The sequence below is a fragment of the Hemitrygon akajei genome, chromosome 27 (genome assembly GCF_048418815.1).
Source record: "Hemitrygon akajei chromosome 27, sHemAka1.3, whole genome shotgun sequence".
Classification (NCBI taxonomy): domain Eukaryota; kingdom Metazoa; phylum Chordata; class Chondrichthyes; order Myliobatiformes; family Dasyatidae; genus Hemitrygon; species Hemitrygon akajei.
In genome coordinates this window covers 44,196,545-44,484,902 of record NC_133150.1, presented here as the reverse complement: position 1 = coordinate 44,484,902, position 288,358 = coordinate 44,196,545, and the positions used below count along the sequence as shown (strand labels likewise).

The 288,358-nt window shown below is 42.6% G+C and overlaps 5 protein-coding genes across 11 annotated transcripts; 4 read left to right on the top strand and 1 right to left on the bottom strand.

The window, feature by feature from the left end:
* The first annotated feature begins 53,381 nt into the window (after nt 1-53,381).
* Nucleotides 53,382-152,881, top strand: LOC140717332 (fibroblast growth factor receptor substrate 2-like). Of its 7 annotated transcripts, XM_073030813.1 has the most exons (9): nt 53,544-53,701; nt 118,775-118,882; nt 121,827-121,915; nt 123,577-123,763; nt 128,758-128,919; nt 131,711-131,877; nt 133,602-133,767; nt 133,987-134,548; nt 143,891-152,881. In XM_073030813.1, exons 3-9 carry the CDS (start codon nt 121,850-121,852, stop codon nt 143,916-143,918), a joined length of 1,338 nt encoding a protein of 445 aa, XP_072886914.1. In that variant the 5' UTR covers nt 53,544-53,701; nt 118,775-118,882; nt 121,827-121,849; the 3' UTR covers nt 143,919-152,881. The 7 variants fall into 7 exon arrangements, with proteins under 7 accessions (XP_072886910.1, XP_072886914.1, XP_072886913.1 ...); XM_073030809.1 differs by lacking the exon at nt 53,544-53,701 and adding an exon at nt 53,382-53,400 and having other exon boundaries at nt 133,602-134,548; XM_073030807.1 differs by having other exon boundaries at nt 53,546-53,701; nt 133,602-134,548.
* Nucleotides 152,882-154,561: 1,680 nt separating this feature from the next.
* On the top strand, nt 154,562-237,938 carry LOC140717066 (uncharacterized). The gene is made up of 18 exons (XM_073030248.1): nt 154,562-154,698; nt 159,571-159,736; nt 161,341-161,458; nt 162,837-162,955; nt 166,109-166,308; nt 168,842-168,964; nt 169,582-169,726; nt 171,582-171,680; nt 173,348-173,497; nt 230,779-230,852; nt 230,956-231,118; nt 231,692-231,809; nt 232,502-232,620; nt 233,454-233,653; nt 234,356-234,475; nt 235,331-235,475; nt 237,048-237,146; nt 237,291-237,938. The coding sequence occupies exons 1-18, from the start codon at nt 154,643-154,645 to the stop codon at nt 237,435-237,437; spliced, it is 2,361 nt and encodes a 786-aa protein (XP_072886349.1). The 5' UTR covers nt 154,562-154,642; the 3' UTR covers nt 237,438-237,938.
* LOC140717331 (pepsin A-like) lies at nt 189,575-211,425 on the bottom strand. The gene is made up of 9 exons (XM_073030806.1): nt 211,294-211,425; nt 206,416-206,578; nt 203,115-203,232; nt 201,822-201,940; nt 199,983-200,182; nt 196,654-196,773; nt 194,447-194,591; nt 192,155-192,253; nt 189,575-189,964 (listed from the first exon to the last, which is right to left on the bottom strand). The coding sequence occupies exons 1-9, from the start codon at nt 211,350-211,352 to the stop codon at nt 189,806-189,808; spliced, it is 1,182 nt and encodes a 393-aa protein (XP_072886907.1). The 5' UTR covers nt 211,353-211,425; the 3' UTR covers nt 189,575-189,805.
* Nucleotides 237,939-253,494: 15,556 nt separating the features above from the next.
* On the top strand, nt 253,495-261,601 carry LOC140717330 (pepsin A-like). Its single transcript, XM_073030805.1, has 9 exons — nt 253,495-253,623; nt 253,727-253,889; nt 254,462-254,579; nt 255,273-255,391; nt 257,127-257,326; nt 258,035-258,154; nt 259,010-259,154; nt 260,711-260,809; nt 260,954-261,601. Exons 1-9 carry the CDS (start codon nt 253,568-253,570, stop codon nt 261,098-261,100), a joined length of 1,167 nt encoding a protein of 388 aa, XP_072886906.1. The 5' UTR covers nt 253,495-253,567; the 3' UTR covers nt 261,101-261,601.
* Nucleotides 261,602-279,789: 18,188 nt separating this feature from the next.
* On the top strand, nt 279,790-287,003 carry LOC140717329 (pepsin A-like). The gene is made up of 9 exons (XM_073030804.1): nt 279,790-279,917; nt 280,021-280,183; nt 280,754-280,871; nt 281,564-281,682; nt 282,520-282,719; nt 283,422-283,541; nt 284,397-284,541; nt 286,113-286,211; nt 286,356-287,003. The coding sequence occupies exons 1-9, from the start codon at nt 279,862-279,864 to the stop codon at nt 286,500-286,502; spliced, it is 1,167 nt and encodes a 388-aa protein (XP_072886905.1). The 5' UTR covers nt 279,790-279,861; the 3' UTR covers nt 286,503-287,003.
* Nucleotides 287,004-288,358: the final 1,355 nt, after the last annotated feature.

The following is a 288,358-nucleotide window of genomic DNA, read 5'->3' as shown; positions in this document are numbered from 1 at the left end:
TCTTTAGTGTATCAGAGGTCCGTAAAGGCCATTGTAAGGTGAGAGGGAATGGTTTAAATGTGATCTGAGGGGTAAGATTTATCAGACAGACGATGGTGGGTATATAGGGCAAGCCGCTAGAGGAGGTGGAAGAGGCAGCTTCAACTACAATGTCTAAAACACATTTGAACAAGTACATGGATAGCAGAGGTTTAGTGGGATGTGACCCAAATGTTGGCAAATGGGATTAACATAGATGGTCATCTTTGTCAGCATGGATGAGTTGGGCTGAAGGGCCTGGTTCCATGCTGTGTAACTCTATGAATCATCTGCCTGATGGGGAGGGGAGAACAGAGAATCACCTGGGTGGGGTGTCCTTGAACATAAACAAGAGAAATCCAAAGCAACGCACACAAAATGCAGGAGGAGCTCAGCAGGCCAGGCAGCATCCGTGGAAATGAATCGATGGTCGATGTTTCAGGCCGAGTCCCTTCATCAGGACTGGAAAGGGAGTGGAGAAATCAGAGTAAGAAGGTGGGGGTGGGGGGGTGGGGAGGAAGAAGGTGGCAGGTGATAGGTGAAACAGGGAGAGGGGAGAGGGAGTGAAGTAAAGAGCTGGGCAGTGCAAGAGATAAAGGGCTGGAAGAGGAGGAATCTGATAGGAGAGGACAGAAGACCATGGAAGAAAGGGAAGGGGAGGAGCACCAGCAGGAGCTGATGGGCAGGGCAGGAGATAAGGAGAGAGAGGGCAGGAATAGGGAAGGGAGTGGGGGTGGGTAATTGCTGGAAGTTCAAGAAATCGATGTCCTTGCCATCAGGTTGGAGGCCACCTTGATTATCTTAGCTGTTTTCCCAAGGCAGTGTTGAGGAGACACGTTCACAACCTTGAACGGAGTGTAAATGCTAGCACAGATTGTTTGGGCTGAATGGCCAGCCTCCATGCCTGAGTTCCACATCAAGATATTTAGGGATGAGCCACTGGATCTCTCACTGCTGAGTGATACATCTCCAAGGACAATGGAAACCCTAGCTTTGTCTACTCAGTGTGGTTGGTGCCCATGGACTGCTTTGGAAACTCCATAGCCAAGTTCAATCCTGTTACAAAACAGCTTCAGCTCTCCGGATGATCACTGGGGATGATTGATAGCTTTCTCCCTCATTGGCCAGAGACAGATCCATTGCCTTACCAGCCAAGGTCGAAAGGAATGCTATTTCCCCTCAGAAATTTGGTCTGTAGATCTTCTCAGTACTGGCTGAGAGCACTTGAGTTTGAAACAATCACACAGGACTGTTCCTATTTTTCTCACATTTCTGATAAAAATCAAGTCAAGTTTATTGCCCTGTGCACAAATATGTTGAGGTACAATGAAAAAACTTGTTTTGTAGCAGCATCACGATCAGGTAGATTCAGACAATGCACGGAATCTAATCAAAAATTAAATCAGATCAAGTAGAATTATCATTCAACCATAATAGATACGGCGAATGAAACAGCGTTCCTCTGGGGCCAAGGTGCAAAGCTAACAAATTAGCACATTGAAAAGTGAGCAAAGAAGTGCATTCATGTGAAAAAAATATATATTCCAAGACCTTCAGCAACAATGTTCCTCAGTTGATTGTATAGTCTCCGGGCTGTGTGCAGACGTGCGCAATCCAGCCTGTCATTCCACTGCCCGAACATGGGAGGGCAGCACCAACGGGAGAGGCCAGCCCCAGCTGAGCATGGACGCCTCGCTCCACCGCCTCCAACATCCCTCACCTGGTCTGCAGCAGCTGGCAAATCCGGGGCTTGAGGCCTATTCCACGCTATAATCGAGGCTACACAGCTTCCATGTCGCCTGTTACGCCACCAGGTCAGGATAACAGGCTTGCGGCAATTTACACTATCGCTGTCCAACACAGTCTCGCGATCGCAGGTGAAAAATAAATTAAACATACATTATATGTACAAGGCAGTGAGGAGAACAAAAGAATTTTGTTAAAGCAGGACCGTAATGCAAAAAGAGAAGCCATACTCAAAAACGAGTCCACGGCATTGCAAGACGAGGTCTGTCTGTTCTTATTGCTGAGGTAGAGTTAGGGTTCTGTACGAGAACCTGATGGTTGTCAGAAAAACACACACACACACACACAAGCTGCTGGAGATGCTCAGCAGGTCAGGCAGTATCTATGGAGTGGAATTAAGAGTCGATGTTTCGGGCCAAGAGCCTGGTTCTCAGAAAGTAGCTGCTTCTTAACATGGTGGACTTTAAGCTTCAGACTTCACTCCTGCCTGACGCTAGGAGCTGATGCGTTTCACCCTGTTACTCTCTCCACGGATGCTGGCTGAGTGTTTCAGCAGCTTCTGTTCCTGTTATCCTTCCTTTGGTGTGACAGTGATCCACTTGTATGACATGATGCTCTAACAGGGACTGTGGTCAGTTTTGTGAGAACGCTTGCAACAGGAGCAGGAATTTGCCGTTCTGAGTCCTAGCTCACTCAACCTTTCCTCATAACGGTCTTGTGAAAATGATTCACGTGTCTACTTTTTCTTTGCCTCTCTTAAAACCAGTAAAACCAATAAAGTAATAAAGTAATCATTTTATAAACAACTATCAGGTCTCCCCTTAGAGTGAACCATTCCAGCAAAAACATCTCTAGTTTGTATGCCCAAACTAAGAACCCTGAATTATACAAGAAGCGCGTTGAACTCCAAACTAAATTTAACCTTCTGTCCACTCAACCTGTCGAACGCCAACTTCTCGAAAGCAAGAGTCGCTTTTACATTCATGGGGATAAGTCTGGTAAATTCCTAGCCAATCAGCTGAGGCGTTCCAAAGCCAAACAACATATTACAAAGATCCGGAAGGAGAACGGAGACTTTACATCGGATCATTTAGAAATTAATGATGCATTTAAAAATTTTTATTCTCGGCTTTATTCCTCTGAATTCCTGAATGACAATATCTCTGTGGATCAATTTTTACAGAATCTGAATATCCCCTCACTTTCATCTGATTTCAAAGCCAAACTCAATGCGCCTATATCACTAGAAGAAATATCTTTTGCAATTTCTGCACTGTCCTCAGGGAAATCTCCTGGACCTGATGGGTTCCCTGTGGAATTTTATAAATCATTCTCTTCACTTCTTTCTCCTCAGTTACTTTCAGTACTATCTGACTCGTTTAATTACGGCAAATTGCCACCCTCTTTCAATGAGGCATCTATTATTCTTCTTTTAAAAAAGGGCAAAGACCCAACAGAGTGTTCCTCGTACAGGTCGATCTCTCTGCTCAATGTTGATGTAAAGATCTTAGCTAAAGTGTTGGCTCATAGATTAGAAACCGTTATTCCCTCCATTATCTCTGATGACCAAACAGGCTTTATTAAAAACCGTCTCCCTTTTTTTAACATTCGGCGTCTATTCAATATTTTATACTCAGTTCCAACTGGGACTCCTGAATGTGTTATCTCCCTTGATGCGGAGAAAGCATTTGATCGTATAGAGTGGAACTACCTTTTTGCAGTCTTAGAAAAATTTGACCTCGGCCAAAGTTTCATCTCTTGGATCCAATTGCTGTACCTGTGTCCTACTGCTTCTGTTCTAACTAACTTTCAGAAATCCCAAGTATTCAATCTCAAAAGTGGCACCCGTCAGGGATGCCCCTTAAGTCCCTTTCTCTTTGATTTGGCTATAGAACCTCTGGCGATAGCATTTCGAAAATGTCCTGAACTGACCGGGATTTGGAGAGGGGGTGTTGAGCATTAAGTCTCTCTCTATGCTGATGACTTATTACTCTTTCTCTCATATCCGTCTACATCCTTACCTCTAATGTTTTCACTTCTTGACCAGTTTAGCCAGATCTCTGGCTATAAACTCAACTTACATAAGAGTGAACTTTTCCCAATTAATAAAGAAGCACAAGAACTAATATTTCGTGATCTCCCTTTTAAAGTAGTCCATAATCAATTTACTTATCTTGGAATTACAGTCACAAGGAAGTTTAAAGATCTCTTTCGTGAAAACTTTGTCAATCTTTCATATGCTACAAAACAGAGTCTGGTACAATGGTCACCTCTATCTATGTCCTTGGTAGGTCGTATCAATGTTGTCAAAATGTATGTTCTCCCCAAATTTTTATACTTATTTCAATCTATCCCAATTTTTATTCCTAAATCTTTTTTTGATTCCTTAGACTCTATTATTTTGTCATATCTGTGGCAGAATAAGCGCTCTAGAATTAATAAAATCCACCTCCAAAAATCTAAAAAAGAGGGTGGCTTGGCTTTACCTAACTTTCGCTTATATTACTGGGCAGCTAATATATGTTGTGCTGCCTTCTGGTCTTTCTTCCACGGTCAACCTGAGTGCCCTAACTGGGTGGCAATGGAGTTGAGCTCCACTAAAGAATTATCTATATCTGCACTTCTTGGCTCTGCACTCCCTAGCAGTCTGCCCAGATCAATAGCTAATCCTCTGGTTAGACACACTTTGCGTATATGGGCTCAGTTCAGGAAATGCTATGGTTTCCAGGGGTTTTCCGTTTCTAGCCCTGTCGCACATAATCACCTTTTTTTACCTACCACGTTCGATTCAGCATTCCATGTTTGGTACAGGAAGGGCATTAGACATTTTGAAGATCTCTTCATTGATAATCGCTTCGCTTCTTTTCAACAGCTCTCTGTTAAGTTCAATCTGCCTAACGCTCACTTTTTCAGATATCTTCAAATCCGACACTTTACTGCTCCTTTAATTCCTAACTTTCCTGAAATGCCTGAGAAAAATGCTATGGACCTATTTCTTTCCATTAATCCACTAGGTAAAGGTTTAATTTCAATTATCCAAGATAAACTAGCAGCCTTACGAAGGGCCCCTGTGGATAAAATTAAAATGGCCTGGGAGCAGGATTTAAATATCTCCTTATCCGAGGAGAGCTGGGACTCAGTTCTCAAATCAGTTAACTCAACCTCTCTTTGTGCTCGCCATTGTCTCTTACAGTTTAAGATTGTTCATAGAGCCCATATGTCTAAATCTAAACTATCTCGATTCTACCCTGGCATTAGTCCGCTCTGTGATAAATGCAAGAGGGGCGTGGCCTCTCTCATCCATATGTACTGGTTCTGTCCTAGCTTGGAGAAATTCTGGAAAGATGTCTTCACTACATTATCGGGTATTCTGAATCAGCACCTAGAACCTAACCCCTTAATTGCTCTGTTCGGTTTTTGGGGCGAGACAGATTTATGTCTGGGTCCGACCAAATGCCGAATACTATCCTTTGCCTCTCTCCTGGCGAGACGCTTGATCCTCCTTAGATGGAGAGATGTTGCCCCGCCCACTCATGCGCAATGGCTTAACGACATTATGGCCTGCTTGGACCTCGAAAAAATTCATTATTCAGTTCTCAATTCGGATTTAAAGTTCCATAAGGTCTGGGGGCCTTTTATCGAGTACTTTCATAACCTTCCTCTTGACTAGGGTTTTTTTTTCTTCTCGGTCCCTTGCTTTCAGCTCCCTTTTTTTTCTGGTAGTAGGCATTATTATCCTCTGTTGCTAAGTGTATTCACAGTCTGGGAGTTTGACTGTCCGGACTTATACTCTCTATATTGTGTGGTAGTTGGTCTGGAATTGTTGTTTTTTTCTTGTGTTGTGGGGTTTGGGGAGGACACTAAGCTCACTTGTCTTTAATTTAAGTGCTTTTTTGTTAAATTCTCTTCCTTTGTAGCATATTGTTATTGTATGCTTAACCTTGCTCTGTATTAATGCTCCTCATTGGGATTTGGGGTTTTTAATTTTGTAAAATGTTTTGAAAAACTAATAAATTTTTAAAAAAAAAAAAACATCTCTAGTTTGTCCAGCTTCTCCTTGTAGAACATGCCCTCTAATCCAGGTAGCATCTTGGTAAACCTCAACTGCAACTTTTTCAGAGCACCCTTCCTATTATGGTGTGACCAGAATTGAATGCAATACTTGAGATCAGGGGTTCCTGACCTTTTCTTTATGCCATGGACCCCTACCGTTAACTGAGGGGTCCGTGGACCCCAGGGTTGGGAGCCCTACTTTAGATGCAGCCTAACGATTCTGGGGTGTGAAAACGAAGAGCAACTGTAGAATGTCGAGTCCGTTTTCAATCTGCCAAGTGATTCAGAGTTTATTGACGTTAAACATCAGCCAAGTTCTCCCTCCATTCCTTGACACGATTTGATCAAATGATGGCTGCACACAATACAGTGTACTGTGTGGGATCTTCTTCATTTAATCATTTAACTGTGAAAATAAATCACTGTGAGATCTCAAGGAAAACAGCTGACTCAAATCAGGAGATATGATTTAGAAAATTGACAGAACAAAACAGCGCCAATCTCTCACTAACAATATAATGCATTTATGCAGTGCCTTCCACATTCCAAGGTGCTTCCCGACAGCTTTAGTAAACATAACTTGTCACGCCCAAATCACATAAGAATTTAGGGGAGATGATCCCAGAGGTTGTTTTTCAATGCAACACACAAAGTGTTAGGGGAACTCAGCGGGAATGGAGGGAAATGGACAGTCGACAATTTGGGCTGAGACTCTTCATCTGGTTTAAAAGAGAGAGGCAACAGCCAACGATTAGGTGCAGTCTGACCTGGCTCGACGTGTGTTGTTCCAGATTCTGGCATCTGTAGACTCTTATGCCTCTTTCGTTTTGCACTGTTGTGACGGGAGGGGTTGAGAGACGGGGGGTGGGGGTGGGGTGCAGGGAAGGAATTTAAGAACTTGCGGTATTGATTCTGAGGACGGGGACTCCACGTGTGGAGAGATTAAACAGATAGATAGGATAGCATAGAGGAATGTAGGGTCAGAGAAAATTATGCAGATAAGGATGGTGATATTGTGGAGGAATTCAGATTCAAATTCAGATTAATTTATCACACGTACATCAAAGTGTACAGTGAAATGCGCCGGTTTGCATTATCAACCAACACACCTGAGGATGTGCTGGGGCAGCTTGCAAGTGTTGTCACACATTCTGATACCAACATAGCATGCCCACGATGCTTGGCAGGACAACACAGAACAGACCAAGCAATGAAACAGCAAAATAAGCCCCTTTCCTTCCTCTTCCTCCCACCCTCACACTCACACACACACACAGACAGACTGTCCTCCAACAACAGGACGGGTGTCCAGTTTCCAGGGCTTCGGTCGTCGGACTGCAGCTTCCAGAGTTCTGATTGACCTTTGGGCTTCAATCTTCCACACTGAATCCTGGACTACCCAATGAAGGGACTTCAGACTCCAGGCTCAAACTCGGGGCCTGCTGACTCACCAGGCCTCGTGCCTCTTGCTTGTACAGACATCCGATCCTGGGACAGCCACAGATGCCCTTCACCGCCCGTCTGCATTGCAGGCCTCCAAGCGTGAGAGGAGGCCTAGAACCTGGGTTTCAAGGAGCGGAGACCTGACCTCCAATTCCTACATCTTTGACTCTAAACCCGAGCCTGACTCCTAACTCCACACTTGTCCCCAAAACCAACTTAAAAAAAAAACTAGGTCTGTGCCACGACTTCAAAGGAGACTGCAGCCCGGCGTCCTTTTGGCCAGATTTAGAAATGAAAAGGAGGATTTTAATGTTAAGAGTTTTCTCATAAGGAGTGAAGATAGGTCAGTGAACTCAAGGGTAGTGGTTGGGAGGGATTTGTGTGGGTTGGGACAGCCTGAACTGCCTGTGGGTATGAGTGGGAGGGAAAGGATTTGTTTTGCTGTTGTTTTGTTGCTTGTTCCGCCCCACATAGTGAGTGTCCTACGTTGGCACTGGAATGTGTTGGTCGTTGACCCAACAAGTCTCTTCACTGTGTGTTTGACGTACATGTGATGTTACACGTGATGTACACGTGCATGTAATGAGAGCTGTACAACTCATCTCCTTCCACCTTAGGCCACAAACTTATCAGTCATCCCTGTTGTGGACCACCCTGGAGGTTCAGGACTCTCTCGTTACATGCACATGCAGTTCAACTCTTTGAGTGATTATGCAGAAAGTTTGAAGTTAATAACTCATCTCCTTCTACCTCAGGCCACGAACTTATCAATCACCCCTGCTGTGGCCCACTTCTACAAAGAAGGGATCCGTATGCTCCATGACCGTTGGACTAGGTGTGTACTTGTAGGAGGGGATTATGTTGAAAAATGAATGTGCTAGGTTTTCTAAAATTGACTCCTTCTACCTTAGGCCACGAACTTATCAATCACCCCTTGTAGGAAGCATCTGGATAAACAATTGAATCATGAGGCACTGAATGCTAAGGACCTCTAGATTTGTAGTGGAGAGTATAGTGACTGGCTGCATCACAGCCTGGTATGAAAACTCCAATGCCTTTGAATGGAAAATATTACAGAATATAATGGATACGGCCCAGTCCATCACGGGTAAAGCCCTCCCCACCACTGAGCACATCTACATGAAGCCTTGTCACAGGAAAGCAGCATCCATCATCAGGGACCCCCACCACCCAGGTCATGCTCTCTTCTCGCTTCTGCCATCAGGGAAAAGGTACAAGACTCACATCACCAGGTTCAGGAATAGTGTTTGCTCCTCAACCATCAGGCTCCTGAACCAAAGGGGGTAACTTCACTCAACTTCACTTACTCCGTCATTGAAATGTTCCCATATCCCAATGTACTCACTATCAAGGAGCCTTCATCTCATGTTCCCAATATGTTTTGCTTATTTATTATTTCTTTCCTTGTGTATTTGCAGTTTATTGTCTTTTGCATACTGGTTGAAAGCCCAAGTTGGTGTAGTTGGTCATTGGATTTATTGAGTAGGCCTACAAGAAATTGAATCTCAGGATTGTATACGGTGACGTATTGGTACTTTGATAATAAATTGACTTTGAACTTCAATGTGGTGAATGGTGAGAATGTAGATATGAATTATGGACAGCATGTGTGTGATGGACCAAACAGGCTGTTCCAGCACTGTTCAAATCCGTGAATACCCAGGTGTCTTATTTAGACCATAAGATACAGGAGCAGAATTAGGCCATTTGGCCCATCGAGGCTGATCCACTTCCCACTGAATCCCATTCTCTAGCCAGCTCCCCATAAACGTTCATGCCCTGACTAATCAGGAACCTATTGACCTCTGCCTTAAGGACACCCAGAGGCTTGACCTCCACAGCTCCCTCTGGCAATGAATTCCACAGATTCACCACCGTCTCGCTAAAGAAATTCCTCCTTATCTCTGTTTTAAAGGGAAGTCCCTCTATTCTGAGGCTGTGCCCTCTGGTCTTGGCCTCCCACCTTTGTAGGCAACATTCTCTACACATTCACTCTATCTATCTTAGATCAGAATCGGATTTGTTATCATTGACAGATTAAGTGAAATTTGAAAAAACACAGTGAAAAGGCATACAATTACTAGAAATTACAAAACAATAAGTAAATAAAAACAATGATTGCATTCATCGGTTCATGGAATGTTCAGAAATATGATAGTGGAGAGGAAGAAGTTTTTACTGAACTGTTGAGTGTGGGTCCCCTCAGTGTTAGTAATGAAACCAGGGCATGGCCTGCATGGACAGGGTCCTTACTGGTGGATTCCTGAGTCAATACCTCTTCAACACGTCCTCGATAATGAGAGTTGGAGGGAATGCTGTCTGGTGCAGCAACTGACTACAGTAACTGCAGTTCAAAAGATTGTGGAGGCTGTGAGGCTGTGTATTCGTTGTGGGCGTTTGACAAAGTGTACTCAAATATTATTTAAAGTTAGGTGTGTGTGTGTGTGTGTGTGTGTGTGTGTGTGTGTGTGTGTGTGTGTGTGTGTGTGTGTGTGTGTGTGTGTGTGTGTGTGTGTGTGTGTGTGTGTGTGTGTGTGTGTGTGTGTGTGTGTGTGTGTGTGTGTGTGTGTGTGTGTGTGTGTGTGTATATATATATAGATAGATGTATGTGCCTGTAAAGACGTGCACATTTCTCTTGTTACAAGTTTAGGGTTGTAATTAGGTTACGTTTGATACTCTCTTCAGTAAATAGAAGTTAAAAGGTATTCCAAGGCAGTATTTAATCAGTTGATCCGCATCATGTGTTCCTGGTGTTGGGCCCCATCTTGCTTCAAATTTCCAGTATTAATCCAAGATGATAACAGTGCAAGGGTTCCTTTTCATTTTCCCTCTTTAATTAGTGGATCTAGCTGAAGATATTTTCTTGGAACCTGTACAGCTGTCCACTAAAAGATAAAACTTATTTGGCATCCAAATCTTGTTTTTGTTCAGGAAAAGTCATAATTGCTTTCCTGCACTGGTCTGTAAATTGAACAAAAAGGAACATTGTCTCCTTTTTTTAATATAGAAAAATTAAGATGTGCTCATGTGTTTTAAAAAACACTGAGTCCGAAACAGCTCTAGCCTCCAGGCCTTCTGACACCTCTGTCGTTTTGTTACACATATTCCAGCTTGTCCTAGATTTTGCAAGGGGACCTTTGACCTACTGCTGATAATAAATGCCTCTATTCCACAAGGAAGAATTGCATTTTTATTGAATTGAAACAACTTTCAAGTCTCACCCGACTAGCTTTGCTTCTGAAATATAGAGAAGGTTTCAGAGAGAAGGGAAAAAAAACCCATTTCATTTCCCGGACCGCCAATTAGAGAAAGTGCTTGGCTGTATTGTAATATTACTGTCTGGTTTGGTGCAGCATCCTCTCAGAGCATACAAAGACTACGGTGAACTGTCAGGACAGCAGCAAAGGTTGCAGTCTACCTTCATTGCAGGACTTACATGTGTCCAGGACAAAGAGGCAGGTAGGAAAAGTCATTGTGGGCTCTCCCCACCTTGCGTACTGTCTTTTTCAAAAGCTCCTTCTGTACAGTGTCATAGAGCTATTGAAACAAAACCTTCACGCCATCTTAAAAATTTCTTCCCCCAGGCATTTAATCTGATCAACCATTCTGTTTAGCCACCCCACCCCCCTCTATTACCGCTCTGCACTGTAAACAATTTAAACCTCTTTTTATAATGTAAATATATTGTACATTGTAAATACATGCTAAAATTTATGAATTTATAAGCACAAGGAATTCTGTAGATGTTGGAAATCCAAAGCAACACACACACACAAAATGCTGGAGGAACTCAGCAGGTCAGGCAGCATCTGTGGAAGTGATGAGGTTTCAGGCTGAAACCCTTCTTTGGGACTTAATTCCGGGACATATTTATGCACATTTTATATAATCATTGAATGTTGTTGCTTTTTCTTGTAAGTCACCTCCTGACCAACACACTGCAGCAAATTCCTATTAGATGAAAAGATGATCCTCTATAGAGAGAAAGGGTTGAGGCTGAAATTAGCTTGATGAGCAGTAAAGGTGTTCAATCTAATATTTAGATGTTCAATCTAATCTACATTTAGGATGTCATTCATCTCTTTGTTAAACTATCCCATAAATTAATTCTTTTTCCAGTTCTTTTACCCGTGTGTGCCCTGGGATTATTTATACCTGCTCTGTAATTGTGCTAATGCTCCATTGGTTTGATACTGTCAACACTAAAGAGGAGCCGAGTCTCAAACTAAGCAGAGCCTGACAGTTATTCCATGTAGGAGCTGGCCGATTGTTCCCAGGGATGAGGGAATGCTCATTCTGAAGTGCAGACCTGACAGGGAAAGATTGAACTGATGTTAAAGTAGAAAGAATATTATCACGAATTATTTTAATGCAATTATGTCTTCATTAGACAATTTTGTTTTATTTGCACTTTCACACAGGTGTCTGAAGATTTTCATTAATACGTATCACAAGACCATAAGACCATTTGGCCCATTGAGTCTGCTCCGCCATTTCATCATGACTGATCCTCTTTTCCTCTCAGCCCTAATCTCCTGCCTTCTCCCCGTATCCCTTCATGGTCTGACCAATCAAGAATATATCAACGTCTGCCTTAAATGTACATACAGACTTGGCTTCCACAGCAATGAATTCCACAGATTCACCACTCTCTGGCTAAAGAAATCCCTCCTCGTCTCCATTCTAAAAGGATGCCCCTCTATCCTGAGGCTGTGTCCTCTGATCTTAGACTCTCCCACCATAGGAAACATCCTCTCCACATCTGCTCTATCAACGCCTTTCACCATTCAATAAATTTCAATGAGGTCACCTCTCATTCTTCTGAATTCCAGTGAATGCAGGCCCAGAACCATCAACCACTCTTCATAAGACAAGCCATTCAAACCCGGAATCATTTTTGTGAACCTCCTTTGAACCCTCTCCAGTTTCAACACATGCTTTCTAAGATAAGGGGCCCAAAACTGCTCACAATATTCCAAGTGAGGCCTCACCAGTGCTTTATAAAGTCTCAACATTACATGCTCAACGCAGGAGCAGAATTAGGCCATTTGGCCCATCAAGTCCTTTCTGTCCTTTGACCATGGCTGATTTATTATCCCTCTCAAATTCTTCTGCCTTCTCCCCTGTAATCATTGCGCCCTTGCTAATCAAGAATCTATTAACCTCCGCGTACCCGATGACTTGGCCTCCACAGCTGTCTGTGGCAATAAATTCCACAGATTAACCACCCCCTGGCGAAAGAAATCCCTCCCTCTATTCTGAAGCTGTGCCCTTCAGTTCTAGACTAACCCCAGAACAGGAAACATTCTCCCCACTTCCACTCTATCTCAGAATCAGAATCAGGTTTATTATCACCGGCACGTGACGTGAAATTTGTTAACTTAGCAGCAGCAGTTCAATGCCGTACATAATATAGCAGAGCGAGAGAGAAAAAATAATAAATAAAATAAAACATAATAAATAAACAAGTAAATTAATTATGTATATTGAATAGGTTATTTAAAAAATGTGCAAAAACAGAAATACTGTATATTAAAAAAAAGTGAGGTAGTGTCCAAAGCTTCAAAGTTCATTTAGGAATCGGATGGCAGAGGGGAAGAAGCTGTTCCTGGATCACTGAGTGTGTGCCTTCAGCTTTCTGTACCTCCTACCTGATGGTAACTGAGAAAAGGGCATGCCCTGGGTGCTGGAGGTCCTTAATAATGGATGCTGCCATTCCGAGACACCGCTCCCTAAAGATGTCCTGGGTACTTTGTAGGCTAGTGCCCAAGATGGAGCCGACCTTACAATGTATGATGAGATTGTCATTCATCCTCATCTCTGTTCTAAAGGGATGTCCTCATACTCTGAGGCTTTGCCTCTGGTCCTAAACTCTCCCACTGTTGAAAACATCCTCTTAACATGTCCTCCCAGATAATGACAGATTTCTGTTCCTGAGCACCGTTCTTAACCTAAAGAGTTCACAAGTCTGAAAGTGACCGTCCAGTTATGTATTTAAATTAAATTGTAGGCTAACTGAGGGCAACATGTAGTTAAAACCTTGGTCAGTTCCCACCTGGCAGGAGATACCTACTGCCCTGCAGCAGCCAGTAAATCCATCCCACCTCATTCCCATGAGAAGTTTTCTTTACCTAGAGGGTGGTGAACCTGCGGAATTCGTTCCCACAGACAGCTGCGGAGGCCAAGTCAGAATCAGACTCGGGTTGAAAGTCAGTGGCGTATGTTGTCAAATTTGTTGTTTTGTGGCAGCAGTACATTGTGATACGTAATAGTACAACAAACCTATAAATTACAATAAGAAATAAATTTTAAAAATTTTAAGTTTAGTAAGTAGTCCAAAAATAGAGCAAAGAGAGAAAAAACTGCTGAGGTAATGTACAGTATTTGGGTTAATTGTCCATTTAGAAATCTGATGGTAGAGGGGAAGAAGTCATTCATAAAATGTTGGGTATATTTGAGGTGGAGGCTGATTATCATCATCACCATCATGTGCCGTGTTGTATAACGGGGGCGATCAGGGTGTCATGACCACGATTGTTCGTGGCAATTTTTTCTGCAGAAGTGGTTTGCCATTGCCTTCTTCTGGGCAGTGTCTTTACAAGATGGGTGACCCCAGCCATTATAAATCCTCTTCAGAGGCTGTCTGCCTGGCGTCAGTGGTCACATAACCAGGACTGTGATATGCAGCGGCTGCTCATATGGCCACCCACTACCTGCTCCTGTGGCTTCACGCGACAGTGTTCAGGGGTCTAATCAGGTGCTACATCATGCCCAAGGGTGACCTGTCGGCTAGCGGAGGGAACGCCTCCTTTGGTAGAGACGTATCTCCACCCCGCCGCCCGGGATGATAGGTTCTCGATTAGTAAGGGGTCGAAGGGTCGTAAGTATAAGACAGGAGAATGGGGTTCAGAGGGATATTAAATTAGATTGGATGGAATGGTAGAGCAAACTTGATGGGCCAAATGGCCTAATCCTGTTCCTATGTATAGATGTGGTGTCTATAAATTGGGAGTTCGTAATGTGGGAGAGCCTTTATTCTGCATCTGGTCTTCCCAGTTCCGGGGCAGGCACTGTTGATGAGCCGATCTAGGCTGTGAAAGCAACAGTGTTTGTTTTTCTGGGCTGGTGTTTTGTTGGATTCAAATCTGGAGATGTTCATGAAAAGTCCCACTTTGGCCCATCACACCCATGCTGACCTTTTAGGCCATCGACACCATTTGTCTGCATTACCTCTGTGCCTTGCCTGTGTAAGTGTCTGCCTAAACACAGTGATTATATCAGATCCCACACCTCCTCTGGCAACATGTTCCAGGTCCGAATACCTGGTGTGTATAAAATTACCCTCACATCCCCTCTAAATCACTGATCCCTGACCTTAAAACTGTGACCCCATGCTTTTGATACCCGTAACATGGGAAGAAGATGTTGATGATGTTCCCTATCAATACCACTCTCTACCACCGTCATATCTCGGCCTCCATCAACCCAGAGAAAACAAGGCCAGCCTATCCATTCTTCCCCCATTATTGGAGTCTTACAACTTAGGCCACATCCTGGTGAATCTCCTCTTCACTCTCTCCTGTGGAAAGGTTCTTAAACCAACAACACAATCCCAATCACTACAGTTTAGCAACACTGTGACTACTTTGATCACTGCACTGAAATGCCTTTTTTTGTCCTTTCTTGTAAAAGTTATGTTTTGCTTTATGTTTAATGTCTTCTTGTGAACGTTGCTTACCTGATTCTAGAGAAATCGACGTTCATGCCGTCAGACTGGAGGCGAGAGAAATCGATTCCCTCACCCCCCACCACCACAGTCCACTCTCTTCTTCCATCAGATTCCTTCTTCAACCCTTTTCCTCTTTTCACCTATCACCTCCGAGCTTCTCACTTCTGTTATGTGTTGTAACTTCAAAACAACAAAACTAATTCAAAAGGAAGACACTGAAATGTGAGTCTAACTTCTGTGTTTACTTTGTGAGGAGCCCACGTATCACGTGGTGGTGTGATGAAGTATGCCATTTACATACTTTTACATGTAACCCATAACGGATTATTTAAACAAACAAGAATGCCTACTCAAACAATATATTTACAATATTACTCAAATACTGAAATCTAAATACACAACAACGTCTTGCCTCCTCCCCCACCCACCCACCTTGCCCCCCCCCCTCACCTGGCTTCACTCATCACTTTCTAGATTGTTCTCATTCCTCTCCCCCCACCTTGTTATTCTGGTTTCTTCCTTCTTCCTCTCCAGTCTTGAAGAAGGGCCTCGGCCCAAAACATCAACTCTTCATTCCTCGCCATAGATCTGCCTGACCTGCTTTGTCCGGCACTGTGTACGTGTTACTCTGGATTTCCAGCATCTGCAGAACCTCTTATGTTATCTGATGCTCTGTGCCTGCAATGCTGCTGCAAGGTTTCCTTGCACCTGTGCAGTTATGTACTTGTGCAGACGACAGTAAACTCGACTTTGACTTTGAAGATGGAATGGTGAAAGTGGAAATGGATAGAGGGTTAAACGGAGGAGCAACAAGTCGATGTTGGTCCTCAGCCGTGCACTAAATCATAACAACTAAATCACAAGCACAAACCACAATCTATTTCCTTTGAGTTCAGCAGGACCAGATTTTGGACAATCGGTACCACATACAGCCTTGGTGAACTCTCATATTTAACACAACCTCCCTCATTGACCAATTTTTTTCTGCCATCTGTACGGTAGTGTGTTGGTTAGTGTACTGCCATCGCTGCAAAGAGAACCAAATTTGATTCCCCCTGCTTCCTGTGAGGAGTTTGTACATTCTTCCCATGACCGTGAGAGTTTCCTCCCATTTTCCAAAGATGTACGAGTTAGGGTTAGTGAATTGTGGGCATGCTATGTTGGCGTCGGATGTGATGACACTGGAGAGGGTTCATAGGAGGCTTACGAAACTGATTCCAGGATTGAACGGCTTGTCATATGAAGAGGGTTTGATGACTCTAGACCTGTATTCACTGGAATTCAGAAGAATGACAGGTGACGGAATTGAAACCTATCGAATGGTGAAAAGCTTCGATAGAGTGGATGTGGAGAGGATGTTTCCTATGGTGGGAGAGTCAAGGACCAGAGGACACATGCCTCAGAATAGAGGTGCATCCTTTTAGAACAGAGGAGAGGAGGAATTTCTTTAGCCAGAGAGTGGAATTCTTTGTCACAGGCAGCTGTGGAGTCCAAGTATTTACATATACTCAAGGCAGAGATTGATAGTTTCTCGATTGGTCAGGGCATGAAGGGATACTGGGAGAAGGCAGGAGATTGGGGTTGAGGGAAAATTGGATCAGCCTTGACAAAGTAGCATATCAGACTTGATGGGCCAAATGGCCTAATTTGGCTTCTATATCTTATGGTTTTATGGTCTTATATCAATCAGAATCAGGTTTATCATCACTCGCGTATGCCATGAAATTTGTTTTTATTCATAACGATAGCAGAGTGCAATACATAAAATTAACACAGTACTATGCAAAAGTCTTAGGTGCCCCAGCTATATATATGTGTCAAGACTTTTGCACAATACTGTACATGGTAATAAGATTCTGATTCTGGTCTGAACTGATAGTACAATTTTGTATAGATATACCTGCTGTGGTAAAATATGAGACAACTGTCTCACTTAGGGAAGCTCCCAGTGTTATGAGACGCTCCTGACCGCGCCAGCTTCCGGGATTTAGACGCTCTAACTCCCTGGAGCACGGCAGGCGCAGCCCGTTTAAGGGTACAGCACAGTCCCGCTAATTGGTAATTGTGTTTTGAGTGCCAAGAATCGAGTATTTAAGGAAACCCTGGATTCCGTTTTGGTGCTTAATCAAAAGCCTACTAGTGATACACACAAAATGCTGGAGGAACTCAGCAGGCCAGGCAGCATCTATGAAAAAGAGTGAACAGTTTATGTTTTGGGCCCAGACTTTTCATCAGGACTGGAGAGAAAAGATGAGGGGTTCAGAGTAAGAAGGTGAGGGGAGGGGAGGGGAGGAAGAAACACAAGGTGATAGGTGAAAATGGGAAGGGGGGTGAAGTAAAGAGCTGGGAAGTTGATGGGTGAAACAGGTACAGGGCTGGAGAAGGAGGAATCTAATAGGAGAGGGCCATGGAAGAAATGGAAAAGGGGGAGGAGCACTCGAGGGAGGCAGTGGGCAGGTAAGGAGATAAAGTGAGAGAGGGAAAAGGGATGGGGCAAAAGAGAAGGAGGGGGGCCATTAGTGGAAGTTTGAGAAATCGACGTTCGTGCCATCAGGCTGGAGGCTACCCAAATGGAATAGAAGGTGTTGCTCCTCCAACCTGAGTGTGGTCTCATTGCGACAGTAGAGGAGGCCATGGACTGACATGTTGGAGTGGGAATGGGAAGTGGAATTAAAACGGGCGGACACTGGGATATCCCACTCTTTCTGGCGAACAGAGCGTAGGTACTCAGCAAAGCAGTCTCCCAATCTATGTCTGGTCTCACCAATATACAAGAGGCCACACCGGGAGCACCAAACACAGTGGATGACCCCAACAGACTCACAGGTGAAGTGTCGCCTCACCTGGATGGACTGCTTGGGGCCCTGAATGGTAGTGAGGGAGGAGGTGTAGGGGCAGATGTAGCACTTGTTCCGATGCAAGGATAAGTGCCAGGAGGGAGATGAGCGGGGAGGGATGAATGGACAAGGGAGTCACGTAGGGAGCAATTCATGTGGGTGGGAGGGAAAGATGTGCTTGGTGGTGAGATAATGCAGAAAGTGGGGTGGGGGAGGGAAGGAAAAGATGATATTGTCTAGCATTTGTTTTGTGTTCAGTTCTAGATCCAGTTAGATATTGTGTCTCGGTCCTTGCTTCAGATACCGCAGCACATAGGTCCAAACGATCCTCATCAAGTACTCCTGTTACACCCAAAGTTACTTTATTATCAAAGTAAACTTTATTCATAATAAATTATTTACAGGAATAAACTGTCCAATGTCTTTTTATTCTTACATTCATAGACAACTGGTAAGCAGCATTCTTAAAACCAATGTCACTCATGTCCACCCCCCCCCCCCACCCCTGGGTGATACATTACCAGAGTTATTTCACGTTGGTGTCCTACTGGTGTAAGTCATTAGTACAATGTGTATCTTGAGAGAGGAAAGATAAACGTCAAACAATACTGATTGACTGGACTGTGGACAAAACATGGGAGAACCATGACAGAGCCAATAAATCATGGTTTGCCTAATAAAGGGTCTTTCTTCAGCCACTTGCTCCATTTTATTGGGGAGGCTTCACCAATTTAACTTTAACATCTTGAGAGACAGTAGCATCTTTGTTTGCGAGGTGGATTACCTCTCTCGTAAAGTGAACAATTAACAGCCTCCATCCTCCCCTGCAATTGATGGAGTCATTCACATTCTGGGGGAAGCTGCAGACCAGAACTTTACAGCTGCACCTGGTGTCGCGGGTAATGCGAAAGAGGCAGCCGTCACCTGGGGAGTGTGAAATCTCCCAACCCTCTGACAACATTTGACATGAAACTGGCTCGATAGTTTAATTGTTTTACCAGTGCAGACCCGCATGCGGGTTTACACCAATTTTACAAACATCCATTTTTTTTTTCTGTTTGCACAAATATTGTTTCCAAGGCCAATGATGGAAATGCTTGCTTGTTTAAAAAAAAATCTCTTGGGAACTTAAGTTCAAGGATTCAAATAAAATCTGGAGTTCATTAAAAAGAACTAAACTCAGTTTTTGCTTTATTATCTTTTAAAAAAAAAGCCAAAGAATTCACCAATGCTCTTAAAAGAAAGGAATCTGTTGCCCTGCTGAAGAGTCTCGGCCCAAAACTTTGACTCTTTATTCTTTTACAGAGATGCTACCTGATCTGCTGAGTACCTCCAGCATTTTTTCCGTGTTGTTCTGGATTTCTAGCATCTGCAGAATCCCTTGCCTTTATAATCTGCTGACCTTACCTGGTTTGGGCTATATAGACCCTTCAATATAGTTGAAATGAGTGTAAGAGTTGAAATGGGCCTGTTCTTGATGGAGTTTAGAAGGAGAGGGGGGTACCTCGTTGAAACCTACTGGATATTACATCTGCAGATTTCCTCTTGTTTGTGATTGGGTGCTTAAAGACCAGGATAGAGTGGATGTGGAGAGAATGTTTTCATTAGTAGAAGATTCCAGGGCTCTTTTGGGTTTCCGTGTTTTGTGGCTGCCTGTAAGGAGACAAATCTCCTGGTTGTATGACGTACTTTGATAATGAATGTACTTTGAACTTTGAACACACCTTAATTGACAAGGGCTTAAGGGTTTCTGGAAGTATCCGCTCCATCATTCAATCATGGCTGATTATTTTCCCCTCCCAAGTCCTTTCTCCTTCCTTCTCCCTGAAACCCTTAAATATTCCAGGAATGAAAGGGTTAATGTATCTGGGCCTGTACTCTCTGGAGTTCAGAAGAATGAGGAACGAGCTCATTGAAACCTATTCAATATTGCAAGGCCTAGATATAGTGGATGTAGAGAGAATCTTTCCTAATGTGGGGGTGGGGGTGGGGGTGGGGGTGGGGGTGGGGGGGGGGGGGGGGGAGTCTAGGACCAGAGGGCACAGCCTTAGAATAGAGGGATATCCATTTAGAACAGAGATGAGGAGGAATTTCTTTAGCCAGAGGGTGGTGAATCTGTGGATTTCATTGCCACAGACTGCTGTGGAGGGCCAAATCATTGAGCCGATTTAAAGTGAGGTCGATAGATATTTGATCAGTAAGAGCATCAAAGAATACAGGGAAACCACCAGCATCTTGTGTGTGTGTTGCTCAAGGCTTCCAGCAGCTGCAGAACCTCTTGGGTTTATGATTTGCTGCTCTCTCTCTTGGTAGCTTATACATTTTATTCTATATTGTTTTTGTTTTACTCTGTTCTATCTCAGGGCACTGTGCAATGCTTTGATCTGTATGTGTTTGTCCCACTCCCATCAGCGAGACTACGTAGCATCTGCACCAGAACCAACAGGCTCAAAAAAAATTTACTCTGCCCAAGAATTAAGGTTGATCAACTCCTCGACTTGTTAACCCACCCCACCACCACTATCCTCTGTTTCCTTTACCACATTTTAACCCTATACCTACTTGCTATTGGTACCTCCTCACACTGCACATAATCTTCTGTGCTCAACCCTCTCTTAAAGTCAAAGTCAAAGTAAAGTTATTATCAAAGTATGCACATGTTATCATATGCACAAGTGTCTGTAGATGCTAGAAATCCAGATTAACACATATAAAACGCTGGAGGAACTCAGCAGGTCAGGCACCATCTATCTAAAGGAATAAACAGTAATGTTTTGGGCTGAGACCCTTCATCTGGACTATATACTATACAGCACCTTGAGATTCAATTTCTTGCAACCATTTACAGGAAATATAGAAACACAATAGAATTTATGAAAACTATTCATAAACAAAGACTGACAAACAACCAATATTCAAGAGAAGACAATTTGTACAAATAAAAACTAAGTAATACTGAGAACAGGAACTGGTAGGGCAGCAGTTAGTGTGACACTATTACAAGCTGGGGCATCAGAGTTCGGAGTTCAATTCCAGTGTCCTCTGTAAGAGAGTCTTTATGTTCTTCCCATGTGTACGGTTTCCTCCCACAGTCCAAAGGCGTACCAGTTAGTTAGGTTAATTGGTCATTGTGAATTGTCCTGTGATTAGCTTAGGGTTAATTACTGTAGATGGGTTGCTGAATGCTGCAGCTCGTTGGGCCATAAGGTCTTGTTCCATCCTTGCTTTGTTCTGTTCTGTCCTAACACGAGTTCCAGATTCCTTGAAAGTAAACTTGTAGATTGTGTAATCAGTTCTGAGTTGAGGTGAGTGAAGTTATCCTCGTCAGTTCAGGAGCCTGATGGTGGTAGGGTAATAACTGTTCCTGAACCTGATGGTTTTGGACCTAAGGCTCCTGCATCTTCTCCTGATGGTAGCAGCAAGAAGAGAGCATGGCCTGGATGGTGAGGCCCATGATGGTGGATGTTGCTTTCTTGTGACAGCCCTCATTGTAAATGAGCTGAATGGTGGGGAGGGCATTGCCTGTGATGGATGGGGCTGGAACCACCACTTTCTGTAGATTTTTCCATTCCTGGGCATTGGTGTTTCCATACCAGGCCATGTTGCAACCAGTCAGGATACTCTCCACTGTGTGTCTATTGAAGATGGTCTAAATTTTAGGTGACATGCCGAAACTATGCAAACTTCTAAGATTATGATCGGTAAGATTAAGATCAGTAAGATTTTGCCCTCAGCTTTTACTGAAGATTAAACTTGGCCAGGCAACAGAAAAAGTTCAGAAGCTAAATCACATGGTTATAAATGGATTCATTCAGTCCCAAAGTCAGAAATCAGTCCCAGCTGCGGACTTCCACGCCACACAAATCCAACGCTTGAAAAAAACGCCCTAAATTTTTTAACCTTTAAATGCAGCTTCAAATATTTTCTTTCAGTCCTGTTTTGACAGCTCAACTTTTACTCATTCACTTAAAAGTTTTCCTCATTGACAAGGACAAAATGTATTGCTCAACCACAGGCACACAGGTGGGGTGAGGGGGGGGGGGGGAATCGCTGCTCGCTGCCCCTTACGCACGCAAGAGAAGGGAGCTGGGTGGGGTTCCAACATCTAACTGTCGTTCATTCATTGGGGCATTTCTCTGTTTTCATGGATGGTTGCAAAGAAAAAGCATTTCAGGATGTATATTGTATACATTTCTCTGACATTAAATTGGACCTTTGAGCCTTTGAACATGGGAGCAGGAGTCCGACACCAGGCCCCTCAAGCCTGCCCCACCATTCAATTTGATCCTAGTTAGTGCACGCTGGCCTCAAATCCTGTTCCAGTTCCCCATTATACCCAATTCCTCAATCCTTCAAATACTTCTCTATCTTATAAGATTTGTATTATTTTTTGCACATACATTGAACCATACAGTGAAATGTGTGTTTGTGACATTGCATTTTCTGTGATGTGGGGGGGGGGCCAGCCTGCCAGTGTCCCCACATTTCTGGCACCATCACAGCATGCCAATGTTGGATCTCTGTTTAATTTCTGACCCTTGAGGTTCTTCTGGGGCCAGAAATTGCAAGCAGACTTAATTCCAGTTTATTTTAGAATACAAACAAACATAGAAACACTAAGCAAACTAAATAAAGGGTTGAGAAACGATGCTAAGGATGCGAAGACAAAGGAATAAAGACGGCACCTCTGAAAAATCTATCACTTTTATAATAAGATAAAGAAAATTCCTGAGATGGAAATAAACTAGTTAATAGGCTACAAAATTACAACAATTACATTACGTGGATTATGCGCTAGTACTTAGCTGATGAAAAATGAGAAAGGGAGATAAACCGTTAGTTTAGCTGCTATACCACTCTCTGCTAGTGAGTGGGGATGAACTGGCATGTACTGTGAAATATACGTGAGTTTGCTAAAAAGTAAAATTCTTATAAAAAGTATTGTTAAAATCACAGTGGCTTCCAACACCAACAATTCACTAACCCTAACTCGTATGTCTTTGGAATGTGGGAGGAAACTGGAGCACCTGGAGAAAACCCATGTGGCCATGGGGAGAACGTATAAACTACTGGGTCAGTACAAAGGACGTGTCCGAGTTAAGTTATTTTTTTACACCAAGAGTGGTGGGTGTCTGGAATGTGCTGTTAGAGGAGGTAGTGGAGGTAGATAGGACAGAGGCATTTAAGAGACTGTGCAATAGGCACATGAATGAATTTTTGTGAAGAGAATGGAGGGACATGGACACTGTAGATGCTGGAAATCCAGAGCAACACCCACAAAATGCTGGAGGATCTCAGGCAGCATCAATGGAGAGGAATCGACAGCTGATGTTTTGGGTCAAAATGTCGACTATTTATTCTGCCTGACCTGCTGAGTTCCTCCGGCATTTTGAGTGTGTTGCAGGGATAGGCACATTGTACAGGCAGAAAGGATTATTTCAGTCAGGTATTCAATTACCAGCTTAATTAATTTGGAACAACATTTTGGGCCAAAGGGCCTGTTCCTGGGCCACACTGTTCTATGCGTGATGTTAAATATGTCCACCACCCTGGGGCAGAGAACTCCAGAGATTCTACCCTGAAAGAAACCCCGAGGTTCATGGCCTATATCATTTTTTTTATATTAGTTTTTTCTATACATTTTACAAATTAAAAAACCCCAAATCACAATAAGGAACATTGATACAGTGCAAAATTAAGCATACAATGACAATATGCTGCAAAGAGAATTTAACAAAAAAAGCACCTAAATTAAAGACAAGTAAACTTAGTATCCTCCCCAAGCCCCACAACACAAAAAAAAAACTCCAGACCAACCACAACACAATATAGCGAATATAAATCAGGACAATCAAACTCCCAGACTGTGAATACACTTAGCAACAGAGGATAATAATGCCTACTACCAGAAAAAAAAGGGAGCTGAAAGCAAGGGACCGAAAAGAAAAAAAAACCCTAGTCAAGAGGAAGGTTATGAAAGTACTCGATAAAAGGCCCCCAGACCTTATGGAACTTTAGATCCGAATTAAGAACTGAATAATGAATTTTTTCGAGGTCCAAGCAGGCCATAATGTCGTTAAGCCATTGAGCATGAGTGGGCGGGGCAACATCTCTCCATCTGAGGAGGATCAAGCGTCTCGCCAGGAGAGAGGCAAAGGATAATATTCGGCATTTGGTCGGACTCAGACGTAAATCTGTCTCGCCCCAGAAACCGAACAAAGCAATTAAGGGGTTTGGTTCTAGGTGCTGATTCAGAATATACGATAACGTAGTGAAGACATCTTTCCAAAATTTCTCCAAGCTAGGACAGAACCAGTACATATGAGTGAGAGAGGCCACGCCCCTCTTGCATTTATCACAGAGTGGACTAATGCCAGGGTAGAATCGAGATAGTTTAGATTTAGACATATGGGCTCTATGAACAATCTTAAACTGTAAAAGGGAATGGCGTGCACAAAGAGAGGTTGAGTTAACCGATTTGAGAATCGAGTCCCATCTCATCAGATAAGGAGGTATTTAAATCCTGCTCCCAGGCCATTTTAATTTTATCCACAGGGGCCCGTCGTAAGGCTGCTAATTTATCTCGAATAATTGATATTAAACCTTTACCTAGTGGATTAATGGAAAGAAATAAGTCCATAGCATTTTTCGCAGGCATTTCAGGAAAGTTAGGAATTAAAGGAGCAATAAAGTGTCTAATTTGGAGATATCTAAAAAAATGAGCATTGGGCAGATTGAACTTTACAGAGAGCTGCTGAAAGGAAGCCAAGTGATTATCAATGAAAAGATCTTCAAAATGTCTAATGCCCTTCCTATACCAAACATGGAATGCTGAATCGTATGTAGAAGGTAAAAAAAGGTGATTATGTGCGACAGGGCTGGAAACGGAAAAACCATGGAAACCATAGCATTTCCTAAACTGAGCCCATATACGTAAAGTGTGTCTAACAAGAGGATTAGCTATTAATCTGGACAGACTACTAGGGAGTGCAGAGCCAAGAAGTGCAGAGATAGATAATTCTTTAGTGGAGCTCAACTCCATTGCCACCCAATTAGGGCACTCGGGTTGGCCATGGAAGAAAGACCAAAAGGTAGCACAACGTATATTAGCTGCCCAATAATATAAACGAAAGTTAGGTAAAGCCATGCCACCCTCTTTTTTAGATTTTTGGAGATGGATTTTATTAATTCTAGAGTGCTTATTCTTCCACAGATATGACAAAATAATAGAGTCTAAGGAATCAAAAAAAGATTTAGGAATAAAAATTGGGATAGATTGAAATAAGTATAAAAATTTGGGGAGAACATACATTTTAACAACATTAATACGACCTACCAAAGACATAGATAGAGGTGACCATTGTGCCAGACTTTGTTTTATAGTATATGAAAGATTGGCAAAGTTTTCACGAAAGAGATCTTTAAACTTCCTTGTGACTGTAATTCCAAGATAAGTAAATTGATTATGGACTACTTTAAAAGGGAGATCACGAAATGTTAGTTCTTGTGCTTCTTTATTAATTGGGAAAAGTTCACTCTTATGTAAATTAAGTTTATAGCCAGAGATCTGGCTAAACTGGTCAAGAAGTGAAAACATTAGAGGTAAGGATGTTATATCACTTTTTTAAATGATTTAAATTTTGTTGAATTACTTTACAAATTTTCCCCGAACCCTTGAGTCAGTGTTGAAATTATGTAAATCATAGCTTACAAAACATAAAATTACCCATAAAGTAAAAACCATGGCAGAAATAAATATCAATATAAATAACCATGTGTGTCTATTTAGACCTCTAATAACATAAAAGACCGCCATTCAGCAATATGCTTCACCGCTACCTTCACCACTATTCCCCCACCAGGAAACCTAAATATTTGCCCCATTTTTGTGTATAGATGTCCAATCTATCAAACTGTTACTTTTAAATGACCAGCCCCTTTGTAACTGTGTCCCCTTGTTCGTGAGTCTTGTTTGCCCCCACGTTTGCCTTTGGACTGCATGCCTTGACGGGCATAACATTTATTCATTTATTTATTTTATCTAGAGATACAATACAGTAACAGGCTGTCCCAGCCCCAATGAACTCGAGCCACTGAATCACATCCATGTGACCAATGTCTAGGGTCTGGAGTTCGGGGTCCTGTTAGTGACTAGTCCTGGAGCTGATCAAAAAGCCCGAATGTTATAGACAAAGTCAGCAAGTCTGGAAATTACAGCCCGATGACACATTTCACTCTATGTTTTGATGTACCTGCGACAAATAAATGAATCTGAATCTTAATCTGAGTTCAATCGGACATCAGCTGCGATCTCACTCCATGAAGTCTATTACACATTGGCCTGGCAGAACTTCAGTGCATCCCATCAAAGAGGGAGGTACAAGAGCCTAAAGACCCACATTCAATGTTTCAGGAACAACTTCTTCCCCTCTGCCATCAGTTTTCTGAACTGTCCATGAACTAATGAATACTACATCACTTTTTGCACTATTCATTTATTTTTTATATTTTGCTTTGTAAACGGAAATTGTTGTACTTTAAAATTTATTGCACTGTACTGCTGTTGCAAACAACAAATTTCACGACGTCATTGATAATAAACCTGGTATTTATTCTGATTCTGGCCCCTTACAACACATAGCCAATCGTAGCTCGACATACCCTGAAAGATGAAACCCATTTCTTCATTGGCAGTGCTTAGTCCTTTCAAGGTTTACTATTTCAGTGAAGTATTTCAACACCATAATCTACCTGTTATGTATTCTTTTAGCTTTGTTTGTGTCTGTGGTAGCTCTGCTGACAATTCAGCAAACCTTCGGTCCAACCAGGGTTCGGTGGAGATCATGGAGGCATGCCAAATGGATGTGCCGGCTGGAATTATGACCAATGTTCCTTCTAATTTTTAGTAGTCAGTGTGCACAAAAATCTTATATTGTGCAAATTTTTTTCCTGTGACAAAAGTATGTGTGCACTGAATACACACATGGCACAGTTTATGTAGGTTTACAAAATATTTGACATAAAACTGCACAGAACAACATCAAAATAACATAGATATTTAAGTCACTCAGCTATCTTTTTCTCTCTCCTGTCTTTGGCATTTACCCATTCTTTGATCTCCTCTGGGGTTGATCGTTTTCGCTCTTGCTCATCTGTGCTCGACCGTAACATGTGTAGCACTCCTGTAATGGGTAATGATGGGTTCTGTTGCCTGAGCTTTTGTACACCATCCAAATGTGATTTACTTGCCAAATGATGCTTCAGAAAGTCAAGTTTCCAAATATCATCCCACTTCTTTCCACTAGCAAATTCTCCAGCAACTTTCGCATCACGACAATACAAACAGATAACTCCAGTTTCCGAATCATACATAAATATTTCTTGTAGCTGAATGTTCATGACCTCATGAGCTTTTGGTGTAGTGGTTTCTACTATTTTGTTAAGTCATTCAACTTTAAACAAATTTGCAGTTCTTTTGCGCTTCACGCCCTTCGCTTCTTTTGAATTCAACATAATGAATCAATACTTTTTTCAATTAGAACTTAGTCAGCTGTCTACATGATTTGAAACAGATCTTTGTAAACTTTACAATATGAACACTGTCCGACAAAGATGGCTGCCGCTGTGATGCAGCTGTACAAACCGGAACAGGAAAGGTGAGGTGAGGTAAATTAGTGACGTGCATTGTGGTATTTGAAAAACCGACTAACTAGTTAACAGAAACATTTAGCTAAAAGATTATTTTCAATAAGTATAATTATTAATTATACATTATTTTAGATAACTAACCTATTGTGAGCACATTAATTTCCTTTGAGCGCTGGTTGAAAACTGCGTTTGCGCGCACACGCGCAGAGCTTAGAGGGAACATTTGATTATTATTATGACTGGGTAATGCTTGGGGCCATTGCAGAAGAGCAGTAATCTTTTGATTGGATACTCTGTGATAGGCTAGGCAACACAAAACCGACAAGGTGGAATGTTGTTGGTACTTGGGTGTGTGTTGTTTAGAAGAGAGAGTAATGTAGAGTTAGAATAAAGAAACTGCTGTCTAGTATGTGCCTTGAAACAGAAAATCCATGGCCGCCTGTCTCACCACCTGGGACGTGTCCTCTCCTAATTACTACCAAGTACGAGAACCTGAAGACCCACACCCAACAGAGATGAAGAGGAATTTCTTTAGCCAGAGAGAGGTGAGTCTGTGGAATTCATTGCTGCAGACAGCTATGGAGGCCAAGACATTGGGTGTATTTACAGTAGAGGTTGACTAGTGTGGGCATCAAAGGTTCTGGGAAGAAGGCAGGAGAATGGGGTTGAGAGGGAAAATAGATCAGCCATTAAAAATGCCAGAGCAGACTCAATGGGCTGAACGGCCTAATTTCGCTTGTCTATTTTATGGTCTTATGGTCTGTACTCTCAATGCTCCAGAAAGTTAAATTCTATGCCCAGCATCATTATGATTATTTGCATGCCCTCTTCTCGGTACTATGTTGTGGAGGAGGTACAGGAGACTCAATGATTCTTCCCCTCTGCCATCAGATTTCTGAACAGTCCACGAACCCATGAACAACACCTCACTGTTCCTCATCTTTCGTGCTATTTACGTTTGCAACTCATAGCAGTTTTACATCTTTACACTGCACGGCGGCCGTAAACAAAACGAATCTCGTGTCACATCCGTCAGCGATAACAAACCTGATTCTGATTCTAGTTTTCTCTTGGTGGATCAACAGTCTGATGAGGTCACTAAAGTGAGGTAGTGCTACTAGGGAGGGAACGGTGAACGGTGCCTGTCCATCCACTATCTACAAGGAGTTTGCATACTCTTCCTGTGACCGTGTGTTCAAGTTTCCTCCCACATTCCAAGGACACTAGGGTTTGTAGATTAATAGGTCGCGTGGGTGTAATTGGGTAGCATGGGTCTGGGGTCCAATACAAACACAGTGCAGGAAGAGGGACTAGGGAGACAGAGGAGACAGGCCTGTTGTCCAAGCTTTAAATTATAAATAATTCTTCTCATTTCTCATTCTCAATTGAAGTTCCAACAGACTCACTCTACTAGATTCTGGAATAGTTCTGGAGGACTGGAAAATTGCAAATGTCACTTCACTCTTTAAGAAAGGAGGGAGGCAGAAGAAAGGAAATTATAGGCCGGTTTGCCTGACCTTAGTGATTGCAAAGATGTTGGAGTCCATTATTAAGGATAAGGTTTCAGGGTACTTGAAAACATATGATAAAATAGCAAAAGTCAGCATAGTTTCTGCCAGGGGAAATATGTTGGAATTCTTTGAGGAAATAACAGGCTGGTTAGGCTAAAGAGAGTCTGTGGATGTTGTTTATTTGGATTTTCAGAAGGCCTTTGACAAGGTGTTGCACATGAGGCTGCTAAACAAGATAAGAACCCATGGTATTACATGAATGGCCTAGATAGAGTGGATATGGAAAGGATGTTTCCTATAGCGGGTGAGTCAGAATACAGAGATATCCATTTAGAACAGAGATGAAGAGGAATTTCTTTATACAGAGGGTGGTGAACCTGCAGAATTCATTGACACAGATATCTGTGCAGACTAAATTATTGGGTGTATTTAAAGCGGAGGTTGATAGGTTCTTGATTAGACAGGGCGTCAAAGGGAAGGCAGGAGACTGCCAGGATGGAATGGCAGAGCAGACTCAATGGGCTGAATGGCCTAATTCTGCTTCCATATCTTATAGTTGTATGGTCTTATACCTCTGTACTCCCAATGCACCAGAAAGTTAAATGCTGTGCTCAGCATCGTAATTACTATTTACATGCCCTTTTCTTGTTACTACATTGGGACAGAAGTACAGAAGCCTGAAGACCCACACTCAAAGATTCAGGAACAGTTCCTTCCCCTCCGCCATCAGATTTCTGAACAGTCCACGAACCCCCATTACTGCTTATTTTCACACTATTTATGTTTGCAATTGTATGTGTTTGCACTGTACTGCGGCCATAACACAAACAAATCTCACGTCATACGAGTCTGTGACAACGTACCTGAATCTGATTCTAATCCTCCCTTGGTGTATCAGACTTCTGATGAGTGCACAGAAAAGTGATTTAGTGCTGGCGTGGGAGGAATTTAGCAAGAGAACGGTGCCTCTCTATCCACTGTCCACGAGGAGTTTGCACGTACTCTCTGTGACTGCGCGGGTTTCCTCCGAAGGGTATCAAAGGTTAAGGGAGAGAAGGCGGGAGAATGGGGTTGAGAGGTATAATAAGTCAGCCATAATGGAATGGTGGAACAGACTTGATGGGCCGAATGGTCTAATTATGCTCCTATGTCTTCTGCTCTTATGGTCCAGACCTTGCTTGTCTGTACGTAGCACCACAGGATTCAGGGACAATCTACAGTTCAGATGCTGCTGGAACATGTGGGCTCCTGAACCCTCCCTTCCCTACCTGCACCGAGTTGAGTGGATAGACGCACCTTACATTTGGCCCCTCTGCCTCATGCCTGGTGCAGATAACTTAAACCCATTCACCTGGAGAGCTGTCTGTGCTGGCGGTGTAGTGGCATCTGCACCCAGAGCGAAAGGTCATGGTTGAAGTGGTTCCTTGCTCCAGTTCCACCTGGTCTGGGTTGAGTGGCAAGCTAGCAACTCGACCTCACAACACAGACAAACACTAAAGAGGCAGCAAGGTTGCCGTTTGAGGTGTTGGGAGGAATACCTGACAGGGACAGCGACCGAGATGCCAAGTGCAGGCAGGCGAGCAGCTTTATTTTAATAGATGTTTTTCATTAAATTTTATATCTGAAATGCACTTAAAATAGATTTATACTTCTAATATTTGAGAATCACTTGCAATGTAATTTAATTGTTTTTAAATGTCTCGGATTATTAGAAGTTATCCAGAAGCAGTTAGAAAGGCCTTTCACAGGGCATCTAAGGAGTGGAGCCTCAGAGAGTTGGTGACACAGCTCAACACATCATGGACACCAGCGTCCTCTCCACAGACCCAGTCTACACTTCTCACTGCCTCCGTAAAGCAGCCCAGATAATCAGAGCCCCCCTCCCCACCCTGGATATTCTCTCTCCTCCACTCTCCCATTGGACAGAAGATACAAAAGCTTGAAAGCACATTTCACCAGGCTCAAGGACAGCTACTAAGAGGCAGAGATCGAGTGGACAGCCAGAGACTTTTTCTCAGGGCGGAAGTGGCTAATACAAGGGGGCATAATTTTAAAGGTGATTGGAGGAAAGCGTAGGGGTGTTGTCGGAGGTAAGTTCTTCACACAGAGAGTGGTGGGTGTGTGTGAAGCACCCCACCAGGGGTGGTGGTAGAGGCAGATAATTAGGGACATTTAAGACAGGCACATGGATGAAAGAAAAGTGGGGAGATATGCAGGAGGGAAGGGTTAGGTTGAACTTAGAATAGTTTAAAAAGTTGGCACAACATTGTAGGCCGAAGGGACTCTACTGTGCTGTAATGTTCTATATTTTATCGGGCTGTTAGAAGACTAGTCCCCTAGTACGATAAGATGGATTCTTGAACTCACCTCGTTGTGACCTTGCAACGTGGCGTTCACTTTGGAAGGGTCTCAGCCCGAACCATCGACAGCGCTTCTCCCTATAGATGCTGCCTGGCCTGCTGTGTTCCACCAGCATTTTGTCTGTGTTGTTTACTTGTGCTGAACTGCACTTTCTCAAGAGCTGTTAACCTTTATTCTGTATTGTTATCACTTCCCCTTGTACTACCTCAATACACTGCTGGGATCTACATGGATGGCATGCAAAACAAAAGTTTTTCGTTGTATCTCGGTACATATGGGAATAATAAACCAAGTTACAGTTTGTTCTAGTGACCTCTCCATTCTATGGGGCAGCCATAACAACAAGGCCTGGAATTCCACGTGACCCAGAGAACTGGAAAATTCAGAAAGCATGATGTCCAGGATGATCTGGCCCATTCTAAAAACATTTTCTTCAGTTACCTCAAATTCCTCTCCAGCACTTTTGGTCGACTGGACATAATATTGGAACTGTGATGGTGGCTGAGTTAGAAAATGCATTTCCATATCAAATTTAGTAACATTTTTAAATCAAAACCCACTCATAAGGATATACGAAACAGAAGCTAGAGAACAGTGCAAGCCCCTGAGGTCAGACTCAACATGGTGTTGCTCGAACCTATTTTCCTCTTTCCCGCTCAATCCTTATTTGTACAAGGAGCCGGAGCAGGCCCACAGCCTCAGTGTAGTAAGGAGTGGAGTAACTGTCGGGGAGCTGTGAACAGAACCGACCCAATCTGACCTTGTGTTTTCAATCCATCTGGCCCGGCATTTAAATGGTCCAAACACTCAGGCCCTGTCGCTTCGAGATGCTCTGGGCCTGGACTCCGCTGCTGCATTTCAGGCCAGACCCGACCTTTCCAACTCGGCCTGGTGCGTAGATCGATCAGACCTCACTCTCGGTTTAGGTGGACAGGCTCTGAAACACCTGCGTTCTGGCTTCTCTCCGCTTCTCTCGCTCCGACTGGGCCCCGAACATGCCTCGACCTCACTTGCATCTGCATGCCTTGACCCTCGACACAACCTTGCCTTTGCCCGCCTCTTCATTGTTTGTGGTGATCGTTTACCACAGCTTGCCACAGAAAATGTGCTATTAATAAAGTATTTAGTTGTATTTCTTGCTTTGGGAACCGTCAGCAAGTTGTTGCTCATCCTTAGAAGCGCCATCTTAAACCAGACGCCATGCTGTGTGTGTTTTTTGTGGGTGTTTCTCGGAAACTCCAGCAACTTCAGAATATTGAGTTTGTAGTTGAGACCAGGCTTGTTTTGTCACTCAGCCTTCTGGTGAGTTGTATATTCATGCAACCATCCTTCAACACTGCAATAAGAGGGATATATTTTGAGTGTCTGCAGTTTGTACCCAGAGGCTTTTGGAACAGGTAGCAGTATTGAATTTTTAAAGGCTAGTCTGGATGTGCTAGCATTACAAATATGTAGTTCTGTAAACTTACTTGACTATAATTCAAAACGTTAAAGTTGAGTCCGTGACTATAGCAATTGAAAATGTAGTATATTGTTTATTGTTACCTTTGTGTTGAAGAAGAATGAAACGTCATGTCAGGAGACTGAGATTCTCTCGGATTTGCCTGGACTCTCTCTCTCTCCCCTGGAGGCTCGCTGTGTGTGTAAAGACCTCTATATTCCTCAGTTACAGCTCCTGTTAAGGCTCAATTTCAGTCAGTCACAACTCCCAGCAAGCCTAATAACTCATCATCACCATTTTGGGTCGTGTTGTATGACATGGGCGATCATTGTCTTGACCATGACTGTTCTTGGCAAATTTTTCTACAGAGGTAGTTTGCCATTGCCTTCTTCTGGGCAGCATCTTTACAAGATGAGTGACCCCAGCCATTATCAATACTCTTCAGAGATTGTCTGCTTGGTGTCAGTGGTCGCATAAACAGGACTTGTGATTTGCACCAGCTGCTCATACGACCATCCAACCACCTGCTTCCATGGCGTTGCGTGACCCTGATCGGGGAGCTAAGCAGGTGCTACACCTTGCCCAAGGGTGACTGACAGGCTAGCGGAGGGAAGGAGCACCTTGGAACTCCTTTGGTAGAGACGTATCTCCACCTGCCACCCTAACAACTAGCAACGTGTACTTATGTAAAACTCCGTTCTAAGATTCCTGTATTCACTCACCCACTTTTATCAAGAATCACCTTTAGATGAAAAATATCGCAAACGCGAGGAAAACGGCGAGGTTGTCTGCTGTGGGGATCACCATTGTGCAGCAGAGATAATTATAATACCATCAAGGAGTCAATGATGTTTAATGTTATGAAGACTGAGATAGTGCCCGTGTGAATTCTGTAATAAATGCGGCAATGTATTCCCCATGAATCCTTGTGTCTGCTATTTTAATGAGCCTTTAATTTGTTTGCATTCTTTTTCAGATAATCTCTGGTAGCAGATTGTCAAACATTATAATTCTTTTATTAATATTAAACGATAAGTCATGTAGCAATGCACTCTGTCCATGAAACTGTGCTAAAATAAATACAGCAGGCTCCGGTTAACTGGGACACATTGGGACCAGATCAGTTTGGTTCAATTCCACAGCTGCCCCAGTTAGCCAAAGTTTCATGGAAATAGTTAAAAAGGTATAAAAAAAGACAAACTGAGTGACAGATGATGCATTTAAATGAAATACAGAACAAATTAGAACAGTGCCAATATTACTGCAGTACTAAAGAACTATTATTTCCTGCCGAAGGGTCTTGGCCTGAAAAGTCGACTGTACTTTTTGTTGTAGAAGCTGCTTGGCCTGCTAAATTTCTCCAGCATTTTGTGTGTGTTGCTTGGATTTCCAACATCAGCAGATTTTCTTCTAGAAACATAGAAAACCTACAGCACAATACAGGCCCTTCGACCCACAATGCTGTGCTGACATGTACTTACTTTAGAAGTTACCTTGGGTTACCCATAGCCCTCTATTTTTCTAAGCTCCATGTACCTATCCAGGAGTCTCTTAAAAAACCCTATTGTATCCGCCTCCACCACCATCGCCAGCAGCCCATTCCACGCACTCACCACTCTCTGCGTAAAAAAAAATTACCCCAACATCTCCTCTATACCTGCTTCCAAGCACTTTAAAACTGTGCCATCTCAATGTTAGCCATCTCTGCCCTGGGAAAAAGCCTCTGACTATCCACACAATCAAGGCCTCTCATCATCTTATACACCTCTATCAGGTCACCTCTCATCCTCTGTCGCTCCATGGAGAAAAGGCCGAGTTCACTCAACCTATTCTCATAAGGCATGCTCCCCAATCCAGACAACATCCTTGTAAATCTCCTCTGCACCCTTTCGATAGTTTCCACATCCTTTCTGTAGTGAGGTGACCAGAACTGAGCACAGAACCCCAAGTGGGGTCTGCCTAGGGTCCTGTATAGCTGTAATATTATCTCTCGGCTCTTGAATTCAATCCCACAGATGATGAAGACCAATACACCATATGCCTTCTTAACCACATAGTTAACCCGCGCAGCAGCTTTGAGTGTCCAATGGACTTGGAACCCAAGATCCCTCTGATCCTCCACACTGCCAAGAGTCTTACCATTAATACTATATTCTGCCATCATATTTGACCTACCAAAATGAACCACCTCACACTTATCTCAGTTGCCACATCTCAGCCCAGTTTTGCATCTTATCGATGTCCCGTTGTAACCTGTGACGGCCCTCCACACTGTCCACAACACCCCCAACATCTGTGTCATCAGCAAATCTACCAACCCATCCCTCCACTTCTTCATCCAGGTCATTTATAAAAATCACCAAGAGAAGGGGGTCCCAGAACAGATCCCTGAGGCACACGACTGGTCACCAACCTCCATTCAGAATATGACCTGTCTACACCACTCCTTTGCCTTCTGTGGGCAAGCCAATTCTGGATCCACAGAGCAAGGTCCCTTAGATCTCATGCCTCCTTACTTTCTCAATAAGCCTTGCATGTGGCAGCTTATCAAATGCCTTTGTTTATTATTTCCTAATAGTTATGGAAGGAGGAATTCAACCAGTGTACACTACTGTATTCTTTTGTTTGACTGTAAGTGAATGAAATTAACTCAGACACCTACTGCAGATAATGGACTGCCTGCACATAATGCTATAGATGATTGCAGCGTTCAAATCTTCATTTTCATTGTCACATTCAAGATGACTATCGATGCCTTCAAATTTCTCGTAGTTCCCAACTTGTCAAAGGAGTGAAATGGCTTCATTTTCATTCCCGGTCTCTTCTGGCATCTAAAAGTCTGAATGCTTGAAACACCGGTGAGCAATCTAGTTCGGAGTTGTCTTACTGCATATTTCTGGCCAGCTACCAGTGACAAAAATCACTGCTCTTTGAACACAGGTGTACGCAATTGACACTATTTAAAAACTGCTCGCTCCAAGCAGGGTGTAGTGTCAAATGGAAAACTTGAAAGATTTAAAGAACTACACACAATAACATACTGTGCAGCATTAACAGCAGTGAGTGCAATGGCTCCAATATAGAGGCACTAATGAATAGAAACTCAAAACTGAGTAATGAAATGGCAGAATAGATTAAGTAAGAAAACTAAAGTTTTAAGAGCAGAAATAGCCTATCTGATGAGGTATAAAATGGATAATCCAAACAGAAAAGTTAACAAAAAAGCTAAGGAAATACTAAGGAAATATAAGGTCCATACAAGATATGATCAAACTAACAAAAGCATTGTAGAATTTATAGATACACTAAAAGAAGAGCTTGGTGTATACAAAATCAGACTAAATAGATACATTAAAGTGCAGCAGATAAAGAAAACAGGATTATCAGTTCAGAAGCAATGACAAAGTTTTATACAGAACACGGAAACTACCACAATGTCACCAACCCGAGCATAGTATTACCAACAAACAGAGAGTTTTTGAAATTTTGGTCAAACAGGGAGAAGCAAGCTGGATTAGGAAGGATAAGGAATGCACACACATGACTGAAGAAACGCAAATACCAGAAGTTACAATGGATATTCTGAAAGAGATTATAAAAAATACCCACAACTGTAAAGTACTGGCATTGATAATATTCATAATTATATAAAAAGTTATTTGCCTTCATCCATACCTGTTGATACAAAGCAACTATTTTCTTGAAATATCCTGAGAAAGTGCCCAAATTTTTGTCAGAAGATAAAATGTATATCTTACCTAAAGGGGAAATCACAAAAGATCCATCAAAATATCTTCCTATTACATGTTTACAGACCGTATATAAAATTGTAACATCATGTACCTTTCAACTAATCACCAGTCACTTAGATAACCACAACACAGACAAAATGCTGGTGGAATGCAGCAGGCCAGCATTTTGTGTCTGTTGCTTGAATTTCCAGCATCTGCTGATTTCCTTGTGTTTGCGTAGACAACCACAATATAGTTACAGAAGATCAGAAAGGATGTATGCCTCCCCTGCACCCCCGGGCCGGGCTCCCAACAATGGGATGCTGACCTGGGAACTGAGGACCATGCTTTTCCAGGGAACCCCGAGGGGGCGAGCGTACCCAGGATCCCCAACCAGGGGAACACAGCGGAGCAGGTCACCCGCCTCCCTTGCGGCCCAAGATGCAGCAGCCTTGGGGGGGTCGGGCAACGTGGCAGGCACCACCGACACCACCAGAGCAAGAGGAAGACCAACGGGCCTCAGCAATTCACACCGCAAAGTCCACCCTCAATCACTCCAGATACAATGGCACCAGCTGCCTGGCACCTTCCCTGGCGTAAGTCAAACTTGTTTCATGGCACAGTGGCTGGAGCCCCACTGAGACGATGGTGCCATGCAGGTCCTCCTCGACCTAACGCCAGCTGAGCAGCGTGACTATAGGGTCCTTGTTGCAGTGCTGGAATGGCATTTCGAGTAGAATACGTTGGGGGAAGCAATGAGGGAAGAACTGGGCAGCAGGCAGTGCCGGGTGGGAGAAAGCCTGGGGGTGTTCACAGCAGATGTCTGCCACTGTGTTGGGCATGGCTACCCCCCCCCCCAGTTCCCTCCCGCTGCCCAGAAAGAGCTTGTCCTTCACGTCTTTGTAATGGCGCTGACGCCAGAGCACTTTTGGCAGCTCGTTTGCCTGACATCACCATCGTCGCTGGTCGAGGCAGAGAGGGCAGAGCCTCCTTGGAAGACATCCCCACGATTTGAGCAGACTAGATATCCACAAGGAAGTGTGGATTTTGAGACCTCTTCCCGGAAAAAGGAGGGTTTCTTGTGGCAATACAGGACCAGGTGGTTAGCACAAAAAATATCAAAAAATCTATAATAAAAGACCAACAAATTCAAGGTGATAAATGCAGAATGTTCCAAGAAAAACCAGAAACAATCTGGTTTGACATTACAGGATCCTGCAGCAGTTTAACTCAATCGGATTGGTTTCACAGGCAAAATCAAGTGGCAAACATCATTCATCAAACTCTTGCATTACAATATAAACTCATAAAAGACAGCATAATAACCATCTGGATATAATACTAATGGATAAATAAGCAAGAACAACTTACTTAATTGATACAGCCATTCCAAACTCACATAACATACAGAAATCAAGTGAAAAACACCAGAAATGTGCTGAATTAAAAGAGGAGATTGAAAGACTATGGAATATGAACAGGGTATACATTGTCCCAATAGTAATGTCTACAACTGGTGTCTCAAAATCGCTACATAATAGCATTAAACAATTAGGTATAAACAGAGGTATTCATGTAAATCTCTGGAAAACAACGATATTAAACACCACTAGAATAGTCCGAAAGTTCCTAGCCATTGAGAAATGAGCATGCTTGACTATGCCCGTACCTCAGGTTTTACCAGCTTGAACTGAGCAAAAAATAAAAATACAATAATAATAGATAATACTGAGAACAGGAGTTGTGTGGTCCTTGAAACTTCCTCCAAGATGCACTGATTCAGTTCACCTTAACTACTGCCTGCGGAAGCTGAATCCACTGTGGATTAACAGGAGGGTAAAGAACTTATTTCACAGACACTTCAGCCTGGGCTTCCATTTTTTATATATTTAGAGATACAGTGAAGAACAGACCCTTCTAGCACAATGAACCACGCTGCCCAATAACCCACAGAAATAGAATGGTGTTACTGAAGTTGGGTGACAGCTTACTGGCGGTTTTCAAAGCAAGAAATACCATTAAATACTCCAGTAATAACACTTTTTCAGGTGGAAAATTGTGGTACGTGATCACCGCAAACAATGAAGAAGCGAGCCAAGGCGAGGCTGATCCGAGGGCTGTGGGTGCAAGACGGAGTCGGAGTGTGGTCGAGGCACGTCGGAGTTGGAGAAAGCCGAGTCGTTCCAGAGCCCTTCCACCTGCACTGGGAGCGAGGTTGGATCCACCTAAACGCGGTGCCGAGTCGGGAGCGTCGAGTTCGGAGCAGCCCAGAGTGTTTCACCGTGGCGGGGCCTGAGCGCTGGTGTGGGGAGGTGACCCAGTGCGTGGACAATCTAAGTGTCAGGCCAGATGGACTGAAAAGGCAGGGTGTTGAGGCCAGAGGCGAGGGTCAGGGCCCGCTCTGCTCTGCACTCCGCGGTGCTGAGGCTGAGGCTGTGTTGTGCTCCAACTGTCAGCACCATTATGCAATTAAACACAGATGTGGAAAACATCATGTGTGGCCGTAGTAACAAGAAGGGCCGACGGAAAGTCTTGAATGACTACCGTCTAGCGGCCCTGACCTTACACATCATGAAGACCCTTGAGAGGCTGGTCCTGACTCATCTCTGACTCCCCCCGGTCAATTCAGACCTTGATCCCCGGCAGTTTGCCTACCGGAAACAGATTGGAGTCGATGATACTGTCATCTACCCGCTGAACCAAGCCTACTCCCATCTGGATAAGCAGGGCAGCACGGAGAGGATCGTGTTTTCTGAGTTCTAAAGAGCCTTCAATACCATACGGTCCTCATTGCTGAGGGAAAAGCTCTGTTCAGTGCAGGTTGGCATGTCCATTGTATCCTGGATAATGGACAACCTGACTGGACTGACAATTTGTGCTGCTTCAGAGCTGTGTGTCAGATGTGGCTATAAGCAGGATGGGGCCCCACAGGGGACAAAATTGGCTCCCTTTCTGTTTAACCTGTATACTTCTGACTTTAGATACAACACTGAGTCATGTCATCTGCAGAAATTCTTTGATGACTCAGCAATAGTTGGGTGTATAAAGGGAGGACAAGAGGATGAACACATGGCCATGGTGGAGGACTTTGTCAAATGGTGCAAGCTGAATCATCTGCAGCTCAACATCAGTAAGACAAAGGAGATGGTGATGGACTTTAGGAAGACTGAGCCTGCACTGCTCCCTGTTACTATTGATGGTGAGGATGGGATGTGGTGAGGACCAACAAGTGCCCAGGGGTGCACCTGGATATCAGACTTGAGTGGAACACCAACACAGAGGCTGCATACAAGAAGGACCAGAGTTGCCTCAACTTCCTGAGAAGACTGATGTCCTTTGGAGTGTGCAGGCCTCTCCTTCACACGTTCTACCAGTCTGTTGTTGCCAGTACAATCTTCAATGCGGTGGTGTGCAGGGGCAATGGCATCAACACGGGTGATACCAACAGGCTCAATAAACTGATTAGAAAAGCTGGCTCTGTTGTAGGAGCCAAACTGGACACACTGGAGGCTGTGGTAGAATAAAGGATCCTCTGGAAAATCCTGGCAATTCTGGACAATGTTTCTCACCCTCTGCATGCTACCTTGGCTGAACAGAGGGGCACTTTTAGTAAAAGACTAAGACAACTGCACTGCTCCAAAGAGCCCTATATGAGGTCATTCTTACCCTCGGCCATTAGGCTCTATAATGAGTCAACCTATAGCCGGGGAAACGATGACCCCTTCCTGTCAAACTGTAATTAACCTCTGTTTAAGCTCTGTTTACCACACCCTGCTATTGTGGACACCCTGTACAATACTGTGCAATACTACCATCACTTCTTTCCTGGATGGTGTGAATGTGCACCCAATACTGTATAATATTACGGTAATTCTTGCACTACCATCTTCGACTTGGAACTTGGAAATCTTGTCAATCTTTTAATCTCTGATTTGTAAATCTTATACATCTTATTTCTAAGGTAACTTATTTTTTATTCTTTCTCACTTCTCTTCTAATATTTGTAAATCTGTGCACTTATAATGCTACTGTGACACTGTAATTTCCTTTGGGATCAATAAAGTACCCATCTATAAAAGTTAATTTCGTGTTTCTCCAAATTCCTATGTGATACAAATAGTCTGAAATGACATTTGCGTTCAGTTTCAAGTAGCCTATCGTAAACTAAAAAAAATCTGAGGAAGCAACACTTTTGAAAAAAATTGTTGTCCAGTGTTATCACGTGATAGAAAGCTGTGGATCTCAGCAGAAGAAAGAACTCTGGTGTTACACCAAGACCCTTAAATGAATAAATCTTCAGTTGATTTGAATTGATTAACATTTTACTGTCATTCATTTTACTTGGGCAGCTTTCATAACAAAGACGGTAAGAAAAATTGTGCATGGAAATTTTATTCTTTTCACCAATATCTTCGTCCAGAGTTTAATGGATGGAGGCCACAAGGGGAAGGTCTTGCATTTCAATACTACTTTTTACAAACGCAGGGCCACCCAAATTGCTTTACAGCCCATGACGTACAGTACTGTACAAAACTCAGGCACTTATATTATAGTTAGGATACTTAAGACATTGCGCAGTACTGTGTTTGTCAACGTGGAGTGGAGAGTGAGCTTGTAAAACCAGTAGGAGCAAAGGATCACACACAAAATGCTGGTGGAACGCAGCAGGCCAGGCAGCATCTATAGGGAGAAGCACTGTGACGTTTCGGGCCGAGACCCTTCGTCAGGACTAACTGAAAGGAAAGATAGTAAGAGATTTGAAAGTAGGACAAAATGATGTTGGGAATGGTGAGGGTCGAGTGCCATGGGAGGGGTGTGGGAGAGATGGCAGAGAAAGGGTGCCAGGGGTGGGGTGGTTAGCGGGGGTGCAGACACACCCAGCCCTGAGACACCAGGCAAGGTCATTAGATTCCAAACAATTAGTTTATTGATCATTACAGAATGTCTCTTTGGTGCTTCTCGCTCCGTCCTCTCTCTCTTCCCCTTTTCCCAACCATGATTCTCCTCTCCCTGCCCTCCTCCCACTCTCAGCCCACAATAGAGACCCGTATCAGAATTAGGTTGATCATCATCACTTATGTCATGATTTTTTTTTGCAACAGCAGTACAGTGCAATGTGTAAAATTACTACAGTGCTGTGCAAAAGTCTGTAGGGACTGTGGCGGCTAATTTGCCTACAGAAATCAGAAACGTGATGCAGTAGCATAGTGGTTAGCAGAACGCTTTCTAGAACCAGCCAGGCAGGTTCAATTCCCACTGCCATCTGTAAGGAGTTTGTATGCCGTCCCTAGAACCATGTGGGTTTCCTCCAGGTGCTCCAGTTTCCTCCCACATCCTAAAGACATACAGGTTAGTATTAGTAAGCTATGGGCAAGCAGGGTATGGCACTTGTGGGCTGCCCCCAGCACATCCTCCGACTGTACTGGCCGTTGACAAAATTGGTGCATTTCACTATTTGTGTCACAGTACACCAAAGTTCAAAGATCAAAATAAATTTTATTATCAAAGTACATATATGTCACCATAGATAATCCTGAAGATACATTTTCCTGCGGGCATACTCAGCAAATCTATGGAATAGTAACTATAACAGGATCAGTGAAATATCACACAGAGACAACAAGCTGAGCAAATGCAAATATAAATAAATAGCAATAAACAGTGAGTACATGAGACAATGCGATAGTGTCCTTAAAGTGAGATAGATATAGGTAGATACTTTATTGATCCCAAAGGAAACTACAGCGTTACAGTAGCATTCCAAGTGCACAGATTTACAAATGTTAGAAGAAAATAAGAATGAATAAAAAATAAGTTACCTCAAATAGGCTAACGGGGGGGGGAGGGGGAATCACCTCCCCAGCTATAGGTTAACTCATTATAGAGCCTAATGGCCGAGGGTCATACAGCACTCTTTGGTGCAGCACAGACAGTTGTCTTAAGTCTATAACTAGAAGTGCTCCTCCGTTCAGCCAAGGTGGCATGAAGAGGGTGAGAAACATTGTCCAGAAATGTCAGGATTTTCTGTAGGGTCCTTTGTTCTACCACAGCCTCCAGAGTGTCCAGTTTGACTCCTATAACAGAGCCAGTCTTACTAATTAGTGCCTTGGGCCTGTTGGCATCACCCAAGTTGATGCCATTGCCCCAGCGCACCACCGCATAGAAGATTGTGCTGGCTGATAGAACGTGTGAAGGAGAGGACTGTGTACTCCAAAGGACCTCAGTCTCCTCAGGAAGTAGAGGCAACTCTGCCCCTTCTTGTTGTTGGTGCTCCACTCAAGTCTGTCATCCAGGTGCACCCCCAGGTTCTTCTAGGTCCTCACCATCCTTAGCAACAGGGAATAGTGCAGGCTTAGCCTTAAAGTGATTCACCATCTCCTTTGTGTTACTGATGTTAAGCTGCAGATGTTTCAGCTTGCACCATTTGACAAAGCCCTCCACCTGGGCTCCATCATCAGAGAATTTCTGCAGTTGATATGCCTCACTGTTGTATCTAAAGCCTGAAGTATACAGGGTAAACAGGAAGAGAGCCAATACAGCCCCCTGTGGTGTCCCAGTCAGCCCTGAAGCCGTACAAACTATGAGATCATTGGTTGTGGGAACATTTCATGATGGGGCAATTGAAGTTGAGTGAAATTATCCCCTTTGGTTCAAGAGCCTGATGGTTGACGGGTAGTAACCGTTCTTGAACCTGGTGTTGTGAGTCCTGAGGCTCCTATACCTTCTACCTGAAAAGAGCATGGCCTGGGTGACGAGGATCTTTCATGGCGGGCACTGCTTTTCCACAGCAAGGTTTCATGTAGATGTGCTCAGTGACTGGGAGGGAGGGCTTTACCTGTGATGGACTGGGCCGTATCCACTACTTTTCCATTCAAAGCATTGGTGTGACATGTGACAAATAAAGCCAATCTTTAACATAGAATACAGAAAAGTACAGCAAAATACAGGCCCTTCAGCCCACAATTTTGAGCCAACCTTTAAATCTTTTTAATGTATTTACCTCAATCACCATGCCAGCCGGCAGTGTTTACCACAATCCTAAACTGTCCTATAATCCTTCTAACAAGCCTGTCATTTCTGTCCCGTCGTTTTTCCCTGGCACCCCACCACACCTGAGGTAATTATCAGCTAACTTACTGACTAGTTTTACCTTTTTCCTCGTACACATGCCAACCTCTCCTTGAATTCATTGACTGTACACCACTCGCTTCAACCAGTCCCTGTAGCGCTGGGAACTACGTCATCACTGTCCTTCACATCAAGGTATTTCTTTTGAACTCTTGTTTCTCTGTGTGGTGGTGTCTAAATAAGCTTTTGGAAATGTTGTTCCCCGCTAGCATCTACAATTGGTTTTACCAGTGATTTGAATCGCTTACCAAGACTGCCACCTGCTGGTCATGGGAGGTGTAACCGACAGAGTGGACGGCAGGCGGTCTGTGTACCGACCGACATAGGGTCTCGGCCCGGAACATCAACCGTTTACCTCAGGATGGAGTGAGTTTGGAAGCAGACAGCAGAGATAACTATGTTCGTGAGTTTGCTGAGCTGAGCATAGAACACAATGCAGGCATTCTGGCCCACGATGTCATGCCGATCTTTTAACCTACTCTAAGATCTATCTAACCCTTACCTCTCACATAGCCCTCCATTTTTCTATCGTCCATGTGCCTATCCAAGAGACTCTTAAATGTCTCTTAATGTGTATCTGCCTCTACATTCCACCTACCCACCACGCTCATGTACTTTCCAGCAATCACCTTAAAATGATGCCCTCTCGTGGTAGCCATTACCGTCCTGGGAAAAAGTCCACTCTATGCCACTTATTCAGCCCTATCAAGTCACCTCTCATCCTTCTAAGTTTTTAAAAATCTCCTTCACTAATATTTCACTAATGAAATATCTGACTTTAAGTTGTAAATTGGCAGCAAATCAAAGATCCCTCTCATTTTAGACAATCTCTCCTCCCCCCCTCTCCCGAGGAAATCTGCAGATGCTGGAAATTCAAGCAACACACACAAAATGCTGGTGGAACACAGCAGGCCAGGCAGCATCTATAGGGAGAAGCGCTCGTTTCGGCCCAAAACGTCAACAGTGCTTCTCCCTATAGATGCTGCCTGGCCTGCTGTGTTCCACCAGCATTTTGTCTGTGTTGCTCTCCTCTCTCCCGTTGGGCAGAAGATACAAAAGCCCGAAAATTTCTATAGGTGTGTAGCGGAGAGTATATTGACTGGCTGCATCAGGACCTGGTATGGAAAGACCAACGCTGTTGAATGGAAAATCCTCCAAAAAGTAGTGGGAACACCCCTGTATATCACGGCTAAAGCCCTCCCCACCATTGGGCACATCTACACTGAGCACCGTCCCAGGAGAGCAGCACCTATCACCACCACCCATGTCATGCTCTGTTTTCACTGCTGCCATCGGGAAGGAGGTACTGGAGCTTCAGGACCCGCACCACCAGGTTCAGGAGCAGCTATTACCCCTCACCCGTCAGGCTCTTGAACCAGAGGGGATAACTTCACTCAACTTCACTTGCCCCATGGCAACACACACAAAGTGCTGGAGGAACTCAGTCGAGCAGGCAGCATCTATAGAAGAGAGTTAACAGTCGATGTTTCAGACTGAGACCCTTCATCAGGACTTGCTGCTTCGGATTTCCAGCATCTGCAGATTTTTCTCGTGTTTGTGATTTCGCTCACTGAGCTGTTTCCACAGCCAATTGACTCACCTATACCCTATCGCTGGACTGTTCCCACACCCTGTGGACTCACGTTCAAGGGCTTTTCATCTCATCTTCTCGATTTTTATTTATTATCGTTTCTTTTTTTTCCTCTTTGTATTTGACAGTTTGTTGTGGTTTGCACAGTGGTTGTAGTCTTTCATTGATCCTGTTATAGTTATTGGATTTATTGAGTATGCCTGTAATAAAATGAATCGTTTATATCATTCATTTTGTATGTAAACGATATATATATGGTTTCTCAGACATTAAAATGTATATTATTTGCTGATGATACAACTATATTTTGTAGCGGGGAACATCTGATACAACTTTTGGATACAGTGGAGAAAGAACTAAAAATTATAAAGAAATGGTTTGATGCTAACAAATTATCACTGAGTCTAAGTAAAATTAAATTCATAATATTTGGAAACCGTGCACCAAATTCATATAATAAACTTAGAATAAATGACGTTGAAATTGATAAGGTATCTGAAACAAAATTTTTAGGAGTGGTAATAAATTAATCTGGAAACCACATATAAATGATGTAAAGCAAAAATGTCAAAATCTGTTGCAATAATGTACAAAGTGCAAGATTTTTAAAATCAGGGATCTTTGTATTCATTATACTGTTCACTTATAGTCCCAAATGTGACTTACTGTGTAGAAGTATGGGGAAATACAAACTCAATTTTTCTACTCCAAAAGAAAGCCATGTGAATTGTAAATAAGACAAGTTATTATGAGCCAACCAATCTACAACTTATCCAACTAAACACTTTAAAATTCAGAGATTTCATAGATTTTAAAATAATACAAATCATGTCTAAAGTAAAAAATGGACAGTTACCACAAAGTATCCAAAGGTGGTTTAAAATGAGAGAAAGTCAATGTGATTTGAGAGGAACGTGTATATTTCAAAAACAAAGGATAAGAACAAATGTAAAAAATTTTCAGTCAGAGGGGTGAATCTATGGAGCAGCTGTAGTGAGAATTTAAAAACATGCACCACACTTAACAAGTTTTAAAAAAATTTAAAAATTATTCAATGAACAAATATAAAATACATGATTTAAAATGAATAGGAGTAATGTAAATAAATGATACTTGGATTTGGAGTTTTATGTTAAAAGATTATGAAATTTTTTGTTTTGATGTGAAGACTGATGCCAAATATGCTTTTTGTTTAATTAAGAGGGTAGGCGTGATAAGCTGTAGCTTCAGCCTACACCCTTTCGGTCTGTTTTAAAGAATATCTATGTTTTTTGTTGTTTTATGAAATTATCATTGAGAATGTTTTTTTTTTGTTATGTTTGTACTGACCAAAATAAAATTTCATTCATTCATTCATTCATAAAATGAATCTCGGGTTGTATATGGTGACGTATATGTGCTTTGATAATAAATTTACTTTGAACTTTGAACATACCTCCAAGCTCAGGGACAGCTTCTACCCTACTGTTATAAGAACATTGAATGGTCTCTAACTGTTCATAACTATTGGTTTATTATTTTCACTTGTACTAAGGTAGAGTGAAAACATATCTTTCTTACCATCCATACAGATCAATTCATTACAGCGGTGCATTGACGACACGGGGGGAGCATGGTCATGTAGTGATTAGCTTTACAGTACCAACAATTGGGGTTTGATACCCACTGCTGTCTATAAGAAGTTTGTATGTTCGCCTGTGTGGGTTTCCTCCACATGCTCTGGTTTCCTCCCACATTGACAAGTTGTGGGCAGGCTACACTCAGCCGTCACTGTATTATATTCACTGCTCGTCAATGCAGATATCTAATCAGCCAATCATGTGGCAGCAGCACAGTGTATAAAAGCATGCAGACATGGCCAAGAGGTTCAGTTGTTTGGAACAAACATCAGAATTGGGAAGAAATGAGATATAAGTGACTATGACCGTGGAATGATTGTTGGTGCCAGACGGGGTGATTTGAGTAACTGACGATCTTCTGGGATTTTCAAGCTCAACAGTGTCTAGAGCAGGGGCTCCCAATCATTATTATGCCATGGACCTTGACCATTAAACAAGGGGTCCGTGGATCCAGCTTGGCAACCCCTGCTCTACAGTTCACAGAGATTGGTGCAAAAAGCGAATAAGCATCCAGTTCTGAGGGTGAATCATTTGTCACGTAACAGTGGTGGGGCTCACCACCAGCAACGATGAGACGGCCTACAGAGAGGAGGTTGAAGAGCTTGAGGCCTGGTGCCAGGCAGATAACCTCTTCCTTCATGTGAGCAAGACAAAGGAGATGGTTATCGACTTCGGGACAACTCACACCACTCACATCCCTCTTGACATCGGCGGAACAGCGGTGGAAACTGTGAGCAGGTTCAAATTCCTGGGAGTGCACCTCACACAACCTCCCAGAACACGCCCGACTCGGCCAGGAAAGCTCAGCAATGCCTCTGCTTTCTGAGCAGGCTGAGTCGAGCTGGACTCAGCACATCAAATTCTACGAACGTCTACAACTGTGCAGTGGAGAGCATCCTAACATGCTGCATCACTGCGCGGTACGGTAACTTCCCTGCGGCAGACAGGAAGGCTCGACCCTGGATAATCGAAACAGCTCGATGCATCACCGACATCAGTGATTGCTCAGTAACTGCTGATCTCCTGGGATCAGTCTCTACAGCTGGGCTCCCCAACCTGTTTTTATGCCAAGGACCCCCACCTGAGGGGTCTGTTGGCCCCAGGTTGGGAACCTCTATTCTAGAGATTATAGAGAATAGTGTGGAAAGCATCCAGTGAGTGAGATTTCCTTGTTAATGAGAGAGATCAGAGGACAATGGCCAGATTGGTTCAAGCTGACAGGAAGGCGACAGTAATTCAAGTAACAACGTGTTACAACAGTGGTGTGCAGAAGAGCATCTCTGAATGCCCAACATGTTGAACCTTGAAATGGATGGACTACAGCAGCAGAGGACCATGAAGATACACCCAGTACATGAGGTATCTAATAAAGTGGCCACTGAGTGGATGTGCCAGTGTGGTGGAGTTCAGAGGTCAGGGATGAGCTCTTAGTCATGTGCTTGTGCAAGTAGCACTCACTGGCCAGTAGGTGGCAGCACCGAGCCCCAGCAGGGTGACCAGTCCTTCCCAGTTAAATATAGTAGCTGCATATAATCCACATCTGGCTGGTCAACTTTACACCAGATAGGGTAAGTTTTACCAGGTATCTTAAATGAAGGAGCGAGGTATGGAGAGATTTCCGAGATTGCTATGGCAATTATTGTGGAATTCATTGCCACAGACAGCTGTGGAGGTCAAGTCACTGGGTATATTTAAAGCAGAGGTTGATAGGTTCTTGATTAGTCAGGGTGCCAAAGTTTACAGGGAAAAGGCAGGAGAATGGGGTTGAGAAGGAAAATAAATCAGTCATGATCAAATGGCAGTGCAGGCTCGATAGGTCAAATGGCCTAATTCTGCTCCTATGACGTATGGTCTCCAATGGTAAAGTTGGATCTGAACTGTTGACAACAAACACAGAATCACAGACATTGGGCCTCCGACTTCAGTCTTTGACCTTCTCTATCGACCCCAGGCCTCACCAATCAAGGGGGCTCAAAGCCCAGACTCACGTGGACCACCAACCCCGTGACTGACTGACATGAGGTTTCACCAGCTCTTGGGCCACCTGCTCACGCAGACCTCTGATACTGAGACTCGCTGACGGGTGGGGGGGGGGGGGGGGGGGAGAGGGCGGGGTTCATGAAAAGGGACCCGCTGACCTCAGCCATCGACCACGGGGATCTCCATTTCAATGCGCAGGAAGAGAGCAGTGGTGCATCCTTCTCCACTGTTGGTGTTATCTACCGGAAATGCTGCCTCAAGAAGGCACCAAAGATCCCCACTCTTTGGGACATGATATCTTGTGGCAGCTACCATCATGCAGGAGGTACAGAAGCTTGTAGTCCCACACCACCAGGTTCAAGAACAGCTATATCCCTTCAACTATTTGGTTCTTGAACCAACCAGCACAACATTTGGGCTATGACTCCCTTGCACCTCCAAACTACAGGCCATGCCACTCAGGGACCTGGGCTATTTTTTGTGTGACTGCATGTTTTTCTGCTAACGTAACTGTAAGTGCTTTTTGTACCGTGTGTGCCGTGTTTTGAACCTTGGTTCTAGAGCAACATTATTTCATTTAGCTGTACACATGTGAATGATTGAATGATAAATAAACTTGAATTTGAACTTGAAAGCACAAGGCATGGTTAATAAGTTTGCAGTTGATACTCAAGTGCTGTGGGTCGTGTTGTAGGAGGTTATGAAAAATTACAGGGGGGATCTTGATCAACTGGGTATGTGGGCTGAGGACTGATTGGCAGATGGCTTTCAATCCAGATCAATGCAAGTTATTGCATTTTGGGGTAGGACTTGTACAGTGAATGGTGGAGCCCTGGGGAGTACAATGGAACAGAGGGAACTAGGAGTGCCAGTGCACAGTTCCCTGAAAGCAGCGTCACAGGTAGACAGGATGGTGAAGGAGGTATTTGGCATACTGTACTGGTCTTCACTGGCCAGGCCATTGAGTGCAGAAGTTGAGGAGTTGATGAGGCTGATTTTGGAGTATTGTATGCAGTTTTGGTTACCCTGTTATAGGAAAGATGTATTCAACTAGAAACAGTGCAGAAAATATTTAGCAGGCTGCTGCCTGGGCTTGGGGGCTTGAGTTGCAAGGAGAGGTTGTGTAGACTCACCATCGTTATGAGCCATGTTGTATGACGTGGGTCTTTGTGGTCCTTTAACCATGATTGTTCTTGGCAAGTTGTTCTACGGAAGTGGTTTGCCATTGCCTTCTCCTGGGCAGTGTCTTTACAAGATGGGTGACCCCAGCCATTATCAATACTCTTCAGAGATTGTCTGCCCAAGATTTGTGATATCCACCAGCTGCTCATACGACCATCCACCACCAGCTCCCATGGCTTCATGCGACCCCGATCGGGGGGGATGGGGGGGGGAGCTAAGCAGGTGCTACACCTTGCCCAAGAGTGACCTGCAGGCTGCAGAGGGAAGGAGCACCTGACACCTCCTTTGGTAGAGACGCATCTCCACCCCGCTAACCATAGACTAGGGCTTGGAATGTAGGAGACTGAGAGTGAAAGAGGAATATAAGATCATGAGGGTCAGTGATGGGGTGAAGGCACATTCTTCTTTCCCCCAGGGAGGGGGGGGGTGCCGAAAACAAGAAGGTGCAGGATTAAGATCAGAGATGAGAGATTGAAAAGGGACATCAGCGGCAGCTTCTTCATGCAAAGGGTGTTGCGTACTTGGAATGAGCTTCCAGAAATAGTCGTTGAGGTGGCCACGTCAGCAACATGTAAAAGCCAATCAGATACTGTAGTACATGGACTGGGGAGAGCAACAGACGTAAAATGCCGGAGGAACTCAGCAGGTCAGGCAGCAACTATGGAAATAAATAAACAGTTAATGTTCTTCAGAACAGGAAAGGAAGGGGGAAGATGCCAGAATAAGGAGGTGGTGGGACGGGAAGAAGGATCGCTAGAAGGTGATAGGTGAAGCCAGGAGGGCGTGAAAGGTCAAGGGCTGGAGAAGAAGGAATCCAATAGGAGAGGAGAATGGACCAGGGAAGAAAGGGAAGGAGGACTGGACCCAGGGGGAGGTGAGGAGGTCAGAGTGGGGAATAGAAGAGGGGAGGGGAGGGAAAAATTCCTTACAGGAAAGGTAAATTGATATTCATGCCATCAAGCTGGAAGCTACCCAGATGGAACAAGAAGTGTTGCTCCTCCACACTGAGGGTGGCCTCACACCCTCAGGGCAGAGGAGAAACCCTGAGGACTAGGAGAGGTGTAGAGAACGAAGGGACAAACATGGGCAGAAGGCCAAGACCTAGCGTAGATTGGGAGACCGTTTTGCTGATCACCTTCACTCCGTCCGCCACAAAAATATCAATTTCTCGAACTTCTGGTATTTGCCCCCCCCCCTTCACCATTCCCCATTCCTATTTCCCTCTCTCACCTTATCCCCTTACCTGCCCATCATCTCCCCCTGGTGCTCCTCCCCCTTCCCTTTCTTCCATTACCTTCTGTCCTCCCCTATCAGATTCCCCCTTCTCCAGCCCTTTATAGAGTCATAGAAAAGTGGAGCACAGAAACAGGCCATTTGACCCATCTAGTCCATGCTGAAACCGTTGAAACTGCCAACTCCCATCAACCTGCACCCAGACCTTAGCCCTCTATACCCCTCCCTTAACGTTGAAATCGAGCCCACATGCACCACTTCTGCTGGCATCTCATCCCACACTCTCACCACCCTCTGAGTGAAGAAGATTTCCCCTCATGTTCCCCTTAAACTTCTCACCTTTCACCCTTAACCCATGACCTCTGGTTGTAGTCCCACCCAACCTCAGTGGAAAAAGCCTGCTTGCATTTACTCTATCTATACCCCTCATAATTTAAAATACCTCTATCAAATCTCCTCTCAATAAACCTCAATATTCATTGTTTTTTTTCCTGATTTTTATTTTATTGCATTTTTTTAGTGCTGCATCAGATCTGGATTAGTTAATTCTCCTTTACACTTGTGTACCGGGAATGACATTAAACAATTTTGAATCAAAAGCCTCCACATCCATCCAGTGATGGGGTGACCGGAACTGGATACCGTGTTCCAAGTGCAGTCAAGCCAAAACTACAACGTGGCTTCCTTACTTTCATACTCAATGTCTTGACTTGCAAAGGCAGGCATGGCACATTCCCACCTTACCGCCCTGTCTACTCGTTTCATTGGTCTCCCGGATGAGAAAGATCAGTCCCCGCCATTAGCTTTGTCCACGGAATGCTGGGGGAGCCCAGCGGGTCAGGCAGCCTCTCTGGAGGAAAAGGAACACTCAATGTTTTGGGCAGAGACTCTTCATCAGGAGTGGAATGGCAAGGGTCGGATTAAAAAGGGTGAAAGCCCCATCCAGATTTCTCGATTTCACACGCCTGAGATTGGGGGGGGGGGGGTGGGGGGGAAGGGAGTTGGCTGGATTGGGAGGCATTAGTATCTCTTCCACCAATCAACTTCTTTGTTTCACCCCTCCCCCTTTTCCGGTTTCACCTATCACCTACTACCTTGCACTTCCTCCTCCTCAACCCCCACTTTCTCATTCTGAGCTCTTTCCCCTTCCTTCCCAGTCCTGAGGAAGGGTCTCAGCCCAAAATGTCGACTGTTTATTCCCCTCCATAGAGGCTGCCTGACCTGCTGAGCTCCTCCAGCACATTGGGTGCATTGCTCTCGATATCCAGCATCTGTATGCAGTACCTCTTCTGTCTGAGGGCAGAAGGGACTAGTTTGCAGGACCAACACTACCCTAAGGGCCTACCTCCTTCCTCTAACACTCAAAGATTCTCTAGCACAACCCTCATCATAAGCTTAGCAACACTTTGAAAACAAAATAAGGATAGTAAGTAAGCAATAGATACTTCAATACATTTTGAAATATTTTAATAAATTATAAGCAATAAATGCTTTCTGTTGTAATTGCACTCTTGTAAAAATTGTGTCTATATTTTCTTGTGAGGGCTATCCGATGCTCATTGCCAGCGATACAGCGGCAAGTTAAGTTTTTCATTGCAACTGTGCAGACACGTACCCTGCTGGTGAAGTTTGCACTGCGCCAATTGGCTGCCGTGCCTTTCACCCCCGACCTCGGCAATGACCACACGGGGCTGTGAACTGATTTGACGTGGAATATATAAACGCAGCTCCCTCGCGTTTCAGCGTGCGGAACTTTAAATATAAAACAACAGTGGCAAACCTGTAGAAAATTCTGCCAGATCTGACTGGGGTGGTGGTGGGAGCTTTTGCTTAGTATGGTCCACTTGAACCATTAACTGTTTCCCCCCTCTCTACAGATGCTGCCCGACCTGCTGAGCATCCAAAACACAGGAGATCCTGCAGGTGCTGAAAACTCAGGAGCATCTCCCACACACAATCCCAGCAGGTCAGGCAGCATCTATGGAGAGGAATAAAGAGTCGACGTTTCAGGACTGTTGACAACCCTTTTTATTTTGCAAAGGGTTTTCTGCGGGCGTGCGGCCGGATTGCTCGCCTGCATGAGAGCGTGAGAGCGGACGGGAGGGATCGCCGCAGCCTTGCAGACGAGGTAGGGACGAACTCTGGCGATCCGGGGCGCCCGGAGGACCGGCTCTCCTCGCCGGCTGCGGCTCGCCCGCCCATCTTGCCGCACGGCGAAGCTCCTTGGCGCCAGGCGCGCCCTTTGACCTCCTACGGGAGATGTCAGTTGAGGCCTGTGCGGGAGCGGGACGAGGCTTCAGCCTGAGGCGGCGGCCGGCTCCCGGCTCCCGGCTCCAGGCCACCGACTCCCGGCTCCGCTCCACTGGGAGGCGGCGGGCTGGGGTGGGGGGAGGAGGGGGAGAGGGCCGATGACAGAGAGACCGGCGGCGGTGAGTAAACGCGGCGGCGGCAAAATACCTTTCCTTACCCCCAATAGCCCCCCTCCTCCCGGGATCGGGATCTCCCGCGCCCGGCATTGGACCCCCCTCCCCACCTCCCCACCTCCCCTTCCGACATCGGATCTTCACCCCGGCATCGGAGTCCTCCCTCCTCGGTATTGATCCTTCTCTCCCCCCGCCCTATTTCCCTTCCCCCATCCGTATACCCCCAATCGATCCTCCCTCTGACCTCCCCTACCCGATCGCCCCTCCTCCCCTCCACCGGATCGCCCCTCTGTATACCCCCACATAATCCGCCTGATTCCCCATCCGCTCTCACCCCGCCCGATCCCCCTTTTGCCGTGCCCTCTGATTTCCCCCTCCGCCTTCTTCACCTCTTTATTGTCTTCCTCCTCCTCTTCCCCTCATCCCTACCGTTCTTCCCCCACTTCTGACATTTTTAAAAAAATCGCACTTGCCATTTTCGTTCTTTGTCCCCATCCCTTCTGTCTCCCTCCCTTCCCTATACACCGCCCCACGTCTCGTCACTGTCAGTGTGCGAGATAAAAATCCCCTTTCTCATGGATTCCCACTTCCTGGATCATCCTGTCTCAACCTCCCTGCCTGCCAGCCCACTCCACGGGTCTGCAAAGTTTCTTCTGAGGCTGTCTTCACATTAATCCTCGAGGAATTCTTACTTCCTTGGACTCCTTCCCTGTACCCAGCACCCCATTCCCACTAACTAGAAATGTGTATAGTAACGTGCGTATTTCTACGTTTTACTACCTACTGGTTGTATCATGCTCTGTCTGTTAAGAGAAAGTTGCATTCTTTTATTATGTAAAACTTGTGGGCCCATAGAGAGAAGTAGTGGTTTGCTGAGGAGTTTGGTTTCATTGCAACAAACATTCATGCCTTGAGGTTTTCTGTCAGGAGCTGTAGGTTGCTGAAGTGCGTGTCAATCCTCTTGCCACTCTGTGATTAGTATTGTGAAGGAACTGCTGTAAGTCCCTTGGATTGACTCGTCATATACCGCGTTTGTTGATTACAGTTGAACATTGAACATTGTAGCACAGAACAGGCCCTTTGGCCCACAATGTTGTGCCAGCTGTTTAACCTACTCCATGATCAATCTAACCCTTCCCTCCCTGGTAGGGAGGTAGTGTTCATGGGTTCAATGTCCATTCAGAAATCTGATGGCAGAGGGGAAGTAGCTGTTCCTGACTCGTTGAGTGTGTGCCTTTAGGCTTCTGCACCTCCTCCCTGATAGGAGCAATGAGAACAAGGCATGACCTGGGTGGTGGGGGTCCTTGATGATGGGCGCTGCCTTTTTGATTTTATTCTGTATCTACATTCTGTGTACTCACCACTCACTATTTAAAAACAATCTACTTCTGACATTTCCCCCTATACTTCCCTCCAATCACTTTAAAATGATGCCCTCTCATATTCGTTGTTCCTATCCTGGGGAAAAGTCTTTGGCTGTCCACTCTATCAATGCCTCTTATCATCTTAAGTATCTCTATCAAGCCATGTCTCATCTGCTTCACTCCAAAGAGAAAGGTGCTAGGTCACTCAGCCTGTCCTAATAAGATATGCAGGCAGTCCAGGTAACGCACACAAAAGGCAGCGTTTATGGAAATGAATAGGTAGTTGACATTTCAGGCCGAGACCCTTTTTCAGGAGTCCACCACCTTCTCCCGAAGTTGCGGCAAAGCAAAATGTAGTATTGCACTGCATTGCCAGGCATTCTTTTTCCATCATTAAACGCAAACAAAAAAAGGTGCTGGACTATAGCAAATTTTTTGTCAATTTCTGTAAAAGTGCAGTTCAGCATCTACAATTGGTTTACACCCTGCCATCAGCAATGATGGTGTTAATACCCTGTCTTTTTATGAGATGTGGACATTGTGGCGAGAAAGACATTTGAATGAGCATCTGTAAATTCTGATCACCCCTGGGGTGAACTTGCCTTTTCATAGAGAAGTGAAGGTTCGGCCACCTTACATCTGGAATTGCATATAGACCAAAATGACTGAGGTTTTAGGTTATCCTGAAGCTTGGGTTCCCAACCTGCAGTCCACTTCCCCCTGGGTTAATGGTAGGGGTCTGTGGCATAAAACAGGTTGGTAATCCCTATTCTAAAGGGTATTAGTGGACCAGTTGGAATTTTGTGATAGTTGGCTTTTCCATGCTATCATCCTGAATGCCCACCTTTTAAAACTGAGCTAATTTGTATTTTTCTTTGAAATGTTTTGTATAAAATATATCTGTGATGCTGTTGCACTTTTTGTGCATATGACAATTGACTTTGATTTTTCAGAATCAGATTTAAAATCACTGGCTTATGTTGTGAAATTTGTTGTCTTTGTAGTAGTAGTACATTGGTCTACGTTGCATAGTTAAATTAAATAAATAAGTAGTGCTAAAACAGAAATAAAAAAAATAGTGAGGTAGTGTACATGGGTTTAGCATCCATTCAGAAATCTGAGGCAACGGGGAAGAAGCTGATCCTGAATTATTGAGTGTGTGCCTTTAGGCTTCTGTACATCCTTCCTGATGATAGAAATGACAACAAGGCATGACCTGGGTGATGGGGGTCCTTAAAGCTGGAAGCTGTTTTTTTGATTTTACTCTAGAATTTATTAAATTAACTGAACTTAAATTCTTCCACTGCTATGCGTGGTTTTTTAAATTCATATTTCTGAAATGTATGTAGGCTTCTGGCTTTAAAAAGCAGATTACTATGGGGAAAATATCTGGTATTTTGAATTAGTTTTGTCAGGGTGTGTGAGTGCACCCAACCTGGCCAGCGGTGTAGTGGCATCCACACTGGATTGCGAGGCGAGTGGTCTCAGGCTCGAAACCGGCTGGGCGAAGTGCAAGGTTGCCGCCTGATGCGCCAAAAGGCGCAGAGAGGAATGGCTATCTGTATACTGGCGTTATGTTTTGTGAAAATAAAAGTGGGTAAATGTTGTAAAGATTGAACCATTGCTATCTATCCCTACCAAGCCACAATCTTCATTCTTTTCTCTTTGGTAGCTAGCTATCTAAGACTCAACCACTCTGTTTGTACCATTGATAAAGTAAAATACAGCTGATGCTGGAAATATGAAATTGAAAATCAAAAATGTGGGGAAATGCTTGGCAGATTGAGCAGTATTTGTGAAAAGAGGGACAAAGTTAGTTTTGGATCAACAACCTCTCATTACCTGAATTCCCATTGTCTTAGATGCTCCCAGTTTGAATCAGTATCAGGTTTATTATCACTGACATAGGTCATGAAATTTGTTGTTTCATGGCAGTGGCACAATGAGGCCTTCCATTGGTCAGGGTCGACCATGGCTATTGGGTCATAGCTGTTGATGTGATACGCAAGTCAGAACTGTATGAAATGGAGAGCAAGCTGTTGCCCATGTAGCAGGCTTCTCCTCTCCATGCAGCTGATGAATCCAAAGGAACGCCAGAGGCCGATACAGATTGGCACTAGTGGCATAGCAGGAGTTGCTAGTCAGCGTTGAACTCAACATAGGGCTACCTTAGGGACTCCAGCTCCAGAGTTTTCTCGCTGGGTTTACTCCCAAAGCCTTCCCCATGAGTGGGTACAGCCGCAATGAAGTGGCGTTTTAAGTTCCGAGTTTTCCTTCTCCGAGATGAGCTGCCAATCACAGTTGATGAGCCCAATCTGCCTGAAATGACAGGTTTTAAGGTGCAGTAACCCGACTTTGCCCCTTCTCCTGTCTGTAGAAACTGTTCCGCCAGGCTTAGTAGCTAAGCCACACGTGAAGGCCAGGAGCCCATTGGTTGTCAGAGGCTGTTTGAGGTGCATGTCATTGGGAGCATTTAATAGGTAGTGGGAGCTTCTCCCACTACCATCCTTGATTATGACCGTCTTAATGAACCAAGCAGCAGTACAGTGCAGGCATAACAAATTACTATAAATTATAATAAAATTAAATATTAAAAAGTTAGCGTTCATGGGTTCGTTGTCCATTCAGAAATTCAGAGAGGAAGAAGCTGTTCCTAAAACACTGAGTGTGTGTCTTCAGGCTCCTGTACCTCTTCCCAGATGGTAGTAATGAGAAGAGGGCATGTCCTGGACGATGAGCGTCTGTGCCGTATTATTGAGGTGACACTTTTTGAAGATGTCCTCAATGTGGGGAGGATTGTGCTCGTGACGGTGCTGTCTGAGTCTCCTACCCTCTGCAGCTTGCTGAATCGTTTTCACCTACTCGCTCCCAAGATGAATGTCTGTAGCATCAACAGGGTTGAATTTCTCATCTTCATAACATCATGTTACACTAGTTGTGCATTGGCCTGGCTACTGTTGTCACCCTTTTCAATGTGTTTATTGCTTCGAGATGAGTTCTCCAATAGGCACCTTGTGTCATGAGAACTCTGCATGTTCCAACTCAAACTTATCAGCATTCAGTTGACCTAGAATATTCTTATTTGAGCAAAATCAGAATTGGGTTTATTATCACTGATATGTTGTGCAATTTGTTGTTTTGGGGCAGTGGTACAGCCATCATCATCATAATTATGTGTCGTGTTGTATGATGTGGGCGATCATGGTCTTGTCTATGACTGTGATTGTTCTTGGCAGATTTTTCTACAAAAGTGGCTTGCCATTGCTGCCTTCTGGGCAGTATCTTTAAAAGATTGGTGACCTCAGCCATTGTCTGCCTGGCGTCAGTGTTCGCATAATCAGGACTTTTGACATGAATCAGCTGCTCACCTGACCATTCCCCCATTTGTTCTCATGGCTTCTCATGATCCTGATTGGGAGGCTAAGCAGATGCTACACCTTTTCCAAGGGTGACCTGCAGGCTAGCGGAGGGAAGGAGAGCTTTACACCTCTACACATTGCAAAACTTAAGAAATAGTCACATAAATAGTGCAAAAGAGGGATAGTGAGGTAATCGTGTTCAGGGGTTTGTGGACCACCCAGAAAACTAATGGTGGAGGAGAAGAAGCTACTCTTAATATGTTGAGTGTGGGTCTTCAGGCTCCTGTACCTCCTCCCTGATAGTAGTAATAAGATTTGGATATGTCCCGGATGGTGAGGATCATTAATGATAGATGCCACCTTCTCGAGGCGTCGTCTTTTGAAAATGACGTTGATGTTGGGGAAACTAGTGCCTGTGATAGAGCTCACTACACCCCTTTATACCCCATTCTTTCAATCACTGATGCAACCAGTTAGAATGCTCTCCAACGTACGTCTGTAGAAATTTGCTAAAGTGTTTTGTCACATGCCAAATTGCCTCAGACTCCTGAAGAAGTATAGCTGCTGTTGTGCCTTGTTTGTGATTGCATCAGTATGTTGAGCGCAAGATAGATCCTCTAAGATGTTGATGCCACGGGAACACGAAGCTGCTCACCCTTTCCAATACTGACACCTTGATCAGAACTGGTGTGTGTTCTCCTGATTTTCCCTTCCAAAAGTCCACAATCAGTTCCTTGGTCCTGCTGACATTGAGTGCAAGGTTGTTATTGTTATACTACTCAATCAGCCGAGCTGTCTTGCCCCTGTATGCCTCCTTGTTGCCACCTGAGATTCTGCCGACAGTGGTGTTATTGGCGAATCCACAGATGTCATTTGCGCTGTTCCTAGCCACACAGTCATGAGTGTAGAGAGTCTCTATTTATTTATTTATTTATTGATTGATTGATTGATTGATTGATTTAATTGATTTATTGAGGTACAGCGCAGAATCTGGCCCTTTAAGCCACACCACCCAGCAATCTCCTTATTTCATCCTAGCCTAACCACAGGACATCTTACAATGACCAATTAACCTCCCAACGAGTACCTGTTTGGACTGTGGGAGGAAACTGGAGCACCCGGAGGAAACCCACACAGACACGGGGAGGAAGTATAAGCTCTTTACAGGCAGCGGTGGGAATTGAACCTGAATTACCTGTACTGTGAAGTGATGTTCTTACCACTATGCTCCAGTGCCACCCAAGAATAGAGCAGTTGGCTAAGTATGCATCCTTGAGATGCGCCTGTGTTAGTTGTTAGCAGATTTTAAGTATATTGATACTTGTTAACAGATCCTTCGACAGCTGCTCCCCACCTATTAATGTTCAGCCATAGAACCCTGGAATATTTATGTTCCTTCAATTATGGCCCCTTGATCATTTAGCAATTACTTTGCCCCGCCACATTGGCGGTTGTGCTTGTGATGACAGGTTCCTAAACTCTGGAATTCTCTCAATTCTCTCCATCTTGTTCCCAGGCCTCTCCCTTTAAAGCCATCCTTAAAATCTATCTCTGACCAATCTTTTAGAGATTTGCCATAATATCTTTTAATGAGGCGATTTCAAATTTAATTCAATAATATTTCTGAAGTGCTTTGGGATGCTTTACAAACTGTGTTTCAGCTTTTATATTTAAAAAAAAATTGCTTTCAAACTTGTGTAATAAATTCCCTGGAAAGGGAAAGCAGTATTATATTGATGGTAGAGAATTGCAAATGTGAATATACAAAACCATAACCAATTTCAGGTATGTTATCTGAAAGTCATAGGGCACAGAAACAGGCCTTTCAGCCCATCTAATCTGTGCCAAACTATTTTGTCCAGTCCCATTGACTTGCATCTTGATACCCCTCCCATTCATGCCCATATCCAAACTTCTCTGAATGTTGAAATTAAACCCATATCCATCACTTCGCTGGCAACTCATTCCACACTCTGGCCACCCTCTGAGTGGAGAAGTTCCCCCTCAGGTTCCACAATATTTCACCTTTCACTCTTAACCCATGACCTCAAGTTCAGCTTAAAAAGCCTGCTTGCTTTGCACTATCCATAGCCCTCATAATTTGTGTATCTTTGTCAAATCTCCCCTCAGTCTCCTACACTCCAGGGAATAAAGCCCTAATCTATTCGGCCTTTCCATATACCTCAGGTCCTTGCCACTGATATTTAAGAACAAATTTGAGCGAGCAATTGATTTTTTGATTTGTTCAGCAGGGGTTTAATGATAAATGGTACTTTTTCTGAAGAGAAATTAAAATGCAAACTCCATGACAACTTAACTCATCGGTAATCTCATTGTCACTCTTGGGACAATGCTAATTTGCAGTGGAAATCAGTGCGAGTGAATATTTTGATATTGCAGCTTATTGGACGGGGGCCCGTTTATGCATTTTATCCATCAGACCTCGGGACAGTCTTTTTCCTGAAATGCTCATGAGCAGTGTGCACGCCAAATTGGATGCACTTTTTTGAGCTCGGAAAATAATTGATGGGGAGGTTGACGGGATAAAAGGTTTGTTATTTGATTCAAGATTGTTTAATGTCATTTCCAGTACACAAGTGCAAAGGAGAATGAAATAATTTGATTGCAGGTATAAGTGATCAAATCTTGAGGAACCTGTAGTGTGGCATGGGTTTTTCACCATAATGTAGTAACGTCTTGGATGAAGAAATATTGTGCACAAAGAACACTAAATTGGGAGGAACAGTAATTTCTAAACAAAAGATTCTGCAGATACCAGAAATCCAGAGCAACACACATAAAACACTGGAGGAACTCAGCGGCTGAGGTAGCATGTGTGGAGGGGAAATAAATGGTCAACAGTTTGGACTGAGACCCTTCATCTGGATAGGAAAGGAAGTGAGCGGATGCACAAGTCTATGCTGTGCATAGACTGCTCAGTTCTGCTATCCTTTTAAAGGTCATCTGTTATTACTCCCTTTACAGATATCAAATTTTCCCCACAACTGACATTAGGTTTACAGGTTGGTATATCTCACTTTAACCCCCTCCCTCCACTCCTTTCTCCTCCCCGCCCCTTAAATAGTGAAGTCACATTTGGTATCCAATAATCCACATGAACAATACCTGAATATATTGTATTTTGCAAGATGATAACCAGACTGTTCACTATCTCTATAGTTACCTCCTTTAAATGTCTAGGATGTAATATTATTGATATATGGAAACTATTTCTTTCGTGCAAGTGTGGAACAAGGCAATGTAATCTTAAAATTAAAGATGGGTCTTTTAGAAGCAAAATAAGGAAGCATATTTCACATGGAGGGCAGATTAGTTATGGATAACTCTTCCCAAAGGTCAGTTTCAGTCTTCAAGACTGAGAGACTAATTGGATGAGGGATTAAAGGATCTGAGGGGAACGAATTCAGGACCAGATCAACTGATCTTTTAATACCAAGTATTGAGTGACCTTACCTTATCCTTTTCCTATATCTCTAAGTATGAAGCATGCTTTGTAAACATTAGCTTATCCTATCCAAGTAAGGCCTCAAATTTACCCATTCCCAGTTTGAAAAGGTAGCAATAGAAATTACTGTACTGGACTCTCCTGTGGGCCTATGGCTAGAATGACTGAAATGTAATTCTTCAACAGAGATCTATTCAACAGAAGTCTGGTGCCAACAATGTGGTATTTCTGGCCCCAAATGCATTTCGTAAAGCTGCTGCAGTTATTGTCATTCATCACTCAGCTAAGATCAAGGGAGTGCAAGATAGCCACCAAGTTGATAGATTTCTCTAACTTATACTAATTTCAACCCCTTCCCCCTTCTGTCTTTTTCCATTCCCCATTCTGGTTCGCCTCTCACCCCTTCTCTTCTCCTCATCTGTCCATCAGCTCCCTCTGGTGCCCCTCCTCCTTCCCTTTCTCCCATGGCCCCTTCTTCTCTCCTATCAGATTCATTCTTCTTCAGCCCTTTACCTCTTCCACTTCACAGCTTCTTACTACATCACTCCTCCCCCACCCATCCACCTTCCCGTATCGCATACCAGATTCCCTTTCCTTTCCAGACCTAATGAAGAGTCTTGACCTGAAACGTCAACTGCTTATTCCTCTTCAGAGATGCTCCCTGACCTGCTGAGTTCCTCCAGCATTTTGTAGGTGTTGCTTAGTGTTTACTATAATCTTGGTATTCCTTTTATTGGTGAAGACATGAAGAGTTTAACATTCTCTTTATTGAATTGTCCCCAGCAAATCAGAGAACTTCAATCAAAATATCATTTGATTTGTATTTTCACGGCTCATTGTTGCTTCGAAGTTTGAGACTTGACTAAGTACTTATGTTCTGTTGTGGAGTTGAACTCAGAAGCTTTTGATTTTGAGGTAAAGTGTTGTCAACTATGACAACACAAAATAGATCTATAATATGAGAGCAAATAGTACAAGAAAGTGAAGTTTTCAATTAATGAGTTCAAAGTAAATTTGTTTTGTTACCATATACTTCTTGAGATTCATTTTCTTGTAGGCATTTACAGGAAAAAATAAATACAATGGAATTTATGAAAAGCTCTACATAAACAAAAAGACTGACAAAAAACTATGCAAATAAAAATAATACTGAGAGTGTGAGTTGTAAAGTCCTTCAAAGGGAGTCAGTAGGTTGTGGAATCAGTTCAGAGTTGTGGTGCATGAAGTTCCCACCAATTCCTGTAAGGAGTTTGTACGTTCTCCGCGTGACTGCGTGGCTTTCCTCCGACTTCTCCGGTTTCTTATCACAGTCAAATGATGTACCGGTTGGTAGGTTAATTGGTTTTTGTAAATCGTCCTTTGATTAGGCCAGGATTAAATCGGGGGATTGCTGGGCGGCATGGCTCAAAGGACTGGAAGGGCCTATTCTGTGCTGCACCTCAATAAATATAACAGAAGTTATCCACACTGGTTCAAGAGCCTGATGGTTGATGGGTAATAACTGTTCCTGAACCTGGTGGTGTGGGACCCAAGGCCTCTGTACCTCCTGCCCACTGGCAGCAACGAGAAGAGACCACAGCCTGGATGGTGGAGGTCCTTGATAGATGCAGCTTTTTTTTTTTGGCAGTGCTCCATGGAAATGTACTCAGTGTAGGAGAGGGCTTTGCCTCTGGTGGACTGGGCTGTAACCAGCAGCGATAGAAAGGAAATCTTGGCTTTAAAAATTGGGTGCACGGGAAGAGATGGAAAGATTGTGTGGAATTTTTGGGCAGCTGATGTTAAGCCATTCAACATATTAAAATTCATGCACTTGCATAAGTTTTGCATATTGCATTTATAGAAACATGTCTGACTCCACAGCATATGGTTGTTATTCAGAGTTTCAGAGTTGTATGCTTTGGTGATAAATGAAGCTTTGAATTTTTGTATGTTCCTGGCAGTTTCAAAGGTACATTTAATGTCCGAGAGATGTATACAATATACATCCTGACATGCTTTTTCTTTGCAACTATCCACGAAAACAGAGGAGTGCCCCCAAAGATTGAAGGAAGTTAAATGTTAGAACCCCAAAGTCCCCCCCCCCCCCAGCTCCCCTCTCTCCTGTGTGTAAGTGGCAGCAAGTAACATCCTAGTTCCTTCACTTCAGTGCGTTGCTGGTTACTTCACAATTCTGCTTGTTGTATATTATTTTGTCGTATTCTGTTTCATAAATGTTCTCCGTCTGTTGTACACAAAATGCTGGAGGAACTCGACACATTCTCCCTGTGACTGCGTGGCTTTCTATGTGGAGTCGAATAAGCAGTCGGTATTTCAGGCTGAAACCCTTCATTAGGACTCTTGGCACAAAACAAAGACAGTTTATTTCCCTCTGTAGATGCCGCCTGACCTGATGACTTCCTCCAGCATTTATAAACACAAAGTTCTGCAATGTTGGAAATCCAAAGCAACACACACAAAATGCTGGAGAAACTTAGCAGTTCAGGCAGAGAAATGAATAAAGAGTTGACGTCTCAGGCCGAGACCCTTTTCCAGGACTGGAAAGGCAGGGAGGAGATGCCAGAGTAGAAAAGTGGGGGGTGGGGAAGGAGGATAGCCGAAAGGTGATAGGTGAAGCCAAGTGGGTGAGAAAGATAAGGGCTGGAGAGGAAGGAATCTGATAGGAGAGGAGAATGGGACCATAGGAGAAAGGGAAGGAGGAGGGAACCGGGGGGTGGGGGGGTGTGATAGGCAGGTAAGGAGAAGTAAGAGCTAGAGTGGGGATTAGAAGGGGGGGGATTTTTTTTTAACTGGAAGGAGAAATCGATATTTATGCCTTTAGGTGGGAGGCTACCCAGACAGAATATAAGATGTTGCTTTAGCATCTTGCCCACAATGGGTAAATTTGGAATGTAAATCTGTACAAGACTTTTCATTGTTTTCAATTTTAGGATCATCACTTCCTTTTTCTTTATCTAAATTGAATAAACAAATAACTAATCCCATAGTTAAACATACATTGCGAATATGGTTTCAATTTCGTAAATTTTTTGGCTTGAATAAGTTTATCTTATCAAGCCCTATTATACTTAACTTTTTTTTTCGACCCTCTTTTATGGATCAAGCCTTTGTATTATGGAAAACAAAAGGTATAACTTGTTTTCGTGATCTATTTTTAGATAATAGTTTTATGTCCTTTGAACAGCTATCTAATAAATAAAATTTACCTAACACTCGTTTTTTTTAGATATTTGCAAGTTAGAAATTTCTTGAATAATATGTTACAGTCTTTTCCGAAATTATGTCCAATGGACATTACGGAAAACTTTTTAGCTCTGAATCCTTGCCAGAAGGGTTTAGTAGCCACCATTTATAATATGATCATGAAAATACAGCCAGAAGTATCAGAAAAAATTAAGAAGGAATGGGAAAAAGAACTTCATTGTCTTGTACCCACTGAGCAGTGGGAGAAAATTTTACAATTAGTCAATTCCTCTTCTATTTGTGCTAAACATTCCCTAATACAATTTAAGGTTGTACATAGGGCTCATATGTCCAAGGATAAACTTGCTCGATTTTACTCTCATGTTAATCCAACCTGTGACAGATGTCATTCTGAAGTAGCTTCATTGACCCACATGTTTTGGTCTTGCCCTTGTTTGCAAAATTATTGGAAAGATATTTTTGGTATTATTTCAACAGTTCTGAATATCAAATTGCAACCGCATCCTATTACTGCAATTTTCGGTTTACCAATGGTGGACAATATTTGTTTATCCCCCTCAGCTCGACGGATGATTGCATTTGTTACATTAATGGCTAGAAGATCTATCCTATTGAACTGGAAAGAAATTAATCGTCCAACTATATTTCAGTGGTTTTCTCAAACTATCTCTTGTTTGAGCTTAGAAAAAATTAGAAGTGTTGTCTTTGATTCTTCAGTAAAATTTGAAGAAACTTGGAGACCATTTATCCAACATTTTCATATCAGTTAAACTGACTTTTCCTAAACCCTGCTTCTATTATCCTTAATTATTTGGATGGAGGTGCGGAGTTATTGACGCTACTGTGTATATTTGACATAATGCAATGGCCCATGTTGGTTAGGTTTTTTTTTTCTTTGGGGCATTTTCCTTCTTATTTACTCCCTTTTTTCGTAATTACTATGAGTTTGGGAGGTTATATGGATTATAATCTAAATGAATGTATACTTAACCTATTAATTATGTACTTTCAAACTCTCTGTATTCATGTTTCATTTATGTTTGTTTAAAATTAATAAAAAGATTTTAAAAAAAGATGTTGCTCCTCCACCCTGAGGGTTGCCACATCATGATACTATAGGAGGCCATGGGCCGACATGTCCTCTATCATTTTGTGTGTGTTGCTCTGGATTTCCAGCATCTATAGAATTTCTTGTGTTTATTGTCTGATATGTTTTATCAACATACAATGCAACTGTAGTAGTATTACTACTGCAGTGACGTAAGCCAACTATGATGTTGTCCTACGTGGTTGTCTTTTGATGGGTCTTCAGAAGCTGATCTAGGATCCACATCTTCAGACCTCATTGAAGAAGAATGCAACTGTGGATATAATAGAATGCACTGATGCTGTAAAGCAAACTATTTCCCTCCCCCTCATTTGGGGTTAAAACGGTGTCCTTTCATTTAAAACCAATTTATATGTTGAGGTATCACCTCAATTGATTGATATAATGAATTCACTACAGCAGCTTGCTGATTAACTGGTGTAAGCCTGTAGCTAATATTTGGTGACCCTGAACAAAAGGTGACAGATATGATAAGTTACGTTTTGTCGATCACTCCAATGGATCTTGGGAGCAACAGAGTCCAAGTTAAAGGTAATGAATGAGTTTCCCTTTTGAAAAACTATGTGTAAAGAAATTTGATTTTATAATCATTTAAGATATCATGCTTTGAATAAAATAATTTGCATGCATTTTGTTATTTTAATTATTTAGGAAAATAGTTATCTAGCAAGCAGTTGCAGCTATAATTTATATACAGTATGTAGGGGCATTTCTACATCTACTGATTAATTGGCAATGAATTAGAAGGCAGGGGACATCTTAAAGATAAAGAGTTGGTTCCCGGTTGGGAAAGTGGAATGAAGCATTTTGTTGTTGTGGATTTTTAAATGAATTGGGCTGAATATTAAATGATAATGTCTGTGGCAAATTGGTGGTGTTGATCAAATCTGGAGAAGCAATGATGCAAGGTGGAGATGTTTGGAAATCCCAAAAGAAGGGCCAAGATGCCTGAAGATCTGTTTCCTTGAAAATTTAATTTGTTTTCAAATTTTTTCAAAGGAAGTCATGCATCTGACAACACACACAAAATGTTGGAGGAACTCAGCAGGTCAGGCAGCATCCATGGAGAGGAATAAATGGTTGACATTTTGGGCTAAGGCCCCTCATCATCACTTGACTGTTTATTCCGCTCCATAGACATCCTAATGATGGGTCACAGCCCGAAACGTTGACTGCTTATTCTCCTCCACTGATACTGCCTGACCTGAGTTCTGTTGGTATCTTGTATGTGTTGATCCGGATTTCCAACATCTGCAGAATCTCCTGTGTTTATGCTTTGGTACATCTGACTGGCTTGGTTCTGTACCATAGAATTACCTTAATAAAGATAAAACAAAACTTTTGAATTGTTGGTTTCAGTTTACATACACGTATGTATGCTTTTACTAGCAATGGCGGCACGCAGGAAAGCAGTGGCTCTCCAGCTCCCAATAATGGTGTTAGTTTCAGATTCTTAGATCGTGTTTCATAGTTTCTAGTCAGGGATCTCAGTACACCAAAGCTCCATGAATACAGTCATACAGAACTCTTGGACAAAATTACTTCTAAGCCACCAGCAACAGAGTTAATAGCGGTGATCAACGACTAGGAATTCTGTGGACACCAGACCTGGCCTAGGTGGCTTAGTGCCAGATGCAGGCAGTGTTAAAAGGCAAGAGAGCTGGGGAACAAGCTAGGCTGAGAGCTAACCCAACCAGACCTGCACTACCATCACTTCTCCTGATCAGAGTCCGCTCGCTGGAGAACAAAATGGACTCACTGGGATGGAGAATGAATGCACAGAAAGATGAGAATCTGCTGCATTCTGGTTTTGAGTGAAACATGGTTAAACGAAAACATGCCCAACTCGGCATTTCAACTTGACAGGATGAATCTGTTCTGCGCAGACAGAAACTCCCTGTTGAGGAAATCCAAAGGAAGTGGAATTGACAAAGCTTGGTGCACAATTCATCTGTAGTTAGCAGTCACTGTTCAGGGGAAATTGGGTATCATAACGATTAAATGCCAACCACATTACCTGCTCAACAAGTTTACTGTTGCGTTCACTATCGCTGTCTACATCCCCTCGAGTATGAACACCAAGGACACACTGGGAGAGCTTTACAGTATCGTTAACCCTCTACAAAACAAACATCCAGATGGTCTCTTTGTAGCTGCAGGAGACTTCAATCATGTTACCTGCAGGGCATTTTACACAAATTCCTCCAACATGTCACCATGGCCACTAGGGGAACAAATGGACTGGACCACGTTTATACAAACAGACGCAGTACTTACAAAGCCATCCCACACCCACATTTAGGCCTCTCTGACCACATCTCCATAATGTTAATTCCAGCATACTGGTGGCTACTGAAAATGGAGAAAATAGTCAAAAGTTCCAGCACAGTATAGCCTAATTGAGGCAATCTCTATACTTTAGAACTATGCTGAACGGACACTTGCAAATCTTCAAGAAGCCCACCGCAGATAGAGAAGAAACAGACCTCAAGGAATATCCCTTGTCTGTGACTGTTTATATCAGTAAGTGTGCAGGTGATGTTAGTACTTCATGAATGGTCATCTCACTACCCAACCAGAAGCCCTAGCTAAGCTCTGAGATGCGCTCCCTACTAAAAGCCCAGACACTACCTTTAAGTCTCAGAGCAGCAAGGAGAAATCTTCTCAGGCAACGAGAGGGCAAAGAACACTTATGCTCAAAAATTTCAGGAACACCTGTCCAAGAATGATCTACAGCATATGTAACTGGACATCAAGGGCTTTACTGACTCTGTGAAGAGAAAGTGTTGACAGTACCAGTGGCGTCTCTATCCCTGAGGGTTTAAACAACTTTTATGCACGCTTCGAGGCGTGCAACGTAATAGAAACATAGAAAACCTACAGCACAATACAGGCCCTTTTGCCCACAGTGCTGTGCCGAACATGTACTTATTTAGAAATTACCTAGGGTTACCCATAGCCCTCTGTTTTTCTAAGCTCCATGTAAGCTTCCCCTCTCCCGGGTAAGCAGTCACTATCTGCAGCAGCAGTAGACGTGAGGAGGACTCTGCAGAGAATCAACCTCTGTAAGGTGGCTGGGCCAGAGAAAATCCCAAGCTGAGTACTCAGGGAGTGTACATACCACTGATGTCTTCAAAAACTTATTCAACACATCATTCATCCAGGCTGGTGTCCCCACATGCTTCAAATCAGCCACTGTCATTTCTGTACCAAACAGCTCTACACTTTCAGAACAAAATGACTTCTGCCTGCTGGCACTGACGCCAATCATCATGAAATGCTTTGAATGGCTGGTAATGGCATATATCAAAAACTCCATTCCTGCCACGTTGGACACATCTTGAAAGGATATGTATCCGCAGAAGAACAAAATGCTTCTTGGGCAGTGATTGAAAATAGGGTTTATTTTGGATAAAATGTAATGACAGTACATCATCTTACTGGCTGGTCCATGGCCACTTGCACTGATAATGTTACATGAGAAAAGACCAGGGGTTGTCTGTGGCTTGTATGTATTCCCTTTTCATCTTCCTCAATATTGGCCCTACTGCATGCAAAAAGACAATGTACTGCTGCATTACCACAGTGATCTTTCAATCTTGACTTGGATTGTAACTAAGTTTTGCTACTGTTTATACACTTTGCTTCCCCATTTTGTTTTGAAAATAAGTGCAGTAAATTAAGAATTCAATTCTGGTTGTCAGTTTAGTTTTCAAAATTAGTATTTTGGAAATTAAGGAGATTAGTACATCTAAACATGCAGTGAAATGTGTTGTTTGTGTTAATAAACAGCACAGCCTGCGTATGTGCTGGGGGCAGCCCACGTGTGTCGCCATATATCCAGTGCCAACATAGTCTTGAAAAAGCGTCTCAGCCTGAAATGTCGACGGTTTATTAATTTCCACAGATGCTGCCTGACCTGCTGAGTTCCTCAGGCATTTTTGTGTGTGTTGCTCTGGATTTCCAGTGTCTGCAAAATTTCTCGTGTTTATGATTTGCTGACATAGTATTTTCACAAGACATTTACTCTTGCCTGCACGCCTTTGAGTGTGGGAGGAAGCCCACACGCAGTTGTGGGAAGAACATATCAACAACTACTTACTGACAGTGGCGGGAATCGAACCCCGATCTTAAAGTTGCTAATGTAAAGCGTTACACTAACTGCTGCACTACTGTGTGAATGGTGCTTGCAAGAAGTTAGTTGTGATGACCTTTATTCACCAGTCCTCAATTTAATTGCCATTGCTATGAATGAGAGAATACCAATCTATTAGTGCTGCTTAAGTCTTGTTATCACTTATTTTATTCAGTTTACACAAAATTCTAAACTTAATTGGGTTGTCTCAAAATGGTTGGCAAATTATCATTTGGTAATTACTTTTTCAGCAGTGACATGCAAAGATCATTAACTAATTCATTTCTTTAAAAATGTATGACCAAGTGAAACCTCTTGATAAACTGATGTTTATCGACCTCCTTTTGAAATGAGCTTACTTTGCTTGGAGTTCCATTAGAGGTGAAAGGCTTGATAAAATAAATCTTGTTCTTGTCCTTGTCCTTGCCAATCTCTATAGATTCCTGTTCTCATTGTGTTATTTCGAAAACCATACATAGTCTGTGTGGATGGCACAGTAGCGTAGTGGTTAGTATAATGTTATTAGAGTGCCAGTGATCTAGGTTCACTCTCACTGCGAACTGTAAGGAGTTTGTACGTCCTCCCCATGACTGTGTGAGTTTCTTCCAAGCACTCTGGTTTCCTCCCACATTCCAAAGATGTAGGGGTTATTATGTAAGTTAATTGGACAGAAGGGTGTAATTGGACAGTGCGGGCTCGGAAGGGCCTGTAACCCTGCTGTTTAAAAAAAAAACTTTCATAGTCTTCTACAACTTTTGTCTTTCTGTTTACAGCTCACTGCATTCTTTTCTGCTGTATATTCCCATCTTGTTTAATTTTCGTGACTTTTAGTGATATTAATGGGTTCTTGAATCGGCAGTAGTGATGACAGTGATGTCGTCTGTGGACTCATTTTTGAGAACATCATTTGTTTGCTTCCTTTTGCTGCTTGCACGATTTGTTTTCTTCCCCCTGCACATTGGGTGTTTGACAGTTTTTTTAATGGGTTCTACTAGGTTTCTTTGTTTTGTGGCTGCCTGCAAGGAGATGCATACATACAAAGGTTGTATTTAGAATACATACTTTGATAATAAATGTATTTGGTCTTTGACTTGTTCAGGCATCTTGCCCCACTTTTTGGATTTCCAGCTGAACTTTACCACCTTGCAATGTCACTTCTCTGAATTTGATAGACAATTTGCTGCTGTAACCAAGCTTCTATCATATTTCTGCATCTGAATTGCTATATAAATGCACTTTGTTGTTGCATGTTTGAGATGATGAGGCTTCTGTACACTTGGGAACTTTCTCGGTCAGTAACAACTTAGAGGTGTTCCATTGACCTGGTTAATTATTTTAAAAAATAAGTAAAGTGGCAGAAAATATTCTTGCCCAGTCTTCTTTGGTTATTACTTCAGTATGAAGGAAAATAAAAGCTCTATTGGTTTCAATGAGGCAACATTTATTATGCCAGGAGAAAATGCAGCACACGTCTAATTCAACTGATCAATGAGACAAGTGAACTGAGACTAGATAGGAGGAAACTGATGTTGTTTATAAACACCCCACTTATTACCTTAATTATCTAATGTATCTAATTATCGATATATGTAATTAGCCAATCATGTGGCAGCATCTCAATGCATTAAAGCATGCATACATGGTCAAGAGGTTCAGTTGTTCAGACCAAACATCGGGTTGGAGAATAAATGTGATCTAAGCGACTTTGATTGCGGAATGTTTGTTGGTGCCAGATGGGGTGGTTTGAGTATTTCAGAAGCTGCTGATCTCCTGAGATGTTCATGCATAACAGTCTCTAGAGTTTACAGAGAATGGTAGGAAAAGCAAAAGGCATTTAGTGAGTGACAGTTCTGTTGACAAAATTGCCTTGTTAATGAGAGAAGTCAGAGGGGAATGGCCAGGCTGGTTCAAGCTGACTGGAAAATGACAGTAACTCAAACACACATTGCAGCATTGGTGTGCAGAAGAGCTTCTCTGTATGCACATCATGTTGAATCTTGAAGTGGATGGGCTACAGCAGCAGAAGACTATGAACAGGAGATACTTAACAGAAAGTGGTTGCAGATGGTTGCCTCTCTGACTATGACTAGTGGTGTACTGTAGGTATCAGCACTGGGTCTGTTGTTGCTGTCATCTATATCAAAGTTCAAAGTAAATTTATTATCACGGTACATATATGTCACCATGTACAACCTTGAGATTTGTTTTCTTGTGGGCCTACTCACTAAATCTGTAAAATAGTAAGGATAACAGAATCAGTGAAAGACTGCACTAATTTGGGCGGATGATAAAGCGGTTAACTGGATCAGCAAATTTGCGGTAGACACCAAGATCAGGTGCAGTAGATAGCGAGGAAGACTATCAAAGCCTGTAGAGGGATCTAGACCAGATGGAATTTAATGTAGATGTGTGAGGTCTTGCACCTTGGGAGGACAAACCAGGGTAGGTTTTACATAGTGAGTGGTTAAGGGAAGAGGAATGCTGTAGAACAGAGGGTTCTGGGAATACAGATCAGTAATTCCTTGAAAGTGGCAGATAGAGTCGTAAAGAAAGCTGTTGGCACAGTGGCCTTTAAATCAATGTATTGTTGGGATGTTATGTTGAAATTGTCTAAGGTATTGGTGAGGCCTAATTTGGAGTATTGTGTGCAGTTTTGGTCACCTGCCCACAGGAAAGACGAAAAAAAGGATTTGAAAGAGTGCTGAGAAAAATTGCAAGGATGTTGCCGGGTCTTGAGGACCTGAGTAATAGGGAAAGGTCAAATAGATTAAGATTTTATTCCATAGACCAGTGTTTCTCAACCGGGATTCTACGAGAGGTCATGATTTTAAAAATCTAAATATTGTCTTTTAAACATTGCACGATGCTAGCACTGGCAGTGATGTGCAGTGACTGAGCAGCCCTGTTAACAATCTCGTTAGAGGTCTCTCAGCCCAGTATGGCAGTGTGCAGTAGGACCATGTTTATCTGGTTGAGTCCATTCTCTGTTTTTTGACTTGAGATGAGAGGCCGTTGATAATTGGTGAGTGCTGTATTGCACAGAAGGGAGGACGGTAGGCTGATGAGTGTAAAGTGTGTTTTCCAAGCATTAACTACTCTCCCAACTTGAGCTGCGACGTTAGCCTGTCCCTCCCAAATTACCTCCCTCAACTTCCCCTTGTGGGAATGAACAAACTCTACTGTGTAGTGGAAAATTGGAGGGAAATTTTCATTCTAAAGAAGGAATTTTTATATGTCGTGACTCAGTTGCTGGCCTGTCATTTTGCTGTTGTAAAAAAATAGAAATTCCTGATGTTATCACAACACACTGCTTTCTTCACAGAGAGGTGGTGATGGCAAAAACTCTTGGAGATTAAATGAAAAAAAAATTCTGGATGATGCTACAAAAATGTTTTACTTTATTAAACAAAGACCAGTTCACTCAAGAATGTTTTAAAAACAGCACTGTGTGGAAACCTGGACAAAGAACACACCGATTTCTTGATACATATAGAGGAAGTTCTCAGCAGGGTGTTTGAGCTGAAAGGTGAATTGCAGGTGTACTTTCAAGAAAATAGTAGGCCAGATTTTGCTAGGTGCTTTGAAGCTGTAGAAACTAGCTTACTTGACAGACTTTTTCATTGTATGAACCAGTTCAGTTTCTACAAGGCCCTGAAAAAAGTGTTTTGACTTAAGTGACAAGATTCTTGGATTTAAAAGGAAACTGAATCTTTGAAAAATTATGTTGCAAAAGGAAATCTTAAAAGTTTCCACTGCTGCTTAGGCTTGAGAGTGAAAACTGCTTGGGAGAAATGCAGAACAAAATTCAGTAGTATTTTCAACACAAGTGCTTGACTGGGTGAGGGACCCTTTCTCTGATTTTCTGCTCAGCTGGAGAACTTGACTTTGAGAGAAGAGGAAGAACTCTGTGAGCTGCACTCTGATCGTGCACTCAAGATGAGATTTACTGACCTGTGCCTGGACAAGTTCTGGATTTCTGTAAAAGAATAATATCTTGCTATTCATAGGGAAGGAATGAATATTTTGCTGTAGTTTTCAACTTCTTACATGTGTGAGCAAGCTTTTTCTTGTTTAACAAACATCAGGAGCAAGGATAGAAATCATCTCATTTCAGTTGGAGGTGAAATCTGTGTGTGCTTATCTCAAGTTCGACCCAGAATTAAGTATTTGTTTAGCTTTGGCTGATGGTTTTTAGTAACTTTATTATTCAACATTGTCAATAAATTTTCATGTTGTAAATAACATTAATTAAAATCAATTTACAACCTTTATTTAAATTAAATCTACTGAGCCTACCTTTAGAAAAATTAAATTCCATTTTGGCTTATGCCAGGTATTTAACAAAAATGTATTATGTTTGCCTTATCAGTTTTTAAAATTTATGAAAGGGAAAGAAAGAGATTAACTTCAAGAAAGGAAGGCTGAGCTTAACTATTTTTTCAAGAAAGGTTGGCTAAAAATTCATTCTCTACTCAAAAAAAGCATTGACAATTATTTTTGGATTATTATATCTACAACTTACTGATCATGCTAACATACCGTGAGCTGTAGATACAATCATTTTACGCAAGGGTTCCCCGAGACCTGAAAATTATTTCAAGGGTTCCTCCAGAGCAAAAAGTTTGAGAAAGGCTGCCCTAGACCACAGAAGATTGAAGGGAGATTTAGTAGAGTTATACAAAATCATGAGGGGTATAGATAGGATAAATACAAGCAGGCTCTTTCCAGTGAGGTTGGGTGAGACTACAACTGGAGGTCATGGGTTAAGGGTGAAAGGTGAAATGTTTAAGGGGAAAATGAGAGGGAACAACTTCACTCAAAGGTTGATGACAGTATGGAATGAGCTGCCAACTCAAGTGGTGGATGCGGGTTTGACTTCAACATTTAAGAGAAATTTGGATAGGTACATGGATGGGAGGGGTATGGCTTCAGTGCAAGTCAATGGGGCTAGATAGATTCAGGGTTCGGCGCAGACTAGATCGGCTGAATGGCGTAATTCTGTGCAGTAGTGTTCTGTGACATTGACATTTGCCTTATCTTGCTAATTTGTTGTAAAATGGGCTCTGTGACCCAACCCAAGCCTGGCATCACAGGCTAATTGGTTTTGTTTTTGTTCCTTTATACCTCAAAGAATGACCCCTTGAGATCTGCAATCATAGTTTTGCTGTAACCTTGCATTTGTCTTCCTGTGATCCTTCCCCTTTCACTCAATGTGTTGCATTCCAATCTTTTCAGCTAGAAACCAAGTGGTTTTGCTCGGCTTAAGACATACGGCCTCATTTGGAGTGATCAACAGATGGCTGAAGGTCAGCTTCAGAGTAGCCTTTTGACTTTCAGGAATTTGGAACTTTAGTCTTTTCTCCTGGCATTTTAAGATGCTCCCCAAAAGTGAATGGGATCCAGGTCCTGCTCACCCTCCTTTGCCTGCAGAACATGCTAAGGCATTTGTTATTACCTTATTTGTGTATTGGAGTGTTACAACTTGAGAGCTGGAAATGGAATTTAGATTCCATTAACATTAGTTTATTCTTGAAGTATGAAGGTGGATAATGCCCACTGGTCTTTCTGAGTTACTCATCACAGAGAAACAATTCTTGACTAGTCACAATCAACCACATAGATAGGTTTTGAGAGCAAACTCAATCGGTGGAAGGCGAAACAACAGTGTGAGTAAGTGTTCTCCCAGGTAATTGCAACCTGTTGAGTGATATTCCTTGAACTGAGAGTCTGGAAGGGAGTTAGCTTAAATTTCATGGAACAACAGGAAGAATTATTACTTTGTATTAGAGGTGCATTGTGTGATATTGGACAATATTTTATAGAAAATGTGTCAGTAATCTTGATTTATATGCTTTAAGGTATGTACTTGGTGCTGATGGCTAAACAATTTATACCTAGCAGAAGACATTGCTGTAAACTGCTTTTAGTTTGGTCACATTAGATTTTGCATCTTATTTCACCTGTGGTTCTTTCACAAGATGCAGACATTGATGTGAAATGGCTTACTTACAGACTGAAATGATGAATTAGACAGTCAGAATGTAAGTAAGCAGTCATCATAATGGAAATTAAATCTTCTGTATATGCATACCTTTTTTACATTTGTGCAGCAATATCTTGGAAACAGTTTATAAAGCTAGTATGAGTTATATCCTGAGAGTCAGAATGCTTGTTCTACCATTCAGAACAAGTTGATCATACTGGCTTGATCATCTCGGCCATGCTCTCTTCTTGCTACTGCCATTGGACAGGAGGTACAGGAGCCTTGGGTCCCACACCACCAGGTTCAGGAATAGTTACTACCCTTCAACCATTAGGCTCTTGAACCAATGTGGATAACTTCACTCACCTTAACTTTGAACTGATCTCACTTTCAAGAACTCTGCAACTCATATTCTCAGTATTATTTATTTTTTGCTATGCACAATTTGTCGTCTTTTGCTCATTGGTTGTTTGTGAGACTTTATTCAGGTATAGTTTTTCATAAATTCTATTGTATTTCTTTTTACCTGTAAATCCCTTTAAGAAAATGAATCTCAAGGTGAATGGTGATATAAATGTATGTATTTTGATAATAAATGTACTCTGACATTGTTTAGACTAGCCATACCCCTATTATCAGTGGCAAATTAGCATATCAGCCTTGTTTTGCTTCATTTTTTTTGTCATCTTGACATTGCCAGCATTTATTGCCCAGTCATTATTGCTTTTGAACTCCACCATGGATGGTCCCAAGCCAGGCTGCAAAAGGAAGAGTTTTGGGCATAGGGTTAGTAACCCCATCCTGTTAAAAACCCAGTGCTCCAGAAATGACAATGGAAGCTCAAGGGTCCTCATCCCTGGGAGAGGAAGGATTTTTGTCTAGCAGATATATAAGATGGGCTATACCTGAAGACAGCTTGAAGGACTGACCCAGGATGGAGGACTCTGGCGAGCTGCTGTCGGCAGCCTATATCCCAGAAGGGGTGATGGGCTTAAGAAGAACAAGAAGAAGAACTTCCCTTGAGAAGATCGTGATGAGTTACCTTGAATCACTGAAGTCCTAGTGATGATACACCGTCAACGCTATTGTTGAAGGAGTTCTTGAGTTTAGACTGAGTGACAGTGAAAGATGTGATATATTTTGAGGTCAGGATGCAGTGTAACTTGGGGATGGGATGTCTCCATGAACCCGCTGTCCTTCTCTTTCTTGATGATGAAGTCTGTGGGTTTGGGAAGTTTGGATAAATTTCTGCAGTGTATTTTGTGGACAGTGTACTGTGTTCCCATGGTGGGTTGAATGCTAGTTTAGGCTTACTGAAGTGGTGCCAATAAGTAGGGTGCTTTATCCTGGACACTCAACATTTTGAAGATGTTGGAAATCCATAGCAATGTAAAAAATGCTGAGGGAGCTCAGTGGGTCAGGCAGCATCTAGGAGGGGTATAAATTGTCGATGTTTCAGACTGAGACTCCTCATCAAGACTCCTGATGATGTTCAGTTTATAAGGAGTTTGTACGTTCTCTCCATGACCACATGGGTTTCTTCAGGGTGCTCTGGTTTCCTCCCACATTCTAAAGATGTATGGGTTAGTAGGTTATTTGGTCACATTGGTGTAATTGGGCAGTGTGGACTCGTTGGACCAGAAGGGTCTGTCACTGCACTGTGTATGAATAAAAACACTAAGAGGGCATAATTTTAAGGTGATTGGAGGAAACTTGAAGGGGGGATGTCATGGGTAGGTTTATTTTTTACATAGAGTGGTGGATGTGTGGTATGTGCAGTCAGGGCTGGTGTAGAGGCAGCTACATTAGGGGCATTTATGAAACTCATAGATAGGCACATGGATGATATAAAAGTGGAAGGCTATGGTAGAGTGATCCTGGAGTAGGTTAAAAGGTCAGCATAATATTGTTCTGAGCAATACCTTATCTCCCACCTAGGTAGCCTCCTACCTGCCGGCATGAACATCTAACTCACAGACCTCCGTTGATACCCCTGCCCCCCCTTGCCCCCATCCCTATCTATTATTTTAGTCTGGCTCTCTTTCTCTCTCTTTCTCCCCCCCCTCACTATAATCTCCCCTCAGCCCTACCTTTCTTTCTCTTTTATTTCCCATAGTTCTCCACCTTCCCCCTAGCCCATTTCCCTCCAGCCTATCGCTTTCCGGCTCTCTACTTCATCCCTCCCCCCACTTCTTATCCCCTCTCCACCATCCCATGTTACTTCACTCCTGATGAAGGGTTTCGGCCCGAAACGTCGTCACTACCTCCTCCCATAGATGCTGTCTGGCCTGCTAAGTTCTGCCAGCATTTTGTGTTTTTATTTATTTCCAGCATCTGCAGATTCACTCGTATACCACTTTATCACTTTTTTTTGTACTTTATCAACTCTGTAAATTTTGGCATTTAAGAAAAATCAAGTATTTTGCTGGTTGATATTTATATAGCTTGTATGTGATCACTTGGGAGTGCACCACATTGCAACTGGTTGTTCGTGATTAGAATCCGTTGACTATACAAAAAAAATCCTAACCTTAGCAGAGTTTGAGGTTTCATGAATCCAATTTGCTGTTTTTAAACTGCAGTGGGTTTTGGCATGAGCAGGGAAGTACTTGAGTAAACAGCCAGCATCTGTTAAAGTAATTATAATGGTTATTGGGCAGTGTAAGTGAAGTTCCAGTGGGTTTTAAACCCAAGTTCAATCAGTTTATTGCCATATTGCGAACAACTAAGTTGCAGGTAATGTGGTAGAATGTAAATTTGATTGTATAATTCAATTCTGTGGGAAGCTCAATGCTGTGTTATTGGACTTCTGAACAGTCTATGAACCCTTACTTGCTATTCCTCCTTCGCTCTCTATCCATCTCTACCTACTTACCAATCTACCAACCGTTACGGCTTATAGTACTTTCTAATGTCTGCTTTGCTGCAGCACTGTACTGCTTCCGCAAAGCAAGAAATTTCACGACCTTGAGACCACAAGACATGGGAGCAGAATTAGGGCATTCGGCCCATTGAGTCTGCTGCATTATGGTTGATTTATTAACCCTCTCAACCCCATTCTCCTGCCTTCTCCCTATAACTTTTGGCATCCTTACTAATAAAGGACCTATCACCCTCCACTTTAAATATATCCAATAACTTTAGTAACAATAAACCTGATTGTAATTCTGAAGTATAGGGAAGATGAAATTATTAAATAGATTATGCTTCCCCCCCCCCCCCCAGTGATGGAATAAAGAGGGTGGAGGGGGAGCCTTGGGGCTCACAGTAATTTTGTTCATTGGCTTGGCAGAGCCTAATAAAGAGGAAAATTTTACCTGTGTAAGTTTTTAGCATAGGATTCTGATATAATTTAAGTTAATGCTTGGTGTAGCTTTACTTGCTAAAGGTCAAAATGAGAATTTCAATGTTTACTGCTGAGTTATTAAAGATGAATGCTTAGCTTTATTTGTCAATGGAACGTACAATGAAGTGCATCATTTGTTTCAAAACAATCAGTGTGGATTGTATTGGGCAGCACGCAAGTGTCAACACAATTCTGGTGAGAATACAGCTGACTCAAAACTCACTAATCCTAAACATATGTCTTTGGAACGGGGAGGGGGAAGAGAACCCAGAGCAAGCTCATACAGTCATGGGGAGAACATATAAACTCCTTGTTGGGAGTTGAATCTCAATCTTATAATTGGTGCTGTAAAGCTTTGTGCTAACTGCTACACTACGGTGCACATACGAATGCTGAGTGTAGCATTTGCTTGAACATCAAAGGTCTTTTACTCCCTATCCGGCATACAACTCTTATGCTTCAAACCCTCTGCATCATATGATATACATAAACTGCAGTAATTTAACCCAATCCGTTCACTAGATCTTTACAATATACGTGATTAAAATGCTCTGAACTTATTTATAATCCTGGAGGCACACTAGGGTCAGCATGGTCCAATTCCCGCTGCTCTCTGTAAGGAGTTTGTACGTTCTTCCCGTGATCTTGTGGGCTTTCTCCAGGAGCTCTGGTTTTTTCCCACATTCCAAAGACATATTGTCAGGGTTAGTGAGTTGTGGGCATGTTGTGTTGGCACCAGAAGCATGGCTCAGCACAATCTTCACAGATTTGATATGACCCAAAAATGATGCATTTCACTGTATGTTTTGATGTATATGTGACAAATAAAGCTAACCTTTTTACTATGTAGGAGGCTTAGAAAGTAGGGATGTGTTTGGTCTCAGAGTAGTCCAGTGGATTCTGGTTAATTGGGACACTTTGGGACCAGTGTATTTTAGCCCGAATAAGAGCCTGTCCCAATTAGCCAGTTTCATGGAAATAGTTGGAAAGGTATAAAAAAGATGAACTACCATTTAACTGAGTAACAAATTATGTATTTAAATGAAAGACAGAACAATTTTAGAACACTCCCGATACTACTGGTGGTTGCCTGTCGTATCCGACAATAACAGGAAACCTACGTGAGAGAGCTTTTAAAGTGGAAAAACTGTTGCACTGGGGCAGTTCCACTTTCTCAACCTTGGAAGTCAAGGTCTAGTGGACAAGTAGACATCACAACTGGTGTCTGACAGTGATCTCTTTTGTGCCTTGTCATGCTTTTTGCTCTCCGTAGTGTTGCAGAACTGCCTTCCTGGCTGTTGGATCTCACTGTAGATCTCATCTGCCAAGCTCGTTGGAGCTGACTTCACATGCTAAGACAGGCATGTTCCTACCTCACCAGGATATGAGATCTGCTGACTACTCTCACCTGGTTTAGCTCACCTGTTGAAGCTGGGCGTAGCTGCTATCACATGCAAACAGCTACTTGGAGCCACAGGTGAGAGCTGAGTGTCCAGTGGGAATCAACATTCAAGATGATTATTGTTGATACTTTCAAATTCTTTGCAAGTTCCTCACTTGAAGTGAAATTTGTTTTAGTTTCATTCCTGACTGTTTCTGGCATTTCCAAACCTGAATGCTTGAAATTGCAGTGAGCAAAACTGTTCTGAGTTGTCTTACTGCTTATTTCTCGCCCACTATTAGTGACAAAAATCACGCTCTTTGAACACAAACACACGCAACTGATGCTATTTAAAAAGTTCACACTAAACATGGTGTAGTGTTGTGTACGTGACTTACGCTAATTAGAAAATGTTCAGCAAGTCTCCTGCCCAAATTAAAAGGCACACTGTCCCAAATAAGTGAAGGGGATCCTGTCTATTTTCTTGATTTGTTTTTGTTCTTTAAGGATTGTCCCAAATAAGCAGCTGCCCCAATTAACTGGAATACACTATTAATTTCACTTTGGTTTTGGTGTATTAACCATTTCAAGAACTTTCTAGTAGTGCCAAGTGCCATTTAACAAGCTGTTTACTGCTTATCTCTCATCAACTATTAGTGAGAGGAATCAGCTTTTTGAACACCTATTCCTGTGAACCTGTAAGTGTCAAAAGGTGTTGAAAGTACCATTTGCACATTGTCTTAGAAATATCATACTTACTAAGCTGACATAATGGATCGTTTGCATTTCTTTTATTCAATGTCACTGAATTTTACAACATTAGATTAGATTAGATTAAACACCGTTTTAATGATGATGATGTGATGGTGTGGCAGCCAGTTGCCAAATTTTGCAGGTATACATGTCAAAAAATGCTGCCACAAAGCCTCAGGTACTTTCACGGGTTATGGTACACATTATTTTTCATTGTCAGTTTCTTGTTGCATTTGGACTTGAAGATGCCCTTTATTTCTGAACTGTCAGAAGTGAGGAAATGGCAAATGTTTCTGTAGTACAGCTGCTCTCCCTTCAGCTTCAAATAGAAAATCTCCAGTTTCAAATAAAAAAAATCTTGCGTCTTCTCCAATCTGTTTCTGATGCAACTTTCTATTTTTAGATTGTCAAATAACATACTAAAGCTTGGGGAACAATCAGCTGTTTCAGGTTGTTCTGTGTACAGTCGGTGGCCACTTTATTAGGTACAACGGTACACTTGCATATTAATGCACATATTCAGTCAGCCAATCATGTGGCTGCAACTCAATGCTTAAAAGCATGCCGACGTGGTCAAAAGGTTCAGTTGTTCAGATCAAACATCAGAATGGGGAAGAAATGTGATCGAAGTGACTTTGACCATGGAAAGATTGTTGGTGTCAGATGGGATGGGTTAAGTATCTCAGAAACTGCTGCTCTCCTGGGATGTTCACACAATACAGTTTATAGAGTTCACAGAGAATGGTGTGAGAAACAAAACCAGTGAGCAGCAATTCTGTGGGTGAAAATGCCTTGTTAGTGAGAGAGATCAGTGGAGAATGGTCAGATGGTTCAAGCTGACAGGAAGATGACAGTAACTCAAATAACCGTGCTTTACAACAGACGAGCATCTCTGAATGCAGAACACATCAAACCTTAAAGTGGATGGGCTACACCTTCAGACAATCACAAACATATACTCAGTGGCCACTTTATTAAGTACAGGAGGTACCAAATAAAGTGGCCACTGAACATACGTTGAATGTTTTAGATGTTGGATCAATAATTTTAGCTGATGTTACATATGCATTCTTGAACACTTTACATTAAAAATATAATCTGTATGATGTAAGGTGGTTTCAAACCTATATTTCTGCATACTGTGTTGCTGGCCTGGCCATGTGGAAAATAGGATTTCCTAAGTGCCCCTGTGAAGGTTGACAAAGCACTATATAATTGATGGCACCTCTCACTGCGAGCATCCTAATGGATCTTTTGTCCTTTCATAAAAGAGCCAGTTCTCCCTGGAGAAAACTGTGTAAAACCTGCACTAACCTTGATGAGCCAGAGCATTACAGCAGTGGATTATCCAAACGCAAGTGTGAAAATTTAGTTGATTTTGTAGGGAGAAAATAAATGTGTTAATGGAGTTATGGTAGAAACACTCATGGTGAACAGACTGATCAGCAAGCTGTTTTTTGTAGGTGTTAAGAACGTTGAACCATGTGATATAAAATTTTAGCAGAAGCATCATGTAATGTTAACTTCAATTTAGAATGACAGTTTGGATGTAGTTTGTTTAAACGAGAAAAGATGTTTAATTTTATCAAGTGGACGGAGTAAAAGACCTGAGGGTGTGCCCAATGTCTGTTTTAAGAAACATAAATAGTTACTGACTCTTGAAAATCCCTGGCCCAACTAATTTACAGGAACACAAACTGGTGGTTTGGAGACATGATCCATTCTCTCTGATCTCGGTACTTGAAGACCAAGAAGATCACCACTTGCTGGGACACCACGGAGGTTCTGGTGCAGGCAAACATGGAGCAGGCACGAGAAGTTTTAGAAGTATGGTTCTACCCTGATAACTCCGTAAACAAACATATTGAAATAGACAGCATGTATGAACCCCTAAGAGCCAAGGAAATGCGAGCCAATAGAATTCAAAGGTCAACTGAAGGGGTAGCCAATCAGGACTGAGGCTAGCAAACGGGGGAGCTATATATAAATGTGAGCACTCCCAGAGAGACACACTAAAAACTGTGCACTGAGGTTGGCACCTCGTCAGGTGATGTCTGCAAGCTAATTGTCAAGCTCAGAGAACACCATGACATCAAATCCCGAGCCTATGACTGCTCAATGTGGAGATGGTGCATTTTGTGATTATATTGATAACTTTGAATCCATTTGTAAGGACCCAGACAAGAGCATTTTAGAAGGAGCCCACTACCTGACAAACTACCTACTCACCCCATTGACTGCCTCCTGCCCAAATTATGGAACAGCTTGCAGTTCGCAGGCTGGTGCAGCACGGTTGTATAGTGGATAGGGTAATGCTATTTCAGTGCCAGTGACCCGGGTTCAATTCTGTTGCTGTCTGTAAGGAGTTTGTACGCTGTCCCTGTGACTGTGCAGCTTTCCAATGGGTGCTCTGGTTTCCTCCCACATTCCAAAGGCACTCGGGTTAGTAAGTTACACACACAAAATGCTGGAGGAACTCAGCAGGCCAGGCAACGTCAATGGAAAAAAAAAAGTAGAGGTGACGTTTGGGCCGAGACCCTTTGGCAAAACTGGAGAACAAAAGATGAGTAGATTTAAAAGATGGGGGCAAAACACAAGGTAATAGGTGAAACTGGGAAGGGCAGGGATGAAGTAAATAAATGGGAAGTGGATTGGTGAAAGAACTACAGGGCTGGAGAAGAGAGAGTCTGATGGGTGGGAATAGAAGTCAAGTCAAGTCACTTTTATTGTCATTTCGACCATAACTGCTGGTATAGTACATAGTAAAAATGAGACAATGTTTTTTCAGGACCATGGTGTTACATGATACAGTACAAAAACTAGACTGAACTATGTAAAAAAAAAAACAGAAAAAAACTACACTAGACTACAGAACTATCCAGGACTGCATAAAGTGCACAAAACAGTGCTGGCATTACAATGAATAATAAACAAGACAATAGGGCAGTAAGGTGTCAGTCCAGGCTCTGGGTATTGAGGAGTCTGATAATTTCGGGGAAGAAACTGTTACATAGACTGGTCGTGAGAGCCTGAATGCTTTGGTGCCTTTTCCCAGACGGCAGGAGGGAGAAGAGTTTGTATGAGGGGTGCGTGGGGTCCTTCATAATGCTGTTTGCTTTGCAGATGCAGCGTGTAGTGTAAATGTCCGTAATGACGGGAAGAGAGACCCTGATGATCTTCTCAGCTGACCTCACTATCCGCTGCAGGGTCTTGCGATCCAAGATGGTGCAATTTCCGAACCAGGCAGTGATGCAGCTGCTCAGGATACTCTCAATACAACCCCTGTAGAATGTGATGAGGATGGGGGGGGGGAGTGGGAGATGGACTTTCCTCAGCCTTCGCAGAAAGTAGAGACGCTGCTGGGCTTTCTTTGCTATGGAGCTGGTGTTGAGGGACCTTCATTCTAGAAGGCCATGGGAGAAAGAAGAGTGGGGCGGAGTACCAGAGGGAGGCGATGGGCAGGCAAGGGGAGAAAGTAAAGGGGATCGGGACTGGTGAAGAGGGGGCAAGGGGAGAGGAGCATTACCGGAAGTTTGAGAAATCGAAGTTCATGCCATCAGGTTGGAGGCTACCCAGATGGAATATAAGGTGTTGTTCCTCCAAACTAAGTGTGGCTTTGTTTCAACAGCAGAGGAGTCCAAGGATTGACCTATCAGAATGGGAAGAGGAATTAAAATTGGTGGCCACTGGAAGATCCCACTTCTTCTGGCAAAGCTGTCTCCCAATCTATGTCTGGTCTCACCGATATACGGGAGGTCACACCAGGAGCACTAGACACAGTATATGATCCCTAGAGACTCCAGGTGTCACCTCATCTGGAAGGACTGTTTGGGGCCCTGAATGGAAGTGAGAGAGGAAGTGTAGGGGCAGGTGTAGCTCTTGTTCTGCTTGCAAGGATGTGCCAGGAGGGAGCTCAGTGGGGAGGGACGAATGGACAAGGGAGTCGTGTAGGGAGCGATTCCTGTGGAAAGCAGAAAATGGAGGGAATGAAGAGCTTGGTAGTGGGATCCAGTTGGAGATGGCGGAGGTTCTGGACAATTATGTGCTGGACACAGAGGCTGGTAGGATGGTAGGTGAGGATAAGAAGAACTCGATCCCTCGTAGGGTGGTGGGAGGATGGGATGAGAGCAGATGCGTGAAATGGAAGAGATGTGGTTGAGGGCAGCATTGATGGTGGAGCAAGGGAAGCCCCTTTCTTTGAAAAAAGACATCTTCATTCTAGAATGAAAAGCCTCATCCTGAGAACAGCTGTGGTGGGGTTGGAGGAATTGAGAGAATTGACAGGGTGGGTAGAGGTATAGCCCAGGTAGCTGTTGAGAGTCCGTGGGTTTATAATAGACATCTGTAGATAAGCTGTCTCCAGAAATAGAGACAGTAAGATCGAAAAAGGGGAAGGAGGTGTTGGAAATGGACCGGGTAAATTTGAGGGCAGCGTGGAAGTTGGAGGTAAAGTGAATGAAGTTGAGGAGCTCAGTATGGGCACAGGAAGCAGCACCAGCACATTCGAGTTAGTAAGTTGTAGGCCTGCTATGCTGACTCTGGAAGCATGGCGACACATGCGGGCTGCCCCAGCACATCCTCAGACTGTGCAGTCCTTGATGTGAGCAACACATTTCCCTGCATGTTTTGATATACAAAGTTAATCTTCACCTAATGTTAGCCATCTTTGAACCATAAAACCCAATTGGAAGCAATCAACAAAATACTGAAGAACATAGCGGGTTAAGCATCATCTGTGGAAGGAAATAGACAATCAACGTTTCAGGTCAAGGCCCTTCATCTGGAGTGAAAGATAGGGGGAGATGGCTACTATAAAGAAGTTGGGTAAGAGCTGATAGTGCTAGTTGAGTCCAGTTGAGGAGGGATGGTAGGCAGATGAGGCAAGTAATAGTGGAAATAGTGACAGAGGCTATGAAAGATGCAGTCAACGAAAGGCTACAGATGATGGAATTGATTCATCTTTGTTCTCAAGGGACTGCGTAAGAGGAAACTTGATTGAACTGTGCAGTTGTTTCAGAATACGATATATTTTTGATGTGTTTTCACACATTGCAAAGCCTATATATTTTGCCTACAATAAAAGATCGACAACTAGTTGATTACTTGGTTGGAGCTGTGATTAGTAAGTACCTTTTTGAGGGCAGTATTGTATGTAACAGTACCATCCCCACAATTGGATAGGCTACAGGCACTTGCTTTGTAGTTGCGGTAACATAACATTGAAGCTATTGGATTGCTATCCAGAGTCGTGGACTATTGATCTGGAACTATGAGTTTGAATCCCACTGGAAATTTTGTGTAGTTAAATCTGAACTATAAAACTAGTATATTCCAATAATGTCATGACAGTCTTAGTAACCATGAAACCACAAAATCGTTGAAAACTGTACCTTGCTCACCGATGTCCTCCAGAGAAAAAGAAATCTTAGATACTCAATGTACGCGGTCTGTGACTCTGCACCATGAGCCATTCTGTTCGGAGCTAGTGAAGGATAGGCAATAAATGGCATGTCCCATAAACAAACAAATACAAAATAAATAATGTCTTACCGGGATGAAATTAAGGAAGAATGATTAGCTTTATTTGTCACATGTACATTGAAATGTGTTGTTAAGGCCATATTGAATCAGGATCAGGTTTGATATCACCAGCATATGCCTTGAAATTTGTTGTCTTTGAGGCAGCAGTACAATGCAATACATAATTATAGAGGGGAAAAAACTGAATTACAGTAATTTTTATATTAAGTAAATAAGTAGTGCAAAAACAAAAATAAAAAAGGTAGTGAGGTAGTGTTTGTGAGTTCAATGTCCATTCAGAAACTGGATGGCAGAGGGGAAGAAGCTGTTCCTAAATGATTGAAAGTGTACCTTCAGGCTCCTATACCTCTTCCCTGATTCTAACAATGAGAAGGGGGCATGCCGTAGATGATGGGGGTCCCTAATGATGGACACTGCCTTTCTGAGTCATCGATCCTTGAAGATGTCCTGGATACTACAGAGGCTAGTGCCCATTATAGAGCTGACCGAGTTCACAACTCTCTGCAGCTTATTTTGATTCCATGCAGTAGCCCTCCCTATATCAGATGGTGATGCAGCCAGTTAGAATACTGTCCACGGTCCATCTGTAGAAATCTGTAAGTATCTTTGGGGACACACCAAATCTCCTCAAACTCCGAATGAAATGTAGCCACTGCTGTGCCGCCTTTGATATGTTAGGCCCAGGATAGATCCTCAGAGATGTTGATACCCAGGAACTTGAAACTGCTTGCTCTTTTAACTTTTGATCCATCGATGAGGACTCGTCTTACCCTTTCTGAAGAGAGGATTGTGCTGGTGTCGGCCCTCAATTATCAACCATACCACAACTCACTAACCATAACTGCGTATCTTTGGAATCTAGGAGGAACCTGGAGCACCTAGAGGAAACCCACATGGTCACCGGGAGAGCATACACACTCCTTATAGCAGCAGTGAGAATTGAATCCTGATTAGTGATTGCTGGCACTGTAGTGTTACTCTAACCATTATGTGGCTTTACCACCCCATATTAAAATAGGGTGGGGGAAGAGAAATTAGGGGCAAGAAAGAAAATTACAGAAGACGTGGTTTTTTTGCATAATTTTGCCTTGTTCACATCACATACAAAACTCTTGAAGCATATCTTTGAACTCAATATTGAATAATTGTGAAATTAGAGTATTATTAGTCTTTTGGTTTTGTGTTCATTTGTGGAGTGTTCTCATTGAACAGGATCCCCTTAACTTTGCATTGGATGCTCGTCTCTGAAGTTCCTAGTACTTTGGTTCCTTGTACCAATCAGAACATCAAATGATCTTGAATCCTTCCGAGCTCCATTGAATATAGGCCTGGGATCATCAATGCTTCTTCTGCATTTTGTGTTGCTCTGGATTTTTCAGCATCTGCAGAACCGCTTGTGTTTAGGAGTACTCATCGACCTAGATAAGCAAGCAAAAGGGAGTAGAACTCGGGCCTACAGAAATGGAATCAAGATTGCTGTTGTATTCAGTAGTTTGTGTCTGATGTGTGAGAGAGAGAGGGTGGGAGAATATTCAGCCTCCTGTGAAACTCTCCTATGAATCATTCCGTTTGGTGTTGCTTAATATTTGCATATGTAATGTAATGTTATGAATTGGAATATGATCTTTTTAACTTTATTGGTTGCTAACTTCGCTGCCCAAAGAATTATTTAACACGTTTTGGAAATCAGAGATGATGATGCAAATATTCTGCAAAATAGCACCTAATGTCTGTCAGCCGCTTGTGCTGTTCCAGAATTAAATTAATGTCTGGCAGGAGTCATGCAAGCTTGCATTAAGTAGGATATCTCGGCAGTACTGGTGAGTTTCAGATAGTCTGGGCAAAATGGTGGATCTTAAGGGGATGATCCTTGTCTTTGTACTTTTTAAATGAGGAAGCTGAATTAAAAACTACCCCACTGTTATTGGGGGAATCAGTTCTGGAAAGCTCTTTTGTGTTGCTTTTTTTAAAATCACACTTGAGTTTTTGAAATGAGAGAAACCACTTCTCTTTTGTATCTATTACTGCTGGGACAGAGATCGGAAGGGATCTCCAAGTGTATGTGTTTGTGATTCTCTGACTTTTTAAAATCAAGCTAAAAAACATCCAATTAGAGTGATCAGGATGCTTTCAGAGATGACAGGCAGGAGTGGGCAGTGGCTGGGGGAGGGAGGGGTTGGGGTGTGATAGGAATACACCCCAACAAAAATCACTGAACTTCTAATGAACATAGATTTATTGTACAGGACTGAAAAGCTTGAATGCTACAGCTTTGCGTAATAAATGTGTTTCTGTTTCCAGGGAGTGTTTGCAAGGTACTGATACAGCAAATGTACCTTGCTTTGTTAGCATTTTTGGAAATTCACAGATGTGACATTAGAAAGTATCAACCCAATATATGACTAAGAAATCTGTGTTGAAATATTTTTGTACAGATTTCAACTTTACCTGACAATTTGATGCTTGTGTTCTAACCTTGAGTACCATTGTTTTTGTCTGCCATTCAAGGATGCTTTTTTTAAAGTCAGTCTTATAGCTTGACATTTTGCAAAGATTTTTTTGTTTATTTTGTGTCTGCATATAGTTGGCTTGCAGCTTAAGTATTTGCAGCCTCAGATCAATATTACCAGCTTTTATGCTGGAACATTTAGCATCAGTGTGTATTGTGTAATTTTGACCTTTTTACTATTCAATAGCGAGCACAAAATGTTCATTGAAGACTTAAGTGGTTGTGCATTGTTGAAAAATACGTGTAACAGTGTGCAGAATTCTTTGGTGGAGAATACTGAACAACAACCATATTTAGAGATAAATTATCAGGAAAAACAGATGTATTTTAATTCTGCCTTCCCAACAGAACATAAAAATCATAAACACGAAAAAGTCCGTAAATGCTGGAAATCTAGAGCAGCACACATACACAAAATGCTGGAGGAACTCAGCAGGTCGGGCAGCATCTATAGAAGTGAATAAACAGTTGACGCTTTGGGCTAAAGGAACACTGAAATGTTCGGAAGTTCAAAGTAAATTTATTATTAAAAATATGTATATGGCTAATACGAGGGGTCATAGTTTTAAGATGAATGGAGGGAAGTATAGGCGGGAATGTCAGAGGTAAGGCTCTGACAAACAGCCACTGTGCAAAAGAAGACAAACTATGCAAATAAAAATAATACAAATTCCTTGAAAGTGAAACTCTAGGTCATAGAATTGGTTCTGAGTAGCATTGAATGATGTTGTCTGCTCTGGTCCTGGAGCCTGATTGTTGAAGGGCAGGAACTGTTCCTGAAACTGGTGGTATGGGACTTAAGACTTCTGTGCCTCCTGCCTGATGGTAGTAGTAAGAAGAGAGTATGGCATTGATGATGGGTGTCTTTGATGGATGCTGCTGTCTTGTGTCAACGCTCTTTGTAAATGTGCTCAGTGGCAGGGAGGATAGCTCAAGTGCCATTGATAAATTTGCTGATGAGAGCGCGCACAGGAGCGAGATATGCCAGCTAATTCAGTGGTGTTGCAACAACAACCTTGAACTCTACAGCAGTAATACCGAAGGACTGATTGTGGACTTCAGAAAGGGTACAACAAGGGTACACAAACTAATCCTCATAGAGGGATCAGAGGTGGAAACATCTTCAAGGAGTGGTGCCTCTGAAAAGCAGTGTCCATCATTAAGGATTCCCACCACCTAGAACATGCCCTCTTCTCATTATTACCATCAGGAAGGAGGTACAGAATACTGAAGGCACACACTCGGCATTCAGGAACAGCTTCTTCCCCTCTGTTATTTGATTTCTAAATGGACATTGAACCCATGAACACTACCTCACTACTTTTTTAAAATTTCTGTTTTTGTTCTACATATTTGATTTAACTATTTAATATACATGTATATATTTAGAGTAATTCAGTTTTTTCCTCTATATTTATCATGTAATGTACTGCTGTTGCAAGTTAACATATTTCATGACATATGCCGGTGATATCAATTCTAATTCTGATTCTGTGATAAGAGTAGGCTGTATTCACTGCTTTCTGTGGCCTTTTCCATTCCGGGGCATAGGTACTTCCATACTAGGCCTTTGAACTGACTTCAATAAATGGAGCAGCCTTGAAAGTCCTATAACCTCATTAATCTGACTCTTCAAAATGTGGATTAATGAGGTGTGACTATATAGGGCAAACTGCTTGAAAGTGTCAATGTACCACCTGTCCTGCACTGATACAGTACAGTGACAGTGCTAACTGGTACAGTCTGCAGTGCAACACAGAGGAGGCCTCTGTGAACTAACAAGTCTATTTTTTGTCAGAACCTTTGTGACTTGGAGTTAAAGACTACAACCCTGCTCTTGCAAATAAAGAACCATTTTTCTATGAACATAATTAGTGTATTTCAGGCAATAAATTTGCTTTAGTAGAAGTCAGACACTGTTTGTGAGCTCATAAATCTTTGTGGAAATTGCATTTAACTGTTGACCCCAGTAAGAGTATCACACAGAGTTCATGGTCACCAGTGCGGGCTGCATCAAAGTGAAGCCATACGTAATGGGAGTGCTGGGTTACCAAGGTAATCCTGGCACTGTCAGTGAAGCTTTAAGCGCGACTGCAGTTTGTTATGTGTGATAGCGCGTGTCTGGAGCTTGATGTGGTCGTACGTCATAATGAAACTTGTGTTGAGAATGGAATAGTGGGTGTATTTGTCAGTTAATCTGGATTGAGTTACTGCATTTACTGGAATTTTGTTACAGTACAGGACCCCTTAACCTACATTGCAAAATGTTAGTTCAATAGAAACATTGGTAAATTCTTGGTAAAGAGTGCCTCTGTCTATTATTGTGTAAACTGCAAATGTTAGTGAGTTGTCCCGGTTATGAAATACACAATTAGCCTTGTGTTGGGATCATAACCCCGAATTGCTTCAAAAGAAAGGGTTTATTGAGCTGTCGAATCTTTAAGAAGGAACTTTGGACTGACAACCACCATAGCTAATCAGAGTTGAAGAGATGCAGGATTTCCAAGCAAACGTAGCAGGTAGGGGACCCAATCTTCAATAATTGTAGTAGATGGCAACAAAAAAATTAGCATTTGTATCATACCGGTAATTCAGATGTACTAAGACTTTCAAAGGGAAGCCATACATAATGGGAATGCTAGGTTACTCACTCAAGGTAGTAAGATGGCTGTTCTATTTTTTTAAGCTGATAATTAAGGCAGAATTATAGATATATTACTGAAAAGGTGTCCAGATGCCTGAGTGTTCGGTCAGAAGACGTTGCCATAAGATGATAAGATGCAGGAGCAGAATCAGCCATTAGGTCTCATTGAGTATGTGCTGCTATTGAGTCACGGTTGATTTATTTCTCCCCTCAACCCCATTCTTCAGCCTTCTCCCCATAATCTGACATCTTTACTAGTTAAGACCTTCATACCCCAACTTTGGTAGACAGGGAATTAAAATTCAAGCGTTCAAGAACCTGATATAATATAGGGATTTAAACTGTTAAACTTCTTGGATTCTTGTCAAAGTTGATGTGGTTTGTTATCAGAATGATTTTCTGCCATCCCTGTCTTACCTACTCTGTATGTGCCTCAAGATCCCCAACTGCAGTTGACTGTGGTTGACAAGACTGAAGTGGCCTAGTGGATGTTCACGTTACCTTTGTGAATGGATCAGTAACGGAATATCAGAAACTGGTTTAATATCACTGGCATATGACCTGAACTTTGACTTTACAGCGGCAGCACAGTGCAGTACATAATAATAGAGGAAAAAACTGTGAATTGCAGTAAGTAAGTATGTATATATTAAATAGTTAAAATAAGTAGTGCAAAAATAGAAATAAAAAAAGTAGTGAGGTAGTGTTCTTGGATTGAATGTCCATTCAGAAATCGGATGGTAGAGGGGAAGAAGCTATTCGTGAATTGTTGAGAGTGTGTCTTCATGCTTCTGTACCTGATGGTGGCAATGAGCACGATCTGGATGGTGACGTCCTTAATGATGGACTCCGCCTTTTTGAGGCTTCTTTCATTGGAAGATGTCATGGATACCATGGAGGCTATTATCCATGATGGAGCTAAGCTTACAGTTGCTGCTGCTTGCTTAGATTCTGTGTAGTAGCCCCGCCCATACTAGACAGTGATGCAGCCAGTTAGGATACTCGCCATTGTACACCCACAGTACATCCATAGAAACTTTCAACTATTTTTGGAGACATACAAAATCTCAGACTCCTAATGAAATATAGCAGCTGTCATGCCTTCTTTGTAGCTGCATCAATATGTTAGGTCCAGGTTAGATTCTCAGATGTATTGACACTCAGGACCTTGAAACTGCTCACTCTTTCCACTTCTGATCCCTCTGTGGATTGGTGTGTGTTCCCATATTTTGCCCTTTACAAAGTCCACAATCAGTTCTTTGGTCCTACTGACATTGAGTGCAAGGTTATAGTTACGGCACTACTCAACTAGCTGACATATCTCACTCCTGTATGCCATTTCGTCACCATCTGAAATTCTGCCAACAATGGTTGTATTGTTAGCAAACTAGCCACTTAGTCGTGTGTAGAGAGAGTAAGTAGAGTGTTGGGCTAAGCACATATCCTTGAGGTATGCCATTGTTTATTGTCTGCAATGTGGAGATGCTGTTTCTGATCCACACAGAGATTGGCCTGATTTAGGAAGTCGAGGGTCCCAGGTCTGAAGTGAACTGATGAGAAGTGAACATTTGTGGCCTAGTCTTTCAAATCTCTTATTATCTTTCCTTTCGGTTAGTCCTGATGAAGGGTCTTGGCTCGAAACCTCGACAGCGCTTCTCCCTATAGATCCTGCCTGGCCTGCTGTGTTCCACCAGCATTTTGTGTGTGTTGTTATTTGTGGCCTAAGTTGGGTTTTGAAACTTTAAATGTAGAAAAGGTGGATAAGATAAGGGGGGTTTGGGTTACTAAACAGAAGGAATATTGTGGGGAAACTAAGTTTAGAGGAATGATGGAGCCCAAGGCTTGTAAAGTGCTGGATAAGAACTGGCCATCAGGGCAAGGTCTTTCACCAGTATACACTACAATTAAGTAAACTATAGTGAATAGTGTACAACATTTTAGGACCAGCTTCCCTTCCGCCATCAGATTTCTGAATGAACAATGAACCCATGGGCACTACCACACTATTTTTGCTCTCTTTTTGCATTACTGATTTGATTTTTATTGGTTTTTATTGTTTATTTATTTATTGAGATACCGGGCAGAATAAGCCCTTCTGGCCCTTTGAGCCATGCTGCCTAGCAATCCCCCAAATTAATCCTAGCCTAATCACAGAACAATTTACAGTGACCAATTAACTTACCAACCAGTATCTCTTTGGACAACACACACAAAATGTTGGTGGAACACAGCAGGCCAGGCAGCATCTATAAGGAGAAGCACTGTTGATGTTTCGGGCTGAGATGTCGACAGTGCTTCTCCTTATAGATGCTGCCTGGCCTGCTGTGTTCCACCAGCATTTTGTGTGTGTTTTTTGAATTTCCAGCATCTGCAGATTTCCTCGAGTATGTCTTTGGACTGTGGGAGGAAACCAGAGCACCCGGAGGAAACCCACACTGTCACGGGGAGAAGATACAAGCTCCTTACAGGCAGCGGTGGGAATTGAATCTGGGTCACCTGTACCGTAAAGCATTGTGCTTACCACTGCTTACTGTGCTGCTTATTTTTAATATATTTCTTACTGTAAATTATAGTATATTAAATATTTAATGCTGTCAGTGATAGTAAACCTTATTCTGATATAAAAACTTAATTCTTTGGGAAACTGCAGGCCAACATAGATCAGCTAGAAGGTGTTCGATGTTTGGATGTTATTACTAAAATTGTACAGAGTCTGGAGGTTGGTGAAGACGCAGTTTAAAATAGGGATCTTGGTAGAAGAAACAGCAAGGAGAAAGAAACTATCATGGAATTGGAAAAATGTGGTTTTGGTGATGGGGGTATAAGGCCTAATTGGGAGCATGATTGTGTGGTTTAGTCTGAGTGTCTGGAAAGAAAGATGGAATTTTATGAATCTCGCAACTTCATTTGAATCAGGAATTTCTGCAGCTGAGATTTGTATATTTTCTTGTCTTAAATTTTGTTGAGTGTGCATGTTAATTTAACACTGTAATTTGTTTTTTCTTGAGAGTTGGCAGGATAAATTTTAAAGCAGATATTTACCGATTTGGATGATTTTTTTTTAAAGTTGAAAGAGCTTGTAATGGCAGGAATTAACATTAAGAGACAAGGTGATAGTTTGAAGTGTTTTTATGGACAAAATTTATAATGCTGTTTTTGAAAGTCACCTTCATAGTTATGCAGTGATTAAATAATATTTTTAAAATCATCCCTGGCCTTGAGCTGCAATTTTCTGCCCGTGCTCAAGGGGATTTAGTACATTTTTGGAAGATTTCTGATGATTTTAGAGCTTTTAACAGAACGTGGGAGAATTGTGTGGCACTTGAATAAATTCCAAGAAAAATGTTTATGCTGTTTTAAAATACTTATTTTGCCAGTGATTTTTATTTAGTAGTTGGTTAATTGTGCAGGCATTCTTTAACTTTTCATCCAGTTACTTTACTCTGGGTGGAGGCAAAGCATCCATTTGGTACTCCACCCATGTGGGGAGAGACCACAGGAGCTCAGTAACTGCTGACTGTTCTGATAATAATGTGACTTACTCTCCGTGCTGTGCAAATTGACTTTGAAGAGTACCACATATTGTTGCCACAACAATAAAAATCTTGCACTCACCTGCAATTCGATGTCAATGGCATTACTCAGCTAGACACAAATTAAAAAGGAACTTACCACAAATCCAGGAAATTGATCTGCTGGATCAGCAGTAAATATTGCTTGCATTCGCTGTCAGTTGGGCACTTCCAAGAGGATATTTTAAATGGCAAACAGGAGACCTCTAGTGGAGTCAAAGACTGCTAACTAAATTATCTAGTAACAAAAGCTCCAATTTTATTGTCTAATAATTTTGTGACTACTGAGTGCTGAAGTTTGCCACCAAAACTTTGTTATGGCAAATATTACTAAAAATAGTGGAAGCAATTCTAAAAAATAATGTGTTTTTCTGAGCAATGCATAAACTTACACATTACAGCACAGTATAGGCTCTTCGCACCACGAAGGTTTCAGTTCTGCATATATCTTCTCTTTCTTTCATTGTTGGAGCTATCCAAAGGAGAGGCATTTGGTCCATTGTTGGATTTGAGTTCAAGCAGGGATTATTCAGACCTTTCCTTTATAAGGTGTATAAAACAGTGGTTAAAATGCAGTTTTAACATGGACATTCTTCACAGTTGAGCAAGAGGAATGAGGACTCTCACAGTAACACTAGACTTATTTAACAGAGACACAAATGTAGGGCGTTCCTCCTCGTTTTGGTAAATTTTGTTGGAAGCTTTCATAAGCGTATTTTTTTCTCTATCTATTAGACTACTTGAAATAAAAGCAGAATTAGGCCATCCATCCCATTGAGTCTGATCTGCCATTCCATCATGACTGATTTATTAACCCTCTCATTCCTGTTCTGCTTTCTCTCCTACCTTTGATGCCCTGACTAATCAAGAACCTATGAACCTTTAGTTTAAATATACCCAATAACTTGGCTTCCACAGATACCTATGACATTGAATTCCAGAGATTCACCATCATCTGGCTAAAGAAATCTTCCCCGCCCCCCCCCCCCCCCCCCAATCCCTGTTCTAAAAGGATGCCCTTCTATCCTGAGGCTCTGGTCCTAGAGTTACCCCACTAAATGCAATAGCCTCTCCACATATAAGCTTTTCAATATTCAATTGGTTTCAGTGAAATCTTTCCTAATTGTTTCTTTCAGTTTCCCTATTTCAGTTTGAATGTTTTGGCAAATTAAAAGTACCCAAGCTTCTCTGTGCACTATGCACTCTTATTTAAGTGATTCAAAATTCTAAATATTTTACTTTGGGGGGAAAAATTCTCTTAAGAAATAAAGTAAGGATTGCCAAGGAATAGATGCAGCCAAGTAAACTTGTTATCTATGTTCTAAGAGTTAAAATGTGTTCAGAATACCAATTGTGAAAGGATTCTTAGTGCATTGAAAATTGATTGTATTTCACTTTTATCTCCCTGCTCCCTTTTATGGATTTCCCTCAGGAATGCTTTTCCTTTCTCAGGTGTCCATTAAACATCCACACTGAAAGGGTAGTTTTATTGTGCTTGTCTACACAGTGAAATAAGATTAACTAGCTTTATGTGTTCCATGTGCATCAAAACATACAGTGAACTGTGTAGTTTGGATCAAATCAAATCAACGAGGAGTGTGCCGTTGGCAGTCCACAAGTGTTGACAGGCTTCTGGTGCTGACGTGGCATGACTAACCTGAATCCATATGTCTTTTGGAATGTGGGAGGAAACCAGAGCACCCAGTGGAAACCCACACAGTGATGGGGAAAACATACAAACTCATTACAGACAGTGGCAGGGATCGAACCCCGACTGGTGATTCAGCAGTGTAAAGTGATTGCACTAACTGCTATGCTACCGTGCCAGCACAATTCTACCCTAATTACTGTCATCAAAATCCAATAGTTCTGCGAGAGTCTTTTAAACAAGGACCTTGACTTTTGGAATTTGAAGGACGATGGAAAAATGCTGCCTTGGTGATAAGGTAGAAAAATGCACATATGTGCATGGTGTTCTTCTCACAATCATGAAGAATAATTTCAAATAAAATGCAGCTTATTTTAATGCAGAATATTACAAATGTTCTTCAATCACTACAGGGTTATTGCTACAAGGTTTCTTTTTCTTTACTAACCTAACATCTAGTTGAAATAATACTTAAATAATTTGTTACTGCCTGTTGTGCCGCTGTCCTTTAGGGCAGCATTGAAAGTCCTCCATTTCTGTCTGTCCTTAGCCATATACTATCGCACACAGATATAGAAAGATTCTCCATTGTTGTTTCTGTAACAATTTTGTTTTGACCAGTCAGGGTTGGTAGCCCTGAGCTGAACCTCCGAACCTGGAAGACCATTGGACTACTCTTAGTCAGGGTTCTACCCTTTGACCCATCTGGCATGGGTGGCCCTACCAAGAGTCAAAGCATAAAGCTCTAATTCCAGCCAACATAGTTCTCTGGGTCATTGAGCAACATGAGCTTCCAAACCCTACGACAAGGTTGTGGTCCTCTTAGAGGTTAATAATTTGAACTAAGTGTAAATAGTTTTTCCATGATTAAGAATTTTGTTATTTTGGTGGTATTGGCCTTTACTAATTTGAACTAAATATAAATAGTTTTTCCATGATTAAGAGTTTTGTTATTTCGGTGGTACTGACCTTCATTGGCTCCATTATGTGTTTTGTTTGTTAATGTTTGAATATTGGCACATACAGTATCTGTTTAAGCTGGGTGATTTTCAGTTCTAATAATGATCAGCTTTAGGGACAGTTTATTTTTAACAAGTAGAAATCTTGCGTACTGAGTCTCCTTTCTCTCGTCCACATAGCTGTTTTGTTGAGCTTCTAGTTAAGCTAGTTCAGTGCTGGATTTTAACTTTTGCCTTCACCTTTCTTGCAATGAGACATTTCACTTGTATTAATCATAGACACAATCAAGAATCAACTCAAATGGGGTTTGGAAAGGAGAAGGAAACTGGGAATAGAGATCCATAATTCCCTGAAAGTGGTGTCACAGGTAGATGGATCCACTCATATTAGCAATCTTCATTAGTTGTATTATTAATGAACGTGTACTGAACTATGTACTTACTTTCTGTATGGTATATCCACTGTAGCTCACTGGCTCCTCCTTTTTCTATCCTCCTGAGATCTTCGATTTCCATCAGTTTTATTAAACCAACCACCTATTTGGGGAAATAATGAATTTTCAATGTCTAGCTTATCACCTTTATGTGAAATCATAGCAAAGGCTAAAATGCTGGGTGAGGATCAACACGTAGTTACGGCAAAACTCGTGACATCCAAGTTCTCCTCATGGACAAAAGCAGGTATGTTCTTGCATAGGAAACCAACAAGTTAATACAGACAAATTCTCCTTTACAGTACTGGAAGCTCTGGTATATTGTCTAATTCTAATGGAACTTTGCATCTGATTGCATATAAATGATGGAATAATTACAGATGATGTTGAGGAAAGATTTTGCATGTTTGATTTATATTGTCTCAGTAGCGCTCTTGCATCACTGTAAGAAACCTGTAGTTAATAACTATGGAGATAAGACTGTCTTGTTCCAGTAAAGGTCAAAGCAAACAAATTCCTTCTCAAATTTTATTTGTTTATTTTTTGTTCCCTATAAAGGAATACAAAATACAACATTTAATATGCATGCCCACGAGTCACTGGCCATTTGATCAAGTTAGATGCTCTCCAGTTGTATACTTGGGTAGTGACATTGTGAAATCAGTATTTGAGCATATAAGATATTGCAGATGCTTTAAGTCTGACGAAACACACCAAATACTGGAGGAACTCCACATGTGAGGCAGCATCTATAGAGGGAAGTGGATAGTCGACATTTTGGGTAAAGGCCCTTTACCAGACCTCATGAAGATAGATAGATCTTCATCAGGACTGTTGATCTGCTGCTGATGATAGATTAGCTTTATTTGCGACATATACATTGAAACATATAGTGAAATGTTGTTTGCGCCAAGTCAAATCAGATCAGTAATGATTGTGCTGGGCAGCTCACAAGTGTCGCCACACTTCTGGCGCCAGTGAAGCACGCTCACAGCTTACTAACCCTAACCTGTACATCTTGGGAATGTGGGAAGAAACCCGCACGGTCACAGAAGGGACCTTACAAACTCCTTACAGACAGTGGTGGGAATTGAACCCCAATCTTACACTTGGTGTTGTAAAGCATTGTGTTAACCTGAAACGTCCACTGTCTGTTTCTCTCCATAGGTGCCTCCTCGCCTGCTGAGTTCCTCCAGCATTGTCTGTGTTGCTTCAGTGTTTGAGCAGATTTCCATAGTTATGTAGAAGGGCCAGAGGCGTGGATGTGGCTGTTCCATGGTAGTTCAGGAGTAGAAGTGACTACTGTTTGATCGTTATTGCAGAGCAGAGTAAAGCAATTTGTTTTTTTTTCATTTGCTTATCCAGTAAATATCTCCAAAGTAGTTTGGCCAAAAAGTTCAAATTGACCAATTCCATGTGGATGTAAACACAGTTTTACCCATTACCACTCCAGTGAACAGCTAAACACTTGTCTGCCTAAAGTTTGAAGGAAATGTTAATATTGCAGCTAAATAAAACCGAGCATGCCAGAAATCTAAAATAAAAACCAAAAATGGAAACACTTTGGTCAGATACGATCTGTAGAAAGCAAAACAGTGCCAATATTTCAGGTCAAAGACTCTCACTCAGACGGTATTTCTCATTTAATTTCTTTATGTAGGATTCTGTTTGGAAATGTAAGTTGATGCTGGCTCTCAGAGCAATCTATCAATCCTAGTCTATCCATGTTTCCCTATTATCTCTCGCATGCTTATTAATACCCCCTGGTTTTCCCTCCATCCACCTACATTAGAGGTAATGTATACAGTAATTACTATCAGCTTACCAACCCATTCTGAGAAGTCAGAACACCTGAGGGGAGGCCCAGGCAGTCACAGAGAGAACTTGCAAACTCCACACAGACAGCACCGAAAATCAGGATCAATCCTGGTCAACGAAGAAAGCACCATTGTCCCATTCTCAATCGCAGGTTGATGTACCAATTTAAGCCTGCATGAATGAGTTAATGCTCATGAATAAACAGTCCATAAGAGCATAAGATACAGGAGCAGAATTAGGCCATTTGGCCCATCGAGTCTGCTCTGCCATTTCATCATGGCTGATCCATTTCCCTCTCAGCCCCAATTGCCTGCCACCTCACCATATCCAATCGTGCCCTTACCAATCTAGAGTCTATCAGCCTCTATCTTAAATATACTTAAAGACTTGGCCTCCACAGCCAGTTGTGTAAATGAATTCCATAGATCCCTCAGTCTCTGACTAAAAGAAATTCCTACTTGTCTCTGTTCTAAAAGGACGCCCCTCTATACTGAGGCTATGTCCTCTGGTCCTAGACTCTCCCACCACCGGAAACATCCTCTCCATATCCACTCTATAGAGGCCTTTCCACATTCGATAGGTTTCAATTAGGTTGTCCCTCATTCTTCTGAATTCCAGTGTATACTGGCCCAGAGCCATCAAACGCTCTTCATATGACAGAAAGCCAAACACAGAAGGAATGTTTCTGATTTTAAAAATCGCTTATCTTTTACTGCTGTGATGCATAGCTAACTCTTTAATATTAGTTTTTCATGCTGGATTACCCATAGGACCGTAAGACTATGGAGTAGTATAAGGTTAATTGATAAATGGATCCATTTGTCATGCTCTGCAGTGTTATGCTGTATGGTGGTATGGAGCTATGACTTTTTAGGGCAATGATTTGTGTTCTAAAATAGCCATATTCTCAGCTTGTGTTGGAATATGTAGTTTAGAACCATTAGACACTTCTGCAACCTAATCATATTTATTGGGAACATTCCTTTTCTTTCCATTAGATTGATAAACAAAGAGCAAGATAAGCAAATTGTACTAAATTCTCCCTTCTGTAGGACCATAAGACATGGAAACAGAATTAAGTCATTTGATCCATTGAGTGTACTGCGCCATTCCTTCATGACTGATCTATTATCCTAATCTTCTGCCTTCTCCTTGTAACCCTTGATGCCCTTGCTAATCAAGAACCTCTCAACCTCAGCTTTAAATATCCTAATGCCTTGGTTTTAGCAACTTGGTTCATGGTAATGAATTCCACAAATTAACCACCCTCTTGTTAAAGATATTCTTACTCATCTGTTTTAAAGGGATGTCCTTCTATTCTGAGGATGCTCCCTCCACTCCTAGACTCCTCTACTATTGGAAACATCTTCTCCATATTCACTCTATCTAGGCCTTTCAATATTCCATAGTTTTCAAAGAGAACCCCCCCCCCCATTCTTCTAAACAACCCTCTCCCACTCTGCCCACACAGTCCAGATTATCACAGGTTTATCACCTCTTTCCATCCAGTCCATCTTCATGGTGCATTGCTTCAAGAAGGCTAGTGACATTGTCAAGGATGCCTGCCTCCATAGCTGTTCCCTTTTCTATCTTCTACCTTCATGGAGAAGATGAGGGAGCTTAAAACAGCTATTTTCCCCTCTGCTAGCAGACATCTGAATTAACTGCCTCTTTCACATCTCCTTTCTGGTGGTGCTGCTATGATTTCATTATGTTAACAGTACTTGTCTTGGTTATTTTTTGTTTCACTTCTTTGCTCTTGTATTTTTTTGTTGTATTTGGTCTATAAGACCATAGATATAGGAGCAGAATTAGGCCATATGACAAATAAATTAATTCTGAATCTGAAGTTGTAGGAGTGGGTACAATTACAACATTTAAAAGCTATTTGAACACGTTCATTGGTAGGACAGATTTAGAGAGATACGAGCCGGCTGCAGGCAGATGGGACTAGCTTAGTTAGGCACCTTGATCGGCATGAATGAGTTGGGTTGAAGAGCCTATTTCCCTTCTGTATAATTATGATAGAGATATTAATTGTATTTATCAGTCCCATCAGAGCATAAGGCATAGCAGTAGAATTAGGCAATTTGGCCTATTGATCCTGCACTGCCATTCAATCATGGCTGATTTTCTTTTATCCCTCTCAACCCCCTTCTCCTGCCTTCTCCCTGATGAAAACTAATATTAAAATGTTAGCTATACATCACAGCAGTGGAAGATGAACACTTTTTTAGAATCAAAAACATTCCGTTTCTTCTCTGTCCTACCTTCTGACTCCTTCATTGGACTAACTTCTTTGACGCCCTGACTAATTAAGAACCTATCAACTTCCATTTTAAATATATCTAATAACTTGGCCTCCACAGCTGTCTGTAACAATGATTCACCACACTTTGACTAAAGAAATTCCTCCTCATCTCTGTTCTAAAGGATGTCTTTCTATTCTGAGGCTGTGCCCTCTGGTCCTAGACTCCCCCACTCTAGAAAACATCCTCTTAATGTCCACTCTATCTTTTATTATTATTGCAAACATGGATACACGGAATTTCATTGCATCCTGGTGTACTTGACAATAAACTAACCTAGTTCGACCTGCTCGTCAGGATAACACTCAAGTGACCAACTTTCACCTGCTTGCTTGGCTTTGAGTCAGCAGACAATACTGTTGCATCAAGAATGGAAAAGATCAAAGCTGAGTCTGTCTCATTCTCACTTAATGTTTGAAAATGAGGATCTAACTAGATAGCAAATAGGAATGAGAGTTGGCTGCAGTGACCAATCTGCTGGCAGAACTCAGAGGGTTGAGTTCCGTTGAGGACAATTGCAGCAGCAGGTGTGTAAATAAGGCCTGGAAGGAAATCGGGGACCGCAGTCGCCCCAACCATAAACTGTTTCAGCTGCTTCCATCTGGTAAGTGATACCACAGCATTAAAGCTTCTTTCTACAAGCTATTATGCCTATAAATTCACATGTTTGTTCATTGCGATGGAGTCATAACGCAAAAGTTTTTACTCCCTCGTGTTGTGGGACAGATGTAAGATTTAAAATTCATCTGTTGGGAGGAAGGGATAGTTGACATAATGGGATCCAACCACCAAATGTGCCTTTACCTCCCACGCCCCCCCCACAAGCTTTCTGTCCATGATTCCCTTGTCCGATCGCCCCACCCCACTAATCTCCCTCCCAGCACTTATTCCTGGAAGCAGCCAACATGTTACACATGTCCATTCACCTTCTCCCGTAACTCCATTCAGGGCCCCAAACAATCCTTCCAGGTGAGGCAACACTTCATGTGTGAATCTTCTGAGTTTGATGCTCTTGATGCGGCCTCCTCTATATTGGTGAGACCTGTTGTAAATAGGGGACTGCTTCGTTGAGCACCACTGCTTCATCCACCAAAAGTGGAACTTCTGAGTGGCCAAACATTTTAATTCTGATTCCTATTCCAGTTCCAATGTGTCCTTCCATGGCCTTCTCTTGTGCCAGGAGGAGCCCACTCTCAGGGGTGGAGGAGCAACACCTTTTATTTCATCTTGGTAACCTCTAACGTAATGGCATGAATATCAATTTCTCCTTCTGGTAAAAATATTCCCCTCCCCTTCTTCTTTTCCCCACTCCGGCCTCTTTCCTCTTCACACCAGCCTATCATCTGGAAGGGGAGGGACCCTTCCTCCTATGCTTGAGTGGGAAAACAAACACTTTGTCCACAATATTTTTGGGAATCAATTAACTATTTTATTTCTTTATTAATTATTTATTTTGCTTTCAATAGAATGATTGTCCAACAAATTAACAATGAATTTGAACTCAGAAGTACATATTGACACCATGTAAGGGTTCAGTGGTCGATGATGATGGATTCAGTACACGAAAGAGCTCGTTTCTGTGTTGTATCTTTCTATAGCTATAATTTCTTACCATTGTCCTGGGTTTACTTAGCCCAATCTTCTTACAACTTTCAACTTGGTCTTCTCATTACTGCTATGGGGGAAGAGATACAAAAACCTAAAAACCCTGAATGTTTTAGGAGTGGCTTCTTCCCCTCTGTCATCAGATTTCTGATGACAGTCGAACACTTTTCCTTTTTTTGCACTATTTATTTCTTTTTATTGTAACTCAAAGTAATTTTTTATGTATTGCACTGTAATAGGGCCTCAAAACACCAAATTTCATGGCTTATGTCAGTGATAACAAGCCCAATTCTGAAAACTTTAAAGTTGTACCATGAAGCCTACTTCGGAGGTCGTGAATTAGGGAAAAAGGCAAGGGGAAAGGTCAAAAAAATGGGATGGATCATAGAAAGCATTGTGACATCCCAGTTCACTGTATCCCAGTTCACTCTTTTACAAATGAATTCTACCTTCATCCTTCTCTTAAGAGAATAATTCTTTGTCAATTGGTCCTTCACTATTTTGATTAATAGTTTGCATTTCAGTCTGTTTTGGCATCTTGCATTTGGTTGTCCCTCTACAAAGCTAAAAACCATAATTTTAGGTAGCTCGCCTCCCTAAATCCTTTGATGATTAAAAATACCTTTATGGTATTTTCTGCACGTTCAGGGATTCCGTGTCTTCCTTGTGCCAGAGGTAGACTATACTTGGTGGTTGCATATCTTTACAGTTTATTTTAAACTTTCGATAAATGCTACATGCTTTTGGGTAAGAATGAACAGGTACAAACAATCCTGAACAAACAGGAGGGGGTGTGAAAACTCTTTGTGGAACATTGAGTACTTTTGCTACCTTTGTTATCACACATGAGTCATAGTCAAGGCTAGTCTCTGTTGCCCAGTGTATTTCCACTCAGCAGTGACTGTCTCTTACCTATCATAAGTCATGGTTAGCTATCACCCATTCAATTTGTAATAATTATAGTTTATCCCAAGATCTGTCAATGTTACGGTAGAGCAGGGGTTCCCAACCTGGGATCCACGGATCCCTTGCTTAATGATCCATAGCATAAAAAATGTTGGGAACCTCTGCAGTAGAAATATATAGTTCATTGAAACCATACTAGCCTCTCTAATGAGCTCTGGTGCTTTTTACAATTGTTTAATTATTTTTGTGTGTTTTTTTTTCTTTTCAATAGAGTGGCAGCCAAGTCAATTTAAGCATTTCTGTCTCTCATTGAATAAAAACAGTGCAGATGTTGGATATCTGAAACGAAAATCAGAAAATGCTGGAGAAATTCAGCTGGTTGGTGGAAGGAAAAACAGCATTTTGGCTCTGTGATTCTTGGTCAGAATTTATTCAGCATCCTCCACATTAGTCCACTCTTGTTAGTTGGTCATTAGGCAGCATAGGTGGGAAGTGTTTTCACACAAGTTTCAAAACTTTTATTATTAACCATTTGGGACAAGAGCCTTGTGCATGGCAGGTGTAGTGTTGCAGTGTAAATGTGTGTATTAGCTGATTCCAGCTGTAAATCATTGCATACAGCTGTTGGCCTCCTGCTAATGACGCAGGATGAGCTTGGCTTTAATTTGTGTTGTATTACTGGAAGCAGAGACAGCCCAGTAACCACGCTGGTTTCATATGACTGAAAATCATCCTTTCAGGCGCAGTTCATCCGGAAGGATAGCAGATGTGCATTGTTGGTCATTCCACAATTCAAGGCTACCCATTTTCAGAATTATTCACATCCATTATTGCGCATATCTGAAATCCTTGTCATTGTAACCTCTAAAAGTTCTACTTTGTGCAGACCCAGGATATCAGTTGTAGGTCTTGCATGATAGATAGGCACGTGGATGAAAGAAAAGTAGAGGGCTGTTGGGGAGGGAAGGGTTGGATTGATCTTAGAGAAGGTTAAGAGGTCAGGACAATATCATGGGCTGAAGGGCTTAGATTGTGCTTTACTGTTTAAGGATTCAAAGTTCAAAGTGCATTTATTACCAAAGTATGCAGTATACAATCCTGAGATTCGTCTCCCCACAGACAGCCATGAAACAAAGAAAACCACGGAATCTGTTCAAAGAAAAACATCAAACCCTCAACGCTTGCAAAAAAGAACAAATCGCACAAATAGCAAAAAAAAGTGGAAAATACACTATAAAATGTCAAACCACAAAGTCAATGAATGTTCAGTTTAGTGTAATGCTGTGTTGTTCATTGACTGCAGGCCACAGAGCCAGTACACCCTGATCAAAATAGCAACAAAAAAAAGATCAATCTTTTATGCTCCAAGTTCTATGGTGCTTTGCAATATTAAAGCAGACAAAAAAAATGACATGGGGACTCAGAAGAGAGCTTGTTTGGGAAGTGTCAACTGGTCTGCCTTGTGCGAGTGAAACTAGTGAAAGATAGAAAAGCATGCTGTCAGATTTTAACCCAAACTGACCAGACTTACAGAAAACAACATGGCAAGCAGATGGTGGACGTGGTTAGCAGATTGAGAAGCATCTGCGGAGCGACTAGGGTGTTTGGATAGTTCAAGTGTGGATCATTAAAAACCGTTTGGTCTCTGATCCACTACTCTCACTAATGTCAGATTCTGTTTTAAAAATGAAAATCAGGCTAATGGTCTCGGCATTTAGTATGTACTGTAAATATTAATTAGTTCCCTTCAAACATCTGTTTCTTGAGCCAGCTGGCAAAACCCTAATCACTACAGTTTAGCAACACTATGACCACTTTGAACACTTTGCACTAAAATGTTTTTTTGTTCTGATTGTGTTCTTTCTTGGAAAAATTATATATAATTTATGTTTAGATTACTTTATTTGTCACATGTACATCAAAACATGCAGTGAAATGCAACGTTTGCGTCAACGACCAACACAGTCTGACAATGTGCTGGGTGTAGCCAACAAAGTTCAAAGTAAATTTATTATGAGAGTCCATTATAATAAAACCCTGAGATTCATTTTCCTGTGGGTATACTCAGCAAATCTGTAGAATAGTAACAATAACAGGATCAGTGAAAGATCAACCAGTGTGCAGAAGCCAACAAACTGTGCAAATGCAAATGTAAATAAATGGCAATAACTAAAGAGAATATGAAATAATAAGATAAAGAGTCCTTAAAGCAATGTAATTGGTTGTGAGAACATCTCAGTGGATAGGCAAGTGATTGGAGTTATCCCCCTCTGTTAAAGACCTGATGGTTTAGGGGAAGTAACTGTTTTTGAACCGGGTGGTGTGAGTCCTGAGGTACTTGCAGCAGCGAGAAAAGAACATGGCCTGGGTGGTGAGGTTCTTTGTTAATGGGTGCTGCTTTTCTATGGCAACTTTTTAATGTCGATATGCTCAGTGGTTGGGAGAGCTTTACCTGTGATGCACTAGGCTGAATCCACTACCGCTTGTAGGATTTTCTGTTCAAAGGCATTGGTGTTTCCATACCAAGCTGTGATGCAGCGTTGCGAGTGTTGCTGCACTTGCAGTGACAATGCTAGCAATGCACGTCAACAGCTTACTAACTCTAACCTGTAATGTGGGAGGAAATTGGAGCACCCAGAGGAAACCCGCACGGTCATGAGGAGAATATCCAAACTCCTTTTAGACAGTGGCGGTAATTGAACTCCCATCACTGGTGCTGTAAAGCATTACACTAGCAGCTACACCACTATGCTGCCCGGATTTCTGTTTGGTTCACCTTTTTCTTGTGAATGCTACTTATCTGATGCTCTGTGCCTGTGATGTGCCTGCAAGTCACTTTTTCATTGCTACTGTGCAGTTCAAAATAAACTTGTAAAGCTGTGAAATTTACATACTTTTTGCAGCAAGTATACAGCCAAGAATTTATATTTGTTGACAAATGTGCTCTGGGGTGACTTTGTGCATATGTTTATGACCTTTTTTCTTCAGAAGAATTTTGAGGAGGCCACATTTCCCTACCACTCTGATCATAGCTAATCAATTACTACACCTTGGATTATGTTCAGAAGTAAATACATGAGTTAATAACACCGATCTGTGTCACTTGTTTACTTACTTGGGCCCTTCGCTCCTTAGCATAGGCTGTCGATGACCTCCCATCTTCAGTTGATAGCTGAAGATGGTTTTGTATTGCCTGGAAAGCATAGTACGAGAGAACAACAAAGTATTTATTGTGTTAGATGGAGAAGAATGACCAGCATAAGCAAGGATCAACTATCACAGTGTTGTTTGTTACAGATGCTGTTTCTGCAATCCATTGCATCCACTGTACAACAGAGGATTGGCCTAAACAGCTTCACCAGAACCTTGTTGCCTGGCCTTACCTGTCTCCACCTCTCATGACGGGGATGTAAGGTTGGACTTTGAGAAGCATCACTTGATTAGTATTTAACAAACTTCCTTTTGTTATGTACTTGGGCTCATAGAAATAGTACTTTTCATTTTGGGAATTTGTATTAACCAGAAGTCTACTTCAATCTCTTAATGTTCCTGTTGGAAAATAGTGTAGAAGCCAGAACAAAAACAGCATCTGTTACAAATAGCACTGCGATAGTTGTTCCTTGCCTATGTTGGTCACTCTACTCCATCTAACACAATAAATACTTTTTTGTTCTCTCATGCTTTGCTCTCTAGGCAATATAAAACCTTCTTCAGCTATTATATTTAAAGCAGAGTTTGATAGGTTCTTGATAAGTCAGGGAGTCAAAGTTGCTTGGAGAAGAAAGGAAAATGAGATTGAGAGGGATAACAAATCAGCCATGATGGAATAGCAGAGGAGATTCATTGGGCTCAATGGCCTAATTTTGCTCCTGTGTCTAGTGGTCTCATAGCATACAATGTTTTTTTTTGCTGCAGAATGAAGTATTGTTTTGTTTGATCACAAATCTGAACCATATAAGTCTTTGAAATTCAATTTTAATTATCATTCAACCAAATATGAATTCTCAGGAATATAGGCAAACAGCATTATTCCTCTGGAGCCAAGGTGCAAAACATAGTACCAACAGTCACACACAGCAGAAGGCACATATAGCACACATAAGTTAGTAATAAACATACAGTCACACAAAAATCATTATATATCTATATGTATACCCACAAAATCCAGTTTGCCATCCACAGTGCGAATGTTTGCAGATGTGGCATGATGGTATAGCTGTTAGCGCAATTGTTTTACTCTGCCAGTGATTGGGGTTCAATTCCTGCTACTGTCTGCAGTTTGTACATTTTCCCCATGACTGCATGGATTTCCTTCCACATTCAAAAGATATCCAGGTTCAGGTTACTGAGTTGTGGGTGTGTTAGATTGGTGCTGGATGTATGGCGACATTTACACTAACCTCGCTGATTAGACTTGACACAAACGGCACATTTTATTGTATGTTTCTATATATATATATATATATATATATATTCACATATATATATGTGACACATAAAGTTAATCTTACCTCTCTCTGGTGTTCCTGACAATTCAAGTTTTTGGTTAATGCATTGTTTGCAAGACATTCTTTACTATGGAGAACTAATTCTGCTGAACTGACTACATCATCTCAATCTGCTAATACTTTTCCCAGAAATGTTTCTGTCTGTTTGCTTTGTTTTTTGGGACACATACTGATTGTGGTTGTTAGGATGGGTTGCTGAAGCTTTGCTTGGAGGCTTGCCATTGTGTGGATAGTCTCAAGGACATTCTGGAGAGTGGTTTAATAAATATGGTCTCCAGTTTATCTTCTGGTCTCTTCCTCCTGAGTGATGCAAACCCCAAATCCCACAACTGCACCACAGCGCTGGTTGTCTTAACATTTTTCCACTTTTTTGGTGTGTTTTATTTGAGCTCTGTGCCGCACCCATGATTGACCAGAGTCAAGCAAGTTCGTTCTTTGGTGTGCGGCGTCATTCTCTGCTGCTTACTCGTAATGTGTTTGCACAGTGCTCTGCCAGTTCACGTCCTGAGAGGTGGATTTTTGCTATTACCATCACTCTTTGCTCTGGTGAAGACTGCTGCCATATCTCCAAGGGTGCTGTGATTTGGGCAGGGGTCTTAGCACTAATTGGTATGAATCTGCTTTCAATCTTCCTGATATGACTAACTTGCTAGTTTAACATTCATTTGTCAAGCATTATACTAAATTAAAGTTTTCATGGTGAACGATATACTTCAATTAAAAAAAACAGGTAAGTGTGAAATGTTTGACTGAAAAGTTAAAAAACATATGTATATTTTGTAGAGGAATAAATCGTCGACTTTTCCCTTCTTCAGGACAATGAAGAGTTTCGACTCAAAATACCGACTGTTTATTCCATTCCTAGATGTGGCCTGACCAACTGAGTTCCTCTAGCTTGCAGTGGGTGTTGTTCTGGATTTCTAGTATCTGAATAATCTCATGTTTATATAATGTATATGTTTTGGTTGTTAGATCAGGCCTCTTTTTCTGTTGTGAGGATATATTCTCAATTCAGACTATTATGTCTGCATCAGCAAAGTAATATGGTGGAGAATGAATTAATGAAATATGTACAGTATAAGATAATATGCTGGAATAATATGTTGAAAAGGGAAAGGGATGTTTTGCATCTGATGTTATGCATTGAGAGGGGAATAATCAGTTATCTTGCTGAAGAAGGACATTTAGGAAGAGTGACCATCATACAACAAAAGTTTGTTGAGTCCTGATGAAGGGTTTCAGCCAGAAATGTTGACTGTTTATTCCGTTTTAGAACTGACTGACCTGGTGAGTTCCTCCAGCATTTGTGTGTGTTCCTCAAGATTTCCAGTATTCGCAGGAATGATTATAACAAAAGTTTTTATATTGATATTAAAAGAGCAATCTGAAATGAAGGCCTTAATTCAAAAAAAAGGAACCTGTGAAGGTTAAGAGAAGTGAGACACGAGAACCTGGAGATGCTGGAATCTGGAGCAACAAATTATCTGTTAGTCTTAGGAGGAACTAGGCAGATCAAGCAGCATTGGTGGGTGAGAAAGCAATTTTCAATGTTTTGAGTCGAAGTCCTGAATTTAGACTTGAAAGTGGAGGGGGATGTTGGTGAGGCAGGATATTCATGCCATCAGATTGGAGACGATCCAGATGGAAATAGACATTGCTTCTCTGCCCTGAGGGTGGCATCACTGTGATATGTGGACTGATACGTTGGAATGGGAATCAAAATGTTGGATCAAGTTCCAGTTTTTGGCGGATAGAGTGGAGGTGCTAGAAATTATACACAATTTACAAAGCAGAAAGACATTAAGACACAAAATCTAATAGGAAAAATATGGTCTCTGCAGCTGACTGGAGAAATCAATGAAAATATTACATCAAGAGAAGGGTTTTATAAAATTATCAGGAATGCCAGAGAACGAGGAATTGGAGAATTTTAGAATTTACAAAGGAGGATTAGGAAGAAAGTGTAAGATAGAAGATAAGAACTTATTATGGACTTCCTGAGGTTCAAAAGTTCATTTATCATCAAACTGTGCATGCAATATACAACTTTGAGAGTCTTCTTCTCCAGATAGTCATGAAACAAAGAAAAACCATGGAAGTCAGTTCAGAGAGAAACAGTAAACCCACCCCACCGCACAAAAAAGAATGGCAACACTCTCATCAACCCCCAAACCACCCCCCTACCCTCACACGAAATGCAACAAGGACATCAGCTCCAAATCTTCCTGTCCCCACACAAAATCTAACAAAAATGCAGCAAGAACATTGACCCCCAGATCCCCCACTTGCCCTGCACCAAACGCTACAAGAACATCACCCCCTCAAAACCCCCTCCACCTGCACAAATAAACGAGTACGATTGGGCAATCTTGTATAAATAGACAGACACGTTCGTACTCGGGAAGAAGAAAATGGCAGAGAAGCTTCTTTGTGTCAGTCTTTTATGGGAGAAGGAACAAAAGCCTGCTAGAAATCTTAGAGAACCATGAGTCTTGTGAGGAAATGAAGGAAGTTAATATTCATGGAATAATAGCAGGAGAGAAATTGGTGAAACTGAAAGCTGATAAATCCCAAGGACTTACTGATCTACATCCCTGAGTATTGCAAAAGGAAGTTAGAGGAAACAGTTGTATTGGTTATCATTGTCCAAAATTCTGGACGAGGTCCTGCAGGTTGGAGAGTAGCAAATAAGACTACCATTGAAGAAAGTAGGAAATGGTGGGGCGGGGGGTGGTGAACTGCTGAGTTGTTTGCCTATCATTGAAAAATGCTGGACTCTTAAATGAAGATTGTGATGCAAAGAAAATCTGGAAAGATAGCATTGGAGAAGATTCAACATGGATTTATGAAACTATTTTTGACTAGGGTGGTGAATCTGTGGAATTTATTGCCACAGGCAGCTGTGGAGGCCAAGTCATTGAGTATATTTAAAGTGGAGGTTGACAGGTTTTGATTAGTCAGGGTGTCAAAGGTTATGGGGAGAAGGCAGGAAAATGGGATTGAGAGAGATGATGGTATGGCAGAGCATTTGATGGGCCAAATGGCCAAATTCTGCTCCTTTGTCTTCTGGTCTTACAGTCTATTTAATGGGAATTCTTTGGGATTGTGACAGGTAAAAGGGATTAAATGTGAATGTGATGTATTTATGTTTTTGGAAGGCTTTTGACAAAATCCACAAGGCAGCTGGTCTGACTTAGATTTATTTATCTATCATATGTATATTGAAACATACATTGAAATTTGTAATTTGAATTAACAGTTGGCACACCCAAGGATGTGCTGGGAGCAGTCCATGTAGGTGTCGCCACGCATTCTGGTGCCAATGTAACATGCCCACTGACATATGCCAGTGATATTAATGCTGATTCTGTATCTGCTTTACACTGGTGTACCAAACAGATAGATAGAGTCTATAGAATAGTAACAATACAGGAACAGGCCCTTCAGCCCACAAGGTTATACTGAACTAATTAAGCTAACCCCTTCTGTCTGCACATAGTCCATATCTCTCTATTTTCTGTATATTTGTATGCCTGTTGAAGAGCCTCTTGAATGTATCAACTGTATTGGGTGGCGGGGTGAGACACTTTATCAAAGGAGGTGTACGGTGCTCCCTCCCTCCACTAACCTGCAGGTCACCCTTGGACAAGGTGTAGCACCCCTGATCAGGGTCACATGAAGCCATGGGAGCTGGTGGTGGATGGTCGTATGAGCAGCTGATGCATATCACAAGTCCTGGTTATGCGACCACTGACACCAGGCAGACAATCTCAGAAGAGTATTGATAATGGCTGGTTTACGACAGTTCCCAGAAGAAGGCAATGGCAAATCACGTCTGTAGAAAAATTTGCCAAGAGCATGGAAAGACCATGATCACCCATGTCATATGACAAGGCACGTATCCCATGTCATGTGACAAGGCACATATCAAATGAATGTTTGTATCTGCCTCCACCAGCACTCCTTTGCAGCATATTCCAGGCACCCACCAATCTGTATGTTTTTAAAAAAAAGATTGGTCCATGCATCTCCTTTGAACTTTCCCCTTTCACTCTAAATGCTTCTTCTCCAGTATTAGATTTTCCAACCCTGGGGGGAGAGGATAATGTCTGTATATGCAATCTCATAATTATATGAATTCTAATTAGGTCTTCCTTCAGCTTCCATCATTCCAGTGAAAGCTTATTCTAGTTTGTTCAACCTCTCATGGTACTTGCTCTCTAATCCAAGCCACATCCAGGTAAGTCTCTTCTGTCCCCACATTCTTCTTATAATGGAGAGTCCAGAATTGAAAGCAATACTCAAGCAATAATTTTTAAATGGTTACAAATTGAGAAATATTGATGTTTACTGGCACCAGGATGCCCTTGTATATAAGTAACTGAAAATTGATTAAAACACGCAAAATGCTGGAGGAACTCAGCTAGCCAAGCAGCATATATGGAGGGGAAGTAAATAATTCATTCCCCTCCATAGACGTTGCCTGACCTGCTGAGTTCCTCCTGCATTGCTCAAGATTTCCAACATCTGCAGAATCTGTTACTTAACTGAAAACTGATGTTTCGGTACAGTGGAAGCTAGGGTAGAGGGTGGTACACTTTCTTATTTTGATTAGAATACAGTAAAGTTGCCTTACTGCAATTTTATATACAGTTTTGACCCTTTTACCTCATAATGCCAAATACTTGCCACAGGGAACATGCAATAAAGATTCACAAGACTGGTTCCAGGGATGGCACCTGGCAGGTGGACCATCTTTTGAAGGTGTACTTGACAGTGGGTGGGTTGTGCCCATGGTGGACCCTGCTAAGTCTGCAGCCTTTCGTGATCCTATGTATTGGAGCCTCCATACCATGATGCAACTAGTCAGACTGCTGTCCATCGTACTTCTATAGAAGTTTTCATGAGTTGTTGGTGACATACCAAATCTCCTCAAACTCCGAATGAAGTAAACAAAAGAAAATTGAGTAGGCTTGATCTATATTCTGTGATTTAAGATGAAATGTGATATTAGTGACACAAATTTGTTACAATGTTTAATAGGTGAAATTTAAGATGTTTCCCTTAGCTGTGTATCTAGAATTGGGAGTTGTTGATAGGATTGGAAGAAGGCGTTTCCTCATCTAGAGCAGGGGTTCCTGACTTTTTATATGCCATGGATCAATATCATGAAGCAAGGAGTCCATGGACCCCAGGATGAGAACCCCTGATCTAGTGCGGTGGTAAATATATAGATTTCTTACCCTGGAGGGCAGTGGAGTTCCAGTCGTTGATGTTCATTGAAACACAGACTGAGAGACTTCAGGATATTAAGAAACTGAAATGCAGTGGCAGAATGAGAATGGAGCAACACGACAGTGTAGAGGTTAGTGCAACGATTTACAGCGCCAGCAACCAGAGATCAATTGCTGCTGCTGCTGGTAAGGAGTTTGTACATGCTCCCCATGACCATGTTTGTTTTCTCCCCCATTCCAAAGATGTATGGATTATTCGTAAGTTGTTGGTATGCTGTGTAGTCACAGGAAGCGTGGTAACACTTACAGGCTGCACCCAATGCATCCTCGGACTGTATTGGTTGTTGACATAAATAATGCAGTTCACCATATGTTTTGATGTACATGTGACAAATAAAGCTGATCTTTGAAAAGTTATGTCAGTGTATGTGTGTGGGTGAGAGGGAGGAATGGGGCTTGTCAGATCAGGTTGAATATCACTGACCTCTCTCTCTAAGGCCCTCGCTTGGTTGGGGTTGACCATGGATATTACATGCCAGCTGTCTATGTAATATGCAAGCAAGCCAGGACAGTGCAATATGGAAAGTAAGGTGTTGCCCATGCAACAGGCTCCCTCTCCATGCAGCTGATGAATTCAAAGGAACAGCAGAGGCTGATACAGTTTGGCACCAGCAGTGTCACAGGAGTTGAAACTCATTGTTAAGCTCAACATAGGACTGCCTGAGGAACTCCAGCTCTGGATTTTTCCTTTGGGTTTACTTCTGAAACCTTCCCGAAAGGTCTTGCCGAAAGCAGCAGAGGTTTGGGGTCAGAGTTTTCCTTCACCTAGATGAGTTGCCAATGAGCCCCAACTGCCTGAAATTACTGGTTTTAAGGCACCAGTAATCCACCTTTGCCCCTTCTGTCAGTAGAAACTGTTCTTCCGGGCTTGGTAGCCACACGAGTAGATTAAGAACTGGACTTGGTTATCAGAGGCTATTTGAGGCGCACACCATTGAGAACATTTAATAGGTAGTGGGAGTTTATCCCCATTATCACCCCTGGCTAGAACAACCTTAAGGAACCTATTACTGTCATATGTCATGAAATTTGTTGCTTTGCAGCAGCAGTAATTACAAATAGAAAAGTATATACTTACAGTATATACAAATTAAATAAGTAATGCCAAAGGAGAGCAAAAATAGAGAGGTCACGTTCGTGGATTGTTTTGCTGCTGTTTTGTTCTGTGTACAGGGTAATAACTCTGAATCTATAGGATAGTGCATGGAAATTGAAACTGAACGAGCAGATAATCACCATCTGTATGGATCGTGGAGTTGGCCTTCTCATTCTCACTGTGTGTTTGTAGTAACTATTTGTAGCAGTCTGTGGCTTAATGGATTATCTGTACAATGTTTTCTGATATGTATTTGGTGGTAGATTTCCAAATTGTATTTCATATACATTAAGTACCCAGCATGACAGCAGTGTTTCCACTTACTGAGGAAATTGAGGCAAGCGAGGCTTCCCTCTCACCAGGTACAAGAACAGATTTTCTTGATTTCTGAGCCTCAGCTTTTAACTCACTCCAGAAGAGTATAAGTTGCATTTTACTTCTTTAAAGAAGGTTATTCTGTTACAGCTGCAAGTTTTCAGCAGTGCTTGTGATCTTCTGAAGGGTAGGAATCCTCTCCAACTATCTTCAACTCTCTAACTGCAAGTTGTTCATAGAATTGTTCGATGTATTTTTTTTTTATAAACTTTGTTTTCTAGAGGTTGTAGAGAGATCTTATGGCTTTACGTTGAGTTATTTTTTGTGTTTCCTTTTGTAAAATATCAGTAGTATTGTAACAATTGAATTATCCAGCTGAGGGTAAACACTTGCTGGTAAAACCATTGAACAAAGGCTAAATGCATTCCCTTAGAATAGATCTATGGGCATGTAATCGCATTTGGAGAGCCGTGCATAATTTTCGTATGAATTCCCTTCAGCTGTGTTCAGCTACTTTTCCAGAATAACTTCTTGTTAAAACTCAGAAGGCTGTATATTTAGCTTGTGTTAAGAGTTTGGCGTATAGGGAAACTGCTCTAATTAGCGGATGGATTATGAAATAGAATTCACAGGCCTGACTACTGTTTTGTAATCCCACCTTGAGATGGATTTGAGTGGCATGGAATGTAGGAATCGCTGTAGCCATGATATGCTCCATCCACCCTCATTAATATTGCTCCGCCAACCACCCACTCCCCCAAAACAAAGCCTTGTGCCTCATTAACTGAAAGGTTTAGGTGTAAACAATAACTGTGTGTGATTTAACATGTAAGTTCTTGTATGTGTAAAATCTCACACCAGCAAGAAATCTGGTATTTTAGTCCAGAAGATGAAGATTTTCTATAGTCAAATAGAATCACTTTTCCTGTTGAATTGTTATTCCCTTGTTATTTCTTTGCAGCAAATCTAATTTTGAAAAACTTTTCTTAAAATGGGCTGCTTCAAAAGAATAACATTTTGTAATTTTAAAGTTCATCATAGCCATGTATTGTAATCTGTAAATCTTTGGATAAGCGGAAGCATTTTCACCAGCACTACTTTATCACTTCCTGCCGGAGACACCATAAGTACAGATACTGCTGTGCCTAGCGTCACTTTGTGTACATGCAATCAGTCTATGAGTATCAGCTAATACCATGTATCTATATTTAAAGTGTTCTTTATTGTGTTCTTTGTGCTCAACGTGTTTTTTACGCTGCCTTGGACGTGGAGTAACCATCATTTGAGTCCCCTTTACACTTGTGTACTGAAGAAAACAATCTTGAATCTTCAAAATAAAATGCAGAGATAATATAATCCAGGTTTTCCTCAATTCCCATTTATTTTCCCCAACCTTGAGCCCCAAGTCAATGGTTGATCACTCTGGTAGATCCCCTGGATGGTAATAAATTGTACAGATTGGAACAGTTTTATAAAGATCAGCAGAAGTAACATGACTATGTGCCTGCATGCCTGTGAAGTGAAAATCCAGAGCTCTTCCTTATTGCTGTTACAAAACTTCTATTGTTGTATGATGCAAATATTCCATCAAATCTGCTGTCAATGTCCCATTGGTTTTGTTGACCTTTATTGCCAGATATTTACTGTCAATTTCTGAATTCTGTATTTAACATTTTAAAAGTTGTACCTGCTAACAGGTTTTACAAAGGGAAATTTTTATTTGAAATAATGCCTCTGTTAAATATTGTTAATGAAAATGACATATCAATACAGTTGTCTGAGGGGAAAAATAAGTAAATCTATTTTCACCATTGCTTCACTCTAGGTTAAAGGCATACATGCTCTATGATGGCTTGAGTTTGTTTACCATGACTCCAAGTGGAGGCATTTAGAACTGAGACTGGGCAGCTTTCCCACTAATGGCCAAGACTAGGTAAGGACAAACAATGTCATCCTCGAAGCTAGTAACCATATTCTTCTACTGAGGTAAATAGATGAGTGGCAAATAGCTACATTTAAAGCACCTGTAATTTATAAAGATAAGGAGGCATGGTAGTGTAATGGTTAGCATAATGTTATTAATAAGATCTGGGTTCAATTCCACTACTGTATGCAAGTGTTGTAAATTCTCCCCGTGATTGTGTGGGTGTTCCAGTTTCCTCTCATTTCAAAGATGTTTTGTTGGGGTTAGTGGGTTGTAGGCATGCTACGATGCTGCCGGAAGCATGGCAACACTCGCGGGGTGCCCAGCACAATCCTTGGTGTTTTAACATAAATGACGCATTTCATTGCATGTTTCGATGTACATGTGACAAATAAAGCTAATCTTTAAATCTTGATTTAAAGCCTGCTCACAACTCACTAACGCTAACCCATATGTTTTTGGAATATGGGAGGAAACTGGAGGAAACCCACATGGTCACGGGCAGAACGTACAGGCTCCTTACAGACAACGGCAGGAATCGAACCTTGATCTTGCAGCAGGCACTGTAAAGCATTATGCTAACCATTATATGCCACTATATCGCCCAATATGGCATGTTTTTATAATGTGTCTTCTAACAAAATCTCAAAATTGAATCCTACAGTACAGTACTTCAGTCATGCAAATTTTCATGCCCATCTTGGCTAATCCCATTTCCCTGAATTAAGTCCATATCCCCTACGCCTTTCCTGTCTGAGACCTTTCCAAATGATGTGCTTGTATCTGCGTCCGGCAGGTCTTTCTATATAACTACGAAACCCTCTGTGAAAAATTTACTCGGATCACCTTAAAATTCCATTCCTCTCACCCTAAATATTCATTAATTCATTCATTAGCAACTCCCAATTTAACCCTAGCCATTCATGAGGCAATTTATAAGGACCAATTAACCTGCCAACCAGAAAGTCTTTGGACTGTGCGAGAAAACCCTCTCTCTGGGTGGAGCACCCCGAGGAAACCCATGTGGTCACTGTAGTTCTAGAATCTCTTGTCCTGGGCAAAAGGACTCTGATTATTTAACCATCTATACCCTTCATAACTTTATAAATTCATAAGATTACTCAAATATATTAATAAATTAATTAATACACATTATGTGTATGCAATGTTTTCGCAGTTCTTAATGTGTTGTAGACCATCCTTACTGTATTTTCTCTTTTTTTTCATATACTAGGTATAGTTCCATGCTTTTTAAATACGGTCTTGGTATTCAGATGGTGTAAGTTAAGAATTCAGTGCTAGTCAATACACAAGCTTGATTTTGAAACAAGGACCATTTTGCTGGAGGAACTCCAGAGTATCGCGCAGCATCTGTGTGAGGAAAGGAATCGAACCTGTGCAAGATTTTGACCTGGAACATTGACAGTTCCTTTCCTCTCACAGGTGATGCTCAACCCACTAAGTTCCTCCACTGGTTGTTGCTCCAGATTCTTGCATCTGACTCCGTGTCTCCAGTCTGCTGGAGAAACTTAGTGGCCCTAGTAGGGCTCTGTAATGTAAAGGGAGGAATGAGGGTCTGAGACTTCAGGAGCAGTCAGGTTAGTATGAACAAAGGTCAAAAGAAATGTGACATCAAAAGTCAAAACACCAAAGAATTCTTAACTGTTAGAAATTGCGGTTTTAATTACATTTTAGTTGGTTATGTTTTAATCTTCATATATTAATGTTCTGAATTTTTTTTGTGTTTGGGGCCCTTAGCTCCTATGGAGCATAGGCCATCAATGACCTGTCTCCATCGTCCTTTGAAGTCGACAGTATGTTTGAAGTCCATCAACACTTTAGCAATCCATTGCATCCAGTGGGTTTGGCCTATACAATTTCACCCTGTTGGCCAGCCTTACCCATTTTCATCTCTCGTGACAGGGATGTAGGGCTGGACTTTGAGAGGTGTTCTGATGTACATATATTAAAATAATTTAAATATTAAATGAGCTGATGTATATGTAATAAAAATGGGCTATGCAGGAGGGAAGAGTTAGATTGATTTTAGGATAGGTTTAAATGTTAGCACAGTAACATGGGCCAAAGGGCCTTTACATAGAAAACCTACAACACATTACAGGCCCTTCGGCCCACAAAGCTGTGCCATATCCTCACCTTAGAACTTACCTAGGCTTACCCATAGTCCTCTATTTTTCTAAGCTCCATGTACCTATCTTAAAAGACACTATTGTATTGGCCTCCACCACCATCACCAGCAGCCCATTCCACGCACTCATCACTCTCTGCGTTTTTAAAAAAAAACTTACCCCTAACATCTCCTCTGTACCTACTTCCAAGCACCTTAAAACTGTGCCCTCTCATGCTAGCCATTTCAGCCCTGGGAAAAAACCTCTGACTATCCACACGATCATTGCCTCTATCAGGTCAAAGAGGTGTAATATTACTGTGTTGTAATATTCAGTATTTGAAACCTAATACAAATCATCATGTTTTTCTGCAGTCCTTTAACCAACTTCAGTTAGGTGAGGTATTTAACAGAGAAGGAGTAAGTGGAAGTGGGGTGAATCTTACAGGAGACTTTTGTGGCTTTTTTAAGGACACTGTTTAGGTTGGGGTGCCTACTGTTTGGCCTGATATTTCTTCATAGACCAGCTTTGAATGGTGGCAGGGCGTGAACCATTGTTCAGATTGGCAAAACTGAGCAAACAAAAATCTGTACTTAAGGGATATTGAATTTTAAAACAAATATTTTTGAATATTGCAGAATTTTAACAACTGCAAAAACTGTGCAATACTTGTCTGAATAGCTTCTAAACTTTTATCATGTTAAAGAGGTCTCACACAAATAATCCAGTATTTAATACTTCAACAGTTAACTTTATTTTCTATTGACTACAATGGGTTGGAGTTCCAGAAATGAACTGCACCTGTGTTAATTTGTTTTATTTAGAGATCAGCTGGTCTGCTGAAGCCATGGGGAGCTGTTGGAGCTGTCTGGATAAAGACACAATCTCAGAAAACCATCCAACCAAATTCAAGGTAACATCTTAAATTTCACAATCTGAAACAATTGGAACACGTGGCCACGCAAAGTAATTATTTTTTAAAGGGAGATTAGTTGTTACTATTTTCCTTACTTAGCACTGACTTGCAGTTTTCTAAAATCCCAATTTTTTTCCTTCTCTGTTGGTGGTCTGCGTGAAGGCTTGTTCTCTTTTGGCATGTAGATCCAGTGCAGGTAGCAGCTCGATGTTCTGGTTTGGCAGATGCCTATTAATGGAGACTTCTGCAAGCTTTCAGATCTATGAACTTAAAGCAGGACTGTCAGAGAGTAAGAAATAAAACTGTTATCAGGAATCATGAAGAGTTGTTCTGGTTTCAGTGGCTGCTTTTGTCTTTTGTGTTTTGGACTCTGAACTGCCCTGTTGTGCACATTGAGTCCAGAGAAGGTGTTTTGGGGAAATTGTTGTGAAAGTGATGTTTTCAGAGGTCTTTCAAGGAGACTGCATGACGCTAGAGTGACACAGATGAAGGCCTTGTTATTGTCAATGGAGCGGGGCCTGGTAGAGATAGGACACTTGCCTACAGTATTGGACAGAATGACATATGATTGGGTTGAGTTGTTCACTGATCTTGGCAATTTACTTGCAATTGTTTCGTCACTATGTGAGGAGACATTGTCAGTGCGCTGTTGATTGTGGTGTGTCCTCTGAATGCTTGGCCTTTATATACTTATCAATCAGCTGATTGGTCGTCATTTCGGAAACTCATTGCTGATTGGCTGTGTGGTGAACTTCGTGCACTGTGGTCAGGACTACCATCAACCATCTGAGCTACACATCTTCCGAATTGTTTCCAGAATGCCATTTGTTGATGGCATTTGGACAAGGAAGGAGGAGCATGTCCTGGAACTACATGTAAACATCAAAAGTATTTTGAAACCCCCTCTGCTGTGGAACAGGAAGATGTTGCAGGACATGGATAGGATGCATCAATGGAGGTCCGGATGACTTGGATGTTAAAGAATCAGATCAGGTTTATTATCACTGACGTATGTCCTGAAATTTGTTCCTTTGTGGCAGTAGTTACAAAAATAGTGTAAAAGATGTATGTAAAAGCAAAAATTATGGAAAGTTTAGTCTGTTGATGACTTTTTACTTGGAGGTACTACACCCTTGCTGTACAAAGAGCCCACACTGCCCATTTATACCCATGTGATACTCATAATGTGACGGTGTTGGATGAACACTGGTTGGCTTATCATAGCTTTGGACTCAATACAGTATCAGATTGATTGCAAGAATGTGGAAAGTTGGTGTGCATGTAGCTGATTGATCGCGCAGTGTATCAATTGGGCCCCTGACTAACGGAGGGCTTTCTTCTCGCGCGGGCTTTCGAGTAGGTACGTTTTTCATCTTGGTGGGCCTGATTTGTCACTCCCACAGTGTAAGTTGAACAGCATATACCATTACAACTGTGACTCAGTAAAAATGTTTAATTATACTACTCTGTTGTCGTTCTTCCTCTGCGCATTTATAACACTCAGTACCAAGAATGGTGATGTAGAAGAACCAAGGCTCGTTTTGGGCAAGCATTGGGATGCTGTGTATTTTTATATGTATTCATCTGCATCTTTGAATAAGTAATCTGTCTACGTAACACATATCATGCTGTTCTCAAAAGAGTATTCTGTCCTACAGGTGACAAATGTGGATGATGATGGTAATGAACTGGGCTCTGGGATCATGGAACTGACCAACTCTGAGTTAATTTTGCACACCAGGAAACGAGATGCTGTGAGATGGCCTTACCTCTGTCTGCGCCGTTATGGCTATGATTCCAACCTCTTCTCATTTGAAAGTGGAAGAAGATGCCAAACTGGGCAAGGTTAGTTTGTACAGTTAATCAGTCATTTTGGTGAAAGTCTTAGATAGACTTTTTTTCCAGCTACCTTATATTTTTGCCTGTAGTCACCTGGACATGTGCTAACTGACCCTATTTACTTAAGGTAGTGGTTGCCAACCCATTGATCGCGATCGACTGGTCGATCTTTGAGACTTTCCCAGTAGATCCCGAAAAAAATAAATAAATACACAAATACGGTTGAGAGATTGTTTCCGGGTTGCGGGGTTTTAGTTCCATTCTTTCTGCCCAGTGCGCATGCGTGTACCTTTCCCCCCCGTGCTACACAGTGTACTTGAGTGGTCCCCAACCATCAGGCTGCGAGGAAAAAATATGAGTCAGTTGCACCTTTCCTCATTCCCTGTCACGGCCGCTGTTGAACTTGAGCCCACGCGAGGTCATCAGTCGCCTAAATGCAGTGATACCCTTGCACGGCCGGCGGGAAGTGCCGACGCTACTGGCCCGGAGCGCGGCCGGCGGGAAGTGCCGACGCTACTGGCCCGGAGCGTGGCCGGCGGGAAGTGCCGACGCTACTGGCCTGGAGCGCGGCCGGCGGGAAGTGCCGACGCTACTGGCCCGGAGCATGGCCGGCGGGAAGTGCCGACGCTACTGGCCCGGAGCGCGGCCGGCGGGAAGTGCCGACGCTACTGGCCAGGAGCGCGGCCGGCGGGAAGTGCCGACGCTACTGGCCCGGAGCGCGGCCGGCGGGAAGTGCCGACGCTACTGGCCCGGAGCGCGGCCGGCGGGAAGTGCCGACGCTACTGGCCCAGAACGCGGCCGGCGGGAAGTGCCGACGCTACTGGCCCGGAACGCGGCCGGCGGGAAGTGCCGACGCTACTGGCCCGGAGCACGGCCGGCGGGAAGTGCCAACGCTACTGGCCCGGAGCACAGCCGGTGAGAACTACCGATGCTACTGGCCTGGAGCACGGCCGGTGGGAAGTGCTGATGCTACTGGCCTGGAGTGCGGTTGGCGGGAAGTGCCGATGCTACTGGCCCGGAGCGCGGACAGATGGGCACCACCTCTAAACCTGTTTAGCACACCGAATGTTCGTGGGGAACCCAGTGCTAAAATATTCGCAGGCGACCTAATTCGGGTTCAAGGTTTTGTAAGTAGCAGAGCAGCTACCTCGCTGTGATATACTGAAAGTCATCCCTTCAGCCAAACTTTTGTCGGCCGATAGATCCTACAAGGGAGGCGGGCACGGGCCTGTCGCTCTCCTCATTTGGTCTGTCACTCTCTCCGGGCTGCGACCACTGCGGCCCCGGCACGGAGACCTCCGGCCCTGACCTTGTCCTCTCACCCCACCCACGACCAGCTGCACTTGGCCAGGGCATCTGGCGGCGGGTGTGCAGAGGCTGGAGTTCAGGCCAGGAGGCTGTCTAATGAGGCAATGAAGCCCTCAAAACTGCTTCGGTACCGTAAGTCCAAGCACCCTGCACTTAAAGACGAACCCGCTGAGTTTTTTCAGCGGAAAAAACGTGAGCAGTGCGGGACAGCAGCTAAGTGCCGAGAGCCGCAAAAATGAAATTGCGGAATAGACTGGACATAAGGAGCCTGGTTCGAGTATCACTGTATTCCGGTTGTGTTTAACCCCTCCCCCCCGGCGGCCGGTCCACAAGAATATTGTTAATATTAAACCTGTCCGCGGTGCCAAAAAACGTTGGGTACCCTTGGTGTTTATGCATTATTTCTACTTCTGGGTTGCGGGGTTTTACTTCCGGTCTTTTCTGCCCCAGTGCGCATGCATGTAACTAATTGATCTGGGCTCGATCTCGCTTTTCACTAAGGACGAGGTAGGGGATCTTGGGCTTAAAAAGGTTGGTGTCCACTACCTTAAGGTCTTCCTGTATTCTAAGATTAGCTTTATTTGTCACATGTACATCGAAATATACAGTAAAATGTGTTGTTTGTATTAAATCAAATCAGGGAGGGTTTTACTGGGCAGCCTGTAAGTGTTCCGTGCTTCTGGTGCCAACGTAGCATGCTCACAAATCACTAACTTAAACCTGAACGTCTTTGGAATGTGGGAGGAAACTGCAGCACCTGGAGGAAACCCATGCGGTCATGGGGGAGAATGTACAATTCCTTACAGACAGTGTTAGGAATTGAACCTCGATCTTACAGCTGGTGACGCTATTTAAGAAGGGTGGGAGGCAGCAGAAAGGAAACCATAGATCTGTTAGCCTGACATCAGTGGTTGGGAAGTTGTTGGAATCTATTGTTAGGGATAAGATTTCGGAGTACCTGGAGGCACATGACAAGATAAGCCAAAGCCAGCATGGTTTCCTGAAAGGAAAATCCTGCCTGACAAATCTACTGTAATTCTTTGAGGCAATTACAAGCAGGGTAGACAAAGGAGATGTAGTAGACGTGGTGTACTTGGATTTCCAGAAGGCCTTTGACAAGGTGCTGCACATGAGGCTGCTTAGCAAGATAAGAGCTCATGGAATTACAGGGAAGTTACCAGTGTGGGTGGAGCATTGGCTGATTGACAGAAAACAGAGTGGGAATAAAGGGATCCTATTCTGGCTGGCTGCCGGTTACCAGTGGAGTTCCACATGGGTTGGTGTTGGGACCGCTGCTTTTTACGAGGTATGTCAATGATTTCAACTATGGTGTTAATGGATTTGTGGCTAAATTTGCCAATGATACAAAGATTGGAGGAGGAATGGGTAGTGTTGAGTGTAGAGCCTGCAGAGCGACTTAGATAGTTTAGGGGAATGGGCAAAGAAGTGGTAAATAAAATACAATGTTGAAAAGTGTATGGTCATGCACTTTGGTGGAAGAAATAAATAGGCAGACTATTATTTAGATGGGGAGAGAATTCAAAATGCAGAGATGCAAAGGGACTTGAGAATCCTTGTGCAAGATACCCTAAAGGTTAACCTCCAGGCAAGTGAAGAAGGCAGGTGCAATGTTGGCATTCATTTCTAGAGGTATAGAATATAAGAGCAGAGATGTGATGTTGAGGCCCTATAAGGCATTCGTGAAACCACATGGAGTATTGTGTGCAGTTTTGGGCTCCTTATTTTAGAAAGGGTATACTGACATTGGAGAGGGTTCAGAGAAGATTCACGAGAATGATTCCAGGAATGAAAGGGTTACCGTCTGGCAGCTCTTGGGCTTATTCCCTGGAGTCCAAGAGAATGAGGGAGGATCTCATAGAAACATTCTGAATGTTAAAAGGCCTGAACAGATTAGATATGGCAAAGTTATTTCCCACGGTAGGTATTCTAGGACAAGAGGGCACGACTTGAGGATTGAAGGACGTTCTTTTAAAACGGAGATGTGGAGAAATTACTTTAGTCAGAGGGTGGTAAATCTGTGGAATTTGTTGCCACAAGTGGCTGCGGAGGCCAAGTCATTGGGTGCATTTAAGGCAGAGATAGATCGGTTCTTGATTAGCCAGGGCATGAAAGGGTATGGGGTGAAAGCAGGGGAGTGGGGATGACTGGAAAAATTGGATCAGCCTGTGATTGAATGGCGGAGCAGTCTCGATGGGCCGAATGGCCTACTTCTGCTCCTGTATCTTTTGGCCTTATAGCATTATGCTAATGCTACACCACTGTATTCTTCAGAACATATCTGTAAATCTTGGTTGCAGTGTCCACCATCTGTACCATCCATAAGTGGTATAGTAGGGTAATGGTTAGCATAATGCTACTACAGCGCCAGCAACTCAGGTTCATTTCTGCTGCTGTGCATTCTCCCCATGACCATGTGGATGTCCTCCAGGTGTTCTAGTTTCCTCCCACATTCCAAAGACATGCAGGTTAGCAGGTTGGTGACGGGTGTAATTGGGTGGTGTGGGCTCATTGGGGCAGAAATGGCCTGACACTGCTCTATCTATAAATAAATACATTCCCTGCAGCTACTTGTTATTAGAAGTCCAAATTTGGAGCTACTTCATGAAAATGCTCACCCAATTTTCAAAAGTATTGAATAGGAAATATGTTGTTCACATCCTAACGGTGCATTTTCAATTTGAAACCATTTCCATTTACTAGGATGTGATCTGCATGACTTGATAAGAAAATTTACGAGCATAGTTTTCACAAAATGATTGCAATTATTTGTGACTTTAATTCTCTGATCCCTGCAGCGCATCGCAATTAGAAGCACATTATGACTGAGGTGAATTTTGTTGAACACCTTATCATTTATGCTGTATCTTCTCTACAGTGTGATTCTTCTCATTTCTAATCCTATATTATTGATGATTTTTGCTTTGCACAAGTGAATGAGTTTTTTCTTTTTCTTTAGTTAATTTAGAATCAATCTCTTTGTAGCAAGTGGAAATTTGTTCGTGAAGCTTCTTTAATTTTTACATGTAATGATTTCTGAGCACCACCTGCTGTTTGCTGAAAGAACTGCAGAGAAATTTGTAATGTAGAACTGATTGTCACAGCAGGAAATTGCAAAGTAATTGCACTGTACCTGAAATTAATAACGCGTTTTATGTTTAAGTACTTAAACTTCGTGTGTGGTATATAAAGCTATTCTTTGTGGTATATTGCATTTATGAATGGAATTTTATGCTGTTTTATGGAATTTTATGTAATAATTGTTCAATAACTGCTGAACAATTATTCAAAAAGCTTCATCTTCTTCCTTCAGTTCTGATCAACAGACACAGAATACAGGAGACAGTCAGCAGGTCAGGTAGCATCTATGGAAAGGAATAAAGAGTGAATGTTTTTGATTTAAGACCTAGTGTTGATCAAGAGTCTCAGCCCGAAACACCGACTCTTTAGTCCCCTCCATTGATACTGCCTGACTTGCTGAGTTCATCCAGGATTTTATTTGCAGTGTTCAAGATTTCTAGAATCCACAGAATTTCTTGTGTTATTTAAAATAAAAACTGATAGCTGATATTCATTGAAGAGCTGATCAAATTCTGAATTTCACTGAGCATGTTCTCTAATCCCTTGAAGTCGTTTTCACAGTATGCAATTTCTTCTGTCTACTTATTTTGCAGGCATTTTTGCCTTCAAGTGTGCACGTGCCGAGGAGATTTTTAACCTTCTCCAAGAGATCATGCAGTGTAACAGTATTAACGTTGTCGAGGAGCCAATGATGATATCGAGAAACCCTCATCCGACGGAACTTGATTTACCAAGAACGCCACAGACTCCAACCAGTGAGTACTCGTGGAGAAAGCTTTTGGCTTGACTGAGGTGGACAGAAAGTGGGCTTTAAGATTAGTATATATTGAGTAGATATCTTATTGCATTCCTTTTGATGCCCTGTTGCCATCTGCAACTGGCAACAATATGTACAGCACTGTAAAATGTTATATATAGTAGCAAGCATGCCCAAGAATTTTGCACAGTGCCATATTTGTCAACATGGAGTGGAGAGAGAGATTGTAAATCTGGTGGTAACAAAGGATGTTGGGAATAGTGAGGGTGGAGTGCTGCGGGAGGAGTGTGGGTCAGGTGGCAGAGGAGGAGTGCTAGGGGCAGAGGGTGGCACAGGTGCAGACACACCCAGCAATGAAACGCCAGGTAAGATCATTTGATTCCAAACAATTGGTTTACTGATCATTACAGAATGTCTCTTTGGTTCTTCCTGCTCCCTCCCCTCTCCCTTTCCCTTTTCCCCACCATGATTCCTCTCTCCCTGCCTCCTTCCCACTTTCAGTCCACAATAGAGACCCCTATCAGAATCAGGTTTATCATCACTCACGTGTCATGAAATTTGTTTTCTCTTTTTGCGGCAGCAGTACAGTACAATGCATGAAATTACTACAGTACTGAGCAAAAGTCTTAGGCACCCTAGCTATATATATGTGCCTAAGACTTTTGTACAGTACTTTAGGAATTATTTTCAAAGGCCTAGAGATTGTATTGACAGGATGGACACCTAAATGACAATGTTTAAGGGAGCGCTGATCAAAAGCTTGGCTGAAGAAGTTGATATTAAATTTGAAAGAAGAAGGGATTGAAAGGCCATAAGACAGAGGGGCAGAAATGGACTATTTGGCCCGTTGAATCTGCTCTACCATTCGATTATGGCAGATTTATTATCAGTTTTGACCCTATCCACCTGCCTTCTCCCCATAACCTTTGATGCCCTTACTGATCAAGAAACTATCATCCTCCACTTTAAGTATACCCAATGAATTGGCCTCCACAGTTTTCTGTGGCAGTGAATTCTACAGAGTCCCCACCCTCTGACTGAAGAAATTTCTCCTCCTCATCTCCTTTCTAAAGGGACGTTCTTGTATTCTGAGGCTGTGGTTTACAGAGTCTGGATCATTTTGCTGCTCTGATAGTGATGGACACCTTTTAGGCAGTGATTTAATTGGAAAATTGGGCAGGATGTGGAAAGCAATACACCATGTAAGAATTTTTTAAAGTATTGTGGAGACCAGTCGGGCAAAAACTTAGCAGGTGCCCGTTTTTTATTGGTTAAAAAAATGTATAAAGTAGTTGAGTTGCCGGTGAAGTACTCTCTTGTCCTTACAATGCAAAGTTTAATTCTACTCTCCATCATTCATTGTAGTGCTGTGAAAGAGGCTTCTGGATTAATAATTTGTGCTGTTGTGTTGTTGTTTCTTCGATGCCCTCAAGACAAAGTTCAAGTTTGTTGTCATGGGCACACATACCATGAGGATTAACTCTGCATCAGTAGTACAGGACATTACAGACATGACAAACATAGATTACATAAACTTCAATTAAAATAAATTCTATATAACTCAACAAGGCAAAATAAACAAAACCAAACATAATGACATTAGTGGAAGTTGATGGAAATGTCATTTGAGTAGAATTTTTTCAGGTCAGTTCAAGAAACCTGAAAGCTGTGGGGGAAGAACCTGTTGTTGAATCTTGAGGTGTGGATCTTTAGACCCCTGCGTGATGGCGCAGTGAGAAGAGGGCATGGCTTGGATGGTGAGATACTTAATGATGAATGTCACCTTCCTGAGACATTACCTCTGGTAGTTTACGACCTAAATCTAAAGCACAAAATTGATCTGACACAACCAGCACAACTCCTACCAACTGTTGTGGTCTATTTTCCACACGTGCGTCATCTTCGTGTTAATGGGACCATTGCTTTCAAAGTTACATTAGACAATAGACAGTAGGTGCACGAGTAGGCCATTTGGCCCTTCTAGCCAGCACCGCCATTCACTGTGATCATGGCTGATCATACACAATCAGTACTCCGTTCCTGCCCTCTCCCCATATCCCTTGACCCCTATCTATAAGAGCTCTATCTAACTCTCTCTTGAATGCATCCAGAGACTTGGCCTCCACTGCCTTCTGGGGCAGAGCATTCCACATATCCACCACTCTCTGGGTGAAAAAGTTTTTCCGCATCTCTGTTTTAAATGGCCTACCCCTTATTCTTAAACCGTGGCCTCTAGTTCTGGACCCATCAGCGGGAACATGCTTCCTGCCTCCAGTGTGTCCAATCCCTTAATAATCTTATATGTTTCAATCAGAACCCCTCTCATCCTTCTAGATTCCAGTGTATACAAGCCCAGTCGCTCCAATCTTTCAACATATGACAGTCCCGCCATTCCGGGAACTAACCTTGTGAACCTACGCTGCACTCCCTCAATAGCAAGAATGTCCTTCCTCAAATTTGGAGACCAAAACTGCACACAATACTCCAGGTGGGGTTTCACCAGGGCCCTGTACAGCTGCAGAAGGACCTCTTTACTCCTATACTCAATTCCTCTTGTTATAAAAGCCAGCACGCCATTAGCTTTCTTCACTGCCTGCATGCTTGCTTTCATTGACTGATGTACAAGAACACCTAGATCTCATTGTAAACACCTAGATCTTGTTGTTACAATAATCTTTGTACTTTCTTGGCATCTGGCCGGGTTAGAACAGAGAAATAAAGGTGAATTATGTTTGATTGTGTTAGCATGCAAATTCTTCTACTAAATAAAGCTGTAACTTTGCTTTCAGCCCCTGGTTTCACTGTGCCCGGATTTGCAAATGGATTCCCTTGTTACCCACCAATGGGTGATGGCTCCTCTCACCCTTCGACTCGACATCCTTCCATTGGAAGCGCACGCCTCTCATCAGTGGGGGAAGAGTCCACCCACCCTCTCATTGTAGGAGGTGATGATCAGGTGTGTAGACAGAAATTTATGAACAGAAGCCACTATGTGAAAGTAATCTTTTCTTGTACATAAATAAAATCAGTATTGAAACAGGAAGTAATGAGTCAGAAGGTATACATTTTTATAATACGGGAATGTCATGTCTGAAACCTTAAGACTATAGGTATTATACTTGGAAGATAATAGAGAAGATCAAATTCTCTCCACTCTACCCCTACCCCACGCACCTACCTTTAATGAGTGATATTGTGGCTGAGTGGACTGAAAATTGATTTGTATTAAATGTAATGAAGCCAGGCAAGTAGGTGGCTTTGAGATACAGATTAGCTATGACCCATTTAAATGGTGGAAGAGACTAGAAAGGGCTGATTCATCTCCTTCAAATCCTGTAAGCTGGAAGGTAAAATGGATTGGGTTGTATGACAAGAAGCTGGACTCTGCTCAGAGTTCAGATAGTGTCGACTGTATACATGTATATAGTCCTGCAGTTGTCATTACAGGGGAGCATAGTCACCTGGGGTATGATCTGGGAGAAATACGCCAAGTCTATGAGAGTGGCAATAATGGCATTCCCTGAATGCAGCTGGCTGATCACTAGGCCAATGAAATTTCCAAAATCTCATGGAAATTATTTCAGCTATGGATATACTAGAAAAGGCTCGCAGGTGGGATGTAAAGTGCACATCATCAGTGTGTGTTGATGCTTCCAACCTAATAATTAAAGTCCTGTTAAACTTTTACACAGACCATTGTATCTGTTATCAAAGTTAACAACCAACTTACCACAGTAGATTTCTGTCCCAAAAGGGATGCCATTTAACATTGTTAAAATATGCATATTCACTAATAAATACTATATGTGCTTAAAGGAATTTTTTTTAATTGGAAGATTTTTTAAGTCTTGATTCACATTCATCATGTCAATCTCAAATTATGCAGCCAAAGCAATGGGACTGCATGAGTTTCATAAGAGCTTTGCACAATAGGCAGCTGATTTTCAGTAAAGCATTGTTTGTAATTGGTTAAAATTGCATTTTACACATTGACTAACTCTTAGCTTGAATTAAAACCGATTCCATGCTAAACAATATGGACAACTTGAATCATTGTTCATTTCTGCCATCTTAATTAAAGTTGATAGCGTTAATAAATTGTAAGTCAAGGTAAATTTACTATCAAGGTACATGTATGTCGCTGTATACTAACCTAAGGTTCATTTTCTTGTGGGTAATAACAGGAAAATAAAATACAATAGAGTTTATGAAGCAAGGAAAGAGTGACAAAAAACCTATCCACAAAAGAAGACAAACTGTGCAAATAGAGCAATAAATAATACTGAGAACATGAGTGTAGAGTCCTTGAAAGTGAGCCTGTAGGATGTGGATTCAGTTCAGTGTTGAGGTGAATGAAGTTATCCACTCTGTCCCAGAAGCCTGATGGTTGAGGGTAATAACCGTTTCTGAGCCTGGTGCAGTGGCTTCTGTCCTTTCTGCCCATGGTAATAGCAAAAGGAGAGCATGACCTGGATGGTGGGGGTCCTCGATGATCGGTGCTGCTTTCATGTGGCAGTGCCCCTTGCGTATGTGCTTAAAGATGTGATGGACTGCACTGTTTCCACTACTTTTTGTAGGCTTTTCTGTACTTGGGCATTGGTGTTTCCATATCAGGCCATGATGCAACCGTAGTCAGTGGCCATAATTATCACCAACGTTTTGTTGCCTTGTTTTCTACAGATTCACACATATGTGAACACTTCCAATGTTGATGAGGAGCGGAAGAGGAGATCCTGTGTTCATGGTCTACCAGAATCGCGGCCCTCTGTCTCTGACATGATGCAGAGCCACGCAAACCACTGTTCTGCAATGGAAGACAGATCTCCTCAAGTCCTGCTGCAGCCAGGTGAGGTCAAGTTTGTCCTGGGACCAACGCCGGTTCAGAAAAGAATGATGGAACTCGAAAGAATGGACAGACAAAAAGAACATGCTGAGTACAACTGTGGGAGCTTGAGTTTCCAAGACCGAGATATTGTCCTGGATGGTGATGACCAGAATATGGTGTGTGCCCCTAACAAGATGACTTATGAGAATGTTAATGGTTTACCTATGTCCTCTGGTACAGGGCTTCGACGAGGTCGGCTCAAGATGGGCGGGGATATCCAGAACCTTAATAACTGTGCTCATAGGAAGACAGCCATGCTGAACTATGAAAATCTGCCCTCTTTGCCTCCTGTGTGGGAGAGCCAGACACAAAGGCGGGAGGAAGAGGATTGGAGTGACTCTGGGACTCCCCCGCAAAATGGATACCACAGTAACCTTGACCCACTGCGGAACTATGTCAACACGGAGAATGTAACAATTCAGCCTGGTTTACACAAAGTAGACTTCACAAGGCGGCGAGATTGCACTCCAAATGTCTTCAGCTTTGACTTTAAACGTCCGTGCCCTGAACAGAGGCAACTAAACTACATCCAAGTGGAGCTGGAGGGTGCCAGTGACTCGGATAACCCCCAAACCCCCAAAATGCCCAGCACTCCAGTTCCGCCGACTCCCACACGTAGGACTGAGTTTTACGCTGTTATAGACATTAAAAAGACAGCTGCTATGTCCAGTTTGCAAAAAGCACTACCAAGAGATGATGGCACGTCACGCAAGACAAGGCACAACAGTACAGACCTGCCATTGTAAGCACTGTTACTTTCTTGATTTAGTATGTTAGTCCAACATATTTTTTATATATATTGGGGTTTGGCTGCATTACTTGTCTAAAATTCTCCACTGCATTGATAGATTCAAGTGACCACACTTTATCCATGAGTCTGGAACAAAAAAGCAGCTTGAATTTCTCTAGTACATAGCCTGTCCTTCTCAAAATTCCCTACAAAAGTCTAGAACCAATGAAGGTCCTTTGTTGGAATGTAGAAAATGTCAGCATGCAAGTATATCCACAGCAATTTCCCACAAACTTAAATAAAGTCATAGAGCTACAGAGGACAGAAACAGTGCCTTCAGACCAAGACGTCCTTGTTGACCAAGTTGTCTAACTCAGATAGTCCCATTTACGTCTGTTTGGTTCATATCCCTTTAACTCTTTCCTATCCACGTAACTATCCCTATGTCTTTTAAATGTACTTGTACCTGCCTTTACCACTTCCTGTGGCAGCTGATTTCAAGTCAAGTCAAGTCAACTTTTATTGTCATTTCGACCATAACGGCTGGTACAGTGCATAGTAAAAATGAGACAACGTTTTTCAGGACCATGGTTTACATGACACAGTACAAAAACTAAACTGAACTACGTAATAAAAAAAACCAGAGAAAGCTATACTAGACTACAGACCTACACTGGACTGCATAAAGTGCACAAAAACAGTACCGGCATTACAAATAAATAATAAACAGTCGACTTTCTGTATGGAAAAAGTTGTCCCTCAGGGCCCTTTTAAACCTTTCCCTTTTAGTTAAAAGCTTTCCTTCTAAAATCTTTTCCTCTTAAGACCATAAGATATAGGAGCAGCATTAAGCCATTTGGCTGATCGAGTCTGCTCCACCATTTCATCATGGCTGATCCATTTCCCTCTCAGCCCCAGTCTCCTGCCTTCACCCTGTATCCCTTCAATCCCTTTATGCCCTGACTAATCAAGAATCTTATCAACCTCTGTCTTAAATATAGACAATGACTTGGCCACCACAGATGCCTGTGGCAACAAATCCCACAGATTTACCACTTTATGGCTAAAGAATTCCCTTCTGATCTCTGTTCTAAATGGACATCCCTGTATTCTGAGGCTGTGTCCTCTGGTCTTAGACTCCCCCACCATAGGAAACATCCTCTCCACATCCACTCTGTCGAAGCCTTCCAACATTTGATAGGTTTCAGTGAGACCCCCCCCCCCCCCCCACCCCCTATTCTTCTGAATTCCAGTGGGTACAGGCCCAGAGCCATCAAATGCTTCTTGTATCATAAACCTTTCAATCTGGAATCATTTTCGTGAACTTCTTTTGAACCCTCTCCAATGTCAGCACATTCTTTCTCAGATAAGGGGCCCAAAACTGCTCACAATATTCCATGTGAGGCCTCACCAATGCCTTATAAAGCCTCAAAATTTAATCCTTGCTTTTATATTCTAGTCCTTTTGAAATGGATGCTAACATTGCAGTTGCCTTCCTCACCACTGACTCAACCTGCAAGTTAACCTTTAGGGAATCCTGCATGAGGACTCCCAAGTCCATTTGCACTTTGGGTTTTTGAATTTTCTCTTCATTTAGTCTACCCTTTTATTTCTTCTACCAAAGTGCGTGGCCTTACACTTTCCAACACTAGAACCATAGAACACTACAGCACAGTACAGGCCCTTCAGCCCTCCATGTTGTGCTGACCCATATAATCCTTTAAAAAAAAGTACTAAACCCACACTACCCCATAACCCTCCATTTTTCTTTCATCCATGTGCCTGTCCAAGAGACTCTTTAAATACCCCGAATGTTTTAGCCTCCACCACCATCCCTGGCAAGTCATTCCAGGCACTCACAACCCTCTGTGTTTAATTTAAAAAAAAAACAAACAAACTTACCCCTGATGTCTCCCCTAAACTTCCCTCCCTTAATTTTGTACATATGTCCTCTGGTGTTTGCTATTGGTGCCGTGGGAAACAGGTACTGACTATCCACCCTATCTATGCTTCTCATAATCTTGTAGACCTCTATCAAGTCCCCTCTCATTCTTCTATGCTCCAAAGAGAAAAGTCCCAGCTCTGCTAACCTTGCTTCATATGACTTGTTCTCCAAACCAGGCAACATCCTGGTAAATCTCCTCTGCACCCTCTCCATATCTTCCACATCCTTCCTATAATGAGGTGACCAGAACTGAACACAATTCTCCAGAGATTTGTAGAGTTGCAACATGACCTCTCTCTACTCTTGAACTCAATCCCCCTGTTAATGAAGCTAAGCATCCCATAGGCCTTCTTAACTACCCTATCAACCTGTGTAACGATCCTGAGGGATGTATGGATTTGAACTCCAAGGCCCCTTTGTTCATCCACACTCTTAAGTAACTGACCATTGACCACACTCTTAAGTAACTGTACTCCAAGTCTTCTGGTTTGTCCTTCCAAAATGCATCACCTCACACTTGTCCGGATTGAACTCCATCTGCCATTTTTCTGCCCAACTCTGCAGCCTGTCAGTATCCTCTTGTAACCTTCGACAACCTGCAGCTCCATCCACAACTCCTCCAATCTTCGTGTCATCTGCAAACTTACTCATCCATTCTTCCACCAGGTCATTTATAAAAATCACAAATAGCAGGGGTCCCAGGGCAGATCCCTGCAGCACTCCACTAGTCACCGACCTCCAGGCAGAATACTTTCCTTCCACAACTTCCTCTGTTTTCTTCCTTTAAGCCAATTTTTTATCTAATCAGCCAAGGTTCCACTTATCCCATGCCTCATGACTTTCTGGATGAGTCTCTTGTGAGGGACCTTGTCAAATGCTTTGCTAAGGTCCATGTAGATCACATCCACTGCCCTATCCTCATCAATTTCTTTTGTTACCTCTTCAAAAAACTCAATCAGGCTCGTGAGGCACGATCTTCCCTTCACAAAGCCATGTTGACTATCCATGAGTAGACTGTACTTCTCCAAATGCTCATAGATCCTATCCTTAAGAATCCTTTCCAGTAGTTTGCATACCACTGACGTAAGACTCACCTGTCTATAGTTCCCAGGTTTCTCCCTATTACCTTTTTTAAACAAGGGAACTACATTTGCTAATCTCCAGTCCTCCGGCACTTCCCCTGCAGCCAAAGAGGATTCAAAGATCATGGCTAATGCTCCTGTGATCTCTTCTGTCAATTCCCACAACAACCTGGGGTATATCATATCCGGCCCTGGGGATTTATCAATCTTAATGTTTTTAAAAAGATCCAGCACTTCTTCCCTAATCTCCACATTGTCCAGCACACAGGCCTGCTCAATTTCGACCTCATCCTGATCAAGATCCTTTTCACTTGTGAATACTGAAGCAAAGTATTCATTTAGGACCTCCCCAATCTCCTCCGCCTCCAGGCACATGTTGCCCTCTTTATCCTTTAGCAGTCCCACCTTTGTTCTCGTCATCCTCCTATTCTTCACATACGCATAGAATGCCTTGGGGTTCTTCTTAATCCTATGTGCCAATCCTTAATCCTTCTCATGCCCCCTTCAAGCTCTCCTAAGTCCTTTCTTTAGCTCCTTCCTGGCTACCTTATATTTCTCATAAGCCCCTCCTACTTCTTGCTTCTTATATCTAACATATGCTTCCCTTTTCCTCTTGACGAGTTGCCTCACATGTTTCGTCAGCCACGGTTCCCTTTTCCTACCATTTTTTCCTTGCCTCAGTGGGACAAACCTATCCTGAACCCAGCTCATGTGGTCCCTAAACTTCTCCCACATCTGTGCTTTCCCCTTTGAACATCTGTTTCCAATTTACTCTCACTAGTTCCTGCCTCATCCCTTCAAAGTTAGCCCTTCCCCAGTTAAGCACTTTACCATTTGTCCGATTTTATCCCTTTCCATAGCTATGCTGAAGCTAAGGGAGTTGTGGTCACTCTCACCAAAATGCTCCCCCATCAAGAGGTCTGTCACCTGACCAGGTTCATTACCCAGAACTAGATCCAGTATAGCCTCTCCTCTCGTCGGCCGGTCCACATTCTGTGTCAGGAATCCTTCTGGAACACATCTGACAAATTCAGCCCCATCTATCCCCCTTGCACTCAGGAGGTGCCAGTCAGTATGAGGGAAGTTGAAATCACCCATAACTACTACCCTGTATTTCCTGCTCCATTCTAAAATCTGCCTGCTTATCTGCTCCTCGGTGTCCCGAGGGCTATTTGGGGGCCTGTAGACTACTCCCAGCACAGTGATTGATCTCTTCCTATTTCTGACTTCCACCCAGACTTATTCCATGGACATTCCTTCTGCAGTGTCCTCCCTTTCTATAGCTGTGAAACCATCTCTGACCAGCAATGCCACTCCACCCCCCCTTTTCTACCTCCCATCCTATTCCTTTTAAAACACCTGAACCCTGGGACCTTCATCATCCAATCCTGCCCTCCCTCCAACCAAGTTTCAGTAACGGCCACAACATTGCAGTTCCACGTACTAATCCATGCTCTAAGTTCATCCTCCTTGTTCCTAATACTCCTAGCATTGAAATAGACACATTTCAACCCCCTTAACTGGCTACAATTATGTTCTGTCTCCTGCCTGTCCTTCCTTATCAACTTAGAACTCTTAGCATCATGCCCTTGTCCTTCTACCTTAATCCCTGCACTCACATTCTGATTCCCACTCCCTTGCCAAACTAGTTTAAACCCTCCCCAACAGCTCTATCAAACCTGCCCGCCAGAATATTGGTCCCCCAGGGATTCAAGTGCGACCCATCCTTTTTGTACAGGTCACACCTGCTCCAAAAGAGGTCCCAATGATCCAGAAGTTTGAATCCCTGACCCCTGCTCCAATCCCTCAGCCACGCATTTATCCTCCACCTCATTCTATTCCTATTCTCACTGTCGCGTGGCACAGGCAGTAATCCCGAGATTACTACCTTTGAAGTCCTGCTTTTCAACTTCCTTCCTAACTCCTTGTAGTCTTCTTTCAGGACCTCTTCCCTTTTCCTACCTATGTCATTGGTACCAATATGTGCCACAATCTCTGGCTGTTCTTCCTCCCACCGCAGGATATCTTGGACGCGATCAGAAACATCCCGGACCCTGGCACCTGGGAGGCAAACTACTACCCGAGTTTCTTTCCTGCGTCCACAGAATCGCCTGTCTGAACCCCTGACTATAGAGTCCCTTATCACTACTGCCTTCCTCTTCCTTTCCCTTCCCTTCTGAGTCACAGGGCCAGACTCTGTGCCAGAGGCACGGCCACTGTCGCTTCCCCCAGGTAGGCTGACCCCCCAATAGTACTCATACAGGAGTACTTATTGTCCCCACAGGGGTACTCTCTAGTATCTGACTCTTCCCCTTCCCTCTCCTGACTGTGACCCATTTCTCTGTCCCCCGTGGCCCCAGAGTGACCACCTGTCGGTAACTCCTCTCTGTCACCTCCTCACTCTCCCTGACCAGACAAAGGTCATTGAGCTGCAGCTCCAGTTCCCTAACACGGTCCCTTAGGAGTTGCATCTCGATGCACCGGATACAGATGTGGCCGTCCGGGATGCCGGGAGACTCCAGGACCTCCCACATCTGACACCGACTACAGAAAACTGGCCTTACACACATACTACCTCCTTTTGCAATCAACAACTGCCTCGCCTCGTCCCATTACCGCTGAAGCCCGTTGAGCCAAAGCCCTTTCACTCTGCTGCCTGTCACTCCGCTGCCCGCTGGATATGACTGCCTTCTTTTTAAACTGTTCGCACTCAACTGGCTGACGTCACGCACCTGCGCAGTCTGGCCTTTCTCTTCCCCTGAGAACTCAAAATGTCTTCCCGCTAGAAATCCTTAGGTGTTCTCCTGCTGCCTTCTTGTTCTGAATCTGTATTCCATCAGCCACTTCTTCTAGTTAAACCTATGCCCTCTAGTCTTGAACTCCTCTCCCCGGAGAAAAAAGACTTCAGTCATTCATTCTGTGTGCATCGTGATTTTATAACTCTCTGTACGCTTATAACCCCCTAGGCTTCCTATGCTCCAGTCCTGGCCTATCCAACTCTCCTTATAATCCAAAGCAAAATACTGGAGTGTGTGAGAGAGAGAGTGGGGGAGGGAGGGGGAGAGAGAGCACGAGAGAGAGAGAGAGAGATTTTCAGCACCTACAGAATCTCTTGTGTCCTTTAATCCAAGCCTTCCAGTCCTATTACTATCCATGTTAATTTTTTCTTTTGTCCATCCTCCAGTTAACTGAAATCCTTCCTATAGCATGGTAACTTGAACTGCATGCAGTATTCCAAATGTGGTCTTGCCAATGTATGGCTGTAGCAAGCTGTCGCAACTCTTGAACTCCATATTCTGACTGATGAATGCATGCCTACCTTCACCAGCCAGTCTACCTGCATCATTGCTTTCAAGGAACTCTGTACCTGCACTGCTAGGTCTCTGTTCTACAACACTTCCCAGGGCCCTAGCATTTAAAGATCAGCTTTACTTGTCACATTTATTGAAAGATAGAGTGATGTGTATTGTTTGTGTCAAATCTCATTAGCGAGGATTGTGCTGGGCAGCCAAGTGTCACCATGCTTCCAGTGCCACCATAGCATGCCTTTTTGCCCATATTATTGTGCTGAACCAATTAAATTAGTAATTAGTGCCTATCTAAACTAATGTATCTGTCTCTACCACTACCCCTGGCAGCGCATTCCAGTTACCCACCACTTGCTGTTTAAAAGAAACTTGCCCCTTCTCTCGCAAAATGCATGCTTTCTGGTACTAGACACTTCAACCCTGGGAAAAAGATACATTCTCTCTACTCTGTTTAAGCCTGTCATAATCTTATAAACCTCTATAGATCTCCTCTCAGTGTGTTTCACTCCAGAGAAAACAATCCAAGTTTGTCCAACCTCTTGCTGTAGCACACGCAACATCCTGGTAAATCTCTTGTGCACCCTCCTCTAAAGCCTCGACATCCTTCCTATAATGGAGTGACCAGAACTGTATGCAATGCTCCAGATGCAGCCTAACTAGAATCTTATAAACATGAGAAATTCTGCAGATGCTGAAAATCTAAAGCAACACACACAAAGTGCTGGAGGAACTCGGCAGTTGAGGCCACAGTCAGGGAAAGGAATGTATAGTCAATGTTTAGGGTCAAGACTGAAAAGGAAGGGGAAGGACTATAAAGCTGCAATATGACTTCCTGACTTTTGAACTCAGTGCAGTGCCTTGAATAATCAGGCAACAATGCCATAGTGTCTTCTTAACCACCTTATCAATTTGTGTAGCCACTTCCAGCAAGCTATGAACTGTGACCCCAAGGTCCCTTTGCTCAGTATCAGTATATTGTCAGCGTTATGCCACACTTGGGACTTCCAAGTGAGCATCTTGATGCTGAGTTGGAACTCCGGGTTACAGACCTGTGAACTTGTGCATGAATCCTTTTTCAAGTTTGAAGCCCTGGTCATGTCACTGATTCCTGGCTGGCTCTGCTGCTGTTGTTAACAACACACTGTGGGATAATCCAAATCAGGGATCTCACGAGGCACATAGAACACTACAGCACAGTACAGGCCCTTCAGCCCTTCATGTTGTGCCGACCCATATAATCCTTAAAAAAAAAGTACTAAACCCACACTACCCCATAACCCTCTATTTTTCTTTCATCCATGTGCCTGTCCAAGAGGCTCTTAAATACCCCTAATGTTTTAGCCTCCATCACCATCCCTGGCAAGTCATTCCAGACACTCACAACCCTCTGTGTAAAAAAAAAACACAAAACAAAAAAAAAAAACAAAAAAACACACACACAAAACAAAACAAAAAAAAAACAACTTACCCCTGATGTCTCCCCTAAACTTCCCTCCCTTAATTTTGTACATATGCCCTCTGGTGTTTGCTATTGGTGCCCTGGGAAACAGGTACTGACTATCCACCCTATCTATGCCTCTCATAATCTTGTAGACCTCTATCAAGTCTCCGTCATTCTTGTACGCTCCACAGAGAAAAGTCCCAGCTCTGCTAACCTTGCTTCATATGACTTGTTCTCCAAACCAGGCAATATCCTGGTAAATCTCCTCTGCACCCTCTCCATAGCTTCCGCATCCTATGAGTTACATCTCATCACATATGAGTTATGAGTAGGAGAATTTGAAACTATATAGTTCTTGTTTGGTCTGTTTTGGGAATCTAAGTAAAACATGACTCTTTATACTTAGCTTTTACAACAATTATTATCACATGATACATAAGGACATACTGCGGGAACACAATGATGCAGTTAGCAGAGAGAACACTAGAGACCAAGGTTCAATCCTGATAATGAGACATAGGAGCAGAGTTAGGGCATTCATCTCATAGGCCCTGTCTGATTGCAGTTTGCATGTTTTCCCTGTAATTGCAGTCTCGGCTTGAAACATCGACTGTACATTTTTGTATAGATGCTGCCTGGCCTGCTGAGTTCCCACAGCATTTTGTAGGTTACTTGGATTTCCAGCATCTGCAGATTTTCTCTTATTTGGGTTTCTTCAAGGTGCTCTGGATTCCTCCCACAAACCCAAGACTTGTTAGTTGGTAGGTTATCTGGCCATTGTATATTTCCTCTGCTGTGTTGGTGAGTGGTAGAATCGATGAATTGTTGTTCAGAGTGTGAGGGGAGAAATCGATGATTGTAGGTGTGGTGTGAATGGGTGGTTGATGGTCGGTATGAATTCAGTGGGCTGAATGGTCTACTTCCATGTGCATCACTCTTTGACTCTAATCAGAATGCTGGCTAGTTAACTCTTTCAGAACTCGATTAGATGAGTCAGCTCTAGCCGTTCATGTTCTACACCTCATTCTGTCCTATGCTTTTCTTTTGAAAATGTTTAAATGTTCAGAGTTCTTTAAGTGATATTCTTTCACCTTTGGAATTGATTTTATTTTATTTATTTTATTGAGATGCAGTGCAGAATAGACCCTTCCAGCCCTTCAAGTCATGCCACTCAGCAATCCCTGATTTATCCCTAGCGTAATCACCGGGCAATTTATAATGACCAATTAACCTACCAGCCTCTATGTTTAACCTACCAACCAGTATTTCTTTGGATTGTAGGAGGAAACCAGGGCACCTGGAGGAAACCTATGCAGTCACGGGGAGAATGTACAAACTCCTTACAGCTGGCGGCGGGTATTAAACCTGGGGCGCCTGTACTGTAAAGCGTTGTGCTAACCACTACGCTACTGTGCCGCCCAATTTTGATTTTGCACCACTGCAGTGGTGTAAGCTTACAGAAAAAGAATAATGATGAAAGAGATTTTACTTTGGGTTATGTATTTAATGCTTCAATGGAGTGGGTCATATGCCTATTTTCATGCACACTTTTAATCTTTCTTCTGTGTTTTGTTACAGCTCTTCATTTGTTGGGACCCACTGCTAGCCATAGTTGCCATTAAAAATGAATTCATTGAAAATGTTCTACTTCTGAAGTGTCAAATATGGTACATTATCGTCTGCATTTTCTTTAAAGAAAACTTTGCCTTTTTTTTAAAAAGGGACAGTCTCTGTCCAAAGGTCAGAAACACACAAATATTTTAGAATGGCTTTAAATTATTACTACATTCCTGCAGTGATCCTCTGAGTTTAAGACTCTTGGTAAAGAAAAAGACATTTTGATGGGCTGCTACTTTAAGAATAGGGCCATGTGCTTTTAGTAAATTTCAACGCTTTATGAAGTCATTTCATTCGTTGATGTGCATCCTATTTAAAACTATTTGAAATTGACCATGTACAGACTCTTGGAGACGTACCGTCTTTGATCCGGGTTTCAGGAAGTCTGTTGATGGTGTTTTGAAGATGGTCATTACTATGCATTCATCAGCATAATCTTGCCACGCATTCTGTGGCAATTATACGAGAATCTCAGTCACCACTGTCAATGAGGTTAAGGATGTTTGGTACAAATTTCAAAGGTAATCTGCTCAATGAAATGCTTTCAATTATCATTGCCAACAGGAATGTTAGTGTTTGACTTTGATCCTTTATAGCTGTATTAATAAAATTAGCACAGGTACAAATTAAATGAGGTATCTCTGAAGTAGCTATTTCCATTCCTGGTGGGGAAAGTCAACAGTAGAATGCAATGGAACAATAAGCAATCCGCTGGAGGAGCTCAATTTGTCGGTCAGCATCTGTTGAGGTGGGAGGAAGGGGAAGGAACAGCTGTCTCAAGTCAAAACCCTGCATAAGGACAAGAGACTCTGCAGAAGATAGAAATCCAGAGTAACACACAAAATGCTGGAGGATCTCAGCAGGTCAGGCAGCATCTATGGAAAGGAAAACAGAGTTGAAGTTTTGGCCTGATGAAAATCTCAACCTAAAATGGTGACTCTTTATTCCTTTTCATAGATGCTGCCTGACCTTCTGAGTTCCTCTAGCATTTTGTGTGTGTTACTCTGGTTAAGTAATGGTAGTGATTTATTTGGGAGAGTTGCGTTTGTTCAAGATGCGGACTGGAATTTCTTATCCAAGTACAACAACGCGGTTCACATTGAAGGGTGTGGGTTTGTATTCTGTGTGAGGAACAGTCTTCGCCTTGGACATCTACATGTGAGAACAGTGGCCATTCTCCACAATATTAGAGTTTCCCGAGGTGGAGGGGATGAAGCTGTTTCCCTGGACTCCTCCATTTCAAGAACGGTTCACTGCCTTTGCAGAGATGGAAAGGTGATTGAAAGAAAAGAAATGAAAACAAAATGGCTGAAAAGAATGGCGAGGTAAATTAGGTTCAAATGGGAACATTAAAGAAGGTGGTACAGGCCAGTGGATATAGTGACGTGGGCAATAATAACTTCATAGTAATTTCCTTTTTGAAAGTTGTGTAGATGCATCCAAGAAAATTTCAGTTCTTTAAGTTAACAATACATCTGTTTAGAAAAAGGGAAAAGGTCCAATAATATCTATTCTTTTGATAACTCATAGGGAACTGTGGAGTGATTGTATATTGTACATTGCATCGAAAGAATATGCTTTCATCAAGGTGGCCTTCTGCAATTTATATTGAACATCCTTAATTTGCCTCTTTTTCTGTTCTTGGCTTCTTGACATTTTCAGGGTTACAAAATGTGCCAAACAAAGTGCCAACCCTCTCCGTGCATGAAATAGTGTTTAACAAAATCCAGTCCGTCTGGTGCCTTGTTTACACTGAGACTTCTTTGCTCCTTCAGATTGTAGGTACTTTAATTGCTAATTTGATGCGTTGTATTTTAGCTGTAGTTAAGCAAAAAGGACCAGAGTTCAGTTTTATCACCTTATACTTTTACCGTTAAATGTGACCATTGAACAAGCATTTGGCCATAAGCCTTTTTCCTGAGTCTGTGGGAATATCTACCGGCAGTTGAACACATTGCCTGACATTCTGAGCTTGTTCAGCTTTCCCAATATGCCTTTTAAAGCTGCAGTATATTTATGTATTTTGTAGAGATTGAGTTGATGGCTGTGAACTGCTCAGACCAAAACAAAACTGAGCATAGGAAAGGCACCACTATACTATCATCTCATAAAGATCATAGAAATATACAACACAAACATTAGCCCTTTTGGCTCACGTCACCATGCCAGCCATGATGCCTGTCTGCACTAATCTCATTTGATCATTTTAAACTCGTATCTCTCTTCTTTCCTTTCTGAGTACCTGTCCAAGATGATATAAAAAAATGTAATTAAGATGTTTAAAACTGTTTGAAGTTTCAGTTTCGTGCTTTAATGTCTGAATTTGTTAAACTCTTGCATCTTTTTATCCAATTAATATATTTGAAGCTTGTTTTAAAATTCATAATCTTGTTTTGAAATCCCTGTGATGTTAACTACTGTGTAATGCAAAGTGTCATTAATTCACGTGACATTCCTAGATCTAATTCCACTTATTACTTGGATACACGGGCTTTGCTTACATTCCTTTAGAAGCCTACTAATAACTAAATTATGATTATTACAGTGAGAGATGATCTGCACTTTAGTTTGCATTAGGTTTGGTGCTGTTATAGCCAGAAATGGGTCCATTTAATAGGCAGAATGTATAAAATATTAATTGCTATCTGTGTACAATTGACATCTTTGCTTGTTGATTGTGGCTTGGTATTTAGAACATACTGTAGAACAGTACAGCACAATACAGGCCCTTTGACCCATGATGTAGTGACCTTTAAGATCAATCTAACCCTTCCCTTTCACATAACAACTCCGTTGTTCTTGTGCTTATGTAAGAGTTTTTTCTTAAATGTTCCTAATGTATCTGCCTCTGCCACTACCCTGGTAGGGCGTTCCACCACCCCCACGCTCTCTGTTTAAAAATAAACCTTGCATCTGACATCCCCCCCCCCCCATACTTCTTTCCTATCTCCCTAAAAAGATTCCATGTCATATTAGCTATAAAATCAGCTCTTTTAGAGGACGTAATATGCCACCTTGCTGTAACACAAGGAGGTTACAGAGATTAATATAGAACCTTTCTGCATTCCTCTGTTTTCCTTTTAACTTTGCTTGGTAGTGTGAATGTTTACTAAGACAACAACCATTTGACTTCGCAGGATTTACAAAGTTAGATGAGAATCAGTGTATTATGCTCACAGCTTCCCAGTTTTTGCGATTAAACTGAATTGTACAGCAAGGAAATTAATGGAATTAAAGTAAAGAAAATCAGATTTGGCCTTTGCAGAGGTGGTTAGATCTCCCATAGATTGCCGAGGTCATGCAGTGAGCATCTGATATATACAGAATAGACATCGCTTTGATTCAGACCTTCAAACTCTGTAGCTGCCTGTTGCAGGAATCATTGATATAGACAGGGAAAGATAACAGCTATTTGTATCCTTGGATTTTACTGTTTCCCAGAGATTCTTGCTGGGCTGGAATTATTCTCCTGTGGAAGTTGTGACGAAAGGCTGGCAGATATCTGATAATCAGAATCCAAATCAAAATCAGGTTTATTATCTCTGACATATGCTGTAAAATTCATTTTGCTGCAGCAGTACATTGCAATGCCTAAAATATCACTATAAATTACAAAAAAATATAAAAATAGGTAGTATAGAAAGAGCAAAAATAGAGGAATGCAGTAAGATTCTATATTATACTCCATTACCTTATGTTACAGCAATGTGGCCCATTATTTCCTTTAAAGGAGGTAGTGTTCATGGGTTCATTATCCTTTCAGAAATCTGATGACAGAGGGGAAGAAGCTGTTCCTAAAGTATTGAGTGTCTTCAAGCTCCTGTACCTCCTTTTTAATTGTAGTAGTGAGAAGAGGGCATGTCCTGAGTAGTGGGGCTCCTTAATGATGCCATTTCCCTCTTCCCTAATATGAGGTAGAAAGTAAGAAGTATTTGGATTAGTCTGCCTGATGACGAGTGGAGTTGGAGGAACAAAATATTTTTCATGTCGTTCCTGAGAAACAACTTGATAAATGATGGAAGCAAGCAAAGTAGGAGCATAAGGAGTAGACAGTGTTGAGCATACTATTCCACCAGGTGGAGCCAATGTATAACACTTTAACAATTCAGTTCCTTAAAATTTGAAATTTTTGCTTACTAATTGATGATAGTTCATTAATGTTCTTTGTTTTTGCATTTTTAACCCAATTACTTTATCAGTGTTGAAACTAATAAACACAGAGATTGGAACCAAATGATGAATATATTGCAGCTTTGAAAATGTATTCAGTGTATTTTGAAAGTTGCGAGCTTCCAACTTACTGTTTCTGACGGTAAGTGTAGTTGGTAGCTTTCAGCTTCTCTTCCACTGAGCCAGTACACGTGGCCTTTGTTCACTGAGTCCTCATGCTAGGATCATCTACACCATACACCTCTGCTGCGAGGGATTTTGTCTGCTTTTTCAATTGCAGCAGTCTTGTGCACAACTTTTAACATTCAGTTTGCCAGCTGAATGGCTACACAGTATTAACTACTAAATATACAGTATATAATGTTTGTAGTCATCAGTGTGTGGTTCAGCAGAGCTAAACAATGTAACTTCTTTTCCACTTTGCCCTCTTTTGCACTTATGGGTCAGATATTATTCGATCTAATGTGAAGACTTGATATTTGCTGTCAAGCCCTCAATGTGGCTGAGCTGTATTGATTAGATTCAGTAGCAGCCTTGTTTGGTCAGTCTTAAATGAGGTTAATTAGTGCCAAATTAGATTGATTTAGACTTTGGGCTGAGCTCCCTCTGGATTAAGATTGGTCAGAATTTCATGAATTTCTGTGCTTTAAGTGAATGAGACCTTATCCTCTTCAATGAGACCATATGACACAGGAGCACAATTGGGCCAGTTGGCCCACTGGCCCATTGAGTCTGCTTCACCATTCCATTATGGCTGATTTATTATCCCCATAACCTTTAGCACCCTTACTAATCAAGAACCTATCAACCCCTACTTTAAACATACCCAATAACTTGACCTCCACAGCCATCTTTGGCAATGAATTCACCACCCTCTGGTAAAGAAATTCCTCCTTATCTTTGTTCTAAAGGGATATCCTTGTATTTTGGAACTTTGCCCCCTGATCCTAGACTCCCCCACTATAGGAAACATCCTTTCTATGTCCACTCTATCTAGGCCTTTCAATATTTGAAAGGTTTCAATGAGATTGCCCTTTCATTCTTTTAAACTCTAGCAGTTACAGGCCCAGAGCCACCAAACACCCCTCAGACCTTAACTGTTTAATTCCTGGGACCCTCTCCAATGCCAGCACATCCTTTTTGATAAGGGGCTCACAATAACTCAAAGAGCAGTCTGACCAATGCCTTAAAGCCTCAGATTCAAATCCAATTAGGACAAGACTCTATGCTTTGAGCTCCATTACAGCCAGAACTTCTGACCCACTGATAGAAATATAAATTAAAATAGTTTGAAACTGTGACTTGAACCCTGTCTCTTGTCCAGCTCCAGTTCCTTCACAGCAACCCCAAAAGCAAGGGCAGCTGTCTCTGAAGCTGCTGAACAACCTTCAAGGTCACCTTAAATCTCTGGGTCAAAGCCAGGTGTCCAACCTTCAAGGTCACCTTAAATCTGTTGATCAAAGCCAAGTGTCCTTGAATATCTTGTTGACTTTGGCCAGACCCTTAAGTGTAATGTCAGCCTTAAAGCAAAGGCCACTATGTTTTCCCAAAAAAAAACGAGGATCTGGTTAACGCATTATGCACAAGACAAAATTTTAAATTGAAAAGTTCTTTATAGGAATTCCTTTACAAAGACATTTTAATCCTTTTTTTGGTAAGAAATATGGAAAACCTCTGAGACAGCTGAAGTTATGTTTACAAATTAATGCTAAAATTCCACTAGAGCACAAGTGCCTAAGTTGCCATATGAATAGACTGGTAGCAGTACCTTTCCGTGGAGAGTGGTTTTGGTGTGGTGGGGAAGATTAAAAGACACTACCATTGCCAATATTTGGTTTATTGCAATTACTTTTGAAATACAAGGCTTTGTCTGACTCTGTCTATAATCTGTAAAGATGACAAGCAAGTGCCTTATCACTATGCTAGCCAGATGTTTAGACAGAAGCAAGAGTCTTAAATGCTGTCACAAATGGCTACACTTGCTGTACTGGCCATAACATTCACAAATTTGTATTCTTGGCCTCAAAATATGTAGTGTGTAAAAGTGGAAATTGGTTTCATTCTTCAGCACTGATGACCAATATGCAGTGAACACCATGTTCTTCAAAAATACTGGGAATTCAATGAAGAGTGTTTAAACCAGGTGTAGGTTGTAGGGACTGTGAATGATTTGAAATGCCTCTGTTGACCCGCTAGTGACATTTTATGCCTCTAGTCAAAAGCGCTTTTGCGCAGGCTTTGTTGTGTGGTTACTTTAAAATTTCAGCAGGAGCGATCTCTTCAGTATTGTGTAAAGTTTCATGAACGAATTCTCTGAGCAGGTTCCAGACCATGTGCATCACTGTCTTAAGGTACTTCATTCCTCTGCACGCGCTGATCTGCTGCCAGTTTAGTAGAAGTTTCTTGTGTACTGCACGTAGTTCTGTAGATGCCCTTGGATGCAGCTGTATATATCAGCTTCTGTGAGCTTTAGCAAGGCACGGATGAAGGTAATCACAGAATTTCTTGAATGTCGATGGGACTCAGTGAATCTGAAGAAATGCAGAAACATTTTTTAGCTCAATTAATTTCTATTTAAAAATGAGTATTTTAAAAATAATTGATTGTTTTTGTACTTCATTGCTTCATAAGCAGAAAACTGATGTTCTGCAATGCTAAAGTATGATCATGGTTTCTTTTCTGGGTTTAAGGGAGTAAAATTTCCAACTTTCCATTAAAGCTGCCATTTAAAATTTACATTGTCACTGGTAGTGCAGGTACATGTATCACAATAAAATTATGGATAAAATAATGTTAAATTCTACAACCGATTTTTTTTTGTCAAATCAACCATTTACATGAATATAATTAGATTTAAAATCTGAACACTATTTTCAAGTGAGTAAGTTTTAGTCCTTTGTTTAAAATCATTGTCATGATTATAGATTTCATAGGGCTAAATAGCATGAAAACCATAAGACAAAGGAGTTATTCGGTCCATTGAGTCTGCTCCGCCAATCCATCATGGCTGAATTATTATCCCTCTCAACCTCTTTTTCCTACCTTCTTGTAACTTTTGATGCCCTTACTAATTTAGTACTTATCAACCTTTGCTTTAAATATACCCAGTGACTTGGCCTCCACAGCCACATGTGGCAATGAATTCCACAGATTAATCACCTTATGGCTAATGAAATTCTTCCTCATCTCTGTTCTAAAGGGACATCCTTGTATTCTGAGACTGTGCCCTCTGGTCCTCGACTCCCCCACTATGGGAAACATCCTCTCCATGTTCACTATGACTATGCCTTTTAATATTTGATGGGTTTCAATGAGTCCCCACCCCCCCACTTCCATTCTTCTAAGCTTCAGTGATACAGGCTCAGAGCTCCTCATATGTTAACTGGTTTAAAATGCTAGGATTTCAAAATACTGTACGTCTGGGTGATTAGTTCAGGCATTTGGAATTCGACCAAATGTCTCTTAGCATCAGCTTAGGGCCACAGAGTCATAGTCGTACAGCCTGGAAGTTGGCCCTTCAACCCAGCTAGTCTTTGTTGACTGAGATGCCCATCTAAGGTAGTTCCATTTGCCTTTATTTCGTCTTTAGCTGTCTAAACCTTCCCAATCTACATACCTGTCAAACAGTCTTTTAAAAGTTGTCTGGTACCTGTCTCATCCACTACCTCTGGCAGCTTATTACACATTTTTTGTGTGTTTTTAAAAAAAAGTTACCCCCTCCCCTCCTTCCCAGGGAAATTTTCCTATCCCATCTTAAGCCTGCTTCCTTTATTTCTTCATTCTCCAACCCAGGGGAAAGAGGTTTGAAACATTTGCATTTCCAAATGTCATCTCAGACCTATGGTTCTCACATTGGGCATATTTGCAAGCAATAATCAAAAAAATATTACCTTGTCATCCCACTGAATAGGGTAGTCCCCTGTGGCTAATGACTGACTTGTTGTGCAGTTTGGTGTCATTTAAAACTGACTTGCATTAAATCCACAGACTTAATTTCCAATTCATCTACAAAATGCTTTTTATATGGTTGGGAACTGTGTAAATTCTGTGATTATCCTATCATCTAAACCCTGATGTCCATGAGTTGATGAACTGTGCTGTTTTTAACCCTTTCCAATCCATGACAAGTTCAAACCCACTTTGTTCATTCAGATGGTAGATGATAAAACTCAGCAGTTTAACTTACAGCCACAATTCAGTTTTGTTGTTTTGATGTTCCTTGGTAGATTTTGCACATCTTTCATCCAAAGCCCTGATATGTTCTGCACCACAACCATTGTTAAAACTACTCATACCTAAGTCATTACTTTATCTTTAAAATATTATTCACTCTGTTTAACAAAAGTCTCTAGTTTAAATTCAGCTCAAAAACCTTATTAACTGCAAAAAGTGCTGTTTGTACCCTTGTGGATGAGGAAGGGTTAAATGTAGTTTAGTTTTCTTTGGGCAAACTGTAGGTACGCTTATGCAGAATAATTATATTGTAATTTCAGTAAAAGTAATTGTAGTCTGATCCTGAGTATTTATGACTTTAATGAAGTGACTACACTAAAAAAAATCCTCCTGAGGGATGAGCAATTAAGTTGGATGTTTCTGTTTTATGGAAATCAGGTTATGTTTATAATTGCATTGTATTATACTGTTAGCACCATTTCATACTTTGTTTATATGCTGTATGGAAATGTATGAAATATAACAAGTAAATGTGTAAGAGCAATGCTGTATCATACTTTATTGGCCTTCAAACATGGCATATAGAATAAAGAAATGGACTTAATCAAATTGTTTCAGTATTTTCTTTTAAAAGAAGTCAAGTTCAAATTTATTATCAGAATTCATGCAGTACATTTATTTATTGATTGAGTAGCATTGGAGATAGGCCCTTCCAGCCCTTTGAGCCTCACCATCCAGAAATCCCCCAGTTTAGTCCTGGCCTCGTCACAGGACCAGTTAACCTACCAACTGCTGTGTCTTTGGACTATGGAAGGAAACCAGATCACCCACAGGAAACTAAAGGGAGAACATGCAAACTCTTCACAGGCAGCGGCATGATTTGAACTTGGGTGGTCTGCAATGTAAAGTGCTGTGCTAACCACTACGCTACCGTGCCACTCCAATGTTACTATACACCACCTTGAAATTAATTTTCTTGTGGGCATTTATAGGAAAATAAATACAATAGATTTATGGAAAAAAAACTATACATAAAGACAGACAAACAATCCACGACAAACAATGTGCAAAAGAATTCAATTAAAACACTTGCCATTTAACTGGTCATGGGATTTAAATAAACATGGGTACTTGCTGTGAATTGCACTCACATCAGTGTATTTGGGCAGATGGTTTTGTGAAATTATATTTGAGCAATTGTCTTTTGGAATTCTTTAAATAATTACCTTGTAGGATGGATGTACTTGGATTTCAGGAAAGCATTTGATAAAGATGCTACGTCAAAGGTTATTAGGCCAGCTGAAGATTTATAATAAAGAAGACAATATTTTGGGTAGAAGAATGGCTGATTAGCAGGTAATGAAATGGGTGTAAATGGGTCTTTCTCTGATTGGCAAGTGGTGTTCCACAGGGATTGTTGTTAGGACCTCAACCGTATTTAGAATTAATATCAATGACTGGCACTGAAAAATGACTGAAGGTTATTTTAATTATTTATGTAGCAATGCACATTGCACCATACAGAGAAATGCCTCATTTGTAATATAAACCAACACAACCTAAGGATGTGCTGGGGGCGGCTGGCAAGTGTTGCCACACATCCCTGTGCCAACTTAGCATGCCCACCATGCTTGGCGTAACAAAACAAACAGTAACAGCAAAGCAAGCCCTCTTTCTTCCACCCACTTACTCACACCGACAGACCCCCAATCCCCCCAGGAGATGCCACCTCTGGTCCTTGGTGCAACAGTATTTTAGAAGTTCTCCTTGTGGTTCTGGCTACACTTTACTCCTCAACAAAGATCAAATACATCGCCAGGTCACTTATTGTATTATGTGGGAATTTGCTTTTGCCCCGTTGTGACTTCAGAGAATGTCCTAATGTAAATGCTCTTATCACTAACGTGCTCTGGAATGTCTCGTGATTGTGAAGGGTGCTACTGAGGTACATTGATGTGATTATATTGACGCAATTATTTGCTCTAAGGAATAATTTCAACTCTGATATAGAATGAGTAATAGGGTGGCACGGGCTTCTTGGGTCAGGAGGGCCTGTTAATGTGCTGTATCTCTAAATAACAGAACTATTAAAGCACATTTTTAGTGCGGCGATACAGTTATCAGAAATTAGTTTGTTTTCAAATGACCATGAAGTTTTAATTAAGGTTAAAGAGGTATATTAAGATTATTTTGTTTGTATTGAAAAGAACAATAGAATTAAATTTATATTTAGTGATAAATTGACCTTCACCGCCTGTTTAATCACAAATATAAAAATGCTCAAATTGCTCCAATCTCCGGCACATTCCGAGGAACTGTGCGGACCTTTGCTGACTGAAGCGTTGCGGAGGGCCACAACAAGACGCAGAAATGAAGTGGTTAATCTTTGCTTTCATTTGCATCCACCTCTCTGAGGGTTTTTACAAGTAAGTCCCTAAAAAGTTACATAACTTCCCACCATTTTCCGTTTTTACCAGAGTGTGTATTAGTTTTTAGAGACATTTGTTTTCAACGGAGGAAGAGGTACTATGTACCTCTGCTTGATAGCTGGTTTCATGGGCGTTCATGTATTAGCCATAGACAAAACGGCTAGTTTAATTTATGCTTAGTTATTTAGAGACACAGCATGGTAACAGGCACTTCTGCCTCAATGATCTCCTGCCACCCATGTGATCAGTTAACCTACTACCCCTTTCATCTTTGTGGGAGAAAACCACGCATAGGACACAGAAGAGTACAGCCCAGGAACAGGCCATTTGGCCCACAATGTCAAAAAGCAAGTCAAAAACACTCAAACACTAATCCCTCCTACCTACACCATGTCCATATCCCTGAATCTTCCTTACATCCATGTGCCTATCCAAACCTCTCTTAAAAACCTTTAATGTATTTGCCACTATACCAGGCAGCGCATTCCAGGCACTCATGACTCACTGAGTAAAAAAAACTTGCCCCTCACATTCCCCTTTGAACCCATCCCCTCTCACCTTCAATGTATGCCCCCGGTATTAGAGATTTCAACCCTGGGAAACATACCCTCAATCTATGCCTCTCATAATCTTGTAAACCTCTAAAAGATCTCCCCTCAGCCTCCGATGCTCCAGAGAAAGCAAACCAAGTCTAGCCAGCCCCTCGTGATAGCACGTACAGTCAGGGATAACATACAAACTCCTTTCAGACAGTCATAGAATTGGACCTGGGTCACTGGCGCTGTAATAGCATTAGGCTAAGTACCACGTTACGATGCTGCCCCCTAACACCCTAATTGCTATTCATACTGTAGAATTAAGGATGGGGAATCAAAATGTGTAAGTGTGTGTTCAGGAAAATAGATCTCACAAAATGATGTTTCAGTTTGGGTGAAGGAAGTTGTATCCTATTTGATAACATCTATATTGAACACCAGTCTTGCCTTCTGCTCATAATAAAAACAGAAAACACTGGAGATACTTCCTTTCCAGTCCTGTTGAAAGGTCTCAGCCTGAAGTGTTGACTATTCCTTTCCATAGCTGCTACCAGACTTGCTGAGTTCCTCTAGCATTTTGCGTGTGTTCCTCTGGAAATGCTCAGCAGGTCAGGCAGCATCTGTGGAGAGAGAAATTGAGAGATGATGTTTCATATAGATGACCTTGCCTCCTGCGCATTAGAGTTGTAACATCTAACTACTCAGAAACAGGTTATTGTCACTGACATGGAAACCCATTGCTTTTTGGCAGCAGTACAATGCAAGACATAAAAATTACCATAGATTCCAATAAGGAAAAGTCAGATATATTGGTATTACATTTGAGTAAAGATAACTACAGAGGAATGAGAGAGGAGCTGGCCAAAGTTGATTGGAAGGGGCCAATAGCAGGGTTACAGAATTGATGGATCTGTTGCCACATTTGCAATAGATGCAATGATAAATTGGGATTAGGTAATGCTGAGTCTCAGAAGGACTTGGATAGATAAGGAGAATGGGCAAAGAAGTGACAGATGGAATACAGTGTAGGGAAGTGTATTGTCATGCACTTTGGTTGAAGGAGTAAAGGTATAGACTATTTTGTAAAGGGAGCGAATTCAGAAATCAGAGGTCTTGGGAGTCCTCATGCAGGATTCTCTAAAGGTTAACTTACAGGTCGAGTCAATGGTAAATGCAATGCTAGCATTCATTTCAAGAGAACCAGAATATAAAAACAAGGAAGTAATGCTGAGGATTTGAAAAGTGTTGGTCAAACCACATTTGGAGTATTATGAGCAGTTCTGGGTCTCGTATCTAAGAAAGGTTGTGCTGGCGTTTGATAGGATCCAGAGGAAGTTTCTAAGTGATCTTGGCAATGAAAGGGTTAACGTATGAGGAGCATTTGATGGCGCTAGTCCTGTACTCACTGGAGGAGAATGAAAGGGGGATCACATTGATAGTAAAAACTGCTGAGAAGATCATCGGGGCTTCCCCCGTCGCCATTTGTGACATTTTACTGGGAGTGTTGCAGGTGAAAGGGTCAAAGCACAACCTCTGTGACCCACTACCATCAGGAAGGAGGTACAGAGGCATCAGGACTGCCAGACCGGGTAACAGCTTCTTCCCTTAGGCTGTGAGACGAATAAATACCCTGCCACCACTGACATTTCGTCACTAGGACAGCAAGCTGTTTACTGTTTACCTGTGCTGCATACTACATGCACTTTGAATTATATTTTATTAACTTATTTATGGTAATATTTTGTTTTATGTGCTGTGTGAGATATATGTTTTATGTATTCACTGTGGTCTGGAAGAACATTGTTTTGTTTAGTTGTATATATGTACAGTCGGATGATGATAAACTTGAACTTGAGCATTGCAACGGACTGAATATTGAAAGGCCTAGATAGAGTGGCATGTGGAGAGGATGTTTCCAATAGTGGGAGAGTCTGGGGCCAAAGGGCACAGCAGCACAATAGAAGGATGCCTCTTCAGCCAGCAGGTGGTGAATTTGTGGAATTCATTGCCACAGACAATACACTTGGTACACTTAAAGTGGAGGTTGATAGGTTGATTAGTAAGGGAAAAGTAAAGTAACCTTTATGAGGAGAATGGGGTTGAGAGGGAAAATAAATCAGCCATGATCAAATGGTGGAGCAAACGATGGGCTGAACTAGCCTAATTCTGCCGCTATGGTCTAGAGTATTGGATCTCGTTCCTACAGGCTGCCAGAGATATCACTAACTGGTTTGGGCTGTGCTGCTTAGGTAAATCAATTAGATGAGCATCCAATGAGAGGAGAGACACTGAGGAGTATAGGGATAACCTTGGGTAGACATCTGCAATAATCCATGTTTCACCACCTTCTGGCTGAAGGGGCATCCTTCTATTGTGCTGCTGTGCCAGAAACAGCACAGAAACAGGCCATCTCGGTCCTTCTAGTCCGTGTCGAACGCTTACTCTCACCTAGTCCCACCGACCTGCACTCAGCCCATAACCTTCCATTCCTTTCCTGTCCATATACCTATCCAATTTTTTTTTAAAATGACAATATCAAAACTGCCTCTACCACTTCTACTGGAAGCTCGTTCCACACAGCTACCACTCTCTGAATAAAGAAGTTCCCCCTCATGTTACCCTTAAACTTCTGCCCCTTAACTCTTGTCCTCTTGTTTGAATCTCCCCTACTCTCAATGGAAAAAGCCTATTCACGTCAACTCTATCTATCCGCCTCATAATTTTAAATACCTCTGTGAAGTCCCCCCTCAACCTTCTACGCTCCAAAGAATAAAGACCTAACTTGTTCAACCTTTCCCTGTAACTTAGGTGCTGAAACCCAGGTAACATTCTAGTAAATCTCCTCTGTACCCTCTCTGTTTTGTTGACATCTTTCCTATAATTCGGTGACCAGAACTGTACACAATGGACCTCTCCAAGATGATCTTTGGACTGTACCAATCGCCTTGGAGATTTGCTTTGCAAAGATGATATATGGGGATAGACTGGAACTCTGTGAGAGAGTTCGGGAACTTCTTTGTCAGAAGTGAACAGCCATATTAAGTGTTGCATCTTGGTAGATCAAATGTAAAGAGACATAATGTTAGGGGCAAGAGGGATCTCGGGGTCCAGGTTCATATGTCTCTTAAAGTGGCTACACAAGGTCATGTGGTTAAGGAGGCATCTAGCATGCTTACCTTTGTTAGTTGAGGCACTGGGCGCAAAAGTCAGAAAACATGCTGCAGCTTTATAAAACTTTAGTTAAACCACATCTGGAGGCTTGCCTACAGTTCTATTGCCTCAATATAAGAAGGATGTTGAGGCTTTGAAGTGGTTTACCAGGATGCTGCCTGGATTAGAGAGCGTGTGCTAGAACAAGAAGTTGTCAGATTTGGGTTGTTTTCTCTGGAGTGGCGGGGGCTGAGGGGAGATCTGATAGAGGTTTATAATATTATGAGATGCATAGTCCTCGTAGACCTTTTTCCAAGTGTTTGAAATATCTAATACCAGAAGGCATGCATTTAAGGTGAGAGGGGGTAATTTCAAAAGAGATGTGAGGGGCACGTTATTTTCATACAGCGATTGGTAAGTACCTGGAAAGTGCTGCCTGGGGTGCTGGTAGAGGCAGATACATTAGGGACTTTTAAGAGATGTTTAGATCGGCAATAGATTATTACAATTGTCATTAAATGAGCTCTTGAAGCCCTCCAGTCTTTCAGTGGCGATTCTTTTGAAGATAATTATGGAAATGTAGATTAGAAATTTAGTTTTGGGATACCATGTAAATTTAGTTCAGAATGAGTCACCATGAGAGATTTCCCAGGGCAGAAATTGCTAATGTGAGGGGGCATAACTTTAAGTTGATTGGAGGAAAGTATAGGGGGGGGATGTCAGGTATATATATCTATTATAGGACGCAGGTACATTAAGGAAATTTAAAAGACTCTTAGATTGGCACACGGATTATATACAACTGGAGGGCAGGGTTAGAGTAGGTTAAAAGGTCAACACAACATTTGTGGGCTGAAGGGTCTGTACTGTTCTAGATTCAATGTTCTAGTAATCAACTGCATGAATGAATCAAGATTAGTATTTTTTTGAGGTGACACTTGCACCATTTGATTTCACTGGAGCCAGAACATATTTTAGTTTAAACCCCTCATCGACCCGGAGGACGCCTGATGAAAGATGCCAGTCTGAAACATTGACTCTTTATTCCTCTTCCTGGGCGCTGCCTGACCTGCTGAGTTCCTCCAGCATTTTGTGTGTGTTACAATGCCGCAGTTCATGATTACAGATTATAAAACAGACACTGCCCAAATTTTTGCAAATCTGTTTTTCTCTATCATTACAGAATGTCTTTGTACAGATGCCAGTCTGTCCGTGATATCCTGAGGGAGCGTGGGGAGCTGAAACATTTCCTACAAACCCATAAGTGGGACCCAGCCATGAAATACTCAAATCTCTTCCCTGAACACAATTTGGCGGTTGTAGATGAACCACTGCTGAATTTCATGGATGTAAGTGGAAAAGAAGCTTACTTTAATAAGAACATAAAATATAGGAGCTATCTCTGGTCTTTTTTGTACACAGCCTCTGTGTTGGTGCTCCACCCAAGTTTGTCTTCCAAGTGGACCTCAGTTACTTGTAGGTCCTCACCACATCCATGTCCTCATCATCAATTGTAACAGGGAGCAGTGCAGGCTTAGTCTTCCTAAAGTCCATCACCATCTCCTTTGTCTTACTGATGTTGAGCTGCAGATGATTCAGCTTGCACTGTTCAACAAAGTGCTCCACGTGGGTGGAGGTATTCATCATCCTGTCCTCCCTTTATACACTCAATTATTGTTGGGTTATCAGAGAATTTCTGCAGATGACATGACTCAGTGTTGTTTCTAAGTCCGAGATATACAGGGTAAACAGGAAGGGAGCCTTTACAGTCCCCTGTGGGGCCCCAGTGCTGCTATTGCCATGAGTGACACACAGCTGTGAAGATGCACAAACTGTGGTTGCCTATTCTCCAGGGTACAATGGAAGTGCCAACCAGCATTGAACAGAGCTTTTCCCCCAGCAATGAGGGCTGTATGGTTTTGGAGGCACTTGAGAAATCATAAAACATGATACCTACAGTGCTACCCTGCTTATCCAAATGGGAGTAGGCTCTATTCAGCAGGTAGATGACAACATTGTTGACGCCAGTGTGCTGGAGTACACACTACAGGAGATCGAGGGCCGATCAGACCAGGAGTCAAACGTGAGCCAGGACCAGCCTCTGTAGGGTCTTCATGATGTGTGAGGTCAGGGCCACTGGAGCATTTGATGGCTCTGGGCCTGCCCTCGCTGGAGTTTAGAAGAAGGTGGTGGGGGAGTGGGTGGGATCTGATTGAAACCTATTGAATATTGGAAGGCCAATGTTGTGTTGACATGGAGAGGATGCTTCCTGTAGTGGGGGAGTCTAGGACCAGAACGAACAGCCTCAGAATAGAAGGATGTCAATTAGGTTCAGAGATGAGGAGGAATTTCTTCAACCAGAGGATGATGAATCTGTGGAATTTGTTGCCACAGATGGCAGTGGAGGCCAAGTCGATGAGTATATTTAAAACAGAGGTTGATAGGTTCTTCATTAGTAAAGGCAGGGCAATGGGGTTGAGAGAAATAATAAATCAGCAATGATGGGATGGTATGGCAGACTTGATGGGCTGAATGGCCTAATTCAGCTCTGATAGCATGTCTTATGGTCTTAAGCTCTAATGGTACTGATAAATATCATTAGTTATACACCACAGAAACAGGCCCTTCAGCCCAACTCCTCCATGCTGACCAAGGTGCCTAACTGAGCTAGTCCCAGGACTGGCCCATATCCCTCTAAAGCTTTTCTATCCATGTACCTCTTCAAATGTTCTTTAAATATTGTAGTTGTACCCACCTCTATCACTTCAGGTTCAGATTCGTGTTCAGTTATTTACGACATGTACATTGGAACATATATCTCTTCTCATTTCAGACCTTATACTTGCCAATTGTTCTTAATGACTTGACCATAAACTTAAGATGTTTTGGCAAAAAAAAATAGAGCATGATAATAACAATAAATTTTTAATTTCCATCCTCTCTCCTGCACTAGAACTCCTACTATGGACCTATTACTATTGGGACCCCACCGCAAAGCTTTGAAGTTCTGTTTGATACAGGCTCATCAAATCTCTGGGTTCCATCAGTCTCCTGTCGCAGTGCATCATGCTGTGAGTATAACTTGCTGAAGCTGGCTAGTTCTCACATTATTGCTCCTGCTGTGTCTTTAGCAACATCATTACTGGATATTTCCAATGATGGGCGGAGTCTCGGACTTTTATTTATTATAAATTACTATGATTGCACATTACACATTTAGACAGAGATGTAACGTAAAGATTTTTACTCCTTATGTATGTGAAGGATATAAGAAATAAAGTCAATTCATTTCAATTCAATTCAATTCAATTCTATTCAATTCAATTATACCAGAGGGCACAGCCTCAGAGTAAAGGGTCATCCCTTTAGACAAAGGTGATGAGGAAGTTCTTTAGCCAGATGGTGAAGCATCTGTGGAGTTCAAGTCCATAGACTGTTGTGGAGGTCAAGTCCTTTGGTAATTTTACAGCGGAGTCGATAGATTCTTGATTATTAAGGGTGTCAAAGGTTCTGGGGAGAAGGTAGGAGTCAGGGTTGATGGGAAAATAAATCCCCCATGACCGAATAGTGGAGAAGATTCAACGGGCTGAATGGCCTAATTCTGCTCCTATGTCTTGTGGTCTTATGGATCCCAGTTGTGACGACATTAGTTCTTGCTAATGTACTCGCTGGAGTTTAGAAGAATGGGGTGGGGGCTGGGATCTCATTGAAACCTATGAACATTGAAAGGCCCAGATTGTATGGATATGGAGAGGATGTTTTCTATAGTGGGAGAGTCTGGGACTAGAGGGCACAGCCTCAGAATAGAAGGATGTCTCTTTAGAAGAGAAATTAGCAGGAATTTCTTTAGCCAGAGGGTGGTAAATATGTGGAATTCATTGCTACAGGTGGCAGTGGAAGCCAAGTAAAATTTAAAGCAGAGGTTGACAGGTTTAACGATAATGATCTTTCTAAAGAATAGTTTTATTTTTGTCACGTACAGTTAAACATCAAAATATACAGTGAAATGTGTTGTTTATGTCTAATGAAACCAGTGAGGATTTTGCTGGGCAACCTCGAAGTCTTGTCACACTTCCGGCAGCAACATAGCATGCCCACAATTCACTAACCCTAACCCGTAAGTCCTTGGAATGTGGGTGGAAATCAGAGCACCCAGAGGAAACCCACGCGGTCACAGGGAGAACGTACAAACTCCTTACAGACAGCAGCAGGTATTGAACCTGGATTGCTGATGGCCGGAGTGGTGAAGTGTTGCGCTAAATGTTATGCTATCCTCCTGCCCCTGTTCAGGGTGTGAAAGGTTACGGGAAGAATGAGGGGTGGAGGGGGAGAATGCATCAGCCATGATCAAATGGTAGTGTGAACTTGATGGGCTGAATGGCCTAATTCTGCTCCTTTGTTCATGATCTTATTGAGTTTAATGTAACCTGATTCATTCATTCTCTCCAGCGAATCACGCAAGGTTCAATCCACAGGATTCCTCCACATTCAAGACCAACCAACAAAGCTTTTCCATACAATATGGCTCTGGAAGCTTGAGTGGATATTTTGGCTATGACACAGTTAATGTAAGTGTTGTACGGTGTCATTAAATAGATACCTGTCTTTTAATGGAACTTGGGCATCTCGAAGCAACCTGCAGTTATTAAAGTGCACTGTTCTACCCATATTGTGCGGGCAGGAAGGCTCTACAACAGGTAGTCAAAACTGCCCGACACATCAGCAGCACCAGCCTATCTGCCTTTAGGGATATTTAACAGAAAGGCACCTGAAAAAGGCCGGCAGTATCATGGAGGATCCCCCCCCCCCCCCCCCCCCCCCCCCACCCGGCTCATGGACTGTTTGTCCCTCTCCCATCAGGCAGGAGTGTCCATGCCAGGATCACCACACTCCAAAACAGTTACTTTCCCCAAGGCTGACCCAAGCAAGACTGATCAACACCTCCACCCACTAACCCACCCCACCACACCCCCAGCCACCTCTACTTTATCATTTCCTGTCAGTCACCTTGTGTACAGACACTCCTGTGCCTAGTGTCACTTCATGGACATGCGATCAATCTACGTACAGTATATAAGCTGTCTTATATATTTGTAGTTATTGTGTTTTTATGATTATTGTGTTTGTGTTTTTTTGTGCTGCATCAGATCCGGAGTAACAATTATTTCATTCTCTTTTACACTTGTGTACCAGAAATGACTTTAACCAATCATGAATTCTTGAATCCCACAAACAGGGATGAGATAATTGGGCAATCGGTGTTGAGTTACTTTGGTTGTGGCAGAGAGATTGCTTATGGGATTATACAGAATATTATCACGGTACCATTGAAATGACAACTGAGACAATAGCCAGCAAATTGTGTTAGTGTCTTAATGGAATTGATATTGGTCTATTATTGTCACATGTACTGAGATACAGTGAAGAGCTTGTCTTGCATACCATTCATACAGATACACAGAGCACCGAGGTAGAACAAGATAAAACAAAAAGATTAAAGATAGCGTAATGTAATTTCAAGTTCAGAGTAAATTTATTATCAAAGTACATGTATGTCACTATATACGACCTTGAGATTCATTTTCTTGCAGGCTAGCTCAATAAATCCATGGAATAATAACCCTAACAGAATCAGCGAAAGACCGCCAAGCTCGGACGTTCAGCCAGTGTGCAAAAGACAACAAACTGTGCAAATACAAAAATAAATAAATAATAATAAATAAATAAGCAATAAATATGAAGAACGTGAGGTGAAAAGTCCTTAAAAGTGAGTCCATTAGTTGTAGGAACATTTCGATGATTGGGCAAGTGCAGTTGAGTGAAGTTATCTCCTCTGGTTCAGGAGCCTGATGGTTGAAGGGCAATAACTGTCCCTGAACCTGGTGGTGTGGGCACTGAGGCTCCTGCACCATCTTCCTGATGGCAGCAGCGAGAAGAGCACTTGGCCTGGGTGGTGGGGGCTCCCTGACGATGGCAGTGTAAAGGAGAATGAAATAACTGTTTCTCCGGTTAGTGGGCGGTGGTGTAGATCAGCCTTACTGCTTGGGGAAAGAAACAGTTTTTGAGTCTAGTGGTACTGGCAGAATGCAGAATAAAGTGGAACAGAGAAAGTGATGCCAATGCAGAAGCCAAATGATAGGGCCCGGCATTTTGAGATAAGTTTTCCTTTCTAATTTCACAATCAATAATTGGTTGTCCCATTATGGGAAGGACATGGAGGCTTTGGAAAGAGTGTTGAAGAAGTTTACTAGGAGACTATCTGGATTAGAGGCTATGAGCTATAATGAGAGTTTGGACAAACTTTGAATGTTTTCTCTGGGCCGTTCGAGGCTGAGGCGAGGCATGATAGAAGTTTTTTACGATTATGAGAGGATAGGTAGGGTAGACCATCAGAATCCTTTCCCCAGAGTAAAAGCATCAGGTGCATTTAAGGTGAAAGGAGGAAAGTTTAAAGAAGCTGTGTGGGACAGATTTTTGAAACAGAGTGGCAGGTGTCTGGATCAAGTTGCTGGAGTAGTGGTGAAGGCAGACACAATTTTAAGAGTTTAACAGGTGTTTAAACAAGGCATGCAAATATACAGGGACAGCATGAACACCAATTTCTTCAACTTCCAGCAATTTCTTTCCCCTCCTTTTTTTTCCATTCCTCATTCTGGCTCCTCCTCTTACCCCTTCTCTTCTCCTTACCTGCCCATCACCTCCCTCTGGTGCCCCTCCTCCTTCCTTTCTCCCATGGATTCTCCTATCAGATTCTTTCTTCTTCAGACCCTTACCTCTTGCACCTATCATCTCCCAGCTTCTTACTTCACCCACACCTCCCCTACTACCCACCTAATCACCTGCCATCTTGAACCTCCCCGCCCCCTGCCTAATTATTCTGGGTTTCTGCCCCACCTTCCTTTCCAGTCCTGATGAAGGGTCTCAGACTGAAACATCGGCTGTTTATTCCCACTCCATAGATGCTGCCTGACTTGCCGAGTTCCTCCAGCAGTTTGTGTGTGTTGATATGGATCATGTACAAGGTTGATGAGATTTAGTTTCAATTTGTCATGGTGTTGACACAGTTGCCACCACTTGATTGATAGGTTTTTACACTGCCTCTCTTCTTTTGAATCTGTTTTCCCCAGGGTGGCCCGGTAGTATAGTGGTTAGCACAATGCTTTACAGAGTAGGCAGCCCGGGTTCGATTCCCACCACTGCCTGTAAAGTGACTGTGTGGGTTTCCTCCGGTTTCTTCTCACAAAGATGGTAGGTTAATTGGTTATTGTAAATTAGGTTATGATAGGCTTGGCTCAAAGGGCAAGGTGGGCCCGCTCCTGTGCCCTACTGTTCTGTGCTTGATAAAATGATACATGACTATTTCTAACCATGGGAGATCCCACAGCAAATGGTTCAGGTGGTCCAATAGCAGAGTAATAGTTTGGCACAGATTAGGTAGGCTAAAGGGCCTGTTAGAATGGAAAATCAAGTGTATTATCACCAACATAAAATTATAAAATTTCTGATGGAAGTGCAATAAAAGAGATGAAAATATCAATAAAAATAAAAAATAGCAGGATAGCATTCATGGACTGTTCAGAAATCTGATGAAGCTGTTTCTAAAATGTAGAGTGTTCACCTTTAAGCTCCTGAGCCTCCTCCCTGATGCTAACTCAGTCTCACCCTCCTTCCAAGCTGATAGTGACAATGCCTTGTTCTCTCTCTCTCTCTCTTCCCCCAAGGTTGCTGGAATTACCATCCCAAACCAGGAGCTCGGCCTCAGTCTGAATGAACCTGGATCCGCTTTCTATTACGCCCGGTTTGATGGAATCCTTGGTCTCTCCTACCCAGCACTTTCAGCAGGAGGTGCCACACCCGTGTTCGATGGCATGATGCGTGACCGTCTGGTGTCTGAGCCTCTGTTCTCCGTGTACCTGGGCAGGTGAGCATGCAGTGCGTCCCGCCGAAATGTCAGCAGCGTATCAAGAGCTGTCACTGCTCGACTGATGGGGTTTCGCACTGGCCACTCTTCTTTCGAATCTTTTCTCCCCCAGAACAGCATGGTAGCGTAGTGGTTAGTACAATGCTTCAGGCAACCCAGGTTCAAATCCTGCCGTGTACGTTCTCCCTGCGACTGTGTGGGTTTCCTCCTACAAAGATGTACTGCTTGTTAGGTCAATTGGTTATTGTAAATTGTCCTGTGATTAGGCTTTTTGAGTACATTGGGGGATTGATGGGCTTGGCTGAAAGGGTTTATTCTGTGCTGTATCCCAATAAATAAATAATCATCAATACTAAAGGACTTGTATTTAAGGTGAGAGGGGTTAAGTTTAAAGGGAATGCCTGGGGCAAGTTCTTATTGTACAGGACTGGCAGGTCCCTGGATTGGGGTATTAGTGGAAACAGATGTGATAGTGGTGTTTGAATGGCACATGGTTTAGGGTTTGCATACTGCCAGAACTTACTACCCATTACACCACTGGTGTTTAGGACAGCAATGAAGTTCCTCCATCTCCGGCGGTGTTCAGGGCTTCCTTCATCGTTTCAGTAGTTTCCTCTCTGCTTCCACCACTGTCAGTCACACAAGTCCCAGGTGGAGACTCTGGAATACTGTTGCTTTCAGACATAGAAGGATTCTTCATTGCTGTTTCCGTAACAGTTTTGTTTGACCAGTCGGGGTTGTTGGCCCTGAGCTGAACCCCCCCGAACCTGGAGGACCGGTGGACCACTCTTAGTCTGGCCTCTACCCTTTGACCTGTTTGGGCATGGGTGACCCTACCAAGAGCCAAAGCATAAAGCCCCGACTCCAGCCAACGTAGCTCTCTGAGTTATTGAGGCATACGCCTCTAAACCCTACGATAGATTTGTGGTCCTCTTGGTGGATGCATTCAGAAGAGAGTTGGTTTAATACGGCACTGTGTTCAGCAAAGATATTGTGGGCTTAATGGCTTGGTTCTTGTGCTGTACCGTTCTGGCTTCTAATAAAACGACTGAGGGGCAACCTAATAGTGAATTTTATAATTATGAAGATTTTTTTCTTCGTTCGTGTTTTGAGAGTTGGGTATCACTAGAAAATGCAGGCATTCATTACTCACCCTAATCACTCCTGAGAATATGGCAGTGAGGCTCCTTCTACCACCAGCAACATTCCAGTGAACATTCAAAGGTTCACCAAGATGTCACCTGGATTTGGAGATGCTGGTTTTAGGGAGAGATTGGGTAGGCTGAGCCATGTCTTCCTGGAGCGAAAGAGGGTGAGGGGTGATTGGATAGATGTATAAAAGAACCTTGTCTGGGTATCATGAGTTTGTGATGTCATTAAAAATAAGGATGAGACTTTTATAGTTATACCACTGACATTTGTTTTATTTTTATTTTGAGATAGAACACAGTAAAAATCCCTTCTGGTCCATTGAGCCCCTCATTGCCCAATTACCCCCCTGTACCTAATTAACCCACTTATTGGTATGCCTTTGGTACATGCCATGAGAGCAAACAGAGCACCTGAAGGAAACCCAAGTGGTCATGGGGAGAACAGAGAAACTCCTCAAAGACAGCGGTGGGAATTGAACCTGTGTCGTGGGGGCTGTAAGAGTGTTACGCTAACCGCTATGCTCCGTGCTACCCTGATACAGAATTGAAGGCGGGGTGTTTTCCCTCACCCCAGATGTGGGACAGCACGCGGCGGGACAGCGGGACTGGGATTTCAGTCAGTCGTTTGGGACGAAAGAATAGTGCGTAACACTATTACAGCACCAGCGACCTGAGTTCAATTCCCATCGCTGTCTGCGCAGAGTTTGTACGTTCTCACCGTGCCTGTTGTGGGCGTTTCGGTTTCCTCCCACACTCCAAAGACACACAGGTCAGTAGGTTAGTTGGTCACGTGGGTGTAATTGAGCAGTGCTGGCTCGTTGGGCCTGTAGGGCCTGTTGCTATGCTTGTTAGAAGATGTTGTGGAGACTCTGGAGATCCTGAGAGTGGTGGTGCCTGCAGTTTAGCTGCCTGGCACTTAGCGCTCCCAGTAGGGTCACCCATGGCAGTAAGGTCAAGGTGGAGGTTCCAGACAAAGAGTTCAACCAAGACCTCAGCAGAGAAGCTGGTGGAAGGTGATGACACAGCAGGATGGCATTGAAGTCGGAGGAAGGCTGCATCAGTGAAGGTCCCCAGTCATCTTGCATCCCATACCACTGGGCCCTGACCCTGATCTGTCAAGGTTGTGGCTGACCTTGCATCTGCCTCCCCATGTTAAACAAAGTCACGCACAGGCATTCTCCATTAAGGGAATCCACCCGGATAAGTAGATCCCGGTTTGGCCTCTACCCGAGGACCCACCCGTAGACAAACCATCAGGAGAACGTAAAACTCGACTCCAGTGATTGCACTCCTATCTCAAATAAAGCTGGCTGACGGTAAGTTGCGAAGACGTAGATTGTTAGTGTTAATGCAGCTGTTTTTCTCCCCCCCCCTCGTTCCAGCGTTCCCAACAGTCAGAATGGTGGGGAGGTGACGTTCGGTGGAATCGACAACACCAAGTACACTGGCCAGATCGTCTGGGTGCCAGTTCTTCAGGAACTCTACTGGCTCATCCCCATACAAGGGTACGTGGAGCATTTCCAAGGGACTTTTGAATACCCAACAGCCATAAGACTTTGGGGCAGAATTAGACCATTCAGCCCATCGTCTGCTCTACCTTTTGATAATGGCTGATTTAAAGATTATTTTATTTGTCACATGTACATTGAAACATCAAATATCACCGTATTTTGCATTTACCGTGTTTTGATGTTTTGCAACGTTTTGATGTACTTGTGAAAAATAAAGGTAGTCTCTCTTTCAGCATCAAAACAGACTGAAATGTGTCATTTGTGTCAATGACCTGTACAGTTCAAGGTAATACTTTGATAATAAATTTTAGTTTCACTTTGACATTCATTCAGAATGAGGTTTAATATCACCAGCATGTGTCGTCCAATTTGTTGTCTTTGCGGAGCATTACAATTCATTATAATAGAGGAAAAAAGTGAATTACAGTAAGTGTAGGTATACGCGAGTATATTTAAGTCTTAAGCACCCTAGCTGTAAACTATATATGGGCCTAAGATTTCTGCACAGTACTGTAAATCACAGAAGTATTAATTTTTCTTCTGTAAAACCCTGGTAATAAACCAATATTTAAACGGCAGTGAAATAAACCTGATTTAATTCTGTCTCTCAGCGTGCTTCTCAACGGCCAGACTGCTCTCTGTTCCGGAGGGTGCCAAGCTATGGTCGACACTGGGACGTCGCTCCTCACCGCGCCAAGTCAGGACTTAGCGAGACTGATGTACTACATCGGTGCACAACAGAACGAGAACGGGGAGGTAAGCAGCTCGCCGCAATTATTAGTCGATGTTAATTCTGAAACTCGCCCCAGCGCTGATACTTTTTACTTATCGCTATGAAATTGTTCAGCACCATCCTTGGACTTGAGCCTGATGGCATCTGATTGTAGAGTATAACGATCTCTGTCATTGTTATAAAGGTCCTAAATAAAATTGATGAATACACTGGCACAATTACCTCCTATCAGTTCAGTGAAGATGCCTGCTTCTTCACTGTAAACACTTTAAACCACTTTTTATAATGGTGTTTGTATTGAAAATACACACTGGTATTTGTTTTTATGCACATTTTATTGCATATCCATTTTACTTTTTAGATATAATTATTTTATTCTTTAGAATTGTTGAATATTGTTTTTAGAAACCTAGAAAACTTACAGCGCAATACAGGCCTTTCGGCCCATAATGCTGTGCTGAACAAGTATTTACTTTTGGAGTTAGTTTTTGTTGCATATCATGGCAAATTCCTAGTATATGGTGAATAAAGTTGATCCTTCATTATTGAATTTCTTTTAATCTTCCGCAGTCTAGAGCCAGTTGCCTTAAATTATGGCCGAATTTCAAATCACTGGATCATAATTAATACTGAATCATTAGGCTGATTGGAAGAGTGAAGTTTGTTTTCTTTCAAGCTGTGGAGGTTGAGATGAATAAAATTTCAAAGAAGCTGCATGGACAAACTAGGATGGACCTCTTTCCCTCAGCAGGGGGGTCAACAGGCATGTGTGTCTCTACCATTTAAGCGCCTGGGTGAAGGGAGGTAATCCTTTCCATTCATCAGATTCTCTGCCACCAGATTTCTGTATGGGCAGTGACTCAACCCATGAACAGAAACTCACTGTTTTTGCTCCCATGTTGAACTACTTAATTTAATTTTTTTTTGATACAGTGGATTCTGGTTAAATGCAACAAATTGGGACCTGTACGTTTTGGCCCAAATCAACGGCTGCCCCAATTATCCACAGTTCCATGGAAATAGTTAAAAAGATATTAATAAAAAAGACAAACTACTGTTTAACAAATTATGTATTTAAATGATATACAACAAAATGAGTGAAGTTATCCCCTTTGGTTCATTTTTACTCTAGGCTGTTTCTGGCATCTCCAACCTGAATGCTTGAAGCTACAGTCAGCCCATTTTTACTGCTTCTTACAACTATCAGTGACTAAGATCACTGCTTTTTGAACTCACACACACACACGCGCGCACACACGCGCACACACACGCACACACACGCACACACATGCACGCACACACACACGCACACACCTGACCCTATTTAAAAACTGTTCACCCTAAGCAAGGTGCAGTGTCTAACAGCCACACAAGTGCACGTGACTAACGCTCAGCAGCTGTCTCCTGTCACGTTTAATTGGCATAGTATCCCAAATAAATGAAAGGAGTCCCAGCTATTTTCTCAATTAATTTTTGTTCTTTAGGAGTTGTCCCAAATAAGCTGCTGCTCCAATTACCGATGTCCAAATAACCAGAATTCACTGTAAATATTTCTTATTGTAACTTACAGTTTATTTTATGTGTTCACCTGTACCATGGCCCCAAAACAGCAAATTTCATGATGCATGTCAGTGATATTAAAGCTGACTCTAATTCTTAGTAAGGATCATGGATTGAGTCTTCAATCATAGGAAATAGTTTTTCCAACTGACTCCATCAGAGTTCATTAGTTTTAGAGATGCTTCTTAGATTCTTCCTGCTCCAGTGCAAGTGGAGCAGTGTGAAGCGGGTTATCTGTGAATTTGTATTGTATGAGGGTTTTTCGATATTGCCTTTTTAAGCTGTATGTGGCATACCTCTTGTTTCCTTCTTTAATAGTACATGGTCAACTGTAACTACGTCTCAAGCATGCCTTCGTTGACATTTGTGATCAATGGAGCGGAATTCACCATCCCTGCCTCAGCCTACATCAGGAGGGTATGTATAGTGAGTACTTTGTATGCCGCACACGCGTAATGAGGCCTCAGTTTCCAGCCTTTTGCCTTTGGGTAGGAAGAAATCCTGAAAAGGTACAAGATAGAATGCAAGATACAACATACTCAATATCTCCATGCAAATTCCAGGCATTTTGTCCTTCTTAGAAAGTCACCTTTGATCTAATTTTTGTAAATCTTTAGAATTTTTACTACCAGCTCAACTGGTAGCGGTGCGATCACTCAAGTGGAGTATGATGTTCCCAATATATTTTATGCCATGGACTTGTACCGCTAACTGAGGGGTCCCACGTTGGGAACCCCTAACCTAAGGGGTTGTCTATTGGTTGGCCTTCAGGCTGATCCAGAATCCACATCTTCTGAGGGGCCTGCAGACCTCACAAACCTGCCTCCTTCCCCACTTACTGATCACCACGGCACTTAATCCCGGGTTGTTAGTGTGGATTCCCTTTCATGTGACTTTGATTAATGCGGGAGGCTAATGCACGGGCAGCCACCACACGCAGTCCTTGACAGATTGGAGTCAGGATCCAGTGGCATGTGATGTAAGTCAACTGCGGACAACTGAATGCCTCAGACTTCCTTCACCTTCACTGCTATTGTGACGTGTCAGCATCTTCCGCCAGCTCCACTGCTGAGGTCTTGTTTGGATCACTTTTTGTCTGGAACTTCCCCCTGGATCTTACCACCATGGGTGACTCCAATTGTAAAGATAGAAGATACCAGCCAAAAGCATTTCTGCAACATTTTAGTCAAATATGCCTTTAGAAAATTCAATCCCATCAATTTTACCCTAGTCCAGGGGTTCCCAACCTTTTTAATGCCATGGACCCCTACCATTAACCGAGGGGTCTGTGGACCCCAGGTTGGGAACCCGTGCTCTAGTTGATAAATTTAACCTGCTAAATCCCAGCTTCCAGTGTTGGGTGTGTATCTCTAGAAGTCCACAGCTATTCTATCATATGCTCAAGCATCTATCTTAGATGGTTAATAAATCTTTGCGGTCAGCCCCCAGTCCAATAGGCATCGAGCACCTTGGCTCTGTTTGCCACAAAGGCGGGATTTTCCATTGGCCACCCATTTCAATTCAACTTCCTATTCCCATTCTCTAGTCGGTCCTCTACTCCCACGATGAAACCACTCTCAGGTTGAAGGAGCCACACCTCGTATTCCAAGTTGCTAATCTTCAACCTGATAGCATGAACATCAATTTCTCTAACTTACAGTAATTTCAACCCCTTCCATCCCCTTTGTCTCTTTTTCCATTCCCCATTCTGGCTCCCCTCTCATCCATTCTCTTCTCGTCACTTGCCCATCACCTCCCTCTGGTGCCCCCCTTCTTCCGTCTCTCTCATGGTTTATTCTCCTCTCCATCAGAATCCTCCTTCTTCAGCCCTTTACCTCTCCCACCTATCTTCTCCCAAATTCTCACCTCATCTGCTCTCCCGCATTCAGCCACCTTCCCCTTGCCTATCACCTACCAGATTGTATTCCCCCCCACCACCACCTTATTTTCTGTCTCCTTAGTTTCCAGTCTGGGCCAGAAACATAAACTGTTTATTTCCCTCTGTGGATACTGCCTGACCTGCTGGGTTTCTCCACCATTTTGTGTGTGTGTTGTTAATGAGTGTCTGTCTTCTCATTTTGTAGAACTATAACTACTGTTATGCTGCATTTGAGGCAACCTATCTGCCTGCTCCCACCAACGATGGACCGTTCTGGATCTTGGGTGATGTCTTCCTGAGAGAGTTCTATTCCATTTACGACAGAGGGAATAACAGAATGGGATTTGCTAAAGCTGTCTGAAATGCTTGCATCCAACTTGCCTTCAAAGTTTTTGGAGAAGGATGTTCAGATAATTCATTAATGGCACCAATGATTTCCCTTGATTGAATGATTGGAACTCTTTCACTCAGGCACTTTTCTGTTGTTCTTCAGACATGGTCTTCCTTGCTAGCTAGAATTTATCTAATCACTGGCACATCTTCTAGCTATAATAATCTGTTAAATTACTTTTCTTGTAAAGATATTATTGAACAATAAAAACTATTAAATCATTGTTAAAAATCCTGATATTTGTGTCCTGGCTGATGTACACGCCATGATTTTTCAATGATACATTATATTGGAAGAAGAAGAGAAAGGGTGAGTTAATAGGTTGGCAGATGATACAAAGGTTAGTGGTGCTGTGGATTGTGTAGAAGGCTGTCCTAGGTTACAATGGGAGATTGACAGGGCTGGGCTGGCAAGCAGCAGATGGTGTTTAATCCTGAAAAGTTTGAAGGGATACTTCACTGCATGTTTTGATGTTCTGATGTACGTTTGACAAATAAAGCTAATCTTGAAGGCAGAATACAGGGTGAATGTCAGGATTCTTAGCAGTGTGGAAGAACAGAGGGATCTCGGAGTCCTTGTTATGCAGAGATTAGAGGGTGCATGGAATGTCCTGCCAGTGGTGATGGAAGAGGCCGCCACATTAGGGGCATTTAAGAAAGATACGGACACGGATCCTAGAAATCTTCAAAAGGCATGTACTGTGCTGTAACGGTCACTGTTTTATTGTGTACAACCTGCTCTAGGAAAGATGTCATTAGCTTGAGAGCATGCAGAGAAGTATAATTAGCCTTGCACCGCATTGTGTACCATAGGTTCTTGTGTTATACTATTCCTTGTTGTATGTATGAGGAGAGTTCAAGAGTCTGATATCATCAGGACAGAAGCTGTCATTGACTCTGGTGATACGTTTGCTCAGGCTTCTGTATCTTCTGGAGAAGTGGAGAAGAGAGCAGAGAGAGAATGGCTGGGCTGTGCCGAGTCTCTGATTATGTTGGTTGTTTTAGCGAGGTAGCCGGAAGTGTTGGCAGGTTCAGTGGGAGGGGGGCTGGTTTTTGGGATAGTCTCTGCTGCATTCACAGCTCTACAGTTTCTTGTGGTCTTGGGCAGGGCAGTTGCCAGACCAAGCTGTACTGCGTCTGGATGGGATGCTTTCTGTGTTGCACCTATAAAAATCGGTGAGGGTTATTGTGGTCATGCAAAATTTCCTTGGTCTTCTGAGAAAGTAGAGGAACTGGTGTGTTTCCTTGGCCATGGCTGGGCCAGGACAAATTACTGGTCAAATCTACTCCTACCCCTGTCAACTTTTCCATCTCAGCACCATTGATACATGAATGGTGTGTACTCCACCCACTTACTGAAGTTATTTTTAAAAAAAAATCTTTTTACTGCCGTGCTGACCAACCACTACTCCGAGCAGGAAATTTATACATGGCCTGAAAACTGCGCGGCACTTTAAATTGCTTTTTTGTTTGTAATATGCATACTATGAATCTTTAGAATGAAAATGTGTTAATGTTCAGTGGGCCTGTGGTTTATTAACAACAAACTACCAGCTTCCATTTTGTGTTTATTGTTACAATTTGTAACAGGGTTGTAACTTGAAGCACTGACAGCGTAAATGCGTCGAAGCTCTAAAATGCTTCAAAGTAAAGGTTGTGGTACATATATTATTTAGAAAATCTATGGATTATATTCATTAACACAATTACAGGGTGTTACAGATGTGTGGCAACAAAGACTAGGGAGTATTTTAGTTACCGCATGGCTGCGTACTCACACAGTCTAGAGGGATCAGTGATCACGACACCAAGCCACTAGCCTCTCTACCTCCCTTCTATACTCCAACTCGCTGTGTCATCAGCAAGAATACAAATCAAGCTGGAGCAGAGTCTTGCTGCAGAGTCATGAGTGTACAGGAGTAAAGTCAGGGGCTGCGGACCCTGACTGACAAGGGAAGTCAATCATAAAATAAAAGCAAAGGGTTGGCATATAATTGAGCAAAATTTCATGGGAAGTTGGAGGATTGGGAAGCTTTTAAAAACCATCGGAAGGCAACTAAAAACGCAATAAGGAGAGATAAGGTGAAATATGAAGGTAAGCTAGCCAATAATATAAAAGAGGATACAAAAAGCTTTTTCAGGTATGTAAAGAGTAAAAGAGAGATGAGAGTGGATATGGGACCGCTGGAAAATGATGCTGGAGAGGTAGATTTAAGACCATGAGGCAAAGGAGCAGAATTCGGCCCATCAAATCTGCTCTGCCGAGATTCTCCCCCCCTCATTCTTCTGAATTCCTGTGGGTACAGGCCCAGAGCCATCAAATGCTCCTCATATGATAAATACTTCAATCCTGGAATCATTTTGGTGAACCTCCTTTGAACCCTATCCAATGTCAGCACATCCGCCCTTAGATAAGGGGCCCAAAACTGCTCACAATACTCCAAGTGAAACCTCACCAGTGCCCTATGAAGCATTAACATCACATCCTTGCTTTTATATTCTAGTTCTCTGGAAATGAATGCTAACATTGCATTTGCCTTCCTCGCCACTGATTCAGGCTGAAAATGAACTTTTAGGGAATCCTGCACAAGGACTGCCAAGTCACTTTGCGCCTCAGATTTTGAATTTTATCTCCATTTAGAAAATAGTCTACGCTTTTATTTCTTCTTCCAAAGTGCATAACCATACACTTCCTAACACTATTCCATCTGACACTTCATTGCCCATCCTCCTAAAAGGGGAGACAAAGAAATGTACTTAGTAAGTATTTCGCATCTGTCTTCACTGTGGAAGACACTAGCAGAATGCCAGAAATTCAAGTGTGTCAGGGGACAGAATAGACAATAGACAATAGACGCAGAAGTAGACCATTCGGCCCTTCGAGCCTGCACCGCCATTCTGAGATCATGGCTGATCATCTACTATCAATACCCAGTTCCTGCCTTGTCCCCATATCCCTTGATTCCCCTATCCATAAGATACCTATCTAGCTCCTTCTTGAAAGCATCCAGAGAATTGACCTCCACTGCCTTCCGAGGCAGTGCATTCCAGACCCCCACAACTCGCTGGGAGAAGTTTTTCCTTAACTCTGTCCTAAATGACCTACCCCTTATTCTCAAACCATGCCCTCTAGTACTGGACTCTCCCAGCATCTGGAACATGTTTCCTGCCTCTATCTTGTCCAATCCCTTAATAATCTTATATGTTGCAATCAGATCCCCTCTCAATCTCCTTAATTCCAGTGTGTACAAGCCCAGTCTCTCTAACCTCTCTGCGTAAGACAGTCCGGACATCCCAGGAATTAACCTTGTGAATCTATGCTGCACTTCCTCTATAGCCAGGATGTCCTTCCTTAACCCTGGAGACCAAAACTGTACACAATACTCCAGGTGTGGTCTCACCAGGGCCCTGTACAAATGCAAAAGGATTTCCTTGCTCTTGTACTCAATTCCCTTTGTAATAAAGGCCAACATTCCATTAGCCTTCTTCACTGCCTGCTGCACTTGCTCATTCACCTTCAGTGACTGATGAACAAGGACTCCTAGATCTCTTTGTATTTCTCCCTTACCTAACTCTACACCGTTCAGATAATAATCTGCCTTCCTGTTCTTACTCCCAAAGTGGATAACCTCACACTTATTCACATTAAATGTCATCTGCCAAGTATCTGCCCACTCACACAGCCTATCCAAGTCACCCTGAATTCTCCTAACATCCTCATCACATGTCACACTGCCACCCAGCTTAGTATCATCAGCAAACTTGCTGATGTTATTCTCAATGCCTTCATCTAAATCGTTGATGTAAATCGTAAACAGCTGTGGTCCCAATACCGAGCCCTGTGGCACCCCACTAGTCACTACCTGCCATTCCGAGAAACACCCATTCACCGTTACCCTTTGCTTTCTATCTGCCAACCAGTTTTCTATCAATGTCAATATCTTCCCCCCAATGCTATGAACTCTGATTTTACCCAGCAATCTCCTATGTGGGACCTTATCAAATGCCTTCTGAAAATCGAGGTACACTACATCCACTGGATCTCCCTTGTCTAACTTCCTGGTTACATCCTCGAAAAACTCCAATAGATTAGTCAAGCATGATTTGCCCTTGGTAAATCCATGCTGGCTCGGCCCAATCCTATCACTGCTATCTAGATATGCCACTATTTCATCTTTAATAATGGACTCTAGCATCTTCCCCACTACTGATGTTAGGCTGACAGGACGATAGTTCTCTGTTTTCTCCCTCCCTCCTTTCTTAAAAAGTGGGATAACATTAGCCATTCTCCAATCCTCAGGAACTGATCCTGAATCTAAGGAACACTGGAAAATGATTACCAATGCATCTGCAATTTCCAGGGCCACTTCCTTTAGTACCCTAGGATGCAGACCATTTGAACCTGGGGATTTGTCAGCCTTCAGTCCCATCAGTCTACTCATCACTGTTTCCTTCCTAATGTCAATCTGTTTCATTTCCTCTGTTACCCTATGTCCTTGGCCCATCCATACATCTGGGAGATTGCTTGTGTCTTCCCTAGTGAAGACAGATCTAAAGTACTTATTAAATTCTTCTGCCATTTCTCTGTTTCCCAAAACAATTTCATCCAATTCATTCTTCAAGGATCCAACATTGTTCTTAACTATCTTCTTTCTCTTCACATACCTAAAAAAGCTTTTGCTATCCTCCTTTATATTCCTGGCTAGCTTGTGTTCGTACCTCATTTTTTCTCCCCGTATTGTCTTTTTAGTTAAGTTCTGTTGTTCCTTAAAAATTTCCCAATCATTTGTCCTCCCACTCACCTTAGCTCTGTCATATTTCCTTTTTTTTTTAAAATGCTATGCAATCTCTGACTTCCTTTGTCAATCACTGTGGCCCCTTTCCCCCCTTTGAATCCCTCCTTCTCTGGGGGATGAACTGATTTTGCACCTTGTGCATTATTCCCAAGAATACCTGCCATTGCTGTTCCACTGTCTTTTCTGCTAGGATATCTGTCCAGTTAACTTTGGCCAGCTCCTCCCTCATGGCTCCATAGTCTCCTTTGTTCAACTGCAACACTGACACCTCCGAGCTGCCCTTATCCTTCTCAAATTGCAGATAAAAACTTATCATATTATGGTCACTACCTCCTAATAGCTCCTTTACTTCAAGGTCGCTTATCAAATCCTGTTCATTACTCAAGACTAAATCCAGAATAGCCTTGTCCCTGGTCGGCTCTCGTACAAGTTGTTCCAAGAATGCATCCCGTAGACACTCTACAAACTCCCTATCCTGGGGTCCAGCACCAACCTGATTCTCCCAGTTCACCTGCATGTTGAAATCCCCCATAACTACTGCGACATTACCTTTGCCACATGTCAATGTTAACTCCCTATTCAACTTGCACCCAATATCCATGCTACTGTTTGGTGGCCTGTAGACAACACCCATTAGGGTCTTTTTGCCCTTACTGTTCTTCAGTTCTATCCACACAGACTCTACTTCTCCTGATCCTATGTCCCCCCTTGCAAAGGACTGAATCTCATTCCTCACCAACAGGGGAACCCCACCCCCTCTGCCCACATTTCTGTCCCTACGATAGCACGTATACCCTTGTACATTCATTTCCCAGGTCTGATCTCCCTGCAGCCATGTCTCCATTATTCCAACAACATCATAGTTACCCATTCGCACCTGAGCTTCAAGCTCATCTGCCTTATTTCTGACACTTCGTGCATTCAGATATAGAATTTTTAGCCCACTTCTCCTCTCTCTGTTTAAATCGCTGCCTATTGTGCTTAACCAGCTCCCCGAACTCCCATTATAAGCCCCTTGGATTTTGTTGTCCTTCCTAAATTTACTTACTCTTTCTGCACATTTAACTCCATGTTCCTTCAGACCATCCCTCTGTACGTGTCCTCCTTATCACTTGTTCCGCCTCACCTTTCTCTAGTACACACTTAATATTCCAGAACCGTGTAGTCCCCACCTGTCCTTTATTCTTCATCTCGCTATCCTCTCTCGCATTCTGGATCCCTACCCCCTGCAAATTTAGTTTAAACCCCCCCCCCCCGAGAAGCACTAGCAAACTTTCCTGCAAGAATGTTAGTACCGCTCCAGTTCAGGTGTAAACCGTCCCGTCGGAACAGATCCCACCTTCCCTGGAACAAAGCCCAATTATCTAAAAGCCTGAAGCCCTCCCTCCTGCACCATCCTCTCAGCCACGTATTAATCTGTATAATCCTTCTGTTCCTTGCCTCACTCGCACGTGTGTGTTGCTGCTTTTACTAAGGAGAAGGTGTTTGGGAAGCTGAAAAGTTTGAGGATAGATAAGTCACCTGGACCAGATAGACTACACCCTAGTGTTCTGAAAGAGGTGGCTGAAGAGATTGTGGAGGCATTAGGGTAATGATATTTCACGAATCATTAGATTCTGGAATGGTTCAGGATGACTGGAAAATTGCAAATGTCACTCCACCCTAAGAATGAAGGGAGGCAGAAGAAAGGAAATTATTGGCCAATTGGCCTGAATTCAGTCGCTGTGAGGCATTATTAATGAAGAGGTCTCAGGGTACTTGGAGGCACATGATCAAATAGACCAAAGTCATCATGATTTCCTTAAGGGGCAATCTTGCCTGACAAATCTGTTGGAGTTCTTTGAGGAAATAACAGGTAGAGCAGGAGAGTCAACAGGTGTTGCTTACTTGGATTTTCAGAAAGTCTTTGACAAGGTGTCGCACACGAGGCTGCTAAACAAGATAAGAGCCCATGGTATTACGGGAAAGATACTGGCATAGATAGAGGATTGGCTGACTGGCAAGAGGTAAAGAATGGTGATAAAGAGGGCCGTTTCTATTGGCTGCCAGTGACTCGAGGTGTGCTGCAGGGGTCAGTTTTGGGACTGCTTTGGTTCATGTTGTATGTATGTCAATGATTTGTATGGCAGAGTTGATGATCTTATGGCCAAGTTTGTGGGTGAAGTGGCAGGTAGTGCTGAGGAAGCAGGGAGCCTGCAGAAGGACTTAGATTAGAATGGACAAAGAAGTGGCAGATGGAATATAGTCTTAGGTAGTGTATAGTTGTGCATTTCAGTAGAAGGAATAAAGGCAAAAACTATTTTTTAAACGTGGAGGAAATTCAGAAATCAGAGGAGCAAAGGGATTTGGGAGTCCTTGTGCGGGATTCCCTAAAAATTAATTTGCAAGTTAAGTCAGTGAGAAGGAAAGTAAATGCAATGTTAGCATTCATTTTGTGACAACTGGAATATAAAAACAAGTATGTAATTTTGAGGCTTTATAAGGTGCTGGTGAAGCCTCATTTGGAGTATTGTGAGCAGTTTTGGGCTGCTTATCTAAGAAAGGATATGCTGACATTGGAGAGGAGTCAAAGGAGGTCCACCAAAATGATTCTGGAATGGAGATGGGGAGGAATTTCTTCAGCAAGAGAGTGGTAAATCTGTGGAATTCGTTGCCACAGGTGGCTTTGGAGGCCAAGTCACTGTGTTGACAGATTCTTGATCAGTCGGGGCATGAAGGGATACAGAGAGAAGGCAGGAGATTGAGGCCGAGAGGGAAATGGATCAGCCATGATGAAATGGTAGAGTAGACTCAATGGGCCAAATGGATTAATCCTGCTCCTATATCTTATGGTCTTATCTAAGTCAGTGATGAGGTACAGGAGTCTTGGGTTTTGGGCAAGGTTTGATTGATGCGGTTTGTGGACTGGACTAATTTTTAGAGGATACTGCAGGTAATGTTATATGTGTTTTTGGTTGGTTACTCCTTTTTTATTGCTATTTTGTGTGATTTTGATCGAGGCGGACTGGCTCTGCAGTCAATGAACGACAGCACTAAATTCAACTGAACTGAACTGAACTGAGCATTCTGATGTTTGATGTTTAATATTCTGTGTGTTATTTGCTCATTTTTACCATTTTCTGTGATTTGGTGTTATGGTCCGGTCCGCAGATTCCGGACTCTGGGTCTTGTAGCCGTCTCTCCTTCCACCCTTAAGCCCAAATAGGATCATCTTGGCTTAAGGAGGTGCACCTGAGACCTATCGGCTGGTAGGTGGATATAAGGGGCTCTGGGACTGAGTCTAGTTGGAGGGCTGTCCTGCTTTGAACCTGTTTTGTTCTGTTCCTCTGTGTGTCTTGTACCTGCTGTTCTGTCTGGTTTGCCTTGTTCGTGCTGTTGCACTGGTCACCTGGCTATCCTGTTTTGACCCCGGCTTGGAGTACCCACCGTTAATCATCTAGTTCTGTAAGTCTGTTCTTGTAGTCACCCTGAACCGAGCTCCCTTCTGATCCCTTGCCTCTGTTGGGTAAGCAGGCTGGACTGCCGTTGCCTGGCGGGGGACTCTGACCCTTTCCTACCCATCTCTCTTCTGACGGGTGGTGCCCTGCAACCTGCCCAGGTGCTCTGCATCTTGCCCAGGCCCCAGTGTTCCTGCCTGGGAGGTGGCCCTGCCCAGGAGCTATGTGGCCCGCCCTGAGGACTCCGATCCTTTCCTACCCCTCGCTTCCGATGGGTGGTGCCCTGCATCCTGCCCAGGTGTCCCGTGACCTGCCCAGGCTCCTGTGTTCCTGCCTGGGAGGCTGGGCCCTGCCCAGGGGGCTATCCTCCCAGCATTCCTTGTCCCATAGACCCACCTTTAGCCTAGCCAGGGTCCTGCCTTTGCCGTGAACTCTCTGAACCCCAGGATCACTGTTGCCATGGTCCCCCCATTGTGTTCTATCCTTTAGTTGTTCCTGTCCTGCCCCTAGTACTTCACTGCCTGTGTCCTGCATTTGGGTCCAGTCTCCACGTCCCCTTGTGGCATTTGGTCTTTTTATTGGTGTATTGGGAGTTTGATGTGTCCTTTGAACTGGTTCCATGGTGTTTCTTTGTTTTGTGGCTTCCTGCAGAAGGATAAATCTTGGGCTTCTATACTGCGTACTTTGATAATAAATCTGATTCTAATATTGTGAATATGCTATTATATTCATATCATTTCTCAGCCTGAAGGCAACTCTGAGGTGTAAATGTCAGAAAATTTTTCCATTTTCTCTGCCAGCCCTTGCACAAACAGCATTCTATGCTAAATAAAGTATAGTTTATTAAACTGAGATCATATCTCTCCAAATAGGTACAGACGATTGTGAAGTTCTAAATGTGTAAATGGTACAAACTGATAAGAGAACTACTTCTAATCTTAAGTCAAGTCACTTTTATTGTCATTTCGACCATAACTGCTGGTACAGTACACAGTAAAAATGAGACAATGTTTTTCAGGACCATGGTGTTTCATGACACAGTACAAAAACCAGACTGAACTATGTTTTAAAAAAAAACACAGAGAAAGCTACTCTAGACTACAGACCTACACTGGACTTCATAAAGTGCGCAAAAACAGTGCAGGCATTACAATAAATAATAAACAGGACAATAGGGCAAGGTGTCAGTTCAGGCTTTGGGTATTGAGGAGTCTGATAGCTTGGGGGGAAGAAACTGTTACATAGTCTGGCCGTGAGAGCCCGAATGCTTCGGAGCCTTTTCCTAGACAGCAGGAGGGGGAAGAGTTTGTATGAGGGGTACGTGGGGTCCTTCATAATGCTGTTTCCTTTGCGGATGCAGCGTAAGTGTCCGTGATGGCGAGATGAGAGACCCTGATGATCTTCTCAGCTGACCTCACTATCTGCTGCAGGGTCTTGCGATCTGAGATGGTGCAATTTCCGAACCAGGCAGTGATGCAGCTGCTCAGGATACTCTCAATACAACCCCTGTAGAATGTGATGAGGATGGGGGGGTGGGAGATGGACTTTCCTCAGCCTTCGCAGGAAGTAGAGACGCTGCTGGGCTTTCCTTGCTATGGAGCATTTGCAGTCAGCAAATGCTGCAGGATACGCCCAAGTGTTTATGCAGGTTTCCAGAAATATTACTCTTGATAACAGTGGTAAGCCTGGGTTAAACTCAGGTTAATGATCCTGTGATGTACAGGTTGCATTGTCTGAGACAGTATCTCCAAGAAGAAGTTAGTAATCAAGGATAAGTTCAAATTCAAGTTTATTGTTGTCACAGGCAACATTCATTGGGACAGTGAGCTGATAGAGTAATATTTTTGCAGTGCCAACTGTAATAAAAATAAAGCAAGAAATTATAGGCCAGTGAGCCTGACATCAGAAGAGGGAAAGTTATTGGAAGGTATTCTAAGGGACCAGATATACGACTATGTGGATAGACAGGGATTAATTAAGGATAGGCAGCGTGGCTTTGTGCATGGTAGGCCATGTCTTATCAAACTTATAGAGTTTCTAGAGGAAGTTACCAGGGAAGTTGAAGGACATAAGGTAATGGATGTTGTCTACATGGACCTTAGAAAGGCATTTGACAAGGTTCCGCTTGGGAGGTTGGTCAAGAAACTTCAGCTGCTCGGCGTTCAAGATGAGGTAGTAAATTGGATTTGTAGGAGAAGCCAGAGAGAGGTAGTAAATGTTGGCTCTCTGACTGGTGGAGTGCCTCAAGGATCAGTGCTGGGTCCGTGGTTATTTGTCATCTGAATGAACGATCTGGATGATAATGTGGTTAAATTTGCAGATGACACCAAGATTGGTGGGGGGGAAGTGGGGTTTGTAGTGGACATTGTCAAAGACTATCGGGGCATGCAGTGGGGATCTGCGTCAGCTGGAAAAATGGGCTGAGAAGTGCCGGGTGGCAGTTAATGCAGACAAGTGCGTGGAGTTACACTTTGGTAGGACCAAGCAGGGTAGGTCTTACACAGTGAACGGTCGGGCACTGAGGAGTGTGGTGGAACAAAGTGATCTGGGAAAAAGGTCCTTAATTCATTGAAAGTAGCATCACAGGTAGATAGGATCATTAAGAAAGCTTTTGACACATTGGTCTTCATAAATCAAAGTATTAAGTACAGATAATGGGATGTTATGTTGAAGTTATATTATGTTGGTGAGGCCTAATTTGGAGTATTTTGTGCAGTTTTGGTCAACTACCCACAGGAAAGGTGTAAATAAGGTTGAAAGAGTACAGAGAAACTTTACAAAAATGTTTCTGCGTCTGGAGGTCCTGAGTTATAAAGAAAGATTGATTAGATTAAGACTTTATTCCTTAGAACATAGAAGACTGAGAGGATATTTGATAGAGGTCTACAAAATTCTGAGGGGTATAGATAGGGTAAATGCAAGTGGGCTTTTTCTACTGACGGTGGGTAGAACTACAACTAAAGGTCATAGGTTAAGGGTGAAAGGTGAAAACTATAAGAGGAACATGAGGGGAAACTTATTCACTCAGAGGGCCGTGAGAGTGTGAAATGAGCTGCCAGTGCAAGTGGTACGTGTGAGCCCAATTTCAACATTTAAGAGAAGTTTGGACGGGTACGTGGATCACAGTGGTATGGAGGGCAATGGTCCCGGTGCAAGTCGATGGGGATAGGCTGTTTAAATGGGTCAGCATGGACTAGATGGGCAGATGGATCTGTTTCTGTGTTGTACGTTACTATGACTCTGTGAGAGCATTGAGCTGGAACAATGTAAAACAATGCAGAATAAAGCAAAAAAGCTCCAGAGAAAGCGCAGAGGAGGCAAGCAATGAATTACAGGACCATAACAGGTAGATTGTGAGGCTAAGAGTCCATCTTATTGTAGAAGAGGTTAATTCTCGAGTCTAAAGGTGTGAGGGGAGAGGGAGAGGAGATAATATCTGGAATGGGTGGGGGTCTTCGATCGTGCCGGCTCCTTCACCGAGGCATGAAGAACTATAGGCAGAGTCCAGAGGGGAGGCTGGACCCTGTGATGTGTCAACAACTCTCTGCTACTGAGGATAGTCAGTTGTGATTGTCACTCTGATCTGGACATTAAGGCAATTTGGGGAATTGTGAGTGTTGGGTAGCTGATGAGCAGTGGAGAAGTTTGAAGGGCATCTCCCAATCTATATATTCTCTGGTCTCTGGATACAAAAGAACATGGATGTCCAATTCATTCATCCAGAATTTGAACATTTTCCCTCTGTTGTCTGCTGGGCCACTTTATTAGGCACACCTGTACACCTGCTCATTAACGCAGATATCTATTCAGCCAATCACGTGGCAGCAACTCAATGCATAAAAGCATGCAGATGTGGTGAAGAGGTTCAATGGTTGTTCAATCCAAATATCAGAATGGGGAAGTAATGTGATCTAAGTGATCTTGACCATGAAACAATAGCTGGTGCCAGATGGGGCGGTTTGAGTATCCCCCTTAATTTTCATGCACAGCAGTCTCTAGAGTTTTCAGAGAACGGTGTGAAAAATACAAACATGTTGAACCTTGAAGTGAATGGGCTAAAGAGTAGAACACCTTGGTCTACCAATGATAGATAATAAGCGTTTATCCGCTTCATCCCAACGAATGATTGCATTTGTTACACTAATGGCTAGAAGATCTATTTTACTGAATTGGAAAGAAATTAACCCTCCAACTGTATTTCAGTGGTTTTCTCAAACTATTTCCTGTTTGAGTTTAGAAAAAATTAGAAGTGTGGTTTTTGACTCTTCAGTTAAATTTGAGGAAACTTGGAGACCATTTATTCAACATTTTCATATGAATTAAATGGTCTGATCCTGAACCTTATTGTTACTATCCTGAATTGTGTGGATGGAGGTTGGGAGTCATTGGCACTGCTGTATGTATTTAACATTATGCGATTGCCCATGTTGGTTAGTTTTTTTAAAGTTTTTTTTTAGTTGTTTTTTTTTGGGGGGGGTTTCTTTTTTTTTCTTAATTCCTTTACATTATACTATGAGTTTGAGAGACTCTATGTATTGATTAATACATATTTGATTGTTAATTAATCTATTATGTACTCTCAAATGTTTTGTACTAATATTTTTCTTATGTTTTTCTTAAAAAATTAATAAAAAGATTTGAAAAGAAAAGAAAGAAAGAAAGAAAAAGTAGAACACCATGAACATACACTCAGTGTCCACTTTATCAGGTATGGGATATCTATGAAGGTGGCCTCTGAGTGTATTTCTTACTAATTCTGACATTAAGGTGGATAGACACAGAAGTCAAGAAAATTCTAGAAAGGTTTAATAATAAAAAAAAAATTACCTAACTAGACCCCAAACCAAAGCTCTATGCCGTATTATTGGAATTATCAAGAGACCCATTGGATGGAAAGATCTCAACACCTCTCTCCAGAAAGTGTCCACAGCAGGGGTGATTGATAAGTTCATGGCCTAAGGTAGAAGGAGATGAGTTATACAGCTCTCATTACATGCACGTGCAGTTCAACTCTTTGAGTGATTATGCAGAAAGTTTGAAGTTAATAACTCATCGGGGTGATTAATAAGTTCATGGCCTAAGGTAGAAGGAGATGAGTTATTAACTTCAAACTTTCATTGAGTGTGTGCCTTCAAACTGCTGTACCTCCTTCCTGATGGTAACAATGAGAAGACCTGGACGATGGAGGTCCTTAATGATGAATGCCATTTTTTTTGAGGAATCGCTCCTTGAAGACGTCCTGGATACTACAGAGTATTGGCCCAATACATCACGGGCACATCCCCTCCTACTATCGGTAGTATCTACAGGAGGCGCTGCCTCAAGGAAACAACATCCATCATCAAAGATCCCCACCAGCCAGTGTCTTTCCATCTTCTCACAGCTACTATCACTGTTCTCTCTAAGCTGCGCGGATGTGTAGCAGCACAACAACTGAAATGCTCCCGCGCACATAGCCTTCGTTGCCAAGCAGCTAGAATTTACTGTTATATAATGTGCCATGCAGTTTTCAGGCTGTGTTTCGATCAATAATTGTCTCATGCAGCTGATAAAAAAGATTGTGGGAACACTGGTTACTATTGGGCAGGAGATACAGAAGCCTGACGTTCTACAAAACAGGTTCAAGAACAGCAACACGTACGAGCTGGAGGAACTCAGCAGGCTGGGCAGCATCTGTGGAAATGAACAGTCAATGTTTCAGGCCGAGTCCTAACGAAGGGTCTCGGCCCGAAACGTTGACCGTTCATTTCCACGGATGCTGCCCGACCTGCTGAGTTCCTCCAGCTTGTTGTATGAGTTGCTTTGACCACAGCATCTGCAATGTACTTTGTGTCCAAGAACAGCAACTTCTCTTCAGCCATTCGGTTCTTGAACCAGCCATCACAATCATAATCACTACAGTTTAGCAAAACTATGACTACTTTGGACTCCAATGTACTTTTCTTTGTTTTAATTGTTTTCTTTCAAGTATAATTTTGTACAATTTATGTCTAATTTTTGCTTTTCTTATGAAATTATGTATTTAGCGTAGAGATTAGAGTAATGCTATGGCAGCACCTGTGATCCGGGTTCATTTCCCACCACTGCCTGTAAGGAGTTTGTACGTTCTCCCCATGGCCATGTGGGTTTCCTCCGGGTGCTCCGGTTTCCTCCCACAGTCCCAGGACCCACAGGCTAGTAGGTTAATTGGTCGCACAGCTGTAATAGGGCAGCACAGGTTTGTTGGGACAGACAGGCCGGTTACCATGCTGTATTTCTAAATAAAAAAAAGTCGCTATATACTCATGATGCCAACAAATTAGAGAGAGTACAGAGGAGATTTACTAGAATGTTACCTGGGTTTCAGCACCTAAGTTACAGGGAAAGGTTGAACAAGTTACGTCTTTATTCTTTGGAGCATAGAAGGTTGAGGGGGGACTTGATAGAGGTATTTAAAATGATGAGGGGGATAGATAGAGTTGACGTGGATAGGCTTTTTCCATTGAGAGTAGGGGAGATTCAAACAAGAGGACATGAGTTGAGAGTTAGGGGACAAAAGTTTAGGGGTAACAAGAGGGGGAACTTCTTTATTCAGAGAGTGGTAGCTGTGTGGAACGAGCTTCCAGTAGAAGTGGTAGAGGCAGGTTTGATTTTGTCATTTAAAAAAAAGTTGGAGAGGTATGTGGACAGGAAAGGAATGGAAGGTTATGGGCTGAGTGCAGGTAGGTGGGATTAGGTGAGAGTAAGTGTTTGGCATGGACTAGAAGGGCCAAGATGGCCTGTTTCCGTGCTGTAATTGTTATATGGTTATATGACTGTGAGGCTAAGCACAGCTCCAGTGCCATTTTCAGGTTTGCTGATGATGCCACCTGTTGTTAACTGAATCAAAGGTGATGATGAATCAGCGTGTAAGACCATAAGACCATATGACATAGGAACAGAATTAGGGTCCATTGAGTCTACTCCGCCATTTCAACATGGCTGATCCAGTTTTCCCCTCACCCCCGATCTCCTCCTCCTCCCCGTTTCCCTACATGCCCTGACCAATCAACGTCTGCCTTAAATATACATACAGACTTGATCTCCACAGCTGTCTGTGGCAATGAATTCCACAGATTCACCACTCTCTGACAAAAAGAAATTCCTCCTCATTTCCATTCCAAAAGGACACCCCTCTATCCTGAGGCTGTGTCCTTTGGTCTTGGACTCTCCCACCATAGGAAACGTCCTCTCCACATCCACTCTATCAAGGCCTTTCTCCATTCCCTTGAACCCAGTTCCATTCCTTTGAACCCTTTCCAGTTTCAGCACATCCTTTCTATGAAAGGGGCCCAAGACTGCTCACAATACTCCAAGTAAGGCCTCAACAGTGCTTTATAAAGTCTCAACATTATATCCTTGTATTACTATTCTAGTCCTCTTGAAATGAATGCTAACATCGCATTTGCCTTCCCCACCAGAGACTCAACCACCAAATTGACAAAAGTTACAATTCTAATTTAGTAACACACACAAAATGCTTGTGGAACTCAGCAGGTCAGGCAGCATCTATGGAAATGAGTAAGCAGTTGATGTTTCGGGCTGAGTCCCTTCATCTAAACTGGAAAGGAAGGGGGAAGAAGCCAGATTAAGAAAATGGGGGGGGGGGGGGGGTGGTAGGTATACAAGCAGAAAGGTGATAGTTGAAGTCAGGTGAGCGGTGGTGTAAATGCAACGCTGTTTGATGGACAGTCACTCCAGTAAAACATTGATTAGATTCTGGTGGGTAGAGAAATAGCAATGTTTTAATACCCAAATTCAATACCTAAAATGCAATGACACAGACGAAAGTTTTTATGATACTTCAATATTTATTTGCAAATATTCTACATTAATCCTTTGGGATAATGTTCAACAAAGCTCATTCACTGTCAAGAAGCCAGATGGATAACTTAGTTAAGAACGGATACATTATCTCTGTGTAAATTATTGATAATCACTTCAATCATTGGCCACTTTATTGGGGAAGGATGCGGAATGCTGTAGAGGGGTAAAGGAAGCAACACAGGCAAAAGGGAAGCCTTAAACAGCCTTGGCTAAGCCCACTCTGTTGGTTCCTCGGTCAAAGATGGAATAGTATTCTCCAATGAAGACGTCTCCCAAAATCCAGAGTTCCATTTCATTTGAAAGAGACATACTGTTAAACCCACTCATACAAGATTCCTGTCCATTGTAGTTGTTCTGCAAGAAAAGAAATAAAGAATTAATCATAAACGCAAGAAAATCGGTAGATGCCGGAAATCCAGAGCAACACACCCAAAATACTGGAGGAACTCAACAGGCCAGGCAGCCTAAACAGTCGACGTTTTGAGTCGAGACCCTTCATCAGGACTAACTGTTGATGTTTCCAGCTGAGACCCTTCATCAGGACTAACATTTGATGTCTGGGTCTTGGCATGAAATGTCAACTGTTCACTCTTCTCCTGAGATGTTGCCTGACCTGCTGAGTTCCTCCAGCACTTTGTGTCTGTTTCAAAGGATGAATCAAGCTCCTCCCAGCTTTTGATTTCATCTTCCCTCTCCTACCTACCAAAGATGCTCACAAATTTCTATAGATTTCTACAGAGGGCATTCTAAATGGCTACATCACCGTCTGGTATGGGGGCAGGGTGTTTGGGGAACACTGTACAAGATCGAAGTAAGCTGCAGAAGTTTGTGGACTCGGTCAGTTCCACCATGGGCACTGGCCTCCCCAGCATCAGGAGAAATGCCTCAGAAAGGCACATCCATCTCAAACACAATGTTAGCATTTCAAGAAGACTAGAATATAAAAGCAAAGATGTGACGTTGAGACTTTTATAAAGCACTGGTGAAGCATCACTTGGAGTATTGTGAGCAGTTTTGCATCCCTTATCTTAGAAAGGATGTGCTAAAACTGGAGAGGGTTCAAAGAAGGTCCATAAAAATGATTCAAGGATTGAATGGTTTGTCATATGAAGAGTGTCTGATGGCTCTGGACTTCAGAAGAATGAGGGGTGACCCAATTTAAACCTATCTAATGGTGAAAGACCTTGATAGAGTGGCTGTGGAGAGGATGTTTCCTATGGTGGGACAGTCTAAGACCAGAGGGCACAGCCTCAGAATAGAGGGGCATCCTTTTAGAATGGAGATAAGGAGGATTTTTTTTTAGCCAAAGAGTGTTGAATCTGTGGAATTCTCTGCCACAGCCAACTGTGGAGGCCAAGTCTATATATATATATATATATATATATATATATATATTTAAGGCAGAGGTTGACAGATTCTTGATGGGTCAGGGCATGAGGAGATACAGGGAGAAGGTAGGAGATTGGGACTGAGAGGAAAATTGAATCAGCCATGATGAAATGGGCTAATTCTGCTCCTATATTTTATGGTCTTATGGTCTACCAATCTATGCCTCTTATTATCTTGCACTCCTCAATCAGTGGCCACATAAGAGAGAATAGGCCAAGGGGGAATGGGATTGGAGAGATCGACTCAGTGCACTGAATGGTTCCCCAAGTCTTGACAAAATTATAATTATTCATTGAGTCAGGGGCTCAAAAAAATTGTGCATCATGGACACTGACCTTTTGACCTAATTGGTCAACCAAGATGTCCCATCCAAGCTAGTCCCATTTGGCCTCCTTTGGCCCTTAACCTTCTAAGTCAGGGGTTCTCAACCTGGGGTCCATGAACCCCTTCTAATGGTAGGGGTCTATGGCATAAAAAAGGTTGGTAAACCCTGATTCTAAACCTTTCATATTGATATTCTCACCTAACTGTCTTTTAAAAGCTGTGATTGCACCTGCTTCAGTCACTTCCTCCAGTAGATCATTCCACAGACTGTACATACCACCCTTGTGTGAAAATTTAGCCCCTTATGTTTCTATCTTTCCCCCTCACCTTAAACCTATGGCCTCTAGTTCTTGATTTCCCAAACCTGTGTAAAAGAATGAATTCATTCACTCTATCTAAGCCTGTCACGATTTGTACACCACTATAAAATCACCTCTCAGTCTCCTAGGTTCCAAAGAAACAAACTCCTAGGCTGACCAATCTCTCCCTGAAACTCAGTCCTGAACCATCTCAACAATTGCAAATGCCAGTTAGGCTTTTCAGAGAGGCTTTCATTTTGGTTATGGATACGTTAAGCGTCTCGTGCTTACAGCAATACTTGTAACTTCCAAATGAGAGAGGTTTATAGGGTGAAAATGTCCTGCATCAAGGATATCAGCCACAACCACGCTGGTACATGCAGGTTCAGGAATCCAGAGCAACAACAATTCCTCCCCTCCTGCAAATGCTGCTGGACCCACTGAGTTCCTCCAGCAGATTGATCATGACAGCCATAACCAAGCAAGACTCTTCCTTAAAGCCAACAAGTCATTACTCTTGCTTGGAGCATACCTGGAGCACATAGGCAGTAGGAGGAAGTGGATAGTCAATTCCATTGATGGTGAAGGTCACGTAGGGCATATTGGGCAGATTACGGCAATCCACCATAGCCTGAAAAACAAAACCAGCATCAGTTAACAATTGGCAGAGAATTCTTACAACTACATTTTCACTTCACACATTGTGTTCAGTTTCAATCTAAACTTTTTAAAAATTAATATAAGGACCTTAATATAATGGGATTCTGTTTGATTGGAAAGGTAAAGTGTACAATGAGTATATTTTGTTGTGAGTCTGAGGAGATATGGCATGTCACCAACGGCTCAAGCATGGAGAGCATTCTGACTGGTTGTACAAGCATCTAGTATCGATGGGTCACTGCATAGGATCGGGAAAAAGCTGCGGAGGACTGCAACCTCAGCCAGCTCCATCATGGGCACGAGTCTCCCCACCGTTGAGGATTTCTTTAAAAGGCAAAGCCTCAAGAAGGCAGCATCAATCATGACGGACTCTCACATTCTGGGATGTGTCCTCTTCTCTTTGCTATCATTGGGTAGGAGCTACAGGAGCCTCTTTTGCTCTCTTTTTTCATTCCTTCTGTTTCTTTTATATTTTTGTAACATACAGTAATTTTTATGTATTGCTCTGTACTACCGCCACAGAACAATACATTTACAAACCATGTCAATGATAAGAAAATTGATTCTGATTCTGAAGATACACAATCAACGTTTTAGGAACAGTTCCCCTGTGTCATCAGATTTGTGAACGGTTCATGAATCCATGAGTGCTCCCTCACAAGTTCGATCTCGTTTTTGCACTATCCATCTATCTATCTATTTAAAAAATATACTTTGTACTTTTTTGTAATGTTTATTTAACAAATTCAACAAATTTCACGGCATCTGTTCAGTGATAATAAACCTGATTTTGACTCTGATGGTAGCAGGACCCTTACTAGCATTGATGTGCAGAGGGACCTTCCACATAAGTCGATAGGGCTTTGAAAGAGGCACATGGCATGCTTGCCTTCATCAACAGAGGGTCGAAGCCATGTTCAGTTGTATAGAACTTTGGTTAGGTTGCACTTGGAGTATTGTGGGCAGTTCAGATCACCCTATTGTAGGAAGGACGTGGAGGCTCTGGAGGGGGTTCGTAGGTAGTTTGCCAGGATGCTGCCTGGATGACAGGGCAGGTGCTATAAGGAGAGGGTGGACAAACTTAAGTTGTTTCTCTCTGGAGCTGAGCGAGACCTGATAGAAATTTATAAAGTTATGGGGTATAGATAGGGTAGACAGTCAGAATCATTTTCACAGGATAGAAATGTTAAATACGAGAGGGCATAGCTTTAAGCCTGGAAAAATAAAGGGGAGGTGCAGTGACAAAGGGGAAAGGGGAAAGGAGAGGTGTGGTGGCAGAGGGGAAAGGGGAAGTGTGGTGGCAGAGGGGAAAGGGGAGGAGTGGTGGCAGAGGGGAAAGGGGAGGAGTGGTGACAGAGGGGAAAGGGGAGGAGTGGTGGCAGAGGGGAAAGGGGAGGTGTGGTGACAGAGGGGAAAGGGGAGGAGTGGTGGCAGAGGGGAAAGGGGAGGTGTGGTGACAGAGGGGAAAGGGGAGGTGTGGTGGCAGAGGGGAAAGGGGAGGAGTGGTGACAGAGGGGAAAGGGGAGGTGTGGTGACAGAGGGGAAAGGGGAGGAGTGGTGGCAGAGGGGAAAGGGGAGGTGTGGTGACAGAGGGGAAAGGGGAGGTGTGGTGGCAGAGGGGAAAGGAAGGAATGGTGCAAGTTTATTTTACATAGAGGTTGTAGGTGTCTGGAATGCAGTGTCAGGGATGGTAGTGGGGCAGCAAGAGGCTTATAGCTAGACACATAAATATGTAGGGAATGGAAGGAGATGGATCAAGTGCAGTCGGAAGAGTCTATTGAATTTTTTACAGAATTTGTGGACTGAATGTTCTGTTCTTATGCTGTACTGCTCCATGTGTGATGAGATGGAGTCTTGACCTCGCAGTCTACCTTGTCCTGGTGTCTGTCTGCACTGCACTTTCTCTGTAACTGTAGCACTTCCTTTCTGCATTCTGTTATTCCCCTTGTGCTATCTATATGCACTCTGGAATGAATTGATCTGTATGAAGAGTACGCAGGAGAAGTTTTTCACTCGACCTCAGTACACGTGACAAAAATAAACCAATTTACTGGTTTACTGCGTTCTGCATTCAGTGTTCCATATCACTGCCACAATGCCCGTGTCATTTAAGAATTACAATGAAAACATTTCCCTCCAATAAAATGATAGGAAGCAGATTTACCGTGGAACCATATTGTTGACTTGCTCCGATAAGACGTTGAATAGAGTTGATGCCGTTGGTAGGGCCGACAATCAAAGAGGTACCGGTATCAACGATAGCTTGGCAGCCGCTGCTGCAAGCCACAACCTGTCCATTGATCTTCACACTGAGGAGGAGATAAACATGTAGATGGTCAAGTAATGTGCTCTGTGAACCAGAAACGCTTCATAAAAGTGGAGAATTGTTTCTCAAGATGAATGCCTGATTCATAAATCCATATAGATTCCAAATTTTGTTCTATCACAATACTTTCACTAAGTTTACCAATGGACTCTTTTGGATCATATCTCTTTAAATGACTGGTCAACTATCAGTAGATGGGGTAGGCTCTGAGCTTGCTATGAGAAAGACAATTAGGGCATTCAGCCTATGATGTTGCTCTGCCGATTCGGTCATGGCTGATTTATTATACCAATTTTCTGCCTTCTTCCCAAACCTCTGGCGCCCTTACTAATCAAGAGACTATCAACCCTTGTTTTAAATACACCCAATGACTTGGCCACCACAACCGGCTGTGGTAACGCATTCCACAGATTCAAGAACTTCTGGTTAAAAAAATTCCTCCTCATTGGCGTTTGAAAGGGATGTTCTTCTAATCTGAATCTGTGCCTCTGGTCCTACCCTTTCCCATCATTGGAAGCATCCTCTCCTCATCCACTCTATCTAGGTCTGTCAGTATTTGAAGGTTTCAATGAGATTCCCCTTGTATGTTAGCCCTTTCGTTCCTGGAATCATTCTCATAAACTTCCTCTGAACCCTCACCAATGCCAGCACATCCTCTCTTACATAAGGGACTCAAAACTTCTCACAATACTCCAAGCACAGCCTGATCAGTGCCTTATAAAATCTCAGTATCACATCCTTGCTTTTACGGTCTTTTCCTCTGGAAATGAATGCTAATGTCGTATTTGCCTTTCCTACCACCACACCAACCTCCAAGTTAGCCTTTAGGGAATCCTGCACAGGGACTCCCCAGTCGCTTTGACCTCTGATTTCTGTTTAGAAAATTGTCTACACCTTTATTCCTTCTATCAAACACCTCCCTACACTGTATTCCATCTGCCACTTCTTCAGTTATTCCTAATCCGTCCAAGAACTCTGCTTCCTCAGCAGCAACTATCTTTGTATTGTCTGTGGACTTGGCTACAAAGCCGTCATCCAGATTCCTGTGTAATCCTCTGTCCATCCGCCACTCCCTTATGGCCGAACATGTATTGAGCTTGTCCTCAGCGACAGAGTTTCCTGGCCCACGGTATCCTAGAGTCCTTTCAGCTGAGTATCCTTGCTCCTGTAATGTCAAATGTGATCAGTCGGATAATGACCCTCAGTTTTCTGACTCGTTGCCAAAGGTGACACTCAAGAAGGTGGAATTCAACGTGAAGGGCTCGCACCATCCGGGAAATGCCCTCTTCTCATTGCTACCGTCAGCGAGGAGGTACAGGAGCCTGAAGGCATTCAATATTTCAGGAGCAGCTTCTTCCCCTCAGCCATCAGATTTATGAATGGACAATGAACCCATGTACACTACCTCATAATTTTGTTCTCTTTTCGCACTAAATTATTCATTTCTTGTTGTCCCTCACAGTGAATTTCTATGTATTGCACTGTACCACTGCTGCAAAACAACAATTTTCATGATATATGTCAACGATAATAAACCTGATTCTGATCTTCCATTTATTTATCTTTCATTTTTGCCCCTTCCCTTCCAACCATTAGGAAGCTACACTTGCTCCATTGAAGCAAAGCCCAAAACTTAAATAAAAGTGGGGATGGCTTCTTTCAAAGGGAGCTGCCTCTCTTAATTGGTACTTTGTAGGATTTTTACCTATGCTGATTGATTTCTGTTTCAACTGAGGTGTGGAAAATGTAGATGGCTTCAAAGAGGTGTGGGGTAGAAGTCCGTCAGAGTAAACTCAAACCTGGAAGGAGTAGACTATCCTATTCTCCTGTAATTCCTGATACATTATACTGTCCATTGATTTACTCCAACCTATAAACTTTCCAGCCTAAACCTATTCTGTTTATAACTACTGCCATGTTAAATAACTCTGAAGGAAACAGGGTTAATCTACGACGTTTGTATTTTTTGGTATGGATTATTCACAAATATACTTTTGTTATTGATTTTTTCCCCCTGGAAGATGATTTAGTGGGCACTTCCATACCTGTCCACCTGGATTTGCCAGTATCCTTCTCTCGTGACGGGAACCCATTGAATTTCTCCAGTGTAGTGGTTGGTGTCAACTCCGCCAAAGACAACTTCACTCCCTTCAGCACCATTTTGTCTGTAAATCAAAGGCTGGAAATGAGTATAAATGGTTCCTGTGAAAGTTGAGACATACAGTCACATCGTGGGTCAGGGGTGGTGAACCTGTGGCACACGCACCCACGATGGCACGTGAAAAGCTTCTGTTGGCATGCAACCTGCAATGCCGCCCCTCAATTCTTTAAAGTCCACTCAAAGTAAAATGACACATGACAATTATCTTTACTGTCAAAGGAAGAGGCAAATGATTTTTTACAGCTCTTGAGCAGTGAGCTGTTTTTACAAGAAACGTCTCATGAAGGCTTGGTATCAGTTAGATAGTTGTAAGACAAAGTAACATTGAATAATATGTTTTGAAATTCTCACAGACTTGGTGTACGCATCTGTATTTGGATCATAAATGGTTACCATAACAATACTATTGAGAAATGAGTTTTTTTCAATTGTTGTTTCTAAAAGATTAATATTAGTAATTTTTGAGCAGGTGTTCTAAAATGCATTTATTTCAATCTATCTCTGTAATACTTTTATTAATAGTAAAACAGTGGACACACAAAAATAGGCAGCAGAAACATAGAAACATAGAAAACCTACAGCACAATACAGGCCCTTCAGCCCACAAAGCTGTGCCGAACATGTCCTTACCTTAGAACTACCTAGGCTTACCCATAACCCTTTATTTTTCTAAGCTGCTCGGTAAAAGAACTCATTCTTTTTCTATAAAAGTCCATAATTATTGCTACTAATTAATTAAATACAGATAATCATTACTCAAAATTGCCATGGCATGTAAGAGAATGGTTTAGCTTAACACTCTCAAAAAGGAACATCGCCCCGTTCTAGTCTGTGTAAAATAATATCCTGTGGACTTCTTTGCCAAACGTGGGTCCTTAACAAATTGTCAGCCCTTTTTTGTTGCACACAGTTAACATGGACTGGTAAACAACGGGAAAAAGTAAGTCCACACCTTTTAAAAGTGGGGCGGCACAGTAGTGGTTAGCACAACACTTTACGGTACCAGAGACCCAGGTTCAATTCCCACCACCGCCTGTAAGGAGCTTGTACATTCTCCCTGTGACCTCCGGGTGCTCCGGTTTCCTCCCACAGTCCAAAGATGTACTGGTTGGTAGGTTAATTGATCATCGTAAATGGTTCTGTGACTAGGGTAGGGTTAAATTGGGGGATTGCTGTGCGGCACAGCTTGGAGGGCTGGAAGGGTGTATCTCAATAAATAAATAGCCCATTGCCATCTAATCATGGCTAGTTTTTTTCTTACTATGATGTAGAATCAATGTTAGTTTCTCAAAGGGGAATCGCATACATCATATACCAAAAAAAAAATTACAGAATGATAGAAAGCAGGACAGTGGGACGGTTGAGAGTATTGTCAAATAGTTGGCACTCAGACAAAACGGGGTGAACGGCTTTCTTTTGTGCTGTGTCTTTCTGTGGCTCGAGTTTCGTTTTGGCCCATTGGAGGAGCGTTGCTAAAGACTCAGGCAGTGATAGCTACCGGAGGCATGAGAGAATTTGCGGAAGGCTTCATAAGGCATTGGTCAGACCGCACGGAGTATTGTGAGCAGTTTTGGGCCCCTTATCTAAGAAAGGATGTACTGGCATTGGAGAGGGTCCAGAGGAGATTCACAAGTATGAACCCAGGAATGAAAGGGTTAAGATATGAGGAGCATTTGAAGGCTCTGGGCCTGTATTCACTGGAGTTTAAAAGACTTGGGGGGAGGGGGAAGGGGAAATCTCATTGAAAGCTATCCAATATTGAAAGACCTAGAGAGATAGAATGTTTCCCATGGTGGAGGAATCTAGGACCAGAGGGCACAGTATGAGAATAGAAGGATGTCTCTTTAGAATAGAGATGAGGAGGAATTTCTTCAGTGGTGAATCTGTAGAATTCATTACCACCGACTGTTGTGGAAGCCAAGGCATTGAGTATATCTAACTTGGAGTTTGATAGGTTCTTGACTAGTAAGAGCATCAGAGGTTACAGAGAGGAGCCAAGAGACTGAGGTTGACAGGGATAAAAAAATCAGCCATGATGGAATGGCAGAGCAGACTCAATGGGCCAAATGGCCTATCCCTACTCCTCTGCCTTGCATCTTATGGTCTTAACTGCGGATGCTGGAACCGGGAGAAATGAACAACTTGCTGGAGGAATTCAGCAGGTCGAGCAGTATTTGTGGGAGGGAAGGGACTGTTTGGGGTCGAGACCCTGCATCGGGACTGAATTCTCCACCAGGTGGGACTCACTGCTTGATGTAACCCATTTTCCTGGGACATCAAAATAACGTTGGGCACTCCCAGGATCGTTCTTGCTTCAAGCAGATAGATTTGGTGCCACAGGGATATCAATTATATCGCAATATAATAACAGCAGAGAAGAGGGATGTGGTTATGCATTGAAAGAAGCAAGAACCATAATATTGTGACAGCTTTCATGATGTCCCTAAGCTCTGATAGACAATGGTTATTGCTTTACATTGCACGATCCCATGAGTAACAATGAGTTGATACTAAATTATTGGTATTGTCAATAATGCTTATGTTGTTATTTATGCATTCCTAGATTATATTTTTAAAAGAGATTAGTTTAATTTTGTTTCAGGTACTATGAAACATCAAAGCATGCAGTGAAATGTATTGTTTGTGTCAACCACCAGCACAGTTCTTTCTCTTGACATGCAAAGACGGTCGATGTAGAGCTTCCAGCACTTTTAAAATCAACTTGGCAATTTACAAAGCCGTGGTTTGGGGGCGGGGGGGGGGTTGATAGTGGGGTTACACCGGATTTCTTTTCTCCCCCAGAGCAAATCTGCAGTGCGCTGTACGGCTTCTTACGACACCATAAATATGGGCGCTATGGCAGTGCAGCAGCAATTAGCGAAACACGTTACATCACCGGCTGTAAGATTGGGGTTCAATTCCTGCTGCTGTCTGTAAGGAGTTTGTACATTCTCCCTGTGACTGTTTGGGTTTCCTCCGGGTGCTCTGGTTTCCTCCCACGTTCCAAGGACATACAGGTTAGTGTTAGAGAGTTGTGGGCACACTACGTTGCTGCTGGAAGCTTGACGATACTTGCCAGCTGCCTCCCAGCACATCCTCGGATTGTGTAGGTCATTGACTCATTTCACTGAATGTTTCAATGTTTTTATGTACGTGTGACAAATAAAACTAACTTTTACTCTTTCAGTCTTTAAAGTGTGGAACTTGCATCACCTGGTCAAATAAAAGGCAAACATGGGTTTCTCCACCAGATGTTCGGCCATCATGTTGTCAAAGACTGTTGTGGCTCCGGATGAGGCAATGTTTGGATAGGCTAAGCCCAAAATCCCATCAAATTTGGCATAGTAGAGGAAGCTGCCAGGTTCACTGATACTTAGACCAAACTCCTGGTGAGTGATGTCAATGGAGGAGACCTAATGGAGAAAAGGAAATAGTTTAAGCATCGCTTGCTGGTTAGATTGATAAGGACATAGAACACAGGACATAGCACAGTATTGGCCCTTCAGCCCACCAAGTTGTGCCAGCCTTTTAACCTGCTCAATCTAATCCTTCCCTTCCACATAGCCCTCCAATTTTCTTTCATCCATGTGCCTCTTAAATGTCCTTCTTCGATCTGCCTCTACCACCATTCCTGGCAGGACATTCCACAGACCCACCACTCTCCGTGTAAAATAAATTTACCTCTGACATTCCCCCCCCACCCACCTCACACTTTCCTCCAATCATCTTAAAATTATGACCCCTCATATTAGCCACTTCCGCCCTGGGAAAAAGTCTCTGTCTGTCCACTCTATCTGTGCCTCTTATCATCTTGTACACCTCTAGCAGATCACCTCTCATCCTGATTCACCCCAAAGTGAAAAGCCCCAGCTTGCTCAACCTATCCTCATAAGACATGCTATCTAGTCCAGGCAGCGTCCTGGAAAATGTCCTCTTCACCTTTCTCTGAAGTTTCCACGTCCTTCCTCTAATTAGATGACCAGAGGGAGGTTTCAGAACACCACAAAACAACAAATTTCACATCATAGAGGCTAGTGATAATAAATCTGAGGCAAGGAGATTTGCTCCTAGGTGATCCACCTTCTTCATTTGCCCTTGCTTGGTACTAATCTCTGGCAATTGCCCACTGGCCATACTGTTAGGTATCAGGACCCTCTCCAGAAAATTGTCATATCTCATAACAGCACATCTCATAAGCTAATGAAATCCAAACTGTTATTTGAGGATCTCATTGGTTAAAGCCACTGACAGGACTAATTCTGCTCCTATGTCTTATGAAGAAATGAACTGGACTCCCAAGCAAAGGGTCAACACTTCAGGGTGATACAGTAGACCTTGTAGACTTCTTGCCTCATGATCCCAGTGAATGGGTTCAATCCTCAGGTCCAGTGCTGTCTCTGTGGAGTTTGCAAGTTTTTCTTTAATGTCCCCAGGTGCCCTGGCTTTCTCCTACATCCCAAAGGTGTGTCGGATGGTGGGTTGGTTGGGAGCTGTACATTGGCCCTAATGTGTAGGTGAGTGGTCAAATCGTGGGGTGGGAGGGTGTTTGTTGATAATGAAAAACAAAGTGAGAATGGGATTAATGCAGGGTTGGTGTAAGTGGTTAAGGTGTAATCTGGTATGAAGAGGCCAATGCATAGATCAGAAATATCTGCAGAGGTTTGTAAACTCAGCTAGCCTTCCCACCATCGTGGACATCTTCAAAAGGCCGTGCCTCAATAAGGACTCTCACCATCCCGGACACGGCCTCTTCTCATTACTACAGTCAGGGAGCCAGAAAACCCACACTCAGCACTTTAGGAACTGGATTTCTGAGCAGTCCATCGACCCATCAATACTACCTTGATATTCATCTTTAGCACTATTTGGCAAAACAAGATTCACATGCCGGTGACAATAAACCGGACTCTAACTCTATTGGCCCTTTATCTGCAGGCTGGTGAATAATGGCTGGGTTATACCGTACAGAGTCTAGCTCGCGCCTTGGCTGGGACACGGAACCACTCTAAGCTGCACATTTTGGGAGATGGGTTGGTTTGGAGTTGGACTTACCCGGACGGTATCATATCCAAGGACTCCAGTCATACTACCGGTCCCATACTGGATGGAAACGTACTTGTTTGACATTTGGAAGGTTGAGGATGCAGTTGGATTAAACCTAGCATGATTACCTGAAAAGAGCAAGTCAAAATCATAGTCGAGGTTATTGTCCGATCTGACAAACTCTGACAAACTTCTGTAGATAGGTGGTGGAGAGTGTATTGACTGGCTGCATCACCACCTGGAATGGAAGCACCAATGCCCTCGGACAGAAAATCCTAGTGGATTCGGCCCAGTCCATCACAAGTAAATCCTTTCCAACCTTTGAACACATCTGCTTGAAACACCATCGTAGCAAAGAAGCATCCATCACCAACACCCAGGCCATGCTCTTTTCTCGCTGCTGCCATCAGGAAGAAGGTACAAGAGCCTCAGGACTCTCATCACCAGATTCAAGAACAGTTACTACCCCTCAACCATCAGGCTCTTGAACAAAAGGGGATAACTACACTCACTTGCCCATTCATTGAGATGTTCCCACAGCCAATTATCTCACTTTAAGGACTCTTTACCTTGTTATTTCATGTTCTCATTACTTATTGGTATTTACTTATATTTGCATATGCACAATTTGTTGTCTTCCGGTTGATCTTTAATTGATCCTGTTATAGTTACTATTCTATAGATTTGCTGAGTATGCCCGCAAGAAAAACGAATCTCAGGTTTGTATATGGTGAATAATGGTAATGAATAATGAAGTAGATCTCATTCCTTCTCCATTCTGATGTTGCACCTGAACAACAACTGAACCTCTTGACCATGTCTGCATGCTTTTATGCATGGAGTTGCTGCCACATGATTGGCTGAGTAAGACCTTGTTTTAATGAGCAGGCGTACAGGTGGACCTGATAAAGTGGCCACTGAGAGTGTATTTAATATGCCATGCTGTGGACGGGAGGGTGACGTAATTCGATCGCAAGCCAGAACGGGATGTATTCCCAAATCACAGACGAGCTCCCTGTTTAACATGTTGGCTGACTCAGTCGTGTCGCGGTGAGTGGGAGTGAAGCCAGTGACCCAGGTTCAGTCTGCCACAGGCTGTAGGGAGTTTGCATGTTCTCCCCACAACCCCTTTGGTTTTGTTGGGCTTGCTCCTACATTCCACAGGCTCAGAGGTTAGTCAGTTAATTGGTCAGATGTTCAGTTTTCTCCCCAGTGCCGTTCTGTGCCTGTATAAATGCCTATAACGTATATAATGTATATAATGTATATAATGTATAAACGCCTATAACGGAATCTACTTACTGCAGGCTTGACTGGAGCAGTAACCTGAGGGGACCCAGAGGTTGGATGAGCCAGTGTCGAAGATGACGGTGAAACTCTGTGGTGGATTGCCAATGCTGATTGTTCCATAGTAGCTCAGCTGTCAGAGGGTTCAACAAAAGGCATACGGTTAGAAATATGTCTGCTTCCTCAGACAACTGAGGACTGGTGTCACCTTCGTACAATCAGAGAGAACTTACCATTAGACCATAGGAGGAGAATTAGGCCACTCAGTCCATTGAAACTGCTCCGTCATTCCATCATGGCTGATATATTTTCCCTCTCAGGCCCATTCTCCCTGTATCCTTTGACATCCTTATTAATCAAGAACCTATCAACCTCCGCTTTACAGACACCCAATGACTTGGCCTCGACAGCTGCCTCTGGCACCAAATTCCACAAATTCACCACCCTCTGGCTAAAGAAATTCCTCCTCATCTCTGCTCCAAAGAGTCATGTATTCTGAGGCTGTCCCCACTATAGGAAACATCTTCTCCACATCCACTCTATCTAGGCGTTTAGTATGTTTCAGTGAGATGCCCCTCTCATTCTTCTAAATGATAGCGAGTTCATGTCACAGTTCAATTCAAGTGAATCAGATGGGAGTTAGTGTATCTGTCACAACCTCAGGATACTCTGAAAATAATGACAGCAATGAAACACACTTATCACCTGCCAGTTTATAATCCTTCCCTCACTGGTGTCCTCCCCTTTCCTTTCCAGTCCCAATGAAGGGTCTCTGCCTGAAATATCAACTGTTTATTCCCATCCACAGATACTGCCTGGCATGTTGAGCTCTCCCCAGCATTTGTATGTGTTGCATTTCATTTCACCTCTCTCTGTATCAGCCATATTACACAGATCATTAATGCAGAGAGATGAGGACTTCCAGTAATTTTTCTCCAATTCCCCACTCTGGCTCCCCTCTTACCTCTTCTCTCCTCCTTACCAGCCTATCACCTCCCCTGGGTCCCCTCCTCCTTCCCTTTCTCCCATGGTCCACTCTCCTGTCCTATCAGATTCCTTCATTTCAGCCCTTTACTCTTCCATCTATCACCTCCTTGCCTCTTTATCCCTTCTCACTCACTCACCCACCTTCTCCTTCACCTGGTCTCACCTATCGCCAGCTGGCGTGTATAGCTTCCCCTCCACCTACACTCTTACTTTAGCATCTGGTCTCTTCCTGATGAAGAGTCTCTGCCCGAAATGAAGACTCTTCATTCCCCTCCATAGATGCTGCCAGATCTGCTGAGTTCCTCCAGCATTTTGTGTGTGATGCTGAAGATATTAGGGATGGCACAGTAGTGTAGTGGTTAGCGTAAGAATACCACAGTGACTATAGAACCATAGAACATTGCAGCACAGAAACAGGCCTTTTGGCCCTTCTTGGCTGTGCCGAACCATTTTTCTGCCTAGTCCCATAACATGCACCTGGACCATATCCCTCCAAACCCCTCTCATCCATGTACTTGTCCAAGTTTTTCTTAAATGTTAAAAGTGGGCCCGCATTTACCACTTCATCTGGCAGCTCATTCCACACTCCCACCACTCTCTGTGTGAAAAAGCCCCCCCAATGTTCCCTTTAAACTTTTGCCTCTTCACCCTTAACCCATGTCCTCTGGTTTTTCTTCTCCCCTAGCCTCAGTGGAAAAGGCCTGCTTGCATTCACTCCATCTATACCCATCATAATTTTATACACCTCTATCAAATCTCCCCTCATTCTTCTACACTCCAGGGAATAAAGTCCTAACCTATTCAACCTTTCTCTGTAACTCAGTTTCTCAAGTCCCTGAGTTCAGGTGACCTGTGTTCAATTCCCACCACTGCCTGTAAGGAGTTTGTACGTTCTCCCTATGACCACATGGGTTTCCTTCTGATGCTCCAATTGCCTTTCACAGTCCAAGGATGTAGGTTAATTGGTCACATGGGCGTAATTGGGTGCATGGGCTCATTGGACTGGAAGGACCTATTACTGTTTTATATCCCTAAAAGAAAATTTCTAACAGCTTTCTTTTTCGACTTAGATTTAGGTATCTTTAATATCAGAAAATGTATACAGTATACAACCTGAAATTTGTACTCTTCACAGACATCCACAAAACAAGAGATCTCATAGAATGAATCATAGAACATTAAAGCCCTGAAATGCTCCTCCCCCCCCACCCTTCATGGAAGAAGCTGCAAAAGCATCACTCCCCCTACTTGCCGTGTTCTGGCAAGTAGATTCTGGAGCTAAAACTTGGAACTACCACATAAATGGAAGGTGGAAGTTCTTTCGTCTGAAGGACTGTCTTGTTTCACAAAGGACAGTAGCAAAATGGTTTTTGCGCAACGCTTTACAGTACCAATGACCCAGGTTCAATTCCACACCGCGGTTTCTACGGAGTTTGCACATTCCCCCTGTGACCGCGTTGGTGTCCTCCCACAGTCCAAAGACATGCCAGTTGGTAAGGTAATTGGTCATTGTAAGTTGTCCCGTGATTAGGCTTGGGTTATGTAGGGGGTTGTTGGGTGGCGAGGCTTGATGGGCTGGAAGAGCCTCTTCCACACAGTATCTCAATAAATAAATTTTAAGAAGCAAGCTCAATATTACCTATTGAAGATTCAAGATTCATTTCCAGTGTAAAAGAGAATGAAATAATGTTACTACAGATCTGATGCCGCAAAAAAAATGACAGTAAGATAAAAAAAACAAATAAATTTAAGTACGTAAGATAGCTTATAAAATGGATTGATTGTGTGTACATAAAGTGACACTGGGGACAAGAACGTATGTACATAGGGTGACTTTGACAAGAAGTAGTGGTAGATCAGGGAGTGAAGGGGCAGGTTAGTGGGTGGAGGTGTTGATCAGCCTTTCTGCTTGGGGAGTTTAACTGCTTTTGAGTCTGGTGGTCCTGCCGTGGATGTTACGCAGCCTCCTCCCTGATGGAAGTGGGACAAACAGTCCGTGAGCAGGGAGGGTGGGATCCTTCATCATGTTGCTGGCTCTTTCCCGGTGTCTTTCTGTATCTATGTATGTCCTTGCTAGCGGGTAGACTGGTGCCACTGATGCAGTGGGCAGTTTTGGTTACCCATGTCTGCAGCAGTGCACTGTCCATTGCATGCACTAATGCAGCTTGTTAGGATGCTCTCTACGCAAGGGCATTTTGGAAGGGGCAATAAATGCTGCCTTGCTAACACTGCCACCCACCTGAATAACTCATGCTTTTAAAGAACCAAACAGTGCAAAACAATATGACATCTATTCAAATGTCCTTCCAAAGAATTAGATAATACCTACATCGAGATAGTTGATTAGGGGCTCATCTGCAACAAATGAACCTTGCTGGGCTGATCTCCCATACTTCGTTGAGAGATCGTATGGATGCTTTTTCAGAAATTCTTCAAGTAATCCGCGCTCAGTCAGAATGTCACGAACAGATTTACCCTTGTGAATTTTCACTCTGCAAAAATAAGCAAGGAGACAGATCACAAATTTTGCTAGGAAGTCAGAAAACATTTCCTTCTAGAGGGTGCAGAGGATGATGCCTGGATTAGGGAGCATATCTTGGGAGGATATCTTGCAGGAGATAGAGCTTTTCTCTCTGGTGTGACAAGAGGAGACTTGATAGAAGTGAATAAGATGATAAGAGGCATAGATTGAGTGGACTGCCAGAGACTTTGTTTCCCAGTGCTTTTAGATGATTGGAGGAAAGTATAGATGGATGTCAGAGGTAGGTATATTACACAGGGAGTGGTGGATGCACGGTAGAGGCAGATACATTAGGGGCATTTAAGAAGTTTTTAGACTGGAGTATGGATGATAGAAAAATGGAGTGCCATGTAGGAGGGAAGGGTTAGGTTGATCTTAGAGTAGGTTAAAAGGTTGGGAGAACATTGTTGGCCAAAGGGTCTGTATTGTTCTGTACTGTTCTTTGTTCTATGTTGTAAATATATTCAGATAATTGTCTTAAACAACTTGGTATCTTGCACACAAGCTATATATATGGGGGAGACTCAGAAGCCTGAAGTCCCACACCACCAGGTTGAAGAACAGTTACTTACCTTCAATTATTCAATTCTTAAGACCACTAACACAGCCCTAATCATTACAGTTCAGAAACACCACGACTACTTTGACCGCCTAACATTAAAACTGGATTTCTTCTTTTCTGACCGTGCTTCCTTATAAATATTGTATATAATTTATGTAGCGTAGTGGTTAGTGCATCTCTTCAGTGTTAGTTGTTAGATTGGGGTTTGATTCCTGCAGCTCCCGTAAGGAGATTGTAGATTCTTCCCAATAACTGTGTGGGTTTCCTCCTGATTTATCTTGTTATCTCTTTATCTTGCTATTTCATGCTCGCCATTTATTGTTTTTTTATTTATATTTGCATTTGCACTGTTTGTTGTTCATTGATTCTGTTTACAGTTACTGTTCTATAGATGTGCTAAGAATACCCACAGGGAGAGGAATCTCTGGGTTGTATGTAGTGACATGTATGTACTTTGAATTTTCAAAGTATGTACATCCTGTGTATGTAATTTTGCTTTGAACTTTCCGCCCACAGTCCAAAGACACAATTGCACGCATGCACAAGTTAGGGTTAGTGAGTTGTGGGCGTGCTAGACTGGCATCAGAAGTGTAGTGATGCTCGAGAATTGCACAGCGCAACCCTCGCTGTATGTTTCCGTGTTTTAGATGTACACGTGACAAATAAAACTAATCTTTAATCCTGTCTAATCGTTTAATTTATGTTTATCCTGTGACTGCTGCTTACCTGATGCTCAGTGCTTGTGATGCTGCTGCAAGGAAGTTTTTTATTGCACCTGTACACACAAATATTTGTGCAGATGACAATGAAATTTTCTTTTATACTAATTACTGCAGTATGTACTGCGGCACGGATTGCTGTGTGTCGATATGAGCGAGGCTATCTCAGAATTGGACGAGAGATTATCGAGGTTCTGACAATTTGAATATCACTTCTGTTGGATTAAAGTGACTGCAGGCTGCGTGCGAGAGAGATGTTTTCTACCTTCCATGAATGCAACTTTAATCTGTTCTGCATTGCAACAAGTTCAATTATATTCCTTTGAAAACTTCATTATCGCCTGATTTTCAGGGTCACAATGTTCGTCATGGGACCATTCTTTGGGATTTGGTAAAGCAATAATAAATCAGCAGTTTTCCCTGCCCCATATCAAAATCTATTCACATTACAAATGTCATAAATATACTATTAATGTAGAGGGGTATAATGAACACAGAATTAGAACTGCATCACATGGAATTTATTTTGCTTCTGTACTTCACGGTGCCTCAGTAAAGCACAGCCAGCATAATCAAAGACTCCACCACTCTGGACGTTCTCTCTCCAGCCCCTCCTGTTGGGCAAAAGATTTTAAAAAAATCTGAAAGCACGTACCACCAGGCTCAAGGACAGCTTCTATCCCGCTGTTGTAAGACTATTAAACGGTTTCCTGGTATGATAAGACCGACCTTTGGCCTCACAATCGACCTTGTTATGATCTTTCACCTTATTGTCTACCTGCACTGCACTTTCTCTGTAACTGCTACACGTTGCTCTGCACCATTATTGCTTTACCTTGTTCTACCTCGATCCACTGTGCAACGCTTTGATCTGCATTAACTACGTGCAGGACAAGCTTTTCGCTGTATCTCAGTACATGTGATAACAAAAAAGACAATACCAATACCACTTCCTCCTTGCTGCCTCTAAACCAGGGGTTCCCAACCATTGTTGTGCCATGGACTCCTAACATTAACTGAGGGATCTTTGGACCCCAGGTTGGGAACCCCTGATCTTAAGGACCTCTAAATCAAGACACACAAACTGCTGGAGGAACTCAGGAAGTCTCTTCAAGGGATGCCTATCCTGAAGAAGTTTAAATCTTCCCTTCGATGGGAGTCAGTGATACTCTCTCTCACTGCTCCCTCCCTCTGTGAGCTCTGCTGCTCTCTGACTCTTCGACCTTGTGCTCACCCAGACCCACTACTACAGCCATATATCCTTCCTGGAAACGTCTTCACTGCCATCTTGTCCCGTACGGCTTCCAGATCCGCTTTCGAACTTCTCGATTCCGAACCCCTGAGGACCCACAGGTGCTCACATTCAACTGACTGCTTCTTCCTCTGTGTTCTGAAGCTCCTCCTGCATTCTGTGTGTGTGGCTTCGGATTTCCAGTATCTGAAGACTTTCTTGTGTTTTGTGATTCTAAAGGAGCTCAGGCAGTTTAAAAGTTCGGACGTTGTAGGAGCTAATTTGCCACACAATTTATTGGTGGGAATTCTAAAACCCGAACAAAGCCACAATAAGCATGCTTATATTTCAATTCTATGCACAGGACAAACTGCACAGAAGGAAAGATGTCCGATTTTTCCTCTCCTTTATCTATTGGCAATCTACCTCACCCTGGTATTTTATTGTCTGCCTGCGCTGGATTTTCTCTGCAACACTTGATTCTGCATACTCTTTTCCCTTCGTACTCCCCCTGTGATCTACCTGGATAGCACAAAAACAAAAGCTTTTCGCTCTACCTCGGTACACGTGACAGCAACAAACCAATTATCACTGCAAGACCAACCACGAAATTAGAAACCAAAGGTGTAAGAAAGATTAGCTTTATTGGTCACATGTGTGCAGTACCTCGAAACGTACAGTGAAATGCCTTGTTTCTATCCGATCAAGTCAGTAAGGATACAAAATTATGAGGGGCATACAGAGGGTAAATGCGAGCAGGCCTTTTCCACTGAGGTTGGGTGGGACTACAACTAGAGGTCATGGGTTAGAGGTGAAAGGTGAGAAGTTTAAGGAGAACATGAAGAGAAACTTCTGCACTCAGAGGGTGATGAGAGTGTGGAATGAGCTGCCAGCGCAAGCTTGATTTCAACATTTAGGAGAAGCTTGGATAGGTACGTGGAGGGGAAGGGTAGGGAGGGCTATAGCCCTGGTGCAGGTTAATGGGAGTAGGCAGTTTAAATGGCTCAGCATGGCCTGTTTCTGTGCTGTACTTTTCTATGACTGTAGGATTGTGCTGGGGAGCCTGCAAGAGTTGTCATGCTTCTGGCACTAACATAGCAGGCCTACGACCATGTGACTTTGGAATGTGGGGGAAAATGGAACCCCTGGAGAATGTTCAGGGGGAGAACGTCCAGGCTCCTTAAATCAGTGGCGGGAATTGAACTCCCGTTGTTGATCGCTTGCTGATGCGCTAACCCCTATGCTAGCGTGCTGTAAGAGGCATAGAGCAGCCAGCGCCTTTTTTTAAGGGCAGCAATGGCTAATACAAGAGGACAACCTTTTAAGATGATTTTTGGAGGTAAGTATAAGGGTTTTGTCGGAGGTAGGTTCTTTTTACACAGAGTGGTAAGTGCATGAGGGCAGTGCAACAGGGATGTGTAGGAGGCTGTTAGATACACAAATGGGTAAAAGAGAAATGGAAGACTGTACGTTAGATTGATCATGGGGTAGGTTAAATGGTTGGTATAACATCATGGGCCAAAGGTGTGCTGTTCTATGTTCTATGCGCTTTCTTTTAAAATTATGTATGATTTATTAATCACTTCCCACTGGGTCTCCTTCTCCTTCCCCTTCCCCTATGGTGTACCCTCCTCTCCTATCAGATTCCTTCCTCTCCAATCCTTGACCTTCCCCACTCACCTGGCTTCACCTGTCACCTTTCAACTGGCCTCCTCCCCCTCCCCTCACTTCTTTATTCAGGCATGGGCTTCCTCCCCCCTTCCCTCTCAGTCCTGAAGAAAGGTCTTGGCCTAAAACGTCACCTGTTTGCTCTTATCCGTTGATGCTGAATAACCTGCCGAGCTCCTCCAGCATTTTGTGTGTGTAGTTTTGGATCTCCAGCATCTGCAGGTTTGCTTGTGTCTATAATTTAAGTTTTTCTTGTGATTGCAGGCTGAGAAGGTGCTGCTACAGGTTAAGTTTTTCAGTTCACCTAGTGTATACAGCAATAAATTCAACTGAGGACTAAACATAGCTTGCTTATTCCTCTCCATAGATGCTGACTGACCTGCTGAGTTCCTCCTGCGTTTTGTGTGTGCAACTTTGAAGTTTGATCTTCCATCCAGCAGAAAGTGCATCCAGTAATAGGTATATTTCAGAAGAAAGGATGCATGTATTCTAAACGTAGCTCTTACCTGATAAGACATTCAGAGAGCTGAATGCAGACAAACGCAAGGAGCAGCCACTTCATCATCTTCCCTAATTCAGCAGAAGCACTCGTGTCGGATACTTCTGTGACCAGCTGTGAAGAATGTGGCCCATGCTCCTGCGTTTATAAATGGTCAGGAACAATCCTTATCCATTGTCTGTAGATTCTGGCAGCAGATAAGAAGAAAGTAAACTGTTTCATAATCAGGAAATACTCAGTGTAATGACCGAGTTAAAAATATTAGCTCCAATTGAACAATGACAAATATTGGAACAATGGTTTATCAACAATTCATACGTTTGTGAGTGATAATCAACTCATAAGCCTATTTACTGTCCAATTTAAAATTAATTTGTCTAGTACTGATAATAAATGTTAAGTAATTAATTAATTGAGGTCATGGAGTGTTTCTAATTTTATTTGAGATTTTCCTTCTGGCAGCTGTGGAGGTTACGCCACTGGCATTTAGAGCAGCAATGAAGGTCCTCCATCTCTGGCAGTGTTCAGGGCTTCCTTCATCGTGTCAGTAGCTTCCTCTCCGTTTTCACTTCTGGAGGTCATGCAAGACCTCGATGGAGACTCAGGAATACTGTCATACACAGATATAGAAGGATCCTTCATTGCTGTTTCTGTAACAGTTTTATTTCACTAGTCAGGGTTGTTGGCCCTGAGCTAAACCCCCGAACCTGGAGGACCTGTGGACCCACTCTTAGTCTGACCTCTACCCTTTGACCTGTTTGGCATGGGTGACCCTACCAACACCCAAAGTATAAAGCCAACATAGCTCTCCGGGTCATTGAGGCACGCAGGCCTCCAAACCACAACAAGTTTGTAGCTCTCTTGGGGGATCGGTGGAATGAGAAGAGGAGATAATGGTTCAGATGCAAGGTCCTTCATTAGAATTCATACAGAAGACAAAAACAAATTATTTGGTTTTGTTGCTTATTTCTACCTTGGCCTCAGTTTCATATTATCCCATCTCTGACTCCTACTTGTGGATCTGTCTCCATCTGGTGGATGGGCTAATGACAAATATCCATTATATTCATATCTGTCCATGCCACTTTCTTTATTCGGTTCCATGTTCCATGCTCTCCTATCAGATCCCATCATCTGCAACCCTTTGCAGACATCCCACCTCTCCCAGAAGTTCCGGGAGTCTCCCGTACATTGATAGTGGCTCCCTGATGCCCACAAATTAAATACAATATCCTGGAAATAGATTTTTTTGTGAGGGAGAGGGGGGAGGGAGAGGGAGAGGGAGAGGAAGAGCCAAAGGGAGCATCCTGATTGATCTCTCTTCATGCTACGTAAACCTATCAGTTTTCTCTGTGGGCGGGCTTTACAGTCGACCTCAAAAATAATGACAGTGTTGCTCGCTGCACTGTTTGCAACAGTGACTTTTCTATTGCCCATGGTGGGTTAAATGACTGTAAAAGACATGTTGAGGTGAGTTTAACAGGTGTCATTCGTTCATTAGCATAGCTAACGTTATTTAAACTGGCTGGCTAGCTGCTAAGGAGCTATTCTATTGATGTCCTACGTGATGAGGCCAAACTCCCTGTAGACCTGCTTAAAGTTGTAATAGAATAAAAAAATGACTCCATGATAACATAATATAAGTACATATTTTAATGTCACATTTTCTGCATATACCCAACTTGGTTCACAGATTAGACAAAATCACTAAACAAAGTATTACATACACCCTTGGAGGTCGACCGGGGGGGGGGGGGTGGATATGGGGTTGTGGGGGGCGGGGGGGCTACCTCCCTGAAATGAGTTTTTGCAGGGTGGGATGTCTACCTTTGCCATCTCCACCCATCACCTCCCAGTATTCCCACTCTCCCGTCCTTCATCTGCCTCTCACCCCTGCTCAGCTGGATCCACCAATCAGCTATCAGGCCTTGCTCTGCCCCTTGAGCCCTTTACTGTACCTCTTTATACTAGTTATCTGACCTCTGTCTTTCAGTTCAGGTGAAGGGACCCCACCTGGCCATCCATTTCCCCCACAGATGCTGCCTGACCTGGAGTTTGTCCAGCAACTCACTTTTTGCTCCAGATTCAAGCTTCTGCAGTCTCTTGTGCTTCCACTACGAGGCCCCAGACTCTCATCTTCACTCTGCTTCCTCCTGCACTGCATCTTGTAAGGACTCCTCTCCATTTTCCCAATCCCTCTCTTTTCGTTATGTTGAGGCTTTCCAGACAAGATGATCCTGGGACTGGCTTCCCGAACTGTATCTTGCCCCCACTTCAAAAGGATACAGAGAATGCTCAAAGCAGACAGCATCTGTGTGAAGGTGGGGAAGAGTCAAGGCTTCAGGATGAAGATCCTTTATCTTCATTAAGAGTGGCATGGTAGGATAGTGGCTAGTGTAACATTTCACAGTGCCTGCAGTTGGGGTTCAAACCTAGCCGTAGTCTGTAAGGCGTTTATGAATTCTTCCTGTGACTGCATGGGTTTCCTCTGGGTGCTCCAGTTTCACCCCACAGTCCAAAGTAGTAAGTTGTGGGCATGCTACATTGGTGCCAGAAGCACTCGTGGGCTGCCCCCAGCACATCCTCAGACTGTGTTGGTCTTTGATGCAAATGATCCATTTTACTGTATGTTTTGGTGTTTTAGGTTCATCTTCTGAGGATATATAGGTGGAACTTGGGAATAAGAACCTGCAAGAGGACCACAATCTTGTTGTAGGGTTTGGAGGCTTGGAGCTTCAGTGACCTGGAGAGCTATGTTTGCTGGAGTCAGAGCCTTGTGCCCTGATTCTTGGTAGGGTCACACATGCCAAAGGGGTCGGACTAAGAGTGGTCCACTGGTCCTCCAGGTTTGGGGATTCAACCCTGACTGATCAAACAAAGTTGTTACAGAAACAGCAGTGAAGAATCCTATAAGAATCCGATAGCCAGGGACAGACAGAGATGGAGGGCCTTCATTGGCCCTAAATGCCAACGATGTCACAGTTAGTAATTACTAACTACTTAGGAATAAGGAAAGGATATCAATGTTGATGGGATTATATTACAGACCACCTAATAATTAGCAGAGTGACTTTCTAGAGAGATAGTAGACAGATGCAGGAAAAATAAGACTGTAATCGTAGGTGATATTAACTTTCCACATATTGGCCGAGACTCCAATCTAAGAGGATTGGACAGGATAGAGTTTATCAATGTGTTCGTGAAAAAGAATCTAGCCCTTTTCCAGTGTATATGATGAATAAACTTTACTCGGGCTTTCGTCTGGGTACAGTGAACAGTGGCAATTAGTCGCTCCAAGCTGATTGTACTTTTAATTCTTTTTATTGTGTGTCACTGATTAGATGAAGAAGTGAATCCAGGACACAGTTGGAGCAGCCATTGCCCAACACCACCACAAACCCAGGTTCAACCCCAACCTTTGGTGCTAACTGTGTGGAGTCTGCAAGTTCTCCCTTTGACTGCACATGCTCCAGATTTGTAGGCTAATTAGACGCTGTAAATTGGCCCTAGTGTGTGGGCGAGGGATAGAGTCTATGGGGGTGGGGGGGGGCTGGTGAGAATATGGGGAGAATTAAATAATTGGGATTAATATTGGATTAGTGTAAATGAGCAATTGATTGTTGGCATGGGCTCGATGGGACAAAGCACCAGATACTGTGCTGTTATGGAGGACTGGAAAAATGGCTAGTTGAGACCCCTGAGGACCCACCATTAGATCTCTCCTTAGGGGAATATCGTACTTGACAGAGTATCACAGCTACTCCATTGTATTCCTCTACAACCCAATGATTCTAATAATACTCCCAACCTCAGGAGAGCAGTTACAGTGACAGAGTGTCCTGGAACACCAGTTTGACAATTAGTCCTAGCATTCACCGGGATCTTGGAACCTATATTGGAAAGTGAAATGTGACCTCACTCTGAGACTAAATACATTGTTTTCAATTGACCCTGAGTTTTCTCATCTCAAAGTCACAGACTATAAAGATAAAACAAAACTTTAATCAGCAAACTGACGTGTGCTTATTTAAGTAAGATTAGATGCGTCTGGAGAAACTGCAGCTAAGCATTAACAATGGGCCTCTCTCACACACTGCATCCTAAATTTGGCATCTTCGTTGTTACCTCACGCTTGATAGGCATTCTACTAAGAATCTTTTTCTCTCTGAAAATATTGCTGTCAGAGTCAAATATGTCCTTCAGCCCATCAAGTCCATGCTAAGCTATTATTCTGCCTAGTTCCATTGACTCACACATAGACCAAAGCCATCCATACCCCCTGATCCATGTATGTATCTAAATGTCTCCTAAAAATTGAAATGAACCTTGCATCCATTGGCAGCTCATTCCATCTCCCATCACCCTCTGAGTGAAGAAGATCCCTCTTGAATTTCCTTTCAATATTTCACCTTTCACCCTTAACCTATGACATTTAGTTCTGGACTCACCCAACCTCAGTGTAAAAGGTCTGTCTGCATTTACCCTATCTATAGCCCTCATAATTGTTTACACCTCTGTCGTCTCCCCTCAATTTCCTATGCTCCAGGGAATGAAGTCCTACCTATTCAACTCTTCCCTATAATGCAGGTCCTCAAGTCCCAGCCACATTTTCTCTGCGCTCTTTCAATCTTACAGAATCTTTTCCTGCAAGAACTGCACACAATTTGATGAATGTGACCTCACCAACACCTTTCACAACGTCAACATTATACCTTAACTGCTGTAATCAGTACTTTGATTTACGAAGGCCAACCTGCCAAAAGCTCTCTTTACAATCCTACTTGTGTGCCACTTTCAAATAATTATGGGTCCATATTCCCAGGTCCCTCTGCTCTACCACACTCCTCAGTGCCATGTTGTTCACTGTGTAACTCCTACCCTGGTTTGTCCTCCCAAAGTGCAACACTTGCCTGCAATAAATTCCATCTGCCATTTTTCAGCCCATTTTTCCAGATGGAGCTAATCCCTGATAGCGTTGCTCACTGTCCATTGTGCCCCCAGACTTGGTGTCATCTCCCAATTTGCTGATCCACTTTACCACGTTTTCATCCAGATCATTGATATAGATGATAAACACCAATGGACCCAGCACTGACCTCTGTGGCACACCACTAATCATAGGCCTCCAGTCAGAGAGCCAATCATCTACTATCACTCTCTGATTTCTCCTGCGAAGTCAATAGATAATCCAATTTACTACCTCATCTTGATTGCCAAGTGACTGAACTTTTTGACCAACTTCTTAAGCAGGTCCTTGTCAAAGGCCTTGCTAAGGTCCATATAGCCAACATCCACAGCCTTGCTTTCATTAACATTCTTGGTAACTTCCCCAAAAAACTCTATAAGATTGGTTAGACAAGACTTACCATTCACAAAACCATGTTGAATATCCCTAATCAGTACCTGTCTATTCAGATACTTGTATATCTGGTCCCTCAGAGTACTTTCCAATAACCTTCCCACTACTGACGTCAGGCTCAATAACCTATAATTATCTGGCTTATTCTTAGAGCCTCTCTTAAACAACGGAACAATATGAGCTACCCTCTGGTACCTCACCTGTGGCTAAAGGACGTTTTAAGTACTTCTGCCAGGGCCCCTGCAAGTTCTGCGCTAGGGAACACCAAGTCGGTCCCTGAGGATTGATCCAGCCTAATTTGCCTCAAGATAGCAAGCACCTCCTTCTCTGTAATCCAGGTATGGTCCATGACCTCACTGTTGCTTTGCCTCAGTTCTATAGACCCTGTGTCCATCTCCGGGGTAAATACAGATGCAAAATAATCTAGAGTCAGTGTCAGGTTTAATATCAGTGGCACATGTTATGTAATTTGCTGTTTTGCAGCAGCAGTACATAATAATAAAAAATATAAATTACAATTTTACATATATATAAATTCAAATAAAAAGAAAAAGAAAAAGAATAGTGAGGTAGTGTATTGTACATTGGTTCATTGTCCATTCAGAAATCTGATGGCAGAGGGGAAGAAGTTGTTCCTAGAGCATTGAGGGTGTGTTATAAGGCTCTTGTACCTCCTCCTTGATGTTAGTAATGAGGCGGAGCATGCTCTGGGTGATGCAGGTCCTAAATGATAGATGCCTGACGGAGATGGGAGTAGACTCTGACATGGTGGATTGGATAGTGGACTACTTGACAGATAGACCTCAGTATGTGCGGTTGGGAGACTGTAGGTCTGACACGGTGGTCAGCAGCACAGGGGCGCCGCAGGGAACCGTACTCTCTCCGGTCCTGTTCACCCTGTACACATCAGACTTCCAATATAACTCGGAGTCCTGCCATGTGCAGAAGTTCGCTGATGACACGGCCATAGTGGGGTGTGTCAGGAATGGACAGGAGGAGGAGTATAGGAAACTGATACAGGACTTTGTGATATGGTGCAACTCAAACTACCTGCGTCTCAATATCACCAAGACCAAGGAGATGGTGGTGGACTTTAGGAGATCTAGGCCTCATATGGAGCCAGTGATCATTAATGGAGAATGTGTGGAGCAGGTTAAGACCTACAAGTATCTGGGAGTACAGTTAGACGAGAAGCTAGACTGGACTGCCAACACAGATGCCTTGTGCAGGAAGGCACAGAGTCGACTGTACTTCCTTAGAAGGTTGGCATCATTCAATGTCTGTAGTGAGATGCTGAAGATGTTCTATAGGTCAGTTGTTGAGAGTGCCCTCTTCTTTGTGGTGGCGTGTTGGGGAGGAAGCATTAAGAAGAGGGACGCCTCACGTCTTAATAAGCTGGTAAGGAAGGCGGGCTCTGTCGTGGGCAAAGTACTGGAGAGTTTAACATCGGTAGCTGAGCGAAGGGCGCTGAGTAGGCTACGGTCAATTATGGATAACTCTGAACATCCTCTACATAGCACCATCCAGAGACAGAGAAGCAGTTTCAGCGACAGGTTACTATCGATGCAATGCTCCTCAGACAGGATGAAGAGGTCAATACTCCCCAATGCCATTAGGCTTTACAATTCTACCGTCAGGACTTAAGAACTTTTTAAAAGCTATTATTAATGCTTTTTGAGATAGTGATTTAGATGCATATCATATTTTTTACTGAGTTAAGTATTGTATGTAATTAGTTTTGCTACAACAAGGGTATGGGACATTGGAAAAAAGTTGAATTTCCCCATGGGGATGAATAAAGTATCTATCTATCTATCTATCTATCATTTGAAGGTGTTCTCAATGCTGGGGAGGTTAATGCCCATGGTGGAGCTGGCTGATCCATTTAAGATCTCCCTCATTTCTTTCGGCTCTTCAGCCCACTGTCTCTATACTGAGCCATCTACACTAATCCCATTTTTCCCTCATTAGGATCCACACCATCAGGTTCAAGGTCACTCCTCATGGCCCCACCTTGACGGCAACTATCCCTAGTCCTCTGATTTCAATTTGCGCAATTAACACTTTAAATTGATGGTCACTGCAACTTTCTGCAGCTTTCTTTGAAGAGATCTGAAGATTAATTTACACAAGTGTTGCAATATAAAGTGAAAGACCAAAGAAATGTCCTACCCTGAATTGACCCCCCAAAATACACCTCAGACTGTGCTGAATTGAAACTATTTGCTGTTCCTCGCTCCACGTACACAGCTGTTTAAGATGTCCCTGTAAGTTTTGAAAACCTTCACTGTCGACAATATCACCTATCTTAGTATCATGTGCAAGCTTACTTACCATGACTTGTATGTAACTATCCAAATTGCTTACATAAAGGATGAACAGTGATGGGTACAGCACTGATCCCTGTGGCACACCACCGGTAACGGGCCTCCAGTCCAAAAGACAACCATTCACTATCTCCCTCTGCTGCCTACTATCGGTTTGTGATCCGCAAATTTAGCAAGACTACTGATGGATTCTTCATCCAAATCATTTACATAAGTCATTTAATATGAAAGATGCTGGAGAAATGCATGGGTCAGGCAGCAACTATGGAAAAGAATAAGACGTTTTGGACAAGATGCAAAAATTGTAAGATGTTGAGTCTCTGTTAGTGCTTTAGAACATCATGTAATACATCTTTCTAAACAGGGAAAACCCCGTTTCTACTTTTTCTGTGTTTCCTGTTAGCCATCCAATCTAATATTCACTCCATTTTCACAAGTTGTCATCTCAAGAAGGTGACATCCACCATTAAGAACCCTGACCACCCAAGACTTGCACTCTTCTCATTACTACCCTCACAGGAGAGCCTAAAGAATCACAGCTTCTTTCTCCAGCACCACTGATGGTAGGTCTATCCTGGGCCCAACATATTGACGCAATTGTGAAGAAGGCACACCAGCGACTATATTTCATTAGGAGTTTTAGGAGATTTGGTATGTCACGAAAGTCTCCAGCAAATTTCTATCAATGTGTCATGGAGAATATTTTGACTGGTCGCGTCACCATCTGATACAGAGGCTCCAATGCACAGGACTGGCACGAGCTGCAGAGGGTTGTTAACTTAGCCAGCCCTTCCTTTCAGAACATCTACAATAGGCGATGGCTCCAGAAGGCGGCACCATCCAGCACTTCTCCTCTCCTCATTGTCACCATCAGGAAGGAGGTACAGGAAGCTGAAGACACACACTTAGCGTCTTAGGAACAGCTGCTTCCCCTCCACCATCAGTCTTCTGAATGGCCCATGAATATTACCTCATTTTTTTGCTCCCCTTTTGCACTATTTATTCTTTATTAAATTTCTCATTGTAATTTATATTAATATTTTATGTATTGCAATGTACTGCTGCCTCAAAACAACACATTTCATGACATATGTCAGAGATATTGAACCTGATTCGGATTCTAAGTTACCCCCCACACAAAGAGGTTTTATTCAAGATTCAAGATTGTTTAATGTCATTTCCAGTACACAAGTGTGAGGGAGAGGGGCAGCACGTTGTCGTAGTGGTTAGCACAATACAGTACCAGCGACCGGGGTGCAATTCCTGCTGTCGCACGTAAGGATTTGTACGTTTTCTCCATGACTGTGTGGGTTTCCTCTGGGTGCTCCAGTTTCCTCTCACAGTACAAAGACATACTGGTTGGTAGGTTAATTGGTCACTGTAAATTAGTCTGGGATTACTGGGTATCGTGGACCAAAGGGCCCGTGGGGCTTTTTCTGCACTCTATCTCAATCAATAATTTTTGAAAAATCGTTACTCTGGATCTGCTGATCCAGAAAGCAGTAGCAGTAGTAGTCTCTCGAAGTCCGAGGAAGATGAATGTGTTGCGCAGTCAATGTCTGTGGGCACGCGTATGACTTCTGAGGCCGAAGTCCGAAGCACAGATACGGTCGCAGATGCACAAGAAAAGAAAGAACACAATAATAAAAAAACACAATAAATAAATACATAAGATAGCTTATATACATAGATTGATTGTATGTCCGTAAAGTGACGCTCGGCACAGGAGTGACTGTACATAAGGTGACTGACAGGAAGTGAACAAGCAGTGGTAGTTGGGGGTGTGAAGGGGTGGGTTAGTGGGTGGGGGTGTTGATCGGCCTTACTGTTTTTGAGTCTGATGGTCCTGACGTGGATGCTACATAGCCTCCTCCCTGATGGGAGAGGGACAAACGGTCCATGAGCAGGGTGGGTAGGATCTGTCGTGATGTCCCTGGCCCTTTTCCAGCAGTAATCATTGGCTCCCCACCTCACACTGCAACACCTGTACGCTGTGAGTTAATTAACTTTCAGATCTCCTCAAAGAAAACGACAGGAGGTTGCACTGACCATTAATTTACAGTGTTAATTGTACAAATTGAAATCAGAAGACCAGGCATGGTTACTGTCCTTCAAAAAAAAACTGCTGCATTTTTCTCCGTAACAGTGAAAGGAGATGGGCAGGTGTTGAGGAGCTATTAAATTATCTCATGGAACTTGCAGATAAGAAATAATTCATGTGTGAAATCTAAAATAAAATAATCAAGGGTGGATAAGATTAGATTAGTTTATTGTAAAGTAAAGCAAGTCAATTGGTCTTGTAAATTGCCCTGCGATTAGGCTAGGGTTAAATCAGGGGAGGCATGCATTGAAGGGCCAGAAAGGCCTATTCCATGAAGGATCTCGACAAATAAATAAATAAATAAGTATTTTTTATTTTTAAATATATATATATTTATTGCAATTTACATGTTTTATCATAATGTATTGCATTACACTGCTGCTGTATAACGACCTTCATTCCAATTCTGATTCACTTCACCTTGTCTGGCGTGACTCACAACTGAGAGATATTAATAGCTTGACTGTGTTGATCACGGTCAACGCAAGCTTCCCGCGTTGTCAGAAAGGTCACATCATGAAGGTCATTGTGCTATGACTGTCCTTGTGCAAGAACAAGGGCAAAAGAGGTTACTCAATCATGATCTTATCACGGTCAAAATTTAAGATATCAGGTTTAAAGATAATGCACCCAGTTCCGATAAGAAAACCACAATTACACTTGTAAACCAAGGAACCATTTAATTGTGGTTTGAACTTGCATCAGTTGGGCAAACGTAAGTGAAGCATGTGGCTGATAGCTCTCTGATAGAATCTTGCATGATTTGCTTTCACTTGAGTTACCTCCAGCTTTCAATCCAGAGCCACACGACGAGTCTAGAAGTTACGGAAGGTTGTGGCCGTATCCTAGATTTAGTTTGGGGTTCATTATCAGACACCCCTGTTATTCTTTTTTTTCTGTCCTCTTCCACCAGGAGGAAGATACATGCCATGCCATGTTAAAAGCACATGCCACCAGGGTTAAAGGAATCTTCTGTTCCACTGTTATAAAACTTTTGAATGGACCTCTTGCATGACAAAGATGAACTCCTGACCACAAACTACATGACCCTTGTACCTTATTGTCTGCCTGGACTGTGCCTTCTCCATAACTGTAACATTATAGTCTACATTCTATATTCTTGTGTTGGCACGTGGCCAAGTGGTTAAGGCATTCGTCCAGTTATCTGAAGGTCACTAGTTCGAGCCTTGGCTGAGGCTTGCGTGTGTGTCCTTGAGCAAGGCACTTAACCACACATTACTCTGTGACGACACTGGTGCCAAGCTGTATGGGTCCTAATGCCCTTCCCTTGGACAACATCGGTGGCGTGGAGAGGGGAGACTTGCAGCTTGGACAACTGCCGGTCTTCCATTAAAAAAAACCCTGCCTAGGCTTGTGCCCTGGAAACTTTCCAAGTGCAAATCTATGGTCTATCGGAGCAATTATTGCTTTTATGGCGGAACAGTAGCATAACGGTTAGCACAACACTATTGCCATGAGACAAAAGATATAGACAGGAATTAGGTCATTTGGTCCATTGAGTCTGATCTGCCATGATCCATTTCCCTTTCAGCCCCAATCTCATGCCTTCACCCCTGCCTTAAATATACCCAATGATTTGCCCTCCACAGCTGCCTGTGGCAACAGATTCATCACTCTCTGGCAAAAGAAATTCCTCCTCATCTTCATTCTAAATGGACATCCCTCTATTCTAAAACTGTGCTCTCTGATCCTAGACTCCCCCACTATAGGAAACATCCTCTGCACATCAACTCTATTGAGGCCTTTCAACATTTGATAGGTTTCAATGAGATCCCCCTTAATTCTTCTGAATTCCAGTGAGTACAGGCCCAGAGCCATCAAACACTCCTCATATGATAAGCCTTTCAATCAAAAAATCATTTTTGTAAACCCCCTTTGAACCCTCTCCAATGTCAGTGACGTCACAGTGCCAATGACCCAGGATCAATTCGCACCGCTGAGTGTAATGAGTTGCTGCGTTCTCCCTGTCACTACGTGGATTCCCTCTGCTCTGCTCTCCTCCCTAATTCCAAAGCCTAGGTTAATTGGTCACATGGGTGTAATTGGGCAATGTGGGCTTGTTGGGCTGGAGGGGCCCATTAATAAGCTGTATCTCTAAATCAACTATCACAACTACCCATCTTTTGAAATGATCTGCATAGATAGTTTGCAGAATTAAGTTATTCACTGTAGCTTATCACATTTGATAATAAAGCGATCTCAGCCTGTTGAGACCATGAGGAACAGGACTTCCTCGTCTTTCAACAAAGGTAGAGAAGGTCCAAGGCAATGGAAATGTGTGTTCAACTTGCTCTTTGTTGTGTAGACTGTACCACCTTAATAGAGATCAACTTGCATTTATCTAGCAGCTTTCACGGCTTCAAATCAAAGTATGTTTTTATTACCTTAGGATTCATTTCCTGCCAGACATTTACTGGAAAGTAAAGAAATACAATCTCCTCCATGAAGACCAAGCCTTGTCTTGGGCTTTGGAGGCTTGCGTGCCTCAATGGCCCCGAGAGCTATTCTGGCTGGAGTCAGGGCTTTGTGCTTTGGCTGTTGGTAGGGTCATTCACACCAAACAGGTCAACGGGTAGAGGACAGACGAAAAGTGGGCCCCCAGTCCCCCGGGTTTGGGGCTTCAGCTAAGGGCCATCAATCCTGACTGGGCAAACAAAATTGTCATAGAAACAGCAATGAAGAATCCTTCTACATCTGAGTGCACGGGTACTCCTGAGTCTCCACCCAGGACCTGCAATAGTGAGAGCCGAAAGGAAGCTACTGAAGTGATGAAGGAAGCCACGAACACCACCTGAGATGGAGGATCTTCATTGCTGCCCTGAAGACCGACAACCAATGTGAAAAAGACAGCGCAAAAAAATTAGTAAATGTATACAGTGTATACATACATACCCACATACTATATATAACACACACACATAAACATATCACATATACAGTGCCTATAAAATGTATTCACCCTTGCACTGGGAGTTTTCGTGTTTTATTGTTTTTCAAAATTGAATCGTAGTGAATTTAATTTTGCTTTTTTTGACACTGATTAACAGAAAAACACTCCTGTGTCAATGTGAAAACAGATCTCTAAGTGTTTTTATATATATATTTATACATATTCACTTGCAATAATAAAGCAATTTTATCTTCGTATATACACACACAATATGCCTATTAAATATTCACCCGCCAGAAGTTTTCATGTTTTATTGTTTTGCAATATTGAATCACAGGGATTTAATTTGAATTTTTTTGACACTGATCAACAGAAAGACTCTTTTGTGTCAAAGTGAAAGCAGATCTACAAAGTACTCTAAATTAATTACAAATATAAAACACAAAATAATTGATTGCTTAAGTATTCACCCCTTCAAGTCGGTATTTAGTAGATGCACTTTTGGCAGCAATTACAGCCTTGAGTCTGTGTGGATAGGTCTCTATCAGATTTGTACATCTGAACACTGCAATTTTTCCTCATGCTTTACAAAACTGCTCATGCTCTGTCAGACTGCATGGGGATCATGAGTGAACATCCATTTTCAAGTCCAGTCACAAATTTCCAATTGGATTGAGGTCTGGACTTAGACTTGGCCACTCCAGGACAGTAACTTTGTTGTTTTTAAGCCATTCCTGTGAAGCTTTGGCTTTATGCTTGAGGTCATTGTCTTGCTGGAAGACAAATCTCCCAAATCGCAGTTCTCTTGCAAACTGCACCAGGATTTCCGTGTATTTTGCTGCATTCCTTTTACCCTTTACCTTTCAAAGCATTCCAGGGCCTGCTGCAGTGAAGCAGCCACCACCATGCTTCATGGTAGGGCTGGTGTGTTTTTGATGATGTGTGGTGTTTGGCTTACACCAAACATAGTGTTTAGTGTGATGCCCAAAAAGCTCCATTTTAGTTTCACTGGACCATAGAACCTTCTTCCAGCTGACTTCAGAGTCTCCCACATGCCTTCTGGCAAACTCTAGCTGAGATTTTTTTCAACAGCAGTTTTCTCTCCGCCACTCTCCCATAAAGCTGTGACTGGTGAAGCTCCCGGGCAACAGTTGTTGTATGTACGGTCTCTCCCATCTCAGCCACTGAAGCTTGTAACTCCTCCAGAGCTGTCATAGGTCTCTTGGTGGCCTCCCTCACTAGTCCCCTTCTTCCACAGTCACTCAGGTTTTGAGGACAGCCTGTTCTAGGCAGATTTACAGCTGTGCCATATTCTTTCAATCTCTTGATGATTGGCTTAACTGTACTCCAAAGGATATTCATTGACTTGGAAATTTTCTTGTATCCACCTCCTGACTTGTGTTTTTCAATAACCCTTTTGCTTGGAGTGTTCTTTTGTCTTCATGGTGTAGTTTTTGCCAGGATACTGACTACCAGCAGTTGGATTTTCCAGATACAGTTGTATTTTTACTACAATCAATTGGAACACCTTGACTGCACACAGGTGATCTCCACTTAACTAATTCTCTGACTTCCAAAAGCAATTGGCTGCACCAATGGTGATTTGGTGTGTTACATTAAAGGCAGGTGAATATTTATGCAATCAGTAATTTTGTTTTATATTTGTAATTAATTTAGAGACCTGTTTTCGCTTTGACATGAAAGAGTCTTATTCTATTGATCAGTGTCAAAAAAGCCAAATTAAATCCACCGTGACTCAATGTTGAAAAAAAACAAAACATGAGAACTTCCAAGGGGTGGGGGGGGGGGGGTGTTGGTGTATGCTTTTTATAGGCACTGTTCCTTTCGATTTAATTGGGACACATCAGGACCAGTACATTTTGGCCCAATTTTGGTCAAAGTCGACTGGAAGTAGTAAAAAGACAGAGTAACAAAGCATGAAATACAGGACAAAGTAGAATACTACCAAAACTAGTACAGTACTATAAAACAGTGAGTTAGTTCCTAATAGTTATCAATCGATGAATTCATGCATTGCACACTGCTATGTTCTTTTGATTGATTGTAAATGAACAAAATCAGCTTAGACACCCAGTGCAGATAATAGAATGCCTTCATACAATGCTTTCCACAATTGCAACCTCCAAATCTTAATTTTCATTATGACATTCAAGATGATTGTCGTTCCTAACTTGTTGAAATCGTGAAATCATTTTATTTTCACTCTTGACTGTTTCTGGCATCTCCAAGTCTGAATGCTTGAAACCTCAGTGAGCAAAATGGTTCTGAATTACAACTTGTAGAAGATACCAAAGCTTGAAATCTCATACCACCAGGTCCAAGGATTTTTTTTATCTCGCTTCTTTAACAATGAGATGGACCCTTGATCCCACAATCTACCTCATCATGGCCTTGTGCCTTACTTTCTACCTACCCTGCACCTTATTGTCCACTTTCTCTGTAACTGCTGCACAATAATCGGAACTCTGTTATTGCCTTTCCTTCGTACTGATGTGATGAAATGATCTGTATGGGTGGCATGCAAAACAAGATTTATCAATGACCCCAGTGGTCATTGTCTATCGTGTCCAACAATGAATGGAAGCCTGTCTGGGAGAGTTTTTGAAGTGGAAAGTTTGTTGCACTGGGACAGTCCCAACTCTCTTGACATCAGAAGTCCAGGTCCAGTGGTACAAACAAGCGTTACAAACTATGGTCGCGGTGGATGACCTTGACGTCTTCTGTGCCTTGTCATGCCCTTCATGCTCCATGGAGATGCAGAACCACCTTCCTGGCTGTTGGATCTCGCTGTAGATCTCAGTCCGCCAGAGCGGACTCCTCACGTTAGGACAGGCATGTCCCTATCTGACCAGGGCCGCCTGCTCAGCCTACCTGGTTTTCCCCACCTGTCGAAGCGCTGTATTGGGTATGGCTGCTGTCACATGCAAACAGAGACTTGGAGCCACAGGTGAGAGCTGAGTGTCTGAAAGGTGAGTCACCTGTCCCGGAATGGTCACAACAAGCCCCTTCGCCAGAGGTGATACTCATCCCTGGACACCCCATACACCATACATGCCAGTAGTTGTGACAATAATAACTCTTTACAGACAGTGTCATCTTCTGAAGTTCATTATATAACTGGTAAATCGGTTTATTGTTGTTGTACTCCAGTGTATGTGACAGTAGTAAACCAAACTACCAATTATAATATACTTCAGAAGATGTTTTAAGCTCCCAGTATACTTATTATCACAGTATGTATACATATACGATCTAGAGGTATGTCTCCTTACAGGTAGCCATAAAACAAAGAAACCCAAAAGAATCCATTAAAAAAGCAGACTGTCGAACACCCAATGTGCAGAGAGAAGAAAAACAGATCATGCAAACAATCAAAGCAAGCGAACAGTGATCAGAACCGATGTCCACAAAAGAACGCCTGTCAACCGACATGAAGCCGTGGACTCTCAGTTCGGTGCCGAGCTGAGTAAGTATCAGGGAGAAGCGAGCTGAACCAGACCATCTCTCGCCTTGGGCCCCGACACCCTGACCTTCAAAATCTGTCCATGACTCTGAACAGTTATTGGAAAAATGAAGCAGCTAGAAGTGCTGCAAAATGGAAATTCTTTCTTGTGTTGATGCAAAATTTACAGAAAACATTATCAGGTTGATTATCGTGAAACTGGTCAACTTTGCAACAGCAGTACAATGCAATCTATGAGAAATATAGAAAAAACTGAATTACAGTGAGTGTATATTTGTATGTTAAAGAGAGCTGACTAAGTCTACTACCCTGCAATTTACATTGGAAATGAAATTGAACTGAGGAAATTTTTTGCAGGCAGTTATTTTGTTTTGATGGAGGGTCTTGGCCCAAAACATCAACTGTACTTATTTCCATAGACGTTGCCTGGCCTGTTGAGTTCCTCCAGCATTTTGTGTGTTTTGCTTGGATTTCCAGCATTGCAGATTTTCTCTTGATTTTGTCATAGATCAGTGGTGAGAGCAGAGCGAAACACAAGAGATTACTTTTATTAATAGAAGTCATGTTTAAGTGCTCACCTTTTCAATTAATAGTCAATAATATGCACTTATTACTGATTCTCTATCGTTGACTGAGCATTCATGAATACATTTACAAATCTGATTATTATCCATTTGATTACTTAATTCCCCAGATTTGAATACCGTTTGAATACTATTATAAAGATAGTTTGAGATGATTTGTCCTGTTCCGTGCTTCAGCCTACGTTTCCAAAGTTTAATTTCACTGAGTTTTGGAAGAGTCGGATTAGCTTTATATGTCACAAGGACAGTACATGGAAACATTGAAACGTACTGTGAAATACATCATTTGTGTCAATGACCAACACAGTCCGCATACGTGCTGGGGTGGTCTGCAGGTTTCAGCATGCTTCTTGTGTCAATATAGCAGGCTGACAGTTTATTAATTCTAACTTGTACATCCTTGGAAAGTGAGAGGAATACAGAGCACCTAGAGGAAATCCACGCGGTCAGGGGAAAAACTTAGAAACTCCAAGAGGGTGGCAGGAAATGATCCCGATCTTACAGCTGGCAATTAAAAGGTTATACTCACCAATATGCGAATGTACATATCTCTTAACTTCCCTGCTATACTAAAGTCTAATTGTCCTAAAAATATGTTTACTGAGGTCATCTTTACTGCTTCCCTGGACAACGAATTCCCCAGGTTTTCAATTCTCTGAGAAAAGCAGATCTTCTCATCTACGTCATCCACCGATCTCTGCTGAATCAAGACTCACTTAATAGTGGAATGAATTTTCCTGTCTTTATCTTGTCCATCTCTATCGCAGTTTTATACGTCTTTGATGAAGGGGGTAAGGGAAAGGAATTCACGAAGCCAAAGTCAGAATGTGCAAAGAAAAGAAGGCAAAGGAAGTGATGAATGAAGTTTATAGATAAGGAAGGAAAGGGAGCTATTGAATCCAGGGTGAAAAATGCAGTGAAGCTGACTACAGTTTCCAGGTCTGTAAAAAGCGTAGGAAGACACTGGATAGGATGGGTCTGTTTTCCCTGGAGTGAAGGGTGACCTTCTTGAGGTTTATAAAAGCATGTGTGTGTATATATATATATATGTATATACACACACATAAAGATGTGACAGGAAAGATTTGATAGGGACCTGAGGGGCAATTCATTCCCCACATGGAGTGTGGTGGGTATATTGAATGAGCTGCCAGAAGTAGTGGTGGAGGTAGGGACGTTTAAAAGATATTTAGCAAAGTCCAATAGGACGGGTTTGGAGTCAGAGAGTCATAGAACACTACAGCATAGAAACAGGCACTTCTGTCCATCTGGACAAAGCTGAACTGCTTGAGTCATCGACCTCAACTGGGCCCTGGCCCTCCACACCCCTCCCCCTCATCCATGTACTTATCCAAACTTCTTTTAAATGTTGCAATCAAAATCGGGTCCTCCACTTCCACTGACAGCTCATTCCACACTCTCACCATCTTCTGAGTCATGATGGTCCCCTCTCAAATTTTCCTTAAATATTTTACCTTTCACCCTTAACCTATTACCTGTACTTCCTGTCTTATCCAACCTCAACAAAAAATGCCTGCTTCCATTGACAATATCCATTCCCATTAACATTCTGTACACAACTATCGAATTTCCTCACGTTCTCCTTCGCTGCAGGGATGAAGTCCAGGTCGATGCAACCTTTCCTTGTTTCTCAGTTCCTCAAGTCCTAGCAATACCCTTGTAAATTTTCTCCGTCCTCTTTCAATCTGCCTGATACCTTTCCAGTAGATAGGTGACCAGAACTGCACACAATACTCCAAATTTGGCCTGACCCACGTCTTAGACAACTTCAAGATAACAGCCCAGTTATCTGATTTATGAAGGTCAATGTGGAAAAAACACACGTCAGGCAGCACAGTAACGCAGAGGTTGGTGCAACGCTTTACAAAGCTAACTGTAAATTAGGGATCGATTTCCCACGTTGTCTGTAAGGAGTTTGTACATTCTCCCTGTGACCATGTGGATTTCTTCCCAGTGCTCTGGTTTCCTCCCACATTCCAAAGACTTTTGCCTAGGGTCAGTAAGTTGTGGGCATGCTATATTGGCACCAGAAGTGTAGTGATACTTTCAGGCTGCTTTGCACAATCCTCGCTGATTTGACTTGACACAAATGACAGATTTCCCTGCATATGAGAAAGTCTGCGGATGCTGGAAATCCAAAGCAACACACATAAAGTGCTGGAGGAACTCAACAGGTCAGGCAGCATCTGTGGAAGTGAATAAACAGTCAATGTTTAAATTTACTCTGGTCTTTGAACTTAGTTGGATGTCACAAAATTATGAGAGACATAGACATCATAGCCGGTCAATGACGCCATCCTCCATTCTTTGTCAGGTCTCACTGATGTAGAGGAGGCCTCAATGGGAAAACCAGATACAATAAATGACTGTGGTGGATTCACAAGTAAAGGGCTATGTCACCTGGAACTACCTCACCTGGAAGGACTGTTTAGGTCTCAGTCATTTGATAAAACAGTTCTTAATCTAATTTCTGATTGTGTTATCTGTGATAAGACTTTAATTCCACAGCACTTAACATACTTTATTATAAATCAACTTCTATATTGAAGGGTGTCCTGAATAGAATGTGTTTTATCAAAGATAAACTGATCACGAGGACAATTATATTTACTTCTCATGTGGAATGATTGTATCTGTGTCCATGTGACAATGATTCCTTGAGTATAAATATTAGGGCTCAGAAGCCCGATGTCAGATTCTGAAAGGAATCCAATCGATTCAACATGAAGTGGTTACTCCTTGCCTTTGTATGCATCCAGCTCTCTGATGCCGTCTTCAGGTAGGATCATTTTAACCAAATCTTAACGGTTTTGGCAATTAATTTTTCTCCCCAAGGAACAATAACAGATGCTGACATTCTTAACTTATTTCCCACTTTACAGAGTTCCTTTACGTAAAGGAAAATCTGCCCGAGATGTTCTTCGGGAGAAGGGATTGTTGGAAGATTTCCTCAAGAAACATCCATATGATCCCTGCACAAAGTTCAAAGGTGCTTGTTCCATTGAAACTTTGGCATCAGAGGAGCCTATGACCAACTACATGGATGTAAGTAATCCTTGACTGCTATGATCTGAAATGTGGGGTGAAGGAACTCTTGACCTTCTTAATGAAAATGGTGTAACATTTCTATTGTTTTTAGAGCGAGTTCCTATTTGAAGAGAAGAACAGGAGGTGCAGAAGGAATAGTCCCTTCAGAATGCTGATAGGGGGAGCAGTGGTGGGGAGATGAGTCCAGTGGTGGAATCCTGTAGAGTCTGATAGAAATGATGGGGTGTGATCCTTTGAATGTGGAAGCTAGTCAGGTGGGGGGTGGGGACAAGAGGAACCCTATTCTGGTTCCTGCTGGGAAAAGAGTTGGTGTGATAAGAAGTGGAAAATTGGTAACACGGTGAATTGATTTCCGATTAGTAAAATTCCACTTATCACCTCCCAGCTTCTTATTTCATCCCGCTCATACACCCACCCACAGTTCTTCCCTCTCACCTGGACGTACGTATCAGCTGCTAGTTTGTACTCCAGCCTCTCTTACTTCTGTCTTCTTCCCCTTTCCTCTCCAGTCTTTATGAAGGCAATCACACTTAATCTGAGTAACCAAGGACATCTTGTTTTTGCCGACAGCTGTCATACTACGGAGCCATCAGCATCGGTAACCCCCCACAGAGCTTCACTGTCGTCTTTGATACTGGCTCATCCAACCTCTGGGTCCCATCAGTCTACTGCAGCCAGACACCATGCGGTAAGAAAATATAACAATGATATTAACATATTTACCAGTTCTAACACTGAGGTAGGGCCCTCTGGAGTGTTAGAGAATAGAGGGACCTAGAGATACAAGTACATGTATCCCTGAATGTGGTGTCACAGGTAGACATTGTGGTGAAGAAGGGTTTTGGCATTCTGGCCTTCATCAGTCAGGGTATTGGGTATAGAAGATCAGATGTTGCTGAGGCCACAGCTGGAATATTGTGTACAGGTTTGATCATCTCTCTACAGGAAAGATGTTGTTAAGCTTGAAAGCGTGTGAAAGGGAATTATGAGGACATTGCTGGGACTCGGTGTACATTATATGTTAAATGAATGTCGCACCATTGAAACAGATGTTGAATTGTTTTGCTTCCGTCAATGACACAGTCCATGGACGTGCAGCAGACAGCCTGCAAGTGTTGTCTTGCTTCTGCCCCCAGTGTAGCGTGACCTCAACTTTGTCTCCCTCATGTCTTTGGAATGTGGGTGGAAACTGGGGCTCTGGTTGGGTGAGGGGTAGAATGTTTGCAACTTGGCTGAAGGGGAAATCTCGGAGTCTGCCAGCCCTGCGATGCTTGGTGTGCTTTTGACGAGTCTTAGGGAACTATTGACCGGGGTTTGTTTGGCACAGGGTGATATATTGAAACTTTTTGTTTCATTGATGAAATGGATGTTTCTTTGCAGTGAAGCACCACAGATTCAACCCATCCCAGTCCTCAACCTTCCGCACGAATAATAAGTATCTGTCCATCACGTATGGGACAGGAAGTATGACCGGTTTTCTGGGATATGATACTCTGAGAGTAAGTGAACTCTTCACCCTCATAACTCAAACCACAGTGATACCTCTACTACAAAACTCAGAGATCCAAACTGATACAACATTCTCAATATTATTGAAGACTATTTAATAATTCTTATTTAATTTCACTCATATATATATATACATACATACACACACTATATATGTATGTATTTACTGTAATCTGTAGTTTGTCTCTCTATTATTGTACAGCAAACTCAAAGTTAACAAATTTAACGACATATCAGAATCAGAATCAGAGTTAATATCACCGACATATGTTATGAAAATTGTTCAGTTTACAGAGGTAGTGCAACGAAATACATGATGAATAAATATGGAGAGACAGAACTGTGTTACTCTAAGTATATATATATGTTTATTAATTTTAATCAGAAATAAGTAATACAAAATAAGAGAATAAAAATTTTACACACTTAAAATCCTGGGGGAACTCAGCAGGCCAGGCAGCATCTAGGGAATAGGGTACAGTTGATATTTTGGGCCAAAAACCATGCTGAACATGTATCAGTTCAGCATGAATCGTCCTTTAGTCCTTCTCAACATCCTCTAGATTCTAGCTCTTGAATAATTTACAGTGACCAATTAACCAATCAATCAGCATGTCTTTGGGGAATGAGAGAAAATCAGATCAGACAGAAAGAACCCACCTGATCACAGGGGATGATCTACAAACTCCATGCGGGAAATACCAGAGGACGGGTTTGAACCTGGGACACTGGCATTGTGAGGCAGCAGCTCCATGAGCTGTGCCCATGTGCGGCCTGACAGGATAAATATCTGATTAATTTCTCTTTAAATCTGTCTCACCAGCTTTCTAACCTTGTGATCAATGGACAAGAGTTTGGATTAAGTGAGACCGAACCCGGCGGTTTCTTCTCCTACTGTAATTTCGACGGTATTTTGGGCTTGGGCTATCCATCACTTGCGGCAGAAGGAGCCACTACAGTGTTCGACAACATAATGTCTCAGCATCTGGTTTCACAGCCACTCTTTTCTGTCTACTTGACAAGGTTAGCACTTTGTAACTCCTTCCTTCACTACCGGAGAATCTGTAATGTGACATGTTAATTTGGTTGGTACCAACATCACTTCTTCTTCTGACGATTCTGGTTATTTATTTTAGTTCAATGGGATTCTAGGAATTAAATTGAGAATATAAAATAGGGATGATGTTGAAAACTTAAAAAGCAGATTACTGGGTCCAGTCCAACATGTCAGGTCAGGGCTGATGACGTTAATTGAACTGGAAGTTGAAGACATTTTGGTCTCCAGTCAGATAAAGATGTCCATCATTCTCAGAGTTTTATTGTTACTTCAGCTTGGACAACTCATTTAAGGTCTCGAGTGACTTGAATATGTGGATAGGAAAGGCTTAGGAAGACATGGAACAGACGGGGGCAAGTGGGATTGGTGTAAATGGTGAGCATGGATGAGTTGGAGTAAATGCCCCTTTTCCATGCTGTGTGACTCTATAAATGCATGTTTTTGTTGCAATATTAATGAAATTATTCCTTTAAAGATTTAAAGATTAGCTTTATTTTTTGCATGTATATTGAAACTTGCTGATGTGTTTCAGGGATGTGCTGGGGACAGCCTGAGAGTGCCACCTCACTTCTGGTGTCTACACATCGTGCCTACAACTTACTAACCAAAATCTGTACATCTTTTGAGCGTTTAAATCTGAGATATTCTTATTTAACGTTGTTTTCCAGGACAAATGGTGAATCTGGAAGTGAAGTCCTTTTTGGTGGAATTGACTCAAGCCGCTACACTGGCCCAATCTACTGGGTCCCTGTTACCCAGGAGGCCTATTGGCAAATTGAGATCCAGAGGTAAGTGGTATCTCCATCTGCGGTATTCTCTCACTGATCAGCCGTTGATGATTAACTTTCAGTGAGTTGAACCAGTTATATAGTTAGAATTTATAGAGAAAACAATTGTTAGAGTCATGATGAGGCTACAGTGAGGATGGAGGAGCAACTCCTGATATTCCATCTGGGCAGCCTCCTATCTGCTGGCATGAACATTGATTTTTCTAACTTCCGATAATTTTTCCCCATTCCCCTTCTCTCTTTATCCATTACCTGTTCTGGGTCCCCTCTCACCCCTTCTCCTCTCCTTACATCTCGCAAGTCATCTCTCATCCTCCGTTGGTCCAAAGAGAAAATCCCTAGCTCACTCAACCTACCTCATGAGATATGCTCTATAATCCAGGCAACATCCTGGTAAATCTTCTCTGCACTCTTTCTAAAACTTCCTCATCCTTCCTATAATGAGGCAATGAGAACTAAACACAATAGTCCAAGTACAATCGAACTAGATATAACGAATACTTCAGCTTGATGACGAGATTTTCCAAATTATTTTCTTGAATTTCGGACTCAATTCTGAACTGCTTCGACAACCTATACACGCAACTTCAAGAACTCCTAAACTCATATTCTCAGTTTTAGTTATTTTAATTGGCACAATTTGTCATTTTTGCACATTGGTTGTTTGTCAGTCTTTGCTTATTGATAGCTTTCATAATATCTATTGTGTTTCTTTATTTGTCTGTCATTGAATCTCAGGGTAGTACAGTACAGGGTGACATATACGTACTTTGATAATAAGTTTAATTTGACTCTGATTTTGGCAATAAATCCAAATCAGCATTTTAGGCTAACACTATGATGTTTCTCCCTCAGAGTGACAGTCAACGGCCAGATTGTGGCTTGCTCTCAAGGTTGCCCTGGCATCGTTGATACTGGAACTTCTCTTGTCGCTGTTGGCGGAAATTACATCGGCAATATTCAGCAAAGCATTGGAGCAACTCCAAATTATTATGGCCAGGTAGGGGCTGATTGTCCAGTGGTCTGTGCTCAGATGGCAGCTGTAAATTCAGTATACAGACAGCACATTGAGTTAATGAAATGCCAGCAGCAGTGATTGTGCAAAGAATGTGCTCAGTGAGAAATGGCTAGGATTACCATCTCCATTCACAATGTAACAACCACGAATCGCTGGATGAACTCAGCAGGCCAGGCAGTTTCTACAGAAAAGAATAAACAGTCAATGTTTCATACCGAGTGGCTTCATCAGGCCTGGAAAGAAAGAGAAGTTAGAGTAAGAAGGTGGGGGAGAGGGACGGAAGAGGGACAAGGTGATAGGTGAAATTGGTGGGAGAGGGGTGAAATAAAGAGATGGGAAGTTGATTGGAGAAAGAGATAAAGGGCCGGAGAAGGGGGAATCTGATAGAAGAGGACAGAAAACCATGGAAGAAGGTAAAGGGGAAGAACAGGAAAGGGTGATGATGGGCAGGTAAGGAGATCAGGTGAAAGAGGGAAACAGGAATGAGGAATGGTGAAGGAGTGGTGTATGGGTGGGGCAATTTCCAGAAGTGTGAGAAATCAGTGTTCATGCCATCAGGTTGGAGGCTATCCAGATGGAATATAAGCTGTTGCTCCTCCGACTGATTGTGGCCTCATCGCGACAGAAGAGGAAGGAGGCCATGGATTGTGTTTTATCATCATTGTACATTCAACCTTTCTCTATTAGTTGTAAAAGCATTAAAGCATGGAAATACACATTGGGTCAGGCAGCATCTGTGGAGAGAGAAATAAAGAAAAGAGAGTCTTTAGATGCTGAAAATCCTGATGAAGGGTCTTTGCCTGAAACATCAACTGTTCATTCCTCTGCATAGACTCTGCCTGACCAGTTGAGTTCTTCCAGCAATTATAGTGAGGGAGAATTAAAATAGTGATACACGTTGACGACTTTACATCAGAAGTGGCCAGTTTTGGAAAGTCTGTCGATCAGAAATGACTGATTTCACCAATGATTTCTGAGGACTGTAACAAACCTAATTATTAGATGATGTGGTCTTACTAATGTAAGATCAGAGAAAACAAAGTCAGAGTAGGAATGGGATGGAAATTTAAAATAACAACTTTCTTGGAAGTTAGGGTCATCCTTGTGGTTTGAATTAAGGTGCTATGCAAAGTGGCTACCCTATCTGCCTCTGGTTTCTCTGGTGGAGGTGAGGCCACAGAATGAACACCCAATGCACTAAATTTAAAAAAGAAGTGTGGCGAGGATGTTTTCAATAGTGAGGGAGTCTAGGACCAGAGAACACAGCCTCAGAATAGAAGGATATCCTGTTAGAACTGTTATGAAGAGGCATTTCTTTAGCCAGAGGGTGGTGTATCAGTGGAAGTTGTTGGCAAAGTTGGCTGTGGAGGCCATGTCAGTGAATATATTTAAAGCAGTGTAGACAGTTTCTTGATTAAGGGGAAGGCAGACAAATGGGGTTGAGAGGGAATGTAAGTCAGCTATGATGAAAAGGCAGAGAAGACTGGATGGGTTGAATGGCTCAGTTCTGCTCCTATGTCTGATGGTCTAAATATTGTTGCTCTTCTTTCACAGTACACCATAAATTGCAACAATATTGGCAATATGCCTGATGTGGTCTTCACCATCAATGGATATGACTTCACTCTTCCTGCCTCAGCCTACACACTGAAGGTACGTGATTCATCAAACATATGGGGGATGAGAATTTCAAGGGATGCATTCATTAACCTTGCACAGTTTAATGACACATGTTATAATGATCATTTATTGAGTGGACAATTGACCTGGTGTTAATTGCTCTCCATTTCCTTCCAGACCAGTTACTATAACACGGTCAACTGCGACAGTGGATTTAGCGGCACTGGTGGAAACCTCTGGATTTTGGGAGATGTCTTCATTAGAGAATATTATTCCATCTTCGACAGAGGAAACAACCGAGTGGGATTGGCTAAGGCCATCTAACTTGCCCCTCAATATTCCCATTGAAGGTCCATCCCAGTTCAAATTTGCAGGTTGACTTAAGCCATCTCATTTGTCATCTGACCATACAGTATCAAAGATCAGGGTGTCACTTTCAGAATCCTGAAGGTGAAGCCACCGTATTGAATGCTGGGTTTTTACTTAAAGGAAAATGCAAAAAGAGGGGTAACTGAAATAAGTGCCTGGCCAGGATGGGATTTTAAAGGACCAATCTATGAATTTTGGGTCTGGACTGGATATGCAAATATTGAGATCATGTAATTATGCCTCTTCTCAGATTGCCTAGCACCTTTCCTCTCTTCTTTCCTGATTTCCCTCTTCAGCTGTGGTTTCCAGTGCTTCACTCCTGAACCATTCTCATGGAGTGAAATCTGGTTCGATGTAAACGTGAGCTGAACATCACACAGCCTATTGTTCTATCCTGTGGGATATATCTATAAATAGTTCTTAAAAATGTTGAATAAACTTTAATCATGAGATGCATATTACAAGAATTCCAGTTCCTTTTTCTTTGAATGAGTGTGTGTGTGTGTGTGTGTGTGTGTGTGTGTGTGTGTGTGTGTGTGTGTGTGTGTGTGTGTGTGAGTGTGTGTGTGTGTGTGTGTGTGTGTGTGTTTAAAGTCAAGTCAATTCTATTGTCATTTAACTATGGACTTGTATACTGTGAAGAGAGACAATGTTTCTCTGAACAGGGTGTAAAGCACTATAGTACATATTACACACAGTAACTTATGAAAGTATGAATGAAATCTACAGATGGATTACACACAAATAAACAATGCAAAGTGCATAAACTAAATGTTGTAAGTTACAGAACAGATGAACCAATGACATTTTGAATGCAATGCATGAGGGAGTTCAGAAAGCTAATGTCCTGAGGGAAGATATTGTTCCCATCCTGACCATTTTTGTTTTAATGCATCGGTGTTTCTTGCCTGATGGTAGAAAGTCAAACAGGGTGCTGGATGATGGGTGGGATCCTTGATAGTACGAAGGGCCCTTTGTACGTAGCGCTTCTGATAAATGTATCGGATGGATGGTAGGGAGACCTCTGAATGGTGCTCCAATAAAATTCCTTTAAGATGGGGAAGTGGCGGACCATCACTGCCCTCAATCCCCTTGGGAAATCGAGATTCTGCTGTGCATTCTTCTTCAGGGACATGTTATTAAGGGACCAGGTGATGTTATCCTTGATATGAATGGCGTGATTATCTCCTCCCTAGGGGAGCCATGTATTCACAGAGGGGATGGTCCATCTGCACTTTCCTGATAGAAACTTAGAAGGTAGGTGCAGGAGTAGGCCATTCGGCCCTTCAAGCCTGCACCGCCATTCAGTATGATCATGGCTGATCATCCAACTCAGAACCCTGTACCTGCTTTCTCTCCATACCCCCTGATCCCTTTAGCCACAAGGGTCATATCTAACTTCCTCTTAAATATAGCCAATGAACCAGTCTCAACTGTTTCCTGTGGCAGAGAATTCCACAGATTCACCACTCTCTGTGTGAAGAAGTTTTTCCTCATCTCGGTCCTAAAAGGCTTCCCCTTTATCCTTAAACTGTGACCCCTCGTTCTGGACTTCCTCAACATCGGAAACAATCTTCCTGCATCTAGCCTGTCCAATCCCTTTAGAATTTTATACGTTTCAATAAGATCCCCCCTGAGTCTTCTAAATTCCAGTGAGTATAAGCCTAGTCGATCCAGTCTTTCTTCATATAAAAGTCCTGCCATCCCAGGAATCAATCTGGTGAACCTTCTCTGTACTCCCTCTATGGCAAGAATGTCTTTCCTCAGATTAGGGGACCAAAAGTGCACAGAATATTCTAGGTGCGGTCTCACCAAGGCCTTGTACAACTGCAGTAGAACCTCCCTGCTCCTGTACTCAAATCCTTTTGCTATGAATGCCAACTTGCCATTTGCCTTTTTCACCGCCTGCTGTACCTGCATGCCCACCTTCAATGACTGGTGTACAATGACACCCAGGTGTCGTTGCACCTCCCCTTTTCCTAATCGGCCACCATTCAGATAATAATCTGTTTTCCTGTTCTTGTAACCAAAGTGGATAACCTCACATTTATCCACATGAAATTGCATCTGCCATGAAATTGCCCACTCACCTAACCTATCCAAGTCACACTGCATCCTCTTAGCATCCTCCTCACAGCTAACACCGCCGTCCAGCTTCATGTCATCCACAAACTTGGAGATGTTGCATTTAATTCCCTCGTCTAAATCATTAATATATATTGTAAACAACTGGGGTCCCAGCACTGAGCCTTGCGGTACCCCACTAGTCACTGCCTGCCATTCTGAAAAGGTCCCGTTTATTCCCACTCTTTGCTTCCTGTCTGCCAACCAATTCTCTATCCGCATCAATACCATACCGCCAATACCGTGTGCTTTAAGTTTGCACACTAATCTCCTGTGTGGGACCTTGTCAAAAGCCTTTTGAAAATCTAAGTATACCACATCCACTGGCTCCCCCCTATCCACTCTACTAGTTACATCTTCAAAAAATTCTATAAGATTCGTCAGACATGATTTTCCTTTCACAAATTCATGCTGACTTTGTCCGATGATTTCACCTCTTTCCAAATGTGCTGTCATCACATCTTTGATAAGCGACTCTAGCATTTTCCCCACCACCGATGTCAGACTAACCGGTGTATAATTCCCCGGTTTCTGTCTCCCTCCTTTTTTAAAAAGTGGGGTTACATTAGCCACCCTCCAATCCTCAGGAACTAATCCAGAATCTAAGGAGTTTTGAAAAATTATCACTAATGCATCCATTATTTCTTGGGCTACTTCCTTAAGCACTCTGGGATGCAGACCATCTGGCCCTGGGGATTTATCTGCCTTTAATCCTTTCAATTTACCTAACACCACTTCCCTACTAACATGTATTTCCCTCAGTTCCTCCATCTCACTAGACCCTCGGTCCCTTACTATTTCCGGAAGATTATTTATGTCCTCCTTAGTGAAGACAGAACCAAAGTACTTATTCAATTGGTCTGCCATGTCTTTGTTCCCTATGATCAATTCACCTGTTTCTGACTGTAAAGGACCTACATTTGTCTTGACCAATCTTTTTCTTTTCACATATCTATAAAAGCTTTTACAGTCAGTTTTTATGTTCCCTGCCAGCTTTCTCTCATAATCTTTTTCCCCTTTCCTAATTAAGCCCTGTGTCCTCCTTTGCTGGTCTCTGAATTTCTCCCAGTCCTCAGGTGTGCCGCTTTTTTTTGCTAATTTATATGTTTCTTCTTTGGATTTGATACTATCGCTAATTTCCCTTGTCAGCCACGGGTATACTACCTTCCCTGGTTTATTCTTTTGCCAAACTGGGATGATCAAATGTTGTAGTTCATCCATGCAACCTTTAAATGCTTGCCATTGCATATCCACCGTCAACCCTTTAAGTATCATTTGCCAGTCTATCTTAGCTAATTCACGTCTCATACCTTCAAAGTTACCCTTCTTTAAGTTCAGAACCTTTGTTTCTGAATTAACTATGTCACTCTCCATCTTAATGAAGAAATCCACCATATTATGGTCACTCTTACCCAAGGGGCCTCGTATGACAAGATTGCACACTAACCCTTCCTCATTGCTCAATACCCAATCTAGAATGACCTGCTCTCTAGTTGGTTCCTCGACATGTTGGTTCAGAAAACCATCCCGCATACATTCCAAGAAATCCTCTTCCTCATTGCTCAATACCCAATCTAGAATGACCTGCTCTCTAGTTGGTTCCTCGACATGTTGGTTCAGAAAACCATCCCGCATACATTCCAAGAAATCCTCTTCCTCAGCACCCTTACCAATTTGGTTCACCCAATCTATATGTAGATTGAAGTCACCCGTTATAACTGCTGTTCCTTTATTGCACGCATTTCTAATTTCATGTTTAATGCCATCCCCAACCTCATTACTACTGTTAGGTGGCCTGTACAATACTCCCACCAGCATTTTCTGCTGCTTAATGTTATGCAGCTCTACCCATATCGATTACCCATCCTCCAGGCTAATGTCTTTCCTTTCCATTGTGTTAATCTCCTCCCTAACCAGCAATGATAACCCACCTCCTTTTCTTTCCTGTCCATCCCTCCTGAATGTTGAATATCCCTGGATGTTGAGCTCCCATCCTTGGTCACCCTGGAGCCATGTCTCTGTGATCCCAACTATATCATATTCAGTAATAACTATCTGCACATTCGATACATCCACCTTGTTACGAATGCTCCTCGCATTGACACACAAAGCCTTCAGGCTTGTTTTTACAACACTCTTAGCCCTTATACAATTGTGTTGAAAAGTGGCTCTTTTTGCTTTTTGCCCTGGATTTGCTGCCTGCCACTTTTATTTTTCACCTTACTAGTTTTTGCTTCTACCCTCATTTTACAGCCCTCTGTCTCTCTGCACTTGTTCCCATCCCCCTGCCACATTAGTTTAAATCCTCCTGAACAGCAGTTGTCCTGATGTCCGCAATGATTTCCTTGTTCTTCTCCATGTTTTGACTTAGCTTGTTCTTCTCACATCAATCCACCTGCCACTCCATTTCCTCTTCGTCCTCTGACTCACAATTGTTTGTGTGCGTGTGCGTGTGTGTGCGTGTGTGTGTGTGTGTGTGCATGTGCGCGTGTGTGTGTGTGTGCGTGCGCGTGTGAATAAAAGCCTCTGGAACTACAAACTCTGTTTAGCGGAGCGAACAGAGCAAGTATAAAAACACTTACCTGTGCATTCACAGGCCCCTCCCACTGCAACACACCTCCTACTCAATCCTGTCTGTGAGGCCTCAAAGTACCACATCCAAGTCCCACCGAATGTTCTCTGGTTATACAGTCCCCGGAGATTGAAACTCTGCAGTAATTGGACCAATACACAGTGCAAGGTGAAGCCACCAAATCAGAACTAATCATCTCCTGTCACCACTCTTCATGATGCCCACCTCTGCGTTTACAAAACTTCCATGTTCCCACTGTAGTTTTCCATTTTCAAGCTTTGATTCTCATTGTGGAAATGATAAACTCAGTAAAGAAGTCACCATCGCCTCCAGGTGACTGATGTCCAAGCCGCTCTTTAACATCTGAGGGGCCCATTGATTATGGGGTCCTGATATCATGGTGAGTGCTGGAAAAGACCCCACTCAGGTGAGGAGAAATGGCAGATGCCCATGTAGAGACAAAAGCAAGAGGTTATAGGTAGAGCAAACATGAGGAAATCTGCAGATGCTGGAAATTCAAACAACACACACAAAATGCTGGTGGAACACAGCAGGCCAGGCAGCATCTATAAGGAGAAACACTGTCGACGTTTCGGGCCGAGACCCTTCGTCAGGACTAACTGAACAGAGAGATGCTAAGAGATTTGAAAGTAATGGGGGGAGGGGGAAATGCGAAATGATAGGAGAAGACCGGAGGGGGTGGGATGAAGCTAAGAACTGGAAAGGTGATTGGCGAAAGTGATACAGAGCTGGAGAAGGGAAAGGATCATGGGATAGGAGGCCTAGGGAGAAAGAAAGGTGGGGGGAAGCACCAGAGGGAGATGGAGAACAGGCAAACAGCTAAATATGTCAGGGATGGGGTAAGAAAGGGAGGAGGGACATTAACGGATGTTAGAGAAGTCAATGTTCATGCCATCAGGATGGAGGCTACCCAGCCGGTATATAAGGTGTTGTTCCTCCAACCTGAGTTTGGATTCATTTTGACAATAGAGGAGGCCATGGATAGACATATCAGAAGGGGAATGGGACGTGATCTCCCTCCTGGCACTTATCCTTGTAAGCGGAACAAGTGCTACACCTGCCCTTACACTTCCTCCCTCACCACCATTCAGGGCCCCAGACTGTCGTTCCAGGTGAGGCAGCCAGAGTAATCAAAGACCTATCCACCTCAGACAATGTCTCTTCCCTCCTGTCTCATAGGCCAGAATCTACAAAACCCTGAAATTCTGTACCACCAGGCTCAAGGACGGCTTTTCCCTGCTGTTTGAAGACTATTGAATGGATCCCTAGCAAAATAAGATGGATTCTTGGGCTCACAATCTACCTCGTTTTGATCTTACCCCTTATTGTCCACCTGTATTGCTCTTTCTCTCTAACTGTAACACTTCATTCTGTATTCTTTTGTTGTCCTAACTTCATTTTTTATTTTATTGAGATATAATGAGGAACAGCCTCTTTTGGCACTTCATGCTGTCCAGCAATCCTCTAATTGTATTCTGAGTCTACCCACAATACAACCCCACATATCGGCTACTTTTAGGAGGCCTAAATGAATCCCATAATTTTTTTTTACCTTGGCGTTTTCTTAACTCCACCCACAAAGATTCAACATTCTCAGACCCTATGTCACCTCCTTCTAAAGATGTAATTCCATCTCTTACCAATATAGCCAGACCACCACCAATAACCTCCTGCCTGTCCTTATGATACAAAGTATATCCTTTGATGTTAAGCTCCCAACTATGTCCTTCCTTCAGCCACGACTCAGTGATGCCCACAGTGTCACACCAACCAATCTCTAATTGTGCCACGAGGGCTTCAGATTTATAGATAATTGGGCAGTTTTCCAGGGAAGGTGGGACCTGTTCCGGCGGGATGGTTCACATCTGAACTGGAGGGTGAAAAATATTCTTGCAGGTAGGTTTGCTAGAGAGGCTCCAGTGGATTTAAACTAGATACGAGTGGGGAGGGGAACCCGAGTGTAGGAACAGATGTATGGGAGAAGGAAGAAAAAGAAGATAGTAAAGTTGTTTGCACCGTTAGAGATAAACAGAGAGGAAGAGGTGGAGAATTTCTTAAATACATTTATTTTAATGCTAGGAGCATTGTAAGAAAGGTGGATGAGCTTAGAGCATGGATTGATACCTGGAAATACGATGTTGTAGCTATTAGTGAAACATGGTTGCAGGGGGTGTGAGATTGGCAACTACATATTCCTGGATTTCGTTACTTCAAGTATGATAGAATCGGAGGGACAAGAGGGGGAGGTGTTGCGTTGCTTGTCAGAGAAAATATTACAGCGGTGCTCTGGCAGGATAGATTAGAGGGCTCGTCTAGGGAAATTATTTGGGTGGAATTGAGGAATGTGAATGGTATAGTATCACTTATAGGGGTGTATTATAGACCACCTAATGGGGAGCGAGAATTGGAGGAGCAAATTGGCAAGGAGATAGCAGATATTTGTAGTAAGCACAGGGTTGTGATTGTGGGAGATTTTAATTTTCCACACATAGACTGGGAAGCCCATACAGTAAAAGGGATGGATGGTTTGGAGTTTGTAAAATGTGTGCAGGATAGTTTTTTGCAGCAATACATAGAGGTACCAACTAGAGGAGGGGCAGTGTTGGATCTCCTGTTAGGGAATGAGATAGGTCAGGTGACGGAGGTGTGTGTTGGGAAGCACTTTGGGTCCAGTGAGCACAATGTCATTAGTTTCAATATAATTATGGAGAAGGATAGGACTGGACCCATGGTTGAGATTTTTGATTGGAGAAAGGCTAACTTTGAGGAGATGCGAAAAGACTTAGAAGAAGTGGATTGGGACAAAGAGAGATATCTACAATAAATATAGGCAGCATGGAGTAAATGAGGTGCTCAAGGAATATAAAGAATGTAAGAAGAATCTTAAGAAAGAAATTAGAAAAGCTATAAGAAGATACGAGGTTGCTTTGGCAAGTAAGATGAAAATAAATCCAAAGGGTTTCTACAGTTATATTAATAGCAAAAGGATATTGAGGGATATAACTGGTCCCTTAGAGAATCAGAGTGGACAGCTATGTGTGGAGCCAAAGAAACGGGGGAGATTTTGAACAATTTCTTTTCTTCGGTATTCACTAAGGAGAAGGATATTGAATTGTGTAAGGTAAGGGAAACAAGTAGGGAAGTTATGGAAACTATGATGATTAAAGAGGAGGAAGTACTGGAGCTTTTAAGGAATATAAAAGTGGATAAATCCCCAGATCCTGACAGGATATTCCCTAGGATCTTGAGGGAAGTTAGTGTAGAAATAGCAGGGGCTCTGACAGAAAGATTTCAAATGTCATTAGAAACGGGAATGGTGCTGGAGGATTGGCATATTGCTCATGTTGTTCCATTGTTTAAAAAGAGATCGAAGAGTAAACCTATCAATTATCGGCCTGTCAGTTTGACGTCAGTGGTGGGTAAATTAATGGAAAGTATTCTTAGAGATGGTATATATAATTATCTGGATAGACAGGGTCTGATTAGGAACAGTCAACATGGATTTGTGCGTGGAAGGTCATGTTTGACAAATCTTATTGAATTTTTTGAAGAGGTTACGAGGAAAGTTGACGAGGGTAAAGCAGTGGACGTTGTCTATATGGACTTCAGTAAGGTCTTTGACAAGGTTCCGCATGCAAGGTTAGTTACTAAGGTTCAATCGCTAGGTATTAATATTGAAGTAGTAAAATGGATTCAACAGTGGCTGGATGGGAGATGCCAGAGAGTAGTGGTGGATAACTGTTTGTCAGGTTGAAGGCCGGTGACTAGTGGTGACTCAGGGATCTGTACGGGGTCCAATGTTGTTTGTCATTTACATTAATGATCTGGATGATGGAGTGGTAAATTGGTTTAGTAAGTATGCAGATGATACTAAGATAGGTGGCATTGTGGATAATGAGGTAGGTTTTGAAAGCTTGCAGAGAGATTTATGCCAGTTAGAAGAGTGGGCTGAACGATGGCAGATGGAGTTTAATGCTGATAAGTGTGAGCTGCTACATTTTGGTAGGAATAATCCAAATAGGACATACATGGTAAATGATAGGGCATTGAAGAATGCAGTAGAACAGAGTGATCTAGGAATAATGGTGCATAGTTTCCTGAAGGTGGAATCTCATGTGGATAGGGTGGTGAAGAAAGCTTTTGGTATGCCGGCCTTTATAAATCAGAGCATTGAGTGTAGGAGTTGGGAGTAATGTTAAAATTCTACAAGGCATTGGTGAGGCCGAATTTGGAGTATTATGTACTGTTCTGGTCACCGAATTATAGGAAAGATGTCAACAAAATAGAGAGAGTACAGAGAAGATTTACTAGAAAGTTACCTGGGTTTCAGCACCTAAGTTACAGAGAAAGGTTGAACAAGTTAGGTCTTTATTCTTTGGAGCGCAGAAGTTTGAGGGGGGACTTGATAAAGGTATTTAAAATTATGAGTGGGATAGATAGAATTGATGTGGATAGGCTTTTTCCATTGAGATTAGGGCAGATTCAAACAAGAGGACATGAGTTGAGAGTTAGGGGACAAAAGTTTAGGGGTAACACGAGGGGGAACTTCTTTACTCAGAGAGTGGTAGCTGTGTGGAATGAGCTTCCAGTAGAAGTGGTAGGGGCAGGTTTGGTATTGTCATTTAAAGTAAAATTGGATAGGTATATGGACAGGAAAAGAATGGAGGATTATGGGCTGAGCGCAGGTTGGTGGGACTAGGTGAGAGTAAGCGTTCGGCAAGGATTAGAAGGGCCAAGGTGGCCTGTTCCCCTGCTGTAATTGTTATATGGTTATAAAAACAATATCTTCAGTCCTGTACCCTTCGCCCTTATGAATTTTGACTCTGTGGTCCGATGGAATTCTTTGCTCTGTCTGCATTTGTACCCAGTCATTGCCCTGCCCTTCCTTACATTCATGTTACATTCGTCATCCACTTGTAAACCTGCTGGTTCATCCTCAGCTCCATCATCCTGGTTCCCATCACATGTACTGACATTGTCATCTTCTGAAGATCATTATAACTGGTAAATCGGTTTATTGTTGTGGTACTCCAGTGTATGTGACAGTAGTAAACCAAACTACCAATTATAATATACTTCAGAAGATGTTTTAAGATCCCAGTATACTTATTATCACAGTATTTATACATATACGATCTAGAGGTATGTCTCCTTACAGGTAGCCATAAAACAAAGAAACCCAACAGAATCCATTAAAAAAGCAGACTGTCGAACACCCAATGTGCAGAGAGAAGAAAAACAGATCATGCAAACAATCAAAGCAAGCGAACAGTGATCAGAACCGATGTCCACAAAAGAACGTCTGTCAACCGACATGAAGCCGTGGACTCTCAGTTTGGTGCCGAGCTGAGTAAGTATCAGGGAGAAGCGAGCTGAACCAGACCAACTCTTGCCTTGGGCTCCCACACCCTGACCTTCAAAATCTGTCGACTGAAGAGTGTGAAAAGTTATCAAAAAGATAAATCTCCTGGAGGGCTGCATAAATGCAAATTCTTTCTTATGTTGTTGCAAAAGGTACAGAAAGCATGATCAGGTTTAATATCACCGGCATATGTTGTGACATTTGTTAAATTTGTGTTAGCTGTACAGTGCAATTCATGATAAATATTGAAAAAACTGAATTACAGTAAGTGTATATTTATATATTAAATGGTTAAGTTAAAGTAACTCCTGCAAAAATGGAAATAAATAAAACAAAAGTAGTGAGGTGGTGTTCATGAGTTCAATGTCCATTTAGAAATTGGGTGGCAAGCTGTTTCTGAATCGCTGAGTGTGTGCCTTCAGGCTTCTGTACCTCCTCCTGAGGGTAACAATGAGAAGAGGGCATGTCCTGTGTTGGGGGTCCTCAATGATGGGTGCTGCCTTCTGAGGCTCTGCTCCTTCAAGATGTCTCAGATACTACGGAGGCCAGTACTCATGATGGAGCTGACTCTTGACAAGTGACTTCAGAACTGAAATTGAACTGAGGGCATATTTGAGGGCAATTATTTTGTTTTGATGAAGGGTCTTATGTCAACTGTACTTTTTTCCAGAAATGCTGCCTGGCCTGTGAGATCGTCCAGTATTCTGTGTGCGTTGCTTGGATTTGCAGAATTTGAGGATTTTCTCTTGATTTTGTTTTCATTGTTGCCTGAGATCAGCAGTGAGAACAGAGAGAAACACAAGAGATTATTAATAGAAGTCATGTTTAATTGCTCACCTTATCAATTAATAGTCAATAATATGCACTTATTACTGATTCTCTTTTGTTGACAGAGCGTTTTTGAATATGTTTACAAATCTGATTATTATCCATTTGATTAAATAATTCCCCAGATCTGAATACCCTTGAAACTATTATAAAAATAGTTTGAGATGATTTGTCCTGTTCCGTGCTTCAGCCTGCGATTCCAAAGTTTAATTTCACTGAGTTTTTGAAGAGTCGGATTAGCTTTATATGTCACAAGGACAGTACATGGAAACATTGAAACGTACTGTGAAATACATCATTTGTGTCAATGACCAACACAGTCCGTATACGTGCTGGGGTGGTCTGCAGGTTTCAGCATGCTTCTTGTGTCAATATAGCAGGCTGACAGTTTATTAATTCTAACTTGTACATCCTTGGAAAGTGAGAGGAATACAGAGCACCCGGAGGAAATCCACGCGGTCCCAGGGAGTACGCAAAAACTCCTTCTAGACAGTGGCAGGAAATGAATCCCAATCTTACAGCTGGCACATTACATGGTTATGCTAACCTCTCGATACTGTGCTGCTAATTTTTTTTAAAGAACTTTTCACTTTGATGGAACTGCTGGGTCTAGTTATTGGAGAGTGTGCAGAAGTGGTTTACCAAGATGTTTCCTGGATTAGAGTGTATGTGATTTAAGGAGAGATTAGACAACCTTGTGTCGTGTTCTCTGCAGTGGTGGAAGCTGAGCGGAGACCTGATATATTTTTATAAGTTTATGTTCAGTCGCCTCTGTATGAGGTACCTCCTATACCTGATAAAGTGGTCACTGAGTGTATGTTTGTGGTCTTCTGCTGCTGTAGCCCATCCACATCAAGTTTTGACATGTTGTGTATTCAGGAATGCTCTTCCGCACACTATTGTTGTAACATGTGGTTATTTCAGTTCATGTCACCTTCCGGTCAGCTTGAACCAGTCTGGCCATTCTCCTCTGACATCTCTCATTAACAAGGCATTTCTGCCCACAGAACAGCTTCTCACTGTATGATTTTTGCTTATTGCACCATTCTCTGTAACGTCCAGAGATGTGCATGAAATTTCCTGGAGATCAGCAGTTTCTAGGGTACTCAAGCCACCCCATCTGGCACCAACCATCATTCCACGGACAAAGTCACTTAGATCACATTACTTCCCCATTCTGAGCTTTGGTCTGAAGAACAGCTGAACCTCTTGACCATGTCTGCATGCTTTTATGCATTGAGTTGCAGCTACATGATTGGCTGATTAGATATTGGCATTAATGAGCAGGTGCATGGGTGTATCTAATAAATGGCCTCTGAGAGTATGAGAGGGATAGATAGCCAGCGAGTGTGTCACCACCCACAGCTCCAATCTGCTAATTAAAGTTGCTGACAGTACAGCACTGATTGTCCTAATCTCAAATAATAATGAGGCAGCCTACAGAGAAGTCATCACCCTGACACCATGGTGTCAAGAAGACAACCTCTCCCTCAATGTCGCAAAAATGAAGGAGCTGGTTGTGGACTACAGGAGGAATGGAGACAGGCCAGCCCCTGTCGACATCAATGGATCTAGGGCTGAGAGGGTGAACAGATTTAAGTTCCTCGGCATACACATCACTGAGGATCTCATGTTATATTTGTTGTGCATACCATTTCCTATAAATTAATATAAGTTGCATATTGCACATTTCGACAGAGACCTACTGTCTACTGTCTAAGACCTACTGTTAAGTTTAAAGCAGATGTTTGGGGCAAGTCTTTTACACGGAGACTGTTTGATGCTTGGAATGAGCCCCAGGGAATATTGAAGGCCAAAGGGACTCTTCCTGTGCTTTGCTATTCCTGGGTTTATGAACTGTTCAGACATCTGATGGTGAAGGGGGAGGAGGTGTTCTTAAATCATTAAGAGTGAGTCTTTAAGAAGTTAGGATAGGTATATGGATGTGTGGGTGCAGGAGGGCATTGATGTGGGTGTGGGAGCTGGAATCAGACAGAAGACTAGACTGGCATGGGCTGGATTGGATGCGGTGCCTGTCTCTGTGCTGTAGTGTCTATGACAATCGGAATCACGACACTTCTTACTGCAGTGTCCATGATGATCGGAGTTATAACTCTTTGTACTGTAGAATCGATGGCAGTAGGATTTGATTCTTTGTAGTGTGATGTCGATAACAATCGGACTCGTGACTCTGGATAGATTATGAAACCATATGTTTTGCTTCTTTTCTGTTTGTTTTTTTTTGTCTTGAATATGATTCTGAGATGTTTGGGCCTGTGGTTTCCATTTTGGAAATCGTCAGGGTGTTCTGGTGCTCTGTGGTCGCTGGCAGGATCATGAGGATACGTCTGCAGGATGGCCCTCAAGTCGATGCTCGACTCCATTTTGTGGATTAAAGTTTCCATTGTTCACCGATTAAAACAAGTAGAGACGTTGAAATATCAAGCGAATGCGGCAGGTGAACACCTGCTGCCAGAATTTTGATCGCTGGTGGGATTGCTCTGCTGTCAGAGAAGGGATACTACCTTTTGAACACTGGTGTCAGAGTGGGAAAACCCAGGTTTTCTGCATTTTGGATTTGGACTTGGACTATAGATTTTTTTTTTAGTCTTATAGTATTTTATATTCAATGTTTTTTGCCCGATTTTTCACATTCGTTGTGTGTGGAGAGGAGGATTTGGAGATTGATATGCCTGTTCCATTTTGTCCATTTCTTTGTGCGGGAGGTAGATATTTAGGGGTTGTAGATCGAGCTACCATTCTTTTCTTTCTTGGTTTCAAGAGACTGGATAGGCTGTGTCTGTTTTCCCTGGAGTGAAGGAGGCTGAGGGGTGACCTTCTGGAGGTTTATAAAATCACGAGCTGTTGTACATAACGTGAATAGTCACAGTCCTTTTCATGGTCTAGAAATAAAAGGTAGAGGTTTAAGGTGAGATGGGAAAGATTTAAAGGGGACCTGAGGGGCAATGTTTTCCCCCATGTAATGTGGTGGGTATATGGAATGAGCTGCTAGAAGTAGAGGTGGAGGTAGGGAGAATTAAAAATATTTAGCAATGTACAACAATAGGAAGGGTTTGGAGTCAGAGAATTTCAGAAGAATAAAATAAGTTTCAATAAGTGATTTTACTGTCAGAGAAAGGCATACAATATACATCCTGAAATTCATTTTCTTCCCAGACATCCACAAAAACAAAGGAGTTCCCCAAGGAATGAATGACAGTTAAAACATTAGAGCCCCAAAGCCCCCCCAACTCCCCCTCCCATGCACAATCAGCTGCAAGGCAACTTCCACCCTCCACCCACCAGCAAAGATGCATCAACACCCTTCACTGATCAATCTGTCGTGCAGCAAAGAATCAATGAGGACACAGACTTGCAGTACCCCAAAGAGTACTCGTTCACCCAGTAATTTGACATACCACAAGCTCTCTCTCTCCCTAATAAGGGAAAAAGGGGTGTCCCGTTTCACATCGAGACAGGAGGCATAACAAACAACTCACTGATTTACGATGTTACAAGTCGGTTGCTTTGCTCTTTCTGAGCTCTGCACCCGGAGATTTGGCACCAAGAAGATGCAGCTCCCCGAGAACACGACCCCTGGCAGCCAACCCGCTGCTCCCGATGTTCCGTGTTCTCCCGCGATGCTTCAGTTTGCGGCACCGGCCTGGAATCAGCATGTCCCCGGAGACATGAAATCCTGGAACCGTGTAAGCACGCTCGTCTTCCAGGCCGTATCCTTGGTCTATCCTCATCTGGACCATGATCCTCCCCATTCATGTACTTTTCCAAACTTCTCTTAAATGTTGCAATCAAACTCGAGTCCTCCACTTCCACTGACAGCTCATTCCACACTCTCACCATCTTCTGAGTCATGATGGTCCCCTCTCAAATTTTCCTTAAATATTTTACCTTTCACCCTTAACCTATTTCCTGTACTTCCTGTCTTATCCAACCTCAACAAAAAATGCCTGCTTCCATTGACAATATCCATTCCCATTAACATTTTGTACACAGCTATCGAATTCCCTCACGTTCTCCTTCGCTGCAGGGATGAAGTCCAGGTCGATGCAACCTTTCCCTGTTCCTCAGTTCCTCAAGTCCTAGCAATACCCTTGTAAATTTTCTCCGTCCTCTTTCAATCTGCCTGATACCTTTCCAGTAGATAGGTGACCAGAACTGCACACAATACTCCAAATTTGGCCTGACCCACGTCTTAGACAACTTCAAGACAACAGCCCAGTTATCTGATTTATGAAGGTCAATGTGGCAAAAACACACGTCAGGCAGCACAGTAACGCAGAGGTTGGTGCAACGCTTTACAAAGCTAACTGTAAATTAGGGATCGATTTCCCATGTTGTGTGTAAGGAGTTTGTACATTCTCCCTGTGACCATGTGGATTTCTTCCCAGTGCTCTGGTTTCCTCCCACATTCCAAAGACTTTTGCCTAGGGTCAGTAAGTTGTGGGCATGCTATATTGGCACCAGAAGTGTAGCGATACTTTCAGGCTGCATTGCACAATCCTCGCTGATTTGACTTGACACAAATGACAGATTTCCCTGCATATGAGAAAGTCTGCAGATGCTGGAAATCCAAAGCAACACACATAAAGTGCTGGAGGAACTCAGCAGGTCAGGCAGCATCTGTGGAAGTGAATAAACAGTCAATGTTTAAATTTACTCTGGTCTTTGAACTTAGTTGGATGTCACAAAATTATGAGAGACATAGACATCATAGCCAGTCAATGACGCCATCCTCCATTCTTTGTCAGGTCTCCCTGATGTAGAGGAGGCCTCAATGGGAAAACCAGATACAATAAATGACTGTGGTGGATTCACAAGTAAAGGGCTACGTCACCTGGAACTACCTCACCTGGAAGGACTGTTTAGGTCTCAGTCATTTGATAAAACAGTTCTTAATCTAATTTCTGATTGTGTTATCTGTGATAAGACTTTAATTCCACAGCACTTAACATACTTTATTATAAATCAACTTCTATATTGAAGGGTGTCCTGAATAGAATGTGTTTTATCAAAGATAAACTGATCACGAGGACAATTATATTTACTTCTCATGTGGAATGATTGTATCTGTGTCCATGTGACAATGATTCCTTGAGTATAAATATTAGGGCTCAGAAGCCCGATGTCAGATTCTGAAAGGAATCCAATCGATTCAACATGAAGTGGTTACTCCTTGCCTTTGTATGCATCCAGCTCTCTGATGCCGTCTTCAGGTAGGATCATTTTAACCAAATCTTAACGGTTTTGGCAATTAATTTTTCTCCCCAAGGAACAATAACAGATGCTGACATTCTTAACTTATTTCCCACTTTACAGAGTTCCTTTACGTAAAGGAAAATCTGCCCGAGATGTTCTTCGGGAGAAGGGATTGTTGGAAGATTTCCTCAAGAAACATCCATATGATCCCTGCACAAAGTTCAAAGGTGCTTGTTCCATTGAAACTTTGGCATCAGAGGAGCCTATGACCAACTACATGGATGTAAGTAATCCTTGACTGCTATGATCTGAAATGTGGGGTGAAGGAGCTCTTGACCTTCTTAATGAAAATGGTGTAACATTTCTATTGTTTTTAGAGCGAGTTCCTATTTGAAGAGAAGAACAGGAGGTGCAGAAGGAATAGTCCCTTCAGAATGCTGATGGGGGAGCAGTGGTGGGGAGATGAGTCCAGTGGTGGAATCCTGTAGAGTCTGATAGAAATGATGGGGTGTGATCCATTGAATGTGGAAGCTAGTCAGGTGGAGGGTGGGGACAAGAGGAACCCTATTCCAGTTCCTGCTGGGAAAAGAGTTGGTGTGATAAGAAGTGGAAAATTGGTAACACGGTGAATTGGTTTCTGATTAGTAAAATTCCACCTATCACCTCCCAGCTTCTTATTTCATCCCGCTCATACTCCCACCCACAGTTCTTCCCTCTTACCTGGACGTACGTATCAGCTGCTAGTTTGCACTCCAGCCTCTCTTACTTCTGTCTTCTTCCCCTTTCCTCTCCAGTCTTTATGAAGGCAATCACACTTAATCTGAGTAACCAAGGACATCTTGTTTTTGCCGACAGCTGTCATACTACGGAGCCATCAGCATCGGTAACCCCCCACAGAGCTTCACTGTCGTCTTTGATACTGGCTCATCCAACCTCTGGGTCCCATCAGTCTACTGCAGCCAGACACCATGCGGTAAGAAAATATAACATTGATATTAACTTATTTACCAGTTCTGACACTGAGGTAGGGCCCTCTGGAGTGTTAGAGAATAGAGGGACCTAGAGATACAAGTACATGTATCCCTGAATGTGGTGTCACAGGTAGACATTGTGGTGAAGAAGGGTTTTGGCATTCTGGCCTTCATCAGTCAGGGTATTGGGTATAGAAGATCAGATGTTGCTGAGGCCACAGCTGGAATATTGTGTACAGGTTTGATCATCTCTCTACAGGAAAGATGTTGTTAAGCTGGAAAGCGTGTGAAAGGGAATTATGAGGACATTGCTGGGACTCGATGTACATTATATGTTAAATGAATGTCGCACCATTGAAACAGATGTTGAATTGTTTTGCTTCCATCAATGACACAGTCCATGGACGTGCAGCGGACAGCCTGCAAGTGTTGTCTTGCTTCTGCCCCCAGTGTAGCGTGACCTCAACTTAGTCTCCCTCATGTCTTTGGAATGTGGGTGGAAACTGGGGCTCTGGTCTGGTGAGGGGTAGAATGTTTGCAACTTGGCTCAAGGGGAAATCTCGGAGTCTGCCAGCCCTGCGATGCTTGGTGTTGCTTTTGACGAGTCTTAGGGAACTATTGACCGGGGTTTGCTTGGCACAGGGTGATATATTGAAACTTTTTGTTTCATTGATGAAATGGATGTTTCTTTGCAGTGAAGCACCACAGATTCAACCCATCCCAGTCCTCAACCTTCCGCACGAATAATAAGTATCTGTCCATCACGTATGGGACAGGAAGTATGACCGGTTTTCTGGGATATGATACTCTGAGAGTAAGTGAACTCTTCACCCTCATAACTCAAACCACAGTGATACCTCTACTACAAAACTCAGAGATCCAAACTGATACAACATTCTCAATATTATTGATGACTATTTATTTATTGTTATTTTATGGTGTTGCTTTCCTTGTCTTTATTTGCACATTTCTTGTTTGCCCATCTTTGTGTGCAGTTTGTTTTCATTAATTCTTTGTTCTACTGTGAATGCCCACAAGAAAATGAATCTCAGGGTCGTATATGGTGACATATAATAAATTGAATAAATGAAACTGATGAGTGGATGTGGAATGGCTTTGCTAGGCAAGGCTTTGACCTTTGAGTTGATTTGACAGAATTCCAATCTCAAGACAAGTTTTCACCAATTTATAGCCAAAAGCATATTTGCTAATACTCAGATTTGGATTCATGTATATCGAATTATTCTGCGAAATGGTTTGTTTGTATTCACAAACCAACGTACCCAAGGATGAACTGGGGGCATGTATTCCTGTGCCAACGTAGTATACCCACAGTAACACAGAGCTTGACAATCTGAACAAACCATGTAACAACAGTGAAAGAAGCCCTGTTCCTCCCTCCTTCCAACCACCTTCCTACCCACACACCCACAGACACACAGCCCTCTCTCCCCAGGACAGGCCATCCTTGACCTCTGTGGATTTGGAGATCTGGGACCCCTGCCATCGGTTATCACACAATCGTTGAAACTGTGCTTACAAATTGGGTCCAATCATGATTTTAATCACAAACCTATACAGCATGGATATAGGCTCCTTGGCCCATCAACAACCATTAACTCTCTGCCTGCATTGATCTACTCTTTGTAATTCCCTCCACGTTCTTCTCAACTCCTCCTTCCGAGCATCATTATCTGAGATGACTATGTTGATATCATACTTTAAATCAGCTTCTTCCCCTCCCCTGCTATCCGACTTCTGAATAGACATTGAACCCATCAAGACAACCTCACTACTTTGCTTTACTTCTTCTTTTTGCCCTTCTTATTTAATTTCACTCACATATATATATATACACATACACACACACACTATATATGTATGTATTTACTGTAATCTGTAGTTTGTCTCTCTATTATTGTACAGCAAACTCAAAGTTAACAAATTTAACGACATATCAGAATCAGAATCAGAGTTAATATCACCGACATATGTTATGAAAATTGTTCAGTTTACAGAGGTAGTGCAACGAAATACATGATGAATAAATATGGAGAGAAAGAACTGTGTTACTCTAAGTATATATATATATATTTATTAATTTTAATCAGAAATAAGTAATACAAAATAAGAGAATAAAAATTTTACACACTTAAAAACCTGGGGGAACTCAGCAGGCCAGGCAGCATCTAGGGAATAGGGTACAGTTGATATTTTGGGCCAAAAACCATGCTGAACATGTATCAGTTCAGCATGAATTGTCCTTTAGTCTTTCTCAACACCCTCTAGATTCTAGCTCTTGAATAATTTACAGTGACCAATTAACCAATCAATCAACATGTCTTTGGGGAATGAGAGAAAATCAGATCAGACAGAAAGAACCCACCTGATCACAGGGGATGATCTACAAACTCCATGCGGGAAATACCAGAGGACGGGTTTGAACCTGGGACACTGGCATTGTGAGGCAGCAGCTCCATGAGCTGTGCCCATGTGCGGCCTGACAGGATAAATATCTGATTAATTTCTCTTTAAATCTGTCTCACCAGCTTTCTAACCTTGTGATCAATGGACAAGAGTTTGGATTAAGTGAGACCGAACCCGGCGGTTTCTTCTCCTACTGTAATTTCGACGGTATTTTGGGCTTGGGCTATCCATCACTTGCGGCAGAAGGAGCCACTACAGTGTTCGACAACATAATGTCTCAGCATCTGGTTTCACAGCCACTCTTTTCTGTCTACTTGACAAGGTTAGCACTTTGTAACTCCTTCCTTCACTACCGGAGAATCTGTAATGTGACATGTTAATTTGGTTGGTACCAACATCCCTTCTTCTTCTGACGATTCTGGTTATTTATTTTAGTTCAATGGGATTCTAGGAATTAAATCGAGAATATAAAATAGGGATGATGTTGAAAACTTAAAAAGCAGATTACTGGGTCCAGTCCAACATGTCAGGTCAGGGCTGATGACGTTAATTGAACTGGAAGTTGAAGACATTTTGGTCTCCAGTCAGATAAAGATATCCATCATTCTCAGAGTTTTATTGTTACTTCAGCTTGGACAACTCATTTAAGGTCTCGAGTGACTTGAATACGTGGATAGGAAAGGCTTAGGAAGACATGGAACAGACGGGGGCAAGTGGGATTGGTGTAAATGGTGAGCATGGATGAGTTGGAGTAAATGCCCCTTTTCCATGCTGTGTGACTCTGACTCTATAAATGCATGTTTTTGTTGCAATATTAATGAAATTATTCCTTTAAAGATTTAAAGATTAGCTTTATTTTTTGCATGTATATTGAAACTTGCTGATGTGTTTCAGGGATGTGCTGGGGACAGCCTGAGAGTGCCACCTCACTTCTGGTGTCTACACATCGTGCCTACAACTTACTAACCAAAATCTGTACATCCTTTGAGCGTTTAAATCTGAGATATTCTTATTTAACGTTGTTTTCCAGGACAAATGGTGAATCTGGAAGTGAAGTCCTTTTTGGTGGAATTGACTCAAGCCGCTACACTGGCCCAATCTACTGGGTCCCTGTTACCCAGGAGGCCTATTGGCAAATTGAGATCCAGAGGTAAGTGGTATCTCCATCTGCGGTATTCTCTCACTGATCAGCCGTTGATGATTAACTTTCAGTGAGTTGAACCAGTTATATAGTTAGAATTTATAGAGAAAACAATTGTTAGAGTCATGATGAGGCTACAGTGTGGATGGAGGAGCAACTCCTGATATTCCATCTGGGCAGCCTCCTCTCTGCTGGCATGAACATTGATTTTTCTAACTTCCGATAATTTTTCCCCATTCCCCTTCTCTCTTTATCCATTACCTGTTCTGGGTCCCCTCTCACCCCTTCTCCTCTCCTTACATCTCGCAAGTCATCTCTCATCCTCTGTTGGTCCAAAGAGAAAATCCCTAGCTCACTCAACCTACCTCATGAGATATGCTCTCTAATCCAGGCAACATCCTGGTAAATCTCCTCTGCACACTTTCTAAAACTTCCTCATCTTTCCTATAATGAGGCAATGAGAACTAAACACAATAGTCCAAGTACAATCGAACTAGATATAAGGAATACTTCAGCTTGATGACGAGATTTTCCAAATTATTTTCTTGAATTTCGGACTCAATTCTGAACTGCTTCTACAACCCATACACGCAACTTCAAGAACTCCTAAACTCATATTCTCAGTTTTAGTTATTTTAATTGGCACAATTTGTCATTTTTGCACATTGATTGTTTGTCAGTCTTTGCTTATTGATAGTTTTCATAATATCTATTGTGTTTCTTTATTTGTCTGTCACTGAATCTCAGGGTAGTACAGTACAGGGTGACATATACATACTTTGATAATAAGTTTAATTTGACTCTGATTTTGGCAATAAATCCAAATCAGCATTTTAGGCTAACACTATGATGTTTCTCCCTCAGAGTGACAGTCAACGGCCAGATTGTGGCTTGCTCTCAAGGTTGCCCTGGCATCGTTGATACTGGAACTTCTCTTATCGCTGTTGGCGGAAATTACATCGGCAATATTCAGCAAAGCATTGGAGCAACTCCAAATTATTATGGCCAGGTAGGGGCTGATTGTCCAGTGGTCTGTGCTCAGATGGCAGCTGTAAATTCAGTATACAGACAGCACATTGAGTTAATGAAATGCCAGCAGCAGTGATTGTGCAAAGAATGTGCTCAGTGAGAAATGGCTAGGATTACCATCTCCATTCACAATGTAACAACCACGAATCGCTGGATGAACTCAGCAGGCCAGGCAGTTTCTATAGAAAAGAATAAACAGTCAATGTTTCATCAGGCCTGGAAAGAAAGAGAAGTTAGAGTAAGAAGGTGGGGGAGAGGGACGGAAGAGGCACAAGGTGATAGGTGAAATTGGTGGGAGAGGGGTGAAATAAAGAGATGGGAAGTTGATTGGAGAAAGAGATAAAGGGCCGGAGAAGGGGGAATCTGATAGAAGAGGACCGAAAACCATGGAAGAAGGTGAAGGGGAAGAACAGGAAAGGGAGATGATGGGCAGGTAAGGAGATCAGGTGAAAGAGGGAAACAGGAATGAGGAATGGTGAAGGAGTGGTGTGTGGGTGGTGCAATTTCCAGAAGTGTGAGAAATCAGTGTTCATGCCATCAGGTTGGAGGCTATCCAGATGGAATATAAGCTGTTGCTCCTCCGACTGATTGTGGCCTCATCGCGACAGAAGAGGAAGGAGGCCATGGATTGTGTTTTATCATCATTGTACATTCAACCTTTCTCTATTAGTTGTAAAAGCATTAAAGCATGGAAATACACATTGGGTCAGGCAGCATCTGTGGAGAGAGAAATAAAGAAAAGAGAGTCTTTAGATGCTGAAAATCCTGATGAAGGGTCTTTGCCTGAAACATCAACTGTTCATTCCTCTGCATAGACTCTGCCTGACCAGTTGAGTTCCTCCAGCATTTATAGTGAGGGAGAATTAAAATAGTGATACACGTTGATGACTTTACATCAGAAGTGGCCAGTTTTGGAAAGTCTGTCGATCAGAAATGACTGATTTCACCAATGATTTTTGAGGACTGTAACAAACCTAATTATTAGATGATGTGGTCTTACTAATGTAAGATCAGAGAAAACAAAGTCAGAGTAGGAATGGGATGGAAATTTAAAATAACAACTTTCTCGGAAGTTAGGGTCATCCCTGTGGTTTGAATTAAGGTGCTATGCAAAGTGGCTACCCTATCTGCCTCTGGTTTCTCTGGTGGAGGTGAGGCCACAGAATGAACACCCAATGCACTAAATTTAAAAAGAAGTGTGGCGAGGATGTTTTCAATAGTGAGAGAGTCTAGGACCAGAGAACACAGCCTCAGAATAGAAGGATATCCTGTTAGAACTGTTATGAAGAGGCATTTCTTTAGCCAGAGGGTGGTGTATCAGTGGAAGTTGTTGGCAAAGTTGGCTGTGGAGGCCATGTCAGTGAATATATTTAAAGCAGTGTAGACAGTTTCTTGATTAAGGGGAAGGCAGACAAATGGGGTTGAGAGGGAATGTAAGTCAGCTATGATGAAAAGGCAGAGAAGACTGGATGGGTTGAATGGCTCAGTTCTGCTCCTATGTTTTATGGTCTAAATATTGTTGCACTTCTTTCACAGTACACCATAAATTGCAACAATATTGGCAATATGCCTGATGTGGTCTTCACCATCAATGGATATGACTTCACTCTTCCTGCCTCAGCCTACACACTGAAGGTACGTGATTCATCAAACATATGGGGGATGAGAATTTCAAGGGATGCATTCATTAACCTTGCACGGTTTAATGACACATGTTATAATGATCATTTATTGAGTGGACACTTGACCTGGTGTTAATTGCTCTCCATTTCCTTCCAGACCAGTTACTCTAACACGGTCAACTGCGACAGTGGATTTAGCGGCACTGGTGGAAACCTCTGGATTTTGGGAGATGTCTTCATTAGAGAATATTACTCCATCTTCGACAGAGGAAACAACCGAGTGGGATTGGCTAAGGCCATCTAACTTGCCCCTCAATATTCCCATTGAAGGTCCATCCCAGTTCAAATTTGCAGGTTGATTTAAGCCATCTCATTTGTCATCTGACCATACAGTATCAAAGATCAGGGTGTCACTTTCAGAATCCTGAAGGTGAAGCCACCGTATTGAATGCTGGGTTTTTACTTAAAGGAAAATGCAAAAAGAGGGGTAACTGAAATAAGTGCCTGGCCAGGATGGGATTTTAAAGGACCAATCTATGAATTTTGGGTCTGGACTGGATATGCAAATATTGAGATCATGTAATTATGCCTCTTCTCAGATTGCCTAGCACCTTTCCTCTCTTCTTTCCTGATTTCCCTCTTCAGCTGTGGTTTCCAGTGCTTCACTCCTCAACCATTCTCATGGAGTGAAATCTGGTTCGATGTAAACGTGAGCTGAACATCACACAGCCTATTGTTCTATCCTGTGGGATATATCTATAAATAGTTCTTAAAAATGTTGAATAAACTTTAATCATGAGATGCATATTACAAGAATTCCAGTTCCTGTTTCTTTGAATGAGTGTGTGTGTGTGTGTGTGTGTGTGTGTGTGTGTGTGTGTGTGTGTGTGTGTGTGTGTGTGTGTGTGTGTGTGAGTGTGTGTGTGTGTGTGTGTGTGTGTGTGTGTGTGTGTGTGTGTGTGTGTTTAAAGTCAAGTCAATTCTATTGTCATTTAACTATGGACTTGTATACTGTGAAGAGAGACAATGTTTCTCTGAACAGGGTGTAAAGCACTATAGTACATATTACACACAGTAACTTATGAAAGTATGAATGAAATCTACAGATGGATTACACACAAATAAACAATGCAAAGTGCATAAACTAAATGTTGTCAGTTACAGAACAGATGAACCAATGACATTTTGAATGCAATGCATGAGGGAGTTCAGAAAGCTAATGTCCTGAGGGAAGATATTGTTCCCATCCTGACCATTTTTGTTTTAATGCATCGGTGTCTCTTGCCTGATGGTAGAAAGTCAAACAGGGTGCTGGATGATGGGTGGGATCCTTGATAGTACGAAGGGCCCTTTGTACGTAGCGCTTCTGATAAATGTATCCGATGGATGGTAGGGAGACCTCTGAATGGTGCTCCAATAAAATTCCTTTAAGATGGGGAAGTGGCGGACCATCACTGCCCTCAATCTCCTTAGGAAATCGAGATTCTGCTGTGCATTCTTCTTCAGGGACATGTTATTAAGGGACCAGGTGATGTTATCCTTGATATGAATGGCGTGATTATCTCCTCCCTAGGGGAGCCATGTATTCACAGAGGGGGATGGTCCATCTGCACTTTCCTGATAGAAACTTAGAAGGTAGGTGCAGGAGTAGGCCATTCGGCCCTTCAAGCCTGCACCGCCATTCAGTATGATCATGGCTGATCATCCAACTCAGAACCCTGAACCTGCTTTCTCTCCATACCCCCTGATCCCTTTAGCCACAAGGGTCATATCTAACTTCCTCTTAAATATAGCCAATGAACCGGTCTCAACTGTTTCCTGTGGCAGAGAATTCCACAGATTCACCACTCTCTGTGTGAAGAAGTTTTTCCTCATCTCGGTCCTAAAAGGCTTCCCCTTTATCCTTAAACTGTGACCCCTCGTTCTGGACTTCCTCAACATCGGAAACAATCTTCCTGCATCTAGCCTGTCCAATCCCTTTAGAATTTTATACGTTTCAATAAGATCCCCCCTGAGTCTTCTAAATTCCAGTGAGTATAAGCCTAGTCGATCCAGTCTTTCTTCATATAAAAGTCCTGCCATCCCAGGAATCAATCTGGTGAACCTTCTCTGTACTCCCTCTATGGCAAGAATGTCTTTCCTCAGATTAGGGGACCAAAAGTGCACACAATATTCTAGGTGCGGTCTCACCAAGGCCTTGTACAACTGCAGTAGAACCTCCTTGCTCCTGTACTCAAATCCTTTTGCTATGAATGCCAACTTGCCATTTGCCTTTTTCACCGCCTGCTGTACCTGCATGCCCACCTTCAATGACTGGTGTACAATGACACCCAGGTCTCGCTGCTCCTCCCCTTTTCCTAATCGGCCACCATTCAGATAATAATCTGTTTTCCTGTTCTTGTAACCAAAGTGGATAACCTCACATTTATCCACATTAAATTGCATCTGCCATGAAATTGCCCACTCACCTAACCTATCCAAGTCACACTGCATCCTCTTAGCATCCTCCTCAGAGCTAACACCGCCGTCCAGCTTCATGTCATCCACAAACTTGGAGATGTTGCATTTAATTCCCTCGTCTAAATCATTAATATATATTGTAAACAACTGGGGTCCCAGCACTGAGCCTTGCGGTACCCCACTAGTCACTGCCTGCCATTCTGAAAAGGTCCCGTTTACTCCCACTCTTTGCTTCCTGTCTGCCAACCAATTCTCTATCCGCATCAATACCATACCGCCAATACCGTGTGCTTTAAGTTTGCACACTAATCTCCTGTGTGGGACCTTGTCAAAAGCCTTTTGAAAATCTAAGTATACCACATCCACTGGCTCCCCCCTATCCACTCTACTAGTTACATCCTCAAAAAATTCTATAAGATTCGTCAGACATGATTTTCCTTTCACAAATCCATGCTGACTTTGTCCGATGATTTCACCTCTTTCCAAATGTGCTGTCATCACATCTTTGATAAGCGACTCTAGCATTTTCCCCACCACCGATGTCAGACTAACCGGTCTATAATTCCCCGGTTTCTCTCTCCCTCCTTTTTGAAAAAGTGGGGTTACATTAGCCACCCTCCAATCCTCAGGAACTAATCCAGAATCTAAGGAGATTTGAAAAATTATCACTAATGCATCCATTATTTCTTGGGCTACTTCCTTAAGCACTCTGGGATGCAGACCATCTGGCCCTGGGGATTTATCTGCCTTTAATCCTTTCAATTTACAAAACACCACTTCCCTACTAACATGTATTTCCCTCAGTTCCTCCATCTCACTAGACCCTCGGTCCCTTACTATTTCCGGAAGATTATTTATGTCCTCCTTAGTGAAGACAGAACCAAAGTACTTATTCAATTGGTCTGCCATGTCTTTGTTCTCTATGATCAATTCACCTGTTTCTGACTGTAAAGGACCTACATTTGTCTTGACCAATCTTTTTCTTTTCACATATCTATAAAAGCTTTTACAGTCAGTTTTTATGTTCCCTGCCAGCTTTCTCTCATAATCTTTTTCCCCTTTCCTAATTAAGCCCTTTGTCCTCCTTTGCTGGTCTCTGAATTTCTCCCAGTCCTCAGGTGTGCCGCTTTTTTTTGCTAATTTATATGTTTCTTCTTTGGATTTGATACTATCGCTAATTTCCCTTGTCAGCCACGGGTATACTACCTTCCCTGGTTTATTCTTTTGCCAAACTGGGATGATCAAATGTTGTAGTTCATCCATGCAACCTTTAAATACTTGCCATTGCATATACACCGTCAACCCTTTAAGTATCATTTGCCAGTCTATCTTAGCTAATTCACGTCTCATACCTTCAAAGTTACCCTTCTTTAAGTTCAGAACCTTTGTTTCTGAATTAACTATGTCACTCTCCATCTTAATGAAGAAATCCACCATATTATGGTCACTCTTACCCAAGGGGCCTCGCACGACAAGATTGCACACTAACCCTTCCTCATTGCTCAATACCCAATCTAGAATGACCTGCTCTCTAGTTGGTTCCTCGACATGTTGGTTCAGAAAACCATCCTGCATACATTCCAAGAAATCCTCTTCCTCAGCACCCTTACCAATTTGGTTCACCCAATCTATATGTAGATTGAAGTTACCCGTTATAACTGCTGTTCCTTTATTGCACGCATTTCTAATTTCATGTTTAATGCCATCCCCAACCTCACTACTACTGTTAGGTGGCCTGTACAATACGCCCACCAACGTTTTCTGCCCCTTAATGTTATGCAGCTCTACCCATATCGATTACCCATCCTCCAGGCTAATGTCTTTCCTTTCCATTGCGTTAATCTCCTCCCTAACCAGCAATGATACCCCACCTCCTTTTCTTTCTTGTCCATCCCTCCTGAATGTTGAATATCCCTGGATGTTGAGCTCCCATCCTTGGTCACCCTGGAGCCATGTCTCTGTGATCCCAACTATATCATATTCAGTAATAACTATCTGCACATTCGATACATCCACCTTGTTACGAATGCTCCTCGCATTGACACACAAAGCCTTCAGGCTTGTTTTTACAACACTCTTAGCCCTTATACAATTGTGTTGAAAAGTGGCTCTTTTTGCTTTTTGCCCTGGATTTGCTGCCTGCCACTTTTATTTTTCACCTTACTAGTTTTTGCTTCTACCCTCATTTTACAGCCCTCTGTCTCTCTGCACTTGTTCCCATCCCCCTGCCACATTAGTTTAAATCCTCCTGAACAGCAGTTGTCCTGATGTCCACAATGATTTCCTTGTTCTTCTCCATGTTTTGACTTAGCTTGTTCTTCTCACATCAATCCACCTGCCACTCCATTTCCTCTCCGTCCTCTTACTCACAATTGTTTGTGTGTGTGTGTGTGTGTGTGTGCGTGCGTGTGTGCGTGCGTGCGTGCGAGTGTGTGTGTGTGTGTGTGTGTGTGTGCGTGCGTGCGCGTGTGAATAAAAGCCTCTGGAACTTCAAACTCTGTTTAGTGGAGCGAACAGAACAAGTATAAAAACACTTACCTGTGCATTCACAGGCCCCTCCCACTGCAACACACCTCCTACTCAGTCCTGTCTGTGAGGCCTCAAAGTACCACATCCAAGTCCCACCGAATGTTCTCTGGTTATACAGTCCCCGGAGATTGAAACTCTGCAGTAATTGGACCAATACACAGTGCAAGGTGAAGCCACCAAATCAGAACTAATCATCTCCTGTCACCACTCTTCATGAAGCCCACCTCTGCGTTTACAAAACTTCCATGTTCCCACTGTAGTTTTCCATTTTCAAGCTTTTATTCTCATTGTGGAAATGATAAACTCAGTAAAGAAGTCACCATCGCCTCCAGGTGACTGATGTCCAAGCCGCTCTTTAACATCTGAGGGGCCCATTGATTATTGGGTCCTGATATCATGGTGAGTGCTGGAAAAGAGCCCACTCAGGTGGGGAGAAATGGCAGATGCCCATGTAGAGACAAAAGCAAGAGGTTATAGGTAGAGCAAACACGAGGAAATCTGCAGATGCTGGAAATTCAAACAACACACACAAAATGCTGGTGGAACACAGCAGGCCAGGCAGCATCTATAAGGAGAAGCACTGTCGACGTTTCCGGCCGAGACCCTTCGTCAGGACTAACTGAACAGAGAGATACTAAGAGATTTGAAAGTAGTGGGGGGAGGGGGAAATGCGAAATGATAGGAGTAGACCGGAGGGGGTGGGATGAAGCTAAGAACTGGAAAGGTGATTGGCGAAAGTGATACAGAGCTGGAGAAGGGAAAGGATCATGGGACGGGAGGCCTCGGGAGAAAGAAAGGTGGGGGGAAGCACCAGAGGGAGATGGAGAACAGGCAAACAGCTAAATATGTCAGGGATGGGGTAAGAAAGGGAGGAGGGACATTAACGGAAGTTAGAGAAGTCAATGTTCATGCCATCAGGATGGAGGCTACCCAGCCGGTATATAAGGTGTTTTTCCTCCAACCTGAGTTTGGATTCATTTTGACAATAGAGGAGGCCATGGATAGACATATCAGAAGGGGAATGGGACGTGATCTCCCTCCTGGCACTTATCCTTGTAAGCGGAACAAGTACTACACCTGCCCTTACACTTCCTCCCTCACCACCATTCAGGGCCCCAGACAGTCCTTCCAACTGAGGCAGCCAGAGTAATCAAAGACCTATCCACCTCAGACAATGTCTCTTCCCTCCTCTCTCATAGGTCAGAATCTACAAAACCCTGAAATCCTGTACCACCAGGCTCAAGGACGGCTTTTCCCTGCTGTTGGAAGACTATTGAATGGTTCCCTTGCAAAATAAGATGGATTCTTGGGCTCACAATCTACCTCGTTATGATCTTACCCCTTATTGTCCACCTGCATTGCTCTTTCTCTCTAACTGTCACACTTTATTCTGTATTCTTTTGTTGTCCTAACTTCATTTTTTATTTTATTGAGATATAATGAGGAACAGCCTCTTTTGGCACTTCATGCTGTCCAGCAATCCTCTAATTGTATTCTGAGTCTACCCACAATACAACCCCACATATCGGCTACTTTTAGGAGGCCTAAACGAATCCCATAATTTTTTTTTACCTTGGCGTTTTCTTAACTCCACCCACAAAGATTCAACATTCTCAGACCCTATGTCACCTCCTTCTAAAGATGTAATTCCATCTCTTACCAATATAGCCAGACCACCACCAATACCCTCCTGCCTGTCCTTATGATACAAAGTATATCCTTTGATGTTAAGCTCCCAACTATGTCCTTCCTTCAGCCACGACTCAGTGATGCCCACAGTGTCACACCAACCAATCTCTAATTGTGCCACGAGTTCACCCACCTTATTCCAAATGCTAAGTGGATTGCCACATACAGCAGCCATCGTCGGAGTGGACTGAGGCAGAGTGCGACGGCTTTGGCTCAACAGGCAGAAGCGAGGTTTAAACGCAAGCGCGTGGAAGTCGGCCTCTCAGATCAGCGGGGGAATTTTAAAAAGTGAGCAGAGGCTGAGGACGAGCTTCACTCCAGGTGAGGTAAAACCGGGTAAGCTGCTTCAGTTAATCTAATTAGCTTAGGAGTGGGTAATGGAGGCAGCAGTTAGGGCAGTTGAGTGCTCCGTTTGCAGGATGTGGGAGCACAATTGTCCCTGATGACTACACCTGCAAAAGGTGCATCCTGCTGCAGCTCCTGACAAACCGTGTTAGGGAACTGGAGCTGGAGCTGGATGAACTTCGGATCATTCGGGAGGCAGAGGCAGAAATAAACAGGAGTTACAGGGAAATAGTCACCCCTAAGAGTCAGGAGACAGGTGGTTGGGTGACTGTCAGGAGAGGGAAGGGGAATAGACAGGAAGAGCAGAGCACCCCTGTGGCTGTTCCCATCAACAATAAGTATATCGTTTTGGATACTGTTGGTGGGGATGTCGTACCAGGGACAAGTTGTAGTGGTTGCGTCTCTGGCACCGAGACTGGACCCTCAGCTCAGAAGAAAAGGAGGGAAAGCCCCCCACCCTCCTCACAGCCCCCCACCCTGCACTCGTGACTACACCCCTCCTACACCTGAAACCACCACGGTGGGCTTCACAGCTGAACAGGTGAGAAGACAGCTGAAACGTCTCCACCCAAGCAAGGCTGCAGGCCCGGATGGTGTCAGCCCCAGGGTGCTCAAAGCCTGTGCCCCCCAGCTATGTGGAGTTCTGTACCATGTCTTCAACCTGAACCTGAGTCTCCAGAGGGTTCCTGTGCTGTGGAAGACGTCCTGCCTCGTTCCTGTACTGAAGATGCTGCGCCCCAGTGGCTCCAATGACTACAGACCAGTGGCATTGACCTCCCACATCATGAAGACCCTGGAGAGACTTGTTCTAAAGCAGCTCTGGCCTATGGTTAGGCCACACTTAGACCCCCTCCAGTTCGCCTTTCAGCCCCGACTAGGAGTTGAGGATGCCATCGTCTACCTACTGAACCGTGTCTATGCCCACCTGGACAAGCTGGTGAGCACTGTGAGTGTCATGTTTTTTGACTTCTCCAGTGTGTTCAACACCATCCGCCCTGCTCTGCTGGGTGAGAAGCTGACAGTGATGCAGGTGGATGCTTCCCTGGTGTCATGGATTATTGATTACCTGACTGGCAGACCACAGTACGTGCACTTGCAACACTGTGTGTCAGGCAGAGTGGTCAGCAGCACTGGGGCTCCACAGGGGACTGTCCTGTCTCCCTTTCTCTTCACCATCTACACCTCTGACTTCAACTACTGCACAGAGTCTTGCCATCTTCAGAAGTTTTCTGATGACTCTGCCATATTTGGATGCATCAGCAAGGGAGATGAGGCTGAGTACAGGGCTACGGTGGGAAACTTTGTCACATGGTGCGAGCAGAATCATCTGCAGCTTAATGTGAAAAAGACTAAGGAGCTGGTGGTGGACCTGAGGAGGGCGAAGGCACCGGTGACCTCTGTTTCCATCCAAGGGGTCAGTATGGACACGGTGGAGGATTACAAATACCTAGGGATACGAATTGACAATAAACTGGACTGGTCAAAGAACACTGTGGTTGTCTACAAGAAGGGTCAGAGCCGTCTCTATTTCCTGAAGAGAATGAGGTCCTTTATCATCAGCTGGACAATGTTGAGGATGTTCTACGAGTCTGTGGTGGCCAGTGCTATCATGTTTGCTGTTGTGTGCTGGGGCAGCAGGCTGAGTGTAGCAGACACCAATAGAATCAACAAACACATTCGTAAGGCCAGTGATGTTGTGAGGGTGGAACTGGACTTGCTGACGGTGGTGTCTGAAAAGAGGATGCTGTCCAAGTTGCATGCCATTTTGGACAATGACTCCCATCCACTCCATAATGTACTGGAAAGGCACAGGAATACATTCAGCCAGAGACTTATCCCACCGAGATGTAACACTGAGCGACATAGGGAGTCATTCCTACCTGTGGCCATCAAACCTTACAACTCCTCCCTTGCAGTGTCAGACACCCTGAGCCAATAGGCTGGTCCTGGACTTATTTCCACTGGCATGATTAACTTTTTATTATTTATGGTTTTATATTGCTATATTTCTACACTATTCTTATTTGGTGTGGCTGTAAAGAAACACAATTTCCCTCAGGATCAATAAGGTATGTCTGTCTGTCTGAAAAGAAGAGAGCAGTAGTGATAGGGGATTTGATAGTTAAGGGGGCAGATAGGAGGTTTTGTGGAAGAGATCGAGAATCCCGGATGGTCTGTTGCCTTCCTGGTGCCAGGGTCCGCGATATCTCGGATCGAATTCTCACTATTCTCAAGAGGGAGAGTGAGCAGCCAGATGTCATGGTCCATGTAGGGACCAATGACGTGGGTAGGAAGAGTGAGGAGGTCCTGAAAGGTGAATTTAGGGAGCTAGGTGCCAAGTTAAAGGGCAGGACCTCCAGGATAGCAATCTCAGGATTGCTACCAGTGCTACGTGCAGGTGGGTTTAGAAACAGTAAGATAGCGCAGACCAACATGTGGCTGAGGACATGGTGCAGGAGGGAGGGCTTCAGATTTATAGATAATTGGGCAGTTTTCCAGGGAAGGTGGGACCAGTTCCAGCAGGACGGTTTATATCTGAACTGGAGGGGGACAAATATTCTTGCAGGTAGGTTTGCTAGAGAGGCTCCAGTGGATTTAAACTAGATACGAGTGGGGAGGGGAACCAGAGTGTAGGAACAGATGTATGGGAGAAGGAAGAAAAAGAAGATAGTAAAGTTGTTTGCACCGTTAGAGATAAACAGAGAGGAAGAGGTGGAGAATTTCTTAAATACATTTATTTTAATGCTAGGAGCATTGTAAGAAAGGTGAATGAGCTTAGAGCATGGATTGATACCTGGAAATATGATGTTGTAGCTATTAGTGAAACATGGTTGCAGGGGGTGTGAGATTGGCAACTAAATATTCCTGGATTTCGTTGCTTCAAGTATGATAGAATCGGAGGGACAAGAGGGGGAGGTGTTGCGTTGCTTGTCAGAGAAAATATTACAGCGGTGCTCTGGCAGGATAGATTAGAGGGCTCGTCTAGGGAAATTATTTGGGTGGAATTGAGGAATGGGAATGGTGTAGTATCACTTATAGGGTTGTATTATAGACCACCTAATGGGGAGCGAGAATTGGAGGAGCAAATTGGCAAGGAGATAGCAGATATTTGTAGTAAGCACAGGGTTGTGATTGTGGGAGATTTTAATTTTCCACACATAGACTGGGAAGCCCATACAGTAAAAGGGATGGATGGTTTGGAGTTTGTAAAATGTGTGCAGGTTAGTTTTTTGCAGCAATACATAGAGGTACCAACTAGAGGAGGGGCAGTGTTGGATCTCCTGTTAGGGAATGAGATAGGTCAGGTGACGGAGGTGTGTGCTGGGGAGCACTTTGGGTCCAGTGAGCACAATGTCATTAGTTTCAATATAATTATGGAGAAGGATAGGACTGGACCCATGGTTGAGATTTTTGATTGGAGAAAGGCTAACTTTGAGGAGATGCGAAAAGACTTAGAAGGAGTGGATTGGGACAAAGAGAGATATCTACAATAAATATAGGCAGCATGGAGTAAATGAGGTGCTCAAGGAATATAAAGAATGTTAGAAGAATCTTAAGAAAGAAATTAGAAATACTAAAAGAAGATACGAGGTTGCTTTGGCAAGTAAGATGAAAATAAATCCAAAGGGTTTCTACAGTTATATTAATAGCAAAAGGATAGTGAGGGATATAATTGGTCTGTTAGAGAATCAGAGTGGACAGCTATTTGTGGAGTCAAAGAAACGGGGGAGATTTTGAACAATTTCTTTTCTTCGGTATTCACTAAGGAGAAGGATATTGAATTGTGTAAGGTAAGGGAAACAAGTAGGGAAGTTATGGAAACTATGACGATTAAAGAGGAGGAAGTACTGGAGCTTTTAAGGAATATAAAAGTGGATAAATCTCCAGATCCTGACAGGATATTCCCTAGGATCTTGAGGGAAGTTAGTGTAGAAATAGCAGGGGCTCTGACAGAAGGATTTCAAATGTCATTAGAAACGGGAATGGTGCTGGAGGATTGGCATATTGCTCATGTTGTTCCATTGTTTAAAAAGGGTTCTAAGAGTAAACCCAGCAATTATCGGCCTGTCAGTTTGACGTCAGTGGTGGGTAAATTAATGGAAAGTATTCTTAGAGATGGTATATATAATTATCTGGATAGACAGGGTCTGATTAGGAACAGTCAACATGGATTTGTGCGTGGAAGGTCATGTTTGACAAATCTTCTTGAATTTTTTGAAGAGGTTACGAGGAAAGTTGACGAGGGTAAAGCAGTGGACGTTGTCTATATGGACTTCAGTAAGGTCTTTGACAAGGTTCCGCATGCAAGGTCAGTCACGAAGGTTCAATCGCTAGGTATTAATATTGAAGTAGTAAAATGGATTCAACAGTGGCTGGATGGGAGATGCCAGAGAGTAGAGGTGGATAACTGTTTGTCAGGTTGGAGGCCGGTGACTAGTGGTGTGCCTCAGGGATTTGTACGGGGTCCAATGTTGTTTGTCATTTATATTAATGATCTGGATGATGGAGTGGTAAATTGGTTTAGTAAGTATGCAGATGATACTAAGATAGGTGGCATTGTGGATAATGAAGTAGGTTTTGAAAGCTTGCAGAGAGATTTATGCCAGTTAGAAGAGTGGGCTGAACGATGGCAGATGGAGTTTAATGCTGATAAGTGTGAGCTGCTACATTTTGCTAGGAATAATCCAAATAGGACATACATGGTAAATGATAGGGCATTGAAGAATGCAGTAGAACAGAGTGATCGAGGAATAATGGTGCATAGTTTCCTGAAGGTGGAATCTGATGTGGATAGGATGGTGAAGAAAGCTTTTGGTATGCCGGCCTTTATAAATCAGAGCATTGAGTGTAGGAGTTGGGATGTAATGTTAAAATTCTACAAGGCATTGGTGAAGCCGAATTTGGAGTATTATGTACTGTTCTGGTCACCGAATTATAGGAAAGATGTCAACAAAATAGAGAGAGTACAGAGAAGATTTACTAGAAAGTTACCTGGGTTTCAGCACCTAAGTTACAGAGAAAGGTTGAACAAGTTAGGTCTTTATTCTTTGGAGCGCAGAAGTTTGAGGGGGGACTTGATAGAGGTATTTAAAATTATGAGTGGGATAGATAGAATTGACGTGGATAGGCTTTTTCCATTGAGAGTAGGGCAGATTCAAACAAGAGGACATGAGTTGAGAATTAGGGGACAAAAACACGAGGGGGAACTTCTTTACTCAGAGAGTGGTAGCTGTGTGGAATGAGCTTCCAGTAGAAGTGGTAGGGGCAGGTTTGGTATTGTCATTTAAAGTAAAAATGGATAGGTATATGGACAGGAAAAGAGTGGAGGATTATGGGCTGAGCGCAGGTTGGTGGGACTAGGTGAGAGTAAGTGTTCGGCACGGATTAGAAGGGCCAAGGTGGCCTGTTCCCGTGCTGTAATTGTTATATGGTTATAAAAACAATATCTTCAGTCCTGTACCCTTCGCCCTTATGAATTTTGACTCTGTGGTCCGATGGAATTCTTTGCTCTGTCTGCATTTGTACCCAGTCATTGCCTTTCCCTTCCTTACATTCATGTTACATTCGTCATCCAGTTGTAAACCTGCTGGTTCATCCTCAGCTCCATCATCCTGGTTCCCATCACATGTACTGACATTGTCATCTTCTGAAGTTCATTATAACAGGTAAATCGGTTTATTGTTGTGGTACTCCAGTGTATGTGACAGTAGTAAACCAAACTATCAATTATAATATACTTCAGAAGATGTTTTAAGATCCCAGTATACTTATTATCACAGTATGTATACATATACGATCTAGAGGTATGTCTCCTTACAGGTAGCCATAAAACAAAGAAACCCAACAGAATCCATTAAAAAAGCAGACTGTCGAACACCCAATGTGCAGAGAGAAGAAAAACAGATCATGCAAACAATCAAAGCAAGCGAACAGTGATCAGAACCGATGTCCACAAAAGAACGCCTGTCAACCGACATGAAGCCGTGGACTCTCAGTTCGGTGCCGAGCTGAGTAAGTATCAGGGAGAAGCGAGCTGAACCAGACCAACTCTTGCCTTGGGCTCCCACACCCTGACCTTCAAAATCTGTCGACTGAAGAGTGTGAAAAGTTATCAAAAAGATAAATCTCCTGGAGGGCTGCATAAATGCAAATTCTTTCTTATGTTGTTGCAAAAGGTACAGAAAGCATGATCAGGTTTAATATCACCGGCATATGTTGTGACATTTGTTAAATTTGTGTTAGCTGTACAGTGCAATTCATGATAAATATTGAAAAAACTGAATTACAGTAAGTGTATATTTATATATTAAATGGTTAAGTTAAAGTAACTCCTGCAAAAATGGAAATAAATAAAACAAAAGTAGTGAGGTGGTGTTCATGAGTTCAATGTCCATTTAGAAATTGGATGGCAAGCTGTTTCTGAATTGTTGAGTGTGTGCCTTCAGGCTTCTGTACCTCCTCCTGAGGGTAACAATGAGAAGAGGGCATGTCCTGTGTTGGGGGTCCTCAATGATGGGTGCTGCCTTCTGAGGCTCTGCTCCTTCAAGATGTCTCAGATACTACGGAGGCCAGTACTCATGATGGAGCTGACTCTCGACAAGTGACTTCAGAACTGAAATTGAACTGAGGGCATATTTGAGGGCAATTATTTTGTTTTGATGAAGGGTCTTGGCCCTAAATGTCAACTGTACTTTTTTCCAGAAATGCTGCCTGGCCTGTGAGATCGTCCAGTATTCTGTGTGCGTTGCTTGGATTTGCAGAATTTGAGGATTTTCTCTTGATTTTGTTTTCATTGTTGCCTGAGATCAGCAGTGAGAACAGAGAGAAACACAAGAGATTATTAATAGAAGTCATGTTTAATTGCTCACCTTATCAATTAATAGTCAATAATATGCACTTATTACTGATTCTCTTTTGTTGACAGAGCGTTTTTGAATATGTTTACAAATCTGATTATTATCCATTTGATTAAATAATTCCCCAGATCTGAATACCCTTGAAACTATTATAAAAATAGTTTGAGATGATTTGTCCTGTTCCGTGCTTCAGCCTGCGATTCCAAAGTTTAATTTCACTGAGTTTTTGAAGAGTCGGATTAGCTTTATATGTCACAAGGACAGTACATGGAAACATTGAAACGTACTGTGAAATACATCATTTGTGTCAATGACCAACACAGTCCGCATACGTGCTGGGGTTGTCTGCAGGTTTCAGCATGCTTCTTGTGTCAATATAGCAGGCTGACAGTTTATTAATTCTAACTTGTACATCCTTGGAAAGTGAGAGGAATACAGAGCACCCGGAGGAAATCCACGCGGTCCCAGGGAGTACGCAAAAACTCCTTCTAGACAGTGGCAGGAAATGAATCCCAATCTTACAGCTGGCACATTACATGGTTATGCTAACCTCTCGATACTGCACTGCTAATTTTTTTTAAAGAACTTTTCACTTTGATTGAACTGCTGGGTCTAGTTATTGGAGAGTGTGCAAAAGTGGTTTACCAAGATGTTTCTTGGATTAGAGTGTATGTGATTTAAGGAGAGATTAGACAACCTTGTGTCGTGTTCTCTGCAGTGGAGGAAGCTGAACGGAGACCTGATATATTTTTATAAGTTTACGTTCAGTCGCCTCTGTATGAGGTACCTCCTATACCTGATAAAGTGGTCACTGAGTGTATGTTTGTGGTCTTCTGCTGCTGTAGCCCATCCACATCAAGTTTTGACATGTTGTGTATTCAGGAATGCTCTTCCGCACACTATTGTTGTAACATGTGGTTATTTCAGTTCATGTCACCTTCCGGTCAGCTTGAACCAGTCTGGCCATTCTCCTCTAACGTCTCTCATTAACAAGGCGTTTCTGCCCACAGAACAGTTTCTCACTGTATGATTTTTGCTTATCGCACCATTCTCTGTAACGTCCAGAGATGTGCATGAAATTTCCTGGAGATCAGTAGTTTCTAGGGTACTCAAGCCACCCCATCTGGCACCAGCCATCATTCCACGGACAAAGTCACTTAGATCACATTACTTCCCCATTCTGAGCTTTGGTCTGAAGAACAGCTGAACCTCTTGAGCATGTCTGCATGCTTTTATGCATTGAGTTGCAGCTACATGATTGGCTGATTAGATATTGGCATTAACGAGCAGGTGCATGGGTGTATCTAATAAATGGCCTCTGAGAGTATGAGAGGGATAGATAGCCAGCGAGTGTGTCGCCACCCACAGCTCCAATCTGCTAATTAAAGTTGCTGACAGGACAGCACTGATTGTCCTAATCTCAAATAATAATGAGGCAGCCTACAGAGAAGAAGTCATCACCCTGACACCATGGTGTCAAGAAGACAACCTCTCCCTCAATGTTGCAAAAATGAAGGAGCTGGTTGTGGACTACAGGAGGAATGGAGACAGGCTAGCCCCTGTCGACATCAATGGATCTAGGGCTGAGAGGGTGAACAGATTTAAGTTCCTCGGCATACACATCACTGAGGATCTCATGTTATATTTGTTGTGCATACCATTTACTATAAATTAATATAAGTTGCATATTGCACATTTAGACAGAGACCTACTGTCTACTGTCTAAGACCTACTGTTAAGTTTAAAGCAGATGTTTGGGGCAAGTCTTTTACACGGAGACTGTTTGATGCTTGGAATGAGCCCCCAGGGAATATTGAAGGCCAAAGGGACTCTTCCTGTGCTTTGCTATTCATGGGTTTATGAACTGTTCAGACATCTGATGGTGAAGGGGAAGGAGGTGTTCTTAAATCATTAAGAGTGAGTCTTTAAGAAGTTAGGATAGGTATATGGATGTGTGGGTGCAGGAGGGCATTGATGTGGGTGTGGGAGCTGGAATCAGACAGAAGACTAGACTGGCATGGGCTGGATTGGATGCGGGGCCTGTCTCTGTGCTGTAGTGTCTATGACAATCGGAATCACGACACTTCTTACTGCAGTGTCCATGATGATCGGAGTTATAACTCTTTGTACTGTAGAATCGATGGCAGTAGGATTTGATTCTTTGTAGTGTGATGTCGATAACAATCGGACTCGTGACTCTGGATAGATTATGAAACCATATGTTTTGCTTCTTTTCTGTTTGTTTTTTTTTGTCTTGAATATGATTCTGAGATGTTTGGGCCTGTGGTTTCCATTTTGGAAATCGTCAGGGTGTTCTGGTGCTCTGTGGTCGCTGGCAGGATCATGAGGATACGTCTGCAGGATGGCCCTCAAGTCGATGCTCGACTCCATTTTGTGGATTAAAGTTTCCATTGTTCACCGATTAAAACAAGTAGAGATGTTGAAATATCAAGCGAATGTGGCAGGTGAACACCTGCTGCCAGAATTTTGATCGCTGGTGGGATTGCTCTGCTGTCAGAGAAGGGATACTACCTTTTGAACACTGGTGTCAGAGAGGGAAAACCCAGGTTTTCTGCATTTTGGATTTGGACTTGGACTATAGATTTTTTTTTTAGACTTATAGTATTTTATATTCAATGTTTTTTGCCCGATTTTTCACATTCGTTGTGTGTGGAGAGGAGGATTTGGAGATTGATATGCCTGTTCCATTTTGTCCATTTCTTTGTGCGGGAGGTAGATATTTAGGGGTTGTAGATCGAGCTACCATTCTTTTCTTTCTTGGTTTCAAGAGACTGGATAGGCTGTGTCTGTTTTCCCTGGAGTGAAGGAGGCTGAGGGGTGACCTTCTGGAGGTTTATAAAATCACGAGCTGTTGTACATAACGTGAATAGTCACAGTCCTTTTCATGGTCTAGAAATAAAAGGTAGAGGTTTAAGGTGAGATGGGAAAGATTTAAAGGGGACCTGAGGGGCAATGTTTTCCCCCATGTAATGTGGTGGGTATATGGAATGAGCTGCTAGAAGTAGAGGTGGAGGTAGGGAGAATTAAAAATATTTAGCAATGTACAACAATAGGAAGGGTTTGGAGTCAGAGAATTTCAGAAGAATAAAATAAGTTTCAATAAGTGATTTTACTGTCAGAGAAAGGCATACAATATACATCCTGAAATTCATTTTCTTCCCAGACATCCACAAAAACAAAGGAGTTCCCCAAGGAATGAATGACAGTTAAAACATTAGAGCCCCAAAGCCCCCCCAACTCCCCCTCCCATGCACAATCAGCTGCAAGGCAACTTCCACCCACCACCCACCAGCAAAGATGCATCAACACCCTTCACTGATCAATCAGTCGTGCAGCAAAGAATCAATGAGGACACAGACTTGCAGTACCCCAAAGAGTACTCGTTCACCCAGTAATTTGACATACCACAAGCTCTCTCTCTCCCTAATAAGGGAAAAAGGGGTGTCCCGTTTCACATCGAGACAGGAGGCATAACAAACAACTCACTGATTTACGATGTTACAAGTCGGTTGCTTTGCTTTTTCTGAGCTCTGCGCCCGGAGATTTGGCACCAAGAAGGTGCAGCTCCCCGAGCACACGACCCCTGGCAGCCAACCCGCTGCTCCCGATGTTCCGTGTTCTCCCGCGATGCTTCAGTTTGCGGCACCGGCCTGGAATCAGCATGTCCCCGGAGACATGAAATCCCGGAACAGTGTAAGCATGCTCGTCTTCCAGGCCGTATCCTTGGGCTATCCTCATCTGGACCATGATCCTCCCCATTCATGTACTTATCCAAACTTCTCTTAAATGTTGCAATCAAACTCGAGTCCTCCACTTCCACTGACAGCTCATTCCACACTCTCACCATCTTCTGAGTCATGATGGTCCCCTCTCAAATTTTCCTTAAATATTTTACCTTTCACCCTTAACCTATTTCCTGTACTTCCTGTCTTATCCAACCTCAACAAAAAATGCCTGCTTCCATTGACAATATCCATTCCCATTAACATTTTGTACACAGCTATCGAATTCCCTCACGTTCTCCTTCGCTGCAGGGATGAAGTCCAGGTCGATGCAACCTTTCCCTGTTCCTCAGTTCCTCAAGTCCTAGCAATACCCTTGTAAATTTTCTCCGTCCTCTTTCAATCTGCCTGATACCTTTCCAGTAGATAGGTGACCAGAACTGCACACAATACTCCAAATTTGGCCTGACCCACGTCTTAGACAACTTCAAGACAACAGCCCAGTTATCTGATTTATGAAGGTCAATGTGGCAAAAACACATGTCAGGCAGCACAGTAACGCAGAGGTTGGTGCAACGCTTTACAAAGCTAACTGTAAATTAGGGATCGATTTCCCATGTTGTGTGTAAGGAGTTTGTACATTCTCCCTGTGACCATGTGGATTTCTTCCCAGTGCTCTGGTTTCCTCCCACATTCCAAAGACTTTTGCCTAGGGTCAGTAAGTTGTGGGCATGCTATATTGGCACCAGAAGTGTAGCGATACTTTCAGGCTGCATTGCACAATCCTCGCTGATTTGACTTGACACAAATGACAGATTTCCCTGCATATGAGAAAGTCTGCAGATGCTGGAAATCCAAAGCAACACTCATAAAGTGCTGGAGGAACTCAGCAGGTCAGGCAGCATCTGTGGAAGTGAATAAACAGTCAATGTTTAAATTTACTCTGGTCTTTGAACTTAGTTGGATGTCACAAAATTAGGAGAGACATAGACATCATAGCCAGTCAATGACGCCATCCTCCATTCTTTGTCAGGTCTCACTGATGTAGAGGAGGCCTCAATGGGAAAACCAGATAGAATAAATGACTGTGGTGGATTCACAAGTAAAGGGCTACGTCACCTGGAACTACCTCACCTGGAAGGACTGTTTAGGTCTCAGTCATTTGATAAAACAGTTCTTAATCTAATTTCTGATTGTGTTATCTGTGATAAGACTTTAATTCCACAGCACTTAACATACTTTATTATAAATCAACTTCTATATTGAAGGGTGTCCTGAATAGAATGTGTTTTATCAAAGATAAACTGATCACGAGGACAATTATATTTACTTCTCATGTGGAATGATTGTATCTGTGTCCATGTGACAATGATTCCTTGAGTATAAATATTAGGGCTCAGAAGCCCGATGTCAGATTCTGAAAGGAATCCAATCGATTCAACATGAAGTGGTTACTCCTTGCCTTTGTATGCATCCAGCTCTCTGATGCCGTCTTCAGGTAGGATCATTTTAACCAAATCTTAACGGTTTTGGCAATTAATTTTTCTCCCCAAGGAACAATAACAGATGCTGACATTCTTAACTTATTTCCCACTTTACAGAGTTCCTTTACGTAAAGGAAAATCTGCCCGAGATGTTCTTCGGGAGAAGGGATTGTTGGAAGATTTCCTCAAGAAACATCCATATGATCCCTGCACAAAGTTCAAAGGTGCTTGTTCCATTGAAACTTTGGCATCAGAGGAGCCTATGACCAACTACATGGATGTAAGTAATCCTTGACTGCTATGATCTGAAATGTGGGGTGAAGGAACTCTTGACCTTCTTAATGAAAATGGTGTAACATTTCTATTGTTTTTAGAGCGAGTTCCTATTTGAAGAGAACAGGGAGGTGCAGAAGGAATAGTCCCTTCAGAATGCTGATGGGGGAGCAGTGGTGGGGAGATGAGTCCAGTGGTGGAATCCTGTAGAGTCTGATAGAAATGATGGGGTATGATCCATTGAATGTGGAAGCTAGTCAGGTGGAGGGTGGGGACAAGAGGAACCCTATTCCAGTTGCTGCTGGGAAAAGAGTTGGTGTGATAAGAAGTGGAAAATTGGTAACACGGTGAATTGGTTTCTGATTAGTAAAATTCCACCTATCACCTCCCAGCTTCTTATTTCATCCCGCTCATACTCCCACCCACAGTTCTTCCCTCTTACCTGGACGTACGTATCAGCTGCTAGTTTGCACTCCAGCCTCTCTTACTTCTGTCTTCTTCCCCTTTCCTCTCCAGTCTTTATGAAGGCAATCACACTTAATCTGAGTAACCAAGGACATCTTGTTTTTGCCGACAGCTGTCATACTACGGAGCCATCAGCATCGGTAACCCCCCACAGAGCTTCACTGTCGTTTTTGATACTGGCTCATCCAACCTCTGGGTCCCATCAGTCTACTGCAGCCAGACACCATGCGGTAAGAAAATATAACATTGATATTAACATATTTACCAGTTCTGAAACTGAGGTAGGGCCCTCTGGAGTGTTAGAGAATAGAGGGACCTAGAGATACAAGTACATGTATCCCTGAATGTGGTGTCACAGGTAGACATTGTGGTGAAGAAGGGTTTTGGCATTCTGGCCTTCATCAGTCAGGGTATTGGGTATAGAAGATCAGATGTTGCTGAGGCCACAGCTGGAATATTGTGTACAGGTTTGATCATGTCTCTACAGGAAAGATGTTGTTAAGCTGGAAAGCATGTGAAAGGGAATTATGAGGACATTGCTGGGACTCGGTGTACATTATATGTTAAATGAATGTCGCACCATTGAAACAGATGTTGAATTGTTTTGCTTCCATCAATGACACAGTCCATGGACGTGCAGCAGACAGCCTGCAAGTGTTGTCTTGCTTCTGCCCCCAGTGTAGCGTGACCTCAACTTTGTCTCCCTCATGTCTTTGGAATGTGGGTGGAAACTGGGGCTCTGGTCTGGTGAGGGGTAGAATGTTTGCAACTTGGCTGAAGGGGAAATCTCGGAGTCTGCCAGCCCTGCGATGCTTGGTGTGCTTTTGACGAGTCTTAGGGAACTATTGACCGGGGTTTGTTTGGCACAGGGTGATATATTGAAACTTTTTGTTTCATTGATGAAATGGATGTTTCTTTGCAGTGAAGCACCACAGATTCAACCCATCCCAGTCCTCAACCTTCCACACGAATAATAAGTATCTGTCCATCACGTATGGGACAGGAAGTATGACCGGTTTTCTGGGATATGATACTCTGAGAGTAAGTGAACTCTTCACCCTCATAACTCAAACCACAGTGATACCTCTACTGCAAAACTCAGAGATCCAAACTGATACAACATTCTCAATATTATTGAAGACTATTTAATACTTCTTATTTAATTTCATTCATATATATATATATATATACATACATACACACACTATATATGTATGTATTTACTGTAATCTGTAGTTTGTCTCTCTATTATTGTACAGCAAACTCAAAGTTAACAAATTTAACGACATATCAGAATCAGAATCAGAGTTAATATCACCGACATATGTTATGAAAATTGTTCAGTTTACAGAGGTAGTGCAACGAAATACATGATGAATAAATATGGAGAGAAAGAACTGTGTTACTCTAAGTATATATATGTTTATTAATTTTAATCAGAAATAAGTAATACAAAATAAGAGAATAAAAAATGTACTCACTTAAAAACCTGGGGGAACTCAGCAGGCCAGGCAGCATCTAGGGAATAGGGTACAGTTGATATTTTGGGCCAAAAACCATGCTGAACATGTATCAGTTCAGCATGAATTGTCCTTTAGTCCTTCTCAACATCCTCTAGATTCTAGCTCTTGAATAATTTACAGTGACCAATTAACCAATCAATCAGCATGTCTTTGGGGAATGAGAGAAAATCAGATCAGACAGAAAGAACCCACCTGATCACAGGGGGTGATCTACAAACTCCATGCGGGAAATACCAGAGGACGGGTTTGAACCTGGGTCACTGGCATTGTGAGGCAGCAGCTCCATGAGCTGTGCCCATGTGCGGCCTGACAGGATAAATATCTGATTAATTTCTCTTTAAATCTGTCTCACCAGCTTTCTAACCTTGTGATCAATGGACAAGAGTTTGGATTAAGTGAGACCGAACCCGGCGGTTTCTTCTCCTACTGTAATTTCGACGGTATTTTGGGCTTGGGCTATCCATCACTTGCGGCAGAAGGAGCCACTACAGTGTTCGACAACATAATGTCTCAGCATCTGGTTTCACAGCCACTCTTTTCTGTCTACTTGACAAGGTTAGCACTTTGTAACTCCTTCCTTCACTACCGGAGAATCTGTAATGTGACATGTTAATTTGGTTGGTACCAACATCACTTCTTCTTCTGACGATTCTGGTTATTTATTTTAGTTCAATGGGATTCTAGGAATTAAATCGAGAATATAAAATAGGGATGATGTTGAAAACTTAAAAAGCAGATTACTGGGTCCGATCCAACATGTCAGGTCAGGGCTGATGACGTTAATTGAACTGGAAGTTGAAGACATTTTGGTCTCCAGTCAGATAAAGATGTCCATCATTCTTAGAGTTTTATTGTTACTTCAGCTTGGACAACTCATTTAAGGTCTAGAGTGACTTGAATACGTGGATAGGAAAGGCTTAGGAAGACATGGAACAGACGGGGGCAAGTGGGATTGGTGTAAATGGTGAGCATGGATGAATTGGAGTAAATGCCCCTTTTCCATGCTGTGTGACTCTATAAATGCATGTTTTTGTTGCAATATTAATGAAATTATTCCTTTAAAGATTTAAAGATTAGCTTTATTTTTTGCATGTATATTGAAACTTGCTGATGTGTTTCAGGGATGTGCTGGGGACAGCCTGAGAGTGCCACCTCACTTCTGGTGTCTACACATCGTGCCTACAACTTACTAACCAAAATCTGTACATCTTTTGAGCGTTTAAATCTGAGATATTCTTATTTAACGTTGTTTTCCAGGACAAATGGTGAATCTGGAAGTGAAGTCCTTTTTGGTGGAATTGACTCAAGCCGCTACACTGGCCCAATCTACTGGGTCCCTGTTACCCAGGAGGCCTATTGGCAAATTGAGATCCAGAGGTAAGTGGTATCTCCATCTGCGGTATTCTCTCACTGATCAGCCGTTGATGATTAACTTTCAGTGAGTTGAACGAGTTATATAGTTAGAATTTATAGAGAAAACAATTGTTAGAGTCATGATGAGGCTACAGTGTGGATGGAGGAGCAACTCCTGATATTCCATCTGGGCAGCCTCCTCTCTGCTGGCATGAACATTGATTTTTCTAACTTCCGATAATTTTTCCCCATTCCCCTTCTCTCTTTATCCATTACCTGTTCTGGGTCCCCTCTCACCCCTTCTCCTCTCCTTACATCTCGCAAGTCATCTCTCATCCTCTGTTGGTCCAAAGAGAAAATCCCTAGCTCACTCAACCTACCTCATGAGATATGCTCTCTAATCCAGGCAACATCCTGGTAAATCTCCTCTGCACACTTTCTAAAACTTCCTCATCCTTCCTATAATGAGGCAATGAGAACTAAACACAATAGTCCAAGTAGAATCGAACTAGATATAACGAATACTTCAGCTTGATGACGAGATTTTCCAAATTATTTTCTTGAATTTCGGACTCAATTCTGAACTGCTTCTACAACCCATACACGCAACTTCAAGAACTCCTAAACTCATATTCTCAGTTTTAGTTATTTTAATTGGCACAATTTGTCATTTTTGCACATTGATTGTTTGTCAGTCTTTGCTTATTGATAGCTTTCATAATATCTATTGTGTTTCTTTATTTGTCTGTCATTGAATCTCAGGGTAGTACAGTACAGGGTGACATATACATACTTTGATAATAAGTTTAATTTGACTCTGATTTTGGCAATAAATCCAAATCAGCATTTTTGGCTAACACTATGATGTTTCTCCCTCAGAGTGACAGTCAACGGCCAGATTGTGGCTTGCTCTCAAGGTTGCCCTGGCATCGTTGATACTGGAACTTCTCTTATCGCTGTTGGCGGAAATTACATCGGCAATATTCAGCAAAGCATTGGAGCAACTCCAAATTATTATGGCCAGGTAGGGGCTGATTGTCCAGTGGTCTGTGCTCAGATGGCAGCTGTAAATTCAGTATACAGACAGCACATTGAGTTAATGAAATGCCAGCAGCAGTGATTGTGCAAAGAATGTGCTCAGTGAGAAATGGCTAGGATTACCATCTCCATTCACAATGTAACGACCACGAATCGTTGGATGAACTCAGCAGGCCAGGCAGTTTCTATAGAAAAGAATAAACAGTCAATGTTTCATACCGAGTGGCTTCAACAGGCCTGGAAAGAAAGAGAAGTTAGAGTAAGAAGGTGGGGGAGAGGGACGGAAGAGGGACAAGGTGATAGGTGAAATTGGTGGGAGAGGGGTGAAATAAAGAGATGGGAAGTTGATTGGAGAAAGAGATAAAGGGCCGGAGAAGGGGGAATCTGATAGAAGAGGACAGAAAACCATGGAAGAAGGTGAAGGGGAAGAACAGGAAAGGGAGATGATGGACAGGTAAGGAGATCAGGTGAAAGAGGGAAACAGGAATGAGGAATGGTGAAGGAGTGGTGTGTGGGTGGTGCAATTTCCAGAAGTGTGAGAAATCAGTGTTCATGCCATCAGGTTGGAGGCTATCCAGATGGAATATAAGCTGTTGCTCCTCCGACTGATTGTGGCCTCATCGCGACAGAAGAGGAAGGAGGCCATGGATTGTGTTTTATCATCATTGTACATTCAACCTTTCTCTATTAGTTGTAAAAGCATTAAAGCATGGAAATACACATTGGGTCAGGCAGCATCTGTGGAGAGAGAAATAAAGAAAAGAGAGTCTTTAGATGCTGAAAATCCTGATGAAGGGTCTTTGCCTGAAACATCAACTGTTCATTCCTCTGCATAGACTCTGCCTGACCAGTTGAGTTCTTCCAGCATTTATAGTGAGGGAGAATTAAAATAGTGATACACGTTGATGACTTTACATCAGAAGTGGCCAGTTTTGGAAAGTCTGTCGATCAGAAATGACTGATTTCACCAATGATTTCTGAGGACTGTAACAAACCTAATTATTAGATGATGTGGTCTTACTAATGTAAGATCAGAGAAAACAAAGTCAGAGTAGGAATGGGATGGAAATTTAAAATAACAACTTTCTTGGAAGTTAGGGTCATCCCTGTGGTTTGAATTAAGGTGCTATGCAAAGTGGCTACCTTATCTGCCTCTGGTTTCTCTGGTGGAGGTGAGGCCACAGAATGAACACCCAATGCGCTAAATTTAAAAAGAAGTGTGGCGAGGATGTTTTCAATAGTGAGGGAGTCTAGGACCAGAGAACACAGCCTCAGAATAGAAGGATATCCCATTAGAACTGTTATGAAGAGGCATTTCTTTAGCCAGAGGGTGATGTATCAGTGGAAGTTGTTGGCAAAGTTGGCTGTGGAGGCCATGTCAGTGAATATATTTAAAGCAGTGTAGACAGTTTCTTGATTAAGGGGAAGGCAGACGAATGGGGTTGAGAGGGAATGTAAGTCAGCTATGATGAAAAGGCAGAGAAGACTGGATGGGTTGAATGGCTCAGTTCTGCTCCTATGTCTGATGGTCTAAATATTGTTGCTCTTCTTTCACAGTACACCATAAATTGCAACAATATTGGCAATATGCCTGATGTGGTCTTCACCATCAATGGATATGACTTCACTCTTCCTGCCTCAGCCTACACACTGAAGGTACGTGATTCATCAAACACATGGGGGATGAGAATTTCAAGGGATGCATTCATTAACCTTGCACGGTTTAATGACACATGTTATAATGATCATTTATTGAGTGGACACTTGACCTGGTGTTAATTGCTCTCCATTTCCTTCCAGACCAGTTACTCTAACACGGTCAACTGCGACAGTGGATTTAGCGGCACTGGTGGAAACCTCTGGATTTTGGGAGATGTCTTCATTAGAGAATATTACTCCATCTTCGACAGAGGAAACAACCGAGTGGGATTGGCTAAGGCCATCTAACTTGCCCCTCAATATTCCCATTGAAGGTCCATCCCAGTTCAAATTTGCAGGTTGATTTAAGCCATCTCATTTGTCATCTGACCATACAGTATCAAAGATCAGGGTGTCACTTTCAGAATCCTGAAGGTGAAGCCACCGTATTGAATGCTGGGTTTTTACTTAAAGGAAAATGCGAAAAGAGGGGTAACTGAAATAAGTGCCTGGCCAGGATGGGATTTTAAAGGACCAATCTATGAATTTTGGGTCTGGACTGGATATGCAAATATTGAGATCATGTAATTATGCCTCTTCTCAGATTGCCTAGCACCTTTCCTCTCTTCTTTCCTGATTTCCCTCTTCAGCTGTGGTTTCCAGTGCTTCACTCCTGAACCATTCTCATGGAGTGAAATCTGGTTCGATGTAAACGTGAGCTGAACATCACACAGCCTATTGTTCTATCCTGTGGGATATATCTATAAATAGTTCATAAAAATGTTGAATAAACTTTAATCATGAGATGCATATTACAAGAATTCCAGTTCCTTTTTCTTTGAATGAGTGTGTGTGTGTGTGTGTGTGTGTGTGTGTGTGTGTGTGTGTGTGTGTGTGTGTGTGTGTGTGTGTGTGTGTGTGTGTGTGTGTGTGTGTGTGTGTGTTAAAGTCAAGTCAATTCTATTGTCATTTAACTATGGACTTGTATACTGTGAAGAGAGATAATGTTTCTCTGAACAGGGTGTAAAGCACTATAGTACATATTACACACAGTAACTTATGAAAGTATGAATGAAATCTACAGATGGATTACACACAAATAAACAATGCAAAGTGCATAAACTAAATGTTGTAAGTTACAGAACAGATGAACCAGTGACATTTTTGAATGCAATGCATGAGGGAGTTCAGAAAGCTAATGTCCTGAGGGAAGATATTGTTCCCATCCTGACCGTTTTTGTTTTGATGCATCGGTGTCTCTTGCCTGATGGTAGAAAGTCAAACAGGGTGCTGGATGATGGGTGGGATCCTTGATAGTACGAAGGGCCCTTTGTACGTAGCGCTTCTGATAAATGTATCGGATGGATGGTAGGGAGACCTCTGAATGGTGCTCCAATAAAATTCCTTTAAGATGGGGAAGTGGCGGACCATCACTGCCCTCAATCTCCTTAGGAAATTGAGATTCTGCTGTGCATTCTTCTTCAGGGACATGTTATTAAGGGACCAGGTGATGTTATCCTTGATATGAATGGTGTGATTATCTCCTCCCTAGGGGAGCCATGTATTCACAGAGGGGGATGGTCCATCTGCACTTTCCTGATAGAAACTTAGAAGGTAGGTGCAGGAGTAGGCCATTCGGCCCTTCAAGCCTGCACCGCCATTCAGTATGATCATGGCTGATCATCCAACTCAGAACCCTGTACCTGCTTTCTCTCCATACCCCCTGATCCCTTTAGCCAGAAGGGTCATATCTAACTTCCTCTTAAATATAGCCAATGAACCGGTCTCAACTGTTTCCTGTGGCAGAGAATTCCACAGATTCACCACTCTCTGTGTGAAGAAGTTTTTCCTCATCTGGGTCCTAAAAGGCTTCCCCTTTATCCTTAAACTGTGACCCCTCGTTCTGGACTTCCTCAACATCGGAAACAATCTTCCTGCATCTAGCCTGTCCAATCTCTTTAGAATTTTATGCGTTTCAATAAGATCCCCCCTGAGTCTTCTAAATTCCAGTGAGTATAAGCCTAGTCGATCCAGTCTTTCTTCATATGAAAGTCCTGCCATCCCAAGAATCAATCTGGTGAACCTTCTCTGTACTCCCTCTATGGCAAGAATGTCTTTCCTCAGATTAGGGGACCAAAACTGCACACAATACTCTAGGTGCAGTC

Coding starts and splice junctions, on each gene's coding strand:
- LOC140717066 (XM_073030248.1), top strand. CDS start 154,643: ATGAAGTGGTTAATCTTTGCTTTCATTTGCATCCACCTCTCTGAGGGT. Junction 232,621..233,453: donor TGGGATATGATACTCTGAGA/GTAAGTGAACTC, acceptor CTGTCTCACCAG/CTTTCTAACCTTGTGATCAA. Junction 233,654..234,355: donor TTTTCTGTCTACTTGACAAG/GTTAGCACTTTG, acceptor GTTGTTTTCCAG/GACAAATGGTGAATCTGGAA.
- LOC140717329 (XM_073030804.1), top strand. CDS start 279,862: ATGAAGTGGTTACTCCTTGCCTTTGTATGCATCCAGCTCTCTGATGCC. Junction 283,542..284,396: donor TGGCAAATTGAGATCCAGAG/GTAAGTGGTATC, acceptor TTTCTCCCTCAG/AGTGACAGTCAACGGCCAGA. Junction 284,542..286,112: donor CTCCAAATTATTATGGCCAG/GTAGGGGCTGAT, acceptor CTTCTTTCACAG/TACACCATAAATTGCAACAA.
- LOC140717332 (XM_073030809.1), top strand. CDS start 121,850: ATGGGGAGCTGTTGGAGCTGTCTGGATAAAGACACAATCTCAGAAAAC. Junction 121,916..123,576: donor ACCATCCAACCAAATTCAAG/GTAACATCTTAA, acceptor TCTGTCCTACAG/GTGACAAATGTGGATGATGA. Junction 128,920..131,710: donor AACGCCACAGACTCCAACCA/GTGAGTACTCGT, acceptor CTTTGCTTTCAG/CCCCTGGTTTCACTGTGCCC.
- LOC140717330 (XM_073030805.1), top strand. CDS start 253,568: ATGAAGTGGTTACTCCTTGCCTTTGTATGCATCCAGCTCTCTGATGCC. Junction 253,624..253,726: donor CTCTCTGATGCCGTCTTCAG/GTAGGATCATTT, acceptor CCCACTTTACAG/AGTTCCTTTACGTAAAGGAA. Junction 260,810..260,953: donor CCTCAGCCTACACACTGAAG/GTACGTGATTCA, acceptor ATTTCCTTCCAG/ACCAGTTACTCTAACACGGT.
- LOC140717331 (XM_073030806.1), bottom strand. CDS start 211,352: ATGATGAAGTGGCTGCTCCTTGCGTTTGTCTGCATTCAGCTCTCTGAA. Junction 206,579..211,293: donor CTCTCTGAATGTCTTATCAG/GTAAGAGCTACG, acceptor TTATTTTTGCAG/AGTGAAAATTCACAAGGGTA. Junction 192,254..194,446: donor GTCAACAATATGGTTCCACG/GTAAATCTGCTT, acceptor TTTGTTTTTCAG/GCTATGGTGGATTGCCGTAA.